Source organism: Lycorma delicatula, chromosome 8, assembly GCF_047948215.1.
Source record: "Lycorma delicatula isolate Av1 chromosome 8, ASM4794821v1, whole genome shotgun sequence".
In the NCBI taxonomy this organism is placed as follows: domain Eukaryota; kingdom Metazoa; phylum Arthropoda; class Insecta; order Hemiptera; family Fulgoridae; genus Lycorma; species Lycorma delicatula.
Window position 1 is genome coordinate 81,647,926 of NC_134462.1, and position 288,358 is coordinate 81,936,283.

The window sequence follows — 288,358 nt, forward strand, 5'->3', positions numbered from 1 at the left end:
GTGAGCCGCCTGCCCGTACACCGTTGCACCCCTAAAAAAATCGAAATACAAAAAACCCGAAAATTGTTTTTAAATATTTACCTGAATAGTATTTGAAAGTAAATTTGGAAATGGGAAAAATTTGCAATCATTATTCAAATTCTTTTTTTCACCTGTTTCAAGGGGGAATATCGAAAAATCTAGAAATTGGTGTTTAGATATTTACATGAAAATTATACACACCAAAAATCAAGTTGATATCTTCATTTGTTACTGAGAGATTAAAAAAAATAGCCGGGTTTCAAAAAAATTTCCATTTTAACCCTTTAAACTCGTAATTTCAAAAAAATCCTTCCTTAGTGTGTACTTTTTTCATCAATTTCACTTCAGTAATTTTTAGTGGGTATTGATCTACCCACCGGGTTTGTCTAATGGTTAACGCGTCTTCCCAAATCAGCTGATTTGGAAGTCGGGAGTTACAGCGTTCAAGTCCTAGTAAAGCCAGTTATTTTTACACGGATTTGAATACTAGATCGAGGATACAGGTGTTCTTTAGTGGTTGGGTTGTAATTAACTACACATCTCAGGAATGGTCGAACTGAGAATGTACAAGACTACACTTCATTTACACTCATACATATCATCCTCATTCACCTCTGAAGAATTATCTAAACGGTAGTTACCGGAGGCTAAACAGGAAAAAGAAAGAAAAAGTGGGTATTGATCTATCAGTCAGTCAGTCAGGACAAGTGGCTTATAGGTATAGATATATATATATATATATATATATATGTACACTTTTTTTATCTTAGTTAAAAAAAAAATAACTTCATTTAACAATTTTTTATTAGTTTTTTAATGGTTCATATAATTTTTATATAAATTTCAATATGAATATTGTTTTGGGGGCGCTATATTTTTTTAAAAGTATGTTTTTAATATAAAGTAGTAAATTTTTATCGACACAGCTGTTTCCTGTTTAAATAGCAATTGTATTATCTCACACCCCTTTAAAAAATATTAATAATCAACATTGTTATAGCGTTAAAGTTTTACAAAAACTTTAAAGTTTTAAAAAAATTAATCATAAAATAAATCTAAAATGTTCATATTTATTACCAGTAAATAAACATTCATACAGATTATCTGTAGAGAGATTTACAAGGGCGTTTTTGTAGCGTATGAAATTACTTTTTTTTTCAACTATAATTTATAAGAAATTTTTAATATTTTGTTGATGTAATAAATTTAAAAAAAAATTATTAAATAATAAAAAAATAATCTGAAATACAATTATTAATCATACGAACTAAAAATGAAGTTACCAATTATAAGACCCGTAAAAAACACTTTTAAATTGTTTAATTCTAAACCATAATTTTAAGATATGTATATTTTTTTTATACTGAATGAATAAAATATCTCTAATCGTAAACTGAAAAAAATCGAAGATTGAAAAACGCGACTCTGATCAACTGATTCTAACTAACATAAGGTCGTAAACTGAAATCCAAAAACCAAATAACAACTCCGATACTGTAATACTTAATCCAATAAGTAAACTTTTAACCGGATTTTAAACCGGAGTTCAGCAACATTACAAAATAGAAGTAAAAACAACTTATCGTCGACGATTCTAATCTTCTGTGACCATAAATACCGAGTTGTATGAATAAAATAAATTCCAGAACAGAAAATACGCTCAGGTGCATAAAATGCCTGATCACTACCACATAAACATATACGCGTATAAACAAAGATAAATAAATAAGCGTAAAACTATATTTCATACGAAGAATATTATTATTAATTTTCGTTTTGACAAGCGAAAAGAGAATTCAAAGCAGTAAATATAGAATATGAGCACGAGATAACATGCAAAGATATACTGAAGAGAGAAATACGTACGAGTAGTGTAATATATTTTAGGGTGTAAACAATGTTAGTCGAGGGAGATACCGACCGAGAAGGGGGGAAAAGGAGAGAATATAACGTTAGGTCGGTAGGGTCAGAGCAACATATGTCAAGGTGTTAACAGGAATTAAAATTGCAAATGAAGTTTAATGTCGTCCAGTAGTTGTTGTAGGCAAACAACAGCGGTAGAAATAATCGAGATATATGCGCGGCGGAGAGCAGCCACCTCAGCGACCGACAGACTGTACAGAGAGGGCATAGCATTATTCTGCAGTAGCCGGCTTATCCGACCGACCCAGTGGTCGTCGGTTAAGTGGTAAGCGAGCAAAGTGAGCTGGAGAACTCCGAACTGCTAGCCGCGTATAATGCCTCGGGTGACTCCACGTTAACGAGTTCCCTCTTTTACTCGCTAATGCCGTATACCTCTCGTTCTATCTCTACATTTCTCGTTCATCTGTCTCTCTCTTACACACATGTCGGGTAACCGTATAACGATTTATGAATTTGAAAAAAAAAAGAGCAGAAGAGAGGTCCGGTTGATTAACCAGCTAACTAAACACTGCCGCTGGTGGATTTCTATGCTGTTCATGCATACAGTAGCCGTGTAAAACACAAATTATTGTTCGTCCTTAGTTAAATACGATGCCTACACACAATAATCAAACCTAAAAATGTATATCATTATTACTATTAAAAAACATTACTATTATTATTATTATATATTTTTTCAATTAATTTATTCTTTACACTCAACGATTTTTATAAAACAAACGATCCGACAATATTCAACATAAGTTTTTTTAGAACTGTAAATCAAATACGATAATTTGGGAAAAATAAAATCTAAATTTTAAATTTCAAAATATACTTTAAAAAATCATATTTAATTGTAACGATAAAAAATGTAGAAAAAGAACGGCGACATTATTTTTAGTCATAACTCAAGTCGTAAATAATTTTCAATATATTAAATAACGGGGTATTAACAGTATATTAAGATATTAACTAGGTACAGTAAGATCCAGAAACGTTTATCCATGTTAAGAATTTAAAAAAAATACAAGTCAAAGTGTTTACACAGAGTGCGCAATATAAAACTATAATTAAACCGCTCGCTACCCAACACTATTTATGAAAGACTGTTACACAATTAGCGCGACTAGTGGATGATGTATATGTTAGTACTGATTGTTATTGCCGTTTGTCAGGCGGTTACGTGTCACTGTAGTATACGTTTTGTTATAGTGCAGTATTGTGAGTACAGTTGCGTTTGTGTAGAGTGCCTTATTCAACCCACCGGGTTGGTCTAGCGGTGAACGCGTCTTCGCAAATCAACTGATTTGGAAGTCGAGAGTTCCAGCGTTCAAGTCCTGGTAAAGTTAGTTATTTTTACACGGATTTGAATACTAGATAGTGGTGGATACCGGTGTTCTTTGTTGGTTGGGTTTCAATTAACCACACATCTCAGGAATGGTCGAACTGAGACTGTACAAGACTACACTTCATTTACACTCATACTTATCATCCTCATTCATCCTCTGAAGTATTATCTGGACGGTAATAACCGGAGGCTAAAACAGGAAAAGAAAGAAGAATGTCTTATTCAATCCAAGAGAGGATAGCTATAGTTGACGCCTACATTCATTCTGAATCGTTTGAAAAATCGCGTCAAGTATTCGTAGAAAAATTTACGAATGCCTGTATCCCAGTGAACAGTAGGATATATGATTTAGTTAAAAAATGGCGTACACCAGGTTCGGTTTCAAATGCAAAACGCAACAGGCAACCTTCCGTTAGAACTCCACAGGCCACTGCCGATATTGAAAGAATTACTGCCAGTCCAACAAAATCACTACGCAAGTTATCCCAACAATCTGGTGTTAAATACACATTTTGTCGTAAATTCTTCACGATTAAAATTGAAACCGTACCGCGTTACAACTGAATTCTACGTGCAACTAACCGATAATGAAAAAGAACTCAGCTACTTCCAACAAGACGTAGCAACGTTTCACTGAATCGCGTTCATGCAGCTTTCACAAATGGACGAGCTGTCAGCAGAGAACGGTGGCCTCCACGTTTCCCAGAGTTGTCTACTTGCGATTTTTTCCTTTGGAGCTAATTAAAAGAGAGATTTTATATATTTAATCCCCATAATATTGATGAACTGAAGGTGAACAATCAACGAGAAATGTTGCTGTCAATTGACAACAACGTTTTGCTCCCAATATGATCGAGAGTATAAAAGTCAAGCACAAAAGTCTATCGATGCCCAGGGTGGTCATTTTGAACATCCTTTGTAACAATAATATAAATAAATGCAACATTTAAAATACGGTTTATGTTTTTCTTACTTAATTTATCCGTAACATTCATATAATTTTGATCCAACATAACCTAGCGATTCTGCAGCAGTTACCGTTATGGGTTCGGTTTTATGTTGCTCACCCGGTATAAGGTAAAACTTATGGAAGGGATATTTCAGGGTAGAGAATCCTGAGTCCTCGTAACGCGAGACAATAGACGACCATCAATTTATTATACATGGTGGTCGACAGAATAAAAATATTTTTGACGGAGAGGGATTTTCGTTAAAATAAAAGAAAAGTTTCCGATAAAGCATGTTTAAGCTCTAAACTGAACTAAAGTAAAACGTATTAAGAGAACAGTGGCAGCAGGTAATATAAAGCACCATAAAGTATTTGATCGCAATTTTATTCCCGTAGGGCAGTTGGGATAAAAAATTAGGGATTAGCAAATTAACACGTAGCTGTTACAGTTAAATTAATTTTTAATCAACATTTTTTCGGTTAAGTCAGTCAGTGAACGGCAGTCTTTACGAGAAATCATATTATTATACATTTTCATCGAGTTTCTCGGGTGATGACAGAACGTGTTGAATAACGCTACAGCATCAAAATTTGCCACTATCTCGATGATATCCTACATGATACGTAGGATTTCACCAAGATACATCGTAATTCACGTAATGTTACCGGCGATTTCTAAGCTCATTCTACAAGCGAATAAAATGAAGAAAGCTCATGAGTTTGGAAACGCTCCGTTAGCTAGTTACGGCTAGCAAAAAACTTCGCACCGATTCCTGGACGAAAAGTGAAACAAAACCACATTGTAATTCTCAGAACCCAAAGGATTTTTTCTGCGAATTTACTCCAAAGAGCGTTTACTCCAAAGAGCCCCTTAGGAGTAAACTTGACGGTTCCTTATGGCTTTTAACCTGAAAAATTTAATATAAAAGGTTCCGAAACCACATCTACAGTAGTTTTCATAATATCCGAAGTAAAAACAGAAAAATTTATTCTCTAAAAACACGTTTTATTTACTTGGTAATAGAAAAACTTTGTTATTGACTAATAAATGCGTAAACTTTATTATCAGAACTTGTAGATAATTTAGCTTTGAGAATTTTAATGTAAAATAACCCAATAAAAACCAAATACGAGTTCAAGAAATTTTGCTTTTATTACTATCAGTTACCGTATCAAAATTTTTAAATTACAAACTACAGTAAATGAATTTAACATACAATTGAAACAATGTTAAAAAAATAAAAATGTAATCGATTCAATAATTAAAATTTTTAGTAAATTTTTAAATATCTCCTACTTTTAACACATTTGGTCGAGAGCTTTCGGACTACTAGCGTTATTCTCCGCAATTCTGCACGATTTTCCTTGTCAGGAAAAAAGCATATGAAACCATCAAGCTTACCCCTTCATTTCCTACAAGATCTGTATCTTGTAAGGAAGAAATTTTAAGTCGTAAAGAAGAATTCGGCGAACATTCTCTCGGGACAATCCGATTATAGCTGCTTCTTTGCGAATTAAACGCCGTGGTCTTTGTGCGATCGAAACGCGTATAGCCTCAATATTATGTGGAGTACGATCACTTCTTGGTCGTCCAGTCGGTTTCTTTTTCAGTCGATCGAGAATCTTCAAACTTTTTAATCCACATTTTTCTAGCGTGTTTTTATGGAACACGCCCGAAATTGTAACGCCATCGGAACGCCATTCTGAGCACCTTCCAAACTATCGTTCGTTTTGTAAAACATTTTTATGGCAAAAGCAAGCCGTTGACCGTTCTACTGCTCCATGATGACCGAGTGGCAAGGTTTTCTCTGCGCAAAGCAATGCTGTTAACTCAACATGGCTGCCAATACGCGTTTCAAAAGTTTCCATTTTTTGGCGCCACCTTACAAACATTTTGATGAAAATTATATAAGATGAAATTGTTGATTATATTGAAAAATTTCAGGATTACGCATGAAATGAACCTTAAACAGTTAATAAATATTATTAACATGATATCTCCCGTCATCACATAAACTAGATCTATGGAAATTACGCCACTAGTAATTCTATCAAAACATTTTCCCATCTCACACCGGTTTCACACAAATACTTCATAACTTTGTAACTACAAATGTCTAAAGGATCTGAATTTTCTAATATTTTGTTTTACCATAAATCTGATCAATTTGTTCACTTAAATTTTAACAGTACAACATCATTAAACGAACACTAAAATGACGTACAAATTCCTAGATTTTCCATTTTTATCACGAATTATACGTTTTTATTTTCATATCTGCAGCATTACATAATATTTAAGAAAGAAGTTTATATTTTATAAACTATTCCAGGTAACATTTTATTAATTTTTAACAAATAACATTAACTTTCAATAATGTTTTTCTTGCGAATATATAAGGGATAAAAACTGAATAAATTATTTTTATCAAAAATAAAAAAAGGTAATCACACATATAAACAAATATAAATCTGATTGAATAGCAATATTGTTTAAAGTGTACAGTAATTTTTAAATTTTCAAATCTAAACGACATGTAAACCGATTCGAATATCAATTGTGTAATTCAATTATTATTATTAAGATCACTTAAACTTACTCAGGACTGGTTAGCTTAAACTTTGGAAAAACTGAACGTAAGACAAAATGTAATTTACAACCAATCAGTTGGTAATCATAACCTCAACTTGAAAATAAACAAGAAGATGTAATTAGTTATAATTTTTAAAAATCTAACAATAACGTATTTTTCAAATAATCGGTACATAAAAATTTAAAAAAGTAGATTTTTTTATACAACTTTTTGAATAAAGAAAAAAAATTATTTAACGGTTACTTTATATTTACAATTTTTAAAAAGATTTTATCAAATTAGAGCAGGGTAAACCGTTTGTGAAAAATAAACACAATTTGTTCACCGGTTGACACGAATGTGTTTGTGTATAATAAAGGTATAGATCAAAGAAGCGAACAACAGTTCCAATCTCCAAGTCTAATAGATGAAGGGGGAAAACTAGTACCGCCCAAGAGATATCCGGCGGGTCCCATGTTGCAAATGGGCTAATCCTTATTTGTATACATTGAAAGGTAAATCTATCTATTTAATCTGCTGGCGAAAACACGTGAATGGATATATGTGGGTGGGAGGAAGGCGAGGGGTACGGCAGAGAAAAGGGGGGAAGGCGTGTCCGTTCTGATAGGTCCGGCATAGCCGCGGCCTATATAGGGGACAATTGATGAATATGCAATCGCCCGGTCGGTTACCGGGGTTGGGGGATGAAACGAGGGGTTGCCAATTTACAGTGTCCCGTAATTAAATCAACACCGGGTCTAATCAGTTTCATCGGTTTTGGGGAGGATCTGGGGACAAGAGCTAAAGCCCCCAGGGGATCCGATGTACTGGATAAGAGGGGAAGGGGGAGGAGGAGGAGGAGCTAGCTCTCTAATTAATATCAGAGCTGCTGCCGGTTATAGGAAAAACAATGCGCTTCTATAACCCCCTCTCTACTCATTGCCTTATCCACTAGATCCACCATCTATCCGAACTGTTCTAACTAACCCGTGCACACTTTAGCGTACAACTAACTTAGTAGAAATTGCAACTCAACTTCAAACTGTTGTTTTAGCAAAATTTACTTTCTTTCTCTCTACGAAACTTAAAATTTACCACAAACTATAATGCGTCGATAAATACGTGATACCGCACGTACACGAAAGAAAAAAATAATTATTCTTTCAAAGAAGATATAAAAAAAGGCTATTCAATTGTAAAAGAACAACACTTAAAAAACTAAAGAATAAAAGCAAAAAATGATTACTTCAAAAAAAAAAAAAAAAACGATAGAATAAAATCCAATGACTAATGAAGTTTTCTTAGTTAATCTATATAAAAAAAAATATTATTAGTTATCCATTTAAAAAACAGGAGACCGGGTAAAAATATCAGACATGAATCATACAGAAAGACAAAGCATTTAAAATGGTGAGAAATTTTACCCGATTTTAGTAGTAACTTTAAAAACTAACAATTAATTCATAAATTCCGGGTTCGAATTAACATTTTTCATACGCTGAAAATTGTTTATTAGATATTCCCACCACCAGCTCCGAATTTTTGTGGTAAATTAATTAATGTAGCGAATTCCATGAATATACAAAATGCATACCACTGGAAATATAACATAGCCTGGGAAAATAACGAGATAAAAACCTTTGTTTTCAATTATACCCTTTGTTCTAATATAACTCTTTTTGATCGAGAACATAAAATAACAAGTAATAAAAAAAATAACTAAGTAAGTAATAAAAAGTAATAACTTTTTTAGTGCTAAAATTACTTTCACAAGTACAAGGAGAATTTAAACAAAAGATAAATGCAGGAAAAGACACAATTGCGACTAATGAGAAATGGAAACAAAAATTCAAATAAGCTTTATTGTGTTAGAGTTAAATGGGGAAGTATAAATAACATATGATGAATGATTTAATGACAATAAAAAAAATAAGAAGATAAACAAGTAAAGCAGAATAGAAGACTTAATAGCAGATATTTAAGTATCGTAATAAGAAAAATATTGTCAAAATAAAGGTGTGGGTCAAAATATTTGTGTGGGTTCATGGGAGTAATTCATGAATTCCTGGGAATGTGACAAATTAAAAGATATAGAGATACTGATGTGGATTAACAGGAAAACCTAACCATTATGTTCTGGTACAAGTAAATAAGAAACGAACACTGTTCTTGATGGAAGAAAGTAAAGCTAAGCTGATAGGACATATAATATAATACATATGTATATTATAATATATATGTATACCTATAATATACATATGTATATTTTTGTAAATCAGTGAAAAAATCGAGAGAAGGGTGAACAGCTTCCTTCTTTTACATGTGATTAGTGAGATGGTTTGTACTCGGTTCGTTAATCTGAAGAGACTGCGATGGAAAAAAAAGTGGCTATTAACGACAAGGCATCGCATTTAAAAAATAATCTTTAGTATAAACTTGATCCATGAAGAGATTTGAATTGAAAGGGAGTATATCTTATTTTATTGTCAACGGCACCCAAGGAGATAACATAACAGAAGATAATAACATCATCTATTAATGAAGATAAGATATATTCATCTTCACGGTTAAAATTTTAAGAAGTAACGTATCACTAGATTTTATAATTTAGCAGAAAATAATAACTGTTATTCATGATTCATTCAATTTGAATCTAAAATATTATCTTCTGAAAGTATTCGCAACTTTTTCGTAAATTGTGATGAACCTGGTGATAAGAGCTGGGAGGATTTTATGACTCGATCAGCAGATATCATATTTATCTTAAGGAAGTAATTGATTATCAATTCAGCCATTATTATTTTATATATGAAAATAATTTTTTCGCAAAAAATAAAAAGTCTTCCGCATTAGATTCCACTTAAGTGAACCTTAAGATAAATTATTTTCCTTTAAAAAAATTACCCTTTCATGAGAGTATTTAAAAAAGATTTTACCGTAAGCTAATGAAGAAATAATAAATTTCGATGCCTGATAATATCCACGATTCTCCATAAAATAATAAATATTGTTTAAAATAGTTTATAATATGGCATTTAGTTTAAATAACTAAACTAAATTAAACGAACAATAATTCTAATTCTGAATTTTCAATAAACTATAATTCAAATAATTTTTAACTTACATTCGGATACTTACTAGAAGTACAAATACTATAAGATATTGTTTGTATAAGACAAACAAAGAAATAAATAAAATATTACATCATCGCCATATTCAAAACTCCTTAATACAGCTGTGGAGGAAACCAAAGCTGCAGACCCATGCGTTAAGTTATATTTACTAACCGGTTTAAACCGAAATTGAACCGGCAACCTTTAATATTAGAAAGCCATGGTCCACAACTAAGCAATCGTGACCCCAATTTCTAATCATAAATGTATCCAAAAAATACTTTCCAATTTAGTTGGGATTAAAATAATGATATACATAAAAAATAAAACAAATTTACATGCGAATATTAATCCGAATATACAACCTTTACACAAGAATGTTTAAAATATACATAAATAAAAACGAGCCGATTAATTATTCAGAATTTTAAAGGAGATATTCTGGAAAAACTTTTTTTATATTTAGAAAATTAAGTATTATTTCTGTCTGCTGGAAACACAAATATAAGGATTAGAATTAACTAGCCGTTATGTAATTACAAAGATTAATTTTAAATATTAAACAATAATTAATATTATTGATAAAAACTATTTTTTCTCTTACTACTTTATATAGTGCTTAAAAATTGCTTCTTCGTCAAAAAATAATTATGTACAATTAAAATAAAAATATTAAATTACAAACATAAAATTTCAATCACTGAAATATACTGTACACATGATAAAAACTAAAACAGCTGGTAATGAGTTGCATAACTTTACCAGTGAAGTTATGCAACTTCACTGGTAAAGTGATCCCGGTCATCATCGAGATCCATGATGACCTTATCTTTGAATTATCTTATCTTTTGCCCCCCCTCGTTGAATAATTGTAATCAACATTAAATAGCATCAATGATCCGTGTTAAGAAAACATCGTAAAATTTCATAAAAATCGGTGAACCTAGTTTGAAGATATCAAGCAAAACGAGAACTATTTTCTTAAAAAGCGTGATGCTTTGGTTTGTTTGCTGTATGTGCTCGCATTTTTATTTTGAATGAAACTGTACCATCCAGGGGAAAAAAATGAACTAATAACTGTACAATTATAACATTTATAAACTATTATTAAATTTAAATCAAAGATTAGTGTTACGTTTTTACGTTTTCATCCCCTCTTGCCGTCGGGTGCTGAAACCTAGCGGTGGCTAGGGTGCCCACGGCAAACTATAGTAGCCAGACCATCACGCCAATCTACGTCACAAGCTGCTCCCTCGAGCACTGTACGTAGCGTCTTCTAACCAATCTGTACTCATACCTGACCAAAGGCGGTCGCGTCCGGATGGACTCGGATGAACATTACTTTAAGTTTTATTTAGTTTATGTTTGCTATCTTTAACGATAAGTTATAAGTTACAAATGTTATGTTACAGAATTATTTTAAATCGCCAAGACGGCGTACAATTAAAGAATCCTTCAGTAATCAACAAGGTCTCATCATCACCTATGAACACATACAGTCCACCCACGCTCTAAAATCTACCGCAACGCTGTTAACCAAGGGCGTCCCGTCGACGTCGGAACAATTAGCAATTCTTATTAATATTAAAATTAATTATTTACATAATTATTATTCAAATTTATAAATAACAGAAAGGGATTATTAATTAATATTAAACAGTAAAAAAAAGGATTCCTTATTTAACGAATTATTTAAAAGCACGGTTAAACGGACTGTGGTTAAAAAAGACTGTGAGGGAACAGGGAGGGGAAAAGAGTCGGCTGCGGGCAGCCGCCCGGCGCACCGTTATCTGCTCTGCGCCAATAGCAGCACAGTAAGGCGCAGCAGCTGGCCCAGCTACTAACACAACCTCACACGAACACTCACAAGACTAAACGAAGAAGACGGCAGTCCCAAGCCAACTCCCCGTTACAAATATGGCTAGCATTAAATATTAAATTTCTATTAAATTCTATATCTACTCACTCCTTAAGCCTAATTTAAATATAAAAACACCAAAATGTTCAGGAAAATATTCTCTGCAGACTAAAATTTATTTTCTTTAATGAATATCAGTAACATACTTAATATTCTCACAAACATAAGGATACGAACGCATCGAGAATCCTGGTCGGGAAAGCGAAGTAAGCCTTGACCGGATAATGGCATACTAATATACTTGAATCATCTAATTATTACACAGGAATATAACATAGTATAAAAAAGACAAATAATTAAAAAAAGGATCTTTTGCTTCCATCCTTTTATGAAGATGTGAATAAAACTAAACACTATCAGAAATCATCTTATTAATGCATGTGCTATTAAATTATGAAAAAAAAATTACCTACCCTTTGAGTAAAATTTTGAGAAAGGGACCCTTAAGGTATCTCTTTACCCTCTTTACCAATTGTGATCATCATTAAATGGATTCAATGATACAGAAATCATCAAGCCAAATTCATATAAATCAGTATATCTTGTCAAACGAAAACAATATAATAATAAAAAAAAATGGACTTACAAACATACACCGTTTCGGAATTTATCAATGGTAAAACTGTGTATAATTAGACGGGTTTTATGTAAATTAGATATATAATAATTATAAGGGAGAAAAATACGACCCTCGTCGTATTTTTCTGCCGCCAGTCCATTTAGCCATTGATTAACAGCATTTTTAAGTTCGTCGTTACCCGTGAATTCCTTACCACTGAAAACTTCTTTCAATTTCCCAAACAAATGGTAATCAGAAGGAGCTAAGTTCGGACTATATGGTGAATGATAGTAAATTTCCCATTCAAATGATCTCAGTAAATCATGTAGCGAACCCGCAATATGTGGACTGCATTATCGTGCGGCAGGAGATGTCGCCGTCGGTCAGCCGCCCACGTGGCCGATTTTAAATGGTGGCGCCGTAACTTACGTAGTTTTGCAGTAGGCTTCTGCGTTTATAGTCATTCCACATGGCGTGAAATCAATCAGCAGTATGCCAAATCGATCCCAAAAGAATGTGGTCATCAGTTAGCGTCCAAATGACTGTGACTTGACCTTTGTCGGTCTGGTTGGTGATTGAGGATGACACCATTCACTTGACTGCCGTTTTCTCTCTGGCGTGCAATACGAAACCCATTTTATCGCCGGTAACAATTGAATTAAGGAACTCATCATCTTTTTCTGTGTAGCGCATCAAAAATTATAAAGCTGATCCCATTCGGATCGTTTGTGACCTTCCGTTAAGACTTGCGGCACCATACGTGCACAAACCTTTCTGAAGCCTAATAGTCATAAACAATGCCACCAATAACAGCTCTTGAAACATCAGGAAAAAGAAAAGCCAATTCGGAAATATTGCGCGACGATCTTTTCTGATTTCATCATCGACGCGTTTCAACAAGTCCTCGGTGATTATCGAGGGCCTCCCCGAATATTCTTCATCGTGCACATTAATTCTGTTATTTCTAAACCTTTCACACAATTTTCGGACATATCTTTCATTTATTACATTACCACAGTATACAATAACCAACTGCTTATGAATTTCAGCCGGCTTAACGTTTTGATGGTTTAAAAAATGTACGACCACTTATTTCACAGTCAGCGGCAACATCGATTCATCTTATAACGTAATAACTCACACGTAATCAAAAATACTACAACGCGACAACTTATAGACAACAGTGGAGTGTGTATATTACTAGCGTGGGCATAACAAAACAGGTTTGCCAACCTTAAGGACAGAAATTTCCCAGAGGTTTTTACTTTAGATATCCCTCGTATAATCTCAATAATAAAGAGAAAATGATTATTTTTCGTTTTTAAAAGATCTTCGTGAAATCTGCAAAAACTTAAGATGTGGTAAATTGTCTGTAGTTTAAAAAAAAAATCAACATTTATTTTGAAATTAAATGTTTTCCCACATTTTTTTCATTCTTTCTCCTTCTTTTTTGGACGGGATTTGTTTTGTAATATCTCTACGTTTTTGATCATTTTTCTTTATTTTTCTCTATTTATAGAATTTTGTATGATTGTTTTTCTTTTAAATTTTCCGAGATTTCTACAAACTATTTTAGTTACACATTTTCATTAGCGAAGTGGTCGAATATTTTATTTATAATTTATTATATATAATTCATTCTGTAATAGCGACTGCAAAATCGTAGTTTTTTGCTTTTAATCGTATTACGGAATTTTTCATTTTTTTCTTTGTTCATTTTGTTTTTTTATTAGGTTTTCGAGCCTTTTTTTAGTTTTTTCAAGCGGAAAGATTTTCTGCAAGATTGTTGTGGGGAATGATTTTATATATTTATTTTTGTGTTTTATATTTATTTTTTGTTATTTTTTTTAAGTCTGTATTATTTCTTTAATGCTTATTTTTTGTGTGCATAAAACAAGGAAAACCCATCATTAAAAAGCTATTAACATAAGGGTGCTCTAAAAATTACAGTAATTACAATAATAATAACATTAAGAATAATATAATATTATGATATGATAATAAATTAATTTAAGTTACAAATAATTATTGTAAACTAATTACAGATATTTTTATAACTCTTCAGGCTCAAGCGTACAATTGAAAGCTTACACAGACAGAATTGTAGAAAGACCTACATGAGAGTGAATCATTTAATTATTCGGGACGCAATAAATACGAAGCGAACGATATAAAACAGAACCGACAACAAATCAACATAAATATACAAATAAAACAAATGACGAGCCATCTACTTTTAATAACAAGGGTATGAGGTAGGTAGAGAGAAGTCGCACGATGCGGTGCAGCGTGTGGAACTCAAGCGCGCGGTACAGAAAACATCGTGCATGTGTTAGCGTATTTGATGCGCGCGCACAAACAAACAAACACACACACGCACACAAAAGTATCCCTATAAAACTATATGGAACCAGCATTTAATAGCGAAGTCTTGTAAAAACGGTTGTTATCTTTTAAACATCAAGCATCGTCACAAATACTATATAACAGATACAGGATTCCACATTAACTTGACAATTAAGTTAAATACTTTAAAAAATACGAAAAAAAAATAAGATTAAAAAATTCCACTTTATTTTCATTAGCATCCTATCTTCATAATCGCGTCATCACAGTTTATAATGCTAATATATCATTCTTTCTTATTTACGACTATTATAGGCCGCTATAAAAAATATAAATAAATAGATAACAAACATAAATTACTGTCTGTACTTCATTATTCTACTTTTTTTTTAAATACTCATAAAATGCCAAAATATTAAAAAAATGATTAAATCAATAATAAGTGTTTAAAATATTTTCAATAATCATTCAGAAATGAATTAAGCCGAAGTACATCCATCCCGGTTATCTGTTGAAAAATACTAGACAAGGAAAGCAGTCTAACAGAGATGCAAGTAGTCTTTAAATTTCAAATATATATAAACTACACTTCATTTCTTGTATTTTATTAAAAGTCTTTTTTTATTTGCAATCGAACGTAAACAAAAATCTAATGACTATTGATAAAAAAGTAAAATTATTTCCTTTTTACATTGTACATTAAAAAAAAAAACCAGAAACAACGGTACCTGCAAAGGGATATCCTGTGCGCAGGTGTGATTCACATATGTGTATTTACAACAAAAAAAAGAAATAGAATGAAACATAAGGAAAATAAAAAATTTCATACAAATAATTCCAATAAAATAAAAAAAATTCTTATACAAATGTTTCTTTCCCGTCTAGATAGCGGTTATGACAAAGATACCTAGCTACCTAGATATCGGTCTAATTTGGGCATATGCGATTTTCACCCGATCTTGACGTTTTGACACCTAAAGAACCCAAAAAACAACAAAAAAAAGATGGAAATTTTTCCGGTGTTAATGTTATATGTGCGTGTGTGTGTGTGTGTGCGCGCGCGCGCGCGCGCGTTGGCCTCTAATCCACTTACATCTCCAAAAATACTGGATCGTATTTGACCAAACTTTGTCAGATTAACTCTATATATGGGGCGCATTGATGCCGATAAATTTTCAACTTAAAAGTTCAAGGGGGTGAGAAAGAAGAGCAAGGACATCCTCAGTATCTCGAGATTTCACCTAATTAAGGTCATATTTTTCTTAGTCACATTTATTAATTTAAAAAATAAAAAATTTCAAAAAACCTTTTCCAAAATTGCACACCCCCCAAAAAATTGTTGCAGTCGTCTTCTATGTTGTGACGTCACAGTTAAGCGGTATAATTAAATAAATAAATCGTATTTAAAACGTAAAAAATTAACTGGGACTCGATCGCCGGATTGATTCGGTACCTAGTGCGTTAAGCCTCGCGGCACACCAGCTGTCAACCGTACAAGCGAAATTTGTACAACGTAAGTTGTGAAATTACATTAGTTTAGTTAGTGCCGACTGGAAGTCGAGAGTTCCAGCGTTCAAGTCCTAGTAAAGCCAGTTATTTTTACACGGATTTGATTACTAGATCGTGGATACCGGTGTTCTTTGGTAGTTGGGTTTCAATTAACCACACATCTCAGGAATGGTCGAACTGAGAATGTACAAGACTACATTTCATTCGCACTCATACATATCATCCTCATTCATCCTCTGAAGAATTATCTAAACGGTAGTTACCGGAGGCTAAACAGGAAAAAGAAAGAAAGTTAGTGCCGACACACCTTTGCGAATTAAACACGGTATGCGCGCGCGCTTTAGAATCATTAAATTAGATAAACGAAAAAAGATTATATTTAAATAAAATGATAAATATTTTAAATTAAGATGTAAGTGTGTAAGCCGTACATCAGAAACAATCCACAGTTGTAGGACTTTCCCGGTACGCGGCTTCAGCCGCGTAACGTGTTGTCTTTTTTTTTTACAAATAAAAAGGAAAATATAACAAAAAAAAAAAATAGAAACAGATTAGTGTACCGCTTTCTAGAATGAAACAATTTGTTATACACAGAGAATCAACACAACTGGAAATAAAATAAGAAATAAAATTATATTTCATTATTATTACTATTATTATGGCATTGTAAGTAACAAAGAAAAATAAATTTTAATTTAACTTAAGAGAATTACATCATAAACCTAAAATTATACCCAATTGTAATATAAAATTAACGTAATAGTTTTTTAATTTTCAATTAAAAAGAAAAAATATATAAGAAACAATCTTTACGTCAATAATTAATCAGTTCAAGCTGCATAAAATCAATAAACAAACTCGTACGATTGAAATTAATTATAAAATGTTACCAAATAGCCAACGGTTAATAAATAAAGATGAATTAATTTAAGTCTTTTAAACATCTACTTAACAAACAAAAAAAAAAATTAAAATTTCATGAAATAATTAAATATAAAATAATGTATAACATCCCCTTTAATATAAGTACTGTATTTACGCAGACGAAAAAAAATGTTAAAAAAATAATAATAAAATTTAACTAAAAAAAACCATTTCACTTCCCCGGCTATTCTACTGTACAGCTATAAACATGACAAAGTATGCTAATCGGGTCAAATTTTGTATTTTGCAAGTCGGAGTTTTTGACGATTTTGATATTTCAAGACTCCCTTTAACAAAAAAAAAAAAAATTTTGCATTGAAAAATTCCCGAAGGATGTATGTACGTTTTAGGTAGATTTCATAAGAAAGCTACTTATTGTAATGACTACCATACATGATTCCACTTCAGAAAAATATCGACAAATCTTCGCGTTTCACATCCCCCAGACAACAAAACCACCGTCAGTTGATAAGTATAAATATATATTTCACTTACTTGTGGACACGATAACTGCTGGAATTTTGCGCCAATCACTTTCAAATTGATACATAAAATATAACATCGAAAATATCAATTGGATAACGGCCTATAACCTATCTACGTAAATTTTTTTGATATCGCCAACCATTGGCTTAGGGGTGGAAAAAATGGGGTTTTGAAGACAAAAAAATCATATCTCCCTTAATAGGCAAAGTATCGAATCGGTTTGAAGTGGTCGTTAGTCCTTTTTACCTAAAACTTTTGTCTGTGATGATTTTGGATATGACTAACTCTTACGGCAAGGGATGACCAAAATGTTGCTGGAATTGTAAGAAGATGGAGCTTGTCGTGTGCTAAACATGTGAAACTTTTCTTAACTTTAAGGTGGAAATCTTTTTTATCCCCTACTTAGCACCGGTGAAATCTACCGTCGCCTTCCCACAGACCAAATGGTATTTTTTATTTCCAATCTGATGGACCAATTTAGAAGAAATCTGACAGGAGTATATTGCATTGATGGTAGTTAATTTTGGTCACGATCTGTTAAGAAGATAAGCGACACATCTTATTGGTTCCATATTTTAAAATGTTATTTAAAGGGTAGGCAAATAAATGTTTTCGCATATTTTAATGAACAACAGATATGTGGAATTTTTTTATGGGGTTTGCTCTTATTTAAACCCCTTTAAAAGGACGGAGAGGGGCAAAACTCCTTTTTTCTTTATTAATTAGATGATTCTACTGCATTAGTATGTCACTATAATCATGTAAACGAGAAATTTAATTCAGGGATGGGGGATAAAAAGCTTAATTTTATCATTTTTTTTTTTATATTGGTTATCTTTTACGAGATAAAGTTTAATTAAATTTAACATAACTTCTACATGTCGAGTATTGACGGAGTTTAATTTTAATTACGATTGATATATTGGTATAAAGGGATGGGAAAATATGACTACCATGGTTCCCGTACCTCAAAATGTTTTACTCATAAAAGAATAATATTTTTTTACATAATTTTTATTTGCATATTTACATAATTTAATGTTCCAGAACTTAGTCATCCTCAAAGTAGTAGCATTATTTCGAGAGCGAAGCCTTCGATAGGAAGATCCGGCTTAGTCGTGAAAGTTACGCAGCTCTTTTCCGTTTTTTTTTTTATTTTACTTTAAAATTTCAACTTTTTAGAATTGGCGCCAAAATAAAAACAAATAATATCTCTTAAACCTAAATCTGGTAACGCCTTTTAGTGGATCGTTAATTATTAAAATGTTTTTTCACATAAATAAAACCTATATATATGTATATATATATATATATATATATACTAGCCGGCCCATCTAGCCAGAAACAGGACCCTCGGGGCTCAGTCAGCTCAGGCGAATCCAGGACCAAACACATGGGTTCCTCGGGGCCTACATCATAGCCGCAAAGCTCCCTTCGTTCGCCATTTCCAATTTTCCAGGGGGACCGGCGCCCTAGACACCCGCAGAGCTTGCTTGATCGCCATTTCCATCTACCAAGAGGGCTCCACCCCCTGGACCTCCGCATTGGTACGTTATCGTCATAATTGTGTGAGAATAATAATGATAAGTAATAATTATAGTAATCAGGCTTTATAGAAACCTGAAAAAGTGACTAAATTACAAAAGATAGAATAATACTTACTTTGGTAACAGAAATACCTTTGACGACGATAAATTTCGAAACTCATTTCTTAAAAGAAAAAGGATTAATCTATTTTTTCCTTGATGAATATATTTAATTTACAACTTCACCCTCCTTGGGGACGAAGAAATAATGAATATTTGTAGTATCTTAACTTCCAAGAGAGCTAGAGCTTCAGTCGATGGCTTAAAACCTTCCCTGGGATAACACGAATGTATCCTATAAATTTGAAAGTAATTGGTCGGTTGATTCTCCCTTTATGCGATAATAATCAACCAGACAAACTCCATATATAAAATATATTTATATATGTGAGGAAACCTGATGCAAGTAAAAGTTAGCCTTCAACCTTCTAACAAATACCCGGTTTGAATTTTGAAAATCGGACTTTTGTTTGCAGGGATATTATAAGAGCACTTCCCATAACAGCGCCCCAGGAGCACCCCGTTTGTTACCAGTCGATGGTGATGATTAGTTTAGCCTCCCACGAGGTGGTCCCATACCGCACCATTCAGCCTCACCCTCAGTCGCCACGAGAACCCAATTACTGTTAAATAGAGATTTTTTAATTTTATTTAACGTAAATTTAATTCTATTATTTTTGTAACATTATTCATTCGATTGATTCGAATCATTCAGTTCAAACCCAACTCACACAGTGATAGAGACTCACAGTTCACAGTTCATTAAAGTTTGTAATTAAACCGGAAAATCTCCACTACTACATACTGTGTGGGTATAATATATATATATATATTTCTCTGTCATTTCATCTGAAAAACTTCCCAATTATGCCAAGAAACATGGGTAGAAATTTGGTTGCAACTGATCGACTAGTTTTTTTTTGTTTATCCCAAAAAACAAAAACCCTCTTTGTCTTTATATAATAATAATAATATATATATGTAGGTTTAAAAACACCAAATATACACAAATAAAAAGACCAAAATATAAAAATGGAAAATATTTTATTTGGCTTAATCTAATTATTGTTAATAAATTGTCAAACGCGGACAAAAAATAACAGAAATTGCATTTAGCTCATAATAAATTGTTATGTCGCAAAATTGTTCTATTCAACAATTTTAAGTAAATGTTAATTACAAACCTTAATGATAAATATTATCATTAGAGGAGATTAGATTAGGGTGTAGATATGTTTTGTTAGTTAATTAACAGGGATATAGAGGACAAAGCCACTCTATATATTGCGGAAGGAAAATTGATTTTCATGACGGGAAATTGCTTATTTGTTTGGTTTTCTCTTTTTAACTGAAATTACGGTAATTAGCTGATTGCTGTATATCTGATAATGAAAAGAGAAATAAATTACAAAAGCAAACAGTAAACGTAAGAATTTCATAGGTAAATTTATTAAAACAGGACACATTTGATAATTTTGATGTTTTTGGACAAATAAATTGTGATGTAAAGTGCTACGTTTTATACATATATTTCGATTACGAAATTTCAAAATTAGTTCCAAACTTTTCCGAGAAAACTATTGTAAAGTCCTAAAAAATAAAAGGCTTTATGTAGATTTGGCATAAATTTACTTTATTAAATAAAAAAAAAATTAAAAATCTCTACACAATTTACTTAAAAAAAAAAAACAGAATTATGGTTAAATCAAGAAAAACAAATAAAAATGTCAAAAATTAAACTTCTACTTAAGATAAAATGAGGCAGAGATATGTTTTTTTTAAAACAAAGAAATGTGCTCATTGTAATTAAGTAAACAACGGTGAAAATTATTCAAACATACTGGCTAACATTAATGAAAGTCCACCGGACTAGAATAGTGGTACTTGCCACAAATCAGTTTAACGCTGATTTACGAATTCGAACGTTCTGAGGTTCAAATCCTAGTAAAAGATAGTTACTTTTATACGGATTTGAATACTGGACAGTGGATATCGGTGTACTTCCGTGGTTGGGGTTCAATTAACCACTCGTCTCAGGAATGGTCGGCCTGAGTCGGTACAAGACTACACCTCATTCACGTATCATTCATATCATCCTTCTCAGTGGCCATTGGGCCACGGTGAGTTGCTTCTTGTTAACTAGTTGAACAGGTTGCAACGCACAAGTATTATTATAAAAAAATATATATACACTTTTATTTTTGTCTGCAATATTACAAAATATCTTTAGACAATTTTCAATAAATTATTACTGAGAAAGATTCCATTTTAGTATAATATCAATATTTACGACGATAGTTCATTACAAAAAAAGAGCAAGTTATGATATCACCAAATTTTTATTTTTTATTAACAAAGTTAAATGTATCAACAACGCTACACGACTTCGCGCTTACCTTTAAAGAAAAATCAAAGAAAACCAATTTTTTATGAGTAATAGGGCTTTTTACTTTAAGCTACATAGCCGCAGGAAAAAAAAAACAAGAAAAACGCAACACAAAAAGAAAGCAGCATAATTTAGCAATAATTTTAGTGAAACGTAGACATCATGATATGAAATTACAATAATGGCACATAGAAGAACAAACAGAATAATAGTAATAATAATAGGAAGACGAACTCGGAAAGAAATAGAAAAAAAAAATAGTACAAATACTTTTTCTCATTACATTCATGAGTTCTCAGTATTGCACTGTAGTTATGGTCACCGACAGAGCAACAATATTCAACTTTGATGACTGGAAAGAAAAAGACATTTTACAATTCATATCATCATTACCGTTACAGTTCTATATTATTACACAGGCCGTAAGAATAAAAAGATTTTGGTTTATTTCACACAGTTGTAGGACTGCTATCAACTCGTTAGATTCGTATCAGTGTTAACAACAGTAATAATAAAAATAATAATATTAAATTGTTTTCATTTTCTCTTTCTCTTTTTAAATTCATCTTCCCGGACAATTTTTTCCTTTTATTTACACCGCTAACTTATTAATGATAAATATATAAATTCCTGTCGTAATTTACTTTTTCCTTAAAATTTTTACGCCTCATTACAAAAAATATATTTTGTTTAAAATTAACTATTTCCGGTTCACACTGCGCTATAAATATCCTTATACTAGTATTACTCTTAAAATACGGGATAAAAGTCCGTATATCTATTAATCAAGTATCATATACGGTTACGTGCAATCCGCGCACATCACCCGTGTAATCAAAAAATACAAACATCATCAAACAAAAAATCACCGTCGAGATTCTTCGACATCAGGTAGGATTCCCTCAAGGCTCAGTGCCTGTGGTCCAGAGCTGTACTCAATATTCACTGTGGACCTTTCAACCCTGGAAAACTGCACTGTCACCGGATTCGCCGATAATACAGCTATGCTTGGCATTGACAAAAACTCTGGACTAGCCTCGACGAGCCTGCAATCGACACTAGTCTTATCTGTGCACGGCTATAGAAATAGAGGATAAAATTTAATAAATCGAAACGCATTACATACGCCATGAGAACAGGTGACGGTCCCAGTGTGAACCTGGACGGTATTTGGATCCCACTATCAGACCGTGTACGGTACGTTGGATTGCCTAAACTCAGCGTTTGACCCGGAAATACTACCATGTGAAGGAGAAAAGTAAACAACTGAACGCGGAATATACTTGAGTACTGAAGGAAAACACATTGTCTAGTAAAACTGTGATATACAAAGATGTCCTATGACCACTCTGGGCTTATGGCGTGGAATGCTGAGGACCAACAAGTAAAAATAAAGCAACGTCATACGTTTCCAAACAAGGTAACAAGGATAATTGCGGAGGCGCCATAGTTCATATGGAACGATTAGATTCACGAATACATAGTGCTTCTATCTGTTTGTGAAGTTTTGAAACAGTGCAGTATTAAATACCAAAGGCGTTTAAAAAATCACGTCAACCATATAGCAATGAATCTGCTTGATTAAAGCGAGGACCTCAGAAGGCTAAAACGTCTCCACACGCTAGACTTGGGGGGTAAGAGATGACAGACTGCAATTACTATCACCGATACTGTTATTATTTTTGTTTAGTGTATTTAATATAAGAGCGGTTTTCAAAAAGTTTTTTTTAATATATTTTTTATTTTCTACTTTTTAGTCTTCATAAGCTTATATTTTACAGCTGCGCTAACGCACAAGTTTGTGCGATCTTTCAAAGTTTTCATACCTTCAATTTCCAACACCGCAGACAAGAGTGTAGGCAGCTTTAAAAGTCCATACATCTTAAAATATTACTGTACTCTTGAATGGAACAAGATGGAGAAATCGCGATTTTTGCATCTAATTCTTGCCATAATCTAGATGCAATAATCAAGATAATCTTATCTTGAAAATGGTGCTAAAATGTGTGGTCATCAGGAGGAGCAAACCTGTATGAAAAATTTCAGAACGAATGGATAAGCGGAAGTGCTTCAAAATTCGACTAAAAGGTTCCGTACCATGAATCTCACATACATAGTCCAAGAGCGAATCAATATAAGAGTGGTAAAAAAAAATTAAATAGTTGTACAAATCAAAATTACCGTTTCATATGGTAGTTTTCTTTAAGCTAATTTAAAGAATGATTTACTATAAAATCACAAACCTTTGGTATTAATTTTGGTATTTGGTTATTAGTTAATATTAATCAGTATCGGTATACTTCTCTTATTTTCTGTTTAGCCTCCGTAACCACCGTAAGGTATTACTTCAGAAGATGAATGAGGATGATATGTATGAATGTGAATGAAGTGTAGTCTTGTACAGTCACAGATCGACCATTCCTGAGATGTGTGGTTAATTGAAAACCCAACCACCAAAGAACACCGGTATCACGATCTAGTATTCAAATTTAACTGCCTTTACTAGAAATTGAACGTTAGAACTCTCGACTTCGAAATCAGCTGATTTGCGATGATGAGTTAACTACTAGACCAGCCCGGTGGCCTAGTATCGGTATACCTACCGACACTAATACTGACTGTAAAAATTATAAACGTAGAATTTCTGCTAATTCATTATTCATGTAAGAATAATAAATTAAAAAATACAATAGAACTTGTTTCTCGTAGTAAATTTGAAATCACTTTTATATATATCTGCAACAGACGGCGAGCATGATACATGATATGAAGATTAATAATAATAAAGTAACTGTTTTTAAAGTCTGTAATAAAGTTAAAACAGACTTTCTCATACGTTTCTTGACGCTGACTTCCCCATGAGAAGACAGCACCGATTATACATATCAATTTCTTCATTATTTTGATTAATTGAAAGACAAACTGTTTTTATATGATTTCTTAGTATTTGAAGGAAAACCGATTAACAGAAATAATAATTAAAACTGGTCAAGACAAAAATCGTTGATTAGTAAAACGAACGTCCTGAGTAAAGATACCACGTTCTCTCAAGGGACTATGAGAGAAAGGATGATGCCTAATACCTGGACATAAAAGAGAGGCAATCTTTCAGATGGATTTATTAATTTCATTTGGACCTCTTTGTAGGTAAACCGTCCCTTCTACTTATCCATAGTTTTTTTATAAACTTTTATGTCATCTGCGGTAGTATTTTGTTGATTTACTGTGGGGGACGCTCTCAATATTTGTGCTAAAGATATGGAAACTTTACAACCTACTTGGTGCTTTGGGAGTAGTTAGATTCGACTTTATGTATGGACCTACCCAGGGCACTTTTCCATTTTTAGTGGTGGAATATAAAATCTAACCTAACGTTGAAGTATTTTTCGGGAAATGTCAGAGCTCCTCTACCTTTCAGATATAACACAGGTTAATCGTTCAATTAAAATTAACACTAGTTTCTATTTTTAATCATTTGGCATCGTTGGTACTGATACAATTATATAAATTACGTTCCATTTACTAACAATTTTAAAATACATTTCCAAGTACTTTCGGAATTGCTACTACATCATCAGGGATTTCTTATAAGATATTGATACAAAATTCATATGTCATAAGAATAAATATATTCAAATTAAAATTGTTACGTTCATAACAGTCGGTCGTCAAAAAATAAAAAATAATTAATACGTCAATAAGACTGTAACGTCATGTCCGCTAGATGTTTACGGTACTTAGTCGTAACAGATAATAGGTTTTAGTGGTTACAGATAATAGTCGTAAACGTCTTACGGACATGACGTTACTGTCTTATTGACATATAAATTTTTTATTTCTTGACGACCGACTGTTATGAACGTTACAATTTTAATTTAATATAATGATACATATGACATATGAATTTTCAATTAACATTTTTTAAGAAATCCCTGATGATGTAGTAGCAACTCCGAAAGTACTTGGAAATGTATTTTAAAATTGTTTATGAGTGGAACTTTAATTTAAACAATCCTTTTTTTTTTTGTTTTTGCTAATATATTTACTTATTTCGTAGAATAATTCTTAATCCTTAAAAAAAATACTACCCATTCAAAAACATATGTGACAAACACAGCTGTTCTGACTGAAACGTTTAACGAATTGATAATAATCGATACATCGTTCAAAGTTATTCTGCAAAACGACGAAATAGTTTTACGTATTAACTACGAAATACACTGTGGTGAGCGCCGCCTAGCTGTTTTCTAACTGATTAGTTATCTTCCTGAGTCGGTTACCACTACTTCCAGGGATAAAAAAATAAATTTGAACAATTAATTAGTAAAACTGAAAACGTCCTGCTTTTATAATCATTATTAATTCAAGAAAAAAAAAACTTTTGATAACCGAGTAAAACAATAAAATTCTTCGTTTTTCCTTACTTCAGAGAATAAATTATAAAAATTACCTTTCCCTGGTCATATCTCCAGAACTGTATGTGTCCAGATTCGATGTTGTTTATTCATCCTTTTCCAACGATACTATATTAATAACAAATTATTTACATTTCTTTATTGTCAAACCTTTTTTCCTGAACTTAATCACATCTAAGAATAAGTGAAAGACAACACATCTAAGGAGCTGGTAGTAGGAAAGGTCCTTCCACTATCAGATCGTCGTTGTAATCCGACGCGACGGGTTAAACTAATTAATTAAAAACGAAATGATATGTAATTGCTAATAAATAAAGATAAATGCTTCCTTCAAAACAGCTGTGATGTCTACGCTCTACCCTAAATTCATAAATTAGTTGACTTACTTTCTTCTATTTTAATATGCTTTTGTATATAAGTTATATAATGATTTCTATCTTTATCAATTTATTTATTTATTTTTTTATTATTGTTTCATATCACTATTCTTAAGACGGTCAGATAACCACGAAATAATTTTTTCAGTCTGGTAATTAAAAAAAAAAAAATTATAAACAATTTTGTTTGGATTATACTTTATTTTGGGTTTTGTAATGTGTAATTAATATAAAAATTGTAACGTTTCGGCCTTTCATCCGGAGGTCCCGGGTTCGAATCCCGGTCAGGCATGGTATTTTCACACACGCTACGAATCATTCATGTCATCCTCTGAAGCAATACCTAACGGTGGTCCTGGAGGTTAAAAAAAAAAATATATAAATTGTAAATGTATAATTCAATTTATAATGGAAATAAATACTCTATTATTATTACTATAAATAAAGCCTGCATGTAATAAGTATATAAACTTTAAAATTTTGTAATATTCGATCGAAATATTTAAAAATAAAACGAATAAACTTAAAATACACACACACACACACACACACACACACACACACACACACACACACACACACACACACACGCGCGCCCACACACACACACACACACACACACATACACACACACACACACACACACACACACACACACACACACACACACACACACACACACAATGATACGATGCATAAATTCGCTTTAAAAACACATTAAACATATTCGTAAAGTATTTTATAACAAATAAATAAATTAGATAAAATAAATACTAAACAAAAAAGATTTTGTTATTCATAGCTGTACTTCAACATCTAAAATAGTTTTTCACAATAAAATTTAAAATAATCAGAAGACAAAGAAATCTGTAACCACGTCTGTTTTACAAGAGCAGCTTGTCTCTCGTCGGTTTAATTTGATTAGTTTAAATATAACATAGCTGTTCTTCGATAAATATATTTATTTTCAAGGAAATGTATAAGAATACAGAATAAGATAAATACAAAATTTAAAAGTATTATTTGTTTTCAAATAAATAGCAGATTTAGATTTTTTTTGCCAAAACTGCTTCGCTTAATAGTACAATAAAATAATAATAATAAATAATAAGCTTAACAATAATAAAGAAAAACAAAAAACGGGTAAACTTATCTATCCACCAAAAAAAAAAAAAACAACATACAATTTGAAAATTTAATCGTACAAAATTTAATTTGACTATTTTTTCTTTTGATTACTTGATTTCAGGTTACAGCATTCACTTCATTTCCATATTGCTACAATCATATTTTGTCCACTATGAAAACGAATTTTTTTCTCCCTTTACACATCATAAAAAGTAAATTATTTGAATTATTTTAAAACATTCATGTAAACCGAGTACACAATGAGATTTTACAAAAATTTATTTTAATTTCCTTTAAATTTTAATGACTAAAGACGAGAACTTTAAATTTTTATAATAATTATAGGGCCTAAAACAATCATCTTTTTGCATAATATTAAAAAAACCCGGGGTTTTTTTTGGGGGGAGGATATAAGTGGGTGAAGGGTAAAAAGACTTAAATCTAAAGGTAGATGTGAAAATTTTTTCAAAAGCCAAAAAAAAATTGTTAAAAAATGGTGAGAACCGTAGGTCAATAAATTAATACGTTAACAAAAACGGAACAAATGCATAAAAAAAAAATCCCTTTCAGCACGCCGGAAGGCGGTGATAGATTTCACCGCGCTAAGTAGGGAGTAAAAAAGATTTCCATCTTAAAGTTATACAAAAATTCAAATTTACTCAATACGACAATGATTGCATGTGAAAAAAGTTTCGCATATTTAGCATACGATAAGCTTCCTCTTCTTATAATTCCAGCAACACTTTGGTCACGCCTTGCCGTAAAAGTTGGTCATATCCAAAATTATCACAGACAAAAGTTTTAGGTAATCTTGAAACGACCACTTTATACCGATTCGATACTAAATCATATCTCCCTTTGTCTATGAAGGGAGATATGATTTTTTTGTCTTCGAAACCCCATTTTTTCCACCCCGTGGGTCAATGGTTGGCGATATCAAAACACTTTATTTAGGTAGGTTTTAGGCCCTATCCAAAGAATCGTGGGAACTTTAAACAAATTCGATATTTTACTTAGTAAGAAAGTTATAGTGATATTTTGTTCTTTCGAAAAAGTCCCTCCCCCCTCATTTCTACCTCCATAGTCTGTTTTGCCCATTAACGAAGTCGACCGAGATTTTGGGTTGTTATATTTTATGTATCAATTTGAAAACGATTGGCGCAAAATTCCGGCAGTTATCGTGTCCACAAGAAATAATATATATAAATTTTAGAACTGACGGTGGTTTTGGGGTCTGGGGGTTGTGAAACGCAAAGATATGTCGAAATTTTCTGGAATTCGAATCATAGTACTCATTACAATAGATAGCTTTCTTATGCGATCTACCTAATAAACACCTGTCAAGGGTAAAGAAGGGGGTTTTTAAAAGGTTATTTATATTTAACCTTTTGCCCGGTTTTATTTATAAAATAAAACTTGACTTTTTTTTATACTTGGATAAGTACTTGTTGAAAAGCCCATTGCCGCATATCCAGGTATGGATGAGAGAATGGTGTTGTACCGACAATTAAATTGTGAATTATGCTGCAATTCCGCGCACATAGGATTTGAAATGAATAGACCGAGGTCTGATTTTGCTTTGTCATTCAAATAAATAGAATAAGACCTTATCTTAAAACATAATATTATGTAAATATAAACCATGAAGAAAAATTACAAATATTCTAAACTCGCGAAACGTCTACAAATTACGCTGTTCGGAACTGTATCGATACGATTTGTGGGAACTGGAATCGTCATGCGATATTCACATGCAACGTCATTCTTAGAAACTGACTTCCCCATACTTTTAGCTTTACGTCTTCGGCTACTTCATAAGTCATTTAGTCTGCAATGGTTTTTTTTCATACTATTTCTAATATTTAAAATACTTAATTATTATTATTTTTAATTTTATCGTCTTTATTCCTTCTCGTAAGCAATCGTCTAAAGAAGGATTTCGCTAAATCCTTTCCCGCCTAACTTCAGAAAAAGTAGGTGGATGAAAAATATTAAATAAGAAGGTAGAAAGGTCATTTAAAAGTAATTTAATATTTCTCATCATTCTAAGAATCTTCCTCTTCTTTTCCACCCCACCAGGTATCATAAACATGTTTTAATTAGGCATAATTTTAATTACAGGCTATATTAAAATTAAATTTATAGATACTTATATACATTAATGGGATTCTTGTATGTAATTAACCCATTAATTTGATTCCAATTACAAAATTATAACTCTGTACGTTAAACGAAACTGTATAAAACAAATATTTATATTTTATTACTACTGAAAATTATTTATCAGATTTACGATTACACAACATCATTTATGATTTGAAATTTAATTATTTTTCTACAAAAATAAAAAAGAAATCATATAACATTTTTATATCTACATTAAAATTGTGTAGTTACAATATAAGAAGCATGTAAACAAAATTCTGTTCTGCGTTTTCTCAAACCATAAATTAGAGTAATAAAAAGATTTTTACATAAATTAAAAAAAAATTAATAAACAAAGCATTCTTAAGCAAACTAATTACTTTAATAATAGAAATATATCAGGTGTACAAAACAAAAAAGAAAATACAAAGATATGAAAATTTAATAAACAATAAAATATGCGATTTTTTCTTCATTTCATTTTATTACACGACTATCTTCAAAAGTAATCATTTATAATTTTCATTTTCTTATTTATCTTCGACCAATTCGTTATATCATTAGAGAAAAGATGAAGAGAGGAGAGTGGAAGGAGGTTCTATACCGAGAACATTAATTCCACCTAACAAACCCGAACGACATGGCGTAATAAACTGTTACAGTCCTATAAATATTCAAATAGAAGATAATTTATCTGTACTGATGAGAGAATTCTCTTTTAACGTCGTTTTGCTACAATTACCATGCACAGAACTAATGAAATTCTGGGAGTGTTATCTAAAGAGAGGCGTTATCAAAGGCATCAGAGACATCTTACATTTAGTACGGCTGGAAACGTTTATCCACCCCTCCATACCCACCTACCAATCACAATCTCTTTTATCTTTCCTGGCAATTCTACCGCAGATTAGTTCCTGCTTCCTGTTTCTAAACACAATCGACTCAATTGAGATCGTTAAATAAACTATTATTTGATACTTTCAGAGGAAATTACAGAGCACTTAAATATATATATATAAGCCTATGATTTAATACATAATTTACGCTAAATTAATCCTACGCGTTCCCTAAATAAATAGATTTTAATTTTTAATAATACAAGTTTAATTTACACATCAAATGAAACTTTAGCGCCTACAAGTAATTTATTTAAGTTATCAGAGTAACTGTTGAGTAAACTTTAGCAATACTAAGGAAACTCTAATAAACAAATTACGGCGGGTATTTCGATTTTAAATATATTGATATATAAATGTTGCATTTGTCGAAAGATTTAATGTTAATTTTACGCTTTAAAAAGCGTAATAAATTGTAAAAAAATTGTTAATTAAATGAAAAATAAATGAAATAAATAAAAACTTACATTTATATTTAAATCAAAAATACATTAATATTTTAACGTAAAAATCATATCTTATGCAACGAGTACTGCAAAATAAAACTTTTTCAACCTTTCGGTTACAGAATCTAAAATAATTTTGAAATAAAAATGTTCTACAAAAACTACAGATAGAAAAGTATTTTGAAAGACCAAGCTCATCTTCTAATTTAACTAACAAAAAATAATAAAAATTATTATAAAAATTGCATGAAAATTGATAATCTCTTAAAAAATTATTCTTGGAACAGTCAGATGAACACTTACAGGAGACCAGATATGTAGGATACGTTTTGAGTACTTTATAATATTCGACAAAAATGCTTGGAAATATATTGTTAATACGACAAAAAAAAAATAAATATATACAGACACTGTAATAATGAATGAGAATAAATAACATATTAGTATAAGGTAATTTAAACATGTTCTTCCGGAGGATGATTACATAAAATTAATACATATCAAAACAACTAAAAAAAGGAGTTTTTAAAACACCAACAACATATTGCAAAAAACCTTTGTTAACTTTTCACATTTAATACTCGTATTTTAAACGATGTAGAAAATCGTAACATAACGATTCTAAGTAAACAGTTATTAGGCACTAAAGAAACTGATATAGCTGTTCCTAGGAATAACAAACATCCTATACCAGGCTTACGAGTAAATGTGAAAAAAAGTGAATATAGATACCTAGATAGAAATTGGAAGTCGAGAGTTCCAGCGTTCAAGTCCTAGTAAAGCCAGTTATTTTTACACGGATTTGAATACTAGATCGTGGATACCGGTGTTCTTTGGTGGTTGGGTTTCAATTAACCACATATCTCAGGAATGATCGAACTGAGAATGTACAAGACTACAGTTCATTTACACTCATACATATCATCCTCTGAAGTATTATCTGAACGGTAATTACCGGAGGCTAAACAGGAAAAAGAAAGAAAGGCCTAGATAGAAAACAGAAAAAATGGGGCAGATATATAAAATTTAAAAAAATATAATGTATAAAGTATGTAAAAGTAATAAAAATTAAATTTTAAAAAATTTCCATAAATTTAAAATAAAAAATAAATTCTATAAGCTTTTATACATTGTAACACTGGCTAGACCAACTAAAAAATTAAATAATGTAGAATTGCTGTACGCAATTTTCACAACGCATTATCGGGCACCATAAGTAGAAAAAGATGGATTTTAGATGAAATCGTATTCTGATACGGTTTCGTATCAACATTATCATCAAGCTTTTCGAAATGTTGATATTTCACCTTACAAGCGACAGCGACAAATTCATTTTATTTACTATAGGGGCTACATGTATAATGAACAACTCAACACTAAGATAAAGCATCTTCGAATAATGTAACCTGGTGTTCATTACAAGCGTCTAAGTTGAAACATAAGATAAAACAAAGAACGTTTCATTTAACGTGTGATTTTTTCTATGGAAAAATAGTTTATACTATTTCGAGTTAGATTCCAGGATGCTTTATTTATAGAAACGAAAAAAAAGAACAAATAAAAAAAAATTATTTAAGTATATACAAGAAATTAACTATAAAATCGGTTCATATTTTATCACGTTACTACGGAAAATACATAAAAACAGACTTAATTTTAGTTAGCCAAAACGGTTAGTTTTAATAAAATTATAAATAAAACACACAAGAATCAAGCAGTAAAACGCTGAAATTAGAAAAATATTTTGATTGTTAAACAATCACAAATAATATTTATAAAGAAAATAGTACAACTAATTATAAATACAACAAAACATAAAAAGTAAACGATATTTACGAAGCAATATAAAAAACAAATTCAATACAAGCGGTTTTCAAGAGAAAAATATACGGTAGGTTTAACATATACAGCCTATATCATTTAAACCCACCAGGTTGGTCTAGTGTTAAGGCGTCTTCCCAAATCAGCTGATTTGGAAGTCGAGAGTTACAGCGTTCAAGTCCTAGTAAAACCAGTTATTTTTACACGGATTTGAATACTAGATCGTGGATACCGGTGTTCTTTGGTGGTTGGGTTTCAATTAACCACACATCTCAGGAATGGTCGAACTGAGAATGTACAAGATTACACTTCATTTACACTCATACATATCATCCTCATTCATCCTCTGAAGAATTATCTAAACGGTAGTTACAGGAGGCTAAACAGGAAGAAGAAAGGAAAAGTGGAAAAAGTTCTGGCTGCTGAGACCTTCCACGATTTTACATGGCATTCGAGAGAACGTATTCGAGTAACCTTTTATCTCGAACAACAGAAGATACCAACTCATCTAACTCGACGTTTGGATACACAAAGCTAGCCCACGCCAACCTATTTGGCTCTCCTCAGCAGAATTATGAGGCGTACAATGTAAAACGGTCCGTAAACCGCTTACTCATAGATCGTCCAATATCCAAGTCTATTCGAGGGCAATTAAACCTGGGTTCAGATGTGAAGGCGTTATTCGTTCAACCAGAAAAAATACATCAGAAGACTGTTGTGGTTTCTCTGTAATAGTGGAATGAAAAACTTAATTCAGCGGTTTTGCTTACGTGGACACCCTTACCGACCGTGAGCACAGTGAAAATAGTCAAATGGCGATGTTCCGATATTTATTACCAATTTGTTATTCACGTTCCAGTTTGTTATCCAATGTATGGTGTTTATTGTCTAATTATTTATGTTTACTTAGCTCTATTTAAATCGCTAATGACTTTTATCGTTGATGCGACTTTAAACTAACGATGGAAAAAATAAATTAAAAAAATTTACTTACAAATTTTTACATTTTTCAGTAACAAAACTAAATCACTTTAGATAAAATAAAAATTATTTTTTCTAAAAATTAAAATAAATATATTGTAAATAATTACATAATATTACAACTAACCTTAAGTCGAGGAAGCAGATGATTTTCAGACGATAATTTAGCCAGTGCGTGGTAATCACACTGACACGCTTTAATAAGCCACTCTTTTCCTTTAGGTCCCAACTGAAATAAAATAATATTGTTAGAAAGTACTATAAGAATAAAAAGAAAGAAATTATAACAAAAATTAACACCCGAGTTCAATAATAACATAACTTGAATAACAGATGAAACTTTTCAAATTTAAAAAATAAAAATATAAATGATTTTCTATCCGGCTAACGAAATAAAGTTCACCAAATTTAAAAAAAAAAAATTGCAGTTAATTTCTTTTAAGCCAGAAATATAATCGTTACACGTTTCTTCGGCAAAGTTCTTTAGTATTATTTCTGTAACATCCCAGCGATAAAGACGAAATCTAGTTTTGTAGAGCTTACATTACGCGACTGTTTATTTTCCTCTTCAACAGATTTTCCAATGAATTAAAATTATAAAACTATAAACGTACGAGAACACTATTGGTAAAAGACAGGATTTTGTAGAAAAAAAAATCGTTTTTATCACATGACAGAATAAGCAAATATATTTTTAACTAGTTGCATATAAAAATTTGTTTTTAAATATGTACCGGGGCGGTTAGGAAAGTAACGTCCGTTTGGCTATAAATAAAAAACCTGCATAGATAAAGATATTTTATTACATACAACTTAAAACTACACCTTTTAAATATTTTTCAACACAGTCGCCATTTAAATTCAAGTATTTCTCATAGCGTTTCACTAATTTACAAATACTTCTTCATAAATTCAGCTCACCTGGGTATCTAGCCAACCTTTCATAGCACTTTGAAGTTCGTCGTCGTCATCGAAAAGTACAGAAACGCAAGCCATTCCTTTATGCGAGTGAAAAGATAAAAATCAGTCGACGCCAAGACCGGGTTGTAAGCGGGATGATCAAAAATGTCCCTTTGAAATCGATTCAGAAGTTCTTGAATTCTTCGGGCACTGTGAGGACGAACCCTTTCCTTGATTCAAGACCCCAGTGCTTCCTTCAGTTCCATCAGTTTGGTGCAAGGCGCCAAACCTGATGGAGTATATCGAGGGTGTAGAATAGGTTCAAATTTCAACTTCCTGTGATTTTTTGCGTGGCACCACCCACCGCAAACAAATTTTTCGGTAGCCCAGTTAAAGTTTCCTATTCGTTCTTTCAGTCTGCCAATCCGGGGGCGATGGATTGCTGTTTGATGCGACTGTCAATTGGAATAGATTCAAACACCTCATTCTGGTGGTTATCTTTAGTCACAAAAATTGGTCGACCGCGAGATTCATCCTTAAAATTTTCTTTAACAGTCTCTGATTTGTCTCTTTGACAGTGCAAAGTTTTATTGTCCTTGCCTATTCACAATACTTTGATACTTTTGATCAACAGTTTTATCACCACAGCCAACGATTAATATCCATAGCCTTTACTTTTTCCGCTGTTATGTATTCAATATCTGCACCTTGTTTTAGACGGGATGACACAACAGACGTACGTACTCGACCCCTAATAATGGCCACCAACAGATAATGAAGACGTGGTTCAACAAGTTTTGAAATGTTAATAAAAGGGGATGAAACTACAAGGTAACAGCACCTATCACTTTGTGAAACATTTTGTTCTCCCGTTACGTTCGAGTTTGCATTACATTTCAGCCGCCCCTCGAACACCAAACTACACAAATTTTGAAACAAAAAACTTAATTTTTGTTCGATTCAAGAACCTCATAAATTTAAGACAAACGTAGAAACATCATTTTTAATCTCAAATAACGGTTGCTTTTTCTTTTTTTCTACATCTAAAATAATAAAAAATACATAACCAACATGAAAGATAAAATATTTCGGAAAAAAAAATAATTAACTTAAATTTAATAAAAAGCATAATTAATTATATGTTATGTAATACAAAAATGAACAGCTTAAATTGATGTTAAACTACATTTAAAATTGACATTACAAACATAAGTAGTAATAAAAATATAAATAAAAAATAGAGCTCAAAAAACAAAACTTAAACGTTTAAAAAAAAATACTAGAAATTTATTAATAACAGATACACACATTTATATGTAAATAACTTATTTCATATTATAATACAACAATATATTTAAGCTAAAGTAATTAATTTAAAAAATCAGTTAAAATATATGTTTTTGGCTTAACACCAGATTTACTGTAAAAAAAAAAAAATAATAATAAAGACAACCCATAAAATAATATACTTTTATTTATATATATATATAAATACATAAAGTAGGTAACCACTAAATAGTAATAAATTAATAAAAAAGTAAATTTAGAATCTAAATTCAACAATAAATTAGGAAATAAATTAATCTACACAACGTTAACTTTCTTAATCTCTGTTAAATAATAACCTATGTGTGTATCACTAGCGAAATGCACCTGCCACAGTGACTTTAGCATTTAGATCACATACACAAAAAGCCGGAATATATTTGTCTTAATATCACTTAATTCAGATTTGTGTTCAAAATATAAATTACAAAATAAGATTAATGAAGGAAATATGCAATGTAAATATACTACACGGGCTACTTCCCTAGAAAACAGATTCTTTCCAAATGAATAGAAAAAAAAGAATACTAACAGATTAACTACAATAGTTTATAGTCAAATGGAAATAACTTATGATCCGTTTAAATCAGATAAATCCTAAATCAATGAGCTAAAGAATCCATAAAACGTAGGATTTATAGTAGTATAATAATAATAATTTACAACAGTATTAAATAAACTAAAAATATTTTTATTTAGACAATTTAACATTCAATTTAAAAATAAATTTAAAACAAAACACATATATCCATTCTTACTCAATAACAATAATAAAGCAAACCATTTACATAATAAATGTACGCGTTTCGGCGTTGGAAAAGAATTTAAAATGATAATAATAAAACTGTCCTTCTAGATAAATTGCGTAGAATTAATATAATTATTATATAGTTGAAGATAAATGATCAGAACTACTATAAATTGAGTTAATGAAAGTAACACGTTTAATATATTGTTTATAAAATAGGCTAAATAAACCTATTTATTAATAGCTGTTAAGTTTTTATACATAGGATCTAATAATTTATTTTAAAAAATAAATGGCTCGTTGAATATTAAAACACAATTTCTAATTTTTGAAACTTGGAGATAAATATTATGTCGAATCAAAAATAAAAAGATAGTTTTATTTTCTAAATTAATATCTACGTAAAAAAAATAATAAAATGAACTGCACCATCTTCAATGCATTGAAGATTACCATCTTCAATATAATCATAAAAGAAAAAAAAATTACAAGTATGTTTCAACATACTACGTGAATGAATTACATACCATAAATAATTTTTATTATAAAGAGTAATAATAAATAATAAAAAAAAAATACAAACAAAAATGTATTGGATTAATATAAAAAATTATTTTTTAAAAAAGCTTTTACTTAACTAATCTTAATATTAACATTAATAAAAAAAGGAAACAAATTAGAAAAAACCTCTAAAAAGTAAAAAATAGGAATTAAAGCAAATTGAGAATTTTAAACAAAAAAATATAATATATTAACAAATATAAAAATGCACTGAAAAGTAAAAATAAATTATTTAAATATCTAATAAATAACCAATAAATAAATATAATAATTATTAAATTTTAAAATTAAAAGTAATGATATTAAAAATATCATATAAAAATGCCGACATTTGATATCTGGTATTGTCATCGAAGGTACATACGTGAATCAAATTTCATTGATTTTCATCATACGATAGTTCATGAGAAATAAAAATAATCAGCAACATACATGATTTTAGCGTAGGTGCAAAGCGTTGGAGGGTGGGGGTGGGTCATATCCAACACCGTATTGTATTGTCATCGAAGTTATATACGTGTACCAAATTTCATCGATTTTCATACGATAGATCAAAAGACATAGCAGTTGTAAGATTTGATTATAACTAAAGCAAGTTAAATAATAAAAGCTTATAAAAAAGAAGGACATCTGAAGATAAAATGGAGCTATCCAATCAAATTTGTATCAAGATGAAGTAGAATTAGATTTCATCTTATAGTAAACAGGAATAAAAAAATCAATTTGGTAACTACATTTCTCCTCGTTATTTTTTACTTTTTATGCCAACACATACACTATTTAATTTGGAAACCGACAGAATACAAATTAGAAGAAATATAATGAATTTCTTTATTACAATAAATGAAATTTAAATTTAAATTAATAGACCGATTAGATTCAAAAATGCAAAACCTAATAAGAGCTACTAAGTATTTATTTATATAAAAAAAAACGATAATTAACGATAATACATAGCCACATAAAATTAAGGTTATCTAATAAGACTGTTAAGATAATATCGTTAAATTTAATGACGTAGAATTAGATGTGGCATGTTTCAACCGATGGGATATTAACATTTAAAAGGGGATATTAGTATTTAAAAAGCCAATAATCTCTTGATCTACGTCTCCCTCCGTTATTTAATATTAAACGAATCATAATAATGTGTAAACATTATACTACACCGTTGTTATTTTGAAACTGATACAACGTAAGAATACAAACAAAAATTAGTTTTCATTAATTTACGTTTAGTGCCTAAATTAAGGAATAAATGAGCTAACGAGTTTTTGAATTATCGACTACCTACATAGATCTTTGTACTTCGTCTAATTGTAAAAATATAAGTACGGACAAACTCGATAGAAAGTAAAAGAAATTATTAAATTGGAGTAACGTAGTATTTTTGACCGTCGATGACGTATTATCAGATCGCATTTGTACTTTTATTATTATGTATAGGCTGACATAATTTTAAAATGGGTGATTTTTTTTATTCAGCAATCTTAAAGAAAATTCTAAGTACCTAAGACCACAAATATAAAAAAACTGAATAAAATATGTAGTTACTGAATTATCAATTTCCTAAGGCAGTTAATTAGCTATAAATACAATAATACTAAAAGAAAAAACTCAGAAAAAATTAAAAAAATTCTATTCCTGGAAGGATGGTTAAATACGATTAATAAACAAGATGTAGATAAAAGATCATTTATCATTAATGTGAACAGACATAAATTACCGTATCAGGAAAAATAAGTAAAGATAAAGAAAATAAAATTTTCTTTCACCGATTAAAACATGGAATTAAAAAATAAATTGAAAAAAAAAACAAAATACAGATGAAAAATTATTAAAAATTTGTTAATACTTGGAATACAAATTACTTTAGACTTAAACATATATTATAAAATACTGAGAAAATCCAAGAAAGAGTTTTAAAAGTCAACTCTCGAACACAACTGTTAATGTCTTAGAAGTATAATTTTCTTACGCATTTCGTATACACTAAATAGATAAAAATCTACAAATTTTTTTAAAGAATAAACAGTGTTTAAGCTATAAATTTACCTAAATACATTATCGACATTATATATGTATATATATATATATATATATATATATATATATATATATATATATATATATATATATATATATATATATATATCTATCCGTTGTTATTTTTACAAATTGCATTGATAAAATCAGAGAATTTGCTAACCGTAGGTGGTCTTCTTATTAATATATAATTATATTAACAATATTTTAATGTATTATAATATATTCCATCGTATTTTAAAATACAAATAACTTATGTATCCACAACGTATGAATTATTTATGTATTACGCTAATTAAAAGTACATATTTGGTAAAATCAACTACAGTACTTAATAATTTACAATAGTTTTAAAGTGAAAAGGAAAAAAAATGTGATGAATTAAATATTTTACTAACTACCTTTTGTATAAATACATACAACAATGTGTTTTCGTATATAAAAACAAAATTATTCCACCCGCAAGCTATATCATTTAATTTCAAGTTCAATGCGAGTTTTGCAATATAACACAGGTTTTTCTTCTATCCTCTGTAAACTTCTTTAATATAATCATAGACATTGTTCAGTCAAGAATGATATTAATAAATATTAATTCATTAATATAAGGTCTACTTGTAATTATAAAATATAATTACATTAAAAAATTACAATTTATTTATAAGAACTATTTTAATTTAAAAAAAAAATATAAGCCAATCGAAGGTTAACATCATATTTAATGTTATACAAACAATTTTAAATTTAAATCATAAACATTAAGACATTTTGCGCATTCTCAAATGCAATTTTGAAACCAGCAACCATAAAATTGTTTAAAAATAAATTATGTAGTATAAAACCTTTCTCTAATAATAAAATGGTAAAACATTTATTACTCAAGACGAACAGATGAGGTTTGCAAAAAATTAAAAAATAATAATGTAAACTTAATAAACAATAGAAAACTAGTAACTTAACAATGGAAATAAAAAATATACAAACAGTCTTCGTTTTATTAAAATAGTTAATTTACCTTAAGCAATTTAAACCTCCAGTTTACACACCTCGACACGATTTAATAGGGTCAGATTGGATAAATAAAGCTTACCTAAAGAAAGAAACTAGTCAAATAGATATCACCGCCGATGAAGAAACTTTAAGAACGGGGATAACAGGTTAATGTTTTGAAACTGAAAATATTTGGAATATATTTTAAAATCGAAAAGGCACAAATAAATTAAGTTCACAAATTAACGGCACAATTAAATTCGAATAGAGGACATCAGTCCCCTACCGTCATTCAGCAATAAAGTATCTGCATCAGTATCGATAAAATAAGTTTCCTAAATGCTTGATCATTACTTACACTTTAAAAAAGATTGAAACTAGAATAAAGGTGAAATTGGTTCGTCTAATTATACAGGTGATTCAAAAAGACTTCACAATTTTAAAAGCATATGAAACTTTATTTAGATAACTTAAAGATTCGGTTAAGGTTTCAATTCATAGCAAAACAAATCTAGTTTTGACTCACAATCTGGTTCATTAGTACCGAATTCTGCCACCAGTGTTATTAAAAATTGATAAATTTACTGGTGCGGAACGTGCTCGTTTGTCTTTTGGTTTCACGATTTGCAGTCAATAACTGCAGTTCAACGTAATTTTTGTAGAGAGTACGGTAGGGAGCTTCCTAGTAAGCGTATACAATTTACTTTAAATCTAGTAAGCGGCAAACCTTCGTTGTGACAGGTTGCTTTGTTTAACATACAAAATCATTAGGACACCCACGCGTCCCTGAAGCTGCTGTGGAACAACTCGTAGAAAACTTTCCACGTAGTCAAAAGAAATCAACTCGACGTGTGTCACGTAAGACTGACATTCCACAAACGACTGTTTGGCGCATATTACGTAAACGATTCCACTTAAAGCCGCACAAACTAACCGTGATTCAACGCACTATACATGACGACAAAGTTGCTCAGCCGCAGTATGGAAATGATGGACAGAATTTCAGACGACGATACATTTTCAAACGACGTAATTTTTAGTAACGAGTCAACGTTTCGCATCGTTGGCAAGGTGAACACCCATAACTGTCGAATATGGGATAGCGTAATCCCTCAAAAAAACCTTTACGGCACATTCGTGAAAGCCTTAAGGTCAATGTTTTATGTACTCTACGCAAACAAAGACTGTACGGCCCGTACTGTCTCCTAGTAGGCGTTCAATTTACTTTTGACACCAAACCCTCTTTGAGATAGGTTGTTCTTCCAGCAGAACGGCACGTTCTTCTTCCAGGAGGAGGTAAATCGTATCGTTTATTTGGACATGCTAAAAAATTGTTTAATTCCTCAGTTAGACGATTATGACCAAGATGAACGCCATTACTATCAACAAAACGGGGCACCACTTCACTACCGTCTTGAGGTCTAAGATTTTCTTTATATTTCATTCCCAGGTGACTTGATTGAGAAGTTCAATTGCATGGCCACCTCGCTCCCCGGATTAGACCCCGGTATATTTTTTCTTGTGGAGTTTCATTAAAGATCGGATTTATGTTCCACTTTGCCAACTGATCTTGTCGAGCTAAGACTTCGAATTAACGTTGTAGCTGCAAAGGTAACGCCCGACTTGATAGCTACAGTCTGGAATGAAATCGGTTTCAGGTGGGATGTCTGTCGCATACAAATGGAAGCCATACCGAAACAAAGAGAATGTTGAGTGGCAAACTTGATATGTTTTCTATGAAATGAGACCTCAACCGAATCTGTAAGTTACCTAAATAAATTTGTAAAAGCTTTTAAAAGTTGTGCAGTCCTTTTTAAATCATCTGGTATAAAACCTGTGATTTCAGCTGTACACCAACATTGTTAGGAAGCCAAAATTTAATGAGGTTAGAAAACAAATTAAAATTTAATGAGTGTAGGTAAATTTAATGATTAGAAACAGTTTCTAATAAAATATCTCCAAACCAAATCTCAATAGTTTCTAATAGATCTGTGTTTACAACGGAATCGATCGAACTTTAGGTATTATTCTTGCAATACCTACAATAAACAATAAGTATACTTAATATTATAAATGTGGGAATAATTTAAATTCTAATTTAAATTTAAACACGAGGGATTGTTCAATAATTTCACCAAAAATTAATCAAATAAAAAATTGAAATTCGATTAATACGTAGAGATTTATGGTATATTATGTTAACAATGAAATAAATTTAATGATTTTAAACTATAGGATTGCATAATCTGTTCGATTGGGTCGCGCCACTATTAGAAAAATCAACAAGCCTCCTTTGTTTACGGTCATTAAGTTTAACTAAGGCTGTACATTACACGTATATTTTTGTCGATGACTTCGAAACTTAATAATTCGCTTCAAAATAAAGGTAAATAAGCCGAAAGAAATCTGAAGGATGATCTTATTTTATCAGTTTAAAACAATTTATATTAACCAATACGATTTCATTTCATTTAAATTTTCTTTAATGTCCTTTATCGTTATTAAATAGTTATTTTAACATTTTTATAATTTCATTTATTTTATATTCTTATTACTATCAAATTTAATTTAATGTCTAAATATCTATAAAAATTTAAAAAAAAAATTAAAATAAGTGAACGATTACATATTAAGAGGAACAGAAAAAAAGTTTAACCAAACATAAAGGAAACTAGGTTAGGTATAAAAATAATAATATAAATGAACTCATAAAATATGATTTTATTAATCCTAATACTTAATAGTAATAAAATAAACCATTACGGGAACCCAGTAAAATAATAATAATAATAAAAATTAGCGTGATAATATACGTTTTAACTGTGTAATACCAGTAGTGATAATTCTAATAATGATTAGATTAATACAATAAAATATAAATAAATATGCGCATTAATTATTAATAATAATAATAATTAAACTACTGTTATAGTTATATACCTGAAACAGGGGTGGTGAGGTGTATAGTGGTAACTTTATTAAAAAAAATGATACCAGTTAGCGTGCAGTTTTGTTGCAAGCTTTCTTAATACCATTCGTTAAGTTATACATAACAAACCTTCATAAAAATCTAACAGTGTCTAATAAGAATTAACATTATTATATAGCGATACATACATATATATGAGTATTAGAGTATAAATACGCGCGCGCGTCGTACACAAAGAATCGGCAGACATAATACAGTAGCAAGAAGCGGTTCAAGTGTATATATAAGCTACAGACTCTTTAACTATGTAGAATAGGTCTATTTGTGTTTTGTAATAAATCGGAGCTGCTCTGAGCGACATCGATTCCGTGCCGCACGCGTTGTTCTATTATAGGTAGGTATATACCTTAATGAAGGTCGAAGAATACGTAAAAGCAAATATATGAGAATGCAAAAATAAAATAAATAAATTAATAAATATCAATATATTTTATGGGAAGCACTAAACATACATACATATAGTTGCAAGTAAGAGAGGTAGCTCCCATTAAAGTGTCTGAACATATATAATAACCACAAGTAATTTCACGTCGTATTTACTTATTTATATAACTGGCTATTTTATATCACGGCAACTGTCCACCCCCTCGTCGTCAATATTATAATAAAATATATTTTTAATTATCACAAAAATAGAATATATTTTGTAATAATCAATGACAAAGTAAATTTTATTAAAATATTACCTCATCAAATGATATTCTTTAATTAAAATTGTTCAAAGCTAATAATATATTTTGTAATAATCAAATTCTGAACCCGATAACTCTGGCTTAAATTACACGTTATTTTCAACTTACGCTGGAGATCAAAATTGTTCTTACCAATGTAAAAAAATTTGATGTGGATACTACATGACTTCCTTGTACGCCTATTAAATTACATATACAAATTTTTTTTTTTTTTTTTAATGAAAAGTACATAAAACTTTATTTCATTAAAAATTTCTGATAATTTTTTCTTTCTTTTTTTTTCTTGTTATTACATTATTATTCATCGTAAATTTGTTTTACAATCAGAGGTTAATAATTATTAATAAATCAACATATTTAAATTACGAAAAGGTTAAAAAAAAGGACATAAAGTCGGATTCGAACCGATATGCCTTTCCCTTGTAAGATCCAAATATTTCATTAATTAAAATTTTATTTGGCAATAACTCTGATACCAATAAAAATAAGTACCACTTATCACACATCGTTGAAAAGCTCTCAACAAGGGCTTTATTGCTGCAGTTAAGAAAAAGTCCAAAATCCAAATTTGTTGGATTTTGGTACAGTTTTGGTCCACTCAATTGCAATCAAAACGGGAGGTGCACAAATAGATGTTACAATAGTCCTAAATCCATAATTTTAACATCCTATGACTAATGTTTTTGAGTTATGGGAGATATATACGTACGTACGTACGTACAGATTTCGCGCCGAACTAGTCAAAATGAATTCAACATCAAAATGGATATTTCCGTTGAAATCTCAAAACCGAAATTTTTCACGATCACAATACTTCCTTTACTTCGTGCAAGGAAGTGAAAAAAAAAAGGTTAATATCTCTTTATTGTAAATAATAATAAATAATAAAAACTACTCAATTAATTTGAACAATTAACAACATTCCCACATAATTTCTTTAAATAAATAATTTTTTTGTTAATTTCATCCTCTTTGTAATTAGATCCAACTGTTCAACAAATTTTTCATTTCTCTCTGATACATCGTTTCAATTCAATATTTAAAAATCGCTATACACAGTTTTTACAACACGTAATAAAATACTCTAACTACAAAAATCATCTTAAATTTTACACTTCATAAGAAATCTACAAATCGAAAACCAATATATATACTCGTACAGTCAGTACAAAATTCGAACTAAACATCCGTAACATTTTAGGGAACATTGGGTATTTTATCCAATATCTTGTTATTTTTTAAGGGCGCGCATCTATATTCACATATTTGATTATTCCTACAATATGTTTCACCCATGTTTGCTGTTTATGCGCGTTTTAATATTGTTAATATTGTCTTTATTATGGTTTTACTTCGCATTTAACATACCTCATAAGCGTTTTAGATCTGTTTAATTTTTAAGGGAAATTTTAATTGTTAATTTTTTATCATTTAATTCGGTAATTTTGTGTCCGGGCGCTGATAACGACACCTCGTTGTGCACCCACGAAAAAAAAGTGAATCGCTATAACCATTCAAACGTAAAATATTTGATTACATTTAACAGCGTGCATATTAATCTGAACACAAGGAATTCTTTGTTTCTCTATGTTGCGGTTACACTGATTGACCACACCCATTCTTTAAGGTAATGTAAATGTAAGATTCTTTGTTTATTTAGCAATTTTTATATTATAAATAGTGTTTTGTGAAGTTTATTTCATTTTTTTTTTTTTTATTACAAAATCATATTTTCGGATTTTCAGTTCTGTGTATCTTGGATGTATAACGATGGACACTACTCCAAGAAAGCGTTAGAAAATTGTTTCTCTAACAAAGCATACCAACATGACACAACGACAAACAGCTTCTGAGTGTGGTTCTCGACTAGGAACACTGAATGATACTTTAAAACAATTTAAAGAAACTGGTTCCTTTTCACCTCAACGGAAAGGAAAATATGGCCGTAAAAAAAACTATTGCGACACAGGATCGGTTATTTGTGAGGAAAAGTAAACTTCATCCAAAATTATCTGCTGTGGACATATATTGAGAATAATCAGCCAGAGCAACAGATTTACACTTGACAATTGTTAGAAGCCAACTTATTGGAACTGGACGGTAAGCTCTTGAGCCAGCTAAAATGCAGCTTTTAACACCAGTAATATGCACAAAAAAAGCCTTTTACGGGCTAAACCAAAAAAGATGGGAAAAATGTCATATTTTCTGACGAGCCACATTTTTATGTCCAGAGCAAAGGTTCCACACGTTAGAAAAGCATCAGATGAAAATACATCACCGACTCACATCCGACAATCATTTAAATATCCCTAGAGAAAAATGTTTTGGGGTTGTTTCACATTTGAAGGCCCTTGTACAATACTTCCAGTAGATCGTATGTTGAAAGGTGATGAATATAACAAGATTCTGAAGGAAAGAGTTGTGTCACAACTTCAAAAAAAATTCCAACGAGGCAACAGAGTGTTCCAACAAGATTTGGCGCTACGCCATACTGGTTATAAAGCTTATTCAGTGATACTGTTAGAAAAATAAAAAAGGATTCTGTAATAATACAAAAACTACCGGCACCATATTACTGACAGTTTTCAAGCAAAACATCGTGTGAAATTTCAAAGAAAAATTACATTTTTTGTTTTATATTTTTTTCTATCATAAATGTAGCTACTAATTTAAAATAAAGAATTACAAAAAACAAAAAAAAATAAATACAATTTAAATCAAGCCTTGAATTATGTATTATTTTAATAAGTATCAAATCTTCAAATTCTTTCATTCAAAATTAATTATTTCACAATCACATTAAACAGCTACGAAAAAAACTGTTTTTTTTTTTTCCAAAAGTTAGACTAAACTTACGAAACATGTGAAAGCCCAAAAAATTGCTAGGTGACTGTTTCCACATGAAATGAAAATTATCAGTAACGGCCATCAGTAACAAAAATCAATGTGATATAAGAAAAAATAATAATTTGGATGTAAAACTGTATGTAATGTGATTAATTGATTATAAATTAGGTATAAAGTACAGTTTTCTCTAAATATCCGTATTCTTAATTAAGTTCTGAACAAAAAACAGTCGCGAGTTTTTTTTAATAGTTTCTTTTTAGAAATAGAGTTAGAAGCGAAACTTTCGACCGTTGTAATGTTTACAACATTGTAACGACTTTGCTTTCTTTGTTTGTTTTGTTATGTTCTTAGAACATAGAAATAGTTGTAAATGAAATTTAGAACAGATAAAAGTGGTACGGATGAAGCTGTGACGTGTAGAGATAAAATAAAAACAAATTTTGCTTCCACTTAATTATGTTGTCAAATATTAAAAGTAATTTGGATTTGAATCAAGAAAGAAAATGTTGAACTCGTTCGCCGTAGCAAACGTTGAACTTCATTTTGAAATTAAATCGTTTACTAATTTTATTTTAACATGGAAATAAATTACTTTATGCATGTTTAATTAATAATTAAATATTACCACTGTTTATTTTATGTAGTAATGTAATTTCTTTTTCTACGGAAGCTTTCCTTCGCTTAACAAGTATTCTACCAAAGTTTCTTGCTAAGTTATAACATTTGTAATAAAACGATAGAATAATTTTCTTAGTATATTTTAAAATTAATATCAATACATATAAAAAAAACATGACCTGACTGACTGACTCATCAACGTCCACCAAAAACTACAAAGATAAATTGATGAAAATTTGTATAAAAGTTCTTCTTACGGTGTACGTGCACAGTAAGAAAGGATTTTTTAAATTCCGAGTTTAAAGGGTTATAATGGAATAACAATGAAATTTATTATTATTTTTTTTTAATTTCTCGGTAACAAATAAAGATATCATCAACTTGATTTTCGATTTGTGTTGTATTTTCATGTAAATTTCTAAACACCAATTTCTAGATATTCTGAAATTCGACCTTGAAAGGAGTGAAAAAAGGTAAATGAAATTTGAACAATGATTACAAATTTTCCTCATTTCCGAATATACTAAACGAGATATTCACTAGATTGGGGCTCAGTATATAATATTTTGATAAATATCTAAAAATATTTTCGGTTTTTTTTTTAATTTCGAATTTTTAAGGGGTACAACGGTGTACGGGCGGCTCAACCAATATAATTGACGTACAGCACTGTTACTCTACGTGCGACGCGATTGAGGCACCTGCCTCCGGTTACTTGATTAAAAAACATAAAGTGATTAAAAGATTAAAAAAAGTAAGAAACGAAGTACGGTGACCTCCTAGTGCTGGATGACGAGAAACGCTAAGAACCGGGCAAAACACATTTTTACCCGTATGAAGGACGGGTAACCAGTTTATAACTAATATTTTTAGGATGGAGGCTGACTGTTTTGAAATCTACATTCCAAGATCACTCAAAGTTTCGGCTCCTGTACTGACCAAACCGTTGTTCTGAGGAAATTACAATAGATTTTTTAAATAAATTGAACAAGCTTAAATTTTATTTATCATTATTATTCTCAAAAGCATGAGTTTAATGATTACAGCGTGGTCCAAGGGGCAGAGCCCTCTACCTAGGTGGGAAAGATGAGCGAAGCCAACCATGACCGGCTAAATATCTCCTGATTGCGACGGTAAATACAAGTAAGCATATAGCGCGGGCGAAGCCGCGACGGGGATGCTAATCTATATATATATATATATATATATATATATATATATATTAATAAAACATGTCGTGACCGATTCATAATCAACGCCAGCAAAAACTACTGAAAATAAATCTATAAAAATTTGTATACACGTTCTTCTTACGGTGTAAGTGCACACTAAGAAAGGAGTTTTTGAAATTATGAGTCTGAAGAGTTAAAGTGGGAAATATTAAATTTTACTATATTATTAATTTCTCTGAAACAAATGAGGATATTAACTTGAATTTTGGTGAGTGCAATCTTCATGTGAATATCTAAAAAACAATTTCTAGATTTTTTTAAAATCGACCTTGAAGAAGGTAAAGAAAGGTAAAAAAATTTCGAACATGATTGCAAATTTTCCCCATTTCCAACTATACTAAACGACATAATCACTCGATCTGAGCTTGCAAATACTCTTTAATTTTTTTTTTGTCTTCAGTTATTTGACTGGTTTGATGCAGCTCTCCAAGATTCCCTAATCTAGTGCTAGACGTTTCATTTCGGTATACCCCCTACATCCTACTCTTTAAATATATATCTAAAAACCATTTTTGGAGATTTTTAATTTTAATTTTAATCAAAACATTGTCTTCTTTACATTTTTACCGTTTTATGTTGGTAATTTTGATTATGTATTTCACCAGCGAAGCCGCGACGGGAAATATGAAAACCAATTAGTGGGCCTTGCACTGACCAAACTGTTGCTCTGAAGAAATTACAATATACTGATAGTTTTTATAGATTGAACTTAATTTAATGTTTATTTATCATAGTTATTATCGCAACCATGAGTTTAATGAAGGGGTCCAAGGGGCGGAACCCCCTTGCCTAGACGGAAAGGGCAAGCAAAGCGAGCTGGGGACGCTAGTTTATTTTTATGTATGAGTGAGAGAGAGAGAGAGAGAGAGAGAGAGAGAGAGAGAGAGAGAGAGAGAGAGAGAGAGAGAGAGAGAGAGAGATGTAGATTATTATAAACCACCATGTTTAAGTTTATATTATGTATGATTAATAAATATTAAATCTTTTTTTTTCCAATATAAGCTAATTATAACAATTTAATTTAAAAAATAAATTCATTAAAAGGTTTTTAAACTCACCGAAGTCAAAGATACAGAATCTTCTTCATCCCGATCTGGAGTTTCCTGCAACAATTAAAATAAAAACTTAAAGTAACAGGTAGTAATTTTATTCATTAATATTAAACTAACGTTAATGTTCCCTCTAGAAATAAAGCAAGCATCAATCTACCACAAAAATAGGCTGTTGCAAGTTCAAAACTTGATCTATTTCTTTAGCCTCAAGCCCTTCATTAATGATGGAAAGTTTTACTGATATATTATGATACCACCTTAACTGTTTTTCTGCTTAAGCATTTTTTTTATTTTTATGATTTACCACATTCCATGTTATTTAATAATATATAATTCTAGGGAACGAAAACTTTGATCAAGAGTATATTACACAGTTTTTTTTTTTTTTTTTGTTAGCTGACTGGTTGTATACTATTTTCTTACCATTCAATTCTCTGCAAATCTTTTAATCAACATAATAACGTTTTTCTTTTTTGCTGTTTCTGGCTTCAAATTCACCACCACTGCTGTAGTAATTAAATGATTCTAAGATATTAGTTTGTCATTTAGGCTATGTGTTTGGGAAATCTTATTCAGAGGTGTGATATAATAAGCCTAGTATTTTTCATGCTTGTGATATTTTCAAATTGGATTAATCCTATGGTTCCCAAACTTTTCCGAGTGGCGGCGTTCTATTTCAATTAAAATTTTTCCATGGCAGCCTACCCTAATTACAAGTATGACTACTCGTAAGTAAGAGATAAAAATAAATAAAACTAGTATATCTTCATTATTTTTTTACTTTATTAACATTAAATTAATAATTATAAATCTTGGTTCAATTACTTATGAAACTTTTACAATATTTCGTGGCCCCCCTGAGAAGAGGCCGCGGCGCACAGTTTGTGAATAACTGGATTAATCAATCAGTTTTTATTTTTAAAAAATATGTCTGATGATTAATGAATGCGGGATGATCATTGATGCTGTTTTGAGCCATCCCTTTCAAATAGACGGAATAAAACGATCTGCACTTATGTAGCTCATATTACAGCGTAATAAAATCATCCAACCTTTGATGTGGTGTCCTCTAACGAACATCTGATTCGATACCAAGAACAGCCGAGATCTATTCCTCTACTAGGCATTAGATCTAACCTGTTTGCTCTGATTTTACGAGTGCCTTACAGGCAATTAGTGACGTGTAATCCAGACACCTTATTGACTGTGAGATTCAGTGAGTTATTTAGCAAATGAACCACCGTAATACAGCTGTAAGCTTCTGTTGAATCTCCAGCCACACTGGAATTTTAGGTATTAAGGGCGCTGATAATGTAGCAAAGAAAGCTTATTTCCAGCTTCCTTTCACCAATCGCGTCGCTTCGAACAATATCGTCTGTTTACTGAAGAGGAGTAGTTCATGATCGGTGGTAAAGTGAATGGAATGCTACCATGAACAATAATCTTTACCCAATTAAGAACACTGTGTCACTATGGAGCTCCTCATGCAGAAATATCCCTCGAGAGGAGGTTATAAATCTGTCGTTTACGAATAGGGCACACTTTTTTTCTTTTCTTTTTCTTATTTATCCTCCGGTAATTACCGTTCAGATAATACTTAAGAGGATGAATGAAAATGATATGTATGAGTGTACATGAAGTGTAGTCTTGTACAGTCTCAATTCGACCATTCCTTAGATGTGTGGTTAATTGAAACCCAACCACTAAAGAACACCGGTATTCACGATCTAATATTCAAATCCGTATAAAAATAACTGACTTTACTAGGACTTGAACGCTGGAACTCCGACTTCCAAATCAGCTGATTTGGGAAGACGCATTCACCACTAGACACGCATCAATGTGTGCGAATAGGGCACACTAGGCTCACTCATTGATACTTGACTCAAATAGATGCACTAGTTTATATTCAATGCGACTGCCACAGTTCACCAAATGCTTGTAGATTGAATCTATTATGCGGCATTACGTCACGAGTTTAAACTACGAGCTAACATGCAAATTATTTTAGGGGATAATGAAATGTTATCTTATGTTTTATAATTTCTTGGAGCCATCAGTTTATATTTAAATATATGAATTACCGTAATACGTTCCAAATATTCGTGCAATTTCCCGTAAAGCAGATGTTAATTTTATTATTTTGAGATATATAATGTAATAGATCTTTGTGTTTATATTTCGCTTTTAGCATGCGTTACAGACTTTTTACTTTGAAGATGTATTTTTGCGTTACTGGAATTTTAGTTTTTAATTGGCCTTTTTTTACGTTTATTTTTTACAACAAATATATTGTGTTCGGGCGATTATAACACGAATGCATTTTTCGCCTAGAACCACCCCCCGCCCCAAAAGAGTTTATGTTTTTATTACAATTGGTCAAATAGGTGGAGAAATACAGTCACCATGATTACAAAATTTTAATCATAGTAGAATTATTTTTTAACATAATTCTTTACTTTATACTTGCATACTTTAATGTTTCACTAGTTTATAGCATTACACCAGTAAACATGAAGCTAATTTATTTGTACTGTGATCACGCATGCGTGAACTGTCTCCCACCAACTCGACAAGTTATTAAGAACATTCATTTAAAAAATTTATTGATATTAAAAGTATACTTATATTCTGTGTGCTTAACGTCCGAAGTAACTGACAATCAGATTTTAATAAATTTATAATTTAAAAAGCATTTTTCAGTTAAGAATATTATAGAATTGTACTGACAAGACTGAGACATAAATGATGATATAACTTTAGTGTTTCTTGGATCTTCGGTGGTGCAGAAAAGATTAATTTTTAACAGTTTATTCAAATATATAATAAAAATTAATTTTCTTTGAAAGCCTTTAAAACTATCCGATTTTTCTTTTAAAATTTTATATCAATCGGACGATCTAATTTGATTTAAGAAAGTACTAAAGTTAGGAATCGGATATTTAAACACAAAAAAAAAATCATTTTATTCATTCCAATCCTGTACACATTTATATATTCTCAAAAACGTTTCTCTACTGGATTAGTGTATATAAAGAAAACAAGTAAAATTTTATATAATACATCTGGTACTGTTTATAAGTGTAGTCGTAATCTAGGGTCTCGGGCTACATTAATTATCCAAGAAATATTTAAAAATCAATGAAAATATTTTTTTATTTAATTGCAAATCTTTATCTTATTGGTTGCCATTTTAGAAATATAGATTGGAAGAATTTAATTATACAGCAATCATTAGAAACGTTGTTACACACGAACAATCATTCAGAACATTTTAAGACACGGACATACATGTTATCATTAAAATCTCTTATTAGGCGAGTCAATAGAGATTTTAACTTCTAAAAAATTTACTACAACAAATAAACTATTGGAATGAGTTCGGAGAAATATTTAGAATAAAAGTGTACCCTAACGAACATGAGCGATTAACTATTTAATTTGTTAATTAAGAAATTAAATAGAATGTTTTGTTTTTCGCCATTGGCGGTTTTATTTTTAATCAGATGTAAAAAATAAAAAAAGTACCAGTAGATAGATGAGGAAATTTCGAACTAAATACCTCACGGGTAATTTTCTCTACGAGCAAAACTAAGGAAGGACGCTAGTAAATTTTACAATATGAACCAAAATCGCGCTCTAACTATCATACGTAGGTATCGTAAATCGACGGCGTGCAATAAATGAACTTCTACAACTCTGTTCCTATTAGAGATAATTAAAAATTTCAAAAAGGTACGGATTCAAAAGATCCAAAGCTATAAATTAGTCAAATTTTCACAGTATTTTTCATTTATGATTGTCCGTTAATCCGGATCTACTGTGAAAATTTGCCAAGTTGTTGATAAAACGCCTGTAATAATAAACGAATTACAAAAAATTAAAAATTCAATACAGCCTTCTGTTCTGATTTCACAACGAATATGTCTATATCTTATTTTTTAATTTATCAATATTTGAAAACTGCATTTTTTTTAGAAAAAGCGTATCTTGGCTGACGCTCAAAACCGATCATTAATAAATCTCTTTTTTTCAAATATAAAAATATTTTAATTGTTATTTATAAGGTAAAACATGTACTTTCAGATGACAGAGGTGGTTTTTCATTAAGTTTAATTTTTCAATGAGTTTCAGGAAGTAAATGTTAACATACTTCGTAAACAAATGAAAGTGACGCTATAAACAAATTGTTATAAAAAAATTAATGAAAACAGAAATTTTTATGCAACTTCGTAGATTTATGTAAAGGTATGTTATTTATAAATATCTGATCATACATTTGATTGATTTTGCAAATTTTTTGCTGTTTGTGGAAAACTAGCTTAGAAAAAAATATCTAGTTTTTCGTCAATATTTTGTTTATTACTTCCTAGTAAGAAGTAAAGGAAGTATTGTGATCGCCAAAAATTACGATTTTCAGTTTTCAACGGCAATATCCATTTTGACCATCCCTGAATCCATTTTAACTAGTTCACGCCTGTACGTACGTATGTATCTCACATAGCTCAAAAACGGTTAAGCCGTAGAATGTTGAAATTTTGGATTTACGACTGTTGTAACATCTAATTCTGAACCTCCACTTTTGATTGCAATCGACTGAAGTAAAAGTGACCAAAAAAAGCCCAAAATCCAAAATAATTTGGATTTTGGGCTTTTTCTTAATTGCAGCAATAAGCCCTCTTTAAAAATGCTTTTCAACGATGTATCATAAGTGGTACTTATTTTCATTGGTTCCAGAGTTATACCCAAACAAAATTTTAATTAATGAAATATTTAGATCTAAGGGGAAGGCACATCGGTTCGAATCAAGACTTTATCTCCTTTTTCTTTAATTTAAATATACTGATTTATTAATAATTATTAATCTCTCATTGTAAACAAATCTTTACGATGAATGATAACATAATGAATCAAAATAACAATAACAAAAAAAAATATATCAGGAGTAATTAATGAAATAAAATTTTATGTACTTTAATGGCTATATGTAATTTAATAGGCGTACAAGAACGTCATATGGCGTCCACATATTTTTTTTTAATTTTATAAAAAATAAATACCATCAGTAGAAAACTACGACAATGTTGCATAAAAAAGCTCGTGTTTTTCGTTGAAAAACACTTTTTTCAACGAGCAAAAATTAAGAAATTATGGATAAATTAATTTTCCCATTTAGTATTACTGTATACGATAAGGTACCCTGTTTCCAAGCTACTGTACCGTAGCACCATTTTGGTGATTATTATTAAATTCGCTAACGCCATCAGGTTTTCTGGTAGAAAAAAGTACTCGAAAGATTTTTTACGTAAAATGTCTTCAGCTATCTATTGGTGTCTTTTATTTTTTTTCACCATTAAAAATAAAGCCGCTAATGGCAAAAAACTAAATATTTTTCCTTAATTCGTTAATTAACAAATTACATAGTTAATCGCTCATGTTTTATTTTGCATATTTTACCAATCCATTCCAATTTGCTGTACTGATTTTTTTCAAGGTTAAGGCATTTTTGAGTCTCTGTTGACTCAGCTGTATGGGATATTCTGGATCATCTATTTTTTATATGACTGACCGACCACTTTCAAGTTTTTTTTTTTATTTTTTATTTTCTAAACCTAGAAAATTAAGATATATATATTCTTCTGCTGTATTTTTTAAATATTATTTTACCCCGATGGTCACTATTAAATTTCAGGTTAATACTTTTCTTCGAAACTATTTATTAGGTTATTTTCATTAATAATTTCTTTGTTGTTTAAATTTATCTAAAATATTCTATAACAAATCCATAGCGGGATTCGTACATTAGCTGGAATATCTTCGACTTTACGAATCGAAAAATAATTCACTTTAATGTAATTCTGTTAAAAGTATTACTTCCTAACGTTTCCATAAATATAATACTGTCGTTTAGTCGTCTTTCAGAGTTCTGAAAATAATACGACTTAATTGGTGTTTTTTTCTCAGAGAAGTCTGGGTCGATTTCTGTTTTATCGAAAATCGAAAAAAATAAAAATATTTTTAATTTAGGAATAACAGACATACATTACAAACATAAGAAATAACACATAAATTGGAACAACTGTAAATAGGTACATCAAATGGCCTATGTTTTTATTTTTATTGATTACCACGTTACATAATATATATTAATCATTCTGTCATTCGTATAAGTCCGTGAAAATTTGCAATACTACAATCCAAGGAATAAATTATTTTTCAGAAGAGTTAATTTTTAGTGGCTACTTCCTTCCCTTCTAAAAAAAAAAATTATACATATCGACATGTAAAGAATGTCGGTTGTTTTAACATAGTACCATTTATGCATTTGCTTTCCGAAATTACAATCGCTTACTAATCTAGAGAGTTTCTCATGTTGTGCAATTTTTTTTCCTAAAACATATCGTCTTCTTGCTAATAGACTACAAAGAATATGCTGTCATTCTCATAGTACGTACAGTAGTTATACACTTCAGTATAATTTCTAATAAAATAAAAGTAGTTCCATACATCTAGACTAAAAGTAAAAAAAAAAAAAATTAAAAAAAATCGTTCACGTAATTTAAGCTAAAATAATCTTGTATGAAAACAAAAACAAAATAAAAAGGTTTTAACTAAGATTAATGAAGTGTAGAAGTTACAGCAGGTGGTATGTTTACATCTTGATTTGTGTATACACGTGTTCTATTGATTGGTTTGACCTAACCCCCATGTATTATAATAAGTAGACATCAATCAATATTAACATTTACCTTACCTTTCAATGTATGTACTGTCTTTCAAATAATAACCTAAGACTAGAAACGATGGCGTTAAACATTTTTATATTATTGTCTCTTTATGTTTGCGTATAACCAGAGGTATTCCTTTGTTGTAGAGAATGAATCTACTCTGTTATGATTGACAAAAGAAAAATTATTTTTTTTGTGAATTACATTTCGTCAAATGAAAAATTTTATAGTTTTTTTTTTTTTAAGTATATAAACTATTAGTAGTTCTTTATGTATGAAAAACCTAAGTTAAATTATCATTTTTCAAAAGTAAAAGATATATCGTAATTAAAAAATAAGTAATTTACCGAGAAATTCGAAACGTGAGTCTTACTGTTGAAATATATAGGAATAAAATTTAAGCTGGTCGAAAAGTTCGTCTAAGAAAAAACTTATTATGCATGTATGTAATTAATATGCAACCTGGGTTATTCTAATAAGAAATCTCAGTTTGATATTAGGCTTTTTGTACAACCATCGGATACGATAGTCTCCAAACAGATACTAACCGGAATCACCCTTCCGCCCAACCTTACAAAATTTAAGGATCTCCATCGAAAATTCAAATACGTCTTCATTACTTTACCTAGAATCCAGTCGGCGTATATTAAAATCCCGTAGGATGATATGATTCAAAAGGAATTGTTATCAAGACTAATGGAAACGAGAAGAAAATAAGAAACGGATGATTTATCCACGTTAAGATTACAAAACGTGATATATCAGCTAAGATTTTGTACAGAAACGCGTATATATAAGGCAATTTGTTGGTAAAATTTTGGGGTCAATATTTCCAAAAGTATGGGGTAGTTTTTTGAGATTAATTTTTTTAAATGTTTGCGAACATAACTCCTTATGTTATATTCAGTACATGCGTGCACGGTTATCATACTGTTGTTAACAAAAGTTTGCCCAAAATTCCCACCTTCCCCAAAAATTGAAAAAAAAAAGCGCTATCATTTTATTTATTACGTACTTTTTAACCGAATTATTTTTATGTCTTCCTAGGCATAGTTGTAGTGCAAGCGATCCAAAAAAATACTTTGGGAGGGTGGGGTCCCGATTTAAGTCTAAAAATATCATTTTTTAAAACTTGTTATAGTTTATTTAAACTTTTAATAATAATATTACGATAATATTTTATCATAATTCAGTTAATATGATGTATATTAAAACACAATTATGTATTGAAATACAAAAAGCAGTACAACACGATATAAGGAGAGAAAATAAACTCACAATAGTCAAATGAACGAATAGAATTAACAGGGAAAGACCTACCTCAATCAAAATGCAAATAAATTCATACATAATTATTAAAGGATTGAATAAAATAGTATAAATATTATTTTGATGAAAATTTTGTAAGACGTAAGTAAAAACATAAAACGAAATAATAAATTATAAATGACGAAAATTAAGACTCGTCTATATTAATTGTTCTAATCTTTTTCAATTAACTTATAATTATATTTACTGCAGTTGAAATTAATTTTCTTGATGAGATATCATATTATAACATTCCAGTAGAAAAAAGAAGAAAAAACAAGACGAACGTAAAACAAAAACAAACAGGTTTAATATTTTCATTAAAATCGTAAATACTAACCAGAACAAATCGAAACAAATCCTTATAATCGTTTGTAATTATATTTGGGATTATTATATTTTAAATGACCACAGTTTGAATTAATTATTCGTAATACTAAAATAAATTGCAAACAAATCATTGAAACTATAAATTACTTTTTCTTTCCGATTTAATTACACGTATAATTTTTTTAATTTATTTAATGACAAACGTAAAATCTTTTATTTCCTGTGCGCAACAAACATGATCATTTATAAATCTCATAAAAAATTATGTTTGGTAGAGATAATACTTTATAATTCCTAGCCCAAAAATATAATTTATTTTTTTTTAAATTAACCGTTTTTCAATTTTTTAAACTAAAAAATATATATATGTAAGAATAATATAGGTTATACATACGTTTTAAAGAATTTTGAGTCTTTTAAAATTAAGGATCGCTATTAATAAAAATAAGTAAATAAATGGAAAAATTACAAAAAATAAATCTTAGTATGTTATTATCAATTTATTATTTTAAAAATTTAATATTGTGATAAGATTTCCACCAAAAATGCTTACTTTTTTGGTTTCATTTTAATAATTCCAAGTAAAATTCAAGTTGCAGAAAAAATTGAATAAAATAACAAAAAATAAAATAAAACATTAATTTAAGATAGATTTAATGTGGGAGAAAAAATTCAGTCTGATCATTTTTACGTTTCCATCTATATACTGCTGTATCAGAGCTATAGCTCTAGAAGGGAGAAAGTATTGTAATCGATCCAATTTGGGCATATGCGGTTTACACCGGATCTTGACGTTTTAACACCTAAGAAACCCAAAAAAAACCGGATGGAAATTTTTCGGATGATGTACGTGTGTTTGATGTTGACCTCTAAATCACCGTATATCTCCAGAAATACTGAACCGATTTTGACCAAATTTGGAGGGATTACTTCTATATATGGGACACTAATGCCGTTAAATTTTCAACTTAAAAGGTCGAAAAGGTAAGTTTGCAGAGCAAGTTCACTCTTCATATCTCCAGATTTCTTCTAATTAAGGTCATATCATTCTTAGGCACATTTATTAACAATTAAAAGATAACAATATTTGCAAAAAATGTTTTGCAAAATCGCAACCACCCAAAAAAATTCTGCTGTAATCGTCTGCTACGTTGTAACGTATCAGGTGAGCGATAGAATTATATAAACGAGTAAGTGTAAAAAAGTAACTCGGTCTGGCTGGGTCTTGAATTCGATCGCCCGGTACACCCGATACTTCGTGAGTTAAGCCTGCGGCTATATCAGTCTGCCGAGCGTACAAGCGAAATTTGTTCTATGCGAGTTGTGAAATTACATTAGTTTAGTTAGTGCCGACCAAACAAAAGTGATATAAAATGTGCCAGATAGGAGGGTAATGAGGAATTAAATAATTAAGTGCCGACCTCCTTGGCATAGTGGTAGCGTCTCGACCTTTCATCCGGAGCTCCCGGCTTCGAATCCCGGTCAAATATGGTATATTTCATACGCTTCAAAAATTCCATTTTCATATCTCAAGCACAAGCTTCAAGCTTATGTGACGATATCGTCAAACTTATTTAAGATAAATCACAATATATACAAGAAATTATAAAATTTATTTATTATTTATTCATGTATAACAGGTTACAGATTAACACTACAGTGACATGACGTAAACAGTACTTTGCAGAGATACCAAGGCATCTGTGCGCAGTCTGGCTTATAATTGTAAATGTACCGGAAAATGTATAGTCTTGAAGAGACTCAGGCCGACCACTCCTGAGACGTGTGGTTAATTGAAACCCAACCACCGAAGAGCACCGATATCCACAGTCTAGAATTCAAATCCATATAAAAGCAACTGCGTTTCTAAGGACTATAACCTTACAACTCTTAACTTCAAAAATTAACAGATTTTGCGATGAAGTTTACATAGTTTAACTATATTTACTACAGTAAATATAGTTGACTATATTTAATTAAATAGTAGGAGTACAGGACGAATAAAGTAATAATGAAAAATAGATTATACCAAGCAAAGAAAATTTTTATGTACAAAAGAAATTTGCGTGGAGTACAAACGTTTTATGGTATTGAAGCAGGAACAAGGAGCCAAAGGATAAAAAAGATAACAAAATTGTAATACTTCCCCGGCATTGGTTATTTACTATATATACTGGAAAAATGATACATGAAAAAAGTTACCTAAGATTTTTGCTTGGGGTGGATTTAATTTATGTGAAATCGTTACAAAATTATCATTATAAGTTTAAACCAAAATCGTTTAAAAAATTTTTTTTAAAATCGATATTTTATTAATTTTTTCTGCACCCTATCTTCAAAATAACTTTCAACAAAAATTTTCTACGTTTACTATTTTTTATACATTCACTATGTTAAATGAAGACTAAAATCTCCACTGAAAAATATACAACCAATAAAAAGTTACCCAAGATTTATTTTTTGATGATAAAGGTTGAATGATGACATTTAATGGTAATATTATTATTAAAAGATAAAAAAAAAAAAACTAAAAAAGTTTAAAAGAATTAAAAAATTCGATATTTTTAAACTTTGATCGGCTTTGAACACCCAAATTATTTCTTGGGCCATTTCACTACTACTACTACTCCTAGAAAGACATAGAAAATTTCGTTTAAAAAATATGCAATAAATAAAAAGATACAGCTTTTTCGATTTTTGGGGGAAAGGGAATTTGGGAACAAAATTTTATTAAAAATAGTAAGACAAGCATTTACGCATGTACTGAGCTTCATAAAAGGGGTTATGTTCGCAAAATCTTTTGTTAAAATTAACCCCAAATAAACTATCTACCCCACTCCGCTGGAGATATTGGTCCCAAAACTTTACCAACAAATACATGAGTTTTTGTACAAAATTTGATAAAAATAGGTTAATCTCAAAAGTTATTAAGCTTCAAACACCCTAACAGACGTACATACGAACAAACATTATCCGTATCTTTTTTGTTTTTTTTTGTTTTTGAGGTTCCTGTTTCATAAAACGTCGAGAAATGGAAAAAAAACCATACCCCATTTTTTCACTGATTACCATACTTTCCTTCTTGCATCATACCTCTAGAGTTAAGATGCCAGGAAAGTAAAAAACAGAGGTCTTTCAAAGCGGTATTAAATGAAGATGTTAAAAATTAAGCAAGTCGATAAGATTCAAAATGAGAAAGTACGTAAGACGAATAGAAGAGGAAAGAAATTTGTAACAGAATCTTGTAAAGAGACGAACTAGGCTGGTGGTCCACATACTAAACATTTTTAATTAATTTGTTAATATTGGCACGTGTATAAGGTTTGCATTTTAGAGGACGACAATAACTGAAATACATAAAACAGAAAAAGTGAAGGTGTATATGTAATAAATAAGCTAAATTTAAGAGAAAAAAACAGAACAGAAGGTTATTTAAAATAACATCAAATAGTCGACTGATTGAAAACTCCAAAAAAATAAAATAAATATAAAAAAATTATTGCATTTTATATAAAAAAAAAAAAAAAAAATTAAATCAATTATTAGTAAGGTACAAAAAGTTAACTAACAAGATTCATGCCATATTAACGTTTAAACATATAAGCAGTATTCACGGAAAGAAAACTGTATGTGTATTTAAAACAACAATAACGACATTTATTTTAAATAATTTAACAAATAATTCTACTTAAAATGTACATAATAAACATATATTAAACTGTTTCAACACTTTATGTTTATTTATACGACCTATTAGACAATAATATTGATACATGCACATGACGGATGTCAATTATTAATTTTTTAATACATGGATATCGAACAGTTTACGATTTAAATATTTTTAACATTAATAATATATTCCAATAAAAATTAAAATAAAATTAATTACGATAAAAATAACTTAAGGAAAAACAAAATAATCTTACCATGATCTAAAAAATTTAAGGTTAGTTTTTTAACAGAATACTCAACATGTATTTAACCGAAACAGATGATCAACATACGGAGATATCGACGGCAGAGTGTTAAAAACAGGCCGTGCAAATAGTATAGTGATGATGTTTAATGCCAACAAAAAAAAAAAGAAAAAAAAAAAGTTTTATTGAGTAATCTGCCCCCGCTGAGTGTTGACGCAGTATCTATTTCTTACTCACATTCAAAACAACAGTGCACTTCATTCTAATCCTGAGTTCGTGTTGAATCAATGAAATAAACTACGAACTCCGCATTAAAAAGAAAATTTTCTATATTTTAATAAAAAAAACGAAAAAAATATTTTGATTTCTTTTCTTATTTCACGGAGGTCTAGTCTTCGTAACAAATTTCAATTATAGAGGATAATAAGAAGTTATTTTTAACTGTATAATTAAAGAGTAAAAGAAAAAGATTTAAATTTAAAAACGACAAACGCCGATTACACAAAGCACAAAGCCGATCTCCGTGGCAGAATGTCTCGGGTTCGAACACCGTTCAGGGATGGCATTTTTACTAACTTATACGAAGTACAAGCAAGTATTGTATCCCGAAAAATGTCGGTTTTCAGATTTCAACGGAAATATCTATTTTGATCATCCCTAAATCCATTTTGACTGGTTTCGGCATAATGTCTGTACGTACGTATGTATCTCTCTGTTAAATCTCTTTCGGTTAAAACAATTAACCGAAAGATTTTGAAATTTTGGATTTAGGACTGTTTTAACATCTAGTTAAGCACCTCCCCTTCTCATTGCAATCGGCTGGACCAAAAATGTCCAAAATCCAAAAGGTTTTTTTTTTACTTTTTCTTAACTGCAGTAATAGGCCCTCAATGAGAGTTTTCAACGATATATCATAAGTGGTAGTTATTTTCAATGGTTCCAGAGTTATAGCCAAATAAAATTTTAATTAATGAAATATTTCATTCTTACAACGGGAAGGCATACTGGTTCAAATCAACTTCATTTCCTTTTTTTTAATTTAAATACAGCGATCTATTAATAATGATTAACCTCTAATTGTAAAAATAAAAATATATATAATAAGTAATAACAAGAAAAATATATATAAATGAAAATGAATCAAAAGTTATCAGTGAAATAAAACTAAATGTACTTTTAAAAATAAAAATGTGTATATGTAATTTAATAGGTGTACAAGGAAGTCATATAGTGTCCATATCAGATTTTTTTACTCTAATAAAATGTCAATGTTCATATTCCTACGCACCTGTATGATAAATTATTAATTCATCAAGCAATAACAAAAAAAAATCTTTGTAATATTCTCATGTTGCTGAAACTAAATGAAAATATTTCAAAGATATTTTCTTTTTTCATGACGTCATCTTGATAAATCAAATCTAAAGAATACAATATAATGTAATAAAAAACAGAAAGAAGCACAAAAACTAATGATCTATTCTTGCCGATATGAACGAAAACATACAAACATATATATATATATATACAGATGGAGGGGGAAAGAGAGAGAGGGAGAGAAAAGAGACAAATACTCACTAGCCTACATAAGTGTTAATGCATAAAATGGTGAGGAAAAGAAAAAAATGTTAAAAAGAGGGTTAAACACATCGTTCGTACGCGTTGCGTATGCTTACATGACACATATACATTCGGGTTACAAGTTAAAAAAAATAGAAAACAATGTACGAAAGAGGGAAGGAACGCGAGTTGTTGGTCAGACACGCTTCATATTATATACAAAACAACATAAAGTTTCCCTTTCGGGAAAATGTTTTCATATAATCGCAAAAAGTGGTATATGCTATATATATCCGGCCGGAACGAACGCCGGTTAACAATTGAAATAAATAATTAGAACTGTGCCACTGAGAGATGGAAAAGGAAGAAAGGAAGTAAAAGAAAAAGAATATGGATAGGGTGAAGTAGAAACGGGGAAAGACAGTTAAGAGCGACTAAGAGAGTAGATAGAATAGAAAGAGAAAGTAGAAGATGGGAAATATCTCCACTGGGATTAATGAAGTACTTGTTTATTGTATCACCCTTTGTATGTGTGCCGCAGTAGCTTATCCTATAGGTTAGTGTACGCCTACTAGTACCGCTAAAACACCGCACTTCACGGCAGTTGTAGAAGCCTCCCTCTGCTTGCACTTTCATGCTTTTCCGCCCTTCAGTTACATCGTATACGCAGCAGTGCGCGCGCGCCTAAAGTGCCGAGAGAGAAATAAGGATTATTCTTAAGCGAAATAGTAAGCACATAAGGATTACCTTTTACAAAGGCTCATGATTTCAAAGCGATTAAACTATAAAATTTTACCTGATAATTTCAACAAAAAAAAAGTGAAAACATTTATTCCACGTTTAATAAACATACGTTTATTCCCAAAGTAACTATAACGTCAAAAAATTACTAAATATAAACATATATATATATATAAATATATATATAAATAAAAAGCTATACTGTCATTGAAGTAGATAGGAAAATAAGAAAATTCACAAATAAAATAAAACAACGGTATCGATAAGTGCACCGAGCCTAGGCTCAGAATAATTGCGGTAAGAAGTATAGACAGTGTAGTATGAAGATGCGCGACGTAATATCAATAGCAGTATTACCTATACAAGACCTAGATTAGGTCAGAGCGGCAGACTTCGGTGGACGACGGCAAAAATAGTTGCAGAGAAAAACTAACCTTTATAAAAACAAATAAAAAAACTGTAAAATATGAACGTGTCATATATTTTCAACACGCTGCAATTGAGAGTTCTAAGGTTCAAATCGTAATAAAGGCAGTTACATTTATACTGATTTGAATACTAGATACCGGTGTTCTTTGGTGGTTGGGTTTCAATTAACCATACATCTAAGGAATGGTCGTCAACACGAGACTTCATAAGATTAAGCTTAATTTACATTTATACATTTTAAAAAGTTAGGCGACCCTTCAATGTGCGAAATGGAAGAACGTAGAGGCGGCATGCATTCTGAGAGCTTCAATAGAATTCCCGAAACAGGTAATAAATGTATTCGGAGAACTTAAACACGTCCTTTTGATAAAAATTGAAGCTTTATAGTGTAATTCCGCAAATATCTTTTTTGGCGTGCACTTGGTCCGTTTTAAGAAAAACAATTACTTTCCTGCAAGTCGCACGGTTATGTGCCCAGGAGTCGGGGATGTAAGATGGCTTCATCGGCATCTGGAACTGCTTCTTCGTAGAAACATCATGGTATCTCCGAGGGACAGCCTCTCTGAGGGGTAGGAGGCCTTGGTCTCCCACTTAGCTGATCGAGTGGACTCTTTCTTGCAGAAATGTTGGGGGGAAAGTAAGACCTAGTCCCGGTGGGGGATTCTTTCGGGGGTTCCCCATTATAGGCAAAGCATAAAGACCGAATCCCTATAAGAGGATCCTTTGGGGGTCCCCTCATTAGAGGCATGGCACCTCAAAGATCGAGTCCCGGCTATCTGGCCGGGACTTTGTTCCCGGCGAGGTAGTTAGAGCTATGGCATCCCTAGGAGCCTAGTTTATGTTTAGTTGCGGATCCTGATCCGGTGGACGGGGGGGGGGGAGAAGTTAATTTTTATGACCGGCTGGAGGAAATGTAGTTTGAAATAAGGAAATTCAGAAAATTACAACAAACCTGCCGTTGTTTATTTTGATGATTTATAATATAGTCTTTCAAATTGCCGACTTTCTCAAATGAAGTAAATACACCTGCAAGTGAACTGTTCTGAATTCTATGGATTGTTTATTCTTACGGATTTCATTGACGAATGACAGTGATGTTAAATTTCAAAACTGAATGACAAACGTTTAATAATATTTTGTATGACAGTGAACCCTACTGCTATTTAAAGAGTTGATTAATTTGAGTTCAATAACAGAATTTTGTATCTGTAAAATGGAAAAGTGAAAAACAGATGAAAAGCGAGCATTGTTAAAAAACGTTGTATTCGCGGGAAATACGAAATGTGTATTCATATAATATTTATATATAACCTGTTTCGAGTTTATAATCAGTCCTACTGGGCATGTAGTCTCCTTAGTGGACAAATATTATACTAAAACGCCAGTTTTATCAAGCAGATACTATTGGAGAGTCATCTCCATAAATAGCAATAGATCCATATAATAAATATTAATGCAATAGACCTTGCAAAGTAGTTGTCAGTTCTGTGCTCAATAATAGAAAAAAAATGTCCGCAAGGACGGTGTTAAAATTCACTGAATCATTAAATTTCGGGTCGAATACTAATATTACCCTTAGAATTATACTAACTTTGCCACTATCCGTAGCAAGTGGTGAAAGAAGTTTTACTAAACTAAATAATTAAAAACTATGTGAGAGCGTCAATGGTCAAGATAAGTTAAGTGATTGTTATGATAGCTATCGAACATGAGTTTCAAAGACCTTACAAAAAAAAAATTCATTAATATTCAATTCAATTCAATTAAAAAATGTTTATTATTATTAATTGTACATTTTTACGAACCAATTTATTTTCTTTAATGTTTTAATTACGTATATTGTCTATTGTATTGTCTGAAATGAAAATTTTAAATATGTGTTGCATTTTTTATGTAAATCTTTTCTTAAATAATGTTTTTACTTAATAAGAATACTTATAAAAATTATATTTCAAAATAATAATATGTAAAAGGCGGCAAAAAAAATTTTTGCCCAGGGCGGGCAAAGCTGGATCGGGGCATACTAAAAATATCCCGACTTGAAAAACAATAAGTAGGATTTACCAATATTTAGTAACAATAACAATAGTATTTCAGCCGGTTAGTAGCAGCTACCATTACAACGAAATTTCTAGTAAAACAGTATTTACATGTTAAAGATTGTACAATTCTAGCATACTGTAACACCAAAAAAGGGCTCTTTTCATTCTACCAACATAAGATGGCCGTTTTTAATACGATGGTTTACAACCACAAAACTGGAGTGCCGCTTGGTTCGTATTGCAGTTGAGGAAAGGGCCATAGTTGTAGCAAATCAAGATTATTCCTTTCAGACACACTTGCTTCCGCGAAAAAAAACCCGTAAACTTGCTGTCGAGATAGGCATAAAAAAAATTCAGTTTTGAGGAGTATCCTTCACACTCCCAATATTACATGAGGATTTTCTGATCCCTAAAGTGGGGACATTATAAGTGTTTACGTTTCCATTAACATGAAATGCTGATTCATCAATGAATACGATACGATAAAGAAAGTGTTCATCGTAACGGTGCATCATTTCATTTGCAAAGTTATCGTACAATAATTTGTAGGCTTATTAAATTTGTAGCTGTATAAGATATGGACGCAGTTGAAAGCCCTTCCTTAAAACCCTCACAGACGTCACTGGAATATCTAATTTGCGGCTAGCCTTCCTAACGGATTTTCTAGGACTTCGCCCAGAAGACAAGTTGAACATTGTCTTCGGATACACTCGGTCGTCCTGTAATCTTCCCTTAACAAATACAGCCAGTTTTTTCAAATTGTTCATACCATCTAAGAATGTTATTACCACTCGGGGAATTATAACTTCAAACGGAAGGCACGTTGAACACATTACACATTCACACTTCGCAAACTGCAAAACACAGAACTCTTTCTGTTGGGAGTTGCCATTTTTGCTACTAGCACTTTCAAGCGGAAGGTACAGGAAACAGTTTATATGAGCTTGCGGACAACTAAAATTGTTTGAGTTGCTCTTTAATTTCATGTATAATTAATCAATGTACGCGAAACTTGAGAAATATCACATAGCTTTAAAACTCCGATATTCATTTTGAAGCACGCTGTATTTTTTTTCTACCAAGTTGTTTCAAGTAGGTCTAGCGAGTCATAGCGGTGAATTAAATAGAACCAATCATTCTTTTAAAATTATGTAAATTAACGCACTCTCGTCTGGCTTAGTTATGTTACTGTAAGGTAATTTTGACTCAATAGGGATAAAAGAGTAAAAATTGATGTAAATCCACTATCGTAAAATATATCACTACGCCAGCACATCACTTACGATCGACATAAAAAAATTCTAAAATAATATCGATAAATATACATTTTTTGTGGCTTTACGTAAAAAAAATTGAACTGTTACCAAACGAACATTCGAATGTACAGCAAAATTGTTTCCTCAGACATGTTTCTGACAATCAGCCAACTAACAGAACATTCACTATCCCTCTCTCTCTCTCACTCTGCGCGGCCGCGCGCGCACCCACTCTAGTTTGCATTATTATGACAATGACATCACTTTTTTCAAATAATGAAACAGCGGAATTTGAAATTTAATACGTTACTACAAAAACGTCGTGTCGTGATATACGTAATGTTTTAAAAATGTTTATAATAACATAACGAACATTTCTATGCAAAGCTTGTTAGAGGTTTTTTAATTAAATTAACTTTTTTTATAATATCATTGAAAAGTAAACCTATATATTTTTAATTATAAATAACTCATAAGTAATTAAAAACAAATTACATGAATCACAGTAATTTATAGAATTTCTAAAACATAGCTTGGTTACAAATAACAAAAAAGTTAAAATTTTTCTTGATAACAATAACTCTCAATATGTAAAAATAATAATTATAATAATACAGAATATGGCTATGGAATTTTTTAAATATGGGAATGTAAACGAGTCAGTAATTAATGTAAAGGTCAGTAACGATCTGAACATCGCCTTATGTTAAATTAATTTTTAATTTTTTTTTTTTTAATTATGACCTATTTTATTGATAATTTAAATTTCTATTTTCTAAGAAATAAACTCAAGAAAAATCATTCTGTTTTTATACAATAGACTTTCATTCAAATAAAAGAAAGAAAAATCCACTCCTTGTAGTCTCTACAAGTCACAGCGAATTATTTTTTAAAAACTATTCTAATATATTGGAATTTAAAATAAAAATTCTAATATATTTAATATAAGTAAAATAATATATAAAATAAATATAATTCCTCTAATATTCTTAATTTAAATATTAACCGGCTTCTACGGTTAATGAAGAGTAACAAATTTTCTCTAAATGTAGATGAAATATCAGCAGGTGTCCAATTATTATCTTGAGTAAAAAAAAAAAAAAATAGTCCATACACTACAAAATACTATTGTTGTAATACATTTGATAGGCGAGGAAATAGTTCTTCATAGCGATTACTAACGAGTAAGTAAGTTTCATAAAAATTAAAATAAAAACTCATTATTATTTTGTATCAATAATCACATTAATAACATCATATTACTTCAATTTGCATTTATTTGTTTAACAGCTAAATGTATATTAACGAAATATGAAGAATAAGATTATTTAAGTCAATAATAGTTATCTATACTCCTACTTAAAATATTAAATATTTTACGCGGACGAACAGACTTTTGACGTTTACTCTCTGCAGATGAAAGTAAAACTCGCTCACAAAATGAGAAGCAAGTTTTATACGATCTGAATAATTTAGCAAAATACTGAATGAAAGTTTTTTAATTCACTTATTACTATGAACGATAATTCCACTTTTGTAAAAAAAACTTTATTACAAATATTAATATTTACTATGCATACATTTTTTTTTTGCATACAATGCATCGATGAGAATTAAAACAAATAAAATTTTTAATTCCTTCCTTTTTTTTACACGACTTCCCAAAAAGGAGTATAACATATTTAGGGTGTGTGTATATATGTTTGTTCCATCGTAGCAGCTCAACGGCCGAACCGATTTAGATGTATAACCCCGCGTTGGAATCCTTGCGTTACCGAAAGTATCAAAGGCTCTATATATATATATATATATATATATATATATATAAATATATATATATATATATAGAGAGAGAGAGAGAGAGAGAGAGAGAGAGAGAGAGAGAGAGAGATATTTTAAATGAACACAATTGAAAATTTCATAAAAAAATTAAAAACTGAACATTACGGAACTTCACAAATTTTACCTTTCACTTATTCTCCTTCCCCTTTTCCCTTATCAACTTCTCCCTCACCCCTCTCCCAGTTTCCTTTTTACCCTTTCCCGTTTTCCCCTTTTCTCGTTACACCTTTTCCCCGTTTTCCATTTTCCCTTTTGCTCGCGCGTAAATCGGTCCATTAGTTTTTTGGTCTTTATCGAACACACATACGAATATGCCTTTTATATATATATATATATATATATATATATATATATAGAATAAAAAAGTCAAATATTTGTATATTTGTTTGTTTGTTTCGTAAATATCTTGACACCGGCCCCACCTAGCGGGTATAGTTTTTACAAAATATTTCTTTTCACGTAACTAGTATTCGTATTCTGAATATGAACCAAATCGGTCCTTAAAAATAATTTTTCTAAATACACAACCCCAGCGCCATCTAGCGGGACGATTTTTTGCAGAGATAATACTTTCCATGTAAGTAACACGTATTCTGAATATCAGGCACATCGGACCATAAATACAATTTTTCGAATTATCTCGACACCAGCGGGTCCAAACAAATTCAGAAACCTTCGTGAGCGTGCGCACAACAATTCACTAAAGTTTCATCGCTATCGGATGAACGGTTTAGACATAAAGACAGACAAATATTCATTTATATGTGTATATATATATATATATATATATATATATATATATATATATATATATATGTAAAAATCATATGATTTTTTGACGGGCAGTATGTCGAACAAGTACCCATGATCGAGTAATGGCGTTATCGTGGAAATCAAAAAAAGCTCGCCAGATGGCTTAATTTTTTATTTTTTATTTCCATTTGTTTACTTTAAGATTAAATGTCCATCCAAATCTTGAGAAAAAATATTTTTTATGAAATACTAGCTAGGGATGCAGGAGAAACGAGTAATAATATAGTATTTCAGGGGAATAAAAATTAAAGCAATAAAATTCTAAACAATATTTACACTAAACATTTTTTGGAATTTAAAAATATAGTTTTTCTTGGTAATACTTAAGAACTGAAAGGAGGAAAATCAGCTGGTAATTCATCTTTTACAGTAAATTAACAATTTTTCAATATAAATTGTAAAGTTAACGAAATAATAAACCAGAGATGTGACAAAATGGAATGATGAAATGATCAAACGTAAAAACGGTTTTTTAGGAATTTTACACATCAGAAACACAAGTTAAGAAAAAATGAAAATTTAACAAGAATACTACCTTTTTAAAATATAATAAGTAAATATGTTTTTTCATCAACGTTAAAACGAAATTACAATAGATGTAAGAAATAAAGTAAAATAAAAAGTAAAGCACAGTAATTACATAAACAACAAGACCATTACTGTATAATACTCGTAATAATAATAATAAAACAAAATGAATAAAGATAGGTTAAAAAAAATTTAGATAAAAAAGTTAAGAGGCTGTCATAACAGAAGAAAAACGGGATTAAAAACGATAGATGGAGGGTAGTAGAGAAAACAAAGATAGTAGGAAGGAAACATGTGTATTAATGGAAGTAAACAAAGAGAAAGAGGTTGTAGGAGGGGGACAGTGAATGAAAAAGAAAGAAAATACTGTAATACGCGAATGCGCGTGTGCGAATACACGCGTCGGTAATTGGCGTCGTCGGTCGTGGATATCGCCGACGAACGTATACTGCAACCGCTCCGTGACGCCCTTCAACTAAAAACTCCCCATTTCTACCCCCCGCCACCTTTTACTGCCCTTAAAAACCATAAACATCCCCTTCCACCGACATCACCGACACCACATCGAAGTACCCTTCAGTAAAGATGAAAAAAAAAAACGCTGAACCACAACGACTTCCTTTAATGAGAAAGCGAGAAAGAGCTATGTCCCTTCTCCCTACAGGCATTACTCCTAATTTACCTCGACCCTTCGTTCACTCGATTTCCGACTTCTAGTCCGACTCCCCTGTTTTACAATAATTCGTATAAGCCAAAAGCAACAATAGCCACTTCAACTCCAGCTACTGTAACAAAACAATAACAGCTGACCGTTACAGTAAGGCCGTCCCGAATACTAATATGAATGAAAACACTTCACATATAGTCGGTGTACGACTGTACCTAGTTTCATCATAGATCGATCATGCATAATAAACAATCAAGACATCATAGCGTCTAAATCATTCGACCGTGAATTAAACATACATCAGCTGATTAAAGCATAATAATGGGAAAAACAAAGACGGATTAGCAGATACATGAACTAATCAATTACAGAACACTTCATTGTAATAAGTGCCTATTTTACTAGAATAAAAAACAAAAAACTTGTAAAGAACATTACATGGAAAACTATTCAAGATTTTTAGTATTTTTTAAACAATTATTAATATAATTAACAAAATAATTTATATTTAGGCTACTAAGTTTAATAGATTTTTTTTTACAAATAATAAATAAAGTCTTAAATAATATTAGCATAATGAAAAATATTTTTAAAATCTGCCAAATAATTTATAGACAAATCTTAACACAGTTTTAAAAAACGGGTTTTACATTTAATGGTTTAATGATAAAAGGAATCAATTCAGAAACATCGTGCTAAACCAATAATATTAAACAAGATTTAAATATTAAAAAAAAGTAGAAATCCATTTTCTATTGGAGCAAAACCTACGAAAATAAACAGAAAATACGTATCATTCTTTCTGTACCTAACAAACACCCTTTTAAAGAATTCTTTTTAAAAATTCTTCGGTGTATCAGCATTTTCGAACGAAAGGGTCATTTCTAACGTCTTCATTACCTGTTGAACACCGAGTAAATCATCGTGTTAATGATGAAAATCGTGTGATTCAGCATATTCAGCGTGACCCAGGCAATAGTATAAGGCGAATTTTATGTTGCACTGGTTTGTCAAAAAACAAAGTGTGCCGTATCCTACGGAAAGAAAATCTTTATTCTTTTCGCTTGCAGAAGGTTAAAAATTTACGGTCAAACAAATTACCCCAAGTGATTAAACTTATTTCATTGGCTTCTATACAAAGCTAAGGTAAATCTAATTTTATTTACTGAGAAGCCACTTATACGAGAAACGGTGTCTTCAATTCTAAAAATAGTTATTTATGAAGCGAAGATGATCCACATGATCACTGTGGAGAATAGTTTCCAACATAGATTTCACATTAATGTTTGGTGTGGCATTATTTATGACAAAATTGTGAGACCATTTGTTATAAAAAAAATCCTTGCGGGAGATGCGTAATTCATCATTTCTTGAAAAATAATTTGCTGGCTCTTTTGGAGATTATACCTTTACAAACTACTGCAGTAGAAGATGATGGATGAGAGAGAGAGGAAAAAGAAGATGTTAGAATATAAAATTTTCGATGTGCCCTTTTCTATCTTCTTTATCAACTTTCTTTTTTTTTTACACTGTGATTATGTAACTATATATATATAAGAAAAAAGCCTTACGGCCGTGACTGCTATCGAACTGGTTGGGGAGAAGACAGCCAGGGCAAAGAGGTAGTTGGAAGCCATAGGGGGTTGTCAATGCTGCTGATGTGTCCAGGCCTTTTCGATCCATCCAAGCAGTCCCGAAAGTATACAACACGCTCTGAGTAATGCCGAAAGGCGTATATCACGGCATGTTTGAAAAGGGGAAGGGAGTTTTATTCAGTGAGAGCCCAACACTTCCCGTCTGTACGGACAGGCGGCGGCTGGGTGAGATTTCCCCCGTCTTCCTCCGACGACGAAAACAAAACCTTTACAAATTATATTGAAAATGATTTTCCAGTACGATGGTGTTAACGCCACATATTTATTAGTAGCTAGAAATCACTTAAATGCTAATTTCTTAAACTGGATTGGACATGGTGAACCAAAAGATTAGCAACCACGATCACCTGACTAGATTACTTCATTTGGGGCTATATAAAAACGATAGTATACCGACAAAAAGTTAATACTAATGAATAGTTTTACTCATTAAAATACGAAATGCTATTTAACTTATACGAAATGGACCCGAGATGATACGTAAAACCATCGGAAATATTTTACTCGGGCAGAGTGCTGTGTACATTGTAGTTTGAGGAGAAAATTTCGAGAAATTAATATAACTGAGGTTTGTTGTTCTGTTACCATTAATAATTTCATTTTTTTGGTTTTTTTTTGTTACATTAAGGGCAATGTTTATTAGGTACAGAAAGAATAATACGCTTTCCTGTCTATTTTTCGTCCGTTTTCAATAAAAATCCGATTTTTTTTTAAAGTGTTTATTTACTTTTTATTGGCTATATCTACATTTCGTTTTCAGAATTAAATTCTCTGCAAGGTTGGTTAATAAATCCTCCGTGTTTTATTAGCCATTTAATAAAGCTATTGTACTACAAAACTAAAAAAAAAAAAACTTGTTTTTCGCCACCGAATTTTGTGTTTTATGTCGGAATACTTAAAAACTACTGAAATTACAGCTCTGAAACCTGTTTTATCCTATTTCCCAGCCAAAATTACTGGTTCATAAAAAACCACCAACCTTATTTCTTAATATGAATCCAAAAAATTACAGTAGGTCTTCTTTTTATTAGAAGAGCTGAAATCCGGGCGAAATCTTTCGCTAGCCCTAACTCGAAAACAGACCGTTTCCAGACCGATGTTAATATTATGTGAATATTTTTACCTGTAGAACATGTCCTGAAAATGCCTCTTTTTCTTCGTGCTACACTGTATAAGCAGCACGAACTAGAATTGTTTTCCCTTAAGAGAAATGATGTCAGACCCAAGGAAAATAAAATGGTATTCAACCGTATACGGTTGAATATTAATTTAATTTAAATGCAATCGTCTGATAATAAATAATAGTATATTCAGTTTGGTCAAGTAAGGAATAAGAAAACCTCTTCATTCCTTACTTTTTCTAATAATCCTGGCGTGAATTTTTTTTTAATTTTGTGAATAGCTAATATATTTTCATAATTAAAAGATACAATTTGTTGTTAGGTCGCCAAAAATTGGTTTGGTTATGGCACTTTTCATTTTATTTAAAACGGTAAAAGAACTCCGAAAATATGTTTTTTTAATTATCAGATAATTATTTAAATAAATTGCTCTTCTGAATATAAATTAAAAAGTATTAATAATAAATTATTTCACTGTAATCATAGACGTCTTTATTTCATATACCTATATTACAGCAAGAATGAATTTTTATTTTATATACGTATACAAGCAAACTAACTAAAACCTTTACAAAAACACTACCCTAAAATTATTCGTGTTTTCAGTTTAATACCTACATTCAAAATTTTTTAACAAACTGAAAATCTTTAACTTTACCACCACAAATATGTTTACAAACAACTTATTTTTATTAAAACAAACGTTCTGATTTTAAATGTAATCAAACACAGTCAAAAAATAAACACTAAGGTATTTTGTAATAAAACATTGCTCCGTTACAAAGATAAGACTGATTTAAAAAAATAAAAACATTGACAAATTGAAAAATGATACCCCCAGAACTTAAGCTACTGGGACACCTTTTATGCTCCAATGAGCACAGATTATAAATAAAATTTTATCTTCGTATAGAATCTTTAATTGAGAATCGCAAAAAACCACTTCCTACACAGCACTGAAATAACGAAGAATAAATTTAAATAAAATAAAAAACTTATAAATAAGCAAAACACGAAAAAAGAGTAATTAAATGCTTATCTTGAATAACGAAATGAAATAGGTACAATACATTTCATAATTTATTTAAATGTAAGAATTATTAAGAAGAAATTACTTAAACAAAGGACACTAGGAAAGTTTTTTGTAGTATGACTTTATTTTTTATTATCTTTCAAAATAATTTCCACCACATTATACCACAATTACCACCTACCCATTTTCTGAAACCAGTCTTCAAAGAAACCCTTTCAGGTTTCGTCAAAGATCTAGGCGCACTCATTGTCCCAAGTCCATAGGAAGTCATCAACGCTCGTAATAAAATGCCTCTCTTTCAGTCTCTTCTTCGCGTGGGGAACAGCACGAATCACATGGGGCGAGGTCAGGACTGTAATATCTTTAAGCAAGAATTTCTCTGTTTGCTACTTCTTTCTTTTTTCCGTTTAGCCTCCGATAATTACCATTCAAATAATACATCAGAGGATGAATGAGGATGATATGTATGAGTGTAAATGAAGTGTAGTCTTGTACAGTCTCAGTTCAACCATTCCTGAGATGTGTGGTTAATTGAAACCCAACCACCAAAGAACACCAGTATCCACGATCTAGTATTGAAAGCCGTATAAAAATAACTGACTTTTATGACTTGAATGCTGGAACTCTCGACTTCCAAATCAGCTAATTTAGGAAGACGCATTCACCACTTGACCCGCATCACTGGGTGCGAATAGGGCACACTAGGCTCACTCATTGATACTTGACTCAAGTAGATTCACTAGTTTATATTCACTGTGAATGCCACAGTGCATTACTTCAGAGGAGGATATATATAAATGTAAATGAAGTGTAGTCCTTGTATAGTCTCAGTTCGACCATTCCTGAGAGGTATTGTTAATTGAAACCAAACCACCAAAGGAACACTGGTATCTACAAATCCGAAACACAAATCTGGTATCAATCCAGTATTCAAATCCGTGTAAAAATAACTGACTTTACTAGAACTTGAACGCTGGAGCTCTCGACTTCCAAAGCAGCTGATTTGGAAAGACGCGTTCGCTACTAGACCAACCCGGTGTCTTCTGAGTTTCCGACACGACTCGTTTTAAAACTCCTCTCATAAAAAAAAATACTGCCACCATTTTCTTCATCGCTGATCTGGATTTTCAAACAGCCCAAGGAGGATCTCCTCATCTTCGACCATCACACTTTACCGTGAGCCTTGGTCGGGAGATCATAATAATAGTACGGCCAAGTTTCTTCACCTGAGGAATTAGAAAATTTTGAAACACGTCTAGATAAACGACCCCATTTACGGTTGCCTCCCAGAAGAACTGGCTGTTCTGTCTGGAAGAAGAACTTTCGCAGCGAAGGTTTAGTGTCAAGAGTAAATTGTATGTCTACTAGGAGGCTCCCTACCGTATTCTCGACGAAAATTACGTTGAACTGCAGTTGCTGACAGCAAATCATGAAACCATAAGACAGAGCGAGCACGTTCCCTAACAGTAAATGTATCCATTTTTGTATCAATATCACCAGTGTTGTATCCAACAACACTGGTGTTATTGCTGGTGGCCGTATTCGATACTAATAAACTACGTTCGTCAAACCTTGATGTGTTTTGATATAAAATGACATCTCAACCGAATCTGTAAATTATTTAAATAAATCTTTATATGCTTTTAAAGTTGTGAATTCCTGTTTGAATTACCCGGTATAATCATACAATATTTTCAAGGGCAATCAAAAAAATATTAACATAAATTTGGAAAATAATATTACGATTAAAAGGAAACTGATGAGGTTACAAAAAAAGAAAAACTCCGGCATAAATTTTATTTCAAGAATAGTCCTTGACCAACAAATGCAATCATTATATCGAAAGGAAAAAACAAATTAAAATTGGGAAATATATTAAGACTTTTAAATTTAAAACTCTGTTATTAAAAGATAAAGTATTCGGTGGCCTACATAAGCACCGTAGAATTGTTTTACTTGTTTTATTTATCTATTTTTTGTTTAATAAATGACGATAGTAGTAGAAATACAAAAAATCTATTACGGTTTATCTTATTTTGATGACGTAAGCAGACCGCTTACTTTAACTATTACTGAAATCGTATAAAAAAGAAAGAAAATAAAGCGTTTTTTCTTTCTTTTTTTTTAAAGAAATAATCTCAACTTAAAAAGAATTAAATAATATTATTCAATTAAAGTTAGTGAAATACGCAGATATTAAAAAATACAAAATAAAAATTATATATACTTTAATGGATTCATCTACTTTATAGAACAAAAACCTTTTTCGTTTTTCTTTCCTAGTCGATTTAATATAAAAATAATTAAGTTCTTAATTCGACCCGTATATCAATTTTCTACATTGTAGAAGTGTTATATTTTTCGTTTGAAAATTCACATCGTCTTTCTATATTTATATTTTTTTTAAATAAAAATATACACCGTCTACAATGTAGAGGGCACAAAAAATGTAAGATATTTATTTGTACAGCATCCATCATTACATAGTTTAGATTGTTATTGTGTAATGATAAATACATTCACACACTCATATATATACACTATGTTATTATGTTGTTCATAGTATTTTAACGCAAAAATTCAAGAACATCAGAAACAGTGTTTTGTTTAAAACAATAACACGAATTTTTGCATTTCAAGACCTATGCTCACACTTAGTAGTAGTTTCTTTACATAATTTTTTTCTGCTTACTTTTATCCCAATCCAGTTATCTTGCCTAAAGTTCTTGCGAACGGGGTTTTCAAACGGGCAGCGCTTATAAATGATCTGATATAAAAAAAAAAAAAACTTAAAAGAGCCTTCAATAAAAAATTTGAAATAATTTTATCAATTCTTAAATTTTCCTTAAAGTAGAAAGTTATTGATTTTTTTTTTTTAATTTGGCTCCGATATTTTACTTTCATAATATTAAGAATTAATGAATTGTAATTTCTTTCTAGAAAAAAAACTGATGTGGACACCCAATGACTTCCTTGTACGCCTATTAAATAATATGTACCCATTCTTTTAAAATGAAAAGTACATAAAATTTTATTTCACTATTAACTTCTGATATTTTTTCATAATATTTTTTCTTGTTATTGAATTATTATTTATTGTAAAAAGGTTTTTAGTAAATATTTAAATTTATTATTAAAAAATCAATATATTTTTAAATTAACAAAAAAGGGGATGAAGTCGGATTCAAACCGGTGTGTCTTCCCCCTGTAAGATCCAAATATTTCATTAATTAAAATTTTATTTGGAAATAACTCTGGAACCAACGAAAATAAGTACTGCTTATGATATATCGTTGAAAAGCTCTCAATGAGAGCTTATTACTGCAGTTAAGAAAAAAATCCAATTTTTGGGATTTTGTGCTTTTTTGGTCCAGTCGATTGCAAATAAAAGGGGAGGCCCACAACTAGATGTTACAGCAGTCCTAAAATCCAAAATTTCAATATCCTACCGCTAATCGTTTTTAAGTTATGCGAGATACATATGTACGTACAGATGCCACGCCGAAACTAGTCAAAATGGATTCAGGGATGGCCAAAATGGGTGTTTCCATTGAAATCTGACAACCAAAATTTTTCGCGGCCACAATACTTCCTTTACTTCGTACATTGAAATAAAAAGCGGGCGTACGGCCCGCCACGAAAATGTTACATGATTTACGTTTAATTACACATGATTCTGTAAAATGTTTTTGCCAACTGTAACTAAATAACGTTCATAAATTTAACGTACTAACAACAAAAAGCTTCAAAATCCTGAACATTTTTAGCTGTTTCTTGAGTAATGATTTTTTTAACACAGCTCTAACCGTAATGTTTCCTTTTTATCCTTAAAACACAAATACAATTTTAGATAAATCGTTCGTTATCAAGAATAAGTCGTTCAAACCAATTAATCGTTCGTGCAATTCATTCAAAATAAAAAGTGAGCACAAACAACAAATAAACACACAATGCTTTTTATTGGAGTGTTCAGTTTTTACTTTAAAGCCAGTATTATTAATTTTTTAACAACAGCATGAAAAAAATTAATATATAAGTCAAGAATCTATTTTTTATTGTTTCATTTTTATTAAAAACTAAACACCAATACGGCTCATTTTCATCGAATTATGATTTTAATAGAATTATAATATCAAAAGTCCAACCATGCAAACATGAAACTAACTATATAAAATGAAGAAGAATGAAATGAAGATAGAGAGAGAGAGAATAAAAAAAACACATGCAAAAAATGTTGTACATTAAACGAACTACGGAAATAATGAACAAAATTTTCTGAAAAGCCTGCAAAAGAATAGAAATATATTTTTATGATTATTTTCCTAATGTGTATGTAGCAATCTGTTCTACTAGTGAACAATAAGCAACCCCCCCCCCCTCAGGACAATTAGATGAGGGGATGACTTGTAAATGTGGTATAGTCTTGTACAGTCTCAGGCCGACAAACAGAATTTTATAATTTAAAAGATAAAATGAAAACTAAAGAAGACGTTTCAACGAATTTTGTAAATTTTTCTTTGTTTTCTTTATCGGTACAGCAATGTGAAATGTTGGATTTATTCTCAATAAGATAAAATTATATAAAACAATAACTTTCGAAGTTAACTAATCAAAAGCTTAAATTCACTTTTAAAAATCTTAGAAACCCATTTAATCTGTTCTTTTGCGGGTAAAAAATTTCTTTCCCAAAAAAGTTACAACTTTAAATCAAGACATTACGTACGATAATTAATTTGTCTTCTTCAAAAAAGAGATGAGGAACACAAAGTTTTCCTTATTTTCTTAAAATATTTATAAAAACAGATTATTAACTTCGTTTGCATTTTTAGACAATATAATGAATAAATCAGTTTTATGGACACGTCTGTCTTATATTAAAACCATAAACATATAAATACAAATGATAAATAATAACAACAACAACAAAAAACTGAATAAATAGTGTTTTTATTAACATTACGTATATTTAATGTAATGAGAAAAAATTGTTATTTCAGAACACAATAAAATTTATAAAGTAAAATTAACAAACTTAATTAAAAGAAATTACTGAATATGCAAATTATTTCCCACGGTAATAAAACAGATATATTATTTTTATATGTAATTAATATTAAAATCAGAAGTAATAACTGAACTTAAGTAATTTACGTAAATGCGTGTAAAATTATTAAATCCTACGATCGTAATAAAAAAACAGCTGTGTGTAATAAAAAAGGAACGAAATTGTATAAAACAACATTTTTATCACCAGCGGCAAAATATATACAAATAAAACAAAAATTCTTTAAAAATAATTAATAAATTAATGGCATTGCAGATATAATTAATCTTCCCTTTAAATATGGAACATTTTCTAACTCAAAGGAATGTGTCGGTATAAATAGTACGTACGTGCCAGAACTCTAAACGATTGTTGGCAACGTTACACGACAAATTAATCACCCCCAAAAATGACACAGTCATTTCCAAAAGACAACAAGCATCACATACTTATAACGAAATTGAGAAGTGGTTTCCGGTCGTTCTCTTCATATAGCCAAATATATACATAGTAGTGTACATCAGTAATCTAAGCCTACGAAATTGAAAATATACGCTATCGTACAACTTAATTCAGTCTGTTCTACATAGCAACCGGCTATATATAATAGACATCATTACTCTCATAGAAATATAATGTGAATAGTGCATTTTTTAAAATGTTTTACATGTGTTAAACCCATACGTTGGAATGAGATAGTTAATGTAAAGAATAAATTAAAATTCTCTCTTTCGGAAATTACCTCATTATAAATACTTTCCAAAATCAATGAAGGAAATGATAAAATATGAAACAACTTGATAAATGATAACAATTAAATAAATTCTTCACTGTATTTGCAGAAATAGTTTTTAATATGACAGATTTATAATTTCGATTTATAGAAATATTAATTGGAAAAGCGTATGCGTTATCAATTACAGAAAGAAAAAATCCCAATTCTATCGATTTCAAGCATCCCCTTGACATTAAATAAGGGTATTAATATTTCCGTTTGGTATAGTAAATTATTAAGATACGTTTATTTTTCGACGTTTTTTCAGTGTATACGTTAGCCTAAACATTAAAATTCTTGTTTAACCCTTTTTTCCTGTCTGTCTTGTCTTTTTATTTCTTTGTTCCAGTAACAATCTACTGAATACATTTTAAACTAGTATTCAAATCCTTATAATAACAACTAACTTTTACTAGGATTTCAACCTTCGACTTCAAAAATCAGTCTGATTTGCGACAACTTAACCACTAGACCAGCTCGGTGAGTTAATATATGAACATAGAAATATATGAAGAAAAAAATTAATAATTTTATTTATTATATCCTTGAATAAAATACTATACAATTATCTTAAAACATTTTGTGCAGACTTTACACCTTACATAGTAAGCATTTCTTATTTACTCCTTTAAAATACATTAAAATTAATTTCAATAACAAATAAAGATTACAAAATGTTTTAATATACAGTAGATTTTTCTTAATTCAGCTTTTCATTAATGTTGATTTCTATTACATTACATATATATGTATAATGTGTATTAACTTAAATGTAATTTATTTAAGTTTATTTTTCTCTTGATTGGATAGAATTAAATATAATAAAAAAGATATATTTTACTTAAAAAATATTACCTTTATTAATTTCTCGGGTTAACCAATGAACTACACAAACTTATAGATTAAGTACAGTTTGTTTCACTCAGAAATCTCTAAGCTTCCTCAGGTGACAATACACATTCATACACACATCATACAAAATTCTGTTCTATAATAAGTAATTAACTGGTCTACTCATCTTAGATAACAATATTTTACCCCCACCATTGCAAAATCATTAAATATTATTTTCCTTAAAACTAAATTTACAATAAAAATTAGATTTTTTAAAATTGAATTAACATTTATGTAGCTTAATCCGGCTATTTCCGTTCTATTGTTGACAGCGTTTGTATCTTTCTTTATGTACGTATATCATTTCTAGAGTGGTTCTTTTATACGTATTTTGTTCTTTATCTAATATTTTGGTGCTGTAGAAATCGAACGAGTGTTCATGTCTTATTGTATGTTTTGTGAGCGCTCTCACTTCCTTTGTTTCTACATTTATGGGCTTCTATTCTTTTTTTAAGGTATTGACTTGTTTGTCCAATGTACAACGCGTTACATACTTTACACGGAATGATTTAAATTTTGTTGGCTTGCTGATTTTTTTCTATCGGCGATTTCAATTTAGAAAACATACTGTTCCGATTATTGTAATTTTGATGGGTTATTGCGAAATACTTTTCTAGCAATTTTTTTATTAATCTTTTCTGACAGATCTACGATATATGGTAATGGAACATAATTCTCACTTTTATTATTTTATTAGGATGGTTGGCTGATATATTATTATAGTGTTTATGAATTATATTTTTAAATATTTTATTTATGACATTTTCCGGATAAATATTATTTATTAATAGATCTTTTGCTTTTTTTTATATATATATTCTGGTCTATCTTCGGGGTTTGTAAATTTTATTACACTGTTTGCAAGATTCATGATTACTGATTTTTGTGTGATATTGGTTGTGTTGATAGGAAATCTAGATATCTACCTGATGATGTTGGTTTTACATTCCATTTTATTGATATTTTCTTTTCGAAATGAGTTACTGTTAAATCCAAAAAGTCTATACTATTATTAATTTCAACAATTAAATTTTAATTAAGCGTAATAATTAACTAATAGATTACAATAATTAAATATATATATAAAAATGAAGGAATCGTATATTTTGCTGTTTGTATAAAACTATTTTATCACTTTTAGCAGTCGTTCAGCACGTCACCACATGAAACGCTTTTTTTTCTTTTAATTGTGCAATTAATCAAAATACTTAAAATATGTCAAAAATTAACCACACACAATTTCCAAACGGTTTTTTTACGATAATCCCGCTTATCTTTTAGTAACAAAAATCTTTTGTAATTTTTTATGAAAATCTCAAATTTCTAATTAAGGATGTTTTTAATTAAAATAATAAGAAATTCAATACTTCATTAAATTGTGATCAGATATTACTTATCAATCTTTTCATATTTCACTAATATAAGACTGACGAACTAAGAATTTTTTTTTTAAAACAATTTATTTTTACTTGATTTATTTTACCGGGTTTATAAGAATTTCTAAAAAGATTTTTCAATATTTTAACCCAGAATGTCAAACATAGAACTTAAAATCAGTGTTTTTAAATCTCAAAAGAAGTAAGCATCCACTGGTGGCAAACTGTTAAATCGTTATTTTAAGAAATATAAACGGGGAACTCATTTTAGCAAACCATTCCAAAGGGGAAAAATTATAAAGTTATTTAAAATAGAATTTCAAATAATTTTCTTAAGAAAATGTATTTAAATGACGTATCACGTGAATTACAGTAGTGATTTTTTTTTTATAAAGACTTAACCCTTTTTTTAAATGCGTTCTACTATTTATTCGTATTTTAAAAATTTAGAGATACAACAATTAAAATAAGATTACAAAATACTTTTGTATGAACTTTTCCTTTTTGATCATGAATTTTACCTCTAAATATGAGGTAAGAATTGGTACACAGTGACACGCTTCTAGGATAATTCACCAGTTACGAATAAAAAATTACACTAATATTACGCATTAAGCCTATACAATAACAATAATAAAAAAATATTATGACAAGATTATTTTATTTTAAATGTGGTAAATCAGATTTTTTTTTAATATTAGAATACAATGAACAACGGTATCTTCACATTAAATTATTAACTTTTAGAAACTAAATTTAAACATTCAGTAAAATAAAAACAATAATATTTTTATTACTGTAGGAAAATTTTCATGTTTAAATTTTTTGATATTTGTACATAGAGGGATAGAATTAAAATATCGAATAAAATAAAAATACGGAGAGGGAATGAACAAGAAAAAAAAATATATATATAGTGTTAACGTTAAAATATTTTAAATAATCCAAGGTTAGAGTAGATGAGAGAGAGGTAAATACCGATGAGGGGGTGGTGAGGTTACGAGTATGCGGTTATGCAAAACGTATATTTTATGTTATGGTGTGGTTTTTAGAATTAAACTTTAAAATATAATCATCTCAGTTAACGATAGACGATGACATCGTGTTTTCGTTGTAATTTTAATCTGCCTGAATCCGGGACAGATTTAACAAACGTTCAAAAATTATGCACCCGACAACATGAGAGTATGGTATGTGAGAGGCAAACGGACGGGCATACACGACCAGAGAGATACTATATGTATATATATATATAAAACATACAAGTTACGATCCCAACAGAACTGCGTTTAAAACAACGCTGGTTGTTTTCTAAAATAACAAAACAGACGGAATTGAACACAAGCCCCTCATCATACGTATAATTCAACAGGATGATGGTCGCAGAAAGAGTTAGTAAGAGGAGGGCTGGGGAAAAAAATGTGAGGGATTTTGTAACTAAAAATGCTGAGTACTAGCTTGTTTTATTACAGGGCATAGGCCATCAACACTCTTAAAAAATCCATAAATAAAACGAAGTTTTATATATATGTATATATATATATAAAAAAAACCAAAACAAAAACAGCCCTCGAGGATACAATAGATGTACAAAAAGCGTTGTCGCTAATCTAACCGACACGCGCAACCGTAGTTGCTGTTGACACACGTCAAAATAATGCGCATTAAAACCTCCCCCTTCCTCCTTTCCACTCACTCATACTCTTCATCATCAACCACTAAAATTACCACCCTAGTCCACCCTAAGCATCCTCATCTCGGTTACTTAAAGTCATTTGTCAGAAAGCTGTACAGCACTTGTTATATGCAATTATAAAAGTAAGTTTATCATTGATAAAAACTATACGATGTTATTATAAACTTCTAATAAAATTTAAAAAAATATTAAATATTATCACTTTAAAAATTCGTCCATCTTTAATTGATTGGATTTCAAAAGTTTAAAATAACAAGCCTATAATAAAGTAAATTTATTATTATAAGAAAGTTTAAGCATAAAAAATATCACTGATTAATAAGTAATATCATTTATTGACTTCTTCAGTAATGTGTATATACAATACAATGGGTATTGTTTATATACATATATATAATACAATTTCTATATATATATATATATATATATATATATATATATATATATATAGGTTAGTTGCCATCGGCAGACGACTGTTAAATTATCGAAATTTTAAAATTTATAACTGTATTCGGTTGCTAGTTTCGGAGAGTTTCGAACACGATTTATGCATATTAAAATAAAAGATTAAGTATTTTACGTACAACTATCAAAGTGTTACTTTGCGAATAAGATAACAATTAATGCGATTTTATAAAAGCTTCAGTGAGAAACTTCCACCGGTCTTCCGCTACGATGAAAATCAATAATACTTGTTCTATCTAATTTAAACTGTACGATCCAGTTATAAAAATTTAAACGGTTAATACACTTGTTATAGCAAGATCCTCGAGAGAATTTCGACCGATTTTTACACCTTCAGAAATTCAAAAAATAAAAATCGTATCACACCACGTTGTTCTTCCACGGTACACATTTCAAGCGGAAAGCGGAAATTTTGGAATAAAAAAAAAAGATTCTAATAATGAAAATTCTTTTTTTAACAGATAATATCTTTTAAGTCAGGGATGCCAACCCACCGGGTTGGTCTAGTGGTGAACGCGTTTTCGCAAATCAGCTGATTTTGAAGTCGAAGAGTTCCAACGTTCAAATCCTAGTAAAGGCTGTTACTTTTATACGGATTTGAATACTAGATCGTGAATACCGGTGTTCTTTGGTGGTTGGGTTTCAACTAACCACACATCTCAGAAATGGTCGACCTGAGACTGTACCAGACTACACTTCAACTACACTCACACCATCCCGATTCATCCCTTGAAGTAATACCTGACGGTGATTTCCGGAGGCTAAACAGGAGAAAAAAAAAATCAGGGGTGCCAACCAGTTACGAAAAATTTCGTAACTGGAATCGATCTTCCAAATAGATAAATGTAAAATTTTGTATTAACTCGATCCCCCAAATAGCTACTATAGAATTGTGGATACGTAATGTATTTTCTTATACCATGCAAATATTTGGGTATTCACTAGTACCTTTCAGCTATTTATGCAATTTGGCGTATAGGAGATGGTAATTTTATTAGTTTAATTTAGATTATTGATGTAATATATCATTGTGGTTTTATTACACTTTTTTTGCTTTGAAGTTTTTAATTGAATTTTTAATATTTATTTACGTACTACATACGAGGGATATCTCTAAAGTAAAGACCGCTGGGAAATTTCTCTCCTTAAGGTTAGCCAATCTGTGTAGATCATGGACACACTAGTAATGAATATACTGCATTGTTGTTTATAAGATGTCGCGTTGTAGTATCTTTGATTACGTGTGAGTTATTACGTTATAAAATGAATAGGAAAACGGATGTTCCCGCCGACTGCGAAATACGTGGAGTCATTTGTTTTTAAAAAACGTTAAGCCGGCTGAAATTCATAGGCAGTTGGTTGCTTTGTACGGTAATAATGTAATGAATGAAAGAAACATCCGAAAATGGTGCAAAAGGTTTAGAAATAACAGAATTAATGAGCACGATGAAGAACGTTTGGGGAGGCCCTAGATAACCACTGACAACTTGTTGAAACGCGTCGATAATGAAATCAGAAAACATCGTCGCTCAACGAATTCCGACCTGATACTTCTTTTTTTGTCGATGTTTCAAGAGCTGTTATCGGTCCCGTTGTTCATGACCATTTAGGCTTCGAAAGGTTTGTGCACATAGGTGCCGCACGTCTAAACGGAACGTCACAAAAAAAATCCGAATGGGATCTGCTTTGGAATTTTTGATGCGCTATACAGGAAAATGTAAGTTCCTTAATTCAATCGTTACCAGCGATGAAACGTGGATTTCGTATTACACGCCAGAGAGAAAACGGCAGTCAAATGAATGACGTCATCCTCAATCACCAACCAACCAAAGGTCAAGCCAAAGCCACCCGGACGTAAACTGATGGTCACAGTCTTTTGGGATCGTTTGGCACACTGCCGATTGATTTCATGCCGCGACGATAAATGCAGAAGCCTACTGCGAAAGTCTACGTAAGTTACGGCGCGCCATTCAAGATCGGTGACGTGGGCAGCATGTTGCCGGACAAACACGTGATCTATTGAGAACATTTGGATGGGAAATTTACGATCACCCCCATATAATCCTTCTGATTACCATTTGTTTGGGAAATTGAACGATTTTTGAGCGGTAAGCAATTCGCGGGTGACGATGAACTTAAATATCGTGTCCGGGAGCTGATAAAGATAATTCGTTGTGCGCCAAGGAAAAAAAAATCAACCACATAATCATTACACATCTGAAAAAATTTCTCATATTTACAAATTTTTCTTCTAGGAAAACAAAAGCAATAGTATTCTAAATTCGTACAAAGATGTAACTATTGGCAACACCTAAAAATCGTTCGGTCTATCACATTACATAACGGATGTCCAAATTTCATTGACTTTAATATAAACAAATATTAAAGTGAATGATTCATTAACACCAGTTTAATGCTACCTATAAACATCCTAATTGCTGTTAAATATGTAACGACAATTATATTTAATATAAGATTTTTTTAACAAGCTTTTTTAAAAATAACAGAACACCAACTACATAAATAAACAAACAGTACAATTACAAAAAATATCTGTTCAAACAGATATTCTGTAATATTAAAAAAAAGAAACAGATCCTACTACAATAACAAAAGAGATTATTTTATAATACATTATTTACAGCAGACAGGAAACCAATGTGCAATTGTTTAGTATGACTTCCGGTGATACTTAGGACAATAATGGTTAAACGATTATATACATTAACAAGGTTTATCATTTATTTCGGGTGATGGTTGATTATGACCAGCTGACTCAGTACGTCAAAATATGAATATAAAAAAAATAAATGTATTAATAAATCATAGCGAGAAAAAAAATAACCGGAAACTGTATTAAATTGTAACAGGTAAATCAAAAAATAAGTAGAAAATTATATAATTTTAATGTAAAATCCCTGTTTTTCTTAAATTATTTTTTTTTACCGCAATTTCATAAAGCATTTAACGTAAAGTACACGGACAAATTATATTATTAAGTCACTTAATTTTTATCGTTACTTACAAATAAGGTGACGGTCAGTTACCTTCTAGGGTAATAAGATTTCCAACCGGCCTAAGAAATGAATTCTAACTACATTGCATACTGCATAATAATGAACGAAGAAACTTGGCTTTACGATTTCATAACTTATAAAAATAAATTTATAACATTTTTACACAAAGTTCATACTAAACCTTGTTTTTTTTATAATTTAATCTTAAATGATTATTTAAAAAAAAAAATTGGACTTTTTTCATGAATAATTGTCAAACTTAACCACAAATTCTAAAAAATTAGAGAGATCTTTTTATATTTACCTACTATTTAAATTGTTTATATTTATGATAACTCTGGCGTATAACAAATCTAGGACATCATTTAGGTATATTGCTTTACAATGATATTTTTTTTTTGTCTTCAGTCATTTGACTGGTTTGATGCAGCTCTCCAAGATTCCCTATCTAGTGCTAGTCGTTTCATTTCAGTATACCCTCTACATCCTACATCCCTAACAATTTGTTTTACATATTCCAAACGTGGCCTGCCTACACAATTTTTTCCTTCTACCTGTCCTTCCAATATTAAAGCGACTATTCCAGGATGCCTTAGTATGTGGCCTATAAGTCTGTCTCTTCTTTTAACTATATTTTTCCAAATGCTTCTTTCTTCATCTATTTGCCGCAATACCTCTTCGTTTGTCACTTTATCCACCCAACTGATTTTTTTTAACATTCTCCTATAGCACCACATTTCAAAAGCTTCTAATCTTTTCTTCTCAGATACTCCGATTGTCGAAGTTTCACTACCATATAAAGCGACACTCCAAACATACACTTTCAAAAATCTTTTCCTGACATTTAAATTAATTTTTGATGTAAACAAATTATATTTCTTACTGAAGGCTCGTTTAGCTTGTGCTATTCGGCATTTTATATCGATCCTGCTTCGTCCATCATTACAAATATTTATAAATATTATTATAATATTTATAAATATTTATTATCATTACAATGATAATAAAATTAAAATGGAGAAGGTAAATTATAGATCTTTTAAAGGTGTAAATGCAGGAAACTAAAACTGAGATAAATAATTATTAGAACAAATAACATATTTTCAATATTTAGTTTGTGATATTTCACATGAAACAGAGGCTGATATGTAGGTAAAAATGAAATTAATATAATCAGTATATTATCAATAATATATATTATCTAAAAAATTAGTATGGATAAAAGTATACATTTTATTAAAAAGCAAGTGAAACCTTATATGGAAGTGAGGCTTCCATTTAATCTTTTCTTTTTATGTTTCCGGAACCACCGTAAGATATTACTTCAGAGGATAAATGAGAATGATATGTATTAATGTAAATAAAGTGTAGTCTTGTAAAGTCTCAAATCAACCATGACTAGACTCACCGGGTTGGTCTAGTGGTGAACGCGTCTTAGAAGTTGATTTCGAAGTCGAGAGTTCCAACGTTCAAATCCTAGTAAAGTTACTTTTACACAGATTTGAATACCAGACCGTGGATACCGGTGTTCTTTGGTGGTTGGGTTTCAATTAACCATACATCTCAGAAATGGTGGACCTAAAACTGTATAATACTACACTTCACTTACAGTCATACATATCCTATGAAATATCTGACGGTGATTCCCGGAGACTAAACAGGAAGAAAAAAAAGGTTGACGATTCCTGAGTAGCGTGGTTAACTGAAACCCAACCACCAAACACCGGTATCCATGATATATTATTCATATCCGTACAAAAAGGCTTTATTAGGATATGAGACCTGGGTGAGACCTGAGTTTGTTCAAGAGAAATACCTTTCTTTATTTCTGTTTAGCCTCCGGTAATTAGCTGTTCAGATAATACTTCAGAAGATGATATGTATGAGTTTAGTATTGAAACCCAACCACCAAACATCGGTATCCACGATGTAGTATTCTAATCCGTATAAAAATAACTGACTTCACTAGGACTTGAACGCTGGAACTCTCGACTTCCAAATCTGCTGATTTGGGAAGACGGGTCACCACTACACCAACCCGGTGGATTTAACAGAAAGACCTATATAATACGATACGTATGTAAAATAGAAAATAAAAAAAATTACATGGAGTAAGGGTTGGATAAATTAAGACGTCATGAAATACAGCGAGAATTAGGAATTCAACCAAACTAAAACCGGCTTTTCAGGAAGAAGAAAAGAAGCAAATCTAGATCTAGATTGGTTGATTTTTCTGTTTAGCCTCCGGTAACTACCGTTTTTATAATACTTCAGAGGATGATTGAAGATGATATGTATGAGTGTAAACGAAGTGTAAGTTTTGTACATTCTCAGTTCGACCGTTCCTGAGATGTGTGGTTAATTGAGACCCAACCACCGATTATCAGATACTGCTTTTTATATCATTAAATAAAGAAATGTATAATTAAATACACAAAAAACCACTTACCAACAATTGAATTCAAAGCGTTCAAGCGCTTTCGGAATAAAATTCCACCTTCAGGAAATCTCATATTCGTCCTACTTGTAATAGTAATTAAAATTTCACATGCAGCTTATAAAAAATCGTGGTATTTGTTTAAAACATAACAGTTGGACATCATATGTTATAAAAATTATGTCAACGTAAACGTCCTGTCAATTTGTTGATCTCAAATGTTGTGAAAACAGACAGCGTCTATCCTTACTAATAAAATCACTAATGCGGTTTTACAAAAGCGTCAGTCGAAACTTCCACCCGTCTTGTCGCACGATGAAAATCAGTGGCAGTAATTCTGACCGATTTAAACTGTTCAATCCGCTTCCAAAAGAATTGCAACGTTAATTGACTTTGCACTAAACTGTTTTAATATACGCTAATGAATTTCGATCATACCACAGTACGCGCTGTGTTTCCACGATACACGTTTCAAACGAAGCCAAAATTATCAAATAAACAGTAGTGGTTGCAATAATGGAACATTGTTTTCGAACAACTGATATTTTCTTTGTAAAGGATCAATAATTTTAACGTCAGATAATTTCATTTTATTGTATTTAATAGTTTTTCCGCTATTACTATTTCTCTCTTTAATTATTGATTAACCCTTATATATAAAATGCATTAATAACCTAAAAATATTTTGCAGGTAACTACATTTTCTTGTCTTGGGAACGCACACGAAAAACTATCTAATCTAATCTTTCTGATACAAGAGGATCTTTTTTTTCTTTTCTCTTTTTTTAATAGTAAATAACATTATTTTACAAATTTTATTTAAGATAAGTAATCATTACACAATGGTTAATGTAAAAAAAATATGAAGACAAAAATCAAAATGAATTCAAGAATAATTAATAGTAAAACATTCATCCAAAATTTTGACAAAATAAAACAAAAATCAGAACACGTCGAATTACCTTTTTCAGGAGAAAAAAAATATAAACATATATATATATATATATATATATATATATATATATATATATATATATATATATATATATATATATATTATTCAGCCAATAAAACAACTGATTTATCGTCTATCTATATTTATGCACCGGAAATTTGTATTTACCAAACACTAGATTTATCATTAATGAATATGTATGTATAAATATATATATATGTATGTATATTTATATGTATAAATATATATATAGACGCTACACGATTGAATGAGCCAGAAAAATCAAATTATGCAGATCATATTTTGGTTACGGCACGTGAATATAATGTAATTGATAAAACAATGAAGATAGTAAATGTTGCAATAAATAATACCATGTACACTTGTAATTATAGAGGCTATATGACTGGATAGGAAAGTTTACAAATATATAGAAATAAAAATCACTCCGTTCAAAACACATAAATGAACGCGTAAATTTTATATCCGATAACCTGTTTTCTGCATCGGTAATAAAAGATAAAGAGATTAGAATTTTAATCAGTTCAGACCTAACTTAGACCGGATAACACGGCAATTTAGCATCCTTGTAAATATATACAGTAGTATATATACAAGTATATATTATAAATATATACTTTAATAGCTAATTGTGATAAGATGTTACGTATTTTTTGTATGTAAGACTAACGAGACGTGATTGGATAATTTTTATTCACTGATGGTGATGATACATTGATGCGACGAAACATGTAGCAGAAAATATTCCTATGACAAATGAATGGTAAGACGATAATAAAAATTATACTTGTGTTTTTAGTAAAAAATAAAAAATGATACACCATACAATAAAAAAAAACTGATCAAAGGTTAAAATACGAATATATATATATATATATATTTATATAAACGAATTATTATTTAAAGAAAAAAGTACACAAACTTTACTTCCTTGTACGAAGTACTGAGATCGCGAAAACTGTCGGTTTTCAGATTTATCCATTTTGACTAGTTTCAGCGTGACGTCTGTACGTACGTACATAGTATGTATCTCGCATACCTCGAAAACAATTAACAGTAGGATGTAGTAATTTTGGATTTAGGACTACTGTAATACTTAGTTGTGCACTTCCCCTTTCAATTGCAATCGACTGGACCAAAAGTGTCCAAAAAAGCCCAAAAATTGGATTTTGGACTTTTTCTTAACTGCAGTAATTAATTAAGAAGCCCTCATTGAGACCTTTTCAATTATTTATCGTAAGTGGTACTTATTTTCATTGGTTCCAAAGTTATAGCGAAATAAAATTTTAATTATGAAATATTTGGATATTACAATGGGAAGGCACATCGGTTCATATCCGAGTAGATACTCGGTTAAAAAAGGAGATCCTTTTTTAACTTTGTTTTTTTTAGTTTAAATATATTGATTTATTAATAATTATTAACCTGTGATTGTAAAAAATGTTTACGGTAAATAACAATTCAGTAATAACAATAAAAAAATAAATTATGAAAAATATCAAAAGTTATTAATGAAATATAATTTTATATAAGTTTCATTAAAAAAAAAGAGTATATGTATAAGGAAGTCACGTGGTGTCCACATCAAATTTTTTGTTATAAAATAATAAATTTATGTCAATACAACGAACTGAATAATAATACGCTTAATGATAACTAGGCCACATACTTATACAGCGGAAAAAACCAAGTTCATGACTAAAAAATAAAAAACAACCATTAATATAAATATGCTCACATAAAACAACCTTAAAAATTCATAGTTCCAAGTTAATATATTTGAAACGTTAAAGAAAACAAAAATTATGCAAGCTATTTAATTTAATCTACATACATAACCTACAAAAGTATATGAATATTTAAACTGTAAAAAAAAATATGACTCAGATAAACTACACTCTTATTATTACACTATTACCGTAAAACCGAAGTAAAAAGTAGTGTCAAACATTAAATTTTCCTAAAAAAAATAAGAAAACCACAGAAAAAAAATAAAAACAAAAAACTGATAATGCAATAGTATAAAGGTCTATTAAAAACCATAAGGGTAACATACCTGTAACACGCAAACTAAGATGTTAAATGAAACTTAAAAATACGATAAAAAGAATGGAAAACAAAAAGTCGTACAAAATGTTGTCGGAATATTCACAGGCACCCATTACATGTACATTTAAGCAAACACACACATACATAAAAACTTACGAATGCTTGCGATTATTTTAATTTATGCAATTTTTATAAAAGTAAATAACTCTGTCACATACATTTGTATTTATATTAAAAATCACCTTTTTATTTAGTTAATTGGTTTATTATTCATACTGAAATTAATCGCAATATATTAAAATTTTATATTTTTTATAATTAATTTAAAAAAAGAAAGTTTTATTTTTAAAAATTAAGGTTCAGGTGGCAAGGTAAAGCTATGAATTATTCATTTATAATAGCAAAAATTATTAATAGCTAACACATTCATTAATATTAATAGCTAAACCGTAAAAGCTACCAAATGAATGCGAAATACCACTTATTAATTCGCTGGTTAATAACTAGAACCTTTCTCATTCGAATTGGTAAGATGCTAAGCATTCAAACTGAAGAATAAACACAAATGTAGAAGAAGCAAACAGAACATGCTAATAATCTCAAATTTGCGGATTTTTACTGTAAAAAAAACATTCTACAGATCGTAAATTACCACCAGATATACTGCCTTTAGTGGTGAACGCGTCTACGCAAATCAGCTGATTTCGAAGTCGAGAGTTTTAAGGTACAAATTCTAGTAAAGGCAGTTACTTTTATACGGATTTGAATAATAGATAGTGAACACCGTTCTTTGGTGGTTGGGTTTCAATTAACTACACATCTCAGGAACGGTCTTGGGACTGTACAAGACTACACTTCATTTACACTCATACGCATCATCCTCTGAAGTAATACCTGAACGGTAATTCCCGGAGGCTAAAGAGAAAAAAAGATATACTGCCTATACCCACCGGGTAGGTGAAGTGGTTAACTCGTCATCGCAAAGAAGCTGATTTCGAAGTCGAGAGTTCTAAGGTACAAATTCTAGTAAGGGCAGTTACTTTTATACGGATTTGAATACTAGATCGTGGATACCGATGTTCTTTGGTGGTTCGGTTTCAATTAACTACACGTCTCAGAATACATTGGCTTGAGGGTGACAAGACTATACTTCATTTACATTCATACATATCATCCTCAGAAGTAAGGTATTAACTTAACGGTGGTTCCGGAAAATAAACAGAAAAATAAGATATACTGCCTACAGTAAACACCTAGAAGTATACTGGAGAATTAAACCGAAGGGCTAATATCATATCTTTTGCCAGTAATGTTCCGTTATTTCAAACGATTCATAAAAATAATATGAAAGAATCTTACAGAGAAGCTTGTGTGTTGGAATATGGCAATGAAATTTTGTAGCATATGAAAAACGTCATGCTTGATCGGGATTCGAACCCGGAACCTCCAGATGAAAGGCAGAGACACTGTTAAAATTAAAAAATACAGTTAAAAAAATTCTTTAAAAATGTAGGTATAACAGCCAAAAGGGCTCTCAAAACTGTCTTGCTCATATCATTGTTAAACACCACCTACATACTCACACATATCACTCATATTAACAATTTTTAAAATTGTAAATATTTGTAAATTTTAGATATTACTACTTTCAAAGTTGTTAATAAGAAAATAAATAACAGATTTCGCAATCAGATCTAAAAGAAGATTTAGATTAAATAAATTACATTAAAATAATGCTAGGGAAATGATTTTCCTTAATAAGCTTACTAAGCGGAAGGGGGAGAAAAGGGTTGGAAAGGAAACAGTCGAACCGTATCAAAAAGTAGGAAAAATTGGAATAAATTTCTTTTGATTACTAATTTAACAAATATTTACACAATATCATAATCAAATTTGGTTATTGCCATGAAAGAGGTCCTTTAAATCACATTTGTTTCTATTTTCCTCTGATAAACCTTAAATAAACTTTCCCGGCCTTCCTTTTTTGAACCTACTATTAATCCTTGTTGCATTAGTTTAACAATCAATTCTTCTCTCATGATACCGTGTGTTTCAAAATGGATATAGGAGTTTTAAGTTATGTAATATTTATCAAGTTTTACTTACATTGATAAATTATACATGAAGTGAAGGATCAATTCAAACAATTTTCTCTACAATTTAAGCACCATTCGTCACACGGCACACATCCAACCGATAGGAGAGTTCATCCCATACTTTTAATCAGCAAGTCTGGAGTACTGATGCAACAGCTGCTTCAACTCTGTGCCTCGAGTCGAGTAGATCAGCTTGTAACTGTGGCACATACACTTGATCCTTTACAAATCCCCAAAGAAAAAAATCGCACGGGATCAGATCGGGCAAACGTGGAAGCCACGGCAAACAGTCCTGTCATCTGATCCCCGGCGACCGATCCAGCGATCGGGAGAATTTCATTCAACCGATCATGAACAGCGTTATGCCAGTGACGAGGCGCATAATCTGGTTGCCAAATAAAGTTCTGTGGCTCGTATTGCAGTTGAGGAAAAAGCCATAGTTGTAGCATATCAAGATAGTTCATTTCAGACACACTTGCTTCCGCGAAAAAGAACGGCCCGTAAATTTGACGTCGGAATACGGCACAAAAAAAAAGATCAGTTTTGGGGATTCTCGTTCACACTGTAACATTTCGCGAGGATTTTCTGATCAGATACGCACATTATGAGTGTTTATTTTTTTATTAACATGAAATGTTGATTCATCACTGAATACGACACGATAAAGAATTCTTCATCATGATGCATCATTTCATTTTCTAATCTAACATACAAATCATAATCTGTAGACTTTAGAGCTTGCTCACAGCTAAACCTGTGTGAGTTGCTCTTTCATTTCATGTATAATAAATCAATCTATGTGAAACTTGAGAAATATTGCATACCTTTAAAACCCCGATAACCATTTTGAAACATGCTGTATATTTCAATTAGCTTTTCTAATCTGAATTGTTCTAATAAATTTTCTATTTTCGTTCACTCTCTCATTATTTCTTAATTTTTCACTTCGTCTATCCATTTGATTTAAATGAAAATCTACTCCAATTTCCACATATCAAGTTCCTCCTTTATTTTTTCTCTATTTCTTCTTGTTTCACATCTACACATTCCAAACAAAACAAATCACTAGACACTATTTTAAATCTAACTCACCTTACTACATAAAAACTTTCTATCCTTAGCCCACGCCGTTCTTATTTTTTTTCTATTTCAATACACCTAATATACACCTTTAATATACACCTTTCAATACACCTTTAATATACCTACATATTTATTATTATTTTTATTTCTTCAATTCTTCCTTCTTCTGTATAAACATACAACAGCAATTTGACTTTCTTTTTATAAAATAATTCTTCTTTTTATATTCTGTCATACTGACTGAATATGGAATAAAAAAAAATTAAAAAAAAAAATCTAAATTACACTCTAAAGTCTTTAGTAAAATTAAAAAAAAACCCGTGTCACATATTAATTATATGTTATTGAACGACAAGATAGAAAATTATTTAAACCTATAATTGACTGAGATGAAAATCTAAAGAAAAGAAAAAAGCAATAAAATATTACGAATGAAATAAAACTTACAAATATTATTACTTTCATTATTTATCAAATGCTAAAATGATATGTACCTCTTATCACGATAAGATGTAAAAAAGCAAGCAGATTCTATTTCCTTCTCAAGAATATACGAAAAAAAAATTATCAATTTCGACAATTATTTTGAATTTAAGACGGATTGGAATCTATAATGTTTTATTTAAGACAATTAAACTAAACGAAAAATTATTAAACATCTATTACCCTAATCATAAATTTACAGAAAAATGTTTACAAGTGATCCATTTAATATTTTAATTAATAAAACACGTAAGTAACTATTTTATTTTAAAAAAAGTAAAATAAAAAAAGGAATCGTAATAGAAGAAAATAAATAAATCTATATAAGGATTTAATGAACTGCAATTTTATGAGTAATAAATAAATGAATTAACACTAAAACGTTATTCCAAACAAATCAAAATTCATTTCGCTTAAAATTTAATTTGAAATCGCTGATTGAATTAGTGGCCATATTATATTAATAAAACGAATAATAAAAATACCTTACATAGGTAGTTATAACTAACATCGAAAGAGAAGAAATTGCCAATTAAAAATTAATGTTAAAAAAAAATAATAAATTTAATTACAAATCATATATCACACCATAAAAACAAATAAAGTAAAAAGTAATAAATACATTACATTAAAAAAATCCATTCTCTTATTCCATAAAATTACAACAGCTATGCATATCATGAAGAGATTAAAGAGACAACTACAGTAATTAACAAACGAGATCCAAATAACTAAAGATTTAATATTCTGTATCTCTTGAAGATACATAATATTAACATTAAATTAATATGATTTGAAAAGATGTTTTTTTTTTTTTATTTCCAGTTAATACTTGTTCCAACTGCCCAAAAATCTATAATTTTTAATGTTTTTTTTTTCTTCCTTGTACGAAGTAAAGGAAGTATTGTGATCGTGAAAAATTTCGGTTTTCAGATCAGAAAATGGATATTTCAACGGAAATATCCATTTTGACAATCCCTGAATCCATTTTGACTAGTTTCGACGTGACATCTATACGTACTTGGTAAACCCCCCAAAAATTTGTTTTTTGGACTTTTTTCTTAACTGCAGTAATTTATTAAAAATCTCTCATTGAGAGCTTTTCAACGATATATATAATAAGTGGTAATTATTTTCATTGATTCCAGAATTATAGCCAAATAACATTTCAATTAATGAAATAATTCGATTTTACAAGGGGGTAGGCACATCGATTCGAATCGGACTTCATTTTTTAAGCTTTTTTTAACTTTTTTTTTAATATTTATTTAATAACTATTAACCTTTTATTGTAAAAAAAAAAATTACGATGAATAATAATTCAATAATAACAATAACAAATATTACGAAAAAATATCAGAAGTAATTAATGAAATAAAATTTTATATACTTTTCATTTTAACAAAAATGTGTATATGTAATTTAATAGACGTACAAGGAAGTCATGTGGTGTCCACATCAGAATTTTTTTTATAACCAAACGAAAAATAAACCGTTTATATAATTTTAAACCAAAAAATAGTATTACTGTATCTAGAAAATTCAAATAATATCGATCTATCGATAATTCCAGAAATCTCCAACTATATAGTATATATTTGTTTTGAACCTTGGCAGCTCTATCTTCTCTTCCTCGTTACGAATATAATTTGTTCGTAATATGTTTCAAATCAAGAAACCGAGAGCACTGGTCGAATACAGTCACGACTGTTGTCGTCTCGTACAAACAGGCAGGCAGTGATAACGTTCTGCGTTACCCTGACACTAAAGAATACCGATGATTTCCTGGATTAAAATTTAAAAATTCCAACAAAATAATAATAAAGTGAAATTAATACAATTTGACGGACGGTTCTATTTAAATCTTAAGAAGTAAAAAAATTTCATCATTTGACATTAGGTTCATCCTGCATTTAGAATGATGGTGTGTTTTCAAGGTCAATAATTTTTCTAGGATCTGCAAAATGAAAGTTTTACTAATTTCTATTCGTAATATAAATTTATTGCAGTATATACTGAGTAATGCAAAGACAAATAAATACAAAGGTAATATACGCTAATTATGCAAATATGTAATTTTATTGAAAATAATTACATTTAGCGAAAGTTTATAATAAAGTTAAAAGCCTAAAAAATAAATAATTTCTTACCAGACATAGTGTTACTAAGGACACCAATACTTTTTCCATATTTTTACCTTCGTAAATAAGGTTAACTAAAATTTCTAAGTTAATTTATGTTAACGATTATATAAAAAAATAAGAAAAAATGTATTTGCAAGTAAATAAAAAGGATATTCTATTTTCAAGGATATGTAAACGTCTTCCTTTCACCAAGTAATAATAACAACAGAATCGAAAAAAATGATGTACGCAGTGAATAAAAGACAAGATAAATTTCAATAAAAAAAAAAAGATAATGTCTTGGATGTGCGTTTCTTTACCGATATACGATTGTCTAATGTCCACTATTCAAAAATCAAAAAGTAATTTTTACGAGAGTTAATGATAAAAATCGGGCTTTCTGTTTTGTTTTTTTTTTTTACAAAATATAATAAAATATTATTTAATAAATAATGTATAGGAATAAGCTGGATGGATAAGACGGTAATTTTCAGTAGAACCTTTAATTGTGCATTTCGAAGGTAGAGAATATAATTTTAATTTCTGTGCGTAAAGAAAGAAGAAATAAATTAATTAAAATGATTTTACGAGATAGCTACGTCTTTTGAGCTATTTGATCTGATCTGAAATCTTTGATTTTTACAGTCAATAAAATAATTTTTCAATCACCAAGCTGGCAGAACCAGAAAGATAATACTTTTTTCTTCTACTTCAACATCGTCAATCCGAAAAATTACAAAAAAAGAACTGTAGACTTTTTACTTTTACTACAAATATCAGTTTAACTAGAAACGATATAGTATTTAGTTTTTTTATTCTTATTACTAAATAAAATAATTTTTTTGAATATAAAAAAAAAATTAGAAAACTACTATCTAAAAAAAGTATTTTCATATTCTTTTTAAAATGTTTTCTTTTAGAAAATTCAAAATAACTTTAAAAAATATACTACTAAACAACAAAATTAATAACGACAACTACAGTTCAGAACTATAGTTCTATAAAACTTACCAGAAGAATAACGTTGTGGCCAATATCAGAGATTTATTTACTCATAGATTCTATCAATAATCAAAATACCTTCAACAAGAACAGTAATAATGTAAAGAACAACCTTTATATTAGTCCATTTTACGGTAGAAAATTTAATAATGGCCAAAATTCAACAATGTAATAATAGCCCTTCATGAGGTATCGTAATATTACGTCAGGGCTTCCCCTAAGCGTTAATCAACCCCATATATCTGAGAAGATATTTAACCCCAGAGAAGGGGTTAATTTCTCTTAATACATAAGCAAATGCGTATAAAACGGGTTATTTTCATCTGGTTTAAAAAATGTAATTTTTCTAAAAAAAACTATCGAGAGGAAAATGTAAATTTAATTAAAAATACTTATATTTAATACCAATAAATAGATATAATCATGTTTTTACAAGTAAATAGTGATTTGAAATTCTCTGTCAAAATTTATGAACTAAATGACAATAGATTTTCAATATACAAATTCCAATCAAAACACTTTACTTTGGTAGAAGAAAAACAAAACTCTTCCTTGATAAAACTGAAAATTTACTATACGATTATGTCAACTTTCATGAAAAATTACACATACAACTACGTGAAAATAATAGATAACATAGATTCCATAAAATAAATGTCTGCTTTCATTCATTAAAGAAAACAACTTCATAATTATATATTTGTATATTGAAACTTAATTAGCTGATTTTTGCCTAACCTTCCACATTTTCCCTTCTTAAATACCTATTACATTTTACAGGTTACATACACTTCATAATAACACAACATTAATTATCAATAATATTCTATTAAAGAAAAATAATAGTGAACTGTCAGACTCTCTTACCAACCAAACAGTATAATTTACAAACCGTAAAATTACATGCTTAATCTAAAAGACAAACATCCCTGATCGATGCATAATAGAGCGTCTTCAAAACTCACAATATTATACAATATATATAATTTTCTGTACTCTATCTCTCATACTTAAAAGTTGTTTACATTCCCGCGAAAAAGACTTAATTCCCATTTAGTGATCTTTCATACACACCACTTACATATTCTGATTCTTTTCAAAGAAACTACGTTAAAAAACCACTACAAGTTAAATTTTTAATTATTTAGAAATATGTGATTATTTTATTCTATCCAACAACTATTTAGTTTCTATAAATGATATGTAAGACTGATGCTTGCACGTTAATTATTATTTTTAACCGATTAATATACGCATATTTATTTCATTAAGTATCTTAAAATAATAATAAGTTGTCCATAAGGTTCATTTTAAACAATTAAATAGGAAACCTAACCTAACCTATAAGAATCTTTTAAGATTCTTTCTATAAATAGTAAACACATTGAAATATATAAACACATTATTAAATATACTTTGTATTACACGCTAATATTATCAACAGACCTACAAAGATAGGCGCATAGACCAGCATGTAAAATTTCACACCACATAAAATTTAACAATAAAGATCATATATCGCTTATTTTGCCTAAAAAAACAAACACACACAAACATTCAACTAAATAAGAATAAAAATAAATAAAACTCAATAAAAAATTAAAAAATACACTCATAGAAATATTAATGCAATAAATCTAAATAATAAAAAAATATAAATGAATAAATTATCAACAGCCTACTTAAAATTAAATATATACGTATATACACAATAAAATAATAAAAATAAACAAAAAAATTCTTCAAGCGATAAAGAATAAATTCATCACACAAACGCAGTTACGGTAAATAAGCTTTATTTTAGAACACAGAAACAGTACGATGATTACTGGAACAAAAGTAATTTAACAATATTTAAATAAAAACAAATATTATATATATATAGGTGTGTGCTTTTAAAAAGTAATAATAAACGAGACGAAAAGAGTAACTGAAATATAACGAAAAAATATTATACAGAGGAAAAAAATATGAAAATTAGACGTATGCGTAACTTAGGCATGCAATGCTAGAAAATAAAAATAAATATCTTACTTAATTAAATAGGTAAATTTATTGAAAATTAAATCAAAGACCGCTATATCTGAGTTATCATCGTATGTTTACAAAATATAATACGTCGTTCACGCTTACCATCACTTAATAAAGACATTGTTTTAAAATAATGTGGCTCAATTTAAAAATATTTTTTTAAATATTTTTATTATAAAAATTAAACACCTTACAAAACCTTAATTTAATAACCAAGTCTACTTCATAATGTTGAATTTTAAAGAAGAATTGTAATAATATTTTTACAGTCCTTAAAAAAGATATTTTAAATATTTTCATTTTTATTTATAATAAAAATATGGACAAGCCTACATAAAACAATGCCTGTTAAAAAAAAAACCCCATAAAAATATAAAACTCAACTATTATATTTATAATTTGCATATTATACATAAAAAATATGCAAACGAGAAAATTGCATCTTGATAAAAATAAAATACATAAAGAACCGAAGTAAAGAAAAACGCCTGCCACTGAGTGTGAGTACTTGAGGGTTCAGAAAGTGAAAATATATTTTTTTCAACTCAAACTAAAGTTTTTAAATAAGTTTTCCTTTTTTTTTTAATTTTCACGAAAAAATAGTTCGAATATCAGAATAAATACAGACAATAATTATGCTTTAACAATCCACGATAGTGAAGAGAAACAATCCAGAAACTGAAAAGATATCTTCTAAATTTTATACGGAGAGAAAAGAATAATAATTACAAATAAGGGGATAATTATAACCAAAAGAAATTAGGGAAAATACTCTAAATTTAAAAAAAATAACTTCGTCACACCGGAAGGCAGAGGTAGATTTCACCGGTGCTAAGTAGGAAATAAAAAAGATTTCCACCTTAAAGTTAAGAAAAACTTCAAATTTACTCGATACGACAATGAATGCACGTGAAAAAAAGTTTCACATGTTTAGCATACGACAAGCCCCATTTTCTTACAATTCCAGCAATATTTTGTATCACTTGCCGTAAGGGTTGGTCATATCAACATTTGTTTCAGATAAGGTTTTAGGTAATCTTTAGAGAAGTAACGACCACTTTAAATCGATTAGATACTGTGCTTATTAAGGGAGGTATGATTTTTTGGTCTTCAAAACCCCATTTTTTCCACCCCTTGCCAATGGTTGGTGAAAACAAAAAACTTTACTTAAATAAGTTTTAGGCCCTTATCCAAAGAAGAGTAGGAACTTTAAACGAATTCGATATTTTACTTAATAGGAAAGGTGTAGCGATATTTTGTTTTTTTTCGAAAAAGGCTTCATTTCCACCCCCATGGTCCGATTTTGCCCATTAACGAACTCGACCGAGATTTTGGGTCGTTATATTTTATGTATCAATTTGAAAGTGATTGGCGCAAAATTACGGCAGTTATCGTGTCTTCAAGAAATACATTACATGTATACATACATTACATATATATGTATATATAAACCTTTAAACTTATGGTTTTGGGGTCTGGGGGATGTGACCTCCGGAAATTACCGTTCAGGAATTACTTCAGAGGATGAATGAGGATGATATGAATGAGTGTAAATGAAGTGTAGTATTGTACAGTTTCAGTTCGACCATTTCTGAGATGTGTAGTTAATTGAAACCCAACCACCAAAGAACACCGGTATCTACGATCTAGTATCCACATCTGTATAAAAGTAACTGCCTTTAATAGAACTAGAACGCTGGAACTCTCGACTTCGAAATCAGCTAATTTGGTAGATTTATGAAATCTATCTAACATTGATACTACATACGCACTGAATAAATGAATATATTTTTTTAATATAAATAACACAACATATATTTGAGCAAAAGTAATACCGTAATATTATGTATTCACAACGTACTTTAAAACTAGTAATCTTCGATGAAAAACACACACAGGAAAATTACTGAAGAAAGAAACAAAAGATTACATGCATTTTAAACCACTTACTTAAAAATAAATCAGATGAATACAAAAGAAAAATTTAATGAAAAAATATTTTTTTTTTTAAAGTTGTATTCAAAGTCGCATCAACAATTAATTAAAGTCGTTGCCGAGTTATCAGTGTAATGTAACTGTTACGGTTAATGTGTAGTCTTGGAACGGACACAGACCGAACATTCCTGAGACGTGTGGTTAATTTAAACCCAACCACCTAAGAACACCGGTGTATCTACTATCCAAATCCGTATAAAAGCAACCACCTTAATTACGGATTGAATCTTAGAACTCCCGACTTCGAAATCAGTCGAGTTTAGCACCATGAAGAGTTTACCCCTAGTATAAACTAGTAATTTTTTTTTATTTTCAGTAAAAAGTTAAAATATTTGTGATATATATTTCAAAAGTCCACCGGGCTCTCAAACCAGTAATTCAAAAGCTGATTTTAAAAGTCTAAGGTTCGAGGTTCAAACCCTAGTAAAAAATTAGATGCTTATATTCGGATCTGAATGCTAGACAGTGAATACCAGTGTACTTCGATGGTTGGGGTTCAATTAACCACACGTCTCAGGAATGGTCGGCCTGAGTCTGTACATGCCTACATCTGATGTTATAAATATCAGCCTCATCTCATTGCCCCGTGGTGAGGGGGTTATTGATTGTTCACTAGTTCAACAGATTGCAACGTACGTATTAGGAAAATAAAGTATATTTCAAGGATTATTTAAAAATTAAATTTACAGGTATATTTAAAAGTAAAAAAAACTGATGTGGGCACCACATTACTTCCTTATACGCTATGAAATTTCATATAAACATCTTTTTAAAATGAAAGGTACATAAAAATTTATTTCATTAATAACTTCTGTTATTTTTGTCATAGAATTATTATTTATCGTATTTTTTTTTTAACAATCAGAGGTTAATAATTATTAATAAATATATTTAAATTTAAAAAAAAGGAGAAGAAGTTTTGATTCGAACCGATGTGCTTTCTGCTTCTAAGATAGAAATATTTCATTAATTAAAATTTTATTTAGCTATAAACTGAAAACCAATAAAAAATAAGTACCACTTATGATATATCGTTGAAAAGCTCTCAATGAGAGCTTATTACTGCAGTTCAGTTTAAAATCCAAATTATTTGGGATTCTGAGCTGTTTTGGATACTTTCGGTTCAGTTGATTGCAATGAAAAGGGGAAGTGCACAAGTAGATGTTACAATAGTCCAAAATCAAAAATTTCAACATCTTACGACTAATAGTTTAGAAGTTATGCGAGATACATACGAACTAGTCAAAATGGATATTTCCGTTGAAATCTGAAAACCGAAATTTTTCGCGATCACAATACTTCCTTTACTTCGTACAAGGAAGTAAAAATGAATAAAAAAGAGTAAATTTCATTATTAACAATTTCAAAAAAAATCCTTTTTTAGTGTGCACTTAAACTTTAAAAACTTGCACACAAATTTTCTCTATTTATCTTCAGTAGCTTTTGCTAGGGGTTGATACATTGTGTTTTGTGTGTGTGTTTGTATGTAAATATGTAAGAGTAATCTTTGTTAGGCTTTATTGTTAATAAAACAATATATGAAAACAATACTAAAAATATATAAAACAATACTAAAAACGTTCATCTTAACTTATATTTTCTAAACACGGATATTCAGCCAAGAAAATTTTAAATGCATTTCCACTAAATCTAGTAGACAAAGGTGAGGGGAAAAAATAAAATAAACCTAAGTAAAAGCAGCTGCCGATATTAGTTATTCTGCATCTGAAGTCGGCAACTAATGTTTAATCTTTTTTACTACACTAGTACGCTAAAAATATACCATAAAACAAAGGCTAGTTCAGCGATAACAATAATATACGACCGTACAAACACAATGAAAAAAAAAATTATCATTACCATATTAACAGCTGTAAATTTTCTAATTAATGATCCGTTTACCTACCGGCATATTAGTAGTAATTAAAACTAAAACAGGTATTAAAGTAAAAAACAAAATATTGTTACAACCAGTTTAAATATTTTTTGTGTGGTATTTAATACGCAAGTATATAGATACACAGACACACACAAGGCACCGGTAACCAAATGAAATAAAATGCAAAACAAGAATAGAATAAAAAAAAAAGATTTATTTACGTACAACAACGTAAAATATATTAAATTTAATTACCAATGAGACTCTACGTATAAATGTACAGACAGCATAAGCTGCCTTTTAAAGATACCATCATTTTATAGATATTATTTATACCATCTATATGTATGTATGTATGTATGCAAAGAAAGTAAAAATATTAATTTATATGACTTGTACATTTTTAGTGTTGTTAACCGCTCGAAGAATTAGGAAAAGAATAACTATTAACACTTATTAAATCTTATACTATTGCATGTTAACAAAACCAATTAGATTTTAACGAAGCACTTCCCAATAAATCAATAAATACATAAGTGCGTGAGTATGTACGATTTCAAACAGCAAAATGATTTTCTTTGTAAGAAAAACAACCCTTTTGTTAAGTTGCAATCGCTTCCATTGATTAAAGTTTGAAAGACTAATCAACATTATCAAAAAAGGTCAGAAGATAATCAGGAATTAAACAAGAAACCTTCAATAGCAGTCGAGTCTTTATTTAATAATAAATTGATCTTCAATACCAAGTAAATTCTTCAAATTGTTTGCTGGATTTCATCACCTTTTTTATGGTTGGTAAGAGGGGAAACGTAATTTGTTGAGACGTTACCTTCAAGTAGGGGTCGGGCTGAATGGTAATATATTGTACAACGGACCCTTAATTTAAGCGGGGGTTACGAACCAGTAAAACTCCGAATAAATGAAGACATTAGCTAAGTACGAAATTTGGGGTTGAGTTCTAAGTAAAAAATTGCCTCTGTAATTTATTACAAAAACGTTCTTTACTGCCGTTCTTTAACTCAAAATAGGTGTTCACCGAAACAAAATTTTAAAAATAATTTTTTTTTAACGCATTAAAAGTTACTTTCATAAAAAAAAACTGGTATTATTTTTGTTACGGTTTGTTTTATAAAACTCTTATCCTTAGTGGGAACAGTGCCAAAAATAATCTCCCTTTTTCTTTTAAATATTTTTAAGCTATAACTTTCAAATCATTACAATAATTTTAATGATTTCAGTCATTTTGAAAATTTTATCTGTGTAAGACAATTGTTTAGATAAAATATTATCGTTTTTATCATTTATTACGTCATCTACACATATCATTCTACTTACGTCAATCCTAAAACTTTCATATGCTTGTAAGTCACAAAAACCGTTTCCCGATAATTAGTTTTCTGTTTTCAGTTGAAACAGTTATTGGCAATTGAAAACTTCTAACACCCCATCTAAAATTAGTTTTGAATTATTTTCCGTGCTTTCAAATAAGTTCAAATTACCGAGTAATTATTTACAAGGTAACTTTATTTTTATTTATCTTTTTTTACTTTTTATTACTTTTTTAAATTATTTTATTTGTGTTCCTTCAATTTCGGGTAAAGATTTCCCAACCTTGTGAAGAGATGATAGCTTGGATGTCTACTGCCTGGAAAGGGCCTGAGGATATTTTTTGTGTAAGAATTGTTCGGCACATTTCACAGTCCCTTTGCGGATACACCGTCCTTTCTCATTATCCATCCGTTTTCCTAATTCTCGACCCTTTTTTATGCATACAGTTATAGTTAAAAGGTCACTTTTACTGTTTTAAGTACATGAAGGAACCTTAGAGGGAGTACATAGATAATACTTGTGCAGTTTTGTGGGGGCCGACTTTGCTTACCGATATTATCTATAAATATTGCTTAGCTTGGCTTTATACAAATCCTACCAAAAATTTAGATATTTATTAAGTAAATTTGGGCCTTCTAATGCAATAAATAGCTTACAGTGTAATTTATTAATTAACGAACGCTAATGGGCGTTTTCAGAGTTGATCGCTAGATTTTGATGGGAGAGAACATTGCTTCCTCGTAGTCACTGGTTGTGTCATAACAACGAGCCACCACTACCATTCAAGTGGATTAAACATTTACTTAACATTTACCAATGTTACTTAGTTGTATGTTACTTTCCACAGTGAAGAAGCTTGTGAGTCGCAGGTGCTACTCATTCTGTGAAAATTAACTGAAAGAGATATGTAATTAACTACAGCCGGCAACGAAGTCTTACGCAATTCAAAACGTTCCCGTCCTTCTAGCTTTCTACTTTGAAAACACACGAATAAACTACACATACTGTAAAGCAAATATTTAAATTCCGAGTTAAAAAGAAGGAAGATAAATGTACATACATACAAACACACACACGCAAAATAAAATTTTGTTTTAATTTAAAATTTTAATAAATACAGTTGAGGCGATTAAAATATAGTTTAAATAAGCATACACAGATCACATATCAGTACTTCATAAAAACGTAGATTCGGAAATCTCATAGAACTAGATTAAAATTACCTCTCTTTTTCTGTTTAGCCTCTGGAACCATCATAAAGTATTACTTCAGAGAATGAGGATATGTATGAATGTAAATGAAGTGTAATCTTGTACAGTCTCAGGTCGAACATTCCTGAGATGTGTGATTAATTGAAACCGTTATACACGATCTAGTATTCAAATCCGTATAAAAGTAAACTGCCTTTACTAGGATTTGAACCTTACAACTCCCGACTTCGAATCAACTGATTTGCGATGAATTAACAACTAGACCAGCCCGGTGGGCAGATTAAACTTATCTTTTTTTTTAATCTCCGGGTCCACCAGATGAGAAGAATGATTTATAGCGTGTGTGAAAATGTCATGCCCGACCGGGATTCGAACCCGTGAACTCCGGATGAAACGCCGAGACGCTACTACTCGCGCCACGGAGGCCGGCAGATTAAACTACCTGCCACCTATAAATAGAACGTAGATCCAAAAATAGGCCATGGTAAATGCGCTATTATAAAGTAAACAGACCTAAGCCGAATGCACAGAGTCTACCCCATTTGAGTGAGATAGGAAAGACCACAGTTAGAAAAATTTATTCTTAACATTCTCGGAAATTATACAGATTATTTTAACACCGTCCGGCATGAATGAATTATGTGTTTCAATATACTAGTAGTCAGTTTCCCTATACTTTAACGAATTATTTCAGATAATTTTAGTCACTAATAATTAATTAATAAAAATTATTTCGTTTTTTCCTAAAAATGCAAAAATCTTAACTGAATTTTATTACATACTGGCTTAAATTAATTTTATAAAATTTTTGTAATATTACATTTTTCCAAATTAATAGTTTTAGCATTTACATAAACGTATTGACGACCTATTTACTTTTATTAGCTGAATAAAAATATGAATAAGAAAATCAGAATACAAATTTAATTATACACTGATAAAGTTATTTATAAAAAAATAAATAAATTGTAACGGGAAAAATTTAACTGTACGTCTTTTAAAGTTATTATTTTATAATTAATATCACCGTTGACTATAAAAAAGCATTTTTAATTAATCATTAAAAAAAGCATTTATATTGCACTCTTATAAAAAAAACACACTAATAATTGGTTAAACTGAACGATTTTATTATTCTAATTTAATAATTTTAATTTGAAATCAAATTAAATTAATTTGAGAAAAAAAATTGTACAGATGTTCCACAAGATTCTACTAACATATATTGTCGTAGTCCTATGATTAAAATAATGACAAAATTTTATACAGACATGGGTCCGGAAAAGCTTCTTTTTTTTAGTTAGAAAAAGTTTACCGTAATTTCTGCACAAAAAGGAGGTATACTGAAATTGTTTGGGTACAAAACCTAAAAAAATTATTGTATTATTGTAATTATTATATTTAAAAATTATTGGTCTGGTGTGTTACTCGAATTAAAAAAGTTAAAAAAAATAATAAATAAATGGAAGTGAAAACTGTATTTCCAGTGCTTTCCGAGAAAGTTGTAAAAGCCCAAAACTGTATAAGGTTTGATAAAAATAAAAAACATTTTTTTTTTAGATTGGGTGTAAATTTATTTTATTAAATTGTCAGAACAAATAAAACTTTGTATCAATACATTTAGATATTTAATTCTATGAAAATTTCTGCAAGGTTATACATTAAACTAGAAAGAAACTAGGATGAAGAGAATAACCTGGAAGGAATGAAAATAAAGAAAACAAAGATGAATAAATAATCATTTTTGCTGTCTTACTGTCGTACGCAAAATTTTAAAAGCGAAAGTGCAAACATCTATTATTAACTAGCAAACCCGTTGCAGCTTCGCCCACGTTAAATGGTTACTTGCGTTTCCCGTAGCGATCAGGGATTTAGCCAGTCAAGGCTCGCTTCAATTGCCCTTCCGTCTAACCAGAGGTCTCTGCACCCTGGACTCCTCTTATTCATTAAACTTACAAAAAATTAAAAAAAAAAAACAGAAAACTACAACTTTAAAAAAAGTAAAATCATAAAAAAAAGTATAAATAATTAAACTAAAACTTCTTTTATTAAATTTAATGTAGTTTTATATAGCAAGAGAATCGTCTATATAGATTTTTATTGTCTATATAGATCCTTGTCTACGTCAATATCTACTTCGTCAGACAGTTATTATTTGATAAAAGTTTCCTAAATATCTCAACCCCAGAGCCACCTAGCGGGTCAATTTTTTTGCAGAGATTTCTTGCAAAAGAAATCTCTGTGTAACACATATTCTGAATATGAGCCAAATCGAATCATAAATATAATTTTTCGAAATATCTCGATTCCAGTGCCACCCACCTAGGAGGTCCATTTTTTGCAAAAATATTTTTTTTTCACATAATTAATATATAATCTGAATATGAGCCCAATCGGATCATAAATACAATTTTTCCAAACATCTCGACCCCGGCGCCACACCTAGCGGGTCCAAATTAATTCAGAAACCTTCGCGGGCGTATGCACAACTCACCAAAGTTGGATCGCAGTCGGATGAGTAGCACAAGAACGCATACGGGCCAAACAAATAATCATTTATATATATATAGAAGATAACTTTGAATCTTTTAATCTTTTTCTACTGATATTTAGGTGGTGTATTAACCTGAAATCGGGTGCAACAAAAAAAAAATATATATATATATATTTTTTTATGTATTAAAGATACTACCTCTTTCTTCCCGATTAAAACAAAATACTTCGTAATGAAGACTTAACGATGTATTGAAAAGTTTTATTTCATATAAAATAAAGAATTGTTACGTATACACGAAGCTTGATCGGCAATTTTCAAATTAAAGATAATATAAATGTCTACTAATATCACAATACTGGGTAAAAATAACTAAATTAATTACGTCATCCGCACTAACACAAGCAACGAAGTCATAGCGGACTATGCGTACCGGTTCATCAACCATTTAGAAAACATAAAACAACATTTTTTTACAGTAAGGTTATAAGATTCAACATGATGAATACAAAAAGGGCACAAGATGGATTCTTAAGATTATTTTATAAATTTATAATAGGTAAATAATAATATTAATAATTATTAATCTTGCACAGAGTGAAATCAGTTCCCGCATATCAGTTTCCCGCAGCTGTAAGGCAATGATAATAGTCTTTACGTTAGTGAAATGATGACGGGACATGACGTATGAATCGTTATTGTCATGCCGAGAAGGATTACGAACGAATATGAATACAGCAAATAAAATGGGGTGCAGGGAATATAGAAAAGAAGAGAAAGAGAGAGAGAGAACAAAGGGTTAAAAGGTCGGTGTGTTGTTTGACGCGTGTCATTGAGGGAATGCGCTAGTCACCCTGAGATCTTCCTTTATCCCCTCTCACCTCCTCCTACATAATCAATCCCCGATGAATCTTTCCTAGTCCTGATGCCTTTTTCTACTCAGTGTTGTAGACGTCAGTTTGCTTTCTCCCGCTGAGAACACAAATTGCTTTACAATCGTTCATCTCATATCAGGGCGGCGCTATGACGTACACGTACCGCATTCTGACGACTAGTATAATCTAATCGAATCCAATCCGTCTCGTAACCCTAACCTAACCTGTCTTCTTTATAATCTGCTTAATCAATGGTTTAAAATGTATATGTGCGTGTGTATGTATGTATACAAATTGTTATATATGTAAATGATTTTTCAGCACGATGGAAATGTGTGAGTATAATTTTTTTTTCCAACAAGTTGAAACTCAGTTTCAATCTATTTAATAGAGGTATATTATCAAGAAGAGCCGGGAAATTATTTTTTTAGAAATGATGAATTATGCATCTCCCGTAAGTTTTTCATTGAAAACAAACGGTCCCTGAATTTTTTCATAAATAATGCCACACCAAACGTTAATGTTAAATCTATGTTGTAAACTAGTTTCCACAGTACCATATGGATTATATTCGCTTCATAAATGATTACTCTAAGAATTGAAGACACAGTTTCTAGTAAAACTGACTTCAGTTTTACGAGATTTATTTATTTATATCAAAGATTTTATCGAGATTTATTTCAGTAAATAAAATTGAATTTACCATATTTTGTCTAGAAGTCAATGACAGAAATTTAACATCTTTTATCCGCAAATTTTATACATTCCACGTGCAGAAAAGATAAAGATTTTCTTTCCGTAAGATGCGCCACATTAAGTTTTTCTTGTAAAACCAATGCGACATGAAATTCGCTTTGTGTTAGTACCTGGGCTAAGCTCTCTCTTTTCTCTCTCTTTTTCCTGTTTAGCCTCCGGTAACTACCGTTTAGATAATTCTTCAAAGGATGAATGAGGATGATATGTATGAGTGTAAATGAAGTGTAGTCTTGTACATTCTCAGTTCGACCATTCCTGAAATGTGTGGTTAATTGAAACCCAACCACCAAAAGAACACCGGTATCCACGATCTAGTATTCAAATCCGTGTAAAAATAACTGGCTTTACTAGGACTTGAACGCTGTAACTCTCGACTTCCAAATCAGCTGATTTGGGAAGACGCGTTAACGACTAGACCAACCCGGCGGATACCTGAGCTAAGCTGAATATACCGAATCACACGTTGTTCATCATTAACACGACGATTTACTTGGCGTACAACAAAAAACGAACATGACCGTTTCGTTCCTACATGCTGATACACCGCACAAAACATTTTCCTATTTGGAATCCGCTTTCCAGAAAATCTCTCCTGATATTCACGTCAAGCAGCTTCAGAATTTTCGTTACAAAATCTATGAACAAAAATTATATCGGCATATTCCTCGTTAGAAAATTGAAACGGCATTTTTACACTACGATATGATAACACTACTCGACCTTTATTAGTATGATAATTTATGACAACAGATTCAAATGGAGTATACAATTATCATTGTCGACCAGCTGTTAAGTATAGCCAACCTAAACAATATATTTTTTTAATATTTCTAAAGTAACATACAATTCAATTTAGTTTTTTACGAAATTATTTCGTTTATCTATTTAAATTATTAAATATATACACAACTAAAATATTGTTTTATAAATTTTGTATCTTTTAAAATTACTTTCAGCAATTAGCGTTTTTGTTTTTAAAAATATTTATTAGGTATAGAAAGAATAATAATATTTCTGTCGAATTTTCGTCTATTTCACTTCAATAAAACCCCAATTTTTAAAAGTTTGTATTTATTTTTTATTTGCTGTATTTACATTATTTTTCTCAGAATTAAATTCTGTAAAAGTTTTCTTACTAATACTAAATCTTCCTCGTTTATTAGTCATTTAACAAAGCTATTATACTACAAACCTGAAAAAAAAATTGTTTTTCGACACAGAATTTTGTGTTTTACGTAGGACAACTTGAAAACTACTGAAGTTACAGTTCTGGAACCAGTTTTATCCTATTTTCCAGCTCAAATTACATAAAAAACAAAAACTTTACTCCTTAATTTGGGATCGAGAAATTACAGTAGAGCTTCTTTTTATTAGCAGAAGAGCTGAAATTCGGGAAAAATCTTACGCTAGCCGTAACTCGAAACAAAGCGTTTCCAGACTTACGTTTATATGAACGTTTTCATTATTTTCATTAACAGAACATGTCCTGAATGTTTCACCGTTTCTTTGTAAATCAAGCCGAGAGACAGAAACTCATACGCGGCTAGCCTACGACGGTCAGCCCCGATCAAACAACTTCTTCCCCAGTCTAAAGGATCGGAATGCAGCAAATAATACCGTCCATGAATAAAGTAAAACAAATATTACCGCCACTAAATAAATAATTACCCCCCCCCCCCCGTTAAAAGAAAGATATAGTAGCAATGGACTTTTACCCAGGTTCTGCGATTCGTAGGCAGATACTTTCTACTATTTTTGCGTTCCGGTCCGTTTCTTCGTGGGAAACCTGTATATATATATGTAAATATACGAGATCTCTAAATAAAATAATGAGACTAGTTTTTTTTGGCAGCCAAAGTGGCAACACTGTAAAGTTACTAGTAAACATATGGTTAAATGAACAGCTGATTTATACAAGGTATTAGTATTTTTAGTCCATTGTTGCCACATGAGACGTAAACATATTTTTTGTGAAACAAGTTTTTGTTGTGCGTTACAAAAATAGGTGATACTTATTATGAGCAAAGTTGTGCAATCAAGTTTTGTATTAAACTCGGTGATAATGCTACTGAAACTTTATCAAAATTGAAAAGGGGGTATGGAGATGATGCTCTGTCATGAGTCCAAGCTTTTAAGCATTTTCAGATGGCCGGGAATCAATTACATACAATCCTTAACAATCCTAAAGCATTTACCTTCTAGGGTAATAAGATTTCCGACCGGCCTAAGAAATGAATTCTAACTACATTGCATACTGCATAATAATGAACGAAGAAACTTGGCTTTACGATTTCATAACTTTTACATTTTTACACAAAGTTCATACTAAACCTTGTTTTTTTTTATAATTTAATCTTAAATGATTATTTAAAAAAAAAAATTGGACTTTTTTCATGAATAATTGTCAAACTTAACCACAAATTCTAAAAAATTAGAGAGATCTTTTTATATTTACCTACTATTTAAATTGTTTATATTTATGATAACTCTGGCGTATAACAAATCTAGGACATCATTTAGGTATATTGCTTTACAATGATATTTTTTTTTTTTGTCTTCAGTCATTTGACTGATTTGATGCAGCTCTCCAAGATTCCCTATCTAGTGCTAGTCGTTTCATTTCAGTATACCCTCTACATCCTACATCCCTAACAATTTGTTTTACATATTCCAAACGTGGCCTGCCTACACAATTTTTCCCTTCTACCTGTCCTTCCAATATTAAAGCGACTATTCCAGGATGCCTTAGTATGTGGCCTATAAGTCTGTCTCTTCTTTTAACTATATTTTTCCAAATGTTTCTTTCTTCATGTATTTGCCGCAATACCTCTTCATTTGTCACTCTATCCACCCATCTGATTTTTAACATTCTCCTGTAGCACCACATTTCAAAAGCTTCTAATCTTTTCTTCTCAGATACTCCGATTGTCCAAGTTTCACTTCCATATAAAGCGACACTCCAAACATATACTTTCAAAAATCTTTTCCTGACATTTAAATTAATTTTTGATGTAAACAAATTATATTTCTTACTGAAGGCTCGTCGTTTAGCTTGTGCTATTCGGCATTTTATATCGCTCCTGCTTCGTCCATCTTTAGTAATTCTACTTCCCAAATAACAAAATTCTTCTACCTTCATAATCTTTTCTCCTCCTATTTTCACATTCAGTGGTCCATCTTTGTTATTTCTACTACATTTCATTACTTTTCTTTTGTTCTTGTTTATTTTCATGCGATAGTTCTTGCGTAGGACTTCATCTATACCGTTCATTGTTTCTTCTAACTCCTTTTTACTCTCGGCTAGAATTACTATATCATCAGCAAATCGTAGCATCTTTATCTTTTCACCTTGTACTGTTACTCCGAATCTAAATTGTTCTTTAACATCATTAACTGCTAGTTCCATGTAAAGATTAAGAAGTAACGGAGATAGGGAACATCCTTGTCGGACTCCCTTTCTTATTACGGCTTCTTTCTTATGTTCTTCAATTGTTACTGTAGCAGTTTGGTTCCTGTACATGTTAGCAATTGTTCTTCTATCTCTGTATTTGAACCCTAATTTTTTTAAAATGCTGAACATTTTATTCCAGTCTTCGTTATCGAATGCCTTTTCTAGGTCTATAAACGCCAAGTATGTTGGTTTGTTTTTCTTTAATCTTCCTTCTACTATTAATTAATTATTAAACTATTAAATTTAATTATTATTTTTATATTAATAATTATTTATCTCTGATTCTAAATAAAATTCAATACATAAAAATTTAATAATAACAACAAAAAAAAAACAGAAGTTATTAGTGAAATAAAATTTGATGTACTTTTCATTTTAATTCAAAAATGTTTACAGAGGATAATAATTATTAATAAATCAATCTATTTATATTTTTAAAAAAATAAATAAAAAGTGGAATATGTATATGTATATAAAGTGGAATATGTATATAAAGTGGAATTCGAACCGATGTGGCATGGTTACGGATCCGATACGTTGTCACTTACACCACATAACTACTTGAGGGACATGAAACAAAATTGATTATTAACTAATACAAAATACTGATACGGACACCAGAAAAAAAATCTGATGCAACGTGGTGTCCACCACAATGTAATTGTGTAACTGTTCACTTTATTAAAGAATTGGAGGATCGTATCTCACTTTTAAATGAAATTTTTAAATGAAGTGCAGCAAAAAATGTGTATATGTAATTTAATAGGCGTACAAGGAAGTCATGTAGTGTCCACATCAGATTTTTATTGAAAGAATGATGAACAGAGGGAAAATAAGCGAGATGAGAAACTTTTTTAAGCTTTCCGTTCATTTTGATGTCCTGAATAAACAATAAGTTTGGCCGACATTCCGTACAAATATTGCCAATAGGAGAAACACAGACAGGCCAAACACACGTAAGTATGTAGTAATAAATTTTCCGGAAATGTCTATGTTTTTTGAATTCGGGGTCGTGAAACGTTGACATTACCGAAAACCCCCGACACAGAAATTTACCGATGAATGCTGTATAGCAGTAATTCAGCTATAGCTGGGAAAGTAAAAGTAACCTAAATAAAAAAGGATACTTTTATTTTTCAATTTTATTCGATTTAAGATAAATTTGGTAATGAAATGATGTATTTTTCTGAAACAATTTTTGATATGACCAACCCTTACGGTAAAGGATGACCAAAATGTTGCTGAAATTGTAAGAAGATGAGGTTTGTCGTATGCTAAACATGCGAAACTTTTTTGACATGAAACCATTGTAGTATTGAGTAAATTTGAAGTTTTTCTTAACTATAAGGTGGTAAATTTTTTTTATCCCCCTATTTGGTACCGGTGAAATCTACTTCCGCCTTCCGGCGTGCCGAAAGGGATTGTTTTTTATCTATAGAGTACCCCATAAGTTTCAGTAGATAGAAAAATAAACACCTCTTTTACGAAAACCATTTTAATTTTATAATATTCTCTACATAACTACCATTGTTTTGAAAATATTCGATACCTGCTCCCCAATGATAAAAAACAAGTAACCCCATATGTTGGAAAAATAAAACATTTTTTTAATGAAGGCCACGGTGTATCAGGAAAAGAAAGGTTCCTTCAGATGACTGATGTTTTGTATATTTTCCTAATACACCATGGCTTTCATAAAAACTTTTTCTATGTATGGAAACTTATGGGTCACCTGTAAAGTGGTAGCAACCGGAACTAACCTGAGTTACATAAAATAAATATATATATATATATATATACAATAGTTTTCGATTTTTATTAAGTTAATTTATCTCTCTACATCTACATCTTGAAGCCATTAGTATCAATTTTTATTAACTTATTCATGGATAAAAGAAAATATATATATATATATCGTGATGCTTGTGACATTTTTGTTACAATCATTTTATTTGAAATGTTTAATAGCCAGTTTCCGGTAGTCTATTTAAGAAAAATAATATAATCCGAATGTTTTTTTAATATGTTTAACAAAGCCTAGTCTAACCAAGTCAAGGTGACAAATGCACCGGTGTTTTTTTTCTTAATTTTTATTTATATACAGTTAAATGTTTAATTTTCTTTGAATTTCTTATAGTAGTGACAATAATTTAATCTTCTTATCACTTAAAAATTTATATAAAAGGGTTGGTTATTAATATTACAAAGAATAATTAAGAAAAAACTCCATGCCGGATGTATTGTAATTTTGTAGTTTACTACTAAGAATATTTTTGTCTCTTACGTTAGATTAATGATTAACCTAATTTGAATATTCAAAAGAAACAAACCACATCTGTATATATATATATATATTATTTTATTATTAGATTTTAAAATTTTACCGATAAAAAAAGGAATTAAATAAAAAATAAACATTTCTGTCTTTGTTTTATATGCAACAGCTATATTTTTGAAGTGTATTCGTTTATTTTTTTTTTCTGTGGTATTTCACAATTTGTTGAATTTAATTTGGTGTTTATATATAATTATACATCTATTAGGTGCAAGCTGTGGAATGAAAATAAAAAATATATATATATGTATATATTTATTTTATTTTTTCTTTATTTCTTTTTTCTTTAATCGACAACTTTCCTATTCAAGGCAGGTGCGATGCTCTGTCCACCGCTCTTTCGATATATATGTGTACACACAACAATATACGTAACTCCACTTTTAAACCCGAAGTCTTAAAGCGCCTTTTAGATAAGAAACGATAATATATCGAGAACTTATCTTGTCAGAAGACATTGGCTGTAAATTTTCACGCGCTGATAAATTCCCAAGTTTTGCATTTTGTTCTCTCCAACTCCCTCCATCTTAACTCATGCTCTTGTCTTTCTTTCAATTTTGTTTTATTTTGTTTGTCTTTTATATATATATATATATATATTTATTTTAATTACTTTTTTGTTATTCCGTCTGAAATGGTAGTCAAGACCAAGCGTAGGCTAAGTTATTTATATTTATTGATTTATTTATTGAAATAAGATTCATGGTGTCTACTTTTTCGGTATCTTTTTTTCTTTTTCTTTTAAATTTTTTAAATTAAACAAGCATTATATTTTACAGTTAATTATTTTCTAATTAATATGATGTATTTGTTTCCCACTTTTTACAAAAAAAAGAAAAATAATAATGGATATATAAATAAATAAATAAAATAGATGTCAACTTTGGTTTATCATGTGTAATTGCGAACAAATTATTCAAACTAAACAGTTGAATTTTAACTCGTAACACAAACCTACAATAGTTTAAACAAAGAAAGAATTTTTCCATTTTACCTGTATTACATATATAATTAAATTATATTTTTTCATACATTGTTATATGAAGAAATCATTTATTAAAAAACAATAAACTATCGTTTATATTATTTCTATTTATTAGAATAACCCAAAAAATTAAAACGTAATTTTTACAACTTTTCTACAGCGATTTATAAATTTATAATTTACCCTTACTTATGTTAAAATGCATATATAATAATTTTTTAAGTATGACCCGTTGGTATAAGTATATAATTAAAGTTAATATTAAAAAAAACCGCTTACTAACAATTGAATTCGAAGCGTTCAAGCGCTTTCGGAATTAAATTTCATCTTCAGCAACTTTCATATTCGTCCTATTTATAATATTAATTAAAACATCACATGTAAACTGTAAAATCGTGATATTTGTTTAAAACATAATCATATGTTATAAAACTATGTCAATGTAAATGTAACACAATAACTGAGACCAGCAAATTGACAGGACGTTTACGTGAACATAATTTTATAACATATGACGACCGTACTTGTTTATGACCATGTTTGTGATATTTGTTTTAAAACAAAACAAATTTAAACAAATATCACGATTTTATAATTTACATGTGAAGTTTTAATTAATATTACAAATAGGACGAAATTCCTGAAGATGGAATTTAATTCCGAAAGCGGTTGAACGCTTCGAATTTAATTGTTGGTAAGCGGCTTTTTGTATGTTAACTTTAATAAATTATATATTTTTCCCCCTTAACAGAAATCAGATTGTTTCTCATTTCTCATTAATTTGGCAGTAGCGTATAATTGAAAGAAAATTGAAATCTGTCACCGAGAATCTAACGAAACTTTTTTTTTCAAAATACAAACAATTTCACAACAAAAATCTAACATTTTCAAAATTAAACAATATAAAACTAAATTCATATTTATCAAGAAAATCAAACCTTAAAAGTTTACTTATGTACGGGAAATAAATCCTATGTAACATGTGAGCATGCTACGCTGTTACCATGTAGCAGTTAATAGAAATTTGGGAAAGAATGTCTTATTCATTTAGAAAATACGGCTTCAACTTATGAATATATCATGATTTTTACACAGGATTTTTAACAGGAAAGTTTCAGTTATTTTTTCACCAATGATGTAACATTACTGGACTGTTAGCTTCATGATGGATATACCCGGTTTGATTTTGCAATTTTTTTTTTTAATGATTACAAAATGAACCCCAAAATATTTTAAGATATTATCTTTCAGAATTTCATTTTTTTAAATATATATAATATTTAAATTTTTTATAACGTCTAAATTTTAAAAGTTACACGAAACAAAAAATATTTTACAAAAAAAAATTTTCATTAAATTTATTCTCTTTAAAGGAAAATTTCTATTGTTAGTTTATATTTTCGAATCATAAAAAATTGTAAAATTTAATTTTCTATACCGTTTTTCTTCAGTAAATTTTTTAAATATACAGTACTGCTTGGGCAGACCCGTGACTTCGGTACAATTTTTTTTTAAATTTCATTCTTCTGTACTTCCACATCTTGATTTAAAAAATAAAAATTAAATATATAAAGAAAATTTTGTTTATTCTGTTGAATATAAACTAAAATTAGTACTATTTAAAAATTCTGATTAATAAACATAATACGGAAATAAATTTGTATAATTAATTTCACAAACATGGTACCGCTAATATGTTAAATAAATTAACAATTAATATAATCCTCCTTACCAGCAAGTTGAATTGTTCTCTAGAACTTTCGGCTTACTTTGAAGCCAAAAAAAAAAAAAATGAATTAAAGTCAAAGTTTAAAAACCATAATTTTTTTTGTTTAACCTCCAGGACCACCGTTAGGTATTGCTTCAGAGGATGAGATGAATGATTTGTAACGAGTGTGAAAATATCATGCCTGACCGGGATTCGAACCCGGGACCTCCGGATGAAAGGTAGAGACGCTACCACTCGCGCCACGGAGGCCGGCTAAAAATCATAGTTAAAATTTAAAAACAGTCATGACTGTCCCGGTCCTACTAGTATTTTTATAACAAACTGTATTCTGTGAATTAATCACGTAATTTAAACTAACACAGTACTTTTTATTTACTAATTTATAGTCCAGCTTGTCTTGCAACTTATTTCTCAGTAACTTGAAATCCAATTTTCCTGGAAATCATTTTTACTATGTATATTTATAAAGGGGTACGAGAAAAAGAAAGGAATAAATGAACGAGTGATGTATCGTAAATTGAACAATGTGTTAAGAAGTTTTAACGGATGTATTTATAACTCCTAAGTCTTTCTTTTTAAGCGCCAGTACCGATTAATTATTTTTTTTAACCAATTATATGGACCAAACATAATTTCTGGTTTTACTTTTTTTTCATAAGCTGAAAATACCAAAACACGTTTCATAAAATCCAAGACACTCTGAATTAAAGTTTCCAATTTTAAGGTAGATTTCATAAGAAAGCTACCTATTGTAATCGGTACCATGAATCGACTTCAAGTAAATTTCAACATATCTTCGTTTCACATCCCCCAGACACCAAAACCATCATCAGCTCCAAAGTTTATATATATTACAGTTTCTCGTGAACACGATAACTGCCCTAACTTTGTGCCAATCATTTTCAAATTGTTCCTTAAAAATAAATCGTTCCAAACTCTCGGTCGAATTCCTTAACGGCCAAATTCGGACCATGGGGGTGGAAATGGAAGGGCTTTTTCGAAAAAAAAATATCGCTGTAACTTTCTTATTAAGAAAAATATCGAATTGGTTTAAAGTTTCTACTAATCTTTAGATAAGGGCCTAAAACTTATCAAAGTAAAGAAGGGCTTTTTCGAAAAAAAAAATATCGCTGTAACTTTCTTATTAAGAAAAATATCGAATTGGTTTAAAGTTTCTACTAATCTTTAGATAAGGGCCTAAAACTTATCAAAGTAAAGTTTTTTGATATCACCAACCATTAGCTCAGGTGGTGGAAAAAATGGAGTTTTGAAGACAAAAAAAATCATACTTCCCTTAATAGGAACAGTATCGAATCGGTTTAAAGTGGTCGTTAGTCCTCTAAACATTACCTAAAACTTTTTTCTGAAAGAATTTTTGATACGACCAACCCTTATGGGAAGAGATGACCAAAATGTTGCTGGAATTGTAAGAAGATGGGGCTTATCTAATGCTAAACATGTGCAACTTTTTTCACATGCAACCATTGTCATATTGAGTAAATTTGAAGTTTTTCTTAACTTTAAGGTGGAAATCTTTTTTATTTCCTACTTAGCACCGATGAAATCTACCTCCGTCTTCCGGCGTGCCGAAAGGGATTTTTTTTTTAAATGTCCCATGTCTACTGAGTTTCAGCTATTCATGCCATTTGCCTTACGGCAAATAGTAATTTTATTGATATATGTAATGTGATATATATTTGCTTATTGCAATAAATACATCTTTCCGGGCGATGACAACGCGGAAGGAACTTTGGACCAGAAACAAACCTAAAAGACTTTTTTTGACTGAATATTAATGCATTTTATTACGTCTGAATGATGTCAAGCCTAACTAAAAGTCGAACCTAGAACTTTCGTAATAAAATGCTAGGACTTTTCAACAAATTTATCAACGAAATTTTAACCACTTGGATTTCTTGCATCAAAATATTAAATAAAAACGCTAAAGATTAGCAACTGAGTATTTAATAAATAAATGTATTTTGTGGAAAAAAATTTATTGTCAAACTATAACTCTTATTTTTAATTACACAGGTAAAATGGTATTAACAGAAAAGGCACATATTACGGACAACGGGAGCTATATTGAATTCGAGTGTATTACCATTGCTTTCATACTCAAACATTAAATTAAAAAGTAAATTCAATACAAAACCAGATTTAATGAAAAAAAAAGATAAAAGTCGTACACTTAATCTTCCCTTTTTACCTTTAAAAACATAAAACTCAATATTAAATTACATAACGATATAAAAATTAATAACTTAGTTTGATTAATAAAATAAATAAAACTGAGTAAAATTAAAAGATCTTTTAACTTACGAATATATATTTGTCTTTAAAACGGATAAATTAATTTAATTGATTAATCGTGTAATAAAATATTAATAACTGTTATAGTGATAGTTAATTAATATAAACTTTTATACCCTGAAATATTTTACCATTTAAAATTTCGAAATATCAATTTACGATAACTTTAATTAATTATTTTCTTTTATTTCATACATAGCCTTCATAAAATATTAATTAAAAAAAAAAAAAGAGTGAAGCAGCTCTTCATTTAACATACCAATGGCATATATATTATATCTCTACCTACACAGCAACTTGTCCGACTGACTTAGTGGTTCATCAACGCCCAGCAAAAACTACTTTATGAAAATTTGTATATATATGTTCTTCTTGCGGTGTAAGTGTGCAATAAGAATGAGTTTTTTTGAAATTCCGTGTTTTAAAGGTTAAAATGGAGTAACAATGAAATTTATTACTTTTTTAATTTCTCGGTAACAAAAATTTCTCGGTAACTTCATTTTTTTTTTTTTTTTGTGTGTGTAATCTTCATGTGAATATCCAAAAACCAATTTATAGATTTCTCGAAATTCCGAGTTTGAAGATTTAAAATGGATTTAGAATTTTATTGAAACCCGGCTATTTTTTTAATTACCTGTAGTAAATGAAGATATCAAATTGATTTTGGTGTGTCTAATTTTCATATAAATACCTAAAAACAATTTCTAAATTTTTCGAAATTCGACCTTGAAAAGGGAGAAATAAATGTAAAAAAAAATTTCAACAGTGACTGCACAAAATTTTCCCATTTCCGACTATGCTAAACGAGATATTCGCTAGACTGGGGCTTGCAAATACTCTTCAAATAAATATCTAAAAACCATTTTCGATTTTTTTTTAATTTTAATTTTTAAAGGGGCCGATGATGTACGGCCCGGCGGCTAAACCAACACAGCCACTGTTACTGCATTTGCGACGCGACTGGCTACATCTGCCTCCGGTTTTACTTGACTAAAAACATAAAAGTACTTAAAAAATAAAAAAGTTCGGTCACCTTCTAGTGGAGTTTGTCTGGTAACGCTAATAACCGCGCAAAATACATTTTTATTCGTACAAAGTACGGGTAATCAGTTATAAATAATAATTTTAAGATTGAGGTCGACTGTTTTAAAACCCATATTCTTAGATCACTCAAAGTTTCTGTTTCTGCACGGACCAAACTGTTGCTCTGAAGAAATTAAAATACACTGACATTTTTTATAAATTAAACAATCTTTAATTTTTATTTATCATTATCATTCTAACAGGTATGAGTTTAACGAATACAGCAGGTTCCAAGGGCGAGCGAAAAGAGCCATGACCGGCTAAACATTCCCTGATCCGTAGAAGGATCGGGGGGCTCGGGGATGAGGGACAGCCCTCTGAGGAGCTGCCGTTCGCACGTGCTTGCACGAGTGGGCGGTAACGTTGAGGCACGGGGACTTTCAATCCCCGAGCGAAAAAGACCGAGTCCCGGCGGTGTCCCCGTTAGAGGCATTGGCATAAAGACCGAGTCCCGGCTCCCGGAGTGGGGACCCAGGGACGGCATAGCCGAGCCTGGTGAATTCTACTCTGGGGGTTTGAGGCGGGCGCAAAGTGAGATCCGACCGGCGAGCCGAGAGTGTGGAAGCCCGTTAGAGTAAAGGACACTCCCCCTTTTTTTTTCTTTTTCCTGTTTAGCCTCCGGTAACTACCGTTTATATAATTCTTCAGAGGATGATATGTATGAGTGTAAATGAAGTGTAGTCTTGTACATTCTCAGTTCGACCATTCCTGAGATGTGTGGTTAATTGAAACCCAACCACCAAAGAACACCGGTATCCACGATCTATTATTCAAATCCATGTAAAAATAACTGCCTTTACTAGGACTTGAACGCTGTAACTCTCGACTTCCAAATCAGCTGATTTAGGAAGACATGTTAACCACTAGACCAACCCGGTGGGTAAAGGACACTCCCCTGGGTTGTGTAATACTTAACTGCAGCATCCAACCTGAGAGAAATGAAAAGAAATTTAAAAAAACCATTCTCTGACCGTGATCGGAAACGCAAGTAACTATGTAACGCGGGAGAAGCCGAAACGGAGGGATACTAGTACATAGAAAGACGAGCGAAGCGAGCCATGACCGGTTAAATATCCCCTGACCATGACGGGAAACGCAAGTAACAACATAGTGCGGGTGAAGCCGCGAAGGGTGGATGCTACTACCGTACGAGGTGCGACAATAAAGTAATGAGACTGATGTGAAAAAAAATGTTGCTTACCGTTTTAGTCATGTTTATTGTTGACTTCTTTAAAGTAGTTCCCCTCTGATTGCACACACTTATTCCAGCGCTTCTGCCATTGATGGTAACATTTCTGAAACTCATCTTCTGTAATATCCTCCAAGACCCTCGTCACAGCTTTTTGGACATCTTGTGTTGTTTGAAAATGGTGTCCTTGACCGCCATTTTGACTCTTGGAAATAGAAAAAAGTCGCAGGGAGCGATATCTGGTGAATAAGGTGGCTGTGGTAGTACTGAAATTTCTTTTGAGGTTAAAAATTGCTGTAGTGACAGAGCAGTATGGGATGGCGCATTTCGTGATGCAGAATCAAATTATCAGCAATGTTAGCACGAACACGAAGAACTCGTTTACGAAGTCTTTCTAAAATTTTTCTTTGTAGAAATATTGGTTAACTGTTTGTCCAGGAGGCACGCACTCTTTATGAACAATTCTCTTGGAATCGAAGAAGCACACAAGCATGCATTTTACTTTTGACTTTGACATGCGAGCTTTTTTTCGTCTGGGTGATCCCTTTGAGCACCATTGTAAACTTTGGGGTTTTGTCTCTGGATCGTTTTGAAAAAACCAACCTTCATCACCAGTGATAACACGGCTCAACAAATCTGGATTGATTTCCGTTTGCTCTAACAGATAGGCTGCCACATTATTCCGTGTTTCTCGCTGTTATGTGAGATTTTTGGGGACCATTTTTACACAAATCTTTCTCATACCATGATCTTCAGTTAATATTAGACGAACCGTTTCTCGATTGATGTTGAGTTCTTCTGCAATCATTTTCACGGATCTTCGATCAGATCGTACGATTTCACGCACAAAAATGGCAAAAAATTACATTTTACAAGAAAATAAACTGTTAATGAGTGTAAAACACTTTGCTCTAAACTGGAAAAGGGATATTAGAACATTATTTACCCTTCAACCTCTGTAACCGAAATATATTTACTTGGACTGTGTGGTATCCTGTATTAAGCAAGACTGACCAATATTACGATTTTCAAGAGTCCATAATGAAAATAATGTACAAGCCCATCGCCGTCACATTAAGCTCTAGAAACGTATTTTCAGTCAACGATATTTACATAAAGACGGAATATGAGATAACGGCACATTTCAGCGATTAATTTTTCTTTGGGTGAAATGTTAACAGAAAATGACTGGCGAAGGAACCCGTTAAAATTCTCAAATTCATAATTAAATTGTTAATTTTTCGACACATTCCTCTTCAGGAAGATATAATTCTTCCAATTCACGTAAAATTCATACAGCTGTATCGTATAAATTCGAGCTTACAGCTTTCATATGAAACAAAACCCTTTTGTAAGGCAATAAAAAAGTTCATATGAAAAGAAAATTTTTCAAATAAATCGAAGTAAGCGATCAATTTCCTCATTCCTCTTTATTTTACCGTTATCTAGCACCCACATCCAGGAAGAACTTTAAATTTTCATATTTTACGACACGCGTCCAACTGCATGTATGATTGATTTTAGATAAAGTTACCTGAGAACCTCTAGAATCTTTCGCTAACAACTTACGGCATAAATTATTTTCCAGACGATATACTCCTGCTCCTAATCTTCGATTAATCAGGGTAAATCTTACCGTGAGCTATTACTTCCCACATCGTGGTTTATCAGTAATAATCACATAAAATCTATGATTATGCATTCCCCACCCAAAAAAGAACAGTATTTGTAAATGGCCTGAGGTAACCCATGCAGAAATTACAAGCAAACACTGAAAAGAAACAGCTGTTTTCTTAACTTGAACCTAATCCGACGAAGTTTTCAAATATAAATGAAACAGTGACATCATAAATTTCACAAATAATAAGCTGCCATTAAAATTTCCACTCAAATTGCTCAAGATTAATTTTTTTTGGAAAAATCTCATCCTTCATTCCACCAAAATTTCAAACTATAAAAATAATGCAAGTAAAACAAAGACTTCACGCTTTAAATTTGAACTGAAATATTAAATTTATTATTATTTATTTTATCTTTAACTGAAAAGGTACGCTGTATTTTTCCGAAAAAATACTAACAAAGAGCATTTAATATTTTCAATATTTAAAATTAAAAACCTACTGAACCGAACCATAGTTAGATTATATAAACCTTCCGTAAAAAAATTAAAAAATGTATAATTTTTACATTTTCTATTTTATCATGTAGTATTATAGTTATTCTTTCTCACCTCGGTGTTACATTTCTTTTTCGGTAAGTTATTTTTAATTTTCCAGTAATTTGATACATCGGATTCAACCGAAAAAATCAAAACGTGGAGCGAAGGGATTCATGAAAGATCAAGAAGTTTTAAAAAATAAGAATAATATATTCTGCTCGATTGTATGTATGTGTTCTAAATGGATAAATAATAAAATCATTGTACCAAAAAACTTAAAATTTGTCTCATTTTCATATGATATATTAATGCTACTAAAGTGCGGAATCAGGATCTGAGATTATATCTCGGATCATCTGCTAAGAAAATACACTTCAATTTTTACCAAACCCTTCTTAAATTGCAGTATCCATTTTAACACTTGGCTGATATTTAAAAAGGCTTAATAGATTTAACAGATGGATGAATAAAGTAACAAATGAAGAGGTGTTGCGGCATATTGATGAAGAAAGAAACATTTGGAAAAATATAGTTAAAAGAAGAAACAGACTTATAGGCCACACATTAAGACATCCTGGAATAGTCGCTTTGATATTGGAAAGATAGGTAGACGGAAAAAATTGGAAGCAACGTTTGGAATATGTAAAACAAACTGTTAGGGATGTAGGATATAGGGGGTATACCGAAATGAAACGACTAGCACTAGATAGGGAATCTTGGAGAGGTGCATCAAACCAGTCAAATGATTGGTTTGACAAAAAGGCAAAAAAATAATAATTTTAAATTTAAAAAAATATACATATGTAAAACAATATACAAGATGTCCTGTGAATATAATAAGATTTTTTGTCCGTTTTCCGTCTGTTTCGCTTTAATAAAAAACCGATTTTTAAAAGTTTTTGTTTACTTTTTATTGGCTGTATTTACATTAATTTTCTCATAATTAAATTCTCAATAGGATTTTTTTACTACATCTTCCTCGTTTTCTGGCCATTTAACAAAGCTATTGTACCACAAACCAAAAAAAAATGTTTTTTTTATATCCAATTTTGCGTTTCACGTCATATATGTTAAATATTATTGCAGTTACAGTTCAGGGACCTGTTTTATCCTACCTCTCAGCCCACATTACAAAAGAAACCACCATACTTCGCTCCAAAAATTACACTAGGGGTTTTTTATTAGAAGAGCTGAAAATCGGGCAATACTTTTTGCTAGAACTCGAAAGCATCCTTTTCCAGACCTTTATTTATATGAACTTTTTTCATTTTTTTCACCAGTAGAACATGTCCTAAAAGTTTATCCCTTTCTTCGTGGGACACTCTGTAGATTGATTTAAAAAATATTACATTACAAACATGCGCACGCGCGTGAATAAACACGCGGGAACGCGCACACTTTCTCTCTCTCTCTAAAGATGCAAAAATGTGAACTCCATGTTTAAGGTACGGGTACAATGACGTAAATGTACTTAAAAAGACGTGTGGTCGAGCACGAGATAGATAATTATTGATTCTTGTATAATACAATACTGAAACGTACCAGGAATCGATAAAAAATTTTATAGATCGAAAATGTTATAAATTGTTACATTTAACTTCAGACTCCAGTAATATAATTTAAAAAAAAACGTATTGTTCCCTTCATTTTATATTTTATCGTACACATACACATGGTACAGGTATTAAGGTCTCATTACGATACGTTAAGTAGATTATTAAAATGCTTAGTGCAAAAAAGTGAAAGGAATAATCGACACTTGAACCCAAGATCACCGAATCTATTTACAAGAATAAATGGGTTGGCCTTGTACAACTCCTCAACTAACATTTTATTTTTATCTATTATTTTTACAAGCAGAAGTAAAAAAAATTTTAAAGACAGGCTTAAATTTATAAATAAAACAACGCAATAAAATCTACTGTAAATCTAAATCAACTTATGGAGAAAGTTAAAAAAAAAACTAATGCTATGTTATACACATACGTTTCATCAACAGACTCTGAATTGTTTTCCATTTTAAATTTTACTAATGATTAAAAACAATAATTTAAAGAATTAAAAAATAAACAAATATTGATTGATTCTTACTAAGAATCAATCATTTGTCAGAGAATGGCGCGTTGCATCACATTATTATGTAAGATTTAAAAACCTGATTTGGACATCACATAACTTCCTTGTACGCTTATTAAATTACATACACACATTTTTTTGAAACGAAACGTAGGTAAAATTTAATTTTAATAAAATTTCAGATATTTTTCAATTTTTTTTTTTTTTTTAATTATTATTTATTGTAAAGGTTTTTTTTTACAATCAGAGGTTTATAATTAATTATTAATAAATCAATACATTTAAGTTAAAAAAAAAGGCCTTCCCTCTTGTAAGATCCAAATATTTTATTAATTAAATGTGGTTATAACTCTGGAACCAATCAAAATAAGTATCACTTATCATTGAAAAGCTCATGAGAGCTTATTACTGCAGTTAAAAAAAAGTCCAAAATCCACTTAAATTTCGATTTTGGGCTTTTTTGGACATTTTTGGTCCGGTCGATTGAAATGAAAATGGAAGGTGCACAACCAGATGTTACAACAATCCTAAACCCAAAATTGCAACGTCCTCCGGCTAATAGTTTTTGATTTAAGCGAGATACATACGCACATACGTACGTACAGACGTCACGCCGAAACTAATCAAAATGAACTCAGGGATGATCAAAATGGATATTTCCGTTGAAATCTGAAAACCAAAATTTTTTGCAATCACAGTACTTCGTTTACTTCGTACAAGGAAGTAAAAAAAAAATTGTGACTGAATAGCGGGAGAAAAATTAATTTATAACTACGCAAAAGTAAAACAGTATGGAAAATACGTCGAGTTGGTGATCGCAAAGTCGAAGAGCCTGTTTATAATTTTCATTCTGTTTAGAAAGGGTCATCTTCTAGTACGAGAAAAGAGTAAAAATAACTTTCTTAAGAAAAATAATAAGACATAAATAAACAATGTTTTTTTGTTTTTTTTTAGTTTTAACATCACATCATTATAAATAATTTTATTAAAAGCAAACACACACATTACAATCGAAGGGCAAGTAAGTCATTCCCACATTATATTTTAGTATCTCACAATAATAATAATAAAAAGAATTATATAAAACATGAATAAGTAAAAATTTAGATCATTAGATAGATACATATTATTTTAAAATAATTCCTTTCTGATAAATGAAGTTATAATGTACTTAATGAAATGAAGAAAATAACGATAAAATAAATAATCTATATTCAAATTAAAACGGTAAAAATACAAGTATAATTAATTGTAATAAATAAATTTAAGAAAATAATAATCTAACAAAATGATAAACTTATAATTATTTTTTTAAATTATAAAAACAAATATAATAAAAGGTTGTTTTACATTACACCGGCTTAAGATATATTTATATATGACATCAATGAACATTTTAACAATAATTAACGAATTTCTACACCTGCCAGTCTAAACACTACAAACATACATACTAGAGGTAGAAGCAATAAAGAAGATATTGACTATAATAATAATAATAATAATAAGAAAAAGTTCATCATCATCATCATTAACACTAGTTCATTAAAACGGTTTAAAAACTATTATACACATGTCTTCTAAACCAATTTCTATGTAAAAACACTAATATTATTAAACAACATTTAATATCAGCTGAAAAGATAAAATGAACACCACACGATACACAAAAACAAAACCCGTGTATACTTTATTACATCACACAATTTCCTTCTAAATCAATTATTCCATAATCAAGTTTACCTGATAACTAGCAACATACCAATTACATATACAACCTTTAATTAATTAAATATTGCAGCTGCTTTTATCCAGTTTTTTGTATCGTTTTTAATTATTTATTTTTTTATTTTTTGTTTAAACGAAAAAACAATTAAAAACAGCCACGAAGTCTGTTCTATAATTCAATTGTAAAAGATCGAAAATACATAATATAATTTAACTTGTACATTAATCATTAAAATAAGTGAGTTCTGTTAATCGAGCACAGAATCCAACTTAAGTAAAAAAAAAAAAACACCTAAAATGGAATCCGCCATTTATATCATCGACCAACAATTCCATAATTGTTTCATAAAATAATCAAAATTTTCAGAAAAACATACTGGTTTTTATGCAAATTTAATAATTAAATAACTCTCCCAAATAATCTCTATTTATATACTACTTTTCTTCTATCAGATAAAATTACGAAATAACAAAACATCTGATAGGAAAAATAATAAACAGATCATCAACAAGCCGGAAAAAATTAGCTTCTGAAAAGGAAAAGTTTTTAAAAGTTCTATTAAATACAGAAGGATGTCGTTTGAACTGAAATAACTTTGTGATGAAATAAGTAATAATTCTTTCTTTTTCTGTTTAGCCTCCGGAACCACCATAAGGTACTTCTTCAGTGGATGATATGTATGAATGCAAAAGTGTAGTCTTGTACAGTCTCAGTTCAACCATTCCTGAGATGTATGGTTATTTGAAAACCAACCACCAAAGAATACCGGTATCCACGACCTAGTATTCAAATCCGTATAAAAGTACCGGCCTTTACTGGGATTTGAACCTTGGAACTCTTGACTTCAAAGTCAGCTGATTTGCGATGACGAGTTCCCCACAAGACCCGGTGGGTGAAATAAGTTATAATATCATCTGAATCGTTGATAGCCAGAAAAAGAAGAAAGAATTGAAAAAAATCTGAGGAAACTTTATTGAGACAATAAGAAATAGGAAATACTTCATAGCGGTGTTTTTCCGGCGGAACTGGGTATTCATGTAGTAGGCGATCTAACTCTGTAGTTAGTTTTTAGATGGCGCTACTGAAACGCTACATTGAAATATGGAATTATTTACGCGAGGTTACCTATAAAGTAAAGACCGTTCATTGTAAAAAATGTATTCCGAAAACTTTACAAATATTTTATATTTCTCTTAAACTACATACTTTTACTACTTCTCTATATAATCGCCACATGAATTAAGACGTTTATCGTAGCGATACACCGGCTTCATTAAACTCTCGTCGTATTCTTCTGCCGCCAGTCCATTTAGCCACTGATTAACAGCATTTTTAAGTTCATCATCACCCGCGAATCGCTTACTACTCAAAAATTCTTTCAATTTTCCAAAAAATGGTGACCAGAAGGAGCTAAATCCGGACTAAATAGTGATCGTAAATTTTCCATCCAAATGTTCTCAGTAAATCACGTATCGAACCCACGACATGTGGACGTGCAGTAGGACGACGCCGTCGATCAGCTGCCCACGTCGCCGATTTTGAATGGCGCTACGTAACTTACGGAGAATTTTGCAGTAGGCTTCTGCATTTACAGTTCGTTCCACGTGGCATGAAATCAATCAACGTATGCCAAACCGATCCCAAAAGACTATGGCCATCAATTTGCGTCCAAATGGCTGTGGCTTGACCTTTGTCGGTCTGGTTGGTTATTGAGGATGACGCCATTCACTTGACTGCAGTTTTCTCTCTGGCGTGTAATAAGAAATCCATTTTTCATCGCCTGTAACAATTGAATTACGGAACTCATCCCCTTTTCCTGTGTAGCGCATCAAAAATCGCACCATAGCGCACCAAAGCAAATCCCACTTGGATTTTTTTGTGACGTTCCGTTAAGACGTGCGGCACCCGACGTGCACAGACCTTTCTGAAGCCTAAATGGTCATGAACAACGCGACCTATAACAGCTCTTCAAACACCAAGAAAAAGAAGGGCCAGGTCGGAAATTGTTGAGCGACGATCTTTTCTGATTTAATCGACGCGTTTCAACAAGTCCTCAGTCATATCGAGGGGCTCCCCGAACGTTCTTCATCGTGCACATTAATTCTGTTGTTTCTAAACCTTTCACACCATATTCGGACGTTTCTTTCATTTATTACAATATCACTGTACATAGCAAACAACTGCCTATGAATTTCAGCCGGCTTAACGTTTTGATGGTATAAAAACGTATGAATCCACGTATTCCACAGTCGGCGACAACATCGACTTTCCTACTCATTTTATAACGTAATAACTCGCACGTAATCAAAGGTACTAAAACGCAACAACTTACAGACAACAATGCACTGTGTACACTACTAGCGTGGCCATAAATTGCACAGGTTCACCAACCTTAAGAAGAGAAATTTCCCAGCGGTCTTCACTTTAGAGATATCCCTCGTATATAATTAATAACGAAATTATAAATATAATCTAACCAAACTTAACCTACGCTCGCTAGTTAAAGTTAGCGAGCGAAGCGATCGTAGGTTAAGTTTGATTAGATTGTATTTATAATTTCGGTATTAATTAATTAAATAAAAATAATTCCATATTTGAATGTAGCGTTTTAGTTGCGCCATCTTTGAACTAACTACATAGGTAGATCGCTTACTACATTAAAACCAAGAATTGTCTTCAACGATGATTCATAGAGAGAAAAAGTAGAAGGAAAGAGAGGATGAGAAAAACAAGGATTGAAATGCTTAAAATTATTAGAAATAGAAGAGGATAAGAGGAAATATATGACGATTTTTACGGCCAAGAAAATTGAGGAATTTCACATCGAAAGACAGCTACATTGAAGTAAAAGGTAGAGAAGACATCATTCTGAATGAATACAGGACAATTTGTATATTCTCAGCTCTCATTTTTTTCATACTTACAGTATGTCTAATCCAACTTGCAGGATATAAAATACCAAGAATAATTATTATCTATCTGTACAAATAGTATTATAAGAGCTATTTATGCTCTTATAATACTCATAACTCCAAGATCCTTCTACATCGTCTATAACTTCTATTTTTATTCGTCCCTCAATTTAAAAGTACGCTTTACATATGAAAATTAGAATGTAAACACCGAGACACAATGGATTACAGTTTTCTGAAATAAATATTGCTTGTGTATGCATACATCCATCAATACGGCCATAATGATACTTCCTCCAGTGATTTCATTGAAAGATTATTATTGAATACAACAATAAGTTGCGTGCGCGCGCGCGCACACACACACACACACACACAACATTAATTTAATGATAAAATGTTACATTTTATAACAATAGTCTATAATGGAAACCATGCTGATTCTACAACGTAAAATGTTTTATAAATAACGACTTGCCTTGACCGAATTTTACATGAAGATAAGAAGTCATAATTTTACCAACGACGTGTGCAAAGAAAAAACGAACATAAAATGTTAAATAAGACATAAAATCGGGGGGTCCTTTTTTAAAATACTATAAACCTTGTAAACAAATAATTCAAACACGGTTCTTATATAAAATACTTAAACTGCAGTAAAAAAATATTTCACAAGAAATTTCATTACGATGGTCCCCCTTCCCATCAAATGGATCGTTCTAATTACGTATTTACCCGTCTATTTCGAGTATATTGTTCTTCACGCATCAATACAACGTAGAAATCAAACTTATCCCATCACCTTGGCAATTTATCAGTAAAATAAATTAATAATAATATTAACAATACAATAACAGATAAAATTAAATAAAATATTTTTAATTTCATATGTAAAGGATGTAAAATAAAGCTAAAATTAATTAAACATTGATAAAATGCATGGTACCCAAAAGCCCAAACTAAAAAAATTCAAAAAAAACCTAACTATTCGGGTATAACTGTTAATTCCCTACTTCCCTGTATAAAAAATTCATGGTTTTTATAGAATAAACAAATAAACGTAAACGGAATTCGAATAAAGATGACTTGAATATCTAAAAGATTAGATGATTTACATAAAGGAATCGGTAGTAAACATGTGCAGGCGAGATAAAAAATAACTGTACACACCGCAATGAACTCATGATTAACATAGGTAAACGGCAAAACTTTTGAGTTGAATGTACTGCGGTAACTTGTCACGTTGATGGTAGATGGTTCGTACATAAGTAAACGTGACGATAATTTGGATATACTACTGTCATTTATACGTACATATCTGACTTCAATACTGAACGAACGCGACATAAGCGAGAGATAAAAATTTACCGTAAAATAAAAAAAATTGCAATCAACAGTCAAAAATGGAAATTATTTTTTAAGGTACTCAACCGGTAATAATTATTATATTCGAAATCTAAATCCTGAGCCGTTATCTTCTAAAGAAATAAATCATAATTAAACATTTACAAAAGAAAGAAAATAATCTATTTTAATATCAACAGAAACAGAAAATCTTACCTTTCCTGATTTTTTCTTATTGTTAATATTACTGCCGGATGGTAACTGCGTTTTTTGTAAAGCGGTTTCCGAGGCTAAACGATTAAATTTCTGCATGCATTCCTTTACACTAATTTTTGAATCTTGATCTACGCTAATATCCTGAAAATAAACAAAAACTTACATTAAAAAAAAAGAGAAAAAAGTAAATCATTAAATTATGCAATAAAAACTTTATTGCGAATATTACATTTCATAGCCGCAACTGAGCTACAAGTATGTAACGAATTTACACGTAGCCTTAATATCTATTTTTAAAAAAAAACAAAAAATTTATTTAAAAATTCCTCAGAAATTAGTTAATTGTACGTTACACGATGCAACAGTTTAAAAAAAAAAATTCAAAATAAACATTAAGTATATAGTTTTGACTTACAATAGCACTTTCTAGAAAAAAAAAAAAAAAAATATTAACCAAAACTCATTTCCCGAGAGATACATATAGAAAATCAATAACGTTAAATTATAAATTAACTTTACCTAGACATGCGAAGTATATGTTTAGATATATCAATTGAAGTTACAAATACAAAATAATATGATGTGTACCCCACCTAACATCCTTGTACGCTTATTAAATTACATAGACACTTTTTTTTTGTAAATGAAAAGTAAATAAAATTTTATTTCTGATATTTTTTCATATGTTTTTTTATTGTTATTACTGAACTATTATTTATTGTAAAACTTTTTTCAATCAGAAGTTAATAATTATTAATAAATCTATATATTTAAATTAAAAAAAAGAATAGTTAAAAAAAATATATGTACATGAAGTCGGATTCGAACCGATGCGCCTTCCCCTTGTAAGATCCAAATATTTCATTAATTAAAATTCTATTTGGCTGTAACTCTGGATTGAATGAAAATAAGTACCACTTATGATCCATCGTTGAAAATTTCTCAAACAGGGCTTATTACTGAAGTTAAGAAAAAGTTCAAAATCCTATTTTTTTTTTTTGTATTTTGTGCTTTTTTGGACACTTTTGGTTCAGTTGATTGCAATCAAAAGGGGAGTAGCACAACTAAATGCTACAACAGTCCTAAATCCAAAATTTCAACATCTTACAACTAATCGTTTTTGAGTATGGAAGATACATACGAACGTACGTACAATCGTCACGCCGAAACTAGTTAAAATGGATTCAGGGATGGTCAAAATGGATATTTCTGTTGAAATCAGAAAACCGAAATTTTTCGCGATCACAATACTTCCTTAACTTCGTACAAGGAAGTAATAAAGTAACAATAAAAAATACGCAAGAACATGGATGGGATTTCCTATATAGTACGTGCAACAACAGTTGAAACCAAGCAAATTCGTTAATTTTGACAATAATGTTATATCCACTGCTCCTTTCTAGTTGAACATAACCATAGACCTAAGGAATCCTGCAAAAAATCGACAATCACCGTTTAAAGTAAAAAGCGTCAGATAATCTGTGCCGCTTCAACGTTTGATCTCTAAAATCACGTTTAATTTTGATTGTTTTTCTACATTGAACGCTGTCTCTATCGTCACTTCTTCTCTAGGCATAATTATACACAATCTTTAGCTTAACTTCTCCATCTACGAGTAAATTAAAATCTATTAACAGGAATCACCTTCACATTACCTAAATAATCTACATGAGTATCATTAACAATTCTCTTTAACCAACCGGCCGGTTAACACCTAAATAAAGGTTCAATCCATTCATCAGTAGATCATTTATTAGAAATGAAAGTATGTGACAATAAAATGAAATAAGACTGTAGTAAATATGATTTTTAAATTTACTCTAGTAAATTGGATGCACACGTAGATAAACTAAGGGATCGAAGAAGTATAAGCTTTCTAAAACTGTTCTAATGAAAGTTTTTCACCTAACGTTTTCTAGTAATAACGTAAAAAAATGAAAATGAAGTTAATGTCAAGAAAGACAACAGGAAGACTGTACTGATAGATTTTACAGCATGTCAGATTTCTTACATTAAACTCAGCATTTACCAGTTACGGTAAACTTTAAACAACAGCGTAGAAATCGGGAAGTAAAGATTCTCTTTTATCCGAATGGGAAAAAATATAATGTTCCCGATAACAAAGTACGTCGTATATAGGATGTAAGAGGTCCAAAAGTCGCGGATATGAAAGTAATAAAAAGAATAAGACATTAAGTAATAATATTTACAGATTTATTTATTTTCACAACATATGCTCAAATGGCTGCCCCGTTCAGTAATGTATGTACGAATTCTTTTTACCACGTTTGATCACTTTGTGGAAGACGTGTATACTGTTTACTGTTGTAGAGTTTCAATATTTCTCCCTACAGATCGCAGAGCCTGGACAATGTCCCTTGCTACTGAATCTTTCTATTGTCGGGCGGGTTTCATCGGTTATTTAGTGGCGGTTTTAAATTTTAAGGTATATTTACGGACGGATTTGGTAATTTGCGTTCCTATCCGTATGGACCAGCGTGAAATTTATTTACTGGGTCTAACCGTGGGAGAAGCAGCTTTTGAGCCTAGTACTTCCGGCGTGATTCCCCTTCATTCCATCCGCTTAAGACCTTTCGGTACCAGCACCTTATGGGCTAGCAGAAATACGCCTACCGGGGACCAACTTATTTGAAGGGAGCAATGCGCCTCCTTCTCCGGAGAGAGTCGCATGTGCTGACTGAATTGTATTGCGGTCTCTTCGTGGGACGGTGTGAGGTGTTGTCTAGGTTTTTATAGTTTTAAAAAAATTTAATTGTGAAAACGGTCACTTTCGCGGCCGAAATTTTCGCGCGGTTTCCAGTTATAGGTTACGCGATATAGAGGCTCCTAAGCCTGGTCTGCAGTGTATACTGATGTTGTTAATCTGCGTTGTTATGTTCACTTTTCGTTCCTGCAATGAGTGTGGCCTGTTTTTATAGACCTTTCTTTTGTGACAACAACGTAGGAAGAAATCTGGGGATGTCAAATCGGGTGAACGTGGGGGCCCATAATCCTTTAGAAATGATACGCTCGCCAAAAAAAACTCGCGCAAGAAATGCAAGGTTTCAAAAGATGTGCGACATATGGCACTGTCCTGCTGGAACCAAAAAACAGGTTCATCATCTTCAAGCAGCGCAGTAAACTGTGTAATGATGCCTTGGTATGCACACGCTACAAATCATTCATCTCATCCTCTGAAGAATGCCTAACGGTGGATCTGGAGATTAAAAAAAATAGAACTTTTCCAACTACACCATTATTTATAGACACTTTAATTTCGATGTGCGCGACTTTCGGATCTATCTGTATATAGGCGGTATTGTAGGTCCAGAACGCTCTGTTTTTAAGGTATTAAATGACATATTTATAGTAAAGTAAAACTGGATGAATAATATTAGGTATATGGCAAATTTCAAAGAGGAAACCATGAACGACTGAATGAAACAAATGAAGACTGCATTTGAATATGCCTAGAGAAGAAAATACGATAGAGACAAAGTTCAATGCTAGAAAACCAATCAAAATTTGGTGATTTTATACAAAAAAATATTGAAGTGGCAGACATTATCTGACGCAATTTATTTTAACCGATGATTATCGGTTTGTTGCAAAATTTTTCAGGACTAAGGTTATGTGGAACTTGAAAAGAGCAACGGACAAAATATTATTGTCGTAAAATAACGAATTTCCTGTTGTTTCCACTGTTGCATGCACCTACAGAAATACCGTTGATGCTCTTAGATTACTTTTATATTATTTTAAAGAAGTTCTGGGGAAAAACCGATAGGCCTAAAATATATAGTAAGAGATAATAACGCGAAAGCGACTATAATAACCGCTGGATCAAACATAATGCGATCGGTAAAAGTTTAAAAACAAAACAAAACTAACACTACACTAATATTAAAATAACTAAAAACTTAAAAACCAATGTCACAAAAAACTTACAACCAATATTACATACAAGGGAAAATAGATTAAAATTAAAATATTAGGTACTTACGTATTAACGCCACCGCAGCTACAGCTTTATTTAAAAACAAAGTAGTCAATCGGATTTCGGTGGAAAATGAACAGTCTCTTTATTAATTTTAATAAATGGTTATTTATATTTATTTATTTTATAAATATGATTTAACCAAACTTAACCTAAGCTCGCTAACCTTGACTAATTAACACCGTAATTTTTTGAGTATTTATTTAATAAATTCTGTAATTATTGAAATTATTTATTATTTTTTAAATAATCAAAACACTCGTGTTAATTTGTCAAGGTTAGCGAGCGAAGCGAGCGTAGGTTAAGTTTGGTTAAATTATATTTATAAAATAACCATTTTTAAAATTAATAAAGAGACTGTTTTGAATCTATGTTAAACTCTATATCGGCCCATTTTCCACCGAAATCTGATTGACTACTTTGTTTTTAAATAAAGCTGTAGCTGTGGTGGCGTTAATACGTAAGTACCAAATATTAAAAAAAAGTAAAACCAAACAAAAAAAACTTAAAGCTAATACCATAGATAAGATATCACTAAAACTTAAAACTAATATCACAGTAAGAATCATTACAGTAAAATAAATTTATTTAAAAAGAAAATATATAAAATGTATAGAATTGAACAAAATCCGTACGGGGTGTAAAGAGCCCCTTCACGGATAACAAAGATTAACGTTCTAAATAACTATAACTAATCTACAAAAACTACAAATAGGTAAATGTACATTCTGTTAAACATATTTATACTCCGTGGGAATAAAAGTACCTGATCTACCACTTGCTTGTAACTGCCTAGAATACGCGAATATTTCTGGATAATTTCTATTTGAAACGTAAGGCCACATAACATACGCAATCTAACGCGATTTTCTGGCGCACAGTTAAACGGCAGTCGCATCTTACGTAGAGTGGTGCATCTTCTGCTGACATCAGGTGCCCGTAAGTGGCTGTCGTATGTCCTATCCGCAATCGGCAGAGGACCACTTCCTCACGGCGAATTTTCCTGTGGAAGGAATCCCATGGCAGCACAGTAAGTATCTTTGATATAGCGGAGTTTGTTGTCTACTGTGACAATCCAGTCGTCTTGCCACTTTGCGCGAAATGTGAGTTTTAGACAATTAATAAAGTCGGATGTAGTAACACGGGTAGTGAAAAGGGGGTACATGCGTCTTTAGCAGCGAAATCTGCACGTTCATTACCCGGAATCCCTGCGCGGCTAAGGATCCAGCAGAAACTCAATTGTGTGTTGCGATGATTCAACTCGGCGATTGAGTTGTAGATTTCGATGACGACAGGATGTCTGGAGTAAAAGTTTTCTAAGGCTTGGAGAGCACTACACGAGTCACTGCAAATAAGGATTTTTGGTACTTAGGGTTAACGATATTCAGAGCATTATTTATAGTGTATAGTTCAGCAGTAAATACACTCGTGATACCAGGTAAACCAAACATTTCTATCATTGACAATAAGTGCGAAAGGAACCAAAGGTATCACTGCATTTCGATCCATCAGTGTATACTACTGCGTTGGGTTTATCTTGGAGAGGATGTAGTGAAACATTTGCTGGAAGACAATAGGTGGTATTGATTCTTTATTGTATATCATAAGATCAAACATAAAATTTATAAGGTTGATTCCCCACGGAGGATATGAGCACGGATACGTTGAAAAAATAGGTGTGTCAACATTTATAAGGTGCAGTAGACGGCGGGTTCGAACACCTACAGGTGCAGTGCAACGTGGCTGGTTCTCATACCTTCCTAAATTGGGATTCCTAAGGACCGAGTCAGAAGCCGGGTTTTTTTGGATGATCTTTGAGACGGGCAAAATAAGATGCTAAATGCTGGTCCCGTCTATCCCAAAGCGATGGCTCACCAGAGTCAACAAGCTTACGACAACAGGGCTTGATCTAAAGACACCTGGGGCAAGATGAAGAAAAGAGTGATGTACAGCATCCAGCATTTTAAGCACGGTATGACGCGCTGAACGTTAGGGGACATAACCATAATCTAAGTCAGAAAGAACTAAGGAATAATAAAAACGTATCTAACATGACCGATCGGCTTCCCAACTGGTGTTGCTAAGGACTCGCAGCATATCTTAAAGTTTGGAACATTTTGTTTTTAATTCTTTGATGTGTTTGATCCAAGTAAGGTGGTTATCAAAAAATAAACCTAAAAGCCTGATGTCAGAAGAGATAGTAATTAGCTTTCCATTGAGAAAAACATGCGGATTGGAAGGGCACCACAGCTGAGTAAAGACTACACATTTTGTTTTCTCAAGTGAAAAGGTGAAGCCGGTAACCCTGAAGCAAGCTTGAAAGCGAGATATAGTGATCTGTAGTAGTCCATCTGCTGTGTCTGTTGAACGGGATGTAATATAAATAGCAAAATCATCAACAAATAACAAACATGAAACAGGTGGCTGCACACATTTGGTAATACTATTAATCGCTATAGAAAATAAGCTGAGAATATTTAAGAGTAGATTAGTAAAACTCTTTTTAAAGTAAATGTTATTGTTAATTAAGTAGAAAGATAATTAAAGACTATCCTTAATTAGATTTAAAACAAAGTATTGCAAAACCATACTTTATCTGTCATAACAACTGAACTTAATTGCTCACAAATCAACCTAAATGTTATGTTAAATTTATTCCCTGATCTAAAAAAGCATCCACCTCGTGAAGTACATGATAGAGAGAAAAGAGGAAAACATAATTTCATGTGAAAAGACTAGTTGCTCTGTTTTTATGATTTGATGGCAAGAAAAAATTAAACAATATATTCAAAGGTAATTAAATTCTTTTATGGAATATAGTTTTAGATCAATACCTTTTCGAATCAATTAAAATTTTAATGCTACTAATTCTTAAGAAAAAAATAAATAAAGCAAGGTGCCAAGCCACCTGTTATTGGATACTAATAGCTGTCCATTTAGTTAACATGTGATGATTCGAAGTTATATAACAAGTAAAATTGTATGAAAATACACGAACAAGGAACACAGCTGTCTTGGGATCCTGTTTGAATAACTATTATAGAATTTTTATATAACTTTAATCTATTAATAGCCAATTAATCAGTCAGTCAAATGTTAGCCTCATTTAAAAAAAAACCTAATTTACATCACAAGATATTTATGTCACAAAGTTGTTAAACCAAATTTATTAATATAAAGACAGTTTAGACAACTGAAAATATTAACAGATCTTCTTTAGTTGGTATCTTCTCTTAAAGGTTGTTAATCAACATGAATAACTCCAACTTATTAAATGCGGCTCTAAAAAGGGCCCCTGATTAGCAGTTAAACCAATCTCTCAATTTCTAAAGCGATAATTGATAATAACACTATAAAAATTTGTCTAATTCAATAAGCACAAATCATGCTAAGCTTATTAATTATTTATTTTAAAAAAATAAAATAAAACCATAAAATTTTATTTTCATTTCTAAAATAAGCACTGAATTTATTTATTTTAATTAGTCAATTTATACTCCCAATACTTCTTATATATCAGGATGACAGAGAGTAATTAATACTGCCATCCCAAGCAGAAGGTATGCAGTCCAAGGTCAAAGTTGACAAGTAATATTTTAATATTATTAGCTCCTTAATAATATCATTGGGTTCAAATTATTAAAAACTCCTGGCCTGGTGAACCAAAAAATCAATATGGTACATTAATTTTACAATAAAACACGGAGCAACTACAAGATTTTTAAAAAACCTGCAGAAGATATCTTATGGATTACCACTGTCACATAGATTATCTAAAGTAGGTAAAAATTAGTTGATGTTACATTAATCTAAAAAATATAATGTAAACTTATCATATTTACCTGATATTACTTCTTGTAGAAAAATAATTCACTCCAAATTTTAAGAAAGCACAAAAATAAAAAAAACAAAGTAAATTTGAATTATTTTTTGTAATTAAGTAAGGAAAACCAACAGAAACTTAACAAATGAAAAGTATGCTGAATTAAAATTAATTATAATACGTATTAACCTAACAAAATCACACCGATAACTAAATAAAAAACTTAGAACAATAATAACACTGACATACAGGACCCAAGTGTAACTATTAAACAATAGGGAGACAAGACTAAAAGTGAAAGTAGAATTACTAATACTCTAAGTCTGTAAGATAAATGCGTATTTATTCCATATACAACTTACATAAATTTAATAAAAGTACTATATACATTCGTATATATTGATGCAATAAATTAAATATCCAATATAATAATTTGTACAAATATGGTAATAACCATCTAGTTTTATCTTTATATACAAGTATGAATAATAAATAACTAAATATGATGATAAGGAATTAACAGAATATTCCATTTATGTAACTAATCTTAAGACCTATTTTAAAAAAATATATATAAAAAACCTATAAAATAATTATTATTTAAGTAAATAAATAAATAAATTATAATAAATATCATTAAATACATATAATAATCATTTTTAAGAAAAAAATAATATTCATTAATTATATTAAAAAATCCAATAAATGAAGGCGCCAAATATATCACGACAGAAAAAATTTGTTTAACCTTTATGTAAGTAAAATAATAATACGTCACTTATCTTATGGAATGGTGAACTGGTTCATTGATTCCCGTAATCATATCTGTTGTCGCTCACTCTAAGTAAGAATGGATTATTGAATGATACATGTAGGATGTAACATTTGATGTAAACCACCGTAACTTTATGCATAAGAGATGATACAGATATTAATGTATCTCTTTTAAATAACGTATCTTTGGATAATCTGACAATATTGGGATTGTTGAACAACTCATCTGGTGATAAGTTAATTCAACCTAAACTTTTATTAATCATTTTATGTCTAAGCTAGGATCAATAAAATTTGGTTTATTTAACAGCTTAGCAGCTGCTCATCAGTAGGTTTCCATCGGTTGTTTTCCAATGAAAGCAACCACCCATTTCTTTTGGGGACTGTAAAACTTTATATAACATTATTAATAGCATGATATGCCATGGTTGAAAAAGTCCTCTTCCAAAATTTTGCAAACTTGTTTCTCTTGCTAATCTTGGTCAAATTAGCCTAAGAAATCTCTAATTTCCTCTTACAATTCTGTTTTTTCTTTCATCATCTTATAGGACCTATTGTTACCCTGATTTATGTTTGGTTGTCACAACTTTGATCTCAAGTTCTTTTTAATTCAATTTGGTTTTTTTGTTGATAAATTAATTTACCACAGAAGTTTGAAGCTTGTACATGGGAATATGGAAATTGAATTTTGTTGCATATGAAAGATGCCATGCCTGACCAGGATTCAAAGCCGGGACCTCCAAATGGAAGGCCAAAACGCTACCACTCTGCCATGGAGATCAGCTGTCCGATCTTATCCAGTCCATTCCTTTGTACTCAGATGAGATGGAAAAACTAGATTTATTAGCATACTTTTAGCTAAAGAGAAAATCAACAACAATTCATAAATAAGAAAAGCAAAATACAAATATTCACAAGCTTTCTCTTCAAAATTAGTGACAGCTCTCTTTGAACTACAGACCTAATGTCCAGTAATCTTATCAAAAAGCCTTTATTATACTCCTCATTTCTAAGTCACCAGAATTTTGGCTGATACATAATAAACCTAAATTGCAGACAGTGAAGAGGGATAACTGAAGTTAAAGGGGCATTATAGAGGGTAAACAGTTTAATGTATTTGCATATCATCAAATTTATAGAAAGTAGAATATGTAATAAGAAAGGAATGCCGCATGTAATATAACTATTAAAAAAAAACAATGAACCTACTGTTTTATTTCAATTATTGCAGTAGCAATCAACTGGAAATTTGGATGGTATCCTTACTGAATCTTTTTCAGTTTATCTTGCCTAAGCAGTAGCCAAGTATTTTTGGTTTATAGGCTGAGGATCTATCGATTATCAGCCTCAGACTTGACAAAGAAAGAAAATAGTTGTAATTAAGAAGAAAGATGAATATTGCTAGAAACAGTACACTAGATACAGTAATATGGTTGGGATATGATTGGAGTCCACCATGGTGGTCATCAACAACATCTTGATCTTACGGAAACAAACAACAAAAAGAATAAGTTTTATTAAATGAAAAATAGATAAAAGAATCATTTATAAATCTCTACAACTGCGCCCATTTCCATGATACAGGGGTACATTTTGGCTTTCCATCCACCCTGGGTTTGGTATAGAATTTTTTATACACTACAAAATTTCCATTACATATTATCACTTCAAGGTTAGAAGGTGAATTAATCATAAAAGAAAAAATTGTGCTGTTCATAAAACAGACCTGATGACAGATCATTGCATTTTGAAATTTGCAAATAAATACTTCAACACAATCCTATATATAACTTGAACTATCAAAATCAACCTGAAGTAACTTTGAAGAATAACATCTATATTTTAAATGATAAGAGAAGGAGGTCCAGTTTCATCTGATATATATGCCCACTACTACCGCAGCTTGTATTTTTATATAAACTCAAAAAACTCAAAGGCCTCAGATAGTCACCACATTAAGTTCTCTTAAGAAAGCAATTGTTTCATGTTGTACTGCTTATCAAAAAATTAATTTAAAGCTACATTCCCAAACTTTGAAATATAGTGATTGATCCAATTCCCATGGTATTTATCCAGACAAAAATGATTAAGTATAAACATAGGTGATGAAAAGGAGGAGTGTGATTATGAATGGACAGATTACACGCCTTTCAGAAGATCAGGAAAAAAATGTCAATTTAAATGAGAAACTTATATTAAAATAGATGTAAAGATAATGTTTACTGAAATAATTTCAAAATTAAAAACAACCACAGTAAAGAATTATAAACATTTAGCAACTTTATTGTGATAAGATTTGGGTAAAAACTCTACCTTACCTCATTTGATTCGGCACCAATAGTTTTTGGTCTTTTATTTATATCGATCACATTCTCCTTATTACTGTTATCCATTTTAATCTTTTCACTACTCTTTCGTCTTGGTGGTACGGGAGGTGGATCAGTTGAGGATGATGAAGATGGGGATCTTGGTGTATCAGAAGGTGATGTCGGAATATACTGCTGATCTGAATAGTTTGATAATGAAGTTATCGATGGACTTGAAGCGGGTGATGTAGGTGCTGATGTTGGAGGTATACTTGAATTATAATTAACAATGTGATGTGGTTGAACAGACGGTGATGATAATGATGAAGGAGAAACCGGAGGCGGTGGAGGTCGATAAGGTGGAGGCTGACGATTGGTCGGCGTAAAAAATTGCTCAAGAGAATCTTGTGAAGTTGAAAAATTACTTAACGAACTAGTGGAACTTCCTCGACGAGGATATACTGAAGATGAACCTGATACTCCAGCTAAAGCAGGCTCAGGTGTTACAGATGGACTGGAAGCTTGAGGGAGGTTTTCTGAATTTCTATACCGTTTTTTTAGCACCAAATATTTTTCACCCTGAAACACAAAAAAATGATACAATTATACCAACAATAAACTGAATTAAACTTAGCTTTTCTGACATTTTTAAGTTGTACATAATTGATTTTGGCCAAGTTGAACAAATTATATTTTACATATGTCACTACCCCCTCATTTCTATACCCTAACCATATCTTACACACCTAGTTCTATCTTATTCCAACTAAAAGTCTTAACTTAAAACTAGATATCTTGAGGAAATCCAAATTGCAATAAAACTTAATATTTTAACAAGTAAAGAAGTATTTTTTTTTAAATTAATCTTTTATTTATAAAGTTAAAAGACAGGGTTTAAAAACTGAAGTCCATTTATTTAATTAATTCTGGTAGTAATATGCTGAATACAGCTAAAACCCTCTATTTTTTTTATTTTTTATTTTTGATAAGAAATAAATTTTATAAAACATGAGAATGCTGATACTGATTAGCTTTGAATCTAATTATGGCATCTAATTACAGTAATGTTAGGTATTACATGGTATACTGTGAGCTATGTGAAGTTTTCTTTTTTTAGATTGCTATAGCTAATTATTATCATTACTGATTACTTATGTCAATTCCAGATAAACTGTGCTACAATACAAAACCAATTCCAAGCCTACATTTTGAATTTTGATTCTTCATCATTGCATCGTTCGATTAAGCCACTCTTGGCTAAGAATGGAGGGGTGGTGTGGCGGCCAGAAACGTAACTAGGCAAGTGTTCTTCTCTCTCATGGGGGGGAATTGAGATGTTCATCACTGTAGATGAGTATTAAATTACTGAAGAAATTTGGTGGCATACCAACCATAAAAAGAATGTTGCAAATCTTTGCTCTTAACAGCTTCATCCATATAAAAGCACGTCATTGAGGGTATATTTCTAAGTTGTTTATGATATAACTTTATACTATTTTAGCACAAAGCAATAGACGGTGGTAGAATCAAACCAACTAAACAGCAACACAGTACATATGTCTACTCACAAGTATAATATTAAATAACTAGAAGATTTTATTAATGATCTGCTGATTAATTTATTAAATTAGTTTTGTTATGTAGAACGTACTTAAGTACACATCTTTGGTATATACAGATAGAAAACTTAAAGAGGAAGTTAGGAAAGTAATAACTAAATAATTTACCAATACCCTCACTTTCTATTTCAAGAATTTATATCATTTCTGTTGGCTGTAGGAACAGTATTATATACACTGAACACCTATCTAATCTTATGTTTGCAACAAGACAACAGTTTTTTCATTATATAAAAGAAGAAATAAGTAATTATTCTGAAATCATAGTACTTAGCAATACTAAGGAGACAATAATTTTGTCACTGGGCACATCCCCTTCAATCAAAGCTGATGATTCAGAGGCAATACCTGCTTCAAGCTATACAATGACTTCATACACAAAATGGAAACCGCATCATTATACATTTTCTTTTATTTCTAATTATCGACAGGCAAATTACATATTTTTTTTTTTATATAATGAGGAAGAAGAGATAAAATAAATACCAGTTCTCTACTGAAAACTGAGCTCAGACCAATTAATTTTTTTTTGTTTGATGAATTAATTCGCCACAGAAGCTTTGAAAAGCTTGTACGTGAAAATATGGAAATGGCATTTTGGAGCATATGAAAAATACCATGCCAGACTGGGATTCGAACCCGGGATCCTCAGACAAAAGGCCAAGACACTACCAATCAACCACGTAGATCATCTTATGATATAAAATTGAATAAATTTCTAATATAAAATAAAAATATCTTTCTGATTACCAATTATCAGTGTTCTTATTACTATTATAAAAATAATTAAACACCAAAGATTTTTCTAAAAACCTTTATTATTATTATTTCACTCATTTAAAATACAATATTAATTCATATTAGATGCAAACAAATTAAGTTATAGTATATCTCATTATAATTTTATACATCCAGATTACATTATGCACTTGTCTGACGTTTCTCAACCACAATTGCCAGACTAAGGGAGAACAGATTCCCACAGAGATCTGCTGACCTCTGTTCCAGAGTGGTGGCATCTCTATTTTTCATTCAGAAGGTTACTGTCTTGAATTCGATAAGAATTGGCATATTTCATGTGCTAAAAAAATTTATCACGCATACAAAAAAAGATTAAGCAATTATAATTGAGCATCGGCCAGTAATTGCTATTATTAATAAATAAAAATCAATTCCAGGAAAAATAATAATCATGTTGAATATTTATATTTTATAGTTTAAATTTCCTCCTGATGAGTTAAGCAGTTTTAATTTTAAGCCATGCATAAAATGTTATAACAGAAAGGTGTACATTAATTTTACTGCTTTAGATTATTTATTCCAGTCATTTTTTATGGCTATAATTTATGTAAAGCATCTGAAGTATAAATGACGTAAATCAGAGTTTCTCTGAGAATCCATCGGGCTGGTCTAGTGGTTAACTCGTAATCGCAAATCAGCTGACTTCAAAGTCAAGAGTTAAAATCTTTTATAAAGTTTTATAAAGATTTCTAAAGTTAAAATCCTAGTAAAGGCAGATAAAGATTTGAATACTAGATCATGGATACTGGTGTTCTTTAGTGGTTGGGTTTCAATTACCTCACATCTCAGGAATGGTTGACCTGAAATTGTACAAGACTACACTTCATTACATTCAAACATATCATCCTCTTAAGTATTATACCTTACGCTGGTTCCAGAGACTAAATAGAAAAAAAGGGAGAGTTTCTCTGAGAGAAATGTCACTTTAGAACCAGTCTAAATGGTAAATGGAGTGAATGGGCCAAATATATGATGGAATGAATGGGATGGTATATAGAAATGAAACTGTATTTCAATGGGTTAAGCCTACTGATAAACAACAATGTATATTTGGTTTGGTAGAAAAGGGAACAAGAAACTACTTAAGTCCTCACTTTCCTGAGTAAGATTAGAATAAAATATTTGTTATTCTGGAGTAACTATGTCACTTTTAGGAGTAAGTAGTAAATCATGTCATGTTGCCTACAACCATTACGGTTATGGCACTTAAAATAGACAGCAAAGTTTTTGTAAAGAGTTAATATTATAAATGTTCAAAGAGATCATACATAAAAATTCTATTGGGATTTTAAACACACTAGATTAAATTTGAGATTTCACCATGTTAATAATTGTTAAACTTCTCATTTAACAAAGTACAAGCTCATAAAAATAGTTGTGTCATGACTGCACAGATGTGACCTATATAATTACATATCAGTATTTGTTACAATGAAGAAAACAATTTGTATAATTAATAATTAAATTTTTTTAAAGTTTCACAACAATAACTAATAAAAATATTTTTATTAATTTTGAATAGAATCAAATATTACATACCTCATCACTCCTTACAATAGTCGCCAGAGTATTGACAATCTCTTTGAATTCATTTCTAGCTTCAGCTGTAAAGATATCAAAGACTATCAGAAACAATGACAAATGATAAAAAACACTTAAAATTATTACACAAATAAAAACTTATCACATCAATAAGACAACAAATGAATTAGATTAAAAAAAAAAAAAAATTGATAATGTAAATAAATAAATTAATGTTTATAATAAAAGTAATTTAATCACCATCCATTTTAATATCTATGGTACATATATTATCTACTTAACTTTTTAATAAAAGACAAAAATCAGTCTACTATAATGATACATCAAATCATTAAATATTTTTATAAAATTTATTGTTTTTCAAATCATTAAAAAAAAAAAAAATACTATTAATGATAAGTCAATGAATTCATTTTACGTTATTTAGATCAAAGTAAATATTACACACAAAAATTATATTAAGCAGTACTTTGCAATAGATAAAAACTGAATATTTATTAACAATTGAAAGTCTATAGCATAACAAATAGTCATTTTTATAATTTAAAGTAACTCTTTATTCCTTTTAATATACGTTAAACAGGAAAAGAAGTAAGGAAGGAAAAATAAAAACAAATTCAACAATAGTAGGGTGTCCCTCTAGCCAAGAAACAAACTGATTAAATTCATAACATGGAAGAGGTATACTTATCTAACAATTTAAGTTGTATTTTCACCTAGCTAATGTGTCGATGTTTGTAGAGTACGTTTCTGAAGAAAAACATAACTGCATAATAATTCTTTAGGTCTAACCCTCACCCCAATGCACTCAGGTTTTGTACATCGGCTGATGGTGGTGCACTAAAAAACAGTTTTCTGACTGAAAAGACCGATCTTTATATATATAAAACCCGCCGGGTTTGTCTGTTTGGTGGTTAAACTCTTTATCGCAAAATCAGCTTATTTTTTTAAGTCGAGTTCTTGTGAAGGCAATTGCTTTTTTATAGATTTGGATGCTTAACTGTGGATACCAGTGTTAACTGGTGCTAATCTCTGCGACCACCATTAGGTATTACTTCAAAGGATGAGATGAACGACAATTTTTATAGCGTGTGAATATGCCATGCCTAACTGGGATTCAATGCCATGCCCGAGTATGTTCCAGACTTCATGTTTACCAGTACATTTACATTGCAGCTATATCAGGCTTGGCAAGCCAGTAGCAGTAACTGCATTTGCCTGTACACACACCCAGACCTGACAGTAGCTGGAAAACTGGTCAGAGAAATATATATATATATATATATATCTACAATGAATAAATTTTAATAAAAGTGGATTGTAACGTTAAAATTTTTTTATTCAATTGAAGAATTCATTCCCTACCCAATATTACAATGCATGGATTAGGTGATCTGAATTAAACTTTAGAAATATCCTATACATTCACTACTATTTAAAAAATGGTCATATGAATGGCTGTATGAAACAATATTGTCCAGGATTTACAGTTATAATGAGGGAAATTATACAGAGAATATCAGAATTCATTTGAACAAGATATATGTACAAGCATTTTAAAGGTTAGGAAAACCAGTTTTACCCAACAGAGATTTTAGCCATTATGCTTATGTTACAGCTACCAATCAGATTGCACTAATGCAGCAAAAGCTTTATAGGTCACCAGCATTCTTAATACAAATCTAGTAGTGTTACTTAAATCCGTAGAACTCAAAATGGTTAAAAATGGATATTGGAAAATAAAAAGTTACAAGATAAGAAAGAACAATCAATCTACTTACTGAAGAACCATACTGGAGTACTGAAAGAACATTACAGAAAACCCTGCCAAGAGGATAACCTCAAGGATTCCTTTAGCCAATGTGCATCCCTCTTTCACAACAATCAGGGAACTACAATAATCCTACCCAGAATGAAAGTTCCGTATTACTAATCAATGATTCTTTTAATCAGCTTAAATATATGCTGCAATAAAAATTATTTCCTCCCATTGATAAAAAAAGCCAAACATGGTAAATCTCAACTTTCATATAGGAACACCTTCATATAGAACTGCGTTCATATAAAACCTTCAAATTCATCCACTGTTGTGTGGATGAATTTGAATGAGCTATAAGCTACTTGAAATAATTCACTGGGGCAAAACTATCTTCTACAAACTGAATTCCTTTTTTCATCCAAGGGTATAGCATTGATTAATCAATTTTTCATCAATCACAAATTCATCTCATTATTTGTACACAAGCAAATGCTATTCAGGAACCATAAACAATAATTTGTAATCAAGTTGTGAAGCCAATTAAAAAACATAAAATTTAACAAAGTAATTCTAAATACTGGAAAAAGCTTTCAAAACTGGAAAAATGTTGGAGTCTTCTTGTAGGATATAATTAACTAGCAGTGGATCTACCCCAATACCTTTCTAAGTTATAGAATTAGAATTTGTTCAGTAAAGAAATCTAATAATTCATAAAAATACTTTTCAAAGTTTTACAAAGCTTAAATTGTAAAAAACTAAATTCAAGAGTAATTCAAGGTATTTAGAATCTAATCAAAGTTTATCCGACCACCCTAGCAACACTGAGGAAACAAACCAATGATAAAAATTCATTAACAAACAGAATTAATGCCCGACACATTTAGTGGTAAGAGCATGAGAAGAGAATAACAGAAGAAAGCTTTTTACATCATTCATCTCTTAAAGAAAAGTTTTAAGCTGCTGGAATATAGAGCAGATCCATCAGAGCCAATTTGTTAATGCAATTTGTTAATGAATTAGTTTTACGCAACTTTAAATAAACACGAATCAGAATATCCATATTTTTATATAAATAAAATCTAAGCACAAAATAATACAGAATATAATATATGAAGAACGGTTAGCCTACAAAAAAAGCCAAAGTAGATCTGCGGTTGAAAGTAGACTGGTCAACCAGTTACAGGAATGGGACTTACTGACAAGAACTTGAGAACCAAAAGTAAACAAAGCCAAGGTTTTAGGAACAGACCCACACATGACCCCTAACAAAAAAATATTTCTTTTCTATAAAATAAGTTAAGAGCTAATATGAATTATGCCCCGTAACCTTATGAATGCAAAACTCCTGGAAAATATCACAACATAACAGTAGTTACAATGACATGTGTAGTTCGTATCAATACTTTGAATTATAAAATAAAACATGATTAAATTCTAACTGTTAAAATTTAAAAAAATAGAAAATAAATGAACACAGCAATTTTGTTTTAGTGCTATCTACAGTAGCGTTAGGCAACTCCAAGCTACTATTTTGATAATTCATTGTGCAATAAGTACCACTAGAAAAATTATTAACTAACTGAAACAACCTAAATAAACACAATGGTAACTAAATGAACTACGATATATATAGTATAATATTTATGGTAATACAGTTTTCATGTGTAATATTGTTGTTATCATTACTAGCCATGTATGAGTATTTTATTTTTATGCAAATACAATTTTTCTCACTGTAAGATTAATATTGATCCATTCAGTCAATATAGTTATTTACTATATTATAGTAGTACAATACGATGCATTGCTATGATGGACTATTTTTTTTTTCTTTATGATTAATTCAAGATATAAGCTCGAAGCCTGTGCAAGGGAATATGAAATAGAAATTTTGTAGTGTATGAAAAATGGCATGGGATTCAAATCAGGACCTCTGGATAAAAGACTGAGACACTATTTCTCCACCAATCTTATCAATTGACAAGAATAAGTAATACGAAAATAAAAAATTACATATTGATGAAAATTTTTCATTTTCTTTATAGTTAAAAATATATTTAATATTTACATGATATTATACTAATTTGAACATAAATAATTTATATTTTTAAACAGTTAATAATTTAATCTGTAACATAAATTAAGAGGAAATTTAATCAGTAAATCCCTCATCCGGTAATGTTTTTGTAAGCTCCAGTAACTGTAATATAATACAACTTTCATATGGTATCCAACTTGAAATTATGGTTCATTAAACTGTCCATAACTCAGGCTATTAAACTTGAAATTTTCTGTGTAACTAACACAGAATTACGATCTACTTATTACAGAGACAATAACATTAATTTATCCAACAAATACAAACTAATTATCCAAAATAAACTAAAAAAATAAGTTGTAAATTAATAAATATATAACGATTCAGAAAACTACTGCACTGTGATAAAAAAATTGTAACAAGATTTACATTAGTTAATTCTTCTCACTGGTTAAAACTGAAGTGGGCAGTATTAACTTTATTCTTTAATATTAACAATTTCTCACAGTAAAGAAATTTAAGGAAAATTATGCAGTCAACAAAGTTAAATATAATCATTAATGGTTAGTTCATAATTGACAATCATAAATTATTAATTTATTTGCCATTTTATCGATTACGCTACAATTAAGGACTACGCAAATTGCCCATTTACTAAACTATTTTAATGTACCAACATTACTTAAACCACATTCAACTTTTCCTGTAGCCACTACCTTAGGTAATAATATGTAAGTATGAAAAAATAAGTGTAAAGATCTCCTTTACCTAGTTTTCTTCTTCACAACTCAAATTTGCTTCCCAGTAAAAATAATTTAAACATTGGCCAAGGACTATATACAAAGTTTCATTATTAAATGATGGGAATATAATATTTAAAAAGAGAGTAAACATAGTATTAGCTAAATTTACTACATTAGTTGAAATGAAAATGCTGTAAGCAATAATATGTTAAATTTTGAAACAGAAATTGTCTTTAAAGCTTCTTATATTGTTGAGGTTTTCAACTGTTCAAAGAAACTTTTATGTTTTTTCAAACAGTTGAAAACATAAAAAATAGATTCAGTATAAATGAAATTTAAATAGTATAATTTAACACTTCAAGAGTTGGTTAACAACTGTGTCCAATATGGTAAAAAAATTACAAAACTAAAACACTGATATATAAATATAACATATTAAATGAAAGGTATTGCTATTTCTATTTACATATTTGAGTTCGGAACAAAAAGTTTTATTAACATACAAATACATCAGACATGTAAAACAAAACAAGTAGGTTAACCTAACCTATTTATCTTGTAAATATTTCATTCAATAAAGGTTAAGAAAGATAATTCGTAAAGGTCACACTAATATTCCGTTTAATTTTTTTATTTACCATTAAAATTAATTTTAAAAACAGAACAAAGTAAAATGAATAATACACGAAGGTATAGGTTAAAAATTGTAAGGTTAAGATCGAAACACTATCGGATAAAAAAAAATATGTAAAATGAAGCCTACCTCTTGTGTCCGGATTAGTGAGTACATCTTTAAAATGTTTGACTAAATCGTGATTAGTAACTTTACCACCTTTAAATAAAATAAACTCGCGAACTGATTCTAAAGTTAAATCCGTACGTGACGCCATTACATAAGTTCACATGACTGCAAACTAACGTGTAAATACATAACCGTGATTCATTTGTTCAGGTTATCACAAGGCAATCGAAATACTGTGGTTACATATCGATTAATAAGGAGCGCCATATTCAAACGTTGATTTATTATCTCTTGCCTTGTATATTTTGTTTTGAATAGTGTCGTGGTAATATATATTATAAAATAAACAATAAAAAAATAAATACATGAAATTATTAAAAAATAAATTCACTTAACAGCCGCTATTTTTTGGGTTTGATTTTAAGCTTAATTAGCTTAAAAGGTAACAAGAGAACCAAAAATAAAATATAAATTTGTGCCCCGAAATGGTGGTTTAGTTATTTTATTTTAAATTATATTGCCTTACAATAGTTTAAATGGCCAATACTTGAGTTTCAATAACATTCAAATTATTGTAGGACCTTCTGTTTTAGCCCGATCAATAATAATGGTACAGGTTGTTTCAGGCACTAAAGGTTATTAACGAAATTTAGCATTTTATGAAAAAACTTGATAAGACCACAAAAATCAAATAATATATTATTTGTGTCACAAATATTAATTTTGTGTATATAAATAATGTAAGTCAGCCAATTAATAAATGTTTCCATTGAATTTTGTAAAAAAAAAAAAAAAAAAACGAAAAAGAAAAAGAAATTTCCTTGATACAGGAACAAAGCAAACAGCTATTCCATTTCTGTAACTCTCCCTGCTTTTTGCTACACGTCGTAAAGACAACAATCAGAAGAGTTCTTGGCTGGTCATTGTCACGATATCATACTAAAAACTCGCTGATGCTCGATTGATTGGATTTTACTGGTCCCGAAATTCTCAACACAAACCTAACAGAGTCACAACTACTATATACCCATGAACAAAACACACATGTGAAAGGATCAAGTATAAGGAAAAGGAGTAAATGGTAAGAAAGGATGATCAAGATGTTTCATCAGTGAAGGAACTGTTTTATTAGTAAATACCTTTCATCCAGAAGAAAACATAGTGTTTTCCCCCAGGCAGGGAGATCCCCTCCCGCTTAAAATCCTTCAGGTGGAAGTAGGACAGTACTGATCAAGCAGCGTTGAGTTGATCGACTGTTATAAATAAAAAAATAAAGCTTTTCCTTCAAAAATTAAAGATCTGATACGGACACCATCTGACTTCCTTGTACACCCCCTATTAAATTCACGTACATGTTTTTAAAAGTACATAAAATTTGATTTCACTAATAACTTCTGATTTCTTTTCATATTAGGTAGGTTTATAAGAAAGCTATCTATAGTAATGAGTACCATGATTCGACTTCCGTAAAATTTCGACATATCTTCGCGTTTCACATCCCCCAACCCCAAACTCACCGTCATTTCTAAAGTTTATACATACGTTTATATATATATATATATATATATATATATATATATATATATAAAGTGAAATATATATATATATATATATATATATATTTCACTTTCACTTTTAATATATATATATATATATATATATATATTTCACTTTCTTATGGACACGATAACTGCCGTAATTTGGCGCCAATCACTTTCAAATTGATACATAAAATGTAACGATCCAAAATCTTGGTCGATTTCGTTAATGGGAAAAATCGGTCTATGGGGGTGGAAGTGGGGGCTTTTTCGAAAAACAAAATATCGCTATAACTTTCTTAAGTAAAATATCGAATTTGTTCCTACTATTCTTTGAATAAGGGCTTAAAATTTATATGAGTAAAATTTTTTGATATCATTAACAATTGACCCAGGGGGTGGAAAAAATGGGGTTTCGAATACAAAACAAATCGTACTTCCGTTAGTAGGCACAGTATCGAATCGGTTTAAAGTGGTCGTTAGTCCTATAAACATTACCTAAAACTTTTTTGTGTGAAATCATTTTTGATATGATCAACCCTTAAGGCAAAGGATGACCAAAATGTTGCTGGAACTGTAAGAATATGACTTGTATGCTAAATATATGAATCTTTTTTCACATGCAACGTCGTATTGAGTAAATTTTAAGTTTCTTTTAACATTAAGGTGGAATTATTTTTTTTTTACCTCATACTTACCACCGGTGAAATCTACCTCCGCCTTCCGGCGTGCCGAAAGGGATTTTTTTTTTGTTATTCTTATTATTGAATTATTATTTATTGTAAAACATGTTTTACTATCAGAGGTTAATAATTATTAATAAATCAATATGTTTAATTCAAGAAAAAAAAAATACACTTATGATATATCGTTGAAAAGCTCTCAGTGAGGGCTATTACTGCAGTTAAGAAAAAGTCCAAAATCTAAATTGTCTTGATTTTGAGCTTTTTTGGCACTTTTGGTCCAGTCGTTTGCAGTCAAAAGGGAAGGTGCACAACTAGATGTTGAACAGTCCTAAATCCAAAATTTCAACATCCTACAGCTAATCGTTTTTTAATTGTGCGAGATATAAGGCACTTACGTACAGACGTCACGCCGAAACTAGTCAAAATGGATTCAGGGATGGTCAAAATTCCATTGAAACCTGAAAACCAAAATTTTTCGCGGTTATAATACTTCCTTGTACGAAATATAAGGAACGGGACGAACTTCGTACTCTATTCAGGGACGGATCCAGCAACTGAATTTGGGGGGACCTTTGTGGGGAAGGGGTCACATATTTTCCTATTCCCTTCTAATTGAGTTAGGTACATGATATTTCATACACTTTTATTGGATACATACTATATTCTGAATTATTTTTAAACACGAATGTTTAATATACTTGAAATATTAAATGAATTATTTATATATTATTAAATGTTTATTATAATTGAATTATGAACTGTAACTGTTACTGAATGCGATTGTACAATAATAATGCGATTGCCATTTATAGGCGACTGGCTGGAACTGAACAAGAGTGACGCCTGAAGCATGAATAATAAATGACCACAAGAATGACGATGGTCTTGCTTAAATAATGTTACTGAAGACGCAGTTTCGTCAGAAGCCGAGTGTATCCAAAAAGAGCCGTGTGAACTGTCAGGAGCCGAGTGATGTCGTCAGAAGTCGAGTGCATCCGAAAGGAGCCGAGTGACGTGTAAGGAGCCGCTGAATCGTCAGCAGCCGAATGCATACGAAAGGAGCCGAGTGAAATGTAAATATCCGAATGAATCCGACCGAAGCCGAATATATTTAAATTTAAAAATCCTATTAAATACATTAAAGCTCCAACATTTAAATGATAATAACAAAATATAAATACGTAACGAGTATTTAAAAATTAAAAAAACTTAAGTCCGAACAACTACATCAAAATTCATCTTGATTTAAAAGTTAGAACTACAATTGATGACCTAGATTATATTTACATTTTTAAAGGCTTTTTATAAATATTTGTTGGATATCAGAAACAAACGTTTGTAGAAGATCTGACATTACTTCATTTCAGGTAATGAAATTAGCAATCTCAAAAATAACAAGCATCCCATGTCAGGGAGTAGTAATAATAAATTTGAGTATATAAATGGCTTCCTTTACCCTTCTTCAATGACCTGAATATATTATTGTTTACTAGAATACCAAGCCCTCTAAAATGCAGTGGATATTCAGCTACATAAATGGGTTTGCATTTCAAAAGGATTGATAACATATTGAACATCATTACTCTCAGAGAAATAAATTATGATTGATTATTCTTGTATCTCAAATGCTTTAAACGTGTCACTATACATAATAAAGTTCCGGTGTAAACCTACGAATTAATAAACCTGTTTCTGTGAAGAAAAAATTCAAAAATTACTTCTACTCTATAGGGTAAGTCTACAAAAAAAATATATATATATATAAATCAGAAAAATAATTCAGAAATATGTTCAGAATTTAACGAAACTTACCTAAAAATGCAAACATGTCAATCTAATTAATAGTATATATAATACAATTGAAATACACAAGTTGTTACTTAGCATGTAGAATCCTCCTCCTGTGCCAAGCCTTCTGAATATCTGTAATTATAAAATAACTCAAAGATTTAAGAATAATTTTTCATATATTTTCTACATTTTTTTTTAAAATAAAGAAAAAGTTCTGTTGTTTGAACGTCTCTACCTAAATACACTTAACTGAAATAAATTTTAGTGTATGAGGCATGCGTTAGATTTATAATTTATTCCGATTTTGCCTAACTACATGAACATACTTGTGTACATAACAACTCTTAACTACGCTTATTATTTTAAATATACTATCTTTATTTATTATTGATAAACTAGAGTTTTGGGGGAAAATATATTAAGTGCTCGAAACTTAGTTGAAATATTTTACTCTGTTGTTAACAAACCGATATTAATCATAAAAAAATTTTAATTGTGTAAGAGTATTGCATTAATTATAGGCAAGTACCTTTTTAAAGAAAAATAAACAAATAAAATTTGTATTAAAATAAATAGTAAATAATTATAAAAATTTATATGATTACATTAATATTTTTAGGCACTAAAATCACAAAAAATAACTTTAAAAAAAAAACAGATATGTTACTTTAAAATATAACAAAAACTATTGAAAAAATTCAACAATTACAATTCACTATTATCTAATCTACTAAAAAATACCACTAAGACGAAAATGAAAATTATTTTCACAGTCACAGCAAACAAAAGACATTTCGTTGAATGTAATGTAAAACTTAACCTATATTTATCTGTTTAACACAAAGTATTAAAACATGTTGCTTGCAGATGGTAATTTTTGTAAGTTTATGCTTTAACACGTCTGTGTAACAGAGCAACGCATAGAGATTTTTACAATTAATAAATTCATAGACGATAAAGTAAGGTAACACCCACATCCTACATTGTTTTGCAATTAATTTCTTTATAGAATAATTTAGATTAAAAACATTAGATTAATAATGAAAATAACATCTTCTATCCGTTAGTACAGCGGAACGCCTTGGAACAGAAGGTTCTGGGTTCCCGGTCTGTTTGCAATTTTTTGCATAATACAATAAAATAATTCGGTCTAGCAGCATTGGTCTTACTATACTTCTGATGCCATTTTTCATGAATTACAGATGATTTCATCTCCCGTACAATTTATTGAAACTAAATTTTAAAGATTTTAATTTACAGAAGCAATATTGTTATACTTATCGAGGATTTTTTAGGTATTAGGTTACTAATTTCAAAAAAGCTAACAACAAAGGTGTTATACTTTCCTGGCATTAGTTATTTATTCTTATATAGTGGAAAAATAATGATACATGAAAATGATTACAAAAATATTAAAAATCGATATTAGGTAGATTTCATAAGAAAGCTACCTTTTGTAATTCGACTTCCGAAAAATTTCAATATATCTTCGTGTTTCACATCCTTCAGATCCCAAAACCACCGTCAGTTCAAAAGTTTATATATATATATATATATATATATATATATATATATATATATTATATGAAAATTTGAACTTTAAAGTGGAAATATTTTTTATCCCCTACTTACTTACCTTCGCCTTCCGGCGTACCGAAAGGGATTTTTTTTTTTTTTTTACTTTTTTCAGCTCCCAGCCCCAAAATCGCCTCCTAAGAAAATTGTTTGATTTGTCTACGTTTAGTATATTAATGGAAGAAAACTTTTTAAATTTCACTGAAAAATGTACAGACATGTACCTAGGATTTTTTTCGGGGGGGGCGACTAAAGGGACTGATGATGACATTGATAAAAAAATAATAAAATTCATTTTATATTGAAAGGTCTTTTATACTTTATTTCATTTCAAAAATACAAAACATATGCTTAGATTTAATACATCATTTACTACGCAATTAAGAATCATAATGTTAGTCCATATTTTTTTTCATAATCCACATTTATACTTCACACTCACACATTAACACTTCAATAAAAGTCATGGATTATTAGAAACCTAGTTGTTGATTTTTCTTTCTCGCCATATTATCTAAAATTTCATCAGGATAACAGTAATATCTTTTTTCACTGCCAAAGAAACTAACAAACGTCAGCTTCAATCCCCCGACTTGTTACACGCAATCGTTTCTGTCTTCTTTTTTTTTTAATCTCAGGGTCCACAGTTAAGTATTGTTTCAGAGGATGAGATGAGTGATTTTTAGCGTGTGTGAAAATGCCATGCCTGACCGGGATTCGAACCCGGGTGAAAGATCGAGACGGTACTACTCGCGCCACGGAGGCCGGAGGCTGACTCTTTTCATTGTGGAGAACGAGCGTTCATTAGTACTGTTTGTTACCGGAAGAGTCGGTAAACTTGCAAAAGATAATGGATATTCAGCAAATATTCTTTATTGCAGTGATCCAATACTTCAGTCACTTGTAGATCGCATTTTAAATTTAATGACTTTATCTCCTCGCACCAAACAATACTCATATTACATCGCTAAGAATATTAGTCCATCCACTATTCCAGGACTTGCTGAACCTGGCAAAATTACTTGAAAACTTTTTAAAGATTCTTGGAGCGCTGTCTAGCTGCCCTATGCATGTGTTTGGATTGCGATAAACATGTGTAGCATTTCTGGCTTGCAGGATATCTCCAGTAATTAATTATTTTTATTAGTATTGTGTCAAAGTGAGCGCGGCGCTCACACTCGAGTAACGGCGGGTTAAGGTATATAGGAAGGGATTAATTACTAGGGAGATGATTATATATACCGATTTATTTCAAATTTTATGAAAATATTTTTGAGATGTTATACATTACGAGTATCTGAGAAGAAAAGATTAGAAGCTTTTGAAATGTGGTGCTATAGGAGAATGTTAAAAATCAGATGGGTGGATAAAGTGACAAATGAAGAGGTATTGCGGCAAATAGATGACGAAAGAAGCATTTGGAAAAATATAGTTAAAAGAAGAGACTTATAAGCCACATACTAAGGCATCCTGGAATAGTCGCTTTAATATTGGAAGGACAGGTAGAAGGGAAAAATTGTGTAGGCAGGCCAAGTTTGGAATATGTAAAACAAATTGTTAGGGATGTAGGATGTAGAGGGTATACTGAAATGAAACGACTAGCACTAGATAGGGAATCTTGGAGTGCTGCATCAAACCAGTCAAATGACTGAAGACAAAAAAAAAATACATTACGAAAATGTAAAATACAAAAAATGGATTTTTTTAGACCCAACTTACTAGATTTTTAGACAATTATTATACTTCACAGTAATAATAGGGTTAATATTTGAAAATTACGTTCGATTCCAGAAGAAAATTCACATTATAATTTAGAATGAATAACTAAAAATTGAAACGTTCTTAAATCATGGTAAGGACATATATTCCACAAAAAAATATAAAAATGCCTTAGTATTAATAACATTTAACTAAGAATATTTACATTTTTAATTTGAAAATCTTAGACACTTATCATCAATAAATATCCCTAAATCTTTGATAATGTCAATTTGCTCAGCTGATAAAATTCTTACACATAAATATCTTCAAGTAAAGAAAGCTTCGTCTATTTTCAGCTATTTATTTATACACCGCAATGGACATCTATGATTGTATCAATTTTAATAATTTTTAACATAAGTAATGTTTAATGATATATTTATTTGTATAACTCCGATACGTTTGCACAGATATTTATAAAACATATATTTTTTAGTTTAATCATTACTTATGAGAGCGATACTAAACGTACGACTTATTAAGGGATATTAATAAATAAAGATTTGAAAAACCAAAATTACAGAAATTTACGCTTACTCTTAGGAAAAATCATCATCGATTTCCCAGATAGAATAACTTTTCCATAATACCAATACAATTTTATATTTTAAATAAATCATATCATATCGTAGAGAAAACAAGTATTAACGGTCGTTAAATGATGAAGCTCAAAATAATTTGTGATAAAATATTAAATTCTTCATACAATTTGCATTACCTTGAATAATATAAAAAAAGAAAAGAAAATTAAAAATTAAAAAAGATTTATTTTATTTTTAAATTAAATAAACATGTTTTAATACTTAAAAGGAATTTAAATTGTTATCTCAGTTTTGTTTTTTTCCATTAAGACATGTATTCTGTTGCACGCCTACAATCTAAACAATAATAAAAGCGTTTGTGGGCGATATTAACAAAAAAAAAAAAAAAACACAAAAAAACAGAAGTTAGAAAGAACTAGGACATTTGTCAACAAAACAAATAGATTTAAAATAGACTAAAAAATAAAAAAAATTACTTTACCTGATTCATTTGAATACAGTTGACAATGAATAAACTATACACATCATGATTACTACTGAAGGAAAACACCAATGACTCAAAAGCCACATCATTAAGGAAACCACTGCAACACAGATAACCGAGGTTGAACTACTAATAATTTATATTTAACACAAATAATAACTTATTCACTGTCGAAATATTCAAACAAAAAGCTGCACATACACCACACACACACACACACACACACACACACACACACACACACACACACACACACACTCACATAATAATAATAATAATAATAATAACATTCGCAGTCATGTGCGCATATAAAGAGCTCCCAATATTTTATTGATTTACTAGAAAAAGAGAAAATGATAAAGAACCCGATAGTTTATTGATAAACAACTTGTAATTATCCAGACGCATACATTAAATATATTAAGAGATAAAAATAAATAATATAATAATATAAATAAACAATGAAGTCATTACATAAACTAAACATCTAATTACATCTAAATATGTCATCTAAACTGACTGGAATATTATACAAGAATAATTAATTAATTGAATATTATTTTTAAAAGAAAGTAGATTTAGTAATGTGAAGCATGAACAGACTAAGCAACTTTTAGAATACCCATAAAATTTTGTTAACTTTCTTTTATTTTACTAGAAGATTCATGTAAAATATTTTCTATTTTGTAGAAGGAAGTTATCACGTAATAGCAAGAGAAAAATAAAAGTGGTAAATAATATGTGAATAAATGAAAAATAGAGAAGGGAATAAAGGTAAAGAAAAGACAACTCAGCAAAGAGATGAGGAAATAAGAGAAAAGTTATTTTGTAAAATGAAAACTTACAAGACAGCAGTACGAAATGACCTGTTCGTAAAATATCGGTAATTTCATTTATCTTTTTTTTCTGTTTCATCTCCGGGAATCACCGTCAGGTATTACTTCAGAGGGTGAATGAGGGTGATATGTATGAGTGTAAGTAAAATGTACTCTTGTACAGTCTCAAGTTTACCATTTCTGAGATGTGTGGTTTTTTCTTTCTTCTTCAACCCCTGGGCCGGATCTTGCAGTTAAGTATTACACAGTCCAGGGGAGTGTCCTTTACTCTAACGGGCCTCCACGTCTCGGCCCGCCGGTCGGAACTTACTTTGCATCCGTCTCAAACCCACAGAGTAGGATCTACCAGGCCCGCCTATGCCGTCCCTGGGTCCCCACTCCGGGAACCGGGACTCGGTCTTTATGCCAATGCCTCTAACAGGGAAACCCCGAGTCCCTGCTGGGACTCGGTCTTTTTCGCTCGGGAGTGCGAGAGTCCCCGAGCCTCATCGCTACCGCCCACTCGTGCAAGCACGTGTGTACGGCAGCTCCGCAGAGGGCTGTCCCTCATCCCTGAGCCCCCGAGATGTGTGGTTAATTGAAACGCAACCAGCAAAGAACACCGGCATCCACGATCTAGTATTCAAATCCGTATAAAAGTAACTGCCTTTACTAGGATTTGAATGTTGGAACTCTCGACTTCGAAATCAACTGATTCACCACTAGACCAACTCGGTGGGTTAATTTCGATTATCTGTCAAATCTTTAATGTACGAGAACATTGAACAAATTTATGTATTCTTAATAAATTGAGAGTTAAAAGACATGCTGGTTCTGGTAGTATTGTAAGGATGATCGTGGAAATGTTTTTGTAAATGGTAATTTTATACTTAATTCAATTAGCTTATAGAATTCAAGTTTACTGTGCGTACGAGTGTTCAGGCAACCGATTCACCAGCATCTCCTGTAAATCCTGATGCACATAAAAGAAACTAAGGGACGTCAATATTCAGAAACCAAGAGCAATTATATTTTATAAAAATTATACATTATAATAAATTTAAATAAATTAAGACAGTTAAATTCTTAAATATTTCTTACCTTGTTCGCACATCTGGTAACCTATCAGTATTTTATTCATTAAAATTGGTTTTTGTTACGTAGTTTAAGAGTTATGAAATTGTTAATTATAAACTAACAATAAAAGTTTACTAATATTTTAGATTGAATTTCTATCATAATAAATAATAAATTCAATTCAGTTTTCGTTATCCACTTGCGAAAAATCCGTAGTGCTGCCAGTATGAAGAGATGCAACGAGAGGCTCAATTTTCTTTTCTATTATATTATCAAATTCCAACCAAACAACAACCAAATTGTTATTTGGTTCAATAGTATTCGTTACATGTTTTATACAGTTTTTCCATTCCTACTGGCCCGGTTTATCGATGGCTTTTAAGCATAAATTTTTAACATCAGATATTTTGAAAATAGTATTTTCTGACGATACGTAACTTTTGATTACAGTTTTTTTGTATATTATAGATGAAGATATCAAAATAAAAATAAAAAGCTTCAAAACATTGTGCGGTGCTATTAAATTGAATCTTAGGGACAAAGCCGACTAAAACTTTAGTAGACAATGGCTACCTTAGTATTTTTATGTGGCAAAGAGAACTGGGCTTTGAGATATGAGCTATTTGCAGATCGCAGAGATGTCTTTCTTGCGAAGCTTTCAGGGTATAACGCGGGGACAGAATTAAGAATGGAGTAGTCCAAAGGGATTTGAACATAATCTCAATTCACGACAAGAATTGCCGAATACAGAAAAAATGTTAAAGAAGATTTATTATTATTCCATTGGGAAAAGAAAAAAAAACGACTGAAGGTACGGATCAGGACTATCAACTCAGACAAAAAGGGAATTATGATGATAATTTAAGAAAATAAAGAAAATTAATCAGGAATTCTGTTAGCCAGATGATCAGAGTTTAGCAAGCTGTGCCCAAGGTCCGTCACTGAAAGACGTCCACTGGACTCAGTTCTGAATTGTTTGTTCTAGAAAGTGGTGTTCAGTGACTTTATGAAGTTTTATTTCCTGATGACATTATTGTTTAACCTTTCAAAGAACTTTCTCTAAACGCGAGGTAACTAAAGTACAAAAATTTGGTATTAGCTATCATGGAAGGATAAATGGACCAGCAAAATTTAGACAATCGCGCCAACAATGAAGTATATGCTTCTGAAACGAAGGCAAATTAAATTTCATTCAAAAGCACAGCTAAAAGAACTTGCAATTAAGTATTTGACGATAAATTAGCGTATCACACGCTAATTTATCATAACATGATTACCACAATCATGTTGGAAGGTTACGATGATAACGATGATAAAAAAATGTAGTTGGATAGCACTTCATAAATGAGGCTTTATTCGGGGAACCGCCGAATAGAAAGAACATGGTTTCCTAAATGCCCGTGATTTGATATTATAGAATGGGTTTGATCAAAGACCAAGAAGTTTATTGATTTATGAAGCACTGAATACTTATTGCATACATCCATGTATTAAAAAAACTAAATGCTCCTTTGATGCTAATACCAATGGGAAAGAATATCATTGCATATTAACAGTGAAGAAGTGAGCCTCTATGTACAAATTACAAAGGGGCACAAGAGGTGAAGTATGTTGTAAGCGTTTCATAACTAGTAAAGTAGCATTGGGTCAAAGTGATCAGAAATTGATCAGTTGCTGTTCCATTTTTTATTACTTTATATTTGTCCACACTGTTCTGGAACTATGGAAGAACGAATTTGAAATTTCATCTAGAAATGATCTACTCCTTTTTCCTGTTTAGCCTCCGATAACTACCGTTTAGATAATTCTTCAGAGGATGAATGAGGATGATATTGTATGACTGTAAATGAAGTGTAGTCTTGTACATTCTCAGTTCGACCATTCCTGAGATGTGTGGTTAATTGAAACCCAACCACCAAAGAACACCGGTATCCACGATCTAGTATTCAAATCCGTGTAAAAATAACTGGCTTTACTAGGACTTGAACGGTGGAACTCTCGACTTCCAAATCAGCAGATTTGGGAAGACGCGTTCATCACTAGACCAACCCGGTGGGTGTAGAAATGATCTACCTATAAATTTAAACCAAATTTTGGGAACAAAGAAACTTTAAATTTTAAGTAAGAGTAACGATTGCTCAAGCACGGTTCAAAAATGAAAAAATAATACAATGTCATCATTCTTGTAAAATAACGTTACATCGTAAAATATCTTAATTTATTTACAAAGTTTTGAACTAATTTATTTGAATTCTCAAAAGCGTGGTTTATCCTTTTCCTCAATTTAAAATTTTTTCTAGGAATTTAATAATTTTTGACTTCAAAAAAATTATTATTATCTCGGATAAGAACTAGCGAACTAGTTTAATATTAAAGACATTTCCTCCACGTTTGGTAAATCTATTTATTATAGGCTAATCAAAATTTTTTATTAAATATGTTACCGAAAACTTCCGAATATCAACAAAGTATCCTTTCCTTAAAATCTGAGGAGAATCTTTTACTGATGTCTATGGTCCTTTAATTCTAAAAAGCATATTTGCCTAGTTGGATTAAGATATAAGGCAGCTTTCTAGTTAAATTTAATATTTAGAGGATTTCTAGAAGAAGAAATCTTGATCGATCTCATGTTGAGAAATGAAGAAGAAACTTACTTTTTCATATTTTGTTTAATTTTTACATGAAACATTGAAAATTACTTAATAAGTTATTTTAATGTTTGAGATGTCTCAGGCTGGGACTCACAATAGATATTGTAAGCTTATCTACAGAAAAAAAGGCTGAAAACAAAGCTGTTATACTTTCCTAGTATTGCTTATTTATTCTTATATAGTGGAAAAATAATATACATGAAAAAAATGTAAAAGATTAAGAAAGAAGATCGATATTTTTAAACTCTGATCGGCTCCCCCTCACCAAATATTGTCCCCAAAGCATTTTTTAGCCCATGCACAACAAATAACTTAGGAAGACACAAAAAAACAGCGGTTAAAAAATATGCAATAAATAAAAACATAAGCTCTTTGGATTTTTTGGGAAGGGTTAGTAGAACTTGGGGGTATATATTTTGTATAATGGTAAGATAAGCATCCCAACCCCGTAGGGGGAAGACACACACCTTGCGACGTTACCGGTCACCACACCACCCCCTCCGTTTCAAGCCCTGAGGGAATTTACCGGAGGTCGTCTTTAGACCCTCTAACTGATTACATCTCACAGTCATCAGCCAGGCCTCGGTCGGAATACCACCAATGTAAATGCCTCGGTACACATTTGCATCAGTAAATACATATCAAATTTCGCCTTCACGTAGGCCTTAAACGGACACCTTCACATCTAATCAACCATGATTCCCTCAAACTAACTAACCGTAACCGCGGAAGCGCGAACCCAGCGTCTAGTACAGATTTGACCACACCGTTCATGACTGTGAATGCCTCAGAAAACGGACGAGTTAAAGTTAAATCAGTGCTTCAATCATACCAATCAAAATTTTGTTTTACTCAACATACAGATTCAAACCTACACCCATATAATTCAACCAGTTTAGGTCACCTAACAAGGGGAACGCTCCACGAATTGACTCGTGGGTTTCCAAAAATCATGGGGAGGTGGGCTTCCATCTCTCCCAGTTTTTGACTGCGCATGGAGGGTCTCCACCTCTTTGGCAGAAGACCCGAACATGTTTGCCAATGCTGTGAAGAGATTGATACCGTGGACCCACGATATAATTGTGTCACCGGTGGGACGAACTGAGGCACACATGGGCCATTCAAGGACTGACACCGGATAATACCGTACAATACATATTAAAGGGACATTGTAAATGGAACGCTGAAGCAACCTTAGTCACGAATATTATAAAGACTAAGGAACGAGACGCTGTTGAGTGAAACGGGGCAACCTGGAGGTAGGGTCTTACGGGGGCAGCTCTGCTCATGAGAGGGTGGTTCGCTGAGGCGGACCACTCTTGATGACTGACCGGGGACCCCCTGAGTTCGTGTGTAATAAAAAAAGACCGAGATCCGGCTGGATCCCCCCCTGGAGAGGGGGTACGGTTAGAGGCAGACATATAAAAGACCCAGCCCTGGCCTACTGGGTGAACGACCCCCGCGGGGAACGGCATAGCCGGCATAAGTAGGTTAGAGGCAAAGGCAACCTTTGAGGGTGTGCAATGATCCATTGAACACCCTTAGCTGATCCATTCTCCTAGGTATGAGTAAAAAAAAAAACCAGGGGAACGCAACCTCATTCCGGTCCGTGCAGGAGCCGGGAACAAACCCCGCACCACACCCCGGTCCCATCATGGTGTCTCGCGTGGCATTACCAAGTCACGATCAGGACCGCCACCGGCGGAGGGAAGCCACACCACCGGTCGCACGGGTAACATACCCCGGCAGCGCAGCCATCCCCACCAGTAGGATCCCCAAATCGGAGCATAAACAACACCAATATAACCGTGGCAGGATGTCAATGCGCCTACCTCCAACCAATCCAATGCCTAAGCCGGAACCCTAGCCACCCGGGATCCTACCACGATCAAGTACCTCGATTAATCTCCCTCTGCAGACCTACACACGGCAAGGGCGCGAAGAAATCCAGCCACTATAGACCACTCCCCGCGGATCATCTAGTTAATACGGAGATCTAGAAAGGAATGTATTCTCTCAAGTACCCTAGCAGCTTGTGAGCGTTCAACCTCGTATCGAGAACAGACGTAGAGGACGTGATCCACTGTATCATCAATCCCGCAATCCGGGCATTGACTCGAATGCCCGGATTGCGGGATTGACAAAAAACCAAACGAAACCTAGCCAAATTTGCCCGAAAGGCACCATGCTCGGAGAGAAACTGTGTGATATACCGAATAGGGGAGATCCATCTAATCGCACCTAAATTAGACACTATAGGAAGGAAATACACCATGCGTGTAGCGACCTGTGGGGGATTCGTCCCACCTGACCTGCCAAGACACAAGGTCCCGGTCTTCAATCTCCTGCTTTCGTTCTGACGTCAATAGGTTATTTACCTTGTTTAAATAAGCATGTGCACATATACTAAGATTAATATAAAGTAGGGTTATATTAACAAAATTTTGAGAAGATTGACCCCAAAGAAACTATTTAGCTCCCGCCATGGAGATACTGACCCCAAACGTTTACCAACAATTGTCTCATGAACACGACTCTGTGCATCAAATTTCATCAAAATCGGTTTAATTTGTCAAAAATTATTAAGCTTCAAACGTGCCAACACATACATATGTGTACGTACGTACGTACGAACATTAAACCCACTTTTTTGTTTTTTGGGATCACTGTGTAATGAAATATCAAGAAATACAAAATAAAAATCCATACCCCATTTTTTCACTGATTACCATACTTTGCTTCTTGCAGTGTAGCTCTAGAACTCTAATATATGTTTATAAGTTATCATCTATTGGTAATATTGACTTATTACTGATTTTTATTTGGTCTTTTTTCTAATTTTTCTAAAGCTCAATTTTCTACGACCATTATTTTTGATATAAAATCAAAAATTTATAATGGCGAAAATTATCCAACCAATTTTTTTAATTTTACCCAAAAGTTTATGACATCAATTCCCCATATATAGATTTATTTTTGCGCCATTTTCGAAAAATCTATTTTGAGCCAGTCTAGAAATAGTAATCAAAATACAGGCCAACAAACATACGTCCAGAAATTTCTATGGTTTTTACACTTTTGGGAGTCCAAGGGTGGTGAAACGGAGATATTTCCAAAAAAACCCTGACATCGAAATTTTTTACCGATCTAAATACTTTCTCTTTATATATATAACAGTAAAACTACAGCTGGAGAAGTAAAAATATATAAGGGTAAAATTAAAAATATCAATCTTTTTGAAGTCTGTTATAAATATAACAATATCTTGAACTATTTGTACACATTTAAATACATGGAACCTACAATTAAAATGATAATATTATGCATAAGGTATATTACAACTGAATATTAACGTCGAAAATTTTCATAAAATAAAATTAACAACTAATGTTGAATAAAACAGTGTTTCCCATTAAATTTAAGAATGGGAAACATTGCTTTGAAACAGAGATATATCATATAATATTAATATGTTATTAATAATATAGGCCAAATATTAAAGAATATTTAACAGAGTATAATAAAATATATATGACGTGACTTTAGTCTATAAAATGTTATAATATTATAACAGTTTGTAACACGAAACCTTATTGGCCACTTTACTAACCACTTGAATTATAAAATACTCCTCTAATAACTATTATATTATTATTATTATTATTAAACGTAAAAGATTTCATTCTACAAACAAATTCAAACCATCCGTGTTCTTAATCGCTTCGTTTAATATACATAAGTTACTATTATAATTTATTGAACAGTGTAATATTTTCTTTTTGCATAAATAATAAAGATAATTTTTGTAAAATGATACAACAAAAATCATGCAAACAATTTCATTTGTATTCACATGACTTATCTTTAATCGTATGCTTTATCCGGGTCGGTTTAGCTTAGTAAAGAGGAACTATTAAAAAATATATTAAGTTAAGAAAAATGTTTGGTAATTTGATTCAGTTTTCCTTCCATTTAGCAGCTTGGAATATTTTATATACGCTTCAAATATTATAATATGAAATATTTTGTTCATTGACCCCTTATGTTTTCTTTCCTTTTTGATTATTATAAACAAAAATGAAAAAAAAAAAAAGTTTAATTATATCAAAAATTTTATTCAAAGAACGTGTCTAATAATTTTCTAACAATTATTGCATAAAACTCCTTACGATGTAATAGCCATATTATGGTATAACTTAATTAAATATAAATAATAAATTAAATTATTATGATTATTATTAGCTTTAAAAAAAAACAAAAAAAATTTAAAATCCATTAGGAAAATATAATCGGACTTAAAACTCATTTCTTTTTTTATCACGAAAAAAGACCGGATTAATTCCGAAATATTTTTGTTACATAAGTTTTATCAAATTCTGTTACCTCTAATTTTTTTTCCTTGATTATATTTTGTTTTTTTCATTTTGAATATGTAAATCACAAACACTATTCTTTTCATAAAGGGATCAGAATCCATTTCAAAATTTTCGAAAATATTTCTTATAAAAATGTTAAAAATTGACTAAGTTTTCCTTTTAGTTTTGTTTTATAAAATACTAGCTCTCTAGCTTCGCCTGAGGTATATGGTTACTTGCGTTCCCCGTCGCCGCCAATTTGTTTTACTTTACGTCAGGTAACAGGAGGCAGGTGCATCCAGTCGCACATACAGTAACGGTGGCAGTTGCTGTGTTGGTTGCAAATACTCAGTTTGAATTTTGAAAATCGGACGGTTGTTTTCAGAGATATTATAAAAGCACCTCATTGACCTTCCAAAACAGCGCCCAGGGGCATTCAGTTTGTTACCAGTCGATAGTGGTGATCGGTCTAGCATCCCTGAGGTGCTCGCATACCTCACTACTCTAGCTTCACATGCAGTACCCACGCGAAGCCCATCATTGTTAATCAAATTTTTTTTTAATTTATTTTATTTAACGTAAATTTAATTCTATTATTTTTGTAATATAAGCAATTCTATTGATTCGAATAATTCAGTTCAAACGCAGCTCACTCAGTGATAGAGACTCACAGTTCATTAATTTAATTCATTAATTCATTAAAGTTTGTGCTTCAACCTGCAAATCCACTATTACATATATATATATATATATGGGTATAGGTAAATAGGTAAATAATTATAGGTAAATTTCATAAGAAAGCTACGTATTGTAACGGATATCATGATTCTACTTCCGGAAAATTTTCATATATCTTCGCGTTTCACATCCCCCAGACCGCAAAACCACCGTCAGTTCAAAAGTTTATATATATATATATATAGATTAGGATTTAGAACTAGAGAATGATCACTCATATGATTTGCATTGGGACTTATCGTCTTTCAAAAGCAAGTAAAGAAGTAGAACGGTCACTTATGGATCATGAATTATTTGGATTTATGAATTTTTTTTTTGAAATCGGGCGCATTTTCAATCAACATAAAAAAAAATTTGACGAATTTTTTATTATATTATTTGTGTTATTAAGTATATATACAAGTGTATAAAAAAATTTGTTTATCTTCAATTATTTCTCGATAATTTCATATTTGTTTTGTATTAAAAAAGTTCTATCATTTAGTTACAGTATTAGTAGAGGATTAAAATATTTAATGTTTATGAATATTTAATATTCAATATATAGGAGTAAAATATTTAACGGTGTATTTCAGAAAATTAAGTAGGAAAACTATATAACAATTATTATCTCGCCTTTCATACATACCTGTACTTTTGTCATTCGGACAATGTCTTTCTGAAGAACTATAAATAAATAAATTGTTGAATTTTGATTTTCGATTTTTCATGTTTTCAATTGACGGCAAACTCTCGCCGAAACCTTAACAATTTTATTGTTTTGGAAGTTTGGATACAGTTAACACGGGCAGTTATTTATGGATTTCCGTTGAACCTCGATAGTAATCGATAAATAACTGGAAAAACCTACACTTTGAATCGATGGAAAGAAAGTACTATAAAACCTTTCAGCTGAAAAACTTTTTTACTAGATATAAATTATTTATATTAAAATAAAATAATCTCAAATTTATATATTCTTCTTAACTTTGGTGATAAAACTTTACAAAAAAATTAAATAAGGACTTCGGTTATTTTAAATAATATTAATTTATCAGATATTAAGTTAATAATAATAATAATTACTAAAGACTAGTCAAAGATTACTACAAGATAATTACCTAAAACATTTAAAAAAAGAAAAAAAACGAATAAATATTATAAATTAGAATTAAAAAAGTATCTATTTAAATATTTAAAAGACATCATGATAAATGTTAGTATAAATAAAGAGAATAAAAGGATTACGAATGCAAAAAGAAGAAGTAGTAACATCGGTGTTATAGAAGAAGAAAAATAGAAAGAGGTAAACCTAATCGAGTTATCATGTACTAAGGGTCCTATTAACAAACCACACTATATCACCCGCCATCAGGTAACGCGCCACCAATTTAGAAAGCTTCTTTCTTTTTTTATTTAAAAAAAAAGAAAAAAAAACAAAAACACACATCTCTTAAATCACTGGCTTACAAATGACAATAGACTAAATTGTCTATTGTCCTTACGATCAAATAAAAACTAAATGGTAAATTTTGTTGTATAATTAGGCTAACGGAACAACAGCGATAAAAAAAGAAAAAGAAAAAACAATTTACAATACAATTAATTAAGAAACTTAATACAAACTGTAAAAAATAAAAATTTGGTGAAAACATTGATTTGTATTTAAATATAAAAATAAAAGAGTGATTTGTTTTTTTTAATTTAATTTTATTCTAAAATTTAAGGGTGTGTCTTCTTTCTTTTCTTTATTGCCGATGTTACAAAAGATTTGTTTATATTCTTTGGTGTGTTTTTAATCTGTCTTTACTTTATCCGCTAGGCCTTTTTCAATAAATTAAAATAAAAAGACCTTTGGTATTTCCTGTTTTTTTTTTTTGTATTTTTATTTATTTATTATCACCGGAGAATCAACACTAATTTACGTAAACTTAACTAAGCGTAAATTCTAATCGTTTTATTATAAACTGTAGACGAGAAAGTATAACTGTTTATAAAGTATAATAGAAAAGGATTATATATGCTTGCGCTAATCTAACGTATTTTTTCCAAATGGAAACTACAGAATGTATTAGCTCACTTACTGCGCCGTTATTTCATAGTAAACAACGTACTGTTCAGTATGCGGCTAGGTACTCAATTTTCTTACACTATATATAAATAAATTTTTTTTTTCTAATGTCATTATTTACAAGACCCATATTCCTGTGTACCAATATATTGTATTTTTTTTATAATAAAAACCAACTTGAACAACCCAAGTACAGAATTACTAAGTAAATGAAATGACACTTACCTTATTATTTTTTATTCCAAAGCACATTCGCGGCATCCCCCATCATCAGTTGTATATAAAAGATATATTTATACAAAATTACATATCAAATAATTTAACATTGGCTGGCCAGGTTACGTAGTATAAGCCACCGGGTTGGTCTAGTGGTGAATGCGTCTTCCCAAATCAGCTGATTTGGAAGTCGAGAGTTCCAGCGTTCAAGTTCTAGTGAAGTCAGTTATTTTTACACGTATTTAATACTAGATCGTGGATACCGGTGTTCTTTGGTGGTGGTTGGGTTTTTCAATTAACTGTACATCTCAGAAATAGTAGAATTGAGACTGTACAAGACTATACACTTCATTTACACTCATACATATCATCCTCTGAAGTAATATCTGAAAGGTAATTACTGGAGGCTAAACAGGAAAAAAGGAAAGGAAAAGGTTACATAGTATAAATTTTCTATCTATTTATTATAATTAAAAAAATGTTTAAATTATGACGATATATTTATATACATGTACTTATTATATTTAATGACTTTTTATGTTTTTGTATATATTTTATTTAATATTCTAATTTTATTTAAAAAAAAGAAAAAAAGTAAATAATTGTATTTGATATGTAATTTTGTATAAATGTATCTTTTATATACAACTGATGATGCGGAATCGCACGAAAGAGCTTTTGGAATAAAAAATACCGTGTCATTTCATTTACTTTGTAAATCTGTACTTGAGTTGTTCAAGCTGGTTTTTGATTATAAAAAAATACAATATATATATATATATATATATATATAAAATTTAATAATCACTGAAAATGAGATCTGTTACGAAAATCTACGAATGTTCTAGATATAAACTTCAAATTTAGGAGAAGTTAGTGAATTAGATCTTAAACATATAAACGTTTTTAAACGTAAAATTATAATTAAACATATTTTTATAAAAACTTCAAATTTTAACCTACTTTTCCACATAATTTCCATCAAAATTGGAGAGTTTTTTGTAACAATCTATGAGAATAAAAGTATCTTCAGCATATTATATCTTGGATTTCTTATCTATTCATTTAACCACGATTGATGATCATCTTGGATTTTTTATCCATCCATTTAACCACGGTTTGATGATGTATTCTTTCAATTTATCATCATTACCCGTTTACTTGTTACTCAACTGAAAGGTAGGCCAAAGAAGAAAGAGAATCAAAGAAGAAGATAAAGAAGAACGAAGAATCAAAAAGCGACTCACCACCACGGACTGGAGTCCGGCCGACCAAGCCCAGCCGAGATACAAAACGAATGACAGAGTGAAGAAGTCCCTTAACTTCACCTACCCGCCTTGCTTTCCAAACTTACAATTTTATTCAGCACATGTGATTCCCTCCGGAGAAGGGAGCACTGCTTCCTCCAAACATAGGGCCCCGGAAAGTGTATTCCTGTTAGGCCGAAAGGCGATAGCACTGAAAGGACTTGTGGATGGACTGAAGCGGATTTACGCCGGGAGTACGAGGCTCGCATGCGCCCAGTTTCCCACGATCAGCCCCGGTCAATTAATTCGTATTGATCTAGAGGACCGGAACGCAAAAATCAACTCCGTCCACAAATAAAAAATAAAAATCTATAACCGCCACCAAATAAATAATGATCTGTTCGACAAAAGAAAGACACAGCAGCAAGGGACATTTGTTCAGGTTCTGCGAATAGTAACGAAATAATAAACTTCCGTTACCCTTGCGTTCCGTGACACTCAAATATCTCCCTAACCTTTCGAACAATGGATCTATTCAAAACTAAGTTCAGACTGTACGGTAGGAGTGACTGAAAACATTACATAAAAATTTCCTAGTAAACGATCTGTTATAATTGCAGAATATGGATACGCATTATCGTCAAAGAACACAACAATCTTTGTTAGCATTCCACATAATCAGTTTTGGATAACGGGAATATTACATCAAAACAGAAGGCAATTTCAACAACGTCAGAAATATTCTACTTTAATCTTGTGTTGTAATCGTTATTTTTATGGCATAAAATCAATCAATTTGACTTCAAAACCCAAATAATATGATTAAACATTCATAGTTTTTTTCAGTGTGTGAGATAATGCCACTCAAGTGACTGGGATTTCATTCTCAGAATATTATACGAAAACCATTTTTTGAGAAATTTCTAATCAATCTAATTGAGAAATTCACCTTTTTTTTTGTATAAAATTCCAAACATAATTCCAATGTGTTACGCAATTCCATCTGTTTCTGATATTCCGTTAACATGTAAAGTACCCAATCCATAAAAATATTGCAGCCCAAATCTTGTAAACGAGTATATCAAGAACTACTTTACAAACATCTGTAAAATAGATTTCAAGCCCGAAATGGAACTCAACTATTTAAAAAAAAAAGTTCATCAATTAACTTCTTCAGGTTGTTGGTAATAATCGCGGATCATCCAGAACGTGTAGTCTACAGTTTCGATATATTTCACAAAATTTTCATACATTTCTTTATTCATCGGATTACCACCGTACAAAAGATATTTTTTGTATAAGAATTTCATTCGGTGTCATGTTTTGAAATTCAAAAATCGTACCTTTGTAAAATATAGATTTGATGTAATGTATACTTAAAACGATATACATTGTTTTAATGTTTGTAATTTAAGTTATAAAGGAAATAACTGGCAAATTTTTCACTATCTTGGTTATAATATCTTTTACTATTTTCATTAGAACAAGAATATAATCATTTATTTGTAACTAGCAGGCACGGCAATGCTTCATTATTGATTGAACACAATTAAAAGTTTGATAAAGCATTAACAAAATGAACATTATGGAACTTCACAAAATTTAACCTCTCCCTTTTTCGCTTCCCCCTTTCCTTTTCCCATTTTCATTTTTACCACATTCTCTTTTCCCCCTTTCACATTCCCCTTTCCATTTTCTTTTCCCGATTTTCCTTTTCCTCGTTTTCCCTCTTTTCTTTTTTCCATTATCCCCTTCCTTTTGAACTTCTTCACTTTTACCTTTTTCGATTTTCCCTTTCTCCCTTTTTCCCCGCGCGTAAGTTGGTCCAGTATTTTTTTAGTCTATAGCGGACACACATATTGGAAACATTGAAATGAAATCGTAAAATATTTAGTATAGCATGTGTTGCTTTTACATCCAACAGATAGCGCTGTTTTAAAAAAATAAAAATCATGTTTTTACCTGTCACAGGTGTGACATCTTAGGTATATAAATATTAGGTATATAAAAACACGCGCGTATTCTAATGCAATGTTGTGTCAAAATTTCAAAGCAATCGGTGAAGAACTTTCGGAGATTTAAGATTTTGAACAAACCAACATTTACATTTTTGTTTATATAGATGTAAGTTATCACCCCGAAGGTTGGTTTAATTCTTATCAGTATTACCACCATCTGTTACGCGAAGTTTAATCTGAGTTAGTAGAAGTACTAACTATAATTATGACTTTTGAGTTATAATGGCATACATTTTATGTTATATTTATATTTTTAGGAAGAATATGGATTCTTCCAAATACACATATATTGAAATTTGGATTTAGGGTTTTACCTCAAATCATTAGGTTTAGTCCACCAAACAAGAAACAGAATTCTCAAATTTTTCACGTAATCCTTCTTCCCCACCCATTAGATCCTATCAAAGATATAAATACCAGACGTACTTTCTAAGGATATACATCCTTAGAATTGACAGCTGGATCTTAGCTATATCCATAAAACCCAAAGCTGATAAGTAAGTATCAAGGATACGGAAACTGATGATCTAAAAATAAAATCTCACGAAGAATTACAATATAATTTCTATCCAGAGGTTACCTTTAAGATCTCATGGATATCATCAATTATCCATTTTGCCAAGAATCATCAATTATCCATTTCAGGAGATTGAGATTATTTACTCATAACGGGAAAATTGTATTACTGTAGGAATAATTTAAAAATATTTTTCAAAACATGTTTTACCTTCAGAAATTGTCGAATTATTTAAAAACAGGGGCCAGGTTTACTAAATGACGTCATCCCGGAAAAGTTTAAAGTTTATTAGTCATTTTTTTTTTAATTCGATAAAATTCGAGTGATAATATTGTTATATTATTAGTATAATACAGTATATTTGAACCTAACAGTTACTATAAAAAAAATAAATAGTTTTTTATATATCAAATAACTACTTGGTAAATAACTTACCTTTTAGAGGGTTTTTTCAATTTTTTTTTCTTGTTTAGCCTCTGGGAATCATCATCAGGTATTAATTCAGAGGATGAATGAAGATGATATTTATGACACTCATAAATATCATTTATTAAGAACGGAGGCCGGTTCTTTGGTGGTTTGGTTTCAATTAATCACACATCTCAGAATCGGTCGATCTGAGACTGTACAAGACTAGTAGTCTTGTACAGTCTCAGATCTGGTTAATTGAAACCAAACCACCAAAGAACCGGCCTCCGTGGCGCGAGTAGTAGCTCTCGGCCTTTCACCCGGAGGTCCCGGGTTCGAATCCCGGTCAGGTATGGCATTTTTCACACACGCTACAAAACATTCATCTCATACTCTGCGGAATGAATTGCTTGACTGCGGACCCGGAGGTAGAAACCAAAAAAAAAAACCACCGAAGAACACTGGTATCCACAATCTAGTATTCAAATCTGTATAAAAGTAATCACCTTTACTAGGATTTGAACGTTGAAATTCTCGACTTAGAAATCAGCTGATTAAGAAAACGCGTTCCCACTACACCAACCGGGTGGTTTCTGTTTTCAACTTAACTGCCATTATTTATTAACAATGAAAATGGTACTCATCTCTTTAAATTTTTGAACAAGGTTAGGTAATTTTTTCGTTTATAGTAGATATTTTAATAATATATTATTTAAAAAAATTAATTAACATATAAAAAGTCATTTGATTTTTTTACGATACAGTACAGTAAAAAAAAATAATTAATGTAAAATTTCTAAATATTAATGTGATATAGTCTAATAATAATATATAGTACAACGATCGGAGTAAATAATTTATATTATTTATGTCAAAACAATAAATCATTAATCAAATAAAACTGTAATAAATCATAAATAAATAATCGATTAAACGATCTTTTAAATAACATATAGTCTAATAAAAATTCAAATAAAATGTTTGTCATAAAGAAAGACGACCTCACTTTATAAATCTACAAGAATTTAAAGAAAAAATTAATAGTTATGTTATTTATAATAGCTTAGTTGTAAGTGTAGGAGTATACATATAGATATCAAAGTAAAAACTGTATGTAACTGAACGTAAAAAATGAAACTGATGTAATTTTTGAAAATTACCTAGAAGCAAGAATGTTTGTTATAGAACTGAATTAAATTAAATATCAGTTCGTAACATAGGTTTCGGGTTAGCGTTATCATCTAATAATGTAAAAAGCCTATGCGGTAATAGAGAGATGCTCTCTCTTGAAAAGTATGTCTCTCTTTTTGTGATTTTTTCTTCCCATCGTCATGTACCTCGTGTAACTGATAAATCTTCTATTACATGTAATACTATTACCATTATTATCTTATCAGAATTTGAGTAAATTAGATTATTTATAATCCTTTCACGTCGATGTTTTTCACAGAGCATTATCGTGTTGCAGAATTATCAGCTCTGTGAATTGTCGAAACCGATAGGTCTCCTAAGTTGTTTTAACGTCTTTATGTATCACATAAAATTTACAGTCGTTCCGGTTTTCAGTTAGTAATACACGTACATGTGTATAAAATTCCAGAAGATTTTCAAAAACATTTTTTTTCAAAGGATTGTGTTAAAACATAGTGCCGGTATTCCATGCTCTGCTGTTTTTATTTTGACATAATGACACACCCAAGTTTCGTCTTCCGTCACAATATTGAAAAAGTAGTTATTTCCCTTGTCACAGTAACTTTCACAAACTGTTCAAATCATTACTTGAGTTTTTTTTGTTCTTCTGTGAGTTTGCTTGGCAACCACCGCTAACATATTTTACGGCAGCCCAGTTGTGTAATAATATGTTCTACTCGGTCTTTCGAAGCGAAACGAGCCTTCAGTCTAAAATATAATTTGTTTACATCAAAACTTAATTTAAATGTCAGGAAAATATTTTTGAAAGTATATGTTTGGAGTGTCGCTTTATATGGAAGTGAAACTTGGACAAACGGAGTATCTGAGAAGAAAAGATTAGAAGCTTTTGATATGTGGTGCTATAGGAGAATTGGATGGGTGGATAAAGTGACAAATTAAGAGGTGTTGCGGCAAATAGATGAAGAAAGAAGCATTTGGAAAAATATAGTTAAAAGAAGAGACAGACTTATAGGCCACATACTAAGACATCTTGGAATAGTCGCTTTAATATTGGAAGGACAGGTAGAAGGAAAAAATTGTGTAGGCAGGCCACGTTTGGAATATGTAAAACAAATTGTTAGGGATGTAGGATGTAGCGGGTATACAGAAATGAAACGACTAGCACTAGATAGGGAATCTTGGAGAGCTGCATCAAACCAGTCAAATGACTGAAGACCAAAAAAAAAAAAGGTCTTTCGATATGCCGATCTGAGTGGCGATGTATTGCTGTGTGATAGACAGCCATTTTGATCGATTCATAAATTTTTTTTGGTGCTTCTCATCAATCACAGAAATTAGCCTACATTTGCATGATTCATAATCAGTATTCACTTTACCAGCTTCTGAGCACTGAATTCTATTTTCCAGCTAATTATTGTACTTCAATCAAGAGTCTCATCAACATAAATGACTTTTTTGAAGGTCGTAACATATGTATGTGAACGATGAACATCATTAGCGTTTACTTTTCTAGCGGTTAAAAATTCGATCATTGCACGTTGTTTTAGACGCTTTGACATAGCAGGCGTACTCCATAACAATGGCGACTGAAAAAAATGAGGGGGCGTGGGCAATAAATTTTCGAATGTTAGAAGTAGAGGAATGAAACTAAATGATGGCAGCATCAGTCGTACGACATTTGTCCTTCCGTTACGTTTTAGTGAGCATTAAATTTTATTCGCCCCTCGTAACTATAGTTTGTATTTTATTCAGGTTACTCATAGTTTTTAATTTTCTTTAGCATTTAGTTATGATGGAATATTGGATGGATAGCAGCATCTGTTTGCGATAGAAGCATTATATAAGAATGGGGATGGTTTTATTGCTGTATATAAATTACGTTAGTTTCAATGCCACTACAATATCCATCTAATATGGTTCATCAGTACATAATATTAAAATTTAGGTGCAGAACTTTAAAAAAACTCGTTCAGCGTAGAACAAGAAACGTGTTCGTACATCTTCAAAAATAGACGTGCTCCAAACGGTCTGTTCGTCGTAATTCAATTTCACTTAGTTTGTCGGACAAAGCTGTTCGAAGAATTTTTCAAAAGGTTTTTCTAAATTCATATTAAATTTAAGTCATGAAGAGATTAAATGACATTAATTGTATTGTAATGTAACGGATATATTGTTCACAATGTACTAATGATTTTCAAATCATTATTTAAGTTTTTTTTTGTTCTTTTCTGACACGTTTGCTTGTCACCCACCTCTAACATATTTTACAGCCCAGTTGTGTAATATTATGTTCTACTCGGTCTTTCGATATGCCTATCTGAGCGCATATCGAAAAACCGAGTATATCGAAAGACTGACATACAAGGAGAAAATCTTTACTTGTGGGGAAATGTGATACTAGGCAAAATACACTAATAAAATATATGATATATTCGAGCTTTTAAAGTCACCGTATGGCATGCAGTAACTTCCGTATTAATAATCGATCCATATTTGTTTAAAGGCATGATGTGAATGCTGATACTGTCACGTCAGAGCAATATGATTAAATAATCTTTGTCTTCCTCTAGTAGAGGAGAAATATAAAATAAATTGTCATTTTATCTCGGCAGGGACTTAAATTAAACGATTATTTCCAGGCCACATAATCTTTCCAGTTCCTTAGCTCCTGATATCTCCAGATTTGGAGCTAAGGTTAGCTACCTACGAAACGTTGAAGAAATAAAAAAAAAAAATAAATTTATTTCTTAGTCACAAAAGTTATCGTGTGTCATTTCGTCAAGTAGTGATAGAAAATATATAAAAAATGGACTTGAAGATTGTGCAAATCAAAATGGTAGCTAAATTCAGGATTTATAATGTTTAAAGATGTAGTTAAATACTAATAAATAAACTGCCATTTTTTAGTAAAAGTTTTTTTCAAACAAAATATATAAATAAAAAATCTGATATGGACACCACATGACTTCCTTGTTCGACTATTAAATTACATATATACATCATTTGCTGTACTTTATTTAAAATTTTTTCATTTGAAAGTAAGATACGGTCCTCCAGTTCTTTAATAAAGAGATCAGTTACACAATTGCTAAAATATTAGTTTTTATTAACATCAAATATTTATACAATTATTAAGTCAACAATCTTACCTGAAATATTAGTATAGAGTAAAAGTCCCTTTATTACTTTTTAAATAAATGTCTTATATCTATCTAATACTATGTATTTTCAATTATTATGGTGTAACCATCAGCAAAATGAAAACAAAAACGAATTATCAGATGTTTCACCAGATCTGATGTGGAAACTTACTTACACATGACTTGTACGCTTATTAAATTACATATACACATTTTTTTTTTTTAAATGAAAAGAACATAAAATTTTATTTCATTAATAACTTCTGATATTTTTTCATATATTTTTTTTATTGTTATTATTGAATTATTATTTATTGTAATTTGTTTTATAATCAGAGGTAAATCAGTATATTTAAATTAAAAAAAAGTTAAAAAAAGGGAAGAAGTTTGATTCGAACCGATGTGCCTTCCGCTAATGTATGAAAAGTTCAAAATCCAGATTTTTTTTGGATATTAGGCTTTTTTGGACCCTTCTGGTTCAGTAGATTGTAATCAAAAAGGGGAGTGCACAATTAGATGTTACAACAGTCCTAAATCCAAAATTTCAGCATCCTACGGCTAATCTTTTTGAGTTATGAGATACGTGCATACATACTTATGTGCAGACGTCACGCCGAAACTAGTCAAAATGGATTCAGGGATAATCAAAATGGATATTTCCGTTGAAATCTGAAAAACGAAATTTTTCGCGATCACAATACTTTCTTTACTTCGTAAAAGGAAGTAAAACTTATTAAATTTCTAAAATAGATAGTGTGCTTTTCATCCGGAGGTTCTCGGTTTGAGATCCTGTTAGGCATTTTTTCGCACGCTAAAAAAATTAATTTCATTATTATCCATCGGCAACTGACAAGTTTCCAGCCAGAATAGAACTGAATATAGAGAAATTAATTGCTGTCGGGTTTTCTCTCATTCAAGTCAGTTATAGGCATTTAATACATCTATTCATTATCCGAGGTAAAAAAGATTGTAGATATTTAATTGTGTCAAAATGAAAAAAAAATTCTAAAATAGCTGTTTTATCGGCTTAATCATTATTCTGTATGACATTAAGAAAGATATTGATGGGTCAGTTATATTTAATGTTACTTTTTTTTTTAAATAGAAAATCTGAATTAGATATATTTAGTATATTTCTTCGTATTCAGAAATTTTAACAAAATTCATGCCCACTCAAAAAAAAAAAAAAAAAAAAAAAAAAAAAAAAACAAAACAAAAACACAGTATTCTATATCCTAAACCGTAATTTTTATAGCTTTTCTTATTTTTATTTTATTTTATGAAGAAAATAAAACTGTAAGAAATTCATACCCACTCTAAAGAAACAGCAGCAGCAGCAGGACGTAAAATGTCTTTATCCAAAAATAAAGAAAAAAATTCACGATGACTAAAGCCTAAGGATGACACTAACACTATACTACCCACGCTAAATAAAAAACTTGTGGCTAACGCAGGCGCGGCACCATGAAGCTGGTTGGCCCACACACTTATTTCAAATAGTAAAAAAAAAAAAAAGATAAAAAATTTTAAATGTCTAGAAAACAAATACAATATTTTATACTAAGATAACAAAAACAAAATAAACAAACAAAAATCAAATATCTAAACTTGATCTTGTTGAAGCAAGGTATTTAAAGTAATTTAAAAAAACGTCCAGTATGTAAAAGATAATAAAATTGAATTACAATTTATTTATCAGTTTAGTCATTTTAAACTAAAGTACTTCATTTAAAAATACCAAACATGTTAAAAATACATAGTACATAATTTATATTAAATTTGAATTTTATTAACGTTTTTTTTTTCGTTCGTTTCTTCAAACCATACCTTGGTTAATGAGAATACTAATATCATACGACACTTGGAAAAAGAAACTAACAGCAATAATATTTCTAATAAACTATTTAAACAAATGAATTAGACTTCAAACAAAACATTGAAAAGTAAAAAAAAATTAAATCAGTACTTTTACGGTTAATCAAGTACTTTAAGTTACAGAACTTGGCGCCTAATTAACCCTCTGTTTCATAAAATAATAAATGAGATGTTTTTGAAATTTTTGCTAAAAAAATCATGTTTATAAAACATAATTAATATAAAGTTCAATAAAAAAATTTTGGGGTCACCCATTTTCCCAAAAATTGGTAATGGTGTCACTATGAAAGCACTATGGACGGCCCACAACATATGTTAAAATTGCCGGAGTAGAAACGAGAAAAATTTTTATATATAAAATTCAAATACGAGGGTAAGTCAATTATTTCCCGCAATTTAGTTAGTTCTATTTTTGTTTATGTTGGTAGTACTGTCGTGTTGCGTAGATGACGCATGCGTGGTTTAATTGTTGTTATATCTGTGCAGGTTTGATGCTGCTAGGTTAGTTCCATTGACCCACCGGATTGGTCTAGTGGTTAACGCGTCTTCCCAAATCAGCTGATTTGGAAAGTCGAGAGTTACAGCGTTCAAGTCCTAGTAAAGCCAGATATTTTTACACGGATTTGAATACGAGATCGTGGATACTACCGGTGTTCTTTGGTGGTTGGGTTTCAATTAACCACACATCTCAGGAATGGTCGAACTGAGAATGTACAAGACTACACTTCATTTACACTCATACATATCATCCTCATTCATCCTCTGAAGAATTATCTAAACGGTACTTACCGGAGGCTAAATAGGAAAAAGGAAAGGTTAGTTCCATTATCGCTGCCCTGCCGTTAACCATGGCTGCTCCTCTTTCTGTTTGCACCAAAGAAGAGCAACGTTCAGCGATCCGTTTTTTGTGATCGGAAGGTTTATCAGGGGCTGAAATTCATCGAAGACTTTCAGTACAGTACGGGAACAATGTGTCGCCGCAACGGAGTGCCTACGAATGGATTGAAAAATTAAAAAACGGTCGCACAAGTGTTACGCACGACGAAGGAGCCGGACGACCGTTTACCGCCACAAATGAGGAAAACATTGAGCGTGCAGGCGACATGGTTTTCTTAACAGACGAGTTATTATCGATGAAGTGGCACATCGTCTGCAAATAAGTCACGGTTCTGCCTACGAAATCACCCACAACAGACTTAGTTTCATTAAGTCTGTGCAAAATGGGTCCCTATACAACTCACACAGTTGCATAAACAAACGCGCTTGGACATCTGCCAAAAACATTTGGATCGCTATGGTAACGAAATCTTCTTAGACAGAATCATCACCGGTGACGACGAAACATTGATCCATCATTACGAGCCGGAGAGTAAACGGCAGAGTATGGAATGGAAACATCCAAATTCGCCCTGCAAAAAAAAGTTCAAGAAAAACTGACGCTTACGTTTTTTTGGGACTCACAAGGCCCAATAATGGAACATTATGAGGAAAGGGGCACGACAATAAACAGTGCGTGTTACAGTGAGATGATTACTGCCATGCTGAAGCCTGGCAATTCGAAGCAAACGCCGAGGACTGCTGTCGAAAGGTGTTGTGTTGTTCCACGACAATACCCGTCCACATACTGCTGCCCACACTGCTGAAACGCTCCAGAAACTTAACTTTGAAATACTGGCTCATCCTCCGGATAGTCCTGATCTTGCCCCTTCTGACTACCGCTTGTTTGATCCACTCAAAGAGGCATTAAGGTGCCGTCGATTTACCTTGGACGAAACAGTGAAAGAAACGGTGCATTCCTGGCTCGCAGTCGACCGAAAACCTTCTTTTATGAGGGCATCAGGAAGCTTGTGCAACGATGGACCAACTGCGATGAAATGCAACGTGACTATGTTGAAAAATGATGTACATGTAAGTTTCCTATTTGTAGTGCAATAAAATTTATAACTACATTGCGGATAATAATTGACTTAGTCTCGTAGATCACGGTTTTGTTCATTTGAGGACTATTTTCTCGTGATTTCCAGCATCGGATCTACGATTAAAAATTTTATAAGTAGTGCCTTGTATCTGACTATCAACTCCTTTTTGAGCAGCCAGTAAATTTGTTTGGTTTACTATATGTTCATCAAAGGTGTCTGGAAAAAATATTTAATAACAACCTTAGAGGAGTCTATGGGTTCATCTTATTGATGCCCCGAAATTTATTTAAATTCTTTCATTTTTACATATTTTTGGTCTCCCAAATACCATCCATTTGTTATTCTGAATTTGTTCTGAACTTTGAACCTTTTACGTGAACAGGGAGCGGATAAATTCACACATCAAGAGTTATGTGGTTAAACCCTGGGACCGGATCTTAAATTAAACACACTAAATAGTAAAAAATAATTTTAGGACGACATCTCAGAAAGGATTTGATAACAAGCTTTGATGGTAATATATAAGATTATGTGAAAGTCACAGCTTCAAATTAAAAATTTGATAATTTTGTCAATTTTTTCTTAACCGTGTTTGCACCCTTTTCTTTAAGCTATTCATCACGGATAAGAAAAAATTGGCAAGAACATCAAATTTTAAATTTGAAGCAATGACATTCACATAATCTTACATATCACCATCAAAGCTTGTTGTCAAATCGATTCCGAGATACCGTCCTAAAATTATTTTTTACATTTTAGTACGTTTAATTTAAGTCTGGTGTTTTAACAATTTTTTACATTTTTTTATTTTCTAATTTTTAGGGAATTTAGTATAAGACTGGTCTTTAAAATTTTTTTTATATGCTTTTTATTTTCTACTTTTTGGCCTTTATAATTTTATACTTTACAGCTGCGCTAGCGTACTTAGCTGGTGGAAGGTAGTTTTTTTTTACTCCGATTGTGTATGGAACGTTCCTTATTCGTTCCCTTTTCTAGTTTAGTCGGTGGAAGAAATATGAAAGCGGTTTAGTTGTACATTCAATAGTGATCAGAAGATGGCGGAAAGCAAGGGCTCTTTGTTTAACAAATCTGTCCAAAAACACGCTGGAAGGGCGAAAGAGAAGGTAATTAGTAAAAAATAATTATGTATTTGTTTCTGTGTACATAGAAATTTAAATTAACCACCATTGGACTATAATGTTTTTAAGAGGACATTTTATTAAGTTATTATCTAATAATACTAGAAAATATTATCTGTATTGACATTTTATTATTTATTCGGTTTTAAGCAAATATTGCTTAAAAAAAGGCGTACCATATTCTTGAAAGTGATAAAGAGTAGAATTTTATTATTATCCTGCTTCTATCTATTCTATTTGATTCATTTTTTCGGTTCTTTTATTTGACAGAAAACTTTAACTGTGGCCTTGAAAAGGCCTATATAAAGTTTTCTGGAGTAGTCCTCCCACTAACTTTAGCTACGAGCCGCCACTAGTAGTACCTATTTTGAATTCAAAGTAGCGTAAAGTAATATTTGGGTAATGTTTTATTAGACAAATTACTACTACATTAAAACACACATCTGAAGATAAGAGAAGAGATTAAGTAAGTAAAACTTTTATATCGTTATTTATTCTATATCGTTTTATTTATTTTTATTCAGTACAGCTACGTGCAATTTCACTAAGTTAAATGTATTAGAGTATTAAATGTATTTATTGTGTTAAATTTATTTTAAATATTTTTTCGTAGTTATAATGCGTTTCTATATATATATATATATATATATATATATAAACTAAAAAGTACAGATTTTTTTTAATTGATAAATATTATTTTTTTGGGGGAGGGACATTCTTCTATCCTCGTTATTTTGAATCGCATTATAGCTTAATCGTACTGTACATTCAAATACAGATAACATCCATTAAATTGCGGTAGCTCTTGTGAGAGTTTTTTTTTAACGCCACTGTTCTATGAACTGTGTAACAAGACCAGTTTAATGGACCAGAGTAACGGATTTCATCCAATTGAGAAGAAAGAATGAAAAAATAATAATGAAAAGATGAATTCAGAAGGAACTAAAAGGGATTCTTTTCTCAGACTAACAAGTCCGTTTAACAATCTGTTCTTGTAATACAGACAATGGCACCTCCAAAAGCTGTTCGACCAGAAGGGTTACCGGACCGGAATAAGAATTTATGAGAAAACGTAAGGGCGCGTTCGATGAAAATTAATACGCTTCAACAATTAAAGAATGAGGCGGGTACTGGTTCTGCAGGCAAGGGGATATAAATACTGCCAGGAACCAGCGGAGAGTGTCAGTAGTTCTGCGAGGATGTATTCGGCGTAGTCGTGATAAAAAGCGATATTTCGCAAGCCCGAGTTCAACACGGTTGCGGTGACGGTGATATCAGTAAGCGTGTGGTAACTACGAGTGAAGATAACGTCAAGAGCATTACACTGTAGACTGTGGGTGAATGCAATAAGTTGTTCGTCCGTGAGTTATTGGTAAACAGTAGTGAAAGTGACAAGCGACCGGGTTGGTCTGGTGGTGAACGCGTCTTCCCGAATCACTGATTTGGAAGTCGAGGGTTCCAGCGTTCAAGTCCTAGTAAAGTCAGTTATTTTTACACGGATTTGAAAACTAGATCGAGGATACAGGTGTTCTTTAGTGTTTGGGTTGCAATTAACTACACATCTCAGGAAGGTCGAACTGAAACTGTACAAGACTACACTTCATTTTAACTCATACATATCATCCTCTGAATTATTATCTGAAAGGTAATTACCGGAGTCTAAACAGGAAAATGAAAGAGAATAGTGAAAGTGACAGTATAACGAGTTCATTCATAAATTGTAGGGTCGTTCTATTGTAACCAGTAAAAATAATAATACTTGCAGAAAAGCGACTTTAAGTTGACTCGCCGAGAACAAGTAGCGCTGACCAGACTTAGAATCGGTCACACGCGATTAACAAATTTATATATGTTAACCGGCGAAGTGAGACCAATGTGCGGTGTTTGTAATAAAACACTGACAATCAAGCATCTAATAGAAGAGTGTACCATATATGAGGACCTCAGAAAGAGGTTCCGTCTTACAAATAATATTAGTGCTGATCTGTATAATGGAAATGAAGAAAATATAGTTGCATTTTTACACGCCAGTGGACTTCTTAAAAGTCTTTAAATTGGAAGTTTAAAGCTGTGGTAAAAGATACTCTAAGCGGTAGTATTATATATACATATAAGGGAGTCTCGAAGCGTGGCACGTATAGTGACGGGAGGTAGCCCTCTTGCCTAGGCCATTTTGGCTCACCTGCATTCAAGAGCAGTGAGTCGGGGTGTGTCCAATGATGGCATGGGGGACCCTCAAGGGTGGATTGAGGGTGCGAGGCTATGGGTGTACGCCGTGCATGCCTATGGCCTGATATAAGAAGGATTCAACTGCCACGGCACCCTGGCACGACTGATATACTGCTCAACGGCGGTTCTGGTCGCCCCGAGGGTGCTTAAACAAACTATAAATGAGACTTCGTAGAAGAAAGAAAGAAAGATATGGTATTGATAAGTTTAATTTTAATTTTAATTTCATGGTCTTTTGAGAACCTATCTCAAATTTTAATATTGGGGCCCTTTACACCCCGTAAGTGTTTGTGATTGTCCTTGTCTTTTATGTTTTAATGTTTATTTTGAAGTTTGTGTTTTTAAATAAAATGTAAGGGCCCTTTACACCCTTACATATGACGATCCTGATGGAGATAATAATTTCTTTTAAAGAATGTGACGAGGGCTAATGACCTTAGCAGTCGATGCCCGTAAAAATTCAGTTAAAAAAAAAAAAAAAAAAAAAAAAAAATACTTGCAGAAATTCGATTGTATGAACTTTAGACTTTTCTATTGTTACCATATTGTTAACGCAATATTAGGTAGTAATATTAACGGTCATTATAACATTTTTAGTAAATTGGACTGTATTCTGGTTTTATTATTTAACTGTCTTTAAATAAATCTTGTCCTTATTTAAATTATTATTTTGTATGCCGTATATTATTATTATTGTTATTATGATTATTATTTACATTATTTTCTATGTTTTTAGAGTAATAGATTGCATTTATAAGAAATTTCTAGTTAGTCTCTCAATATCCTGGTCGAACCGCGAACACGCAAAAGTACAAATCTCCTGAATGTTCCACTGTAGAATAGTTTGCAGATAATATAAAAAAAAAAGAATTCATCTGGTCAAACTAGAGTAGGCCAAAATAAATGAAATCTAATACTACAAAATATATCACTCTAAAGTAGTCATGGAAATTTAGTTTTAAATAACAGTTAATATTAAAAAAAAAATCGAATAATATACTATCGGAAAGGAGAGTGGTTAAATTAAAAATAAATTTATAGAATACCTGTTTAAAAATAATAAAAACTAATATTAAATTTCTTTTACTGATAATATTTAAAAAAAATAACATTATCGCATTTGTTTTACAAATGTTTAAGATCTCAGCATATGTTTTATCCTTTGATGCCATAGTAAAGTTATACATATTACATAAGAAGTAGGATATTAAAAAAAACGCTTAGGAAAACCACAACACTGCAATCGATATTTAATTAAATTATATAAAAATAAAAGAATAAAAATAATTATGAAAGGAATTAAAGAAAAAAAGTAGCAAGATTTTCTCTTAAAGTGGTCGTAGGTGCTTCACCCATTATAAATAATTTTTTTAATTTATCATTATGTTTTTTATCGAACTGATTGACGAAAGAATGTTTTTTTGTATGTTGAGGTTTATTTTTATAAACGAAAGTAATATTTATAGAACTACGATTTTTATTAAGTAAATATTAAATAATTAATTTTAATCGAATGGGTGATATATGAAAATAAAAATAAAACAAAATGGCGGATGTTAGATATCATAATTACTTCTTTGTACGAAGTAAAGGAAGTATTGTGATCGCGAAAAAGTTTGGTTTTCAGATTTCAACGGAAATATCCATTTTGACCATTCCTGAATCTATTTGATTAGGTTCGGAGTGACATCTGTACTTACGTATGTATGTATCTCGCATAACTCAAAAACGATTAGCCGTAGGATGTTGAAATTTTGGATATATGACTCCAGTAATATCTAGTTGGGCACCTCCCTTTTTGGGAAGAAGAGAGATGGAGGAAAAGAACAAAACATTCAATTTTAAGAGACTGGGATTGATTTTTTTGAAAAAAAATATTTTTATTATCTATATACGTTGTAGATTCACAAAACAGAATTTATTTAAATTATTTTTCAGCATAGCACTAATTCACGGATATCAATCAATTAAATGTACAAGTAGGCATATTTTGAGTAAATTCTTTATTAACTTTTATATGTATAACTATTATTGTGGGTGTGATGTACGTCGATTGGTACATAAAGAAATATTAATTTTAATAATGTATTAACATATTAAGTATAAACAACTGGTAACCAGGCAGTAACAAAATAAAATGTTTTTTTAAGTTTATAGAAAGAAACATCATGATATTACAAATAAAGAGGAAACGAAGTCGGGATTGATTATACGTATTGTTACGTAACAAATTTGTTTTAATAAAATATTCTCTAAAAATGCTTCTGAAGACACTCGAAATTGATTTTTTCGCGATATCCCCCATAATATTGATTCCTTCACCAATTTAAAAAAAAATGATCCCTGAAACATATATAGAAATATTTGTACCAAATTTGAATAAAATCAATAGGATCAATCCTGAGAGATAAGGTTAAAAGCAACAGGACGCACACATATATATTTATTTTTGGTGAAGATGAACCCTCCGAGGTTCATCTAGTTCAGAATTACAGCCTCCAAGAATTACTGTTCAACTATTATTTCAGTAGAAAAATGAGGATGATATGTATGAGTCTAAATGAACTGTAGTCTTTTAAAATCTCAGATCGACCATTCCTGAGATGTGTGGTAATTGAAACCCCACCACCAAAGAACACCGGTATCCACGATCTAGAATTTCTTTACTAGGACTTGAACGCTGGAACTTTAGACTTCCAAATCAGCTGATTCGGGAAGACGCATTCACTACTAGACCAACCCGGTAGGTACTAGATGGACCCTACAAAAATTTTCAAAAACCTCGATACCATATTTTTTATATGATCATCATACTTTCCCCTTTAGTATAGCTATTTTATCTATAATCGCCGGGAAAGTTAAAGGAAGAAAGAAAAATTAAATTTGGTAACAGGTCCTTTATTTGATTAAAATCATACAAAAATGCTTATTTTTGTATATATATTTTTATGTATTATTAAAAAAATAAAATAATTAGATAATTTTTTTATATAAAGTATTAAAAAATTTCGGATTTAAAAAAAAAGAAAAAAAAAAATTTATTTTTATGGTAAATGTTTCAAAAAATTATTAACATTTCTTAAAGTTTTGATATTTTTCTTTTAAATTTTATTTGGTTAAATCACACATTTTTGTATTAGAATAAACTTCTAAGAATTACGAAAATTATTTAAGATGTGAAAAATAAAATTATATAAACATGAATATTTATAATAAAAAAGTAAATTCATACAACGAGCCTACGGTTTAAGAAAAGAAAAAAAATATTAATTTTTATAAAATTAATTCTGTTTAAGATTTAATATATATACATTTTTAATTATTTCCTTTACACCTAAAATAAATATGACAAAAAGATCTGATACCGGTTGAAAAATAAAATTATTACCCTAATTTATCACGAAGTAAATTATTATTCTAAAAAAATATAATTTTGTATTTAAAACCTTTTTATAACATATTTTATAAATTAGGCTATATTTTATTAATTTTTTGTTTGTTTAAAATTGAAAAAATACTCTTGAAATATTACAGTATATTGAATAAAAAAAAATGAACTAATTAACAAACACGCAATCTATAATGTATTACTATTACTATCTCATGTTACATATTGTAATTATACAGTATTAACATTGTTACTCGCATTATATTGTGTAAATAGCAGTAAAAGATATTAAGAAACAAAAAAAGATACAATATTAACATAATTTATATTTTATATTCTCTTATACAAGCTGCTAATTCTTCTGAACAGCGTTTTTATGAGTTTTGTATAATCTATTAATTAGCCTAAACGATGTGTTGTAACAAAAGAAAAAAATATATACAAAAATTACTTCGTTTTAATAATTGAATTAATGTAAAAAATAATAATAATAATTTTAATTATCCAATATATATAAGTTAAATAAATTAAGTAATAAAGAGCATGTTATAAATACACGTCATGATTTTATTAATAACTTATCATAATACATTATTTATTTATGTTTTTTAATTACATAATTCAATGGGGGTCTAAGACCCTCAAAACATCAAATAATTATCTTCTCACCTTCAAGGATATTTCTGTTAGATTAAAATCATAACTTATCTTTAAAAAGAATCCGTTTAAAACATTATAATTTGAAGTAAAAATTAAGCTCTTTTTTTACTGAATTTACTTCCTCCACTTCCTGTTATAAATGTTCCTTAATTCCCTAGACCTAGGAAAAGAAAGGGAGAGCGTTCAACACCTTCTGAACCAAGCAAATTAAAAAAAAAATATTCCAGGTCGCATTTTAATTTCGAAATCGGGTGGAATAAATGCAACAAAAAAAAGAAAAATATTAAGAAAAATTCAAGGACGAATAAAAATGGGTGAAAACAAACGTAAATTACAGAAGTATTAAAGATTTTAAAAATATAATGAAGTTCTGAAAATGTCAAATTCCATCAAAAAAAGCAGAGCAAAATTTTTCGGCCATCGTCAGGCTTACAAAATAAATCTTCAACTATATTTACCAAAAAAAAGAACGGAAATCCATGGATTTCAGAGGTTCAAAAAGACCTAAAAGAAATGAAAATACCTAAATAAATAGTAGAAAATAATAAAACTTTCAAAACCTGGAACAAGATTTCAATGGTTTTTAGGAGTAGGAGAAAAAAGTAACTAACATCTGATCCAATAATTGGAATTATTGGAAGATCAGGAAAAAAGTAAAAAAGAAAGAGAAATGGTAGTTCAAGTGATTCTTAGGCAGCCAAACTAGAAAAAAAAAGGTTGGAATTGCTACAAAAATTTTCAAGATACTTTGCCAGTCAATGCACATAAATGCAGAGAAAGAAAATAAATGATACCATATTCTCAAATGATTTTCAAGTAGGAACAATGAAATAATATTCCTCTGGCAATTGAATTACCGGCAGCCGATCTTTCCTTCAGATAGTAATATGGGCGCTTGAAGCAAGCCTTGTGCTACGGGACGAAATCCGGGATCGTCAGCCAAAAACTATAGGGCAATACTAAAAATAACAATGAATATATAACACAATAGGCAAAACTGAATTCTAGACAAAACTGAATTATGATCAATACTCAAACTAAAATCCAAATTTAAACAAAATCAAAAATGAAATTAAGGTCACAGTTTAAATTAGGATAAAATTATAATTAATTTTTTTCGTTGTTTGTATATAGTCGCGTTAACTAAGGATAAGAGTCACTAGCGACTTAAATAAAACTGAGTGTTCATAAGTAATTATGACGTATCTCTTCCGGTTGAGCAAACCCTTCGCACCTACCTATGTTACCTATGTTAGTTACTTTTTTCTCCTATTCCTAAAAACCATTGAAATCTTGTTCCAGGTTTTGAAAGTTTTATTATTTTCTACTATTTATTTAGGTATTTTCATTTCTTTTAGGTCTTTTTGAACCTCTGAAATCCATGGATTTCCGTTCTTTTTTTTGGTAAATATAGTACCACCGGGTTGGTCTAGTGGTGAATGCGTCTTCCCAAATCAGCTGATTTGGAAGTCGAGAATTCCAGCGTTACTAAAGCTACTAAAGTCAGTTATTTTTACACGGATTTGAATACTAGATCATGGATACCGGTGTTCTTTGGTGGTTGGGTTTCAATTAACTACACATCTCAGGAATGGTCGAATTGAGACTGTACAAGACTACACTTCATTTACACTCTAACACATCATCCTCATTCATCTTCTGAAGTATTATCTGAAAGGTAATTACAGGAGGCTAAACAGAAAAAAGAAAGTAAGGGGTAAGTGATTTATGGACCACTTTACACTGAACGTCTCATAGTTGTGCTGAGGAGAGACAATAGGTGGGTGTGGGTTAGCTTTGTGTACCTAATCCTCAGCGGCGATAGGATTACTTGGTCTCTTCTGTTTTTTAGAATAAAAGTTTTTTCGAAGACGTTCTCCCGAATGTCATGTAAGGCAGTGAAAAGACTCATCAGCCAAAAGTTATTCCATTGAATACGCAATTTGACACGGAGTGCCATCGTGAAATCGCTCTCACACATTATTTCCAATCGGAAGTCATTTATTGCCGCTGTCTTAGAAGCTCATTCGTTCCCGGGAATTCCGCTTTGGCAAGAGACCCATACGAATACCACTGACTTGTTTACATTTGAGAGGTTGTCATAGAAATTTCGAAAGGTGGGTTCAGATCATCTGGAGTTCAAGTTCTCAAGTATATTCCTAAAGTCAGTTATTATCAGGAAGGTGTAGTCACTACACCTTCCAAAATAACCTCGATAACTCTCAAGGGAAATCGTGTAGGCGTTGCCTACACACAGGAGTAGGCACTAAGCTTCTAAGCTTATATATTATCTTGTTATCAGAAAATATTATTATTGATTTAGCCAATTGATTTAAGCAATCGTACGACTCGTCGGCCGAGACGTACGAGCCGTATGTAACCGTACATACGGGTCTGTACACGTGTACAACGTTGGACTCACACAAGAGTACATGTATGTGTATGTGTGTGTGTGTGCGCGCACGCGCATAACCCTTGTACTTCTTAGTCGCCTCACTAAATTGACCCCTTGCAAATTGGTAATGTGGGTTCCGTTTACGTCTTCCAGACGGTAAATATTCAATATTTACAGGTGCGCGCAGCCTAGGAGCGTCGCCATTCTATTTCCTTTCCAAGAATTCTACGGACAGACCTAGTTCTTGAAGATAGGGAAGCAGTCTGAGGTCGAAAGGGTGGGGGTAAATTAATTTATTTTATATAAATATAAAAACTTTGTTTTTCTACAATAAAAATAATTTCAAAAAAATATATATATGTGTTTTTACTTCATTTCTATTTTCGTATAATGTAATTAAAGTTCATAAAATGCATGTAATTTTTGAACCGATAATTTTGTTATAACTCATTTTATATATACTATTTAAAAAAATATATATATAAATATGACATAAAATAATTGTATTCTGTTTTGTTTACAAAAAGATAAATATTTTTATATAATATTTTCATTCATTTATGTTGTTGAAAAAGTAAATTATTAAATACAAATTCATGCTCAATTTAAAAAATAAAATCGGATGAATTTGTTTATATAATAATAATTTTTATAGCGTTCTAGTTTTTTAAATTTAGAAAAAAATGTAAAATTTACAATCTATTTTATTGTTCCGTAAATATGGATCTAATCCAGCTAGATCCTCCATTGATGAGGATGACGGAGCTTATACAATAAATATAGGTATTGTCATTACCTGATAGGTGGACTGTCTAGAAACCCACCGGGTTGGTCTAGTGGTGAACGCGTCTTTCCAAATCAGCTGATTTGGAAGTCGAGAGTTCCAGCGTTCAAGTCCTAGTAAAGCCAGCTATTTTTACACGGACTTGAATACCAGATCGTGGATATCGGTGTTCTTTGGTGGTTGGGTTTCAATTAACCACACATCTCAGGTATGGTCGAACTGAGAATGTACAAGACTACGCTTCATTCACACTCATACATATCATCCTCATTCATCCTCTGAAGTATTATCTAAAACGGTAGTTACCGGAGGCTAAACAGGAAAAAGAAAGAGGTGGACTGTCTATGAATTTATTCCGGGGACTATTCCTTTCCTTACTGCTGACTATAATTTGCCAAAACCTAAAGTTTCTATCGAGTAAAGTTATGGGGCAATTATACATAACGACAATTCAGAACACGTAGAAATGTACAGATATGATAGGGATTGGATCTCACTATAATTTAAATAAAGTAATACATAAATATATCATAAAAAAATTTTTATTTAATGTAAATACAGACTATTTATCATAATATCAATTAAAAAACTCTATGAATAGAAACTAATCCTACACATGCTCCGTATAACTGTAAAGGAATGCTGGCTAGGCTGCTTAACAATTTATGCCGACAGTGTACGCAATTGTTAAGATGTGATCCGATAAAGCCGGACCTCCTAATACCTTTTTATACAATACAACACTTTTTACTGAAATTTTCACACCATCGTAAAATCATTAGTTTCTTTGAACTACTTGTAAAATTCAATAATCATATAAAATCTTATTTGGTAGTTAATGTTAAAAAATTGGAATTCATTATTTTTTAATCTAATTATTAATATTTTATTTTTACTTTTGAACTGAACGCCTAAAAATTACGTTACATAATTATATTGCCTGTATGAGATAAGGAGATCTATATTAAATAAAGTATCAATATATGATGCAACCAAAAAAAAAAATAAATAAAAAAATACGGCTTTTCATGTAAAAAAGAAAGTTGCTACTAGATTAATAGGTTAAGGATTTCCTTTTTCTTTTTTTACGCCAGAGAAGGCATTTCTGCCATTTTATTCCTCACAGCCCAATATACAGCAACCATATTAACATGGCTCTTATCAGTTACCTTAGGTAAAGTTGCCGGACATACAAATATATGATCGGCTGTCATTTTTTCGTTGTGATAGTCTCAGCTATTCAGTTTAGATGGTGTCGCAAATAATCGTATCCAGTGGCTAGTCTAAGACATGCCACAGCTACCGCTCTAGGTAGTCAATGAAGGTCGTTTTTTAGAGTCGAGTATTGATACCCAGCGTTTACCACTACAATCTCTAAAAATTGCTGCTCTTGCTTTCTCCATGATAGCACTGCAGATCATTCGTTTTGCACTTCGTAATGAAATAGGCAGAATGGGCACAGCCCATTCTGGCTGTGGTCAGCATGGTCCTACTCGCGCAACGCGATCCGCTTGTTCATTTCCATAGCTACCGCAATGGACCGGAATCCATTGTATCACTAGCTCTCTACGGTTTTACTGAGGGTGACCATGTTTTTTCGGCACTCGAGTATTCCATAAGTATACGGGGTGTGATTAGAGGCAATCGCAAGATACTGCCTTCGAATCCGACAATAGAACAATCTTTTTCCCAACAACATCCGTCATTTTTTTTCAAGGCCAATGCAGCAACCTCTCTGTCAAAATTTATGGCATTTTTCCCAACAGCTGCTGAAAGTTGAAACAGGCTGGTATGACCACTTGCATCAGTATCTCTTCCAGTAACTTATTCATCCCTGTATATTCGAATTCATTCTGGTTCAGGATTTTTTTTTTGTCTTCAGTCATTTGACTGGTTTGATGCAGCTCTCCAAGATTCCCTATCTAGTGCTAGTCGTTTCATTTCGGTATACCCTCTACATCCTACATCCCCAACAATTTGTTTTACATACTCCAAACGTGGCCTGTCTACACAATTTTTCCCTTCTACCTGTCCTTCCAATATTAAAGCGACTATTCCAGGATGCCTTAGTATGTGGCCTATAAGTCTGTCTCTTCTTTTAACTATATTTTTCCAAATGCTTCTTTCTTCATCTATTTGCCGCAATACCTCTTCATTTGTCACTTTATCCACCCATCTGATTTTTAACATTCTCCTATAGCACCACATTTCAAAAGCTTCTAATCTTTTCTTCTCAGATACTCCGATTGTCCAAGTTTCACTTCCATATAAAGCGACACTCCAAACATACACTTTCAAAAATATTTTCCTGACATTTAAATTAATTTTTGATGTAAAAAAATTATATTTCTTACTGAAGGCTCGTTTAGCTTGTGCTATTCGGCATTTTATATAGCTCCTGCTTCGTCCATCTTTAGTAATTTTACTTCCCAAATAACAAAATTCTTCTACCTCCATAATCTTTTCTCCTCCTATTTTCACATTCAGTGGTCCATCTTTGTTATTTCTACTACATTTCATTACTTTTGTTTTGTTTTTGTTTATTTTCATGCGATAGTTCTTGCGTAGGACTTCATCTATGCCGTTCATTGTTTCTTCTAAATCCTTTTTACTCTCGGCTAGAATTACTATATCATCAGAAAATCGTAGCATCTTTATCTTTTCACCTTGTACTGTTACTCAGAATCTAAATTGTTCTTTAACATCATTAACTGCTAGTTCCATGTAAAGATTAAAAAGTAACGGAGATAGGGAACATCCTTGTCGGACTCCCTTTCTTATTAGGGCTTCTTTCTTTTGTTCTTCAATTTTTATCGTTGCTGTTTGGTTCCTGTACATGTTAGCAATTGTTCTTCTATCTCTGTATTTGAACCCTAATTTTTTTAAAATGCTGAACATTTTATTCCAGTCTACCTTATCGAAAGCCTTTTCTAGGTCTATAAACGCCAAGTATGTTGGTTTGTTTTTCTTTAATCTTCCTTCTACTATTAATCTGAGGCCTAAAATTGCTTCCCTTATCCCTATACTTTTCCTGAAACCAAATTGGTCTTCTCCTAACACTTCTTCCACTCTCCTCTCAATTCTTCTGTATAAAATTCTAGTTAAGATTTTTGATGCATGACTAGTTAAACTAATTGTTCTATATTCTTCACATTTATCTGCCGCTGCTTTCTTTGGTATCATAACTATAACACTTTTTTTGAAGTCTGACGGAAATTCCCCTTTTTCATAAATATTACACACCAGTTTGTATAATCTATCAATCGCTTCCTCACCTGCACTGCGTTCAGGATAGCGTTCAGATGTAGTGGCCAATGTCACCACTTTTTGTTCTTTCACAGGAGTCAAGGTTTTTTGATGGGCATTATTAGGTCTCAAGCAACCGTAAACGGACACGTCCAAAAGCCATGTTTAGATAGGTTTAGCAAAGCCTCTCTTAATTCAAAATTCAGGCCTAGGTTTGAGGTGGTAGATTTTGTCACATGACTAAATATCAGTTGTGTTTTTAGCTTCTGAGTTGTATCCCTACTTTTTGCCCAGTAGTCACTGCCGTTTCTAAGAACGCGCTCATAAAGGAGGATGGAATTCCTTTATCGTTTGTCTTTTAGGGACTCAAATTCTGCCTATAATTGCATGGTTAATATCGGGATTGATTTTTCCGCCCCGGTAATGATCCGTAGAGCCTTATTTTGAACCTTATTTTGGTTAAGGATTTCTAAAAGAATTAAAAAAATTGTGTCGTGTATGCAAGTATCGGATATTTTTATAACACAAACCATCAATTTGATAAGATGGTTTGTAATTGGAAAAATACAAAATCTTAGATCGAAGACTAGTATAATACAAATAAACTGAAGAAATCGGGAAAACTTACGGCTTTTATCTAGTTCCTAGATTTTTAGACAGATTTCAGTAGATCTTATAAACTCAAATATTACACCAATTCGGTTATACATCAGATTTCAAAGGAATCCCAACTAATTTACTATACTATAAATTAATTTATTAATTATTTTTTTTCAATAAAATTATTTTGTTAAGTGTTGCCTAAAAATTAAAAATACAAAAAAGCAGCTGTTACAATAGATTCTATAATTTTATATGTCCTATAAATCTATATAAAATAATGTTTTGTGTTTTTGCGGTTTTGTTATATAGGATTAATTTTGTTATCCAAGGTTAAATTATGAATGGTAGTCTCTTTGGCATGTTACAACTGAATAGTATAAATTATCAATAGTAAATCTACTTCCAATTATATTTTAGCAAAAACTGTAAAGAAATATAATAATGATGTCATGAAATTAAAAAAATATATACAAAAATTTGTACAATCATAAGTTAAAATAATAAATTTCATAATTATATTGTCTGCTATTTATTATTATTACTATTACATCGAAATGTCTGGTTTTGTACTAAATTTATTAAACAAACACGCACTCAAGTATGAATCAGATATCATACCGCAGCTTTAATATCAAATTCACTAATCTAAATAAATGATTTACATTTCAATAAAAAAGTAAAATTAATTTTATATTTAAACAATATAATTTCTGTCTGTCTCTCTCTCTCTCTCTCTCTCTCTCTCTATATATATATATATATATATATATATACACCGGGTTATTAAAAAAGATAGAACTAATTCTTACCAAATCATATAAGATCAATTCGTATTCTACTCATAATCAAGTTTCATTTACTTCTTACAAGGGTTCAATGTGACCGCCAGAAGCATCACGGACATCAAAGTGATAAGAGAATTCCTCCCAGATGCATAGCAACATGTCACGATTCAACCACCGAGTTGATCGCAGTTGATATTTGATGTTTAAAATCATCGATGTTTGGCGGTAGCGGTAGACAAAGAAATCCCCACAAGAAAAAATCACGTACAGTTAAATCTGGAGATCTCACAGGCCAACCACAAAGAGTAAGATCTTGGGCACCGTTTCGACCAATCCACCGCGAACTTGTTTTTATTAAAAAAAAAATCCGTACCATCAGATACCAGTGAGGCGGTGTTCCATCTAGTTATAAAATGAAGTCATCTGAATCTAGCCATGAAAGAGCCATATTTAGAGCATGTCGAGAAAGGTTTGTGTCTTGTAACGAAGTTTCCCTCGAAGAAAAAGCGAGTCCTTACACACTGCCCAGAACACATAGACCTTAACAGAATCTCTCGTGCTCAACTTTTACATTTGGGGTTCCAATTTCAAATGCGAATAATAAGACGATTGACTGTGCCATTTAAGGTCGCTTCATCAGTGAAAATTAAACGTGTAATGAAGGTTGCGTCTTCCATTTTCTCCAATATCGATTCGCAAATTTCCAATCGCTTCCTTTTGTCGTTATAGGAATGTGCTTAAACAAGCTGTAGTCTGTATGGTTTCGTATGAACACGAATTCTTAACACTCGCCGTCAGGTTGCAGAGTTGCAAGCTGACGACTAGCTCAATTTGTGGACTTATGTGGAGTACGCTGAAATAATCATGAATTCTCTCCACTCGTTTCTTCGAAATCCGTGGTCATCCTGAAGTTTTTCCTTTACAGAGACAATCAGTCTTCTCAAACTGTTGAAATCACCATGGAATGTTCTTCGGAGAGGGCGGATTAATATCGAATCGCCTTCGAAAAGCACGCAGCACCACAACTACCAAATTTATTTTCGCGAACTCGAGAACACAGAACGCCTTCTGCTGTTGACTCGCCATTTTGAGGCCACTGCAACTAATGCGTTCATGTAATAATTATTCGAAATTTAGATACCTCCTTTTTCAAATAATTTGTGACTCATTCTATTGAACTGAAAAATTGCGTCTAGGAATCGGTTCATTCTTTTTGAATAATAATGTAGAATTCACTAATTAAAAACGTTTACTGTAAAACGAATTGCACAATTTTTTATTTTTTCGTGATTTTTGAAAAATGTACTATTCCTAATGTTTACTTGCACTCTGTCTGTTCAATTTGATAACAATGACAAAACCCATGGTACAATGAGATGAGGATGAAATGCATGACATGTAAGTGAGTTATAGTCTTGTACAGACTCTGGCCGACTATTCCTGATTTTGGTTAATTGAATCTACCACCAAAATACACCGGTATTCACCGCTCAGTTTTCAAATTCGTATAAAGTAACTTACATTTTGTAGGATTTGAACCTCAGAACTTAAGGCTTCGAAAATCAGCTGTTAAATAATTTATCTGCGAAAATTACTTTACCACTAGACCAATCAGGTGGGTTGTTTACGTGACTGGAGAACATTTTATCACGTTATTATAAGATATTAGGTTTAAAAATCCGCGTTAAGTATTTAATTTTAACTTTTTTTGTAAAATTTTTGAATATTAATAAACAGACATATAAACAAAATCTAGTTCTATAAATATTTTATCTGATATTTTATAAATTTTCCATAAAATATGTGATTATTTCTGCAACTACTATTTTTAAAATGCTGCTAAAATATTTATTAACCTTAAGTTACACTTTTTAAAAAATCATCCTCATTTCCTCAAACAAATCATTTGTGTAATTTTAGGTTACAGTATTGAGTAAAGAGTTTTAGTAATAAACAAAATATGAAAAACACAGTTTTTTGAAGCTACACAAAATATTATGTATATATCTGTATTAATTGATTCAATTAAATTTAGAATATTTTTTTTTAATTACAAAAAAAAAGATGTGAAGCCACATGACTTCTTTGTACGCATATTAAATTACATTTACACCTTTTTTTAAAACGAAACATACATAAAATTTTATTTAATTAATAACTTCTGTTATTTTTTCATATATTTTTTTTATCGTTATTGAGTTATTATTTATAGTTAAATTTTTTTACAATCAGAGGTAATAATTATTAATAAACCAATGTATTTAAATAAAAAAAAAAGCTAAATAAAAGGAGATGAAGTCTGATTCGAACCAACGTGCCTTCCCCTTGTAAGATCCAAGTTTCATTAATTAAAATTTCATTTAGCTATAACTCTGTTGCCAATGAAAATAAATACCACTTATATCGTTGAAAAGCTCTCAGTGAGGGCTTATTACAGCAGTCCAAAATCCAGATTCTTTTGTCTTTAGGGCTTTTTAAGACACTTTTGGTTCAGTTGATTGCAATCAAAAGGGGAGGTGCACAATTAGATGTTACAATAGTCCTAAATCCAAAATTTCAAAATCCTACGGCTAATAATTTTTTAGTTCTGTGAGATACATACGTACGTACGTACAGACGTCACGCATAAACTAGCCAGAAAGGATTCAGGAATAGTTAAAATAGATATTTCCGTTAAAATCTGAAAATCTAAATTATTCGCGATTACAATACCTCCTTTACTTCGCACAAAGTAAGTAAATCGTTTTAATAAAATAATATGTACTTGTTTTCTAATTATGTCTTAGTTTTTACTCTCCCGTCTAGATAGCTCTATAATAAGGTAGAGCTGTAGTTCTAGTAGAGAAATTATTGTAATCGGTACAATTTGAGCATATGCAGTTTTCACCGGATCTTGACGTTTATACAACTAAGGAACCCAAAAAATCAGACGGAAATTTTCCGGATGTTAATGTTCGTATATGTGTGTGTGTATGTGCACGCGCGCGCGCGGTGTTGGTCTATTAATCACCTTATATCTCCAGAACTACTGGACCGATTTTGACCAAACTTTGGCAGATTACTTCTATATATATAGGAAATTGATGCCATTCAATTTTCAACTTAAAAGGTCAAGAGGGTGAGTTTTTAGATCAAGGTCTCCTTTAATATCTCTATATTTCGCCTAATTAAGACATATTTCTTAGGAACATTTGTTAACGAATAAAAATAACAATATTTGCAAAATAAATTTTTGCAAAATCGCATCCCCACCCAAAAAATGCTGTGTAGTCGTCTACTTTGTTGTGACGTCACAGGTTAGCGGTAGAAATAAATAAATGAATAATATTTAAAGTGTATATGTTAAGCCTCCCGGCTACACCAATCTGCCGACCGTACAACGAAATGTGTTCTATGTTAAGTTGTAAAATTAGTATAATTAGTATCGACCGTCGCCGCTAGTACCGCCACACCCGCGCAAATTAAATACGGTATGCGCGCGCGCTTTAGTTAGAATCATTGAATTAAATAAAATAATAAACATTACAATATTTTAAATTAAGTTGTGTGTGTAAGCCGTGCATCAGAAACAACCTACAATTGTAGAAATTTCCCAGAACCTGGCTTTAACCGCGTGTCGGGAAAGTACTGGAACTGTGTTGTCAACTTTTTTCCTACTATTTTGTTTACACTTTTGAAAATTGAATTATTTGTCTTTCACTAAAACAACAGCTTTCATATGATATAAGTAGTTATTCACATACTGTACCCAGATCCTGTAGTGAACAATGTGAAGTCTCAATTAATAGGACAGAATATCTCCGAAGTTTTGGAGAAATTGAAACGTCAATGTATAACATGATATTTCGGTCAAAGGCACTGGAAACCATTTCACTGTTCATTATTTATCTATTAATTCTAGTATGGAATGCTTGTTGTTAAAAACAACAAAAATGACTTATTTTCGAAAGTGACGTGAATCATGTCACAACGCCTACAATTTTAAAGTTATATCACCCAACATACATAAATTACGTTAAATAATATTGGGTATTTTCATTTATTTCTTTTTAGCTAGTAAATTATCTTAATACTCATACTGTAGTTTAATATTAATTGCTTTTGATACTTTTAAAAATGAAACCAATATTTACCATACTTTTTTACTGGGTTTTTTTTTTTTAATTCTGTTCTGATATCTTTTACATAAAATACATTTTTATTACTTCCTTGCATGAAGTAAAGGAAGTATTGCATCGCGAGAAATTTCAGTGTCCAGATTTCAACGGAAATTTCCATTTTGACCATCCTAGAATCCATTTTCACCAGATTCGGCGTGTCGTCTGTACGTACGTATCTCTCATAATTAAAAAACGATTAGCCGCAGGATGTTGAAATTTTGGATTTAGGACTGTTATAATATCTATTTTCTGCACCTTCCCTTTTTGAATCCAATCGGCTGAACCAAAAGTGCTCAAAACTGCCCTAAATCCAAAAGAATTTGGATTTTGGACTTGTTCTTAGCCACAGTAATAAGCTCTCATTGAGAGCTTTTCAACGATATATCATAATGATACTTACTTTCATTGGTTCCAGAGTGATAGCCAAATAAAATTTTAATTAATGAAATATTTGGATCTTACAAGGGGAAGGCACATCGGTTCGAATCAGATTTCATCTCCTTTTTTTTTAATTTAAATTTATTGATTTATTAATAATTATTAACCTTTGATTGTAAAAAAAGATAACAATTCAATAATAACAATAAAAAAAAAGAAAAAATATCAGAAGTTACTAATAAAATAAAATTTTATATACTTTCCATTTAAAAAACATGTGTACATGTAAATTAATAGGCGTACAAGGAAGTGATGTGGTATCCACATCAGATTTTTTTAATTTCTACAAGTATAAATAGCAGTATTATTACATCATCAATCCAATCTTGTGACTCAAGAAGTGTAACGTAAAACGGTCTGAGATTCAACTACAAAAGTGGATGGATATATTTGCTAATCCCGTCTCTGATATATTTCACAAAGTCTAAGACAATTCTGGACAGATAACATTTTTTTTTTTTTCTATTAGAAGTTTGAATTATAGTATGCGTTTATTGTGGTTAAACGTTTCAATGTAATGTTATCATTTCAAAAAGTGCTAAGTTATCGAATATGGCTGCGATAAATATTTAAAAAAAATCAATTAATGTATTACGATATGTACTTATTATTTGCTCAAATAAAGAAATATATTGATTTAAATTATATCTTACCAATTTTTCCTAAGAAAGAATTTTCCCTGAATTTACTAAGGATTTTCTATTCGATATTTGGTTGTCCTTAATAAGACGGTAAACATAAAAAATCTCCCACCGGGCTGACAGTCAATGACACTTTGTAGGAAAAGTCTAGACGCCTGAAAGAATCCTTTCGTTATACCACTTCCTTCATTCTTAAACCTTCTAGACTACAAGATTCCATCGTCTACAAGAGTCTCTCAATCACTTATACATACATCACTTACAGCAGGCCTCAAGTCAAAATATTACCGATACAAATTCCTCGTTGAGCATTTCCATAAGATTTTTTGCTTTTGCCTTCACTAAGGTTTATTTGGACTGTTTATTTCATCTTCACCTAGTACGTAGCCTTTTCTAACTGTTCAACTGTTCACGGAAGCGTAAAATCCGTGCCTCATTAAAAACATTGGAACCCACTACAATGATGACTCATTTAAATTCCTTCTTTGTTGAGTTCTGCTAATTCATTATTAAATTTCAATAGAATTTCAGCTCTTATAAGGAATTATACATTCCCTTTTTCCTGGATTATTAATTATATTATACTATATTATATTATATTGATTAATTATATGATCAGCTGTCTGTATTTAATCTGTTTACTATTGATCCATTAATCGGTAGCCGATTCGATGGCTATTATAATCTTGTATGTCTGAAAATTCTGCATGTAGGTTTGTCATTGGACATCACTTCGTAAGTTGTGACTTATGGTTAGTAAGAATCAATAAGTACGTGTTGGCCGGTCTAGGTAGATAGACTAGCCCACCGGGCTGGTCTAGTCATCGCAAATCAGCTGATCTCAAAGTCGAGAGTTCTAAACCTAGACTGTTTACTTTTATACAGATTTGAATATTAGATCGTGGATATCGGTGTTCCTTGGTGGTTGGGTTTCAATTAACCACACATCTCAGGAACGGTCGACCTGAGACTGTACAACACTACAGTTCATGTACATTCATACATATCATTCTCATTCATCCTCTGAAGTATGAAGGCTAAACAGAAAAAAGAGGGAGTACGTGTTGATCGGTCAAGGTAGCTAGACTGGGAGGTATAGATTTTGTTTTAATGTAACTTTTTGCTTTCTTATCGACTTACTGATAACGAAATAGTATTTTTTATTTTTCAGATTTTGTTTTATTTTATAAGTAAAATGTTTTATTGCTTTAAAAGTATTTATTATCCTTTTGAATAGTGTAATCTATAAGCTTAAAATAAAATGAAATAATTTCTAAGATGTAATCATCAATTATTAGCAGAAGATTCCGTAATACAGAAGAAATTTCGATGAAAATTTTGACCAGAACGAATTAGTTTCAGTACTGTACATTATATTTAAACGAAACCGCTTCGAGTAATGCTAATTTGGTTATAATTTTATTATACATGTGTTCAGCGAAAACCGTGAACTATTTTTTTTTTTTGTGAAAATTTGTGAAAACTTTTAGGAAGATTGGGAAATAAAGTCATAACAGCTCTACAAAATAAATTCTGTTTTATTTTCTTAAAAGGGAATTAAAAAAAAAAGTAGTATAAATTCTAATATAAAGATATTTCTGGGACAATAGGTCAAAATTTCAGTCATCCTGCATTTCTACTGAACTGTTAAGTACAGTGATACCGCTGACTGAATTTATGCATGTAACCATCCAGCAGTGCGTAATGTGTGAAAAAATCATCATGTGAATCGTGCGTAGTTATATTTCCGCAATGAATTTTTTACTTATTAATATTATTTTGTATTTAATTTTAAAACTTCACTTCAAAGATAAAAATATTATTAAAATTAGGATGGTTGTTAATTCAGTGAAATAGTTAATTATCATAATTAATTTTTATTTTATATATAAAAAAAAAAAAAATAAATAAAAAAAAAACAAAAAAAAAAACAAACACCGCCAGTATAATGTTAATACTAAAATTATATTTTATACTTAATTTCACAACTTACGTCCAGAATATTCGTTCGTGAGAAAATGTAACACTATGTTTTCATTCGTTAACATGGAATTCAATTACAAATTATTCTCCTGTTTATACCATTTATTTAATGCTTCTAATACGCAGAAAAAATTAAATTATACTGTCTGGTTGCCTAATAAAAGTAGTGCTTCCAAATAAAAGAAGTGCTTCCGTTGGTTAAATGTATAAAATAAAATTTATATCCAGAAGGCTGCCGAATTAGAAAATACCGGGTGGGATAAAAGCCAGTTTCTTTTTCACCAATAAGAAAACAGTTAATAAAAAACGCTGACAATAAAGCTGTAATAATTGTAATTCTAAAGTTATAATGACATTGATTATTTATTTTTATACAGTAAAAAAATAATACATGAAAATAAACCAAAAGAAGTTATAAAAAATTAAAAAATATTTTTAAAATTACGATATTTTTATACTATCATCGGCTCCCCCACCCAGTATATTACCTCAAAAGTATTTTTTTGGGACCACTTGCACTATTATTATGCCTAGGAAGAAATAAAAAATCTTTGGCTAAAAAATATATACAGTAAATGAAAAGATACTTTTTTCGATTTATGCGGAAGAGAGTATTTTGGGGCAAAATAAAAATAAAAACATGCTAAGATAACTATATACGCATGCATTGAACATAATATAAAGTAGGGGTATGTTTGGAAAATTTTCAGAAAATTAACCCCAAAAAATCTATTTAACCCATCTCCTGGAGATATTATCCAACCGGCAAAGTGCTCCATATACACGAGACTCTGAACAAAATTACATCAAAATCGGTTTATCCAGTCAAAAGTTATGAGATTCAAACAGGCCACCGTACGTAGTACGAACATTACAGCCACGTTTTTGTTTTATTTGAGTCCCTGGATAGAGAAAGCGTCGAGAAATAACCTACACCATTATTTCTGACTGATTATCAATCATACTTTCTTTCTTGCTGCAATAGGTCTAGGTCATTTGGTTTTAGAGAATCTATTTTTTTTTTATTATTATCTTTATGGATTTTTTTATGATTTCTATATTTTTTTTACTTTTTTGGTATTTGGCGTTTGTGACTAGAGCTTTGATATCATAAAAGTAAAATAAAAGTTAATAATAAAAATGCTTTTTATATTATTATATGTTGGTGCTCAACAGAGGAAGTGTTGAGTGCCCTTTCTACTCTTGCATATATGATTTTCTATAGAATGATGGAATTTTGTAAGGAATTTTTTTAGTAGTTGTGAAAAAAATCCTCATTTTTCTAGTTCCAATGATATTTAAGCCACCGGGTTGGTCTAGTGGTGAACCGTCTTCCCAAATCAGCTGATTTGAAGTTGAGAGTTCCAGCGTTCAGGTCCTAGTAAAGGCAGGTACTTTTATATGGACTTGAGTACTAGATCGTGGATACCGGTGTTCTTTGGTGGTTGGATTTCAATTAACCGCACCTCTCAGGAATGGTCAAACTGAGACTGTACAAGACTACTCTTCATTTACACTCATATATATCATCCTCTGAAGTAATACCTGAACGGTAACTTCTGGAGGTTAAACAGGAAAATAAACAATGCTCCAATTATATGGTTTTATAAAGCTCTGAATTGAATGGATTAGTATACGTAATAATTTCTTGAGTTCATGTTTGGTGTAGAATCAGAAAAAAAAAGTGTTGGAAATCTAATTGAAACACTGTTTCAAAAGGTGTAACAGGCTATCCATTTCTTGTTGGCACAATTTAACTACTAAATTACCCATTTTTTCGACAAACTTTTATTTATTCTTTGATGAATTTTAATTCACAACAAAAACATGAAAGTTGTACGAGGAAAAATGGACATTTTGTAGGATATGAAAAATCCTTGACCAGGATTCAAACTCGGGACCTCCAGATGAAAGACCGAGACATTACCACTCCGCCACGCAGTTCGGATATGTAGGAAAATAAATTTAAGTTTTCGATCGACATCTTAACGAAGTTCAGATCATTTGAATTTTAAGAAAATATCTTGCCTTTTGATGGTTTCCCAGAATGAACAACCGCAGTGTGTAAAATGAAATAAATCTGATAAACATTTATTTATTTACCGGTGGCCGTTTCCAATCAGGAAACCATTGACCATGGTAGTCTCTTACTTGAAGAGCATAATGAGAAAGTCTTTCTGCTAAACATAGGGACCACCAGTGTCAAAGGACTGCTTAACAGTTCGAATAAAAAAAAATTCAACTTTTGGAATTAGGTTTCTAACATTCTTTTTTTTGTGATTCCACACCAAACATAATTCAAGATTCATTAAATTCCTTCTCCTAAATTAAGCGAGGAATTTCATCAGACTAATAGACAGGATTATTTTCGTTTACTAGGTTATTCAATTCAAAGTTTTATCAAACCGTATCACTGGAACTTGATGAGATCTACTTCACAAAGATTAATAAATTCCTTACAAAATTCCATCCTTCAACAGAAAATCATTTTCACATACTGCATGAAGTAATTTTAACCAATAATATTTAAACTTTAATTTCTATCAATTTTTTTGTAAATTTGTCCGGAGTATTTTCAGCCTAACTAAAAACTTTCTAGTTTATAGTTTCTAGTATTTATCGATTCTTTATTAACGCAAATCGTTTGGAACAAATCGTTTGTTTTTTTAACATATATCTTGTGCTTGGCCTTCTGATCGTAAAGTAATTCCAATGCTTCCAGATTTTTAAAATATTATTAAGCTCGATGAGCTTTATCAGCTCATCGAAATGTTGCCCAATTAGTAGTAGAAAATCTCGCATGAAAATCTTCGTCGACGGCAATGGTATCCTTTTATTTTTCTACCAACATTGAAGTTCAAAAATCGTTCTTCTTTTTTATATTTAAACGCTACCCAAAATGAACTTAAAATTAAAATTGAATAGTAATTATATCAGCTGATTACTACCAACTACATAACCAAATCCCCTTTTTTATCAAACATATTTCATACTTCAATCGGAAACTGACTTTTAGATCACCATTGATTTTATCTTTTATTATCTGTAATTAATGGTTCAGTATTATCAACTAAAAAAAAAAAAATAATAAATAATTTCCCTGCAGAATTAAATAAAAAATGATTCCATTAAGGGAATATAAAAATTTCCTAGTTAAAAAATGAGACAATAATAAAATATTATTTCAAAGTTTGTCTTATCACAAGTACTTTTATAAAATTAATACAACGATTCATTAAATGAAAATTGTGTCAAAAAAATATATATATCACACGAAGGTTTGTGTAGAAACTAACAATAATATTAACAAAACGTATATATATATATATATATATATATATATATATATATATATATATATATATATATATGTAGAGAGAGAGAGAGAGAGAGAGAGTGAGAGAGCGAGAGAGAGAGAGAGAGAGAGAGAGAGAGAGAGAGAGAGTGAGAACTCAGGATGTAACGATATCAACAAGAAACCACCATCCGTATTTCAATATTGACTAAACTTCTTTCTGAATTCAGTCAGAAAGATTGATAGATAAAATGCTAACGAATAGCTCAACCTTAATGTATTCAGAAAATTCCAATGAGTTTGATGAGTTACATTTGCCGAATACGACTAATTCACTATCAAGGAACTGAGTTGACTTAAGTGATTTGGTCTTGTCGAAATGTATATCGGCATCTATTAAAACCCTTTCAAATGAAATCTTGCTGGTATTCCTTCTTTATTAGGGTGAAATAGGAATCGTATGGGGTGATAGTAATCATATTACTTGGTACATTTTTTGAAAGTTTATTATTTCATACCTACATGAAATTTATTTTGGAAATGTAGATTATCCTTAGTACATCAGCAATAATAACTAATAATAGGTAGTCTAAAATGTGTTGAACCTTTTGCGCACGAAATATCGTTAGCAAAATTCGAGGAAAACTTCAGGAAGGCCCACATGTAAGCAGTTTAACATCGCTAATGATCAAAACATCCATCACAAATATATATCATTTGGAGAAAGCTGGTTACTAAAATAAACTCGACATTTGGGTGCCGCATGATCTGACTCGGAAAAATTTACTCGATCGAATTTCTTTTTTCAATTCTCTACTGAAACGTAATGAAATCGAACCATTTCCAAAGCGGCTGATTGCGAGTGATGAAAAATGGATAACAATGAACAACGAACAATGTGCGAAAAAGATCGTGGTCGAAGCGAGGAGAAGCTCTACGGTCTATGGCAAAGCCCATACTGACGTCCAAGAAGGTTATGTTGTGCGTTTGGTGGGATTGGAAGGGCATCGTGCATCACGAGCTGCTGTCGCCATGCAGAACGATAAACTCAGATGTATACTGTCGACGATTAGCGTGATTACACCTAGCAATTTAAAAGAACTGGTATAGCCTGAAACTGGTCCAATAGAAAGGGTGACCATACCACGCTGACAATACCAGACCGCATACATTTTTAACGACCCGTCAGAGATTGAGAAAATTTGATTGGGAGGTTTTAATGCATCTACATTATAGCCCCGACCTGGCACAGTCAGACTATCGTTTGTTTTGGTCTCTGCAGAACTCCCTGAATAGTGTCAAGTTACTTTGCAAACCACGTGTCACAATTTGTTAACCAGAAAGCACATTAGTTCTACAGCCACGGGATTATGGTGTTACCGGAAAAATTGCAGAAATTCATAAAAAAAAAAAAAAAAAATAGTGCATATGTGATCTATTTCCCAATAACCATCAATTTCTTCCCATTTTGACCTCCAAAGGATCAATAAGTTTTAGACTACCTAACAGGAATCTTTTTATCTCAGATAGGCTTTTACCAAATTAATGTAGGAAGTCTGTAAGATATCAACATAAAACAGCTGTCATTATGCTCAAAAATCATAAAATCAAAAGACGTATAACTATACAAAACTCATTAATATGAACTATATTTAAAAGTAATTCTCCTAAGTAGTCATAGACATATTCGAACTAACAATAAAGCATTTTCTTTCTTTTTACTATTTGTATTTTATTAAGATATTTTCGCTTGCAGTGTATTCTTTCGTTAAATTAAAATGGAAAGTGTATAATATGGAACTATAAAAGAAAAATATATCCAATAAAAAGAAGAGAAAGTAGATTATTGTTAAATAACTCTTTTGTATTAAACTATAAATTTCTGTAATACAACTTTTTTTTTATATAACAATTATTTGATATAGTAAAACAAAGGCAATTTTTGTAAGCACTATATATTTCTTATTTACAACAATAAAACCGTTATGTTACATTTTCACATTGTTAAGTAACAACGTAGTAGAATTCACTGACGGAAATCATCCAGGATATAACATGTAAAAATATTTATAATCTGATCCGTTTAGTACGAAGCTATTTTTCTAGAAGTAAATTATTATTGTGTCTTTAATAACATTTGAAATAACGTCCATTTTTTTCTAGTATAAATCTTTCATCATAAACAACTGTAGAAATCATAAAAACAAAAATAATTTGAATAGATTATATATGTAATTATATTTAAATAGATTTTTGGCATGAAAATAAAGGAAGCAGATCCATGGCGCCATCAAAAAAAAAAAAAAAAAAAAAAAAAAAAAAAAAAAAAAAAAAAAACACATGGGAAGAAAGTGTGTAACGAGTTGATATGGAAGAAAAAAAATTATAAAAAATAATAATCTTTGAACAAGCATTAAAATGAGATGAGGCGTAAACGGAGATCGACAAAATGAATAATATTCTATCTAGGGTGATAAAAATTCATTTGCGTCTATTATATAGGTCTAAGTTTATTATTAATTAAATTTTTTAGATGGATCAAAGTGAAATACTACTAGAATTTATGGGCCAGTAAATAAAATTTCTGAAAATGAAATAAAATAAATCAGATGAATGTATTTGTAATCATTTTAATTTTAATTTGATTTGATAACTTGTTTGGTGTTTGTCTCATTTAAACCACAGTACTGATTTAAATAAAATAATACATTTCTAAAAAAAAAAAACATTCTTCCCCAAAATTTATCATATTGATAATATTTTTTTAAAAATTATGAACGTAACTGAGAATTCCCTTGAAATAAAAATTTGGTATTTTTTATATTACTCAATAAGTAAATAAGATACATCAATTGAGAGAATGACTGCATATAATCTGTTATATTTTTACATCCTTTGTACGAAGTAAAGGAAGTATTGTAATCGCGTAAAATTTCAGTTTTTTTCAGATTTCGACGGAAATATTAATTTTCACCAACCTTAAATCCATTTTGACTAGTTTCAGCGTGACGTTTGTACGTAAGTATGTATCTCGCATAACTCAAAAACGATTAGCCGTAGGATGTTGAAATTTTGAATTTAGGACTGTTGTAACATCTAGTTGTGTACCTCCCCTTTTGATTGCAATCGATGGAAACAAAAGTGTCCAAAAAAGCCCAAAATCCAAACAAAATTGGATTTTGGACTTTTTCTTAACTACAGTAATAAGCCCCTCTTTAAAAGCTTTTCAACGATATATAATAAGTGGTAATTATTTTCATTGGTTTCAGAGCTAGCCAAATAAAATGTTAATTGATGAAATATTTGGTTCTTAGGGGAAGGTACATCGGTTCAAATCAGACTTCATCTCCTTTTTTTAAATTTATTTTTAATTTAAATATATTGATTTATTAATAATTATTAACCTCTCATTGCAAAAACATTTTTACGATTAATAATAATTAAATAACAAAAAAAAAGAAAAAATATCAGAGGTTTTTAAAAAAATAAAATTAATCTTCATTTTAAAAAAATGTATAAATATAATTTAATAGGCGTACAAGGAAGCCATGTGTTGTCCGCGTCAGATTTTTGTTCAAGGTAGTCCGCGATGATATCAATCTAATTATATCAATTTTAGTATAAAATTTTTAAACAAAAGGACCAGTGAAAACTTGAATGCCTTTGTAAAACAAGAAAAATCATTACCTTAATTTATAATCTCAAATCACAAACCTATTACTATTAAAAAAAAAGCTGACAAGCCAGTTGTAGGACTTTCCCGTCGTGCGGCTTTTTTCTAATTCACAGCTTACACACACACACACACACACACACACACACACACACACACACACACACACACACACACACACACACACACACACACACATATATATATATATATATATATATATATACACACACACACACATATATATATATATATATATATATATACACACACACACACACACACACACACGAACATCCGGAAAATTTCGATCCGGTTTTTTTTGGGTTCCTTAGGTATCTAAGCAACAAGATCTGGCTTCTCCTTTCTCATTGATCCTTGATCCTTTATCATTGTCCATGTTTCGGCTTTATAGAGCATCAAACTCCAAATAAAACATTTCATTAATTTCTTTCTTAATGTTAAGTCTAACTTCTCATACAGCATTCATCCCTCCTTATTAAATTCCTGATTACTTTTTAATATTCTTGTTTTAACCTCTATCGTGCAAGACAGGTCATCAGTTATTAAATTCCCTAAGTACTGAAATCTCTTCACCTACTTAAAAACTTCATTTCCTATCTAAATCTTAATCGTCTCCTATCTTACACCTAATACCGTACATTTTGTCTTCTTTTTGTTTAGCCTTATACTTGACTTTTGTAAGCTTCATTAAAGTCATCAAAAATTTAATTTAGTTCACTTGGACTCTTCACCAGTATCACAAGTATGTAATAAATGTATTATTATATTTTATCAGCAAAATGTAATAATTCTATTCTTCTTCCTCCGATCTTTATCCTTCTTTTCTCATTCAGACAGCATTTGATTATTTCTTCCAGATATATAGTAAACAGTGTTGATGACATGCAGCATCTCTGCCTTACCTCCTTCCAATCCTGTTCTTCCTGTCATTTCGTCTCCTACGTTTACTTTTATTCTCTGGTTTTAGTGAAGCTCTTTTTATAAGGCGTCTCCCTTTCCAGGAATCTCCCTTTTTTTCTAAAATTAGCAGTAATCTATCCAATCTAACTTTGTCTGCCTTTTCTAGGTCGACAAATGCAACGTACACTCTCCGCCTCCTTTCCATGTATCTCTTACCCATTACTCTTAGATAGATGCCCTATAGGGTCCCTTTTTCCAACAAGGGACGCTATAGGGCTTGCAAAAATGTGTTTGGCGGGAAAAGATTACGTATCTGGATTGAATAACATTTGTTGTAATCTGATTGGTCAACTTTATTTACTATTTTCATTGGTTCAAACATTCAACTAAAAATATGTATCTATTATATATTACTTGTTATGTAAATTCTAATTACTACGAAAAATTATTCTATGGCGATCTTTTATCACAATAAATAATGTTGAATAATCTAATAATATCACGTAATTTATACTGACGTATTAAATTACGTCAGTATAATTAAATCAGTATATTTTTTATATATAAATAGATATTTGTTACAGAATATTACAAACAAAACCAAGACCTATATACACAGGGATATTAAATTTACATTTATTTAATAATTTTTAGGCGTTTGATGTATTATGAACACCAATTTATTAAAATAAAATAAAAAAATTATCTTTTTTTTCACGCGGTAAAACAGTTTTAATGATATTTATTAGTCAACTGCTCATCCTATCATATCAGTTCATCAACCAAATACTATTTTTGGGTGATGTTTTTTATTTATGTTTATTTAAAAGAATTTAATTTGTGCACTAAAAACTAAAAACATGGAATTATGCTATAAAATTTACATAAAAATAGAAAACATAGTATCTTTTCCGTCTGCGCTGTGATATTCAGATGACCTTCGATTATTATTAATTATACATAATTTTCTTTTTTTGTGAATTAAAATAATTAAACAAGGTTTGCAATGTGAGAAAGATAACTGATTCTATAGTACTTGTTTTAACCAAACGTTTCCACTGTATTTATTTAAACATTTCTTACCTAATAAATTTTTTTAAAAATTTGAGTAACTTCTCGTAATAATAGACGATTTTATAGCATTGGTAAAGAGGATATTTGAAAAAATTGAGCATCTTCCTAACCTACCAAAGATTAACAGGCAATTTACTGTAAAAATATTATTGTTTTCTTAAAAATAAGGTTGACGACAACGTTTTATTACATTCCTAGCATTGGTTATTTATTCTTATTTAGTGGAAAAATAATGATACATGAAAAAAGGTTTTCTATTTAGCCTTCGGAACCACCGTAAGGTATTACTTCAGAGGATGAATGAAGATGATATGTATGAATGTAAATGAAGCGTAGTCTTGTACAGTCTCAGGTCGATCATTCCTGCTGAGATGTGTGGTTAATTGAAACCCAACCACCAAAGAACCTGATGGTATGAGAGGGCGCGTTGAGGGTAAGGGCACGCGAAACGCACGCCTGGGACCTAATAGGTTAGAGCCGGCAAGGGCAGTTCCTCTGAGGTGAGGCATTTCGGTTATCCAGGAAGTCGGAATGTTCCAATGATCCAGGAGAGACCCCGATGGGCGGCCTCTGGGAAGGGCCAAGTCAGAGTAAGGCAATCTGCTGCCACGACACTCCAGAGCAATTGAGGTAATGCCGAAAGGCGGTACCGGTTGCTCCTGAGGTGTAAACAAAAAAAAAAACAAACAAAAAACACCAAAGAATACCGGTATCCGCGATCTAGTATTAAAATCCGTATAAAAGTAACTGCCTTTACTAGAATTTGAATCTTAGAACTCTCAACTTCGAAATCAGCTGATTTGGGATGACAAGTTCACCACTAGACCACCCGGTGGGTTACTACTACTATGCCTAGGAATACATAAAAAAAATGATTAAAAATATAAGCAATAAATAGAAAGATATATTTTTTTGATATAGTAGGAAAGGAAGAATTTCGGGGTAATTTTTTTTTTAAATTGTGAGATGAGCTTATACACATGTGGACAGCTATATAAAGTGGTGTTATGTTTACAAACTTTTGAGAAATTTACTCCAAAGAATTTATCTACAACTCCTTGGAGATATTAACCCCAAACCTTTACCTACAGATTGCCCTATACACACGAGTCTTCGTGCCAAATTTCATCAAAATCGGTTTATCCAGTCAAAGGTTATAATGTTTCCAACACGGCAACACACTTACATACGTATGTATATACAAAAATTACCCCCAATCCTTTTGTTTTTTAGGTTCCATGAGTCATAAATGGGGGTCTTTGGAATCTGAAACGTCGAGAAATGAAAAAAAAATACATTTTTTGACTGATTACCACAAATTCCTGCTTACAGCATAGCTCTAGGGCTATGATGGCAGGAAATTAAAAGTTGACTATACTGATTTCGTGTATAAATTTTGTTATCATAAATGTACAAAATATAAATCATAAAAGCCAACCGTAAGAATAAACCCAAAGAAAGAAACCTCAACAAAATCTATTCATTCAAAAAAAAGCTACCCTTTAAAATATATTCTACATACTTATAAAAATGCAACGGCTCTTCTTTAAAAGTGGTGGTTAGAAATTGAGATATTTTAATTTGTGCATTCTACGGTTTTATTATTATTATTTTTTTTTGTTTTACGTCGGAAGTGGGAAAAATTGGCTCAACCAAACGCCCAGTAGCCCGTATATACTGGGTGTGTGGGGTTCACCGCATGCACGGTGGGACCCACTAAAACCCACTCCCTCCCAACGACGTGGTGACGGAACCACCTAATAAGGTTTTCATCGCCATCGCTCGTGTCAACGAACACACCTGTGAGCCTTCGAGCCACAGCTTCAGGCGTCCCCTGAGGGCATCCAGCAGCGACGATCCGGTTTCTTTTCCCGGTTCTTAGCGCTACCCGATAAACACCATTTGGAAGTGATCGTTCTTCGTTTCTCATTTTTTTAAATTTGTTTTATTTTATGATTTTTAATGAAGTAACCGGAGGCAGGTGCAGCCAGTCGCATCACACATACAGTAACAATAGCAGTGGCTGTGCTGGTTTGCCGCTGCGCCTTACAGCGTCGCATCCCTTAAAAAAAATTAATTAAAATAAAAAATGTATATATATATATATATATATATATATATATGCATTATATATATATATATATATATATATATATATATCCCTTAAAAAGATTTATTTGGTGGGGTTCCGCAAGGGCCGGTTTTTGGGCGACTCTTGTCACAAATTTTCATACATTTATCTTCAGTGGTTATTGTTGGGCGTTGATTATGAATCACTTACGACATGTACTATATATACGAGTATATATATATATATATATATATATATATATATATATATATATATACTCGTATATATAGTTAGAAAATAAGTTAGAAAATTATCCAAATTAATAGAAAATTTTCTAATACAATTCATTAGGTCAACAACCAAAGAAACAAAAACAAAAGCAGAAAACCTCGACGATTTGTCCAAGATGTAGGACTTTATCAAAACATGGTTCTTGATAAACTCCTACAGTTTGATAATTTTAATAAGTTGGATAATTATCTCAGGAAATTAATTCAGTTAATAAGAATGATCAGAGAATGCTATAAAAAAAGAGGAAAAGAAATAAATTCTTTTATTCATAAATAGAAAAAATCTTTTTATTAAACTTTTTTTAAAAAACCTTTTTAAACAAAAGGGATCAACTGATGAAAATCCTTAAAATCAAGAAGGTAAACTGAAGAAACACATGACTGATTAAAAAAATTGCATTAGAGGCAAAAAGTAGCAGTCAAAATAAATGGAATTATGATACATTGATTAAATTTTGGTAGGCAACTAAGGTGTATGGTTATCTACTATAAAGATTGTTTAATCCTTGTATTTAAGAAATGGTAAACAATATATCAGAAGAAAAAATAAAAAATAAAATTCAGTTACAAAAGATTTTCCCCTGCAACTTGACCCTAAATAATTAGACTGAAGTTCTTCAAAGCGTAATGTTAGTGTTAGAGAAGTCGAAATGTAAAAATACGGGATGAAAATAAATATGAAAAAACTAAATGTTACTAGGATAATAGATTGGATAACCTAGTAAAGAAAGGAGGAAGATTAGAGCAAGTTGAGAACCACAAATATCTGAGGAAATGCTGACAAATAATAGGAAAAAATGATATAAAAGTCAAGACAAAAAGAGAATGTCTTATCTTTCAGACCAGCAGTAAGCCCCGCGACCAGAAAATCGAGCGTAAAGTTTTCATGTAACGTTTGAAATTTTAATATGTTTTAAACGACAAAAAATCCTCGGTTATAAGATAAACCGTTTGACAAATAAAGGAACAAAGGATATAAATTGCACAACAAGAGATCACTATTGCATCAGTCAGCGCGAGGATTGTGGGTGGAAGTAGGCTCATTTTACACCGCTCAGTGCGCACTAAAATTACTATAAATATCTAGACTTCGATGAGATAGAACATTGTGTGAGTTCTCGTTGATATTGTCTCATCGATTACTACCTCTGTAGTTACTACGTATAATAGCGATAATGTTGTTAAAATATCTAAATAATCGTTATTAAAGTTATAAAAATTATCTGTTTAGACGAAATGTCGTAGTATATGGATATTAAACGTGTTCAAAAGTATCGGAAACGCCTATGGAGAATGAAATAGATCAAGGCAGATCAAAAAACTATTAAATAATCAACGCCGAACGTCAGAGGATTTACCGACCACGTCTGAAAGACAACGTGTTATTATTTGAGCGTAGCTTGCTGTAAACATATACCACTGACCCGCAACTAAGTACATCTGCTGTTGTTGTTATTTGAATGGAAGTGGACGACGGAGGTAACGTAAAGAACTTCGAAAATGATACGGTGGAGACTATGGAAGTAAATACTACAGTCGAAATGGACGAGGAAGTGCGCCCGACGTTGCATGTGTATCGACCGATCGATTTCAGCAAAACGTAGGAGGTTATTAAGCAAGTTAGTCTCACCGCATGTCAAGTAACTGAGATCAATTTGAACAAAATAATCCCTTTCCGTACAACGGAAGGCGTAGGTGGATTTCATCGGTGCTAAATAGGGAATAAAAAAGATTTCCACCTTAAAGTTAAGAAAAACTTCAAATTTACTCAATATGTCAATGGTTGCATGTGAAAAAACGTTCCACATGTTTAGCGTACGACAAGCTTCATCTTCTTACAATTCCAGAAACATTTTGGTCATCCCTTGCCGTAAAGGTTGGTTATATCAAAAATTGTTTCAGACAATAGATTTATGTAATGTTTATAGGACTAACGACCACTTTAAACCGATTCGATACTGTGCCTATTAAGAGAGGTATGACTTTTTTGTCTTCGAAACTCCGCTTTATCCACCCCATCGGCCAATGGTTGGTGATATCAAAAACCTTTACTTAGATACGTTTTAGGCCCTTATCCAAAGAATAGTAGGAACTTTAAACAAGTTCGATATTTTACTTAAGAAAGTTATAGCGATATTTGTTTTTTCAAAAAAGCCCCCCATTTCCTCTTCCATAGTTCTATTATTCTTAACGAACTCGACCGAGATTTTGGATCGTTATATTTTATATATCAATTTGAAAGTGATTGGAGCAAAATTACGGTAGTTATCGTTCCACAAGAAAATGAAATATATATAAAAATACAAAATTTTGAACTGACAGTGATTTTTGGGTTTGGAGGATGTAAGACGCGAAGATATGTCGAACCTTTTTTGAAGTCGACTTATGGTACCGATTACAATAGTTAGCTTTCTTAAGAAATCTACCTTCTTCTCTTTTTCCTGTTTAGCCTCCGGTAACTACCATTTCGATAATTCTTCAGAGGATGAATGAGGATACGTATGAGTGTAAATGAAGTGTAGTCTTGTACATTCTCAATTCGACCGTTCCTGAGATGTGTGGTTAATTGAAACCCAACCACCAAAGAACACTGGTATCCACGTCTAGTATTCAAATCCGTGTAAAAGTAACTGGCTTTACTAGGACTTGAACGCTGTAACCTAAAAACGATTGACCATTTAACGATATTGAAGACGTATCTTATACACATTACGTTAAACTGAAAATCGAGATTTGAAAACGGGTTTGTCTACATCAACCCAAAAGTCGCCATTTCCGAACTCCAGTTGTTTCTCTTCGGTATTATGAAGAAAATATTGATGATATAAGCGTAGATTCCGAAGTACTATGGTGATCATAGGGGATTTCAATCTCGACGAAAAGACTAATTTAAAAATGCACTGGAAGTCGTTAAAGTACACTTCAATTTAGACCACGTACCAACGCCATTGATTACCCTAACATCACCATCAGTTTAACTTTTACCAGAAATAATTTATTGCCTTATGTCAGCAACTTTTCGTATCATATATTTTAAAATATATTAAAAATAAAAATTTATATAAAAAGACATTGATCTAAGATAACTCTAACCAAAATTGCAGCCATTTAATATTTTTGAAGCTAGTTTCATAACTGGTCTGTTTTACCTCTTAAATAACTGCTCAACAGAGAAATACGAATGAAAAAAAATTAAGCAAATTTTTATTCAACTCAGAACAATATATTTTTGTGTAAGAGACCATCACACCCGAAGTCAGTGGTTCCGGAGACTAAACAGAAAAAGAAAAGGTGGTCTTTAATAGTTATTTAAAGCTTGCCGAACTCTATGAGTATTCTGTAAATTTGTATACATATATAATGACAATATTTTTATAATGGAAGTCTTTTAAAACTTTTGTCATATCGGTCAAAATTAGAGGTTGAACTCATAACATGATGTATGGTGCAATGTATACGTGTACGCGTGCAGATGTGCATGAATTTTGTTTTGTATTCACAGAAATTTATTTATTGCTCTATTGTATTTGAACAAATGAACATACAAAGGTTAAATACTGCTATAGTAATAATAATAATGATAATAATCATACCATATTATTATTATTAGTCGATATGATCACATATTCACAATATTGTGAAGTATATAATATGCGCTAGACAGCCTGTGGTACATCAAGCTAATTGGTCGGCTAATTTTATTTATCTCTATTTACTATTTTAAACCATTCATCAAATTATATTTGCGTCACAGCATGTCCAAAAGCTTGGAACTTGTCCCAGTTTTGCTAGTATTATAATTAGTATTCTTATTATTACTCCTGGTGATATAAATCATAAATATAATGCTTTCAATAGTTGTCGATATTGCACTATTATATTTTTCAGTAGTACATTGACATCCAAAATTTTATTTATAAATTTAATAAAACGTTGTTTCTAACTTTTACTTTCAGTAGATAGAACAGAAAAATAAAATGTTTAATTTATAATATACTTAAGTGACAACTTCGGAAGGTGATTCGGGGCATTAAGGAAAAAATTCCTATAAACACTTATATAAAAAAAAAAATCGTTGCCATCTATTTTGCATTTTAACCGACTTCATTAAAAGCAGGTTCAAACCTTGTGTTTCTTAATTTGACCCGTATACACTTTTTTGTTTGTTTTACTCTTTTTTTTATATAAAAAACAAACAAAAAAATCTTTTTTTTGTTTGTTTTACTTTTTACTTCGTAAAAAGCCTTTTTGCCACCAAATTTATTGATTTTTATATTCCTTTTTTAATTTTGAAGAGGAAGTTCATCTGGTGGTTCTGTCGGAAGTATTTTCGGTTAAGTGGGTTTTTTATAATTGAATAGCATAAATGCTTAAAGATTTAATTTTTTGTTAGCATCGTTATAGAGTTACGATATACGGTCTATTATATTTTCGATATTCAATATATTTTTGCGGCAAAATTCAAGAAAAGTAGTTTGCAAACTAGGAATAAAAAAATAATACAATTATTTTCCGTATTCAAGAAAGTTTTCATGCACGGTAGCTGTTTCTTTAAGAAGTTTCACTGGATTTTTCTAATTGTTTTTATCAAGAATCAGCCTTAATACACGATAGCCCAAAAATGGAATGTAATGTATTTAGGGTGTATGTATGTTTGTTCCACCGTAGCAGCTCAACGGCTGAACCGATTTAAATGTATGATCTCGCGTTTGAATCTTTATGTTACTGGAAGTGTCATAGGCTATATATATGCATAATATATATATGCAGAGGTGATTCAGAAAGAAAAGGAAATAATTTGGAAACTGATACTAGAGCTTGAAATAAGGAAAAAATTCATACAAACAGACGTCCAAAAACGCTTTGTTATCGAGTTATGGTTAGCGAAATATTTCACGAGGATTTCACTTCCGCGGTTGAAATTTCAGTATATTAGGAGTAAACATCTAATTTCTTATGTTCATTGATCTGCGAAATCGAATAAAACAGTCCCAGCACTGTATTTCTCGTAGTTTTCATGATATCACGTACGTAAATCAGAAATATATTTGGTAACGTAAATATTTTTTTAAGTTTAAAGTACAACAACATTGTTAAATGACTAACAAATTCGTAAATTTTATTATCAAAATGTGTAGAAAATTTTATTCTGAGAAAATTGATTTAATAAGTCTATGAAAAACAAAAAAAAAATCAACTTTTATTGATAAACTTAACAGAAATATCTTATGAATTTAAAAAAAGTAAAAAAAAAAAAAACAACTGTTTTTAGTACAATAAATGTAAACCTTTGAAAAATTAAAATATCTTTAATTTACTTTTGAAAATACTCACTGTGGTTTATACGCTAACATTTTATTACAAGTCTGCCCAAAAAGTAGTATAATATATTTAGGGTGCGTGTATGTTTGTTCCACGTAGCAGCTCAATGCTGAACCAATTTGGATGTATGACCCCGTGAACAAATCCTTGTTACCGGGAGGGTCATATGCTATAGGAGGGTATATATGTTTAAATAAATTTAAAAAAAATTGAAAAAAAATTTATACTATATACAAAATAGTCATCCTTACGCTCTTTAATTATCCTATATTAAAGAGCAATGTTTTTTTTGTCAGTCGTGTTTTTTAATTTTTAATATTATTTATTTGTTCCTAATGTTTATATCCTCCTCAATGAATTATGAGACCTTACCGATAGTGAGGGAGCTTGAGTTCTCAGTGATACAGATTAGCTGGACCGAAGGTGCAACCTAATCGGAAAGATATCTGTTGAGAGCCAGACTAAGGAATGATTCCTGAAAGAGGGCAACAGCTCTCTCAGTAGATAAGGGCGTATAGGTCAGGAGGACTAAAACGGCCATATCAACACTACTCAATCTTCTTAGTACTACGTATCTGAAAGCAATGAAAAACTACAGCTGCCTTTTTTTTCCAAGAAAATGTAACTCTCTGTATTTTCATGTAACAAAGATGGAGGCGCCTTCCTTGGTAAAATATTCCGGAAACTATTCCCCGTTCGGATCTCCGGGTGGGGACTACTAAGGAAGGGATCACCAGAAAATTAAAAAATAATATTCTACGAGTCCGTGCGTGAAATGTTAGAAGTCTAAAAAAAGGTCGGTAGGTTAGAAAATTTTAAGAGGAAAATGGATAAGTTAAATATAGATGTAGTAGGAATTATCGAGGTTCAGTGCGAAGAGGAAAACGACTTTTGGTCAGGTGATTTTAGAATAATTAACTCAGCTTCTAATAATGGGCAGGCAGGAGTAGGTTTCGTAATGAACAAGAAGGCAAGAAGATAGGGAAGAGAGTAGAGTATTTCAAAACGCATAGCGATAGCGTCATTATAATAAGAGTAAAATCAAAACATAAGCCGACAACGATTGTTAACGTCTATATGCCTACAAATGCCGATGATGATGATGATGATGAGGCAGAGTGTGTATACAAAGAAATTGACGAAGCAATTAAATACATAAAAGGATGAAAATTTATTAATAATCGGAGATTGGAATGCAAGCATTGAAAAAGGCAAGGAAGGAAATATAGTGGGTGAATACGGGATAGGCAAAAGGAATAAAAGAGGAGACATATTTATAGAGTTTTGCACGAAGTATAATTTAATAGTTACCAACAATCAGTTTAAAAATCATAATAGAAGAATATACACATGGAAAAAGCCAGGTGATACTGCATTATATCAGTTACATTACATCACGGTTAAGCAAAGATTTAGAAATCAACTCGTCGATTGCAAAGCTTATCCTGGAGCAGACATTGAAAACGGCCATAATTTAATGATAATGAAATGCAGATTGGGGTTTAAAAACCTGAAGAAAAGGTGTCAGTTGAATCGGTGGAATTTAGAGAAGCTTGAGGAAGAGGAGGTAGAGAAGATTTCTGAGGATATCGCAAGAGGTCTGAGCAAAAAAAATACGGTAGAAAATATAGAAGAAGAATGGGAGAATGTTAAAAAGGAAATTCTTAAATCAGCAGAAGTGAACTTAGGCGGAACAAAGAGAACTGATAGAAAACCTTGGATATCAGAGGATATATTGCAGCTGATGGATGAACGTAGAAAATATAGAATGCTACTGATGAAGAAAGTAAAAGGAATTATCGACAATTAAGAAATAATATTAACGTGAAGAGGAAACTAGCGAAAGAAGAGTGGATTAAGGAAAAGTGTTCGTTCAGAAGTGAAGAGAGAAATGATCGTTGGTAAAATAAACGGAGCATACAGTAAAATTAAGGAAAGTTTTGTGGTACATAAATTAAAATCTAATAATATGTTAAACAAAGTCGGTACACCGATTTATAGTACGAAAGGGAAATGTCGACAGATGGGTTAAATATATTGAAGAGTTATACGCAGGAAATTAATTAAAAAGCTGGTGTTATAGAGAAAGAAGAGGAAGTCGAAGAGGATGAAAAGGGAGAAACAATACTCAGATCTGAATTTAAGAGAACATTAAAAGATTTGAAAGGCAGAAAGGCTCTTGGAATAGACGGAATACCTATAGAATTACTGCGCAGTGCGGGTGAAGAAGGAATAGATAGTTAAACTAACTGGTATGTAATATTTACGAAAAAGGTGAAGTTCCGTCAGACTTCTAAAAGATTGTTATAATCATGATACCAAAGAAAGCAGGAGCAGAAAATGAGAAGAATGCAGAACAATTAGCTTGATTACTCACGCATCAAAAATCGTAAGTAGAATTCTGTAAAGAAAAATTAAGAGGAGAGTGGAAGAAGTGTTAGGAGAAGACCAATTTGGTTTCAGGAAAAGTATAGGGACAATAGGGAAGCAATTTTAGGCCTCAGATTAATAGTAGAAGGAAGATTAAAGAAAAACAAACCAACATACTTGGCGTTTATAGACCTAGAAAAGACATTCGATAACGTAGACTGGAATAAATTGTTCAGCATTTAAAAAAAAAATTAGGGTTCAAGTACAGACATAGAAGAACAATTTGCTAACATTTACAGGAACCAAACAGCAGCAGTAATAATTGAAAACCATAAGAGAGAAGCCGTAATAAAAAAGGGACCCCGACAAGGATGTTCGCTATCCCCGTTACTTTTTAATCTTTACATAGAACTACCAGTTAATGATGTTAAATAACAGTTTAGATCCGGAGTAACAGTACAAGGTGAAAAAATTCAGATGCTACGATTTACTGATGATATAGTAATTCTAGCTGAGAGTAAAAAATATTTATAAGAAACAATGAATGGCATGGATGAAGTCCTACGCAAGAACTACTGCATGACAATAAACAAGAACAAAACGAAAGTAATGAAATGTAGTAGAAATAATGTAGATGGACCACTGAATATAAAAGGAAGACTAAAGATTACGAAGATAGTAGAATTTTGTTATTTGGGGAGTAGAATTAGTAAAGATGGACGAAACAGGAGCGATATAAAATGCCAAATAGCACAGGCGAAAGGAGCCTTCAATCAAAAATGCAATTTGTTTACATCAAAAATTAATTTAAACGTCGGCAAACATTTTTAAGATTATATGTTTGGAGCGTAGTTTTATATGGAAGTGAAACTTGGACTATCGGAGTGCCTGAGAAGAAAAGATTAGAAGTTTTTGAAATGTGGTACTATAGGAGAATGTTAAAATCAGATGGGTGGATAAAATGACAAATGAAGAGAAGTTGGGGCAAATCGATGAAGAAAGAAGCATTTATAAAATATAGTTAAAAGAAGAGACAGACTTATATGCCACATATTAAGGCATCCTGGAATAGTTTTTCCTAGAAGGAAAAAATTGTGCAGGCAGGCAACGTTTGGAATATGTAAAACAAATTGTTAGGGGAAGGATGTAGGGAGTATACCGAAATAAGACGACTAGTACTAGATAGGGAATCTCGGAGAGGTTCATCAAACCAGTCAAATGACTGAAGACAAAAAAAAAGTGTGAATTGCAGTCTGTTCAAATAGTGAACAATAGGCAACCTCCCACGGACCAATGAGATGAGGGTGATAGGTATGATATGTAAATAGATGTAGTCTTATACAGACTTAGGCCGACTATTCCTGAGACGTGTGGTTAATTGAATTCCAACCACTAAAGAACACTAGTGCATTTAGTAACCAAATCCGTATAAAAGCAAGTACCTTTGTTGGAGATTAACCTTAGAACTCTCGACTTCGAAATTAACTGATTTACGACAAGTTTACCCGTAGTTTATTATTATTTTTTTTTATTTTCGTTAAAAAAATATCTGTGATATATATTTCAAAAGTCCACCGGGCTGTTCCAGTGGTTAACTCATCATCGCAAATCAGTTGTTTAACAGCTGATTTTCGAAGTCGAAGGTTCTGAGTTCAAATTCTACTAAACATTAATTGCTTTTATACAGTTTTCAATGCTAGACAGTGAAAAATATCGGTGTATTTAGGTCGGTCTAGTAACCCCAAATATTAAAATACACCGGTATCCACCATCTAGTATCCAATTTTGTAGAAAAGAAACTAACTTTTATAGGATTTGAACCTCAGAACCTTCGACTTCAAAAATTGATTTCCAACGACGAGTTTAACCATTAGACCATTATACCAACCCGGTGAGCTTATTGACCACCTAACATATGACAAATATTATAGAAATTTAAAAGACACGTAGCTAACGCAGTGATTAAGTGGTATTTAAGAAAACATTCTTTTAGAATAATTAATGAAGAGAGGAAAAAGTACTGTAACAACCACGTAATTAATTTTGAGAGACTACTTCGCTTACGATAATTTTCCGGTTAAATATTTTCATTTAGATTACTATACACAATCTGCTCTGGCGTGAAACATTAATTACATTTTTAATTTTTATAAATATGAATTTAATAGTTTTTGTCTGTTTTCTTTTTTCTGGGCGAAAAACGCTTCGGCGACATAACAACGGTTATTTTTTAACTGTTAGATAATAAACGGCTGAAAACTGAGAAACTTTTGATTGAAATGCATCCATAGGCGACGACAATGTTAAAAAAATTATTTGTTACACAGCATACTTTAAAATTTCTTTTACGCGTTTCGTATGGACCTAAAGCCGAATTTGATTAAAATTAATAAAAAAATTTACTTTTTTATATTTAAAATTTAAAAAATGTATCAAAAATAAAATGTTTAAACTCTTCAAATATCTAGTGCGGCTACAATAATTTATAAATAATTATTAAGATAGGTTGCACAGTAAATTGTAATTAAAAAAAAAATAAATAAATAAAAATAAGGAGCATTTTTGTACTATAAAAAAATATCATTATATCATAATAAAATAAATAGGCTAGTAGTATTTAAAAAAACTACACATGTTTACTTGAAAAAAAGGTTTATCAAATAATTTATTTCATAATATGAACTTTTTTAATTTCTTAGTAGTAAACATTTTAAAGTTCAAAGTTGGTAAAACATTTTTTAAGCTCGAGGAATGATGCGTGTACACTGGTATTTCTAAAAACGATATAATAGTTATTATAAATAGAAAACAATTTCTTGTTATTAATTATTTTTACAGAAATTTGATAAATATCAAACAGGATGTTAATTAAAACAATTAATTATAGAATAAAGGAAGCGATTCCATAAAAATAAAAAGGAAAAAAATGTAATAAAATATGTAAATTAAATTTGTTATATGTTCGTTATTTCTTTTTTTTTTCAGTTCAGTAGGCGTGTCAATAGGACTATATTTATCAATAAATATTATATGTAGACATATCTATGCACATTTTTCTGTGCACACACGTGGAAATGTTGCTAATTTAAAAAAAATTGATATGATAAATTATTTTAAAAAAATAACAATAATAACAGCTTGTAGATATGCCCACGTGTATTACAGTTACGTGTAAATATGCAATTCCAAGGAAAAAATAATAATTTTCTATTTGCTATCAATAATTCATTTAAAAAAGACAAAAATAGAAATTATTCCACGGAAAAATTTTAAATTTCTTTAACATTTTTTTATACTTTCTTCTCCTCAGAAACTTTGCAAATGCTTGTTCTTAATTAAACATTTGAATATATAAACAAATTGAATTCATATTAACTTATAAAATTTATAATAACTTATTTATTTACTGTAACGGAAAGCGGAAAACATTTCAGTTGTGACGGGCACTACGAAAAACATAATGTAGTGTATCCAAAAACCGAATATTAAAGTACACCAGACCTTTACTGAATGAGGTACATCCATATCATGCAATGCGTATGCATTTTTACTTTGAAAATTTTGAAACCTTTTCTATTAACAGAATTTCATTTAAAGATGATTATTTTACATTTTCTTTCGTGTTCAGTATTAAAAATAGAACGTACCTGAATGAGAATTTGAAAGGGACCTATCAGATTTATGGAATAAAATTTATCCCAGATTTTTCCCCCGGGATATTTGCAACAATTGCTTGTGTACTCGCTATGTGTCTGTTATGTACTCTCTATATGTGGTTATAGATTTAGTTGAATTTAAACTTCAAACTAGTTTAATTCCGGTACGTGAAAAAATATGTTCCTTTTTTGGTGTGCCATCTTTCATTAAATTATGTAACATCTTGGTACTTAACTCATCTTTTGAGCTAGAAAGAGTAATTAAAGCCTAATACAACAACTGTACCAAATTGAAATTAAAACGAAATGAACTGATTGTTCCAAGCATGTCTGACTATCGTATAGATAAAAACTTAAATCCCTTTGTGGTATATTTCATTACACTGGTCTATAATCCGTAAAATCGCCTAAATTTCGATTTAATAAAATGTGACGTACTTACCGTTGAGAAGCGCTTGGGTTGGTATAATATCGGGTATCCAAAAATGAACTGCGCAGTTTTAAGTTAAATTTACCTTATTACATTTGAATTACAGATGTAAGTGTATTATTACAACAAATTAAAAAGCCTAAAGTATTTTTACCTCTTAATATAATTCAATTAAGCATCGTTTCCAGTTCTGCAGATGTCAAACCGATAATCCACCTCATTATTTCGCACTCTGGCGAGCATATCTGCATCCTGACCCTATTATAGGAGGATACCTGCCTTGTGACGATCCCGGTCGCCACACCATCCCCTCTGTTCCGGGTTTTACCAAAGGTCGTCTTTTAAAACCTTTAAACCTGATAACACATCACAGTCATCAGTTTGGTCACAATCAGGACGCCACCGATGCAAATGCCTCAGTAGATATTTCCATCAGTGTATTTACACAACTTATTATCGCCTTCGTATGGCTTCTTCCAAACGGCCACCTACCATAACTTGCAACCGTTAACTATCAAATTAAGGGATTTGCGGAAGCGCGATTCCCAAGACTTCCTCTAATACCGAAGGTTTCATTCAAAAACTCTTCGTATATCTAAATTCGGTTAGACTATGCACTCGGATTATAACTTGATTGAGTCAAAATACAAAAAGTCAGAACACAAAGAGTCAATCACGAAAAATACTATCCTCATACTAGCAGAGCAAAGTGTTGACTGCAACAACAACAGTTTTGTCCTATAATTCAATTTATTCAAAGTCTTCTTGATTTACTTAAAAATCAAGAAAAAGATTCACAAATTTAATAAGCCTCTAATGAAAATATACCCTATTTCTTTCTGCTCTGGTCCGCTTTCGAGGGCGAGATCAGTACCGACACCCTTCCACACCGCAGCACCATCACACAGTTCTCCAGATAGCGAATATCTCAGCTAATCGGAACTCGACGCCAAAACGCCTATCTTGGCGAAATAAGCACCCATCCGGAATGGCTTTCTCGGCTGCTGTAATTCTTTGGTTCAGGTAACTGAATGATTGGATCTTTTCTTGATGTACGATATTTTTTACGTATCCAAAAACAAGAAATCCATAGCGGTCAAATCGAGAGTTCGTGGTAGCCAAGTGATGAGAGCTTTTCTACCAATCTAGCCTTCTGGAACAACTTCTACATGATACTGAGGGAACCCCATCCTGTTGGAAAATTAGAGCCTCTATATTTTCAATCTGCAGGAAATCTGCAGATTTCTTCAATGTGCGGTTTGTTTTCTAACATGTCTAAATATACTATGTCCGTAATAGTCTGCTCATGGGAAAAAAAGGCCTAGAAATTTGAACTGAACGATTTGGATTTCGTTGGTAAGACAGTCGAATTCTTTCAGTGATTACGGCACTTACTTGGTGTGAGCATCCTTTCAAAACGGTTCCGGTTTCCAAAAATTGTTCACATTACCTACGTACGTTTTTGTCACTCAGAGAATTTCTGGGATAGATTTGTGTATAATTTCTTAGTACGACAATCACTGATTTTATTTCAGCGAACCAGTACATGCAATGTGCTTTTTCTTCTAGCGACGCCGTGGTACTAAAGAGATGGCTTTTAACAGCGCAACAGTCTACGCCTAAAACACTTTTGATTCTGCAAAATAAAAACTATATTCTTTCTTAAAACTCCAGAGTTCTTTTTCAGACACCCGGTATAATCCAACAGAAGTCTGGTAATTTATTCCGAAATCGTCTGTGTAAAATACAAAACATTCCCTGATCATTACAGTTGTAAAATACCTCCATTTTTTTACCTATGATGTTAACAAATGACTGGATATCCATAAGTGAATCGGAATCCGTAAGACTCGTTTTGTTGTATCCAGACTTCTACCGATTATAGTATGATTCAGTAGAGAGAAGATTACGGCAAAATACCCAGTATCATTAACGCTTTGTTTCACCATCCATGACTAATGATTGTGCTGCTAATCGTCCTCAAGATTTAAATACAATTTCAGCTGCAATAAATCTACAAACCTCTGGAATAACGGTGAGGATGCTCCCAATATCTTTCAGAGATCCGGAATTTATTCTTAGTCGATTGAAAGTTCACACCCCACAGCAGACAGCACGAAACAAGATTTACAGTTTTACACACAGACTCTTACAACCACTTTTGTACTCCATAGTTTCGACCAAAAAATGTCTAAAATTAATAAAAAATAGGACTAATCAGATAAATCAGATTGAGATCTTTGATTGACTTTTCATTCATGAATAAGAGAATCACTACATATCAGCATAAATATTCAAATACTTTTAGATGTGATAAGTTATGCTTAGATTAATTATTTAAATGTATTAAAAGAAAATTTAAGAAATTCTACAAGATAATTCAAAAAGTATATAAACTACCTTATAATAAATATGGTATTTACCTAAATATGCGGTTTAGGACAAACAAAAGGTAATAACGAAATAAAAATAAACACAAATTAAACATCAGTTAAAAAAAAATTAGCAAAAAAATTTAACTTTTCATAAGTAAAGTGCTTCAGTAAAGGTATTTAAATATTGTAGGTAGCATTAATCTGATATCTTAACATAAGAGTAGGAAAGGAAAAAAGGCAATTAACAACGCAAGGAGTAAACAAATATCACAATAATCGTTCATTTATATTCTGAAAAAAAAAACAAAGGAGGAACTAACAGGAAAATTTGGTTCGGTCCGTTTTGCTGAAAAACGTAATAAAGTACTGCAATAATTAATGATTTTTTCATTTTATATTTTGAAGAAACAATATAAATCCTGAAAAAGTTGAGATTCAGTGATCATATTGCGTTTTTCACTGAATATAAAATATTATTTATAAAATACCTGAACTATATGCATTTCTACTGAAATAGAAATTAAATTTAAAAATAAGTACAAATAAACAGTAGGAATTTTGATTATCCTACCATCATATCTTATAATGAGGTATGTTTTACTCTCAGGATATACCTCAATTGATCTGAAAATTCAGAAGTCAAGTAAGCATACTAAATACAGAAGTCATGAGGTAGGTTATTACTCGACAAAATTTAGAAAGAGTAGATATAGAGGCGCAGTAATTCTATCTGATGTATCTGAAGTAGTATTGGAAGTACTAATAATGCAGTGGAATAATGTACAGAGACAGAATTTCGTGAGCAGTAAGAAGCCAGTAACCGATCCAGTAATCCATTCCTATCCTTTTATTTTTCTGTTTAGCCTCCGGAACCACCGTAACACATTATTATTTCACAGGATGAATGAGGATGATATATATGAATGTAAATAAAGTGTAGTCTTGTACAGTCTCAGGCCGACCGTTCCTGAGATGTATGGTTAATTGAAACCCAACCACTAAAGAATTGCGGTATCCACGACCTACTATTCAAATCCGCATAAAAGTAACTGACTTTACTAGGATTTGAATCTTAGAACTCTCGACTTCGAAATCAGCTGATATGCGATGACGAATTAACCGCTAGACCAGGCCTGTGGGATAATCCATTCCTATCCTGCATATAAACTGAGTTTCTAAACGTTAACGAATAATATCGATATTGCACAGATGGTAAGGCTATAAAACAAGGAATATAATCGTTTTATTTCATTCATTTCTCAGAGATAATCTGGCCATTCATCATTCGCTGAAAAGGTAGACAGTCTATGGGACATTCGTTGAAAAGTGTATGAACAGTCTACAGAAATTTCATTAAGGAAAATAAGAATGGTTGGTGTTACTTCAAATAGGTTAGTTGCAAATGGTAGGGACGTTGCCTGCCGTGCTATTCGATTTAAAAATAACTGAAGAAGAAAATTACGTCTGAACATGATAATGGTAGAACGCATGAGGTTAGAAACAATTTTCATTTCTCATGAAATTTTCATGAGAAAATTTTCATCCAAGCAAGGAAAATTTCTCATGATTTCGTAGATAAAGTGCCGAAACGGCAGCCATTATTTGCGAGCAGATAGATTGATTAATTTAAGCTATGTTTGCTACAAAATTCTTCTGGTCAAGCCTACGTACAGGAACTAATTAGAGATAAATAATCATGTTACATAATTTTCGGTAACTAATGAATTTTCTATCTTCCTGCTACGTTTTCAGGTGCATCTGGAAATGCCATTGATTCGTTACCGAATCCACTCCTGTTCTTCTTGCCTAGCAGCACTGGATTACAAATATATTTCTCGTTATGGGTCTAGTAATCTATAAAAAAGTTATATGTCTTAACATTGTAAGGAAAATGATGTTCCACAAAAAAGTTCTCTACTGTTATACCAGTAAAATTAGAAAAAAAAAAAAATCGATAAAATATTAACAAAATAAGCAATATTATAAAGGAAAATAACAAAAATGAGAATTTTGTTGAGAGAAAAAAGAACGGTTATAGGTATCCAAGTGATTTAAATTTATGAAATGAAAAAAAAAATTGTATCGGAGACAATTCTTTATTTTAGGGTGACAAATACAAAAATAAAATAATGACGGAAAGAAACAATGTTATTAAAATACTATGTCACAAATTCCTAAAAATAAATAATAAATAAAAAAGAGGGAGGGGATTTCATCATTAGGTAGAAAACACAACAAATAAAAATTATACACAAAATATTAGAATTTATTTAAATTAAATAAGGGAAAATACTGGATACCGTAAAAACTTTTTAGACGTAAAGAATAGTACAGAACAGAAAAAAGAGCATGAAACCATTCAAAATAACTATTGTTTTTAAATTATATTACACATACTTCAGCAAGTACTTAAATTAGAAACAGATCTGTTTTAATAAAAAACTATAAATTCTACAAATAAAATCTGGACCAATCCAGGAAATTTTTGTACTAAAAAAATGTTTATTGACAAAAACTGCTACTTGAAATTATAGATATAATTTTGTAAACCTACATAAGAATATTATAAGGTTTTAATAATAATAGTTAAAATAAAAACTTGAACAAAACGGAATAAGAAGAAATAACATATGATATTACAACCATTGTACAGGGGGGTTGATGACGAAGATGATCACGATTGGTTGTTGCGGTCGGCTGCTGATAAAGGATGAACGAAGAAGAATAAGAAGAAATGGTAGGAGTGGTAGAAGAAGAATGTGACATTGTAGACAGGTAGATAAAGGTAGATGGAATGTGATATAGCAAAAGAGAATGGTTGTAGTAGTATTTGATGGTAGAAATGGTATAAAGGGGTAGTTACTGAAGAGAGGGTGTAACAAGTGGATTCAGTTGAGGCCGGCGCAAATTGGAGGGTTGCTAATTATGTGTATGGAGAAGGGAGGACGGAGAGTCAAGTAGAGGAAGAGAGAGATAGAGCGAGGAACGAGTGAGGTAGGAAAACCCCCGATCCCGGTCGGCTTATCGCTAGGTTTGAAACGCGGCGCGCGGGGGACATGGTGGAAAAGGCGGGGAAGGGATGGGGGAAATAGTATCATCAAACTGGCAGTGAACGCGGTGGCCGTAGGACGTGGAAAGCAAGCCGTTCGTCGTCTGGCAGGCAGGCAGCTAGGGCCCTAGGTTGGCACAAGCAGTATGGAGTGCTGGGACCTAGAAACCCCCTCCACGACCGGTACTACGTCTAACAACAATAATAACGTCGGAGATCACGAGGAGTATACTGAGGTAATAATGCACCCCTCCACTCCAAAATTATAAATTGTTGGCGCGTGTGCGTGCGTTGACCATTTGTGTTGTGTCGCATATGTGTTGTATGTTTATTTTATATTAATCGACATATATTAATAAATAAATAAATAAATATATATATATTTATGTTACAATATTACATATTCATGTTAAATTAATAAAATTAATGAATAATAAAACAATAAATTATTCTACAACTAAGAACATTTTGAAAGGAAATAAAAGAAACATTTGAGATGAAAAAAGAATTATCGATAAATAATTATTAAAATATAAATAACTTTTTATTCTTTTTAGTTTTTCGTAAAATAAATAAATAAGTAAATAATGAACTTAAAATTATTCAACTTGTTTTATTAATTTAACATAAAACGTTTTTTTTTTAAATTAATGAAAAATATATAACAGAAAGGATAAGAAAATAAATTATTACATTTATTAGAATTTAAGGAAAACCAATATAAATATTTAAAAAAATTAAAATTTCCAGTAACTGTTTTGTTTATTTTTTTTTTTAAATCAATGCATGAATTTTATTTTAAAAAAAATTACGAATTAAATTTTTAAAAAAGTTATCTACATTAAATAAAACAAGTAATAAATAACAATAAACAAACTAAAATAAAACTTTTTAAAAACTTTTTCGCAACAAAGTTCAAATGAAAGTGTCGGCTGTTTTAGAATATCTAAAAACTAAGACTTTATACATACTTTACCACTTAAAAAAAAGAAATGTAATTTAAACTAATATATTGTTAAAAGAATACTCTTTATTAAAAAACTTATAAAACAATTAATTTAATAAATTACACCATAAAATGAAATCTTTCCTTAAAATATTTTATGTTGATAACGACAAAAAAATTGATTTTATTTATTAAATAAATTATTAATTTAAATCATTAATTATAAAATTTAATTAAAAAATCAAAACGGGCAATAAATACTGTAATTAATACTTGACTAGACTAGAATATACTATTACGCGTTATATTTAATTAATATGTTAAATAAATGTTACGTAAATTTTTCTGACAATGTATTTAAAAAAAATATTTACATATTTAGACTTAAAAAAAGTAAAGATAATCAACATTCACAAAAATATTGAATATATCATTTAAAATTAAAAAAGAAAAAAATTAATTAACGCATATAATTGGTTACGTAAGAGTTATTCCATTTCATATACAATTCAACGCATATTTTATTAAAAAGAGATATTTTTTTTTAATAAAAAACTGAAATTTAAAATGAACAACTTTTTATCTTCTATTTATCTCGCAAAATAATTTTCTAGATGTGGTTATCTTCATCGGCGATTTATTTTTATTTGTTTTTACTGTATTATTATACTGTTTATTAGAAAATTTGTGTACTTAATTGTAACTCGTTTAGTTTCATCCTTAAACTATAAACTCTTAATTCCTTAGCGCGAAAGTGAAAAAAAAAAAAAACATTTGGAAATATTATTTTATATAATTTATATTATTACTCAGATTAAATAACAACTTTAGATTAATTTTTTATACATAAATTTTTAAAATTAGTATTAATTGTAGCCTGGCTACTGTTTGAATGAAGTCTTTAAAAATACATTTTATCAAACGACTATTAAATTATCTAAGTTAAATTTAACGTGGTAAAATTATTTTTTCAAAGTAAATAAAACATTCAAAATTTTATGAATGAAATCTTGACTTTAATAATTATAATAAATTAGTATAAAAATTATACGATAAATATTTTTTACTTCAAAAATATGAAAATCTTTTAACGATCAAAAAGTATTTTCAATAATATAACAATTTAAAAAAAAAATTAAATAACATTTTTTTTTGCGGTAAAAATTACGTTAAGACAAATTTTCTGCAGGAATTAACAACAGTTTTAAAATTTTGTTCAATTTTTAAATCAAGCACGTTCGTTTTAAAAATTTGTAAATATTATTCTTTAGACTAGAATTCATTCTACATTAAAAAATATATGTAATTGACATAGATATTTAAAATTATTTATAAAAATAAAGCAGTCTACATCATTTGATATCACCTACTAGGTTTACAGGAAAATTAGTTTAATAAAATTAACAAAAATAATGATTATGAGATCATAACTTTATAACATTTTTTTGGAGAGGGGGAAAAAACGTAATTTAAAAAAAAATTCATGAAATATAGTTATAAAAAAATTGTTATTTATTAAAAATAAATAAACATTTGTGATTATCCAATTCTATTTTTACACTTTTCTGAATTAACAACAGTTCTAATACTGTTATCCACCAGCTTTTGAAACGTAAATACCACTAATTCACAAGCGTGAATTACCAACCGTTTAAAATTCAATCTAATTTATTTTTCCAAACAATAGTAAAGCACAATAAAGAGTTCGTGATGTTAAAAATTATAAAAAAATTAGGAAATTATGAAATCAAAGCTTGAATTGATTGAAGCATAATCGTCCAACGCCGAATTATATTTGTTGATTGGAAGCTAACCGTTCTATAAAAAAAATTATCATGAAAATAATTACAAATATTAGGAAAACCTGAAATAAGAGATTAAAAAAATAAGAAATTAAAAAAAATATATATAAAGAATTCTTTATAGATTATTAAAAAAATAAAATAAATCATTTTTAAATCGAGATTCAATGAAGTTGATTTAAAGCGAAATCTAAATCCGATTCGGGCAAAGTTTTTAAATCTTTTACCTTAAATTAATTGTATGTAGCAAACGATTAAAGGAAAAAATTATTTTCTTTTTTTAGTGACATTACTTAGAAAAAAGTGTTATAATTATAAAAAAATAAGATTAAAATCTTTTTAATAAAATTTCAAAATGTAAAATATATATCTTTTTATTTTTTCTAAAAGGTTTTACATATTTAAAAAAAAAGATAAATTTTTTAAAATTAATACAATTTATGATATTATATTTATTATCTTGTTTAATATTAATAAATAATTTAATAAATTGCATTTCAAGATCAGATTATAATAATTTTTTGATAAAATTAATTTAAAAAGTTACATAATTGCTGCTTTTTCTTTATTTTGTTAATTCTGATGAGCACTTTAACAGAGATATCTGTTTCTTCAGAAAAAAGTTTTGTAATTAAAATAATTAAAAACATATGTAAAATGATAGATGATTATTATTTCAGTCATTTTATTTCAAAGTGTTTTAAATTAATTTATTATAAATCATTTCTGAAGAAAATCTCACGAAAGCGCTCAATTTCACAAAACAAAAGAAAATATATATAAGTATATTAAATATTTTTTTATTAATTTTAACAAAATTATTAATACATGTATATTAAATTATAATTACTCTAATAATAATAACATCGGAGATGAATGCTCATATAAGTATATATAAAAAATATATTGGAAGTAAGGAAACTATTTTAAACGATCAACGTAAAATAAAAATAAATAAACCAAATAAATCGAATTTATATAACGTTATTATAATTTATTATAAGAAAGTTCATAATTACTATATTTCAAAATAAAAACTGGAATTTTTCAGTTTTTTAACTCATAAAATACTGTGTTTTTGCGGTATATGATATATATTTATTTGATAATATGATATAATAGTGTAGTAACAATAGTATGATTTTGAAGGTTACTAATAAAATCCAAATAATTAAAAAATTCTATGATTAATTTGGTTAGCTTTCTCACTATTTCGCATACGACTTCTTTCTTCCATTTCACAAATAAAAAAATAATGGGTGTAATTAAAAATATGAACATAGAATTATATATACAGATTGATCTACATTTAAGTTGGATACCATGAGGCGAATCTTTCTTTTATAATTTAATTTTCCAATTTTCAAAGTGAACAAAACAAGAAATAGTTAAAATGAAAATAAAAACCATATTTGTAAATTACAATACTCTACTCTAATAAGTGGAAAAAGGTAAGAATCAGAATTTTTGTGAGAAATGGAAAACTTGAAACGATCTGTCTCATATATTTATAAACAGTAATATCATTTCCGATTATTTTAAAATACAAATCAACCAAAAAAGTATCATTAAAGTTTTTTTTTTAAAAAGAAACGATAAGTTAATGTTACATAATAGTAAAAAAAGAACCAAAATTAGGAAAAATGTCATACTAAAGAGTTGAACTCCGAAATATTATATAAAAATTTACGGTGTTCATTGTATAAAATCGAATATATTTAGAGTATTTAATAATTTAATACGACGTAATATAAATGTTAACACATGTTCTTTCATTAAATTTCAAAATAAAGAACTGTTAAATAATTGTGCAATTAAAAATAATATCTGTTTCTTAATAAACAATTTAACAACCTTGAATTATCAAACTAAATAATGTAATGTTAATTTGATGTAGTTTAATATCAAGTAGAAATTGAAAAATTTAATTAATATTCCCATATTATTATCTTATGATTATGCTAATGCATAGCATATATACATAATTAAAATAATAATTTTAATTAATAAAAAAAAAATTAATACTAATGATGTATACGTTTTGTTAAATTAATCAATTAGATTTTTAAATCACTTAAAATTGCGTACGAATGTATCATTGAAAAGAAGAATTTTCTTTTTTTTGTATAAAAGAGAAGGCAACAGATCTGGTCATTACTCCGGTAGGAAATTGGTAGCGTATGAAAAGAGGCCACGCTTGACCGGGATTCGAACCCGGGTTCTATGTACAAAATGCTGAGACGCTATCTACTCAGCCACGGAGGTCGGCAAATTTTGTTTTGTTTGTAAAATACAAAAAATTCTTTTCTGTTAAAATCTATTGTCTTAGAAATATTAAACTAAAATAAATCGTTTTGTTTATGAAATAATGAAAATATGGAAATATTTAACTGGTTTATATATTTAAAATTTTCAAAGTATTAATTAAGAAAAAAAAAATAGAAATAATCCTGTTGATTAAAATAAAGAAGAAGAAAAAATCACCGATTTGTATGTAAGTTTTTTTTTAACCTCCGGGACCACCGTTAGGTGTTGCTCCAGAGTATTTGTAGCGTGTGAAAATGCCATGCGGAACCGGGATTCAAACCCGGGACCTCCAGGTGAAAGGCCAAGACGCTACCACTCACGCCGATTTGTAATCCTAAAAACTGTTATCGTTAAATTTTAAAAATTACATAAGATTTCTTATTCTAAAATTATTAATATTTAAATAAGAACATTTATATATACTTAAAGAGAATTAACTTTAGTAAAAATAAATCAATAATTAAATAAAAAGGGCTATCCTGATAAGATTATATTTTATAATATTTAGAATTATTTAATTTGACAGGGAAAGAATGTTTATACAGGTAAAAGATGTAGGAACAAATCAAAATGCTACGTAAAAAAACTGAAAAACAATAAACAATTTTATTAACAGAATTTTCACACATTTATGACCGCTTCTCATGGTGTCATATTTTGGAAATGACGCTTCATTTGAAGGTACATTCGTAAATCGCTAAGAGTTTTACAAATAATTTCAATGATAGTTGAAGATTGTAGAGATTAGATTAAAATAAAATAGAATAGAGTACAAAATAAAAATATAAAAAAATTGTTACAAAAATCTTATAGGGATTTGTTTATTATAGTGAATTATTGAAAAAAAAATCAGATATTTTAATTAATATTAATTATCTGAGATGATGGGGGAAAAACAAATCTGATTTATCCCATCATCGATATATATAAGCTTCGATTCTTCATAACTTCAGGCAGGGTCTTTAACCATATAGTTGATGTATAGAAAGAGCTGGACTGGATTTAATATTAAAAGTAAATAATTTACATGTTTAGCTAAGCAAAGTGGCTTAAAATATTGGGATAACAAAAAATGGTACAATTTTTGAAGATAAAAAAAATTTAGAGAAAAAATAAATTATTTCGGTTTATTTATTACCCCTGAATACTGTATGAAGATTCCGTACTTATGTTCATGTATGAAAATATATTTATTTACTTTTTTAGTATATTATTATTTTTTTTAAAGAGATTTCACTAATTTTTTCTAATCCATTTAATTTTTGTTGTTAGAATTACAAAATATTTTAAATTTCTTTGAATGCTATTTAATAAATGGCAGCACTAATAACATCGATTTAAAATGAAAATGACTTTTTGGAATAGTTTTATGAAAATTACTTTAAATAAGGGTATAGACAAAAATGTAATTTTTGTTAAAGTTATGCATTATTATACTTTTTTCAAAATTAAAAAAAAAAATAGGCTAAAATCAATGGAAAATAAAATATATTTATGTGTTTTTATATATATATATATAAATTGGTTCAAATTATTTTTTAGAATTTTTTCAGCGGCGCTTATCATTGAAAACATATAAGAAAAATTTTAATTTTAATTTAAATATCTAGCTCTCTCTAAAACATGAAACTAGAGTCTATACAACATTATCTATAGATTTTACATTTTTTACACTTTAACTTTCTTCCTACTTGGAAAAACCAAACTTTTTCTGTTAAATTCCTTCTTAGTGTTTACGAAATTCATTATAACTGATTTCAAAAAATTCTACTCAAACATGCAAGATAATTTTAGTCAAAAATAGCGTGAAAACTATCGAAATAGAATTTTAAATTCAACATTCTATTGTTTTTATCCAAGAAATAATATAACTTAATCTTAAAAAAACTGGAACTTTAAATATAATTTTGAAAAATTTATCCAATAACTTTAAAAAAATTAAATATTCTTTTTTCTACAGTTACGTAATAATAAAATTGATTTAATATTTATATAAAATAAAATTATGTCTTATATATTTCGTAAGACAATTGTAACAATCCAAATTTATAGTTAAAAATAAAAGAATATCATACAATATAAAAAAAACCTGGTGGATTAAGGGCGAAGTGAAATACAGTTGTAATTAATTGTAAATAATTATTAACGAGTAAATAGAAGAAAAAACATTACATTTTTTCATTGTTTCATCATTGAGGAAGATATTACATTAAAAATAACTAATAAAAATTGATAAATAAATACAAAAAATCAATTTGTTTAAATTAAAAAATTTATAAAGACAGAAAAATAGGAGGAAATTATATTTTTTTAAATTTAACCACTTCATTTTTTTTTTAAATTTTACGCTTCTGTAAGGTAGAAAAACGTAATCGTAATTTATTTAATCTTTATGGAGTTGGTAAGAATCTATTCATTATTAGTAGGAAATCTCCTTTTAGATTAAAATCTATTTTCAAACAACTTATCTAATTACTAATAAGTCTATAAAATATTAATTAAATCTATTTAAATTTTTAAAAAAACAATCCTTCTAATCTTTTAAACAACGCCCAGAACGATAAATAAACGTTATATATAGTGATGATCAAAACCGTGTGGAATATTATTCCTTTTCTAAAGAGGTATTAGAACAATGTTTTTTTTTTTTAAATAGATAAGCCTAATTAAGATAAGATAAAAATAAACGTATATCCATTTTTTACCGCATGAAATAAAAGGACAGAATTATTCTATCAGTAAAGGTAACAGTTTTGAATTTTAGTAATACGTAAAAAAAAAAATGGACATCCATTTATCTTGGTGGTTGATCAAGTAAACGATAGAATATGCTTAAATTAACTACATTTTTAAATTGTAATGTCCTTTAACTAACTGATAATACTGGAGTTTTTTAAGGCTTATTTCAGTCTTTTATGTGGAAAGTTTTGCATTCTAATCTTGTTAAGGATTGGTATTTTTCATACCCTAAATATATTACATTAAATCAATTTCCCCACGTATAAACCTTTAATTTATATCATGTATTAACAATTTAATATAAAATTATAGAAAATTGTTAAAGTTAACAGTATTTTAATCATCTTATAAACAGGTCGTTGTTTAAAATAAAAGATCTGCTGATTTCTTAGAGGTATTTTGGTAGACTAAATTTGACTATAGATTAATATAAATATTTTTTAAGCTTCTTAAAAATCCCAAAAAGAGAATTAAAAACAAATTATTTATACGTTAAAACATTACAAAAAAAAAAGCAAATTAATAAATAAAAATTCATGAAAATCAAAAATAATTAACCCACCGGGTTGGTCTAGTGGTCGTAAATCAGCTGATTTCGAAGTCGAAGTTCTCAGGTTCAAATTCTAATAAAGGAAGTTACTTTTATTCGGATTTGAATTCTTAATCATTCTTAATCGGTGTTGTTTGGTGGTTGGGTTTCAATTAACCACGCATCTCAGGAATGGTCGGCCTGCATTTTTTCAAGACTACACATTTATCGGTACAGTTGGATTACTTTGATAAGTCGCTAATAACTTTAATTGTTGATGCGACTACAAATAAAAGTATTAAAAAAAATAAATAAATAACAAATAAAATATAAAATTCTTTCTTTAATTGAATTCAAAAGATATAGGTTTTTGAATATTTATTCTGTGAAATGGGAAATACTTTAAACTTTTTAAAATAGTTCCATAAGGTAATACTTATCTTAATTTATAATAAAGATTTGATCGAAATTAATTTAAAAATAAAGCTTCTGAAACAGTAAAATACCGGTAACATTAATAGAAACAGATCGAAATAAAAACCTTTTTTTAGAACTTTCTTAATAGAATCCAAAATTAATGCATAATACATAATTTTTTATGAATATAATACAGCATTGATTAATAATAAAGACTAATGTAAGCTTTATTAATTTCAATTTATAAATTGTTAATCATTTTAAAAAATAAACAAAAAAAAATTTTTAATGTTTAAAATAATTTATATCAAGATACAAGAAAATGTATTGACCTTTGAACTTCATTGACTATATAACAAATTTAATTAATACAATATAATAACGCTATTTTATAATTATCATTATTAATATTAGAGTACAATTATAAACCATATATAGCAAAGTATTTTACGATGATCTCTTTTTTATTACTTGTCATTTTATACAAAATTAATTAATTAATAACATAAATCAATTTGTTCAATAAGTTAATTGAATAAGATGTGATTGTAATCAATCTATTATTATTACGATCGTTCGTTTTTTTCTTTGTCAATATCAGTGGTGACCTTCACTTCATCTAAGTTAACACGTTTTGTGTGTGTGTGTGTGTGTGTATGTATGTAACCTTGATTTTAATAATATACATAAATAAATAAATTATTGGCAATTAAAAAATTATCCATATTTTGTACATTTAATAGCTGATTTATTGTAAACTAAATACATTTATAAAATATAATAGTTAAACAGTATTATTGTACCACATATAAGATCCATTCTTATCTACAATTCATAAAATTAAATTATTTATTAAATTTAATAATATTACATACCATATCAAAGAAAAATTCATAAATCAATCAATTTGTTTTTAAATAATTATTTTAATATTTATGTGAAATTTTGATTTAAAATTTTTAATCATTTTCTCCTTTTAAGTTAAAAATTCAATGCTAAATTTAAAGAATGACCACTGTTAATTAATAAGTAAAAGAAGTCTTTATTATCTTCTGATCACAAAAAATCAAAATTTCCTAAAAAAAAGTCGTCACATAAAAAAAAAAGTTAAGTAAATTTCTTATAGGAATAAAAGTTGTTTTCCCATATGAATCTGGCAACGTTGAGCCTCCACGTTCACCGTGATAAAATAAATTTAAAAAAAAATGTGTTAAAAAAATCTTCCCATCTTAGCGGCATTCTAATATTTAATTTATAACACTGAATTCATAACGAGTTACACAATCTTCCTACAACTTAACTAAGTTGTATTTGCAGAACTGTATTCATCCATATTAAAAAGTTAAAAGGATAAAAAATATACTGAGAAAAAGTGTAAAATTTAATAATTTAAGACTATAATTTAAAATATTATAATAAATAATGATCACAATTTTTTAATGAATTTTGGAATTTGAATTAAAACTTTAAAAATAGGCTATCTTTTCGTATTTACTTTTAAAATTCTATCAAATAAAATTTTTGAAAATAGTCTGAAAACGGAAAAAAAGAAAAACATGCCGACAAAAGTTTATTAGTTTATTTCCTACTACTCTTTGTATGAATTTATCTAAAATAATTGTTTAACGATAGCAATACACATTTAATCATAGATTTTTCAAAATGGTTCGTTCTGACAAGCTTTTACAATTTTATCATTAGCTTTTTTTTTATGCATTATTAAATTAATTTAAAATAAAGCCTGTTAAATAATTACTATACAAAATGATTTTGAATAAAAAGATGTCGATGAAAATAATAATAAAAATAACAGAAAAAAACCAATACATGAGTTTAATTCAATAACGAAACATTAAGAAGTTTTTTGTAAATTAAGAGGATACATTTTTATGTATATTTTACAAAAAGCTGATCCAAGAAATTTCGCATTAAACTCAAACGCATAAAATATTTAATTTGTTAGTAATTGTTTCCAGGATAGTTTAATTTATGGGGTTAAATTAATGGTATTGAATCAGGAATGGTCCGAAAAAGACCGCATTAACTAAAATTCGATTTACGATTGAGTAAGCGATGCAGTATCCTATGATAAAACAAGTTAATATTGAACATTTTTAATTTCACTTTTTTATATTTCATTAGTTTTTAATTTCAAATATAATTAAAAGTTATAAAATCTTATGAGAACCATTTAGTAAATCATGATTAAATGTATATTTTTGTTTTTAAACAAAAAAAAAATTATCCTCAGATAAATTAATTATAAATATAAAAAAGAATAATAAAAAATAAATAAATGAATCTCTGTCGGCCGGTTTTTTTTCTTTCTAATTTAAACTGTGTTCTTTTTTTATAATTTATAAAAAACCAATTACTTAAAAAAAAGTTTAAACATTTAAAACATAATTATTTTAAAAGTCAATGCGGAATAAATAAATAAAATTTTTTGAAATCGGGGCCAAATTGTAAAGATCGCTTGTAAGGAAAATGGAATGTCGTGGATAAAAGTGTCAGAAAAACCATTGCTTCATATCAGTCTTATATGAAATATTTTTTGAAACATAAATTTTTTTTGGTTCAATTTTTGCAATTTTTTACCGACCAAGAAGTTTATTTAATGGATTCAATAAATTTTCACGTAATTATTTTTCACTTTTTACTATATTTAGGTCGTTTATTTGAGTTTTTATTTTTACATTTTCGGAGTTTTTTTTTCATTTACATTTTACTCTTTCCATGAGAGTTTTAAAATTTTAATTGTAAAAAAAATATGGGTAGGCCTGACAAACATGCTTCTTGTTGGAGAAAACATTTTGCGGAAGAAATGGAAAGCGATTAAGGGAAGAGCGTGAGGAAAAATATTTAAATGTAGGAAAGAAAATGTTCCCTTAATACTGGCTGAATACAGGGGCAGTGTCAACCTAAAATCTTATCGGCCCATCACATGACCACTCTGTATTAAAAATATATAAAAAAATTATGAATCCATCCCTGAATGGATGCATTAGAACAATCTGTAGAAAATTATAACACATATGATTATTTGCTAGCACTGTATTGATTTACAGTAGTACCGATGAAAATTCTGTGGGATCACCCTCTATCAAAAAAAAAAGAAAAGAAATCCGTGTAGAAATATAAATAAACACACGAAACAATTTTTTCGTTACTGGCCAAGTATTGGTCCGTATTGATTGGTATTGGTCCAATCAAACTTTTATGGGACATACTTGGGATTAATTTTTATTAAATTATATCGAAATCATTAAGACTGATTAACCTGGTAAAAATTTATACTCTTACATAAAAAAATTACGTACATACGGATCGAATTGAGAACTTCAACCTTTTTGAAGCTGGTTAAAAGTATACTGTAGATGGTTATTTAGTACTCGAAATATGCATCCAATAAAAAATGTATTATATTTTCTATAACAGCAAATATGCGTTACTCTTTACTATTTTGCTTCGATGACCGTTTTGGAATAGTCTTTTTATCATAGTGTATTGATTATACAAATGTACAATTACGCAGTTTATTTATAAAAAATAATATTTTAATGTAATAATCATGAGCTAACCCACCGGGTTAGACTAGTGGTTAAATTCGTCGTCGCAAAGTCATCTGATTTTCAAAGTTGAGAGTTCTAAGGTTGGAGTCCTTGTAAAGGCAAAGTAGCTTTTATATGGATTTGAATGTTGTAGATACCGATGTTCTTTGGTGGTCGGGTTTCAGTTAACTAAACATCTCAGGAAGGGTGAGACCTGAGTCTGTTCCAGACTACTATATATTTACCGGTAGATTTCCACTTACATTGCACTATACCTACACTACATCAGACCTGGCAAGCCAGTAGCGGTAATTGCATTTACCTATTCACATATACCCAGTAGCTGGAAAACTGTTGGAAGTTGACTGGCTATATTATAAATTTGCTCATTTATAGAGTAAATTTTGTAATAATTTACACTTTAATTCTTTTTATTTATTTATTATAATTAAAAACAAAGTTACTTAAATGAAAATTAATAAATGAAGGCAAACAAGAAATTTGAAAATTCAAATAACAATATTTGGTAAAGACATGTGATGTCAATTGTATGTGTACAACAGTGTTAGCCGGTGGCTTATCTATAGGCTAACGGTATACTAAACGGAATTAAGCATAAATACTTAGATAAAACGGTAATTAAGTACTTATATAACCGAACTAACCAGAATTCATCATTTAAGCAAAATACTTTATGAGTAAATACACACTGGTATATGTTAGAAGGGATACGAAACAAAAAAAAAAGAAAAACATAAACTCACACGTACATGTACATTCACCAACTTATGTTAAAAGTTGAAAATGTTAAAAATGCACGTGCGTCGTTTCTTTGATGTAGTATATAAAGAAACACTTGCGTAGAGCAGGTGAGCCCGTATCAGTATAGTTTTGTATTAATAAAAACATAAAAGCTATTTTGTGGGAATTGAAACGTTAGTAAAAGCAGGTAGTACATATTCTGTTTAATAATGAATAAATAATACGTTAGTTCTACGCATATTAAAAAAAGTAATAACATAAAATAATATAATTTATTACAGAATAGTGTTGCATTAAAAAAAATAATCCTTAATTTTATTTATTACATTATAAGAAAAACTCATTCACTATTATATGTATTAAATTTTTTCAAGTTGACTTTTTGAATGATTAATGTCATTTTAACATCCCTTGAATTTTTTAACTTCATAATCTCGAATTTTTTTTAGGTAGTGTGTTTTGCATAATGAGAAGATAATAAATTTAAATTATTTGTAAAATATTAAAATTACCTTGTTTTATATTTTAAAAAAGGTAATAATAAACAGATCTCAAACAAAAAGTAAAAAAAAAAAATTAAAAAATTCTTTTTTTAATTTTGATTTTTAGGAGCAAAAAAACAATGATTTAATTTGGTACCGATTTCATAAGTCTAAATTTAAATAATAATCGAAAAACTATTATTTTATAAATTTTAATGCATTTTATTTAAATTGGTTCTACCGTATTTAAAAAAAAAAAAAAGTTTAATTTTATTTAAAACAAGAGATAAATATTAAAAATTAAAAAGCTGAATCGCCAAAAAAAATACATTGTTGACAGATATTGCTCTTTAATATAGGACAATTAAAGAGCGTGCGAATGACAATCTTGTATATAGTATACCAGTATTTTGTTTTCAAATTTTTAAAATTTATTTAAACATATATATATATTATTATTATTATTTTACGGCCAACATGAGACCATTTAAATCAATTTCAGTTAGATCTTTTCTGAGAGAAGCGTTATTTTACTCTTCCGAGCTGCCCAGTATTTCTTCATCCGTTCAGATCTTGCTTTCTTTTCTTCATCCGTAATACACCCTCTTCGTTGTATTTTGTCGTTTGTCAGTCTTTTGTTTAAATCTAATGTTTTTGTCTTTTAGCTTTGTAATTTTTCCAGTTTTATTCTGTAGGTCAGTCAGGGAACTTCCCAATTCTTTCATATCTTCTCTAATTTCTTTGATCTATCCTACTTCTAGTTTTTGGAACCAGAGCTTTTCAATGATAATTCTTGACAGTCTTGTTTCCGGTGTCCTTATGAGATGATCAAAGAAAGAGATACTTTTTTTTCCGCATAGTAACAGGCTCTATTTCTCGATACACCACCTCATTTGGCATAATCCACCATCGGCCTTCTTTTTGGTGTTTTTTATTAATACACGTTCTGAAAAAACATGTACACACATATATGTACATATTTATATAGTCTAAGACACTCCCGGTAACAAAAGGATTCCAACTCGGGGTCATACATCTAAATCGGTTCAATCGTTGACCCGCTGTGGTGGAACATACATACATACGTCCTAAATACATTATACTCTTTTTTGGGCAGTCGTGTGATAATTAGAGTATAAACCACTGTGAGTACTTTTTAAAAGTAAATTAAAAATATTTTTGCTTTTCAAAAATATATATTTATTATTTTTAAAAACAGCTGTTTTTAATTTTTACAAATTCATTTTTTTTGTTTTTCATAGACTTTATCAAATCAATTTTCTCAGAACAAAATTTTATACACATTTTCATAATAAAATTTACGCATTTATTAGTCATTTAACAAAGTTATTGAACTTCAAACATAAAAAAAAATGTTTTTCGTCACCGAAGTTATTCTATTTTACGTTGGATATCATGAAAACTACGGGAAATACAGTTCTAGGACTTATTTTATTCGATTTTTCAGGTAAAAAAACATAAGAAACCACCAAGTTTACCCCTAATATGCTGAAAGTTTACCGGGTGAACTGAAATCCGTACAAAATTTTTCGTCAGCTCTAACTCGATAACAAAGTGTTTTCGGACGTATGTTTGTATGAACGTTTTTCCTTATTTTAAATTGTAGAATATGTTTTCAAACTATTTACCTTTCCTCTTAAATCTCCTGCATATATATGTAACCTATGACACTTGCGGTAACGTAAGGATTCCAACGCGGTGTTATACATCTAAATCGGTTCACCCGTTGAGCTGCTACGGTAGAAGAAGTAAACATACATACATACATACATATACCCTAAATAGATTACATTCCCTTTTGGGCAGTCGTGTAAAAAAAAAAATATTGTTAGTCTTTTATAAAAATAGCTATTGATATAATAAAAGTAGCCCGAATAATAAAAGCCATTGATAAATAATGAAAATGTGAGATACATACGAATTTATAAAAATAAGAAAAATGATACTTGAAAAAATAAAAGGTTGCTACGGAGCGTGAGGTATCACTGTTTGGATATGAGAATGGTTATTATTTTATATTTCAACTAATTATTTTTTTTTGATTTGGAGCGATAATACTTTGACTAATACAGACATCAGACTATAATTTCATTTCACTGGAAATAACAAAGTACAAAGGATTAATTAAAAAAAACAAAAGAAAAGAAAAAAAAACTAAAATTATGCATGCGATTAATTTTTCTTATCAAAAATCTTCCATTCAATTTTTCTAGAAGTAAACTACACCTAGAATGCCAGAGGAAGTTCCTGTATAAAATAAATAAGAGTTATCGAAATTTATCAACCATCTGGAAATAAGCAACGCTTAAATGATTCATTAAATAAAAAAATTAATTAAAAACTTACTCTTTTTCATAATTTTTAAATAGAAATAAATAATTTGTGTGAATACGTTTTCAGCAAATTTAGTTGTAAAATTTTTCAAATAAATTTAAATGGTATATTTACAGAGGTAATGTGTACATAATAAAATTTATAACCAATTGTTGTAAAAATATTACTACTGTCGTAAATATTCTATTTTTTAAGTTCACAAGAAATTTACATTAATGATAAGTCAACTTAGTTAAAATAGGTAAATTTACAATTAATTTTATAAATATCAAACAGCTAAAATACTGATTCCCGGAGGCTAAATAGAAAAAGAAAAAAGCTAAAATACCGAAATATATGTAATTATATCGTAAAGTTTTATTTAATGGTAGCAGAATTTTTTTGTGTTAAAAATATAATACAAGTATTAGGTAAATCATTTTGTAAGCTCTACTTAAAAAAAAAAAAAATACAAATCGCCAATCCACAGATCTCCGTGGCGGAGTGGTAGGTCCCGCGTTCGATCCCGGTCAAGTATGAGGTTTTTATACTTGTAATGACCTCCAAACAACAGTTTGGAGGCCTCTCCCTCCAAATGCAAGGGTATCCTCATCACTGGTAGGAGGATACTCAGAAGATTAAATCTGCGCCTGAGAGGAGAGGCAATTGTCGAGGTGGAAAGGGCTAAATATCTAGGGTTGCTACTGGATAAACACCTCAAATACTCCAGTCATGTGGTCATGATCTGCGACAGAGTGGAAACAACAATCCGTGCCATGCGAGGTCTCTTTGCGGGACAAGGAATTCCACGTGCGTCGAAGAGGCGACTTATCACCTCGGTGATAACGTCGTCTCTGTTGTACGCCGCCCCGGTATGGGCTGATGCGGTTAATGTCCAGCGCAACAGAAGAAAACTGACTAGCAGTCATAGGAAGACGCTTCTGGGGGTAGTTTCGGGGTACCGAACGTTATCGTATGATGCACTGTGCATGCTTTCTTCGGTGCCCCCGATAGAATTGCAGATTAATGGACGAAAACTAAGGGCGTCCGGTGTAGCCAAAGATGAGGCCAGTTCTATTATACGAGAACAATGGAAGGTGGCATGGGCGGGTTCAGCAGTGGCCGCATGGACAAGAAGAATTATCCCAGACCTGGATGCTTGGCTAGATCGCTCTCATGGTGAATTAGATTACCACACAACGCAACTCATGTCGGGACATGGTGCGTTTGAACAATACCTGCACAGGTTTGGCAGGAGGGAGTCACCAATCTGTTGTTACTGCGATGCGGTTGACGATGCCGAACACACAATTTTTGAGTGCAGACGATGGGAGGAACAACGTATAAATGCAGGACTAATGCATACCCGACCGGAGCAGCTCTCGGAGTGGCTCTTGGCTATGTCCGGAAACTGGAATAATTTTGCAGTATTTGTAAGAACAGTTATCAGAATAAAAGAAGATGAGGCAAGACGACTGGGATACTGAGGGGTGTAGTTTATAGTAGGGCTGGGTGGACAGCCCCGTTCCTGAGGGCTCACATGCCCTGGTGTGTGGGTTCCCGTGATGGAGCGGGGACTCCTGGGGTCCGTTAGGTGCGAATGAATGAAAAGACCGAGACCTGGCCGGCGGTGTGGGTTCCTGGATACGCTTTGGCGGTTTCGGCTCTTGCGCCGTCGGTTTGAGGCTGGCAAAAGGAAAGACCGACGGGGGGGCTGGGAACGGTATAGCCAGGCCTGTTTCTTACGTTGGAGATTAGAGGCAGGCAAATAAAAGATCCGGAAAGGACACGTCCCCGAGTCGATTATACTTAATTGGATGTCCGGCTCGGGGATGTAGGCAAAAAAAAAAAAAAAAAAAAAAAAAAATTAGTTTTTATACGCTACAAAATTCCGTTTTCATATTCCACGCACAAGCTTCAAGTTTTTGTGGCGATTTCATCGAGCAAAAACAAAAATTCTTAGTGCACATTGATTTACGTAGGCTGTAACAGCCTATATCTATATAATGTACAAATTCTCGAATTCGGTGAGGATAAATTCTCGAATTATTTTAGGATATTTAAAAAAAACACATATAAACATATATAATGGGACTTAGATCTAATTGAGTTGTAGAACAAGACTGTCGTATTGGTATCAACACCTTTTTGTTGATATGAGGGTAGTATTTTTGGTGCTGATCCGAGTGAATAGAATAATTATAATTAGATAGGGATAAGGTTTTGTGTGAAATTTTCGGTGTTAGCGGGAGGCGCGGGGATCGCGCTTCGATTAATTTGATATTTGAGGGTAGTTAAGTTATGGTAGTTGGTTGGGTTATAAGAAACTATACGAAGGCGGTAGTAAGATGTAAATACATTGATTGAAATGTCTACCGAAGCATTTGCATCGGCGGCATCTTGATAGAGGCCAAACTGTGACTGTGATATATTATCAGGTTTAGAGTTCTGAAAGGCGATCAGTTGTAAAGCCAATCAGGGCTATGAACGGAGGGGGTGGTGGCGACCGGGATCATCGTAAGGAAGGTTTTTCCCCTTACGAGGGGGGGGGGGGGTTCAGGATGATATTAAAAAAAAACCGATACCTTTTTCGTCTATTTTTGTTTTTTAAGTAAAAATATATATTTTTTTAACAAAAATATTTAAAATGAACCTGATATTTCTTTTAAAATAAAAAAAATTATTTTGTTAATAAATAAACAAATTTTGCTAAATAAAATAAAAAAAATTTATTTTGTTTATTTTCATATACATATATAACAAATTTTCATATATTTTAAATTTTGAAATGTCGGCCATTACAATTTTTTTTTAATCATTAATATTTCGATTAAGTTTTAGTCTTTAAAAATTGTTTTTTTTTTAAAAACCATAAAATCAGAAATAAATAATTTTATATTAAATAATACATTAAATTTTCAATTAATTGAATTACTGTGAAAATAATTATAGCGTATCAACGCTTTAATTATTATAATTTAAAAACGGTGATAAATATCAAAAAAGAATTTAAGTAGATTTTATTTTTTCTAAGATTAAAAATAAAGTATAATTTTATGCAAATTTCATACTGAAACATAAAAATATATTCTATTAGCATTATTAGGAATCGTTTTATTCATAATATATTAAGATTTTTGTATACGAGGTCTGTAAATTAAGAAATGAGACTGGTTCAAAAAAACTTTATTTACAATCCAATTATACATGGAAATAATTCCCTTTCACCTTCGAAATAATTCCCTTGTGAAGCTACGCAACGCTTCAAACGGTTTTCCCACTCGTCATAGTAGTGTTGGAACTTAGAAACCGGAATATCCTTCAGATGGTCGGTAAAATTTTTTTTAATGTTCTCTACTATTCCAAAATGTTGTCGTTTGAGGTTTTTTTTAAAAATGGGAACAGGAAAAAGTCGGTGAAAAAGTTAGGTGAGTAAGCTGAAGAACTTCAGGAATGTTTTTATTTGCCAAAAACTCATTAATTTAGAGTATGAGAAGGTGAATTGTCATGATCCAGCATTCAGTTGTCTTTGATGACTCACGCGAGCAACTCTTTTCCACAGTCTTTCAAGAATTTTTCGGGAAACATATTGATTTACAGTCTGTCTTGTAGGCAAAACCTCCTTATAGACGATGCCATTACTATCGAAGAAACAAATTAGAATTTGTATTTTAGCAATTATTGTATTTGTTCAATTTTGCTTTTTTGGGGCATGATGAGTTTGAAGTGTACCATTCCTTGCTCTGGCGTTTTGTTTCTGGGTCGTACTCAAATATCCAAGATTCATCACCAGTAATAACATTTTAAAAAATATCAGGATAAGTTTCAATTCGGCCTAGAAAATCGCGGCACACTTCCACCCTGTTATTTTTCTGTTCAACAGAAAACTTTTTTCATGTCCAATTCGTTTGTCAAAATTTTATGGACTGTGGTACGGTTCAAATTCAATTGTTCTGCAATCATTCTGACAGTTAATCGCCGGTCGTACCGTATTAAGTCTCTGATTCGCTCAACATTGTCATCACAGTTTGAGATTAATAGTCTTCCAGAATCGTACGCAACTGATTCCCGGCCATCTTAAAATGTTTTATACCACCTAAAAACTTGGGCTCATGACAGAACGTCATTTCCAGACGTCCTTTTCAATTTTTTTAAAGTTTCAGTGGCATTCTCACCGAGTTTAACACTAAACTAAGTTGCACAACGTTGCTCATAATTAGTATCACTCATTTTTGTAACGTACAACAAAAGGTCGTTCAACGAAAAGTTTGTTTACGTCTTACGTGGCAACAATAGATTAAAAATATTAATAATTAGTATAAATCAGCTGTTCATATAACCATATGTTTACTAGTAACTTTATAATGTTGCCACTTTGGCTGCCAAAAAAAAACTAGGCTCATTTCTTTATTTATAGACCTCGTAATACAGAAATATAAGACGATTTAAGTCATAGAATACAACAAAGATATGCAAAACTTCAAGTTACTAATGGGGATCCCCAAGCTTTATGGAGATCTATTACTGAGGTAACTCCTAAAACATAAATCAAAGTCAATACTACCACCACTTTGAATATTTGTTTCAAAAAAACTATTTTTTTGATCAGTAAAATGTAAAAAATTCACAATAAGAGAAAAAAATTGTTATTAGTAGGATTTTTATATTTAGGCGAATAATAAAACTAATTAAAAAAAAATTCCTTCCTTCTCTTTAAAACCTTAAACGTTCGGATGTGATCATAAAGAATATGTGGATGTGATAAAGAATTTCTAACATAGTTTTATGATTATGCGATAGTGTAAGACAATTATTGAATTTTGGGGCGTGGAAATAGGTTTAAATTCCGTTACTGTTTCGTTTTTATGTGTTATATGTATGTGATCCATATATAATTTTAGATATTTAGATCCAGTAGTAATAATAATTTTAAAAATATATAAATTATAATTCCGCTTACCAATGTAATTAATTATTATGTTCTAGCGTTTTCGGCAGTTATTTTTTCATCTTCAGGAACATCTGATAAACTTGTATATAATTATTCACTTCTCATATTAATTTGATGTAGATTAAAATATAAATAAAATAAAATTTCCATAAATATAACAATAGATCGTCAAGTTATAAAAAAAGTCATACATTTGTTCGTCAAGTCGATAAAAGCGTCTCAATTGTTATGTAACAATTCATAACAATAGTGGAACATATTAATTAATTACATTGGTGATAAGCGGTATTATAATTTATATATTTTTATATTATATATACCAACGGGTCATGCTAAATAAAATTATTCTAAATTATAATTTTGGTTATTATAGCCTTAAGTGAATAAGTGTACATTAAAGAAGACAGAAGACATCTTTGATATAACAGAGTGCACTAATAATTAAATATTAGTAATAATAATTATAATAAGAGAGAGCTGGGTTCGCGAGATAAGACAAGAAGATCTCCGAAGAAGCTTTGGATAAGGCAAAAGCTAAGACAAGATAAGTGATATAAATATCCATCGAGGTATTTGCATCGGCGGCATCCTTACAGAGGTCAAACTGATGGCTGTGATATGTAATAAGTGTCAAAGGGTTCTCCGGTAAAACTTTCAGAGATAGGAACAAAAGGAATGATGTGGTGACTGAAATGATCACAAATAGATGTTTTTTTCTATATTGGTCAAGATGGAGGTTTAAGTCTACTATTGCCTATCAATATTAGCGAATATAACAAATAATATTTCAAAAGGCGGCAGAGTGGAAGTACAGTAGTGTCTTAATTATGTTTTATGAAAATCAAATTTCATTTTTTAAACAAGCGATATGGTTCTAATACATTATTGGTTTTTTTTGTAGTGGACTTAAAAAAACCAACTATATCAGCCAGGTTGATAATTTTAACCTTACTGAATTAAAGTATGTGATAACTATTAGCGGCATTTCGTATATTAAATGTATCTAACAATGACAATTCCATGACGTCTAAATGGAAATATTAACGGATATTTTAGAGAAATACATTTTAAATAATAAAAAAACTGATGATAAGCAAACTTAATTCAAAAACAACATATTATTTAAAGAAATTGCTAACAATAATTAATGATTATCGGGTTGGCCAAACTGTTTTTATTTTATATTATCTTAACAATTGAGACTATTTTAATGACAACACGTATTTTACCGTAACGTATGACTTACTTTAATTTTTATTACCATGACGATCAATTGTTATATATATCTGTAAAATTATACTTAATTTACAACATGCAATTTCAATTTATTCTATTTGTTACTATTTTAAATTAATATTTTTACAAATCTTATAATTAATTGAATATTCCTGAAGTTGGATAATAACCCGGAAGCGCTCGAATGATATAAACTTTTATATGTTAGTAAGCTGAACTTTATTATTTATATATTAAAAGTAATTAAGTAAATGATCTACTCTTCGGACCAGAATATTTTTCATCAGAAAATTATAATCAAACTTATCGTTTCAAACTGAATATGAGACTTATCTGGATTCAATTGAAAGCAGACTTGATTCTAGGTATGGAAGAGATTTTTTTCTTTAGAAAACCTGCACTTTTTCTTGGGTGAATCTTTAATTTTTTAAGAAAAAACAATTTTTTTTTTGAAACGATATAAAGATACTACTAATGCGAAACCGTTTACAGTAATATATTTCGATCTCGAAGGAACTGTGAACATTGTGGTCCCCCGTGATCTGGAATAATTTCTCTGGCTAGATTATTTCTCTCGTGCAACTATTTCTTTAAGGTTGGTATGTATTTCTTACCACCCGTCTGTTTTTCTTTATTTTTTATTCATCCCACTTTCCGTTTTCTGGAAATAAATCTAACCTTGGTAAGTCCTTATTAAGGATACTATGACCTGTAGATTCAGTACATCCTAAGCATGATTTGGTTGGTAGATGAATCTATCCGGGGAATCTGTATGAAGGCTGCACACAATAACTATAATTTAAGAATGTGCTTATCGAATAAAGCCTCCTGGTTTATCCTAAAACACAAAAGAAATTGGGTAAGATTAAGGGAAAGTTCATTGATATCCTGTACTACAAACAACCGTCTAAAAAATCCATTAATTTTCTTTCACTTAAATTAAGAAAAAAGATGTAAACTTGAAAATATCTTCGCGGTTATCTATTTAATTAAAAGAGGAAATAACTATGGAATTTAAAAAAAACTTTTACTTTCATCGGTTATTTTTAATAGTGGTTTTTGGTCTTTTCATTTTTTATTATTTGTAAAATATGTATTTTTGAAAGTGTTAATTTTTTCTTCTTATTAATACATGTCTTTTAACACGCATCAGTAGCAGATAGTAAAATACATAAACAGCAAAAGAATATTTTTATTAATTTTTTTAAAAGATGTATTTAAATAATAATATGTAAAAAGGAATGATAATGAACTGAATAAGAATTTTATTTTATAAAACCGGTTTATCAGACGGTTGTCATCTATACCGATAAAATGGCTATAATGATATATATTTTTTATATATATTTCATTTATTTCCATAATTATTTTGACGTAAAAAATTTGATAATTTAATTTTTACCTATTTGAAATAAAATAAAAAAATGATAATATCAGTCCGTTTTCAAATATCTGTAAACTTAATAAGTTCATTTCTGGTTAATGGAATTATAAGGAAAACAGCTGTCGCTCCCAATTTTATTTATTATCCATTTATTTGCCGTCCAATTTATAAAAAAGAATCCAATAAATACAGTAATATTAACAAGAATTAAGAAATACAATTTATATAAAAACAATTTTTTATTTACATACATAAACAATATGAAACATACACAATCTAAGGACAATATCTATCTTTCAATAAATTGAAAGAGTTAATTTGGTATAGAATTATTGCATTTTTTTTTAATTTATCATAATTAGTAAATATTTTCCTGATTCGAGTAAAACTGAAAGATGTAAGGAACCATCTTACTAAATATCAGTGGGACGTGTGTTACGAAATAATAAAGGTTTCTGAATTTAGAAATAAATATTGCTTTTCCAACTTTAGTTTCAGAACCATTTTGTTTTTAAATTTTACGAAAATATATCAGGTTATAATATCATTATACTTTTATAATCCAGTACTAAGAATCAATGGATTAATGACAACGACAAAAAATAAAGTATTTTCAAATCATAGTAAGGTAAATCATAGTAAGTTTTACTATTAGTTTCAATTTCTTTCAATTTAATTATCATGGAAATCTAATTATATCTTGACCACCAAGTAAATTAAAAGAAATTATGAAAATAGATTTACTTTTTTTGGTGAAAGCCTAAGTAAGATTTCATTGCACAAAAAAAAAAATAAATAAATAAGAAAAAAGAACTCCTTGTGTTTTTTTATTGAATTTGATTAAAAGTAAAAAAAATAAATAATTTATTTAGGTAATACGAATTTCTTATGGTTATATCAGCAACGGGAGGTGTTTTATAAGTCAAGTATTTAAAGTTTTCAAAAAATAAAATTATAAATTTTATAAAGTATAAAAATTTTTATAAATAAAAACCACTCTAAGATTAAGAAAATTATAATTTTTTATCTATTAATATAATTTTAATTTAGCAAGTGGTGCTAAATTAATTTTCAGTAAGTTGATGGTATTTGTTATTGACTGTGATTTACACGTTTAGTTTCCAGCTACTGTCGGTTTGGATGTGTGTGTGTGTGTGTGTGTGTGTGTGTTTGTGTGTGTGTATATACAAATCCGATTACCGCTATAGACTTGTCAAGCCTGATATAGCTGCAGATGTAGTGCAATGTAAAAGTAAATGTACCTGTAAACATGTAGTCTGGAACAGATTCAGGTAGACAACTCCTGAGACGTGAGGATAATTGAAACCCAACCACCCAAGAACACCGGTTTTCACAGTCTAGCATTCAAATCCATGTAAAAGCTACTTTGCCTTTACAAGGCCTCAAACCTTGGTACTCTCGACCTCGAAAATCAGCTGATTTTACGATGACGAGTTTAACCACTAGACTAAACCGGCAGGTTATAGCAGTATTATTAATGTAAATAAATGAAAATTCTTAATTGTTTTATATCTAACAATAAAAGTCTATATTCCCCTCAACGATTTGAAAAGAAGTCCTTACTCCTGCCTTTTAGACCTCAGACTGTTTCGCTATCTCCAGGAACTAGGCCTATCTGTTCATAGGCTTCTCGGGAAGAAAGTGGGATGCGGCAGTCCTTGGCTGCGCGCATCTCTAAAAATTGAATGTTTACCGTTTGGAAAACGCAAACAGGACCGACATTACCGAGTTGCTGGGAACCACTTTAGTGAGATGATTAAAAGTTCAACGGTCACATTCTATACAGACGGATCTGTCTCTGCCGACGGGTGTGGCTGCTGTCCAATAATATTTCTAGCTAAGGAGGTGATATGTAAGCTTAGTACCTACATTTTTTGGCAAGGCCTTCGCAATTTACTCTGCGTTGAGAGTTATTGAGGATCGAAGTGACGAGAGCTTTCTGATAATAACTAAATCAAGGAGAGTGTTTGAAAGCTTGAATGGTAGACGATCTGAGGCCATCATTCACATTATCTATGATTCCCTCTCAAGAGTACAAAAAACAGTGGTATTTGTATGGGTCCCGGGCCTTTGCGGCATCCTCGGGAACGAACAAACTGATGAGGCTGCCAATAGAGCACTAACAAATGATCTCAGATTTGAATTAACGTGGGAGAGCGACTTCACGAAGGCAGTCCGTATTAAATTACGAACTGAATAGAATAAGTTCTGGCTTCTGAGTTTTGCTTTGTGTCAGAGACACAAAGATGCATAAATATTTATTAGAAGATGGTGATGTTATTTTTTATAAGCCTCCGATTTTAGATTATAAACTGTAAATAATAAATTCATTATTATTAATTGCCTAATTATTAAATTAATAAATAAATTAAAAGATGAACAAGACAATGAATAAAATTCTAAATAACAAATAAACATGGTAATACATCATAACACATAAATATCATATTAGACGAAATAATTGTAATGTAAATTTAAGAAAATAATAAAACAAAAAAAAGTAGAAAATCTAATAAAATTACTGGAAAAAAATATCTCGGTACTTATTTAAATACATATTAAACGAGAATAAATAAATGCAAGTTTATTTCTAATTAGAATTAATTTAAAAAATTGTGCAATATTATTTATCTATTTTTTAAAATCTTTTATAAAAAATATTTTAATGAAAAATAAATTTTGAAGACAATCTTTAAGTGGTTTAGATAATAAATTAAAAACAAATTGCAACTGGAGCCTAATATCTGCCCTGCTTCTTTACCACAGTATTATCTGTATTACTTTAAAGTATTTCTGTGGTCTAATTTGATAAAATATTTGTAAATATATTTTTAAGATTTCAAATTTGGTAGAATTAAAAAAAAATATTTTGCTTCCTTTATTTACAATTACTTTCTTTAAAATAGAAAGTACATAATAAAAAAAATTAAAAAAATTGTAGTATAAAAATCATTAATAATAAGTTACTACCCATAGAATATTCAGTAGCACGGAAAAATAACGGTATTTAAATAATTACAAGAAATCCATTAATTTACTGCCTGGACAGCAATTATTTTGAAAAATTTACAAATGCATTTATCAAAGTTGAGTAATTAGCGTGATAAATTTAACGATCTTTAGTTAGCAAATGTTGCAATTAACCGTAAGTATTATTGTGATTTTAATCATTGAAAACTTTTATTTTAATCCTTACAGTATTTATTTTAATCATTTTAAGCAGTGATTCCCAAACTGGCACTGCGGCCTCTTCACAGGGGCGCCGCGAAATATTGTAAAAACTTAATAATTAATTGAACCAAGACATTTATAATTATTAATTTAATGTTAATAAAGTAAAAAAATAATGAAGATACACGAGTTTCATTAATTTTTTATATTTTACGAGTAGTCATATTTTTACTTAGCGTAGGGCGTCATGGAAAAAATTTAATTGAAAAAGGGCGCCGCGACTCGGAAAAGTTTGAAAACCACTGATTTAAAGAATTCTTTTTTGATTAATTTAAAGGGCTACCAATTTTTGTTTAAGCGAAAAAATAAAAACAAAGGAAGAGGTTCTTAATTAGACCAGTAAATAAATATGTACTATATTATCTCTTAAATTTATTTATGTGGAAAAATAATGACGCATGAAAAATGATTAAATGATTCAAAAATCGATATTTTTTACTTTTTTCTGTTCCCCACTACAGAATCACCTCCAAAGAAAATCTTTAAGTGGAAGAAATTAAATTTAAATTTAAATTTTTCACCAAACGGGGTGAAAAATCGACTGGGCTGGCTTCGGACTTTTTATTTTTCTTCTGGTATTTCCAACAAACTGTAAACTATTTTTTTCAACTAATGATATATTTTTTAACGAAAAATTACACTGACTTCGTAAGGAATCTGAAGACAAATATCATGTTTGGCGTAATCATTATTTAGCGTTGGATAGTTATAGCGTAATTACGAATTTTTACAGGCTGATGTTATTCTAATTTTTAAAATATTTTTGCGTGAAAATCCAAAAACTTAGCTGGAAAAATTGCCTACATTTTTTTTTTTATAGATATTTTCTCATTTCAAGGAGGCTTATCTCAGACTCGGTAACAATCTTTTTCTTGTCGTGTCTCCGTAGTCCATCTATTAATAAATTATGAAGACGTAAATTTCTCATCATTTTGTTTCTTGCTAATTGTATATTTTTCTTCGTATGTCTAGAGATATTTATTAGTTTATCAATATTTAAAATAAAAAAAAATAAAAAAAGGTTTTTAAAAAATAAAGTAAAAATTAAATTTATATCCAAAGATACCATAAAAAAGTGTAAAAATAATATATATTTAAACAATTTTTCTTAAATTTAACTTTCAAAGTCGGTGCGTAATTAAGATTTATAAAAAATATTTGGGAGTACTGTTGATAATTTGACGACAAATTTAAATTTTAATGAAAAAAATTGTTTATTTATTGTTTAATGCAGTTATAAAAAAAATCGTTTTTCCATTTGTAAAAAGTAATTCTAAAAATCTGAAATAATTATCATCCTGATATGTATATTTAAGTAGGTAAATAATCATAGATTTTTAGAACAAATTTAATATTAAAAACTGCTTTTTAAGCAACTATTTTAAATAGTTAAATTTTTTTGGCGTAATGGGCGAACATTGAAAATTGTTTTTTACAATTCTAATTACATTTCTCAAAAAATTACTTTTCTCAAAAAATACTACAAATTGTATTTTGTAGCACTTGTTCTTATATCTGTTCTATTATTACTAGTCAATTGCAGATAAACAATAATAAAAAAAAATAAAAATTTAACTTTGACTCATTTAGCACAAAATAAAACTACTTCCGTCTTTTTTACTTCCTTCGTACAAGGAAGTATTGTAATGACGAAAAAATTTCGATTTTCAGATTTCAACGGAAATGTCCATTTTGGCAATCTCTGAATCCATTTCGACTAGTTTCGATGTGACGGCGGTTTTAAATCTTTTTAGAGGAACCGTCTGCACGTACGATGTGTCTCGCATAACTCAAAAACGATTAGCCGTGGAATGTTGAAATTTTGGATTTAGGACTGTTGTAACATCTAGTTTTACACCTTCCCTTTTGATTGCAATTGACTAGACCAAAAGGGTCCAAAAAAGCCCAAAATAAAAAAAAAAAATTAGGTTATGGACAGTTTCTTAACTGCAGTAATAAGTCCTCATTGAGAGATTTTCAACGATATATAATAACTGGTACTTATTTTTTTGGTTCCAGAGTTATAACCAAATAAAATTTTAATTAATGATGTATTTTGGTCTTAAAAGGGGAATACAAACGGTTCTAATCCGACTTCATTTCATTTTCCTTTTTTTTTAACATTTTTTTTAATTTAAATATATTGATTTATTAATAATTACCCTCTGATTGTAAAATAAAATTTACAATAATAAAAATTAAAAAAAAAAAATTTAATAAAAAATATATGTCATTTAATAGGCGTACTAGGAAGTCCATATCAGATTTTTCTTTTGGGCCAATATTATAAAATAGTAAAAAAAATTTAGAAACCGTTGGATTTCGTTATGTCCTTTCTTGCACTAGAATTATATAACCCATCGTGCTAGTAATGAATATAAAAATAGAATACATACATACATTCATATAAGAGTAAAGTAGGGCAGTTCAACAATAAATTTTTGAGTTGGTAAAAACTCAAAAAATCAGCCAATTTGTCTAATTTAAATATATATATTTAAATCAAGAACATAATAAATTTTAGTCATGAGATTTCATTTATTAAATATATGTATTAAATAAAAATTAAACATGTATTAAAATTATACAACACAGATTTAAATCCACATTGGTGTTCTACCACTGTAATGATAAATCGAATCCAATCACTATCAACGACATCATTCTATTTCTCCTCCTACTACCCCTTCCATGTTTTACTCTCACCAATCAAAATCCATTACAAAAGAAAATTCTCTACTTAAAAAAAAACCTTAATCCATTGCCTGTATTTGGTTCAATCACAGAAGTTATGTAGGTGGATATTATATTACAGAAAAGTTACATACATAAACTGTCATCAAATATGACCCAATGGACAAGATTAAAACGTCATTCATAAACATACGGTTAAAGGTCATAAGTATTTACATCATATGTACTGTGTTATGGGTGTTCATTGTCCAATTTGTTAAATTTTTTCGTTTTGCTTTATATTTATTATTAAACTATTAAATAGTATTAAAAGATGTGTGAACTTTATATCATTTCTTTCATAATTCATAATTAGTAGCTTTATAGGAAAAAAATAATCCAAATAATATTTAGATGAATAAATTATTTAACAATTTCATCGGTAAAAAAAAGAAATTCTGATGGGAACACCACAAGACTTCCTTGTACGCCTATTAAATTACATACACACATTTTTTTTTTAAATGAAAAGTACATAAAATTTTATTTCTTTAATAATTTCTGATATTTTTTCATATTTCTTTTTTATCGTTATTATTAAATTATTATTTATCGTAAAAATTTTTCTACAGAGATTTTTCTCTGTAGAAAATTTTTTATTGTTGTTATTAAATATTATTTAGTCTAATTTTTTTTTTTACAATCACGGGTTAATAATAATTATTAATGAATCAATTTATATATAAATTAAAAAAAAAAAAAAAAAAAAAAAAAAAAATAAGAGGTGAAATCTGATTGAACATCCAAATATTTCATTAATTAAAACTTTATTTGGCTATAACTCTGGAACCAATAAAAATAATTACCACTTATGATATATCGTTGTAAAGCTCTCAGTGAGGGATTGTTACTGTCGTTAAGAAAAAGTCCAAAATCCAAATTTTTTTGATTTGGGCTTTTTTGGACACTTTTGGTTCAGTTGATGGAAATAAGAAGGGGAGCTACCCAATCACATGTTACAACAGTCCTACATCAAAAGTTTCAACATCCTACGACTAATCGTTTTTGTGTTATGCGAGATGCATACGTACGTACAGACGTCACCCGAAACTAGTCAAAATAAAGTACAAATTTTGTGATAGTTAAAGATAGTTAAAAGAATTGCTTCTTTTTTTGTTCCGGGGTCTACTGCAGGGGCGAAAATGACTTAAATTTGTTCTTAAAGTCATAAAAAAGATCAAAACGAGATCAAAAAGATTTTGAACTTTTTTTGACACTTTTGGTCCAGTCGATTGCAATTAAAAGGCAAGGTGCACAACTAGATGTTAAAAGAGTTCTAAATCCAAAATTTCAACATCCTACGACTAATCATTTTTGAGTTATGTGAGATACATACGTACGTATAGACGTCACGCCTAAACTAATCAAAATGGATTCAGGGATGACCAAAATTTATATTTCCGTTTCGTCAAAGGTCTGTGTACGTTAATTACCATAGTTATTACAATTCTGTCTTTTGTAACTAATTAGTTTCTTTTTCATGTTTTATATAAATAATTTTGTTATTTATCGGTATTATTTTCACAACCACGAGGGTAACGAATATTGTGTGGGTCTGGCTAGACGGGAATGGTGAGCGAAGCGAACTTTGCAGTCCTGGGGTCGGCGCCCTGACCGCCTAGTTCTTTATAAGAACTTTTTATAAAAAAACTGTTTTCATATAAAAATCTTAAAAGTGTTTGAAAAAAATTAACATTAAAAAAATACATATTTCTGTATTCCAGGGAGAATCCTCAACTCACGGTCGGTAGAGGTCTCTGTACATTATTTCTGATCATTCCATTTTAGGTAGATTTCATACGAATGCTACCTATTGTAACGGGTACCATAATTCGACTTCCGGAAAATTTAAACATATCTTATTGTTTCACATCCCCCAGACCCCAAAACCACCATCAGCTCAAAAGTTTGTATATATATTTTACACTTTCTTGTGGACACGATGACTGCCGTAATTTTACGTCAATCACTTTCAAACTGTTCCGTAACAATAACTCATCTCAAACTCTGGGTCAAGTTCATTAACGGCCAAAATCGGCCCATGAGGGGTGGAAATTGGGGGGGCTTTTTGGTAAAAACAAAATATCGCTATAACTTTCTTATTAAGTAAAATATCGAATTCGTTTAAAGTTCCTAATGTATTTTGGATAAGAACCTAAAACTTATATAAGTAAAATTTTTTTATATCACCAACCATTGGTCTAGGGGGTAGAAAAAATGGGGTTTTGAAGACAAAAAAAATCATACCTCCTTTAATAGGCACAGTATAGAATCGGCTGAAAGTGGTCGATAGAGGCTCTAAGTATTACCTAAAACCTTGAAACAATTTTTGATATGACCAACTCTTACGACAAGGGATGACCATAATGATGCTGGAACTGTAAGAAAATAGGGCTTGTATACTAAACATGTGAAACCTTTTTTCACATGAAACCATTGTCGTATTTAGTAAATTTGAAGTTTTTCTTACGTTAAGGTGGAAATATTTTTTATATCATACTTAGCACCACTTTTTACCTCCGCCTTTCGGTGTGGTAAGTATAAGTAAAAAATCCTGAAAGGGATTTTTTATTTATATATTTTTTTCATTTAGCTTTTCTTCTGAAGTGATTTTTTTTTAATAAAGGCTGTATTTTTTAGTAAGAATATCTACATACCCATAAATAAATAAAAAAAATAAAATAAAACTGACTAAAAAAACAAAAGGTTTGTAGTTGGTGCAAATTGTGGTTTTTAGTAAACTGTTTGTATTTAACTTGTCGCCGATTCTTTCAAAATTCAAAATATACATAAGAATTAAATTTTATTTTTATGGAAGATATAAAAAATAATTACTAAAGTAATTTAATATTATTATTGTTTTATCTTGCTGTAAAATTATTTTAAATTTATTTTACATTTTAATGGGGCTGATACAACATAGCTTGACAAATAATTTGGCACGATGAATACTAATGAACCTTAAAAATTATGTACCTGCGAAAATTAATATTCTAACAGGAAAACCGTCAAAGTGACGGGATTTACCGTATTATATAATATAGTAAAAAATAATATAATGTAAAACAGTTTTCTACTGGTTTTTTTTTAATTATTAAAAAATAATTTAATCACTAGAAATATTTTTTAACGATCTAATGAAATAGTGTTTTCTATTAATGTCAAAAGTAAACCAATTGAATTATATAATATTTGTGAAATATTTTAAATCCTTGATTGAATAAGAACACAAAAAACTTATAATCAATGACACAAAAGGAAAGAATCTTGGTATTTTATTATCTTTTTTAAAGTTAGCTGATAATTATTGTATTTGTTTAACTGATAACATTTCATACATTATCTTTTGCGTTTATTTTGATGTACAAAAATAATAATTAAAAAGTTTATTAATTTTTATAATTTTAAATATTTCTATATTTTTCTTTTAACTTATGTTAAACTTTATTTAAGTTCGTTTTCTGTAATTATTTCAACTTTTATTTTTTCTATATAACCAGTCTTCATTATTTTCTTTTAGCTAAACATTTCTATCCTTTTGAACTTTGTATCTCCTCAATTTACTGTTTCTCATTTCCTAGAGTTTTTTTTAAATTTTTTTATGAAGTTATTCTTTTTCAGTTGTAAGAGTATTTAGTAAAGCTTTGATATCCTAAAGCTATTCTCTTCACAATCAAATATGTTTCTGTTTAAGTTATACTAAAAAAAAAATCCTTTAAAAAAACTTTTTTTTTGTGAGAAGAAAGAAATTATACTTTAGGCAATGTAGGTTGCCGTATCCTAACTAGTGAGAGAAAAATATTCACAAACACAAATTTATTTTTTTCTTTTAACCCTGGTACAAGAAGATAAAAGACATTACCGACCTGGTAATAACACATCATCTTACACTCATTACACTTATTGCACGGTTAAAATACCCGTAAAAATAACTATATTTAATGTTTACATTAAACAAAAATTATTTTAACGTAAAAATAATTATTTATAATATTAAATTGTATGGTTTTTACATTATACCTTACAAACTGGCAAATAATATTTGATTAAACTGTAATAATAAAAGCTCTTTTGTTGAAGAATTTAGAATAATAATGTATAAAGTAATTGCGTAGTTTTCTATAAAAAACGGCAATTAAAATATAAAAAAATAAAATACTTTCGTTTATATCATCACTAATTAGCAGTTGAAAGGTACTTACTGTAAATAATCGTTATCTAATAACAATAATAAGCAAAATGTCATCGGTAGTTTACCGATGAAAAATTATAGTAGATAATTATAAACACTGGAGGAAAATATAAAAAAAAGGAAAAAAAAATAAAAGAAAAGAAAAAACGAATAATAAATCCACTAAAGGAAAAAGAAAAATATAAATGAAGTTAAAAGAAAACTTTTGTGGAATACGTAAAACAATAACAGTAATAGGTTAAAAAAAAACTTTAAAAAAATACTAACAATAAAAGTATTACAGTAGTTAAACTTTTCCATTCATATATACCAATAATTAACCACAGTATTAAATCAGCCCAATTAAACTCCTTTGAATAATTTAAAAATTTAATTTAATTGTCTGCATGAAGAAATTTTATTTTATTTTTGTTTAAAATATTGTAGGTCTAAAGAAAATTATGTGTGAAAAATATACATAATGCCTTTACTAAAGATTCCGGCAAAAACTCGAGATGTGACACTTTTTTTTATCGATCAGTCTGGTAAATACCATTTACGTACCTCCCAAAAGTGGAGGACTGTCGGACTCGCACGGATTCGACTACATGATGTTAAAAGCCTATATGTGCCCGCACCCTACTGACTAAAACTCCTGTCTCACCGCCCCTTACCGCTGAAGTTGACCCTGCTTTCTAGCATTGTGCAACCTCAGCGGGTGTCTTACCTCAAACTTTCCGGCGACTCCGCAGGAAGCAGCTATGCCGTGGTCCACGAAAAGGCCGGGACTCGTTCATTTGTTATTGCCTTTCCTCTAACCGTTACGCTACCGAGAGGTTGGGCTCAGGCCGGGACTCGGTCTTTTGTTTTCCTCGAGCACGAGGGATCCCTGATCATTCATCAAAAGCGACTCATCTCGGCGAACCGCAATCTCTTGAGCAGGGCTTTCTTTTCTTTCATTTTCCTGTTTAACCTCCGGTAATTACCTTTCAGATGATACTTCAGAGGATGAATGAGGATGATATGTATGATTGTAAATGAAGTGTAGTCTTGTACACTCTCAGTTCGACCATTTCTGATACATGTGGTTAATTGAACCCAACCACCAAAGAACACCGGTATTCACGATCTAGTATTCAAATCCGACCATACCACGTTGAATACACCGGTTCTCGTCTTGAGCAGGGCTGCCCTCGGAAATCCCTACCTAACAGTTCCAACTCGCCGTCCCATTCTTTGATCTCTCTTTCGTTAGCATCAATAATTTTAGTTACTATGTTTACTACTAGTTCCCAATTACGCCCTCCTGTCATCATGAACTTTACCGGCTCTTCCGGAGTTAGCCTATCCAGACCCGTATTTTGTCTGACTTCGTCCCATCTGTTACATGAGTAAATCCTATGTTCAACCAAATCAAACTCCTCGCGATATCTGCGTGTTGGGATTTCACGAGATGTGACACCTGAATTTTAATTTCATTCCACTCTTTTAAGAGCTCAGCTCTATACTTTAACACCATAGATAACCCGAATTAAGTTATGTCAAATTCGAAAATTTTTAGTTCTTTCTGTTCCAAGTTATTAATTCAGACAAATAGCAAAACACCCGAAAGCGCTCGAAAGCGAGCACACACACACACACACACACACGCACACACACACACACACACATACACAAACATATGCATATGAAGTCCTTTCATAACCTATTGTACTCTTTAAACTTTTTAACTATAAATTTAGTTTTTACAAATTTTTTAGACCAAAAAAATATTTAGTTTTTGTTTACGCTAAATAAGTACTTTTCTGACGTAAGTAGTAATGTACTGTAGATAAATAAAATTCGAATTTTTCAAAGATTTCTTTGTTTTATTCAACTTATCTTACACCATTTAGTTTTGAATTAAATTCTCTACAAATGTTAGTTAAAAGTTTTATGTGTTTATTACCTATTTAACGAAAATTATTGTACGTCAAACATAAAAACAGGGTTTTCAGCCCAGATTTCTCAAAACCTATTGCAGATACCGTTCGGGGACCTAATTCGTCCATAAAATATAACAAAACTTGAAACTTAGACCCGACATTAAAATAAACCCTTGAAACACGCCCGATTAACAGAATCATACAGCAGCAAGGGACACTGTCCAGGCTCTGCGATTCGAAGGGAGAATTTGTGAAACTCCCGCCACTTTTGCGTTCCGTTCCATAAAACTTTAGGCTAATTAGAAAATATGCAATTGTTTGCTGATTAAAGAAAAATAGAAAAAATTGAAAATAGAATAGAGGTAAATAGAAGGTAGAGGTTCTATGTAAGCATTATTGCTTATAATTATAAATATAATCTAACCAAACTTAACCTACGCTCGCTTCGCTCACTAACCTTCGCTTGCTAGTCAAGGTGAGCGAGCGAAGTGAACGTAGGTTAAATTTGGTTAGATTATATTTATCATTTCTTTGCAAATATCTCCAAATACCCACTGATTTTGAAGAATAATTGTGCAAACAATTGCTCATTTTCTAATTAACCTAGTTTTATGGGTTCATTACAATAAACCTGAATAATATCAGGCAGATTAGAAATTTCTAGATAATTTCCCAATTTGCTACTCGCATCGCAAAATGCCAAAATTTATAATAAGCCTGATTTTTCAATTCGCCTACGACATATATAAGAACCGATTGTAAATTAAATGCCATAGCAAAAAACGACTTTATTAAATTTCAGCTTTTTACTGTCCGGGTAAAATTAATTTGTCGTTAAAAACGTTGAATGTTAAAGAAAAACTGGAAAACTACCGCTTTTTTTGGTTGCGTTTTTGAAAAGTCGGTTTTAAAATTTTTAAAAATATTTATTTTAGTTTTTAAATTATGTTTTTTTCTAAATATTTTTTTTAAATCTTAAAAATATTAATAACGTAGAATATAATGAATAATTTAAAAATGACGTTTTAAATAAATATTAACAATCCTTAAGAATAATAAGAGGGATTTGAATTTTGTTATAATAATAATGCAGAGTTTTTAAGGTTCGTATCTAAGGAAGAACAAATAAAATTATATTACAGAATACGTTAAATCCATAATTCCTAATATTACAGATAAAATAAAGAAAAAGATTCTTATAATAAAATAACGATTATTTATGTAAACATAAGGTAAATTTAATATATATATATTTATTTTGGAGAAAAATAATATATGTATAAATATAACAAAAGAAACTAAAGAACATGAAATTATTTTTAATTGTTATAAAATAAAACTACAAGGGTATTTAAACTATTTCATGAGTGATTTAACAATAGTTTTAAAAATTTACATTCGTTTTATTTTAATGACTTAATAATATAATAGTTTAATGGAATTCAAAAATAAACCTTAAGAAGATTTTCTTTCCGGATTTCTTATTATTATTATTTCTTATTTAAACCTAACAAGGGTATAACTGTCACAATGTAAGACAGTTCTTCTGTGGATGATGCTCAATAAAATCATTTATAAAATGACATAAATCTATTAATTTAATCTACTCAAGCATTTTATATATTTGTTTGTTTGTTTCTGTGTGTGTAAACATATTTAAAGGGATGTAAGAAAAAGTTATAAAGATAACAAATATATATTTTTTAAGTTATAAATAACATATTAATTCAACTTCACAATTATTTATTACCATTTTTCTAGACGTAAAGTATAGATAGACATTTTAAATAAAATTAACTAATTTTGAATACGAAGATAATAAATTTAAATCTTTGAAAAATATTTGATGAAAATTTTATTGGTTGAAAATATTTACTATTAGTATTTATTTATCTATAGATCTTATAATAAAAGTATAAAATTTCAAGAACTCAATTGACATTCGAAAAAATATTTAGATTGACGGGTCTTAAAGGATCTCCTATCTCGTCGAAATATTTGTAATAACTTTAATAATACCTCATTAATTCTTATTTCATTTCATTTTTACAATATCAAAAAAGCCAAGGAAAAGGGTTTCAAAAAATAAAAATCATTCAATCTCGACTCCCAATTGGATGGAATCTTTTATCATTCCTTAAAACAAATCTCATGTGGATACCACTTGACTTCCTTTTACGATTATTAAATTGCATATACACATCTTTTTTAAAAATGAAAAGTACACAGAATTTTATTTCATTAATAACTTTTGATATTTTTTCATTTTTTTAATTTTTTTATTGAATTAGTTATAACAATTTTTACAATCAGAGGTTAATAATTATTAATAAACCAATATATTTAAATTAAAAAAAAAAAGTTAAAAAAAGGAGATTTAAATCTGCTAAAGATTTCCATTCCGGACCAAATTTTACAGTCAAAAGGCTTTCTACGTCTTGTAGTTTTTGGGTGCGATCTCATTTCTTTTTTCTACAATTACTGGATTTAATTTAAACTCATTAGTATTATTTTAAAAAGTGACCTGTAAACCTAAACCCTGTATCAGCTTTATAACAAATTTCTCCTCTAATCAAAACTTTTGTTTGTCACTTATTTTGCTTTACAAAAATGCACATTGCTTGTGAAATTTTAATGCCCCCAGTTACTTACAGTATTTAAAGCACTTTTAGCAGCATCTAAATCTTTCCCAACATATTTTACTTCAGCATATTTTGATATTAATTCATAACCGATTTCTAGTTTTGAAATTGTTTCCAATCTTTTAAATTCCTTTTTGATTTTCCCACATACTCGATCGGGTGATAGGAAAAACTATTTCTACTTCATTTATATGTTTCGGTACTTTAGTTGAAGACAGCCACAGCACAGTCGATTATTAACTTAAATAATTTTAGGTATTGTATAAATACTTATACATTAAAATACTTATAGTATTAAAATAATACTTTTAATTATAAATAAACTATACAGAGAAACAACTCGTACAAAACCAAACTAATCAACATAACCTCAATAGCTCATTAGCAGAAATGACGGCCTTTGATTGGCTGTCAGTACAACTGGTGTGAAAACTAACATGTCCAGGAGGACTTGTTACTTTTGGCACTAGCCGTCATTTTTATGCTCTATTCTTTACACAAATAGCAAGTTTTGATTCTAACCAATAACATAATCAAATTCCACGATAGAAATACTAAATTTTTGATGTTTTAGAAAATCCGGTGTTTGAATTTATAGTATTCATTTAATATCTGCTAAAGTTTCTTGAAATCTAGTTTATCAAATTTTATAAGTCAACAAATTTTTCAGAATAATTTGTTTTGAAGTTACACATTTTAACAATTAGACTGAGATAACGAAAATTTTTTCCCGTACCTCCCCGAACCAGATCCCCAATGAACACGGTTCCGGGCGGTGCCTTTGCCTCTATTCGCCAGACGAGGGAAACGCCAGGCCCGGCTATGCCGTTCCTGGCCTCCATCACCCAGCAACCGGGACTCGGCCTTTGTGCTTCGCCTCTACCGGGGACACCCCGGAGGGATAATAATAAGTCTGAGCCCCGCCAGGACTCAGTCTTTTAGCTCAGGGGCTCGAGAGTCCCCGCACTTCATCACCACCGTTCACCCGTGCAAGCATGGGCGAACGGCAGTTCTGTACGGAACTGTCCCTCACCCCCTCGCTTCCCGATATTTCAAGTGCAGTATTCCCGACACAAACCCCGTCACAGTGTCGAAGTCCACCGAACTTCGTAACATCGTTCCAACGATGGTCCTCACCTCAAGACGCCCAGTTAGGGCAGTACAGTCGCGGCGCGTTCCTCGTCTCACCACGGGCGCGTCTAACTCTCCGAAAACTCGCCGTTTTTCGGCGTGTCTAACTCTCGACAGTAGGGGCAGAAGGGGTCTTCAGCTTTTCTTCGTCCACATAGGTATGAACGAGACCCCATGGCCGGTCAGGAATTGTGTCAGCCAGAATCCCAGTTCGCCATACTTCCTCTCGGCTCACGGCTCAATGTGCATAATCAAACGATGCGTCCACCTCCCTTTCGTGGATGCATCCCACCTGGCTTGCCAATCCCTGTAGACAGTTGTGTTGGTATTGTTCTTAGACACACCCTGATAAATTTGCATACGAGCCGCCACCAGCTGCTGTAGTGGCGGCATCCCAGTCACCACCAGCAATAAAACAATAAAAATGAGGAATGTTTACATTACCCGTTTGTGTAACGTTGGCTAAAAGGTAGCTTAATTTTATCTTCTTTTATATCTTATCATATTAAGGGGTGTATTCTACAAGATTTACTTCATTTTAAGTAGCAATAAATATTTTTAAAAGAGTATATTATCGTTTTTCTGTAGTTCCAGGAAGATACATTATCTGTTTACCGTTGAAATTCAAGTAAAAAAAGGTACCTAGAACGTGAAGAAAAAAATGATCAGTTTCATAAAAAATTAAGAGGACGTTATAATTTTCTTTATGTTAAAGAAATTCAGAATTGAGTGAACATTTCTGAATATTTTGAGTATTATCATTTACTACTTCATAAAGTTAGCTGCTTAAACGGCTGTTTGAAGAACTAATCTTGTCTGTATGAATCCAAAGAAAAAATCTTTCTGAAAAATTATAACCGACCACCCAGAAATTTTATTACTTACCTTTCAGTACTATTGTAATTTCTATATTAAATTATAATTAATCTTATTCCATTTTTAACTAAGAAATCTTTATTACTATTTTTCATGAAAAACCGTATTTTTCATGAAAAACCGTAAATAAATTTATTTACTGGACTAACTTTTGATTATCTGTGATGCGACTGTACTAAAAAGTAATTTACGTTCTGTGTTATAATTAAACATTTATCTTTGTCAAGTAATAAATAGATTGAATTTTCTTAATAACTTCACAATTTTTTTTTATTTTACTTTAATTCCTGATTCGAATCTATTAGATATACAAGTAATTTTAACGATATATTTCTATCTACAGATTTGTTTTTATTTTTTAACAAAGATTGTATTTCATTAATTGAAAAGTTGTTTTATTGCTTAATTCTTAATAAAAGATAGATTTTATGTATTGGAACTATAAAAGGCATATGATTTTGTTACGGAAAATTTCATGGTTGAGCGGTAGCACCTTTGCCTCTCATCCAGAAGGTTCTGGGTTCAAATCCCTGTCAGGCTTGGTATTTTTACACTCTATAAAATTTATCTTTGATGAGTAACTGTAATTGGGCGGTTACCTTGCAGTCGCTAATAAATAATTTATTAATAATAGGAAGCCATTTGTATAAGAATTTTTAATCGATAATATAGTCAATTTTTTTTTTCTTTGCGATTAGACCAAGTATGGATCACGCAAATATCGTTTCTTTTTCTTTTCCCCCAATATCCTTTCATTCTTTCGCGTGTTTGGTCTTTTTATTTTCCGACCGTTTTACTTTGGTGTGATTATTTTCCTTCATCACCAATTCAAACTCAAGTTCCCCTATTTTTTGTCAGAATAGCTTTCTATCTTTTATTTCCTGTTTTTGGATCCCCAGGCTCTATAATTTTTTCTTCATTTCTTGTAGGTACCTATGGTTGCTCTTTTGTTCCCAGAGTTTAATGAATATTTGATTATTTAATCTCTGTCTCTTCATTCCGATCCAGAAATCTTAGTTTCCTTCTTCTTTTCGCTTTTTTGATAACCTCTAATTCTTTATATAATTCCTGGATTAGATTTCAATCTGCATCCTTCTGTTGTTTTTTTCTCTTTAATTTTGTAACGATTCTATTTTATTATGGCGTAATGTTTCGTTTCCGTATAGTACCATTGGTCTCAACAATTGAATGTCTGAGTTTTACCCTTTTTGAGAGGTTCTTTTTATTGTTTTTGTCTTCATTAATTCGACTGGTTTGATGCAGATCTCCAAGATTTTCTATCTAGTGCCAATCGTTTTATTTCGGCTATTTGTTGTAGATGTCTATTACTTATAGTATATTTTATTAAATCTTAATTTGATATTTTTTAATTTTATCTTACGTTTGTGTTATATTTTAGACGTAATACATTTTTTTCATATTAATAACAAATAATAAGTTAATGAAATAAATTAGCAGAAGGAAAACGTCTAAGAATCGTTTATAAAAAAGTAGGAATCTAAGATTAAGATGATTATTTAGATTGGTAAACAATCATGATCAACCATATAAGTAAAGATAAATAAAAAAAATAAAATTTGGATAAAATAAAAGAATTTTAAAAGAAAAATTGTCAATATAGTGATAATTATTGATGGGGCAGTCCAAGTGGCAGTTCAAGTGGATCAGACTGTCTTTAAGCTTACTTTCTATTTTTGGCTCTTAAATTACTTTTGGTTTGGTTTTATTGATTTATATTTATAAATTTTAATAAAACAGAAATCTATTTTGTAATTTTCTAAGGTTTCCTATTTACAACATTAGGATGGAGGTATTTTCTACTTATTAATTCATAATTAATGTTCACGAAATAATATTTTTTTAAATTGGTCAAAAATTATATTATAAAAGTAAACTACCAAGTTTTAAAAACATATTATTGAACTGCACGTAATTTTTATTTTAAATAAACTATTAATTGCCTGTGATTCATTAGATTTTAATTTCATATAGGGAAATATAATATATGTTATTTTTCTACTAATTTGTTACCGAAAAAAACAAGAGCTTTAGTAAACCGATGGTTTTTAAATAATACTTTTTCTTTTCTTTGTTACACTTTTATGAATTAAACAAGAAAAATCATATGAAATTTAATACAGTAACCCTATCATTTACATTTTGCGTGCGATGTACGGAACACACGCAAGTTAATAGCATCGTGCATACACAGACACAAACACAAGAATACAATATAAAATAATATTGTGGGTAAATTATACGAAGATATCAGAATACAAACTTTCACACTTCATTTTTAAACTTTAATTGGATTTAAGAAATATTAATAAATACTAAAATTTTAAATTTATTTATTAGATCTTACATTTCATCATAGATCATCCAAAAAATTCAATCACTACATAGGCTACATTTAATTTTATCAGTAAAAATACAATTTTAATGCTACAGTTATTAATATAGAATGTAATGTTACGAAAATTCACGTAAGATTAAAATCAAACGGTGAAATATTACTTAAAATTAAATCGGGAAAAGATTAAAATCTTAAGTATTCTAATCCATTTAAATATGAATTATTCTATCAATAATTTAAGTATCATCATTTACATAAGATAATTATACTGTTCATTAAATGAATAGGGAATCAAACCAAATCAAATCTTGTTTTTTTGTCTGTTTCACTGTTTCTTTGATTAATTATTCTTTGCGTGATCAATAAGACTAGTTTCTGCTGTTTTATTTGCTTTTTATTGTCTGAACTTTATCAATGTTCTTTAAAATCATTTTTGTATGTACTTATTTATGTTTATTATATATTTATGTATACTGTATAAAATATGCATGTTTATGCGTATATTGCAAATTTACTTATAGTTCCGATAAGTTAAAATCGATTGTAAATTAAATACTGCGGATAAAAGGCATCTCTGTCATAGAAAATATTAGCTTTTCTAAGAGAATTTTAATCATTATAATATTTTTTGTTTATTTCAAAACGTCGGGTCCTCTTAAAAGAATATCATGAAAGAGCAGTGTGCTACGTTACGATTTTTGTTTTCCGAGGTCTAAAAAACCACTGAAATTCACTATCGGATGTTAAAACAGCGTGGTAAAAAGAGTACTGACTGTGAACATTTTTTTAAGTGGATAAAACAGTTTAAATTGTACAAAACAATTGTCACAGAGTTTCATCAAAACGGAAGAACGGTGGAAGTATCGATTGTCGCTTTGCAAAAAGCGGCATTAGTTATTTTTTCAAGAACAAAGGCATAAAAATTTGGGAAATTCATGAAATTTGTAGCGCGAATTACCACAGTAGTCCGAGGTGGGTACCCATATCACAAAAACGCCCAAATTTACATTTGTACGGAACTTAAACGATGGTCTTTAGTCGAAAGTAATGGTTTTTATATCACATAATACCTTGTGATAAAATTTTGATACATCATTTTCAAACGGAATCCGAACGTCAGAGTATGTAATGGAAACATCCGAGTTAATCCGCCCAGAAAAAATCAAAAACTTACACGTCAGCCGGTAAAGTGATGCTAATGGTTTTTTTTTGAAATACAAAGGTCCAATTTATGGTCATTATTTGGAAAATCAATGTACAATCAATCATGATTACTACTGTGATATGCTAGAAAATAGATTGAAACCTGCAATAAGGATGAAACATCCCGGTTTTTTCTCAAAACGCGTAATTTTTCCTACAATAACGCTTATTCTCATACTGTCCAAAAAAAACGGGAAGTTGTTCAAAAATCGGGTCGGAAAGTGCTGTCGTATCCAACTTACAAACCCGATCTCGTATCATCAGATTTTTTGTTTGTTTATTTCTCTCAAAGTTATTTACATGGCACAGTTCGGAAATAATAAACAGATCAAGAATGCAGGTGGCTCAGACACCGAAGTTAACAGTTCTTTACTATTAATAAAAAACTCACTAAAATGTAGAACAAATGTAGAAATGTATCTAAACGTAGCCGTGTGTTATGTTAAAATGAAGCGTCAGGTTTACTTTCATTGAAGAGAGAAAAACCGTTTTACAGCCATTAATTTAATTATTAAACGATCATATCTACTGACTATACTGTAAACTTAAAATAAATGTTATAATTGTTGTGGTATATAGTAACAATGATAAAGGTGTATATAGAAGTAAATTGAGATATAAAGCCTATTTTATAGATCTAATTGTAATAAAAACAATATTACTGTTATAATTTTAATAACAAGATATACGCTACAAATGTACTATTTTAAAACAGATATACAAATGTATATCTTTATTTTTAAATAGTTATTAATTGACTACGGTCTATTTTATTTTGATCTGATTATATCAGTTTTTAGTTTTTTTCTTGTATATATATATATATATATATATATATATATATATATATATATATATATATATATATATATAAATAGGCTAAACATTTGTAAGATTATGTATGACATAAACTTTTGATCTTCATATAAAAAATTTTATAAAAAAAAAATAATACTAATAACAATAATAAATAGAAAACTGTCTCATTTACATTAAATGTTAATGTTAACTTAATAATAATATTAACTCATTATTGAATTCTACACATATTTTTCTTGTCTTGTGGTTAGTTAAGCTAGATCGAATTAAATAAAGAGGATTATATATGCTTTTCATTTGTACATCACTAATAGGACTCGTGACGTACAAATATTATACATTGGTTATTTTTTTATTATTATTATTTTCTTTTTCTTTAGTCGACGTTAAGTAAACCCATACAATCCTGAGTAGTCCGAACAAATATGACAGGGAGTCAAGAGTTTTACACTCTTATACATAGATCCCAATGTAATCTTCTTTCACATATTTTTGTATAGGTTTTACATGAATCCTTCATGGACAGCATGTCCTTTCATTCATGATGGCTATATCTTATCATTTATTTTATTTTCTCTTTAACCAATTCGTTCTCTTTATTTAATAACTAAAATTTTCATTGACCGATCTATATAAATACCTCGATTTTTAATTACAATAGGGTTTATCATTTAAGTTGCATTACCTGTTAAATTTATTTAAAATAAAAATATTACCTGAAACGAAAATAATGATATATTGAAGTAAAATCAATCTTAAAGACAAACATATACACAAAACTATAAATTATTCATCAAAATCGTAGCATCAAAAAGCCTACCCTACTAATAAATAAGCTTCATCATCATTAATAGTTTTTTCCACGAATATATATTTATTAGAGGCTTATTAAATTTGTGTATCTGTTTCTTGATTTTTAAGTAAATCAAGGGGACTTTGAGTAAATTGGATTGTATGACAAAATTGTCGTTATGGCGATCAACATTTGTTTTGTTGGTATGAGGATAGTATTTTTGGTGTTTAAAGCCTCAATCAAGTAACGGTTTGAGTGCATAGTCTAATTGAAGTTAAATATAGGAAGAGTTTTTATGTGAAACTTTCGGTGTTAGAGGAAAGCGCAGGAAAATCGCGCTTCTGCGAATCGGTTATATTTGATAGTTGAGGGTTGTAAGTTACGGTAAGTGTTCGTGGTTGGAAATAGTCATACGAAGACAATAGCAGGTTGTGTAAATATACTGATGGAAATATATGCCGAGGTAGTTGCATCGGTAGTATCTTCACAAAGGTAGAACTGATGACGGTGTTGTATTATAATGTTTAGAGAAAAGATGACCTACGGTAAAGTCCATCAGGACTAGGAACGAAGGGGTTGGTGTGGCGACCGGAATCGTCACAAGACGGGTGTATTTCCTACGGAGGTAAGGTTTATAGATCTGTAGGTGAGGTATAAACTAAAATATTTCTTCAAAATCTAAATAGTTTTTTTCGCGATAATTCCCTACCCTTTTAACTTATTTGGAAAAAAATATGATCAATGCTCCACATATAAAAATATTCAAGTCAAATTTGATGAAAATCGGTTTGGTCAATCCTGAGATATAAGGTTAAAAGCAGAGCGGCCCACATACGTACGGTCATAAATATTTTCTTTTGGTTTAGATGAACTAGTAATCGTAGATCTGCAAACCCATTTTTGACATGATTACCATACTTTCTTTTTTAATACAGCTATTGTAGCCGGAAAAGTAAAACTGTAAAATAATTAAATGTAGAATAGTAAATTTAATATACAATTTTTATTACATTTTATAAAAACAAGAATAAAGTAATAAGTTTTATAATTAATAAGTAAGATACAGTAAACGAACCTATAAAGTTATGGAGACAGAAATTGGAAAATTGTTTTAGATTCTAAAAAAAATTATTGATGTCACTAATCATTTTATTTGTTTTATTTAGTAAGAGACTTTTATTTTGTAATGTAATGTAATAAAAATATAAAATTATACTCACGTTTCAATGTACTACGTAAAAACAATATATAATAAATAATATTTTCTTTTGTATAAAAAACATAAATATTTTAATTTCTCAGTTGTTAAATACTAATACAATTATACGGGCCAGGATATATATTTATACCGGTAATTGACCTAGAGAGTCATAACGGGACCGGTATCAGCAAAACAATAAGCATAATTATCACTAATTACTAAATAATACTAGTTATTTACTAATAATATTACTAGATACTAAAATTGGTGAGTTAAAAAAAAGTGAGTGAACAAACCTAAAAAAATTCAAAATTTAAAAAGTTATAGATAAAATTGTATCAAAATCTTACTTGGAAGTAGATAGGAAAGGGGACCTTTCTTATCCTTACTTATGAGAGGTTTAACCCCATTTATTAATACTCCTATTCTTCTAATGCGGGTTGAAAACTAAACTTCATCCTGCAACTCTTGTTTTAGACTCAAATATTAACTAAAATTTAGCTTACAAAAATAAAATTTTTGAAAGAATTTCTTCTTCTTCTTCTTCTTCTCTGATTCATTTTGGATCTGGTTTCATTTTCTTTCTTCTTTTGCTGTTCTTTCCGTTGTTTCAATTTCTAGTACTTTATCATTCTTTTTACGAGAGTGCCTGTTTTTGGTCTACTGTAAATTTTTTGGACCTCTTTGGTTTTTCCATTTCATCTAGTTTAAAATCTTTAATTGTT

The 288,358-nt window shown here is 30.4% G+C and overlaps 2 protein-coding genes across 3 annotated transcripts in view; one reads left to right on the forward strand and one right to left on the reverse strand.

The window, feature by feature from the left end:
* Positions 1 to 26,612: 26,612 nt before the first annotated feature.
* sowah (ankyrin repeat domain family member sosondowah) lies at positions 26,613 to 161,700 on the reverse strand. 2 transcript variants are annotated; one of them, XM_075372425.1, is made up of 7 exons: positions 161,593 to 161,700; positions 152,272 to 152,336; positions 148,325 to 148,891; positions 137,413 to 137,553; positions 49,840 to 49,884; positions 33,960 to 34,061; positions 26,613 to 26,770 (listed from the first exon to the last, which is right to left on the reverse strand). In XM_075372425.1, exons 1-7 carry the CDS (start codon positions 161,606 to 161,608, stop codon positions 26,759 to 26,761), a joined length of 948 nt encoding a protein of 315 aa, XP_075228540.1. In that variant the 5' UTR covers positions 161,609 to 161,700; the 3' UTR covers positions 26,613 to 26,758. The 2 variants fall into 2 exon arrangements, with proteins under 2 accessions (XP_075228540.1, XP_075228539.1); XM_075372424.1 differs by lacking the exon at positions 161,593 to 161,700 and adding an exon at positions 157,578 to 157,738.
* A 79,464-nt stretch (positions 161,701 to 241,164) lies between these two features.
* The window catches only part of LOC142329258 (homeobox protein araucan-like), a 496,188-nt gene continuing 448,994 nt past the window's right edge, over positions 241,165 to 288,358 (forward strand). The window contains exon 1 of the mRNA XM_075373678.1: positions 241,165 to 241,327. Within this exon, the coding sequence (XP_075229793.1) occupies positions 241,238 to 241,327 (90 nt within the window). The 5' untranslated portion in view covers positions 241,165 to 241,237. The remainder of the gene's footprint in view (positions 241,328 to 288,358) is intronic.

What these genes read in the sequence shown, in the direction of transcription:
- sowah (XM_075372424.1), bottom strand. Translation starts at nt 157,704, where the DNA reads ATGGCGTCACGTACGGATTTAACTTTAGAATCAGTTCGCGAGTTTATT. An exon ending in CTATTGTAAGGAGTGATGAG is followed by an intron (nt 148,892 to 152,271) that starts GTATGTAATATT and finishes TTTGTGTTTCAG; the next exon opens with GGTGAAAAATATTTGGTGCT. An exon ending in TTGGTGCCGAATCAAATGAG is followed by an intron (nt 137,554 to 148,324) that starts GTAAGGTAGAGT and finishes GTTTATTTTCAG; the next exon opens with GATATTAGCGTAGATCAAGA.